Genomic DNA, 282,510 nt, shown 5'->3' with positions numbered 1-282,510 from the left:
ATAAAATGAGGTTGCAAAACTTAAGTATGTTGTAAATCATTACATCAAAACTGTTTGAATACCCTTGAATTGTCCATCCATGCAGATACATTATGTGGCGCATGTTACCACAGGTAATTTTTGGTTTTCATGAAATATCGCATTTATCAAGAAAGGACTAATAATACAAGATGGATCGCGTCGGGACTACATCAGAAAATGAACTAAATGCGACGCAGTAAACACTTTGTGCAAATGGATTAAAACACTGAGATCAAACAGTAATGTACTTATCTCAATAGTTACTTTTCGGAGCTTTTTCGGTATAGCCATATTACTACAGGAGGTCTACTCTAACCTCAGTCAAGGTAACGAGGAAGAACAACTGACCTTATCTCTTTACAAGGTCAACGTCACGATTTGATTATAGCATCTCGATTACATATTAATGACACCTAACTCTTTCATATGTCCTACAAATCGACAATGATTAACCTGACAGCGTCACAAATTTGTTGTAATCTGTATTTATTTCGTTCTGATCGGACGCAAATCATCGCTTCCAAAGAAAAACTTTGTTTCTTTGTCAGTATTTGAACGCATAAAATTTCGTATGTATATACATTATACTTATATAGTGCCTAGAAAATCAACATAACAATGTTAGAGTAGATCTGATTCTTTACTTCCTCCCAGAGCGGGGCTGGAACCGATACTTTTCACTTCTCACTGTACTTAAATACATATACATACAATATACTGTAATATATAAATTATTTAAGTCCATTTAGAATATATTAAAGATGCACAAAGCAAGTTTTTTTTCTGTGGTTAAAAAGGTGAAAACGAGTATATAAATATTTATCGGGATTAAAACTTCATATAACGCATCAAAGCTATTTTTTCAACTGTAAAAATGTTTACGGGAGTCACATAATTCTTATTCTCTCTCTTATTTCTTTTATCTACTTTATTCTACTATGAGCTGCAAAATGTGTAAAGTAAGTATTTACCTTGTATTATTTAAGGATCGATATTTGTATGCTCCAACATTAAATAAATGTATGGTTTTTAGGTAAAGGCTTATTTTTTTATAATTTTAAGATGCAATTATTAACTATTGTTCATAGAACAGCCTTCTACTGAAGTGTCTGTGGTGCCCAAAAATATGCCATCTGCGAATAGCGATTATTTTGTGTTTCTATGTTTAGATACATGTAGCACATCGCCAATTGTTAATATGAGGGAGGAGAATAATTTTCCATATTAAAAGAAGAGGTATTTTAAGTTCGAAAAGAAATATACGAGCTAATGGAGGTAAAAATATGTTTTTTTTCGAAGTCAAACTTATTTACCCTTTGAAGTCATTTTGAAATGCAAACATGACTTTGCGACTAAATCGGTGGCAATATTGAAATAAGTAATCATCGTTTGGTAACACTTGGTTGTCTTTGGCGTGATATAAACGAAACTAGATATAATGTTGCTGGTTTTTATTTTGTTTAAAAACGTGTTATACATGTTAAATATGTTAAGAAGTTTAATTTCTTTAATTATTCGAATGAAAGCTGTTTTGGGTGTTTTTAACATAAGCTTTTAAAACACAAATGCAGGATATTGTGTATATAAAAACATTATTAGTAGTTGTGTTATTTAAAAAATGAAAAATTGAGTACCCTTCTTGGCCTCATAAGATCATTCGCTGTTTAGGTAGTGTTCGTTTTCATGCAGTGCTGTGTTGTGTGAACTGTTGTTCGTCTGTGAGACTTTTATTTTATTTTGTTCATGGTTTTATCTAGTTTTCTTTGATTCATGGTTTGAGGCTGTCCATTTGGTATCATTTTACAATAAAGACATTAAGTAGCAGTAATGAAAATCGACAAAAGATCGCCTCAGAGTAAAGTAAAGAAGATTAAACGCAATAAGACAATTATCCGCGAAAATAAGTTAATTTGATGACGGTGATATAACCAATTCGTAATCATCACACAATTTTAAAAACTTTTATGACTGCATGATATCAAAGGGACATTCAAACTCATTATTTGAAAACAAACTGACAAGCCGGGACAAAAAACGAAAAATCTACCAAAAGACAAGCAACAGTATACAAAACACAACATATAAAACTAAAGATTATGCATCACAGACCCCACAAAAAACCAGAAGGGTAAGTAGATCCTGTTCCACATGTGGCACCTGTCTGGTGGGTCGTGTAATTACTAACCCGGTGATAAGTCTAAGTCGGTAAGTGACATTTGAGGCAGAGAGGATGGTATTGTAGTTACGTCGATTGGAACATATCTGTCGTCATCTGTGAATCATATATTCCATAACGGTCAACCAACTCGTAATGGCGTCCATAAAATTTTCGAAGGGATGATTTCAACGTCGCATTTTGAACTCTGGTTTAGTAGCTTCCTTGTGAGCAGCAATCCACTATCAATGATATCATGAAAGTAAATGCAAACTCTGAAATATCGTATCAACTGGGAGATATATACTCCATATGCAGGCGTTGCTGGAATGTTGTTACATAGCAATTGAAAGTTCCCAATTGAGAAGCTGAAATCATCTCTTTTGTCGTAAATTTTGTTCTCATCCAACCCTTATCGTCGATTTCTAGATGTAAGTCAAGATATGTGGTAGAGTTCACTGTATCTGTTGTGTCTTTTATTTATAATTTCGATTGGATATACGCATTCAATATTGTCGCAAACTTTGCATTATTCAGTGAGAGGACATCATCTATATAGTGGAAAGAGAAGTTTAAAGATAATGGTTGCTTCTTTTCATTCGTCCTAAGAAGCTCTTGCATAAAGTCATCCTCGTGTGAATAAAGGAACAGGTCATTCAAGCTTTTCAGGAAGTCTAGTATATAAATAAAAGGTCTTTTCACTACATCAATGTTTACAATAAAATTACAAATCGAACATTAAGAAAAGTCGAAAGATTTTTATTTCAGTCTGGCAGTTACAATGCACATTGCAATGTCGCAGTTTCGCCCCCTAAATTTCAAGAAAAAATATGATGCTCGCATATATTTTTTTTTTTTACTTTGAATTTTCACATTCTTCGGAATTTGTTTCTTCAATCTTATATTGACCGCATACAATGTATAAAAAGGAAGAAGTGCTTAAAAGCTGTGTTTCCGCAGATGGCGGTATTTTGGGCAACTGTATGAGTTGTAATGATTTGTTGTTTGATTAGAAGTAAGCATAATTATAGGAAATTGATGATGTCAAAAACTTCTTTAATACTTATTACAGGGTTTTAATTAGTTTTAAGTGATTAGCAGTTGTATGAGAAACAAAAATTTTGGTTTTCAATCATTTTGTTAACTTTTACTCGAATTTCAGGAAACATGTGCTGTCTATCAAAAAACGCTTTAAATATTTAAAAATGCGTTTGACAAATGACTGTTAATCTCTCTGCTAAAAGTTAAAATTGTTTGCATACATGAATTTATTATATAGAAGTCAGTATCTGCAATCAAGCTGATATCTTGGAAAATATGCTCTTATTCGTCCTTGACCTTTGATATTGATTTGACGGAAACTGCACTGTACGATTTTTTACGACATGGCAAAACAGATAGTAGAAATGTTTAGCTTTCGAATGATATATAATTTAGCCGTGTGTTAGGTGGGTGCATTAAAAATTAAATTTTATGGTTAAAGTCACTCCACCTCTACGAGTAATAATTAGTTTTTAGATACTTTCTGAAAACATATCTTTTTTTGAATTACTTATACTGAAACAGGATACTCTTTTATTGTGGAATTATAAACTCATTGTTTGATCATTTTTATTTTTATGGTAAATATGAATAACTGTTGTGTGAAACCAAAATTTAGAATTTATTTTGATGCCATATATACACTTTAGATACAGGCTTGCTCGACTTAACCAACATTCAATGTAAAACAGAACTAGGTTATGATGACGTGAATATATCATTAATACAGTTCCACACATTTTATTTCTCCCAATTTCCCAATTGGCATGTCGACCCTTTTTAAATAAATTTGTTTATATTGATAAAAAAAAAGGAAGTGTCACTTTTAAGAACATAGAAATATAAACATGACTGAGCATAAAGACATTTTGAATAATAAATTTAGTGAATGTGATGTATCTTTTTAATCCTTCATATATTTACAGGTATAAACCACTAAAACCTGCTGTTTAAATTCATAGCTGCATGTAAGTGTAAATGTAATGTTGAGATAGGAAAAGATCGTTTGTTAGACATTCCGGATAATCTGGGCAACTACAATAAAACATCAATTCAGTTGAGTGATAAAAAAGAGTGTAAATCAAGCTTTTTTCCTAGTTTCAAAACTTACGCCAAGATGTCGTTAAATGAAATTGGATACCCTGCATTTACCATGCGTTTCAATAACATATGATCAAATGGCTGAAAGCAACAGCCTGGTCCTTTCCTCCTAAATTATTGAAAGCTATCATTCTGCATTGACATTAATATCTTGGTGTAAATTATAAAACGTCACCAGTGTCTGAGCAAAAAGTTGATGAACCAGGGTTATGTCAAGGAACGTCTCGTCCTTTTTCTAAAAAAAAGTTCATCGGAAGATACAGAGACATTTTCAATAAATATTCCGTATCAACTGCACAAATAATACACGATGGTCTTGAAGTATAGATTCTAGGTACTGACGTAGTTTATCATCTTAATTGCGTGTTGTAGCGTTTTATTATTTGTCTTTGTAAATTATTACTTGTACTGTTTAGTCTCTTTTTGGTAATATCCCTTTGACGTGGCTCGGTACTTATACATCCCGTCATTGTGTTATTGTGCTATGGTAAATGTTTGTATTCTTGTCCTTCGTTTTTGCTCATGTGCTTTGTCTATATACCTTTTTTTTTTCTTTATTGACATATTTGTTTGTTTTTATAGTGATTAAGATTATAACACAATGTTCACTGCTGTACCCGTATTTTTTTTATTTTTACATATCATGTCTGTTTGCTTTGTTCACACATTGCTGTCAATATAATGGAATTTTATGCGACCGACTGTCATACATGTAAGAGGTTTAGCTAGCTATAAAACCAGGTTTAATCCACCGTTTCTACAAAAATGCCTGTACCAAGTGGGGAATAGGACAGTTGTTATCCATTCGTTTGATGTGTTTGAGTTTTTTATTTGACAATTTGATTAGGGACTTTCCAATTTGAATTTCCTCTGAGTTTGGATTTTTTGTAATTTTACTTTATAGATGATACAGTCTTTCGGTTTAAGCCCTCAAGGTGTATTAAAAACATACACCAAGAAGTCATTAAATGCAATTGCATATCTTTCATTTATAATGCTTTTAACCTCAACATATGATTAAATTGCTAAAAGACAACCCCGTTGTTTCCTTAATCATTGAAATCTATCATTTTCCAATAACATAATACCTCGGAGTAAATAAGATACACACAATTGGACTAACGCCATTATTGTCATATCTAATACATATTCATATCCATGCCCATATTCAATATCATTGACGAATCACGAATAAAGGCAAAAGTAGTATACCACTGTTCAATAGTCATAATTCGGTTTAGAGATTGAGAAAAAAAAACAAATCCGGGTTACAAACTAAAACTGAGGGAAACAGTTTTTCCAATCCAATGTCCCCGAGTTCATTTTTAACGTTTTGAACGTCTAGACGCGTTAATAATCATAGAGCACTGGTGGTAAAACAAATACATGATTTACAAAAAACTTCCTTAAGTTTAGAAAAGTTAAAACAATGACTCCAACTGTGAAACCATTTTCATGTTTTACATATGATGTGTGTGTGTGTATCGAAAAAGCCTTGAAGAATGCTTAAATCAACTCATATCTAGTATAATTCGTATTCACACCACGGAAAGATGCAAACTTGTAACAAGTAAAACGTCTATGTCATTTGGTTTTTGGTGGAGAATTGTATTAATGTCGATCATACCAAATCTTTTTATCTTTATAAAACGGACATTATACCTGCTGTTTCAGTTGCTTTTTTCTTTTCCAGAATTGACGGAAACAATGACCTTTTTTAACCAGTGTCATTACGTTTACACATTTAAACAAAATATCTATGAATACATGTAGATCATGACCAAAGTCTGTAAATAGCGCATCATACTTCAAACATTATTAAATTGCTTTATTCGGAAAAAGAAACGTTAAATAAATACATGTACTTTGAATAATAAAAGGTGCTTTGAGAACAAAATTTAGATCCCTTGATACATGTGTTCAAATGTTATATAAAATGATTTGAGCGAAGATGCCAAAAGCATGTCGATGATAATGTATAAAAAACCGAATTTTATACATACAGATTACAGTGCTTTAACTATAAAAATTGATTTTTATGGTGAATGGCATTTAAATAATCTAACTTCATCAAAGCATGCATCAGTCTCATTTATAACAGCGCGATATAGAAATTGTAATACAATGCTAGACACAATTTCGAAATCACTTGATCTTATTTTACTCAGGTTATGAAGTGTTCGAAATACTTCTTTACATGTATACATAGAATTTTTAACTTGTCTTTTCTACATAAACGAGGCCAAAGTATAAATATCCCCTCGAGTTTTATACGCTAAATAACATTAAATACCTATTAAAAATAACATAAATAAAGGCAACAGTAGTATATCGCGGTTCAATAGTCATAATTCGATTAAGCAAAAATAAATCCGGGCAACAAACTAAAACCGAGGGAAACACATCAACTATAAGAAGAAATCAACGGAACAACAGAAACACTGAACTAAAACAAAAGCAAACGTCAAAACGGACTGTCTGATTACAACTGCCATATTCCTGACTTGGTACAGGACATTTTAAGAAAAAATGGTGGGTTGAACCTGATTATATAGCTAGCCAAACCTCCCGCTTATATGGCAATGTTAAAAATACCACTAAAATGACAAGACTATGTGACAGAAATACAGTACAAACAAACTCATGAACACTCAGCACAGAGAAATACATAAATAAATGATAAAACATTACAACATATAAACAGCAGAATAACAACGGACACAGCCAGTGAATTTACGACAGCACACCAGGACACCACAAACGAAATATAAACTACGCGTCATATGAATAGATCAACGTCAAAAAAGTGACGTCATTTTGTGACGTTTATATTATCACAGGTAAATTTCTAAAAATAAAATAGATATTTTTTATTTATAGACACGTACAAGAATACTAAATTGGGATTGAGTTTGTAATGTTGTTATTTTGTGTATTTTCTTTGTCTTTTAATTACTAGAAGACTTTTTTTCGTAAAAATTATTAAAAGGTATTGCATGTTTTCAAAATCTTTAATCATCTTTAATATTTGCTTCAAAACAGAATGAATGTAGTCAATCTACCACCAGCTTTGATTCCAGTGTCATAATTCTTTCTATGCAAGGTATCGGACTTCTCATGAAATAGAAGTTCCTTCATAATATAAGTTCCAAGAGGAAGAGATATTCTGTAATATTATTTCCACTGGAACAAATATTACAGTATTAGTTCCTCACGGAAAAAAGGGTATAGACTGTTTGTCCCAACAGGAACAGATATTATGGCATTGTTAATAACAAAGGAGGAACAGATTTACGTTGACAGATTGAATGCGGCGATTTAGGTATTTAAAAAGTAATTGGACATTTCTTTAATCCAATTTACACATTTTTTAAATCTACATGTGGTATTTTAAGCACAAGAGGACCAAAGCGTCTCTTTTACATGTCAATAATTACATTACATAGATGATTCATAATCTGTAATTTTGATTGGCAGATTCCCGAATCGTGAGGCATTCACATATATTTAATTTCCCAATACAATACAACATCTGTGACTGCACAATCTTTCCTTGACACCGTGACAATAATGCATAGAAAAAAGGCGAACAGTTCAATTTGGCTCGTATTTTCAATGGGCATAAAAATGTACTTATATATTTCTGATTTTGTAATTTGATACGGGTATAAACTCGTTGATCGCTCTCGTTTTTCATACTAAATGTTCTTTAGTCTACGCTTTTACACCGCTGTAAAACAATAAAAAGAACCATTCAATTCTTACCTAGTGAATTTACAACCTAAATCATTGGAAAAGATCGAAAGGGGAAAGTATCCTTTCTTAAACTTGCCTTTGCCAACAAAGGTCCCAAAGCAACTTGGGTAATATCTTTCATCATAAATCAGTTCACTAGAAAATACCTACTTTCTTTAAAGATCATTTCTGATACCTTTACCAGATCAATTGCAACTTGGCTAATGGGCTCAACACTAAAACGAAGACGTAGACACTCTTTCCGAATTGGGAAAGCTGTGAGGTCGTTGATACCAATTAGAATTAAAAAACTGAATGGATCTATGAATACACATGCTACATCGATCTTTTAAGAACCAAACATTGCAAAGCACCGGTCCTCTCTCATTGACTAATATGCTGTTGTCCCCCAGATAATATCCCTAACAACATCGTTTGTGTGTAAATCACATTACATAAAAAGATTAATAAATGAATACGTTATTTACAATTCACGTGGACACTCAACCATATACCACACAACACTTACCAAGAAGGAAATCCTGAATAATTATAGAAATCTTCTGAATTCTTTTAGTATTTCAACCAAAGATGAAGAACGTGATCTTCCTTTACTATATTGGATACCTTAATGTCATTACTGTCCTTACAAACAACGTTATATTGCTTGGTCTTCCAAGTGCTCCACGAAAAACCTCTTTTTAAATTATTAACATCGATTTAATCAGCAATCAAGGCGGACTTTAAAGTTATTGTGAAACTACCTACTCTAGGGGCGGCGTAAATCAGATGTGGATACTAAACAATTCTAACGATCTGTTAGAGTACATACAATCTAAGTGTCTTTCCTCTTGCAATAGTATCAAAACATTTAACTTTTGTACTCTAAACACACGTATTCTCCATTCCAAACTGAAATACAAATATAAAGAATTGGCCCTGCTTTGTTTTATATCATTTAACTTCAATTTCCGCTATATAGATGATGACCTCTCACTAATAATTTGAAATTTAATTACTATGTTGAACGCATCTATTCCATCGAAATTTAAATAAAACAAACCACAGATACAGTTATGTCTGCCTCGTATCTTGACTTTCATCTAGAAATTGACGATGTGGTCGGTTGAGAACAAAGCTTTACGGCAAAAGAGATGATTTCATCTTCACAATTGTGTTTCCATTTCTGTGTAGCAACATTCCAGCAGCCTTGGAATATATATAGAGTTCCAAATGGTAAAGTTGAAATCAGCATTAAGGACGACGTCACGAGTTGGTTGACCGTTATGGAATATCTGTTTCACAGATGACGACGGATATGTTCCAATTTTCCTGACAGCAATCCCGTCTTCTTATTTTTTCGAATGTAACCTACCGAATTAGACTTATCACCGGGTTTGTACTTACATGAGAAACGAGACGGGGGCAGATGTACAGCAGAATCTGCATACCCTTCTGGAGCACCTGAGATCACCCACGGATTTTGGTGGGGTTCGTGTTGCTCAGTCTTTAGTTTTCTTTGTTGTGTTTTGTGTTCTGTTGTTTGTCTTTTGGTCGTTTTTTTTTTTCCTGCAATGGCTTTGTCAGTTTGTGATTAATGAGTTTTTAATGTCCCTTTGGTATCTTTCGTCCCTTTTTTAAATGGGATTGCAGCAAAATATGCACACACCAATCTGGCAATTCTACCATCTCTTTAAATATATATATATCTTTTAGTTTGCTCTATTGTTGTACAGTTTCACAAATGTCCAGACTCCTAGGTTAGAGGGAACAAATGTACATTCAATAGGAAATGTGAAAACTATATCGCCTTTAAGAACCCTGACCTTCTGGCCACCGCCCACTTCCCTCTCTTGTCTAATTATCATTTTGGTGAAATAATTCTACAGCTTTACCTGAATATATATAAAGGGGAAGCACACACATTTTCTTCATTTAGTATTGGACATATGAGCTAATTAAATTTCAGATAAAATGACTCGACTTTTAAGTTCATTCATGGGAAATTATAGATTCGTTTTATGGTCTAGAACGATAATATGAACCAGATGGCATTTTATACAAATAAATTTTGCACATGAGCATATTTACATGCGTGTACAATATTTCACTACTACATGTATATATGAACAGGCTTACTATTCTATGGTTTTGAAATATGCCTAAATGTATTTTTAATCAGGAAAGTTGTATATTATACGATCTTATATTATAGCATGTTCGAGAATATTACAGAATACTATTATCTTCCCTGTTATTCCAGAGACCTATCAGAAAATCCTCAACTTGCTGGCACTCCCGTCGACTGGGAACAAGCCGACCAGTTACGGAAGTTTTGGACAGACAATGGGTTGGACGAGGTACTTATCAGTGAATATGACGTGTTGCTGTCATATCCTAATACAACAGACGAAGATAATATGAACCAGATACAGATCGTCGACAACAGTACCGGCGATATCATCTATAAATCACCATTATATGAGGATATATTGGATGAATCGGAAAACAAGTCCAATGTTGTTCCCCCTTTTAATGCTTACTCTAAACCAGGAACTGTTGAATCGGTAAGAATGGTCAATAAAACATTGAACTGAACTTCAATGTTAATGTTTGCATATTTAATTGAGTTTTTTTGTAGGTTTAGTGGTTTTGTGACATATAAAAGAACATGCAAGCATCGTTAAAGGGTAAAGATCAAATTTCATCGTTAAAGGGTAAAGATCATATCAAACTTGTAAAATTTTATTATCAAACATTTTAATCTTCGTGTAATAGTATAAAACAGTTGACATCCGACTCTATATAATTTTTTAAAATTTAGTCCGATTAAAGAATAAGTCAGTTTTACTTAATAAAAATGCAATCATAAGAAGTAACACATCATTATTTGTGAAAAATTACTCTGATACTAGTAAAGGTTCGATGAAATTGTTATTAGCCGAGTGTTTTTTATAGACAACATATTTGCTACATTAACACGTGTATTTCAACAGTCATCGTCTTTTTTGTAAGAACCAACTTTATAAAATCCTTTCTTTGTTTCTGATATTCGTCAAGATACGGTCATCCTCAGTAAATTAACTGTTCATGAAATGTTAAAATCTTTCGAAACACCTAAGGCTTTTCTACAATTGAGTATATATAGAAATCATAAGCCAGATTTGACTTAACTTTTTAAATTTTTGGTTTGCAATGCTCTTCATTCTTCTTATTGATTTTGCCTATCTATTGTTATGGTTCGAGCACCACTGACTAATATTGTGAAGGCGAAATGCTCGTCTGTCATGCAAAATTAGAATCCTACGATCAATTTCACAAAAAATCTTAAGAGAAATGAACATTACAGTATAACTTACGATCAATTTTTGTCGTAAGATTTTCTGTGAGAAGAACCCCTGGTACCTTTGATGAATTTTTACAACCGTTAGTTCGATACCACTGCTGGTGGACGTTTCGTCTCCGAGAGTAACAATATGCCAGTTTTCAGCATTCCTGTGCTTACATGAATTTATTACTGAGAAATGATCATTATTTTGTAAATAAACTGCTGATTAAATGCTAGAATCTTTCGAAGCACGGTTTTTCTACCTCCAAGTATAGACAACCTTAGCCACATTTTGATTTTTTATAATTCAATGCTTGTTAACTTTGTTTTTGATTTGGCCTTCCATTGATTTATCTAAATGCCACTGATGAGTCCTGCGAAGACAATACGCTCGCATCTGGCTTACTTTATAATAATGAGTCTGGTATCTTTGATGAGTCTTACCATTGTGTCGATGCCACTAATGGAAGACGCCTAGTTCTTAGTTTTTGAGTAGAATGTTGTGGACTGTTGATAGTCGTTTTGTTTTTGTTGGTTTTGTTTTCGACATCGAGACATCGACATAATGCTTTTGATTTCCCCTTTAAATGTCTTAATAACCCCACTCCACCCCGACTTGATCTTGAGGAAGAATAGCCTTTCTCACACGTAATTTATCACTAGACTCATACTCAGTATAAGCTTTATTCGTTCAAAATTAAATTTCACACTTAAAACATTTAGCGAAAGTAATATTGAAAGAGTCTAATTAGAGATTTCCAATAAAATGACTTTACTCGACATAACCGACCTAACTCAGCGTATTTCGTCCTATTGCATTGAAGCATGACGGAGGGGAGCATACACTAAATGCATTTTTTGCTCTTTCGACAGGCATTTTTTGCTGATATAGACTAAATGTAAAAATCAACCCCAACTATTTTTTTTAATCTTTAAATACTTTGTTATTAAATTTTAAAAGATTTTATTGACAAAAATATTTTAATGGAATAAGCAAGTTAGCAACTTGTAATCAAATACACCCATCATTTCTTGCCATTTCACTTGACCCATATTTCAGTTCTTCTCAAAATATGAATTTAAAAAACTACCAAGTAAAAATTTAGCATGAAAATATTAAAATAATGAAATCCGAAGCGAGAAGGTTATCTCTTTTTTGTTTTTATAAGTTTCAACGCTTAAACAGTAGATTCCAAAACACCCGAATGTAAAAGGTGTACGCGACTAACTTTTTTTTTAAAATTATTTTTCTATAATTTATTTCAAGATAATTTGACGTGAGCAGAAATTCATATCATTGATACATTTATCAAATAGTACTTTTTGGTCTTTAACTATGATAATGCATGGGACGAGGTTTTTGTCCATGTATACCTAAACGTGCATTCGCAGATACAGGGGGAGAGGGCGTACTCCCCCTTTTCGATCGCCAAATAATTTTGAAAATCTCACGTTTTCCACGTTATCTATACAAATGTTTAGTATAAAATCGTCCAAATTTTCTTTCGCGTTGCTCCGCTCGGCAGTATAAATTCAATTATCGGGAACTACGCCCTTTTTTCAAATATCTTGGATCCGGCCATAATCGCAAATTGTATAGCACAAAAACAAATTTAATGATTGTCGTTTGACTTTGATAAATACGTTTTAAAAACAACAATGTTTGAATATTAGACATCTCGCACGGGATTTAAAAGTTTAAGGCTACATACTGAATTGGATTTTTTCCTGGATTTAGAGCTCACTTAACACGGAAATGTGATACTGGCGTGTAATCTAATGGATACATATTCTTGTTTCTGATGTTTCTTTTAATGTAAATATTCATTTATTAAGTTATATATAATTCCACTAACAAATATTCATGTATCTTTTACTGATGAATTATCATTACATTTTATAGAAATTACATATAATCTACTATACAGTTATGAACACTAATGGTCCTACCGACACTCTGTGCTTTTGACATGACACAAGGTCTTGCTTTTCTAGAGTGTTTGTATTGTTTTACTTGATTTGTGATATGTACAAAAAAGATGTAGTATGATTGCCAATGAGACAACTCGTCATAAGAAACCAAATGACACAGCAATTAACAACTATAGGCCACCGTACGACCTTCAACAATGAGTAAAGCCCTCAACCGAATAGTCATCTATAAGAGGCCACAAATGACGAATGTAAAACAGCTATAACGATAAAACTAACGGCCTAACTAATGTACAAAAAAATGAACGAAAGCACAACAACAAACGATAACCATTGAATTACAGGCTCCTTACTTAGGACAGTCACATCCATACAAAATGTTGCGGGGTTAAACATGTTAACGGGCTCTCTTACCTGGGACAGTGGTGTAACAGTACGAAATAATTGATTAATATTCTAGACTGAATAATTATTCTGTATTTATTAGTTGTAGTTGTTTTTAAGATAGTGTTCAGTAGCTGTGAATACTCTAAGATCTGTACATGGAGTTTATTTGGTAGTACTAGTAATTGCTATTTTTGTGCTTCGTTTTAATCGGACGAGTCAATCCCTTTTTTTACTGTTTTAACTGTGAGTATAGACATGATCATTTGATAAACATACTTCTATGATTTCTATTGCTTTTAACTTGGACATTTATAAAACTTAAACTATGTAGCAAAGAGATGCATGCGTAAAAAAAGTTCGCGACATAAATTGGAAAAAATATCAGATTTAGCCTCAAGCTATAATACTTACAAGCTATAATAAATACGACGAAGATCTAGCCTCAGGCTATAATACTTATGATGATGATGATGATGATGATGATGATGATGATGATGATGATGATGATGATGATGATGATGATGATGATGATGATGATGATGATGATGATGATGATGATGATGATGATTGTCTTATATCCAGCGACAAATATTACATATATATTAAGGATGATGAAATGATAATGATAAATGAATATACCTTTTTGTACATGACCAACACTTAAGAGTCGCATTTTTATATGCTAGGTAACAAATAGCGTACCCGATACAAAGACACACTGGGGGTCCAACAAAATAATTGAACCCGTGATTGAGGCTAGCCTGCTACCAGTCAATCCCATATTTAATAAAAACCTGTTAATATATTTTATGCTTTATGTGCATATCTTATTATTCTAGCAACACTTGTTTTATTCTGATAACACTTTTTGTTGCATAATTTGTTTGATTATTCTCCTTGATTCTTTGTATCAAAAAGCTTAGTTTTTATTGTAAAATGGTGTTTCACAGCTTCCATTATCCTTGTGACTTGCTATTGTATTAATATCCAGTAGGCATGCAATTATTATTCTAAATAGTATGAAATATTTTTTAACAAGTAAAGATTACCCCGTTTTGATCTAGACTTCCTTACCACTAGCATCTAAGATACATACGCTGACAAAATATTGTACCCGCACTCATATTACAATCACCCTGTCCGTCCGTCCGCCAGTCTGTCCGTTCAACAAATATTTTCAATTTTCTTTTCAAAAGCATTAGTATGCTTAGCATGCATTCTTTTTTCGATTGATTCAATTTTATCCGATATGTATATATCTGGATCCGTGTCGAGCGTCCAACTATTAAACAGAGTCCAAATGGCGTGAATAACGACTACAGTGGCTCCTGCTGTCGTCAACAATAAGCAAAAACTCATACCGTATTGTAATTATCAGATAGTACATGAGGCATTGACTTTGAAAAATATAAACAGTTCAAACGAAAATAAAACATCTTTACAACAGTAAAATTAACCCAAAAATAACTGAAAGTAAAAAAACGACATCCACTGAATTGAAAGCTCCTGACTTGGGAAAGCCAATATAGAATTTGGCCTGATTAAACGCGTTTACCAGCGTTCAACACTCTGGTGTAACAGCACGATATAAGAAATAAAACCGGTAAAATTCAGTTGGAAATAGCTCAACTAATCAATATTGAATTAATCCCAAAACAATTACATTTTTATGATTAAAGACACAGAGTACCGATCTTAAAGTACCCCAGGTACTGAAAGCTGATTCTTATGTTCATGTTGAATTACCTGAGTTAAAAAAAAATAAGGATATTTAATATGATTGCCAATAAGAAATGAAGTGGATGTAAGCAATGATAGGCAACCGTACGGCCTTCATCAATGAGAAAAATCCCTACCGTATAGTCGACTATAAAAGGAACCAACTTGAAAAATATGAAACAATTCAATTGAGAAAACTACCGGCATGTTAAAACAAAACAATTTACGAAAAACAAATATAACAGATATGAACCAACGACAACAAGTGAACCACATGCTGCTGACATGGGACAGGCACATAAAGAATGGGTGCTCAACCCCTCCCCCTAAGCCTGGGACAGTGGTGCAACAGCACGACATAAGAACAACCTGGAAAAACCTTCCTTCAGAGAGCTTGGTTTACACATATATACATATTTAAATTAATTATGAATATAACATTTGTTTTCAGCCGTGTATCACCTTCACTGGTGATCCTATGCATGGATATGTCGTAGAGTTTATCTTTATATATAAATATATATCTCTAAGGCGAGACAACAATTGAAACTTAAAATGTTTGCTTACCTCAATCAATATGTTATAGTTTAAGAATCCACTTCTAATTGGACTAGTAAGAGTTGTCTTAATCCAAAAACAACTATGACAATATCAAGCCTTACTAATTAAAAGTACATTTTAAAAAGAAAATTACTGTAAAGACTGAAGTGGCATTGTAGTTGTCTTAAAAATGAAACAAGTATATAAATTGGCATTCTCGTCCACTTTAAATCAGAGATACTTGGGGACAGGACATTTTTTAAGCCAATTACTATGTACTATAAATTGATTGTTTACTATCCACAGCGGTCAATGTTTATATGCAGATTAGTCATCTATTGCTTATCAAGTACACCTTCCAAATTACAATCTATATAACGAATTGGTGTACACATTTATTTACATATATCATTTTAAATTACAAAATTCTTTTTTTTAATGTTAGTTGACTTTCATTTGAAAGAAAAGTGTGTGTCAACAATTAAAATTTAAAGAAGTACAAGACCTGTATTAATTTTTTTTAAATATACACATCCCTTTGTCGAACGTTTTCTCTGGGGAAAAAATCGGAGATTGTAAATAAACAAGATTAACTGCAGAAGAAGAGAACGTTTGAAATGATGCTTAATAAAGTATGATGAAAACCCAGTTATCAATTTTAACAGAGACAAATTCTGACCAACATTTTGAATTTCATATTTCTGAAATTGCTAGAAAAATCTCTGTCTAATAATAAATACCCATGGGAATTAGATATTATAAAACATTAAGAGACGAAAGGAAAAAGGGACACCAATCTGATAACGACAAATAAAAGCATGTCAAATATTAAATAATAAAAGGTTCATTTGCAAAGTATATCGAAAAACAAAATAATGGTCAAAACCATGAAAGACAACTCAAATCAATCGTATGATAGGTAAAGATACGTGTATATACGTGGTCTTATGACAGTGAAGTTTTGGCGGGAATCTCAATAATCACGTGATATATAAAAATCATGATTTCTTTGTTTTTCACCATCTTAGAAATCCTTGATATTGATAAAATTTATCACGAATGGGTTTAATAGTTTAGGAATTCTTAGTTAAAATTTGAGTTACGTATTTAACAAAATTAATAGGTTAGCAATAACCGGTCCCGTTACGTGCGTACGTCGAGTTAGGTACGTATGTCATTTTATTGGAAATCTCTAATAAGACATTATTACTCTTATCTGTTAAAGTCATTTATTTCATTCTTTTTAGATTTTATTTTTGTATCGTAGTTATCAGTAGTGTATAATATATCCGATTTCATAGAGGTCATATTCTTTTAGCATGTGTTAATCTTAATAGAATTATATATATATATATATATTAATTTGTTGGTGCATATTTATTGGCAATTTAGGTCAGATAAACAATAGAAATTTGTGGATATTTGGTGCATTCTTGGTGGCAATGTGTATATAAGGGCCCTCTGTTTCAGTTTTTGGAGGAATAGAAGATGAGAAAGGAACGATAAACGGTTTTTGTTTTGTTATTCTAGGGAGATTAGGCAGATTTTTGTAGATTATTGATAGATTCGGAATTACTATAATTGTTTTGATAATTTTTTGTCCGCACAGTATTGGACCCTGTTGCGTGGTTTTTGTCTGCACAGTATTGGATCCTGTTGCTTGGTTTTTTTCCGCACAGTATTGGACACTGTTGCGTAGTTTTTGTCCGCATCGTATTGGACACTGTTGCGTGGTTTTTGTCCGCATAGTATTGGACACTGTGTGTGTTTTTTGTCCGCATAGTATTGGACACTATGCGTAGTTTTTGTTCCATAGTATTGGACACTGAGCATGGTTTTTGTTGCACAGTATTGGATACTGTTGCTTAATTTTGTATACGGAATGTAATGGAATCCGTTTGCGGTAACTTGTGAAAGTGATGTACCGAGAGTGCCTGTGTGTCTAACATTTCTCTATGCGAGCCTTCGAATCATATATTTTTTAAACTTTATATTATGTAGATATTTGCCTAGAACGCAATTATAATATTATAAACAATAGATCGATTTACTAGTATATTTTCATTTACCAAGACTACGGATCCCTGGATTATCTGCCGTCAAATTGTCAATGTGACCTGACCTGAAAGTTTCGTTATACTCGACCGCCATGGCAATATTAAAAGATACAATGAAACCATTAAAAGATGCATTGAAACTGCAAACTTCAGTAACATGTAAATTACTTTTGTATAGCTTTTTAACTATTTAAATGCATGACAAACATAGGATGTTTTAGTTTCAGGATCAGTTGATTCATGTAAACTATGGAAGAGTTGAAGATTCTACACATTTAGACAGTTTGAAAATAAATGTATCCGGAAGATTGTTATTGCAAGGTATGGGAAGATATTTCGAGGAGATAAAGTAAGAACCCGTATAACGTATATTGAATCTGAAGACAGTTTAAATAAAATGGATATGGGAAAAAGGGACACTGAAACAGCAACCCAACAATAAATAATATTATACGTTTGACATTCATTTCTGAGCTTGCTTTCACAACAAAAAGGTTACAGACCCACAAAATATCAAGTGGTAAAACATTGACCGCCGCTTATATATTTGCTTTCTTAATGCAGTGTCTTTAAGGTTCATTCTGTGTATGGAAAAAAAAGATAAAAAGGTAAGAAATGCGTATGAGGTTTGTTAAATCATAAAAAAAGTCTCTTACTTTTACATCCTTGTTGTCTGTGTTTAAAAAGTCAATCTTATAAATGCTTCAGTCTAGTGAGCAATCTAGCGTTGCATGTAAGATTGCCATAAACACCCTATTATCAATTTTTCCATTATTATAGAAAACTTTAGATATAAATAAGAAGATGTGGTATGAGTGTCAATGAGACAACTCTCCATCTAAGGCACAATGTGTAAAAAGTAAACAATTATAGGTCAAAGTACGGCCTTCAACACGGAGCCTTGGCTCACACCGAATAGCAAGCTATAAAGGGCCCCAAAATGACTAGTGTGAAACAAACAATTTAAACAGGAAAACCAACGGTCTAATCTATATAAAAAAACAAGAAACTAAAAACACTTATAAACCCCATCTACAAACGACAACCAATGAACAACATACTCCTAACTTAGGACAGGTAAGTCTTGTACAGTTTTGAAAACTAGTATCGCAAAAGGATGATTATGTATGGATTTGCTTTATCATAAAAGAAACCACTTGCAAATTTAACTGGGATATCTTAAAGCATCTATATGGAGAAATGACACTAAATTTGTATTTAACTAATTAGTTTCTAGTAATGACATATCACAAAAATAGTTCATAACAACCATGGAAAAACGTTAACATTTATGAGTCCAAAATGAAATGAATTTTTGACAATTTTCTACCTTAAAAGACTTATATGACACCCTTCTATATGCGGTTTTTTAAACTTTATTAGAGACTGCCTACCGTCTAGGAGAGGATGAACCAGAAGCTGGCTTACCAAAAATTATAACACACCCTGTTGGGTATGGCGTCGCTGGAAAAATACTGCAGTAAGTTCGACATTTGTATTATACTTATTCTGTTTTTGATCTAAACCAACTGAAGTTTTATAACGTTTAGATAAATACGTATTATTAATACAATTAGAAAAATGCTAGACACAAAATATTAATCCAGAAAGGATGTATCAGTTGACAATATTGTACAGTACCCCCAAACAGACTTGTGAATACAATATGTCTCTGCCCCGAACAATAGTTTTTATTGAAATCTATTTTTGCAGTCAACCCATAAAATTATAAAAATAAAATGAGAAAAATACGACTAGGCAACCTATGCTTGTGGTAGAAATAAACAGGTAAATTTACAGAAAATGAAACATATCAATGATATGTCATGTAGATACACAGGTGCTGCGGATTCGGCGGTAATACCCTTGGGGAGAAACGTCCACCAATAATGACATCGACCTTGTCGTTGTAAAATCTTATCACCAAGATACCTGGCTAATATAATTAGAAATCATTCTTCTTAATGAAAAATATTATTTTAAGCGGATAAGCAGAACAACCAGGAAGCTTATTCTTATAACATTTGATTTATAATAAAGTGTATTACCGTTTAAAACTGTGTTTGATTACAGACAGATGACTGGTGATAATGTTACATCGGAGTGGGAAGGTGCGGTACCAAACGTCACTTACAGATATGGTGGAGAGTTGAGTAATTCAAGATGGTAACAAGTTTTATATAATAATATTTTTTTGCGCTTTTGAAATTTACATTTTAGTATATTTATAGAGATTCGTCGTGTACTAGTTTATTTGTACTTGAACCTTAATTTTTCTAAAGTATTATGCTGACGTCAGTGTCCGCAATCAGACTTGTCTGTGTATAGGATAAGAGAGAAGATACCACGGGACACCAAAATGTCAATAGGTTGTTGCATAATATTTGTATATACCAAAACAAAGCCCCACAACAATACAAGTTTTGTTATAGTGCCTTTCAGAATTTGGCATAATCCAACATATGTATTTTATTTATCGTTCCAAAGTGTTTTATTTTTGTAATACAGAAAGGCAAAATTCGTTTACCGATGTTCAAATCTGGAAAATTGATTGGGTATAGACAAATCAAGGTAACAAACAAAATCCGAGGGAATCACATGAACTCTACAAAGAGTGAAACCTGGTGCGTCGACAGGGAAATAATAACACTGATATCACATAATGTAACAGAATCAAAAACCTCACTTAGAATATGAAATACTCTATTGTTAACCTGACCAAATGTATGATACTACTCATATGAGAATGTGACTGCATGTGACTGCATGAAAGATTTACAATTTAAAAAAAAAGAAATGTTTCTATGTGATAGTTCAGTATTAATCAATTAATGAATAAATGTTTTCAGAGGTTATTCTTATCATAATTTTTTTCAGGAAAGTGAAAGAGGGACGAAAGATGCCAGAGGGACAGTCAAACTCATAGATCGAAAACAAACTGACAACGCCATGGCCAAGACACATAATAGTACAGATGACACAACATAGAAAACCAAAGACTAAGCAACACGAACCCCACCAAAAACTGGGGGTGATCTCAGATGCTCCGGAAGGGTAAGCAGATCCTGCTCCACATGTGGCACCCTTCGTGTTGCTTATGTTATTACAAATCCGGTAAATAGTCTAATTCGGTAAGTCACATTCGTGAAAAGGGAGGGTATTGTAGTTACGACATAAGGAACATATCCGATATCATCTTTGAAACGGTTATTCCATAACGGTCAACCAACTCGTGATGGCGTCCGTAAAATTTACGAAGGGGTGATTTCAACTTCCCCATTTGGAACTCTTGGTTTAATATCTTCCTTGTGAGCAGCAATCCTCTATCAAGGAAACACAAGCCCGGGAATATCGTATCAATTGGGAGATATATACTCCGTATGTAGGCGCTGCTGGAATGTTGCTACATAGAAATAAAAAGTTCACAATTGGGAAGCTGAAATCATCTCTTTTGTCGTAAAGTTTTGTTTTCAACCGACCCTCATTGTCAATTTCTAGATGTAAGTGAAAATGAGGATATCTACAGCAAATAAAAGAGTAAAAACTTACAATGTAATAGGAATAATAAGGGGAGCTATTGAACCAGGTAAACATTGTTTTTATCGGATAATTTTCAAATTTGTACATCATATATGATTTCATTGTTTTACACATGTATTCTATCTTGTTTCTATAAAATCGGTGAAAACATATTCTGTTATTAACAAATATTGTGTATGTTATAAGACAGATACGTACTTTTGGGTAACCATAGAGACGCTTTGTGTTTGGTGCAATCGATCCGTCTAGTGGTACAGCTGTAATGAAGGAGGTGTCACGTGTCATGGGACAACTTGTAAAAAGTAGTAGTCAGTATTTGTTTTTATCTGCAATAGTTTCTATCTAAGCTTATACTGTTTGATGCAATAAATATTTTGTATATTTTGACCATTCATAAAGATGTGCAATTCCATAACGAAACAAAAATATAGCGTTTGAACTAAAGTTGTGCTTTTCCGTTATATGGTACATTGTAAGTTACTTTTTACCAGATTTCAACACGAGTAACAAAATATATTTTATGAATGGTTGTCATCGTTTTTCTCTGAAAGAGTCATGGTCTTGTCCGTTCTTTTTATTTCCATTAAAAAGGCATTAACTGCGAGTTAAACAAAAAAATAAAATATTATTTTTTTTGTTCAATCATTAATGAAAGTGATATAGTGAAATACTAGTTTGCTTTTAGCAGCCAATTTAGTTAAATTTTATCAAAATAAGATATATAACATCGCTGATGAATTATTCACTTACAAACAATTCGATCTCTATGAATCCGTATTCATGTGACCTTTAATTTAACCCCTTAGCTGGAAATGGGATACGCATGTTTTCAGCTATTTAAAGGAAAAAGAATGTCAACATTGAAAGTGAAACAAGAATGAATCATTTTGTTGACTGATTCGATCTCCAAAAAATCATTCTAACACAGGTAAAAACGATGATAAAGATACTTTTTAACCTACAATATGAAATCAAACAGACCTAGAACAATCCAATTGCACGTGGTCGTTATAAGTTTATGTTTATATTTATGATTATATCGGGTTATATGACCGTCGGCAGTCTTCGGAGGTCATCTCGATGGTTAGTTAGATGACGTCTAGACAAAAATATACACGACATGTTGATGCATATTATCGAGTCCGTGCATTGTTAATTGTTTATTTTAGACTTTTTGTAATTTTTATATACGTTTTAGTGCGTTATAAATCAAATATGAGAATTTCAGTCAAATCGGTGAACATTAATTTGACAGGTAATGCCCCTTTATTCCTTTAGCATTTTCTTACTTTTCTTGCAGTTAATATAGAATTAGTATATACCGTTTTCAGACAAATGGCGACCACGTCGATCGATAATATTTTGTAGCTGGGGAGCAGAAGAATATTTTTTAGTTGGTTCTGTAGAATGGGTTGAGGTATGTTTACTTAACTGTAATGTTCTGTGTTTTGCGTGATGCTATTTTCTCAGAATAATAGTCATGTGACCAGAAAGAAACACTGAGACAAATTGACACGCACATGCAGATCTTCTGAACAGAAATTTAACAGCAAAGAGAGATAAAAAGAAAATAGTAAAATGACAGAAAACATCAAAGCTTCAAGCAAAAAGTAAAGACAAACAGAATGAATGTTAGTAGATGGGATATACATCAATAATACAGTAATCCAACAAAACCGTGAAATAAAAAAAGACGTGTATACAATATATCAATAAAGCTCTTACTCGTACCGAGTGTAAAACAATTGCGAATACACTTGATGGAAATGATCAAAGATATGCTATCAACACAAAATAAGGTAAATCATTAAACTTGAGACAACAACAAAACATCACAAATATTCAACAAAATCCTACGATGAACATAAATGCTTCAAACTAAACATATATGTGTTTCTTTGGTTTTTATTTTGGTGTTTATTTCAGCAATATGTAAAAAATCTAGCGGAGAGATCACTTGCTTATCTAAATGTTCATCTTGCCTTGCAAGGTATGTCACCAGTAGCAACTCAATAGAAAGTCGTTAATTGTGTATGATATGTTAGTGCTAAATATCAAAATTGCAATAAAAAAAATGTATCAATCCTTAATAGATTGCGTTCGAAAAAAAAAGAGATAAAGCAGTGTTGTCATGTCAGTTTATGATATTAACCATTCTAGTTATTATTCAAGGTTCATCTTTATTGGTGTTTAATTTATTTGTTATTTTGAAACATCGTCATTTTCAAACTGCATTGGCATTTGGGAAGTCACGATTTGACCCCTATCTCGGGATTAATTTCTACCGGATTTTACCTTGTATTTATAAGGTAGAGACCTGTAACCTTAGTATAAGAACAATGTGAAGAAACTTAATTATTATAATGAAAAGTATTATTGAAAATGTGTCAGTATCAAAGTTCTAGCTACTGTGTGGATAGTGCTATACATTCGAGTCTAGAAAGAGATAGTAACCAGTGGAAATGATACAAAAAGGGGATAACAAATTACAGTGACAATTGACAACCATATATTATTTCATTTTTAAGTAGGCTTATAGTAGTTAATTAACGTATAACACCGATTTGACTTTGTATGACACGTATATTCTGAAATAACCATCATACAATGATATGTTAGAAATCAAAAGGTAGGGAATTCGAGTATCTAAATCATTAAGGACCATAATTGAAATTGGCCACAAGACAGTCAAAACATATGAAATGTTGCAAAAGAAATATATTATTTAACAACAATTTTCAGTTGTCTAATCGTGGAGTTTATAATCGGTTGTAACATATTCTTTGACTTGACTCATATTACTAGAATTGGTTTCAAATAGAGTAACATAGATATAAGAAGATGTGGTATGAGTGCCAATGAGACAACTCTCCATCCAAGTCACAATTTGTAAAAGTAAACCAGTATAGGTCAAAGTACGGCCTTCAACAGGGAGCCTTGGCTCACACCGAACAACAAGCTATAAAGGGCCTCAAAAATGACTAGTGTAAAACCATTCAAACAGGAAAACCAACGGTCTAATCTATATAAAAAACGAGAAAAGAGAAACACTTATGAACCACATCAACAAACGACAACCACTGAACATCAGGTTCCTGACTTAGGACAGGTGCAAACAAATGCAGCGGGTTTAAACGTTTTAGTATGCGCTAACTTTACCCTAACCTGAAACAATAGTTAAACATCACGACATAGAAAGACACACTATTAAATATCAATTGAAATGGCTTAACTCAATCAAAAACAAGTGAACATAAACTGAACGAATAAATTTGATCTATGACACAATGTAAATACACAATTAATATAAAAAAAGGGATTTAGATGTAAAACAATTTCAGAAAGACAACCATAATCCTGGACAAAATGCCGCGAAATAAAATAACGTACACAGGCAAATAAAAATAATTTTGTTGTTAGGTATACATGGAGTACGGAAATATCTTTTACAAAATAAATAATTTTGTTGTTCATAGTATGAGAACAGAAGAGAAAATTTATCGTCATACCAAACACTTATCAAAGGTGGTATATATTAAAAATAGTGAAACGTGATATAACACTAAATAAGTAAACATTAAATAACAAAAATGTATGGAACGCCATCACTGCCTTATAAGAAGAAACTACTATGACATGATGCAAATATTGCTTACATCATGTCAAAACACTATTACATGATAAAATTATATCATCACATGATGTGAAAACTTCATTACGTGATGTGGTTATTTCTTTACATGATGCGAATTATTCATTACATGATGTGAAAATTTCATTACGTGATGTGGTTACTGCTTTACAGGATGTGAAATCTCTATTACGTTTTGTGGTTACTTCTTTACATGATGTGAAAATTTTCTTACATGATGCAAAACTTTGCTTACGTTATGTTAAAAGTCATTATGTCGTATTTCTTTAACACTGAGCAAAAAGATATACATTGTAATGTCAAATGGGTATTACATGGTATGAAACACATATGACGTTATGTGAACACTTCATTTTGTCAAAACATCTTTATAAGAACACGGAACCTCTCGGACATTATTACACATGCATTTATAGACAGAAAAGGCATAAGGGCATCCGAAATAAAAAGTATGCATGGCGTGTGTAAATCAAACTCTTGAAAGAATAGGGAAGACCGCCTTGCAGAGCACATTTCGACAACAACGTATCGATTCGGTCGACACGTTTCAATTTGTTTCGTGTTTGCTGAACAAATGAATAACGTTTATCTTGAACAATTGAGTCTTTTTTCCCGAAAAATTAAATCAATTCTTTCCTTATCAATTGGGTAAATTATTTCCTTAACAACTGAGTAACTTCTTAAAAACAATTAAAATAGCCTTTCAAGACGTCATGATTATTTGGACTATGTATAGTTGCATAGTCAGATTATCCTCCTACCCCTCCCCACTAAAATATTAAATTATTGTCCCCAAACTATCATTGTTTTTTTTTCCTTAAGGAATGTGACTTTCTGGTTAGACTGCATCAAGGATTTATATAGAAAACGAAGGCGCATTTAGGGGACGGAGGGGGGGGGGGGCAGGGGCCCCGGCACCCCTTATGGAGATTCATAGAATGATGATAAACGCAAAGACTTTTTACAAGTATAACTGTATAACTGAAACGTTGGCTTGCTCCCCCCTCCTTTTCCCCTTCAAAATCCTAAATTAACAATAGGGAATAAAAAATTGTCTCTTTTGTCGTAAATTTTCGTATGGAGTTTTCTTTTAGAGATTGAAATGTCCAAATCCAGAAAAGGACAACTACTGGTGTTTATGTTAGATTTAGTTAAAGTGAGTTCTATTGGGTAAATTTCGGTAGTATATTTAGAGAACTCTGGATTATTTAACGAAAAAATATCATCTAGATAACGGAAGGTACTGTTGAATGTATCAACCAAATGTAACAATGACGTGTCTTTACTGAGTTTGGTCATAAACTGAGATTCATAGCAATACAGGAATAAATCTGCTATTAAAGGGGCGCAGTTAGTGCCCATAGGAATACCTACTACTTGTCGATACACTTTATCGCCGAAACGTACATACATGTTGTCCAGGAGAAAATTTAAAGCTTCAATCATATCTTCACATTTCCAGTAAGTGTATCTAGCATACTTTCCTTTTTCGTTACAGAAAAAGGCTTTAAAGGAGTTACAGCAAATATATTTTTAAATAAGATTTTTCAAAAGACCATTTAATTAAATATGAAAACTTTTTCTTGATAAGATTGTGTGGAAGTGTAGTATAGAGAGTAGAAAAATCATAACTGTTGACAGAATTAAAAGGACTATCAAAAGCATGTATTTTATCTAAAACCTCTAATGAATTTTTAACACTCCAAAAATAATCAATACCATTATTTTCATAAGCTTTATTACAAAAGTTAATAACAAGTTCTTTGATAGTAGTAAGGGAGGTAGTTAGAAGCACTGATAGATTGGTAGTAGAACACTTACTAGATGCGGAGATGAAACGGAATTTAAATGGTTTTTGTGCAATTTAGGTAACCAGTACATAGTAGGGACTTTCAAATGTTCGGAAGAGGCTTTAAGCTGGGTAGTGGCAGTGATATGCTTGTTTACAATTTGACTCTCTGTGGAGCGTACGGACCTGAATGTATCTTGTAACATATTGTTATTTACATCCTTGTCATTTGGTATCTGGTGGATAACTGTCTCATTGGCAATCATATCACATCTCCTTATTCATAGTGTGGGCGCTCAACCCTCTCCTAAACTGGGACTATATTGTATTAAACAGCATAAAATTAATAAAACAATGTTTTAGTATGCACTGTATTGAAACGAAAACACTTTTTATAATACCTTTCATTATAGCATGTAACCAATTTTATATACATTGACCCACCGCATAATCTACGTGTTAATAAATGTAAATGCACGTACAATTGAAACAAACAGCCTTTCGTCAAAAAACGTGTAAACAAATAAATTACACTCATACCAGTAGGACTAAGATACTGTCTGTTATATCTTCTGTGAATAACAATCAATTATGGATATGTCGGATTCTAATGAGTATATGTTTAAGGATGCTAATCGCCGCCATGCTAACAGAAAGATCTGGATATGTGGTGCTGTGGTAATCATTGTAGGGTTTGTCATAGGCATATTGACTGGACGATTTGCGACATGTCCTGAGGAGAAAGAGGCTTCAAAACAGAACGGCACATTTCTGCCGGGTGTTTCAGATTCTATCATAAAAGATGGTGACCCCAAAATAAGTGAAGAGATAATAAATGGCATACGAGTAGACAATATCAGAGAATATCTAAGGTAGGTTTCCCTTACAATGAACAAAGCATAAAAATCGGTTCATTTCGATTACAAAAGGAAACGAAAACTATACTTAGTCTCACATTATATTTTATATTCAGATATTGTTTACGTTTTAATCAAAGTTAGGTGGTCAATGGTAAACAAGTCCAATTATAGGCGAGTGACATTTTTCAAAAACCCTCTTAGTTATGAACTTTAATGCAACCACCTAACACACGGCTATATCATATATCATTCGAAAGCTTATTATCTGTACTTTCTGTTTTGACCGGTTGTAAAACAATCGTACGGTACATTTTCTGTTAAATCAAGGTCAAATGTCTTGAATATACATTCCAAAAGATCATATGAACCTTATATAACATGATACATTAATTCCAAATACAAAAATTAAGAGATAAGTGGCGCAATATTTCCCATAAATTGAAATTCTTAACAAATCCTACAAAAATGAAAAAAAAAATGCTCTAAAAGCAAAATATATCTTGGGGGATCGATTATTGTATGCTCAAACATTAAATAAATGTATGGTTTTTAGGTCAAGGCTTATTTTTTTATAATTCTGAGATGCTATTATCAACTATTGTTCATGGAACAGCCTTCTATTCAAGTGTCTGTGGTTGCCCAAAAAATCTGCCATCTGCAAAAAGCGACAAATTTGTGATTCTATGTTTAGATAGCACATCGCCAATTGTCAATATCAGGGAGGGGAATAATTTTCCATATTAAAAGAAGAGGTATTTTAAGTTCGAAATGAAATATACGAGCTAATGGAGGTAAAATAAGTTTTTTTTTCGAAGTCAAACTTATTTACCTTTTGAAGTAATGTTGAAATGCAAACATGACTTTGCGACTAAATCGGTGGCAACATTGAAATAAGTAACCATCGTTTGGTAACACTTGGTTGTCTTTGGCGTGATATAAACGAACTAGATATAATGCTGCTGCTTTTTATTTTGTTTAAAGTGTTATACATGATAAATATGTTTAGAAGTTTGATCTCGTTAATTAATCGAATGAAAGCAGTTTTGAGTGTTTTTAACATAAGCTTTTAAACCACAAAGGCAGGTAATTGTGTATGTAAAAACATTATTAGTAGTTGTGTTATTAAATAAATGAAAAATTGAATACCCTTCTTAACCTCATAAGATCATTCACTGTTTTAGGTAGTGTTCGTTTTCATGCTATGCTGTGTTGTGCGGACTGTTGTTCGTCTGTTAGACTTTAATTTTATTTTGTTCATGGTTTTAACTAAGTGTCTTTGATTCATGGTTTGAGACTATCCCTTTGGCATCATTTTACTTTAAAGACATTAAGTTGCAATAATGAAAATCGCCAAAAGATCGCCTCACAGTAAAGTAAAGAAGATTAAACGCAATAAGACAATTATCCGCGAAAATAAGTTAATTTGATGACGGTGATATAACCAATTCCTAATCATCATACATTTAACCACAATTTTTAAATTTTTATTACTAAAAGAGGAAAAATCGAACAAAAGACAAGCAACAGTATACAACACACAACCTATAAAACTAAAGATTATTCATCACAGACTCCACAAAAAACAAGAAGGGTAAGTAGATCCTGTTCCACATGTGGCATCCGTCTTGTGGCTCATGTAATTACTAACCCAGTGATAAGTCTAAGTCGGTAGGTGACATTCGAGGCTTAGAGGATGGTATTGTAGTTACGTCGATTGGAACATATCCGTCGTCATCTTTGAATCAGATATTCCATAACGGTCAACCAACTCGTAATGGCGTCCATAAAATTTTCGAATAGATGATTTCAACTTCGCATTTTGAACTCTGGTTTAGTAGCTTCTTTGTGAGCAACAATCCATTGATATCAATGATATCATGAAAGTAAAGGCAAACTCTAGAATATCGTATCAACTGGGGGATATATACTCCATAAGCAGGCGTTGCTGGAATGTTGATACATAGATAGGAAAAGTTCACAATTGGGAAGCTGAAATCATCTTTTTTGTCGTAAAATTTGTTCTCATTCGACCTTCATCGTCGATTTCTAGACTTAAGTCAAGATATGTGGTAGAGTTCACTGTATCTGTTGTGTCTTTTATTTATAATTTCGATGGGATATACGCGTTCAACATTGTCACAAACTTTGCATTATTCAGTGAGAGGACATCATCTATATAGTGGAAAGAGAAGTTTAAAGATAATGGTTGCTTCTTTTTATTCGTCCTAAGAAGCTCTTGAATGAAGTCAGCCTCGTGTGAATAAAGGAACAAGTCATTCAAGCTATTCAGGAAGTCTAGTATATAAATAAAAGATCTTTTCACTACATCAATGTTTAAAATGAAATTACAAATCGAACAATAAGAAAAGTCGAAAGATATTTATTTCAGTCTGGCAGTTACAATGCACATTGCAATGTCGCAGTTTCGCCCCCTTAATTTCAAGCAATCGTATGTTGCTCGCATATATTTTTTTACTTTAGATTTTTCACATTCTTCAAAATTTGTTTCTCCAATCTTATATTGAACACATACAAGGTATAAAAAGGAAGAAGTGCTTAAAAGCTGTGTTTCCGCAGATCGCGGTATTTTGGGAAACAGTATGAGTTGTAATGATATGCTGTTTGATTAGAAGTAAGCATAGTTATAGGAAATTGATGATGTCAAAAACTTTTTAAATTATTATTACAGGGTTTTAATTAGTTTTAAGTGATAAGCAGTTGCATGAGAAACAAACATTTTAGTTTTCACTCATTTTGTTAACTTTTAATTGAATTTTAGGAAACATGTGCTGTCTATAAAAAAAAAACGCTTTAAATATTTAAAAATGCGTTTGACAAATGACTGTTAATCTCTCTGCTAAAAGTTTAGATTGTTTGCATACATGAATTTATTATATAGAAGTCAGAATATGCAATCAAGCTGACATCTTGGAAAATATGCACTGATTCGTCCTTGACCTCTGATCTTGATTTGACGGAATTTACACTATACAATTTTTTTACGACAGGGCAAAACAGATAGTACAAATGTTAAGCTTTCGAATGATATATGATTTAGCCGTGTGTTAGGTGGGTGCATTAAAAATTTAATTTTATGGTTAAAGTCATTCCACTACTACGTGTAATAATTAGTTTTTGAATACTTACTAAAAACAGATCTTTTTTTGGATTACTTATACTGAACCAGGATACTCTTTTATTGTTAAATTATAAACTCATTGTTTAATCATTTTTATTTGTATTGTTAATATGAATAACTGTTGTGTGAAACCACAATTCAGAATTTATTTTGATGCCATATATATACACTTTAAATACAGGCTTGCTCGACTAAACCAACATTCAATGTAAAACAGAACTAGGTTATGATGACATGAATATATCATTAGCACAGTTCCACACATTTTCTTTCTCCCAATTGACATGTCGACCCTTTTAAGATAAATTTACATTTCATTTGTTTATTTTGATAAAAAAGAAAAAGAAGTGTCACTTTTAAGAACAGAACATAGAGATGTATCTTTTTAATCCTTCATATATTTACATATATAAATAAAGGCAACAGTAGTATACCGCTGGCTGTTCGAAAACTCATAAATCGATAGAGATAAAAACAAATCCGGGTTACAAACTAACACTGAGGGAAACGCATCAAATATAAGAGGAGAACAACGACACAACAAAAACACAACGTTAAAATGTAAACCACTAAAACCTGCTGTTTAAATTCATAGTTGCATGTGAGTGTAAATGTAATGTTGAGATAGGAAAAGATCGTATATTAGACATTCCGGGTAATCTGGGCAACTACAATAAAACACCAATTCAGTTGAGTGATAAAAAAGAGTGTAAATCAAGCTTTTTTCCTAGTTTCAAAACTTACGCCAAGATGTCGTTAAATGAAATTTGATACCCTGCATTTACCATGATTTTCAATAACATATGATCAAATGGCTGAAAGCAACAGCCTGGTCCTTTCTTCCTAAATTATTGAAAGCTATCATTCTGCATTGACATTAATATCTTGGTGTAAATTATAAAACGTCAACAGTGTCTGAGCAAAAGGTTGATGAACCAGGGTTATGTCAAAGAACGTCTCGTCCTTTTTCTAAAAAAAAGATCATCGGAAGATACCGAGACATTTTCGATAAATATTCCGTATCAACTTCACAAATAATAAACTATGGTCTTGAAGTATATAATCTAGGTACTGACGTTGTTTATCGTCTAAATTACGTGTTATAGTGATCTTTCATTTGATTTTGTAAATTATTACTTTTACTGTTTAGTTTCTTTTTGGTAATATCCCTTTGACGTGGCTCGGTACTTATACATCCCGTCATTGTGTTATTGTGCTATGATAAATGCAACGATTTATCGACTTGCAAATATGCATATTTCCATCCCGGAAGTCACTCAGAACGAGGCTACTACGTCAGTGTTTCAATCATTCATATTGACGTAAGGGTACAGAGCAATTTAGTTTTGATTATTATCCAACAAAACGCATGACACTGATAAACAATGATTATGTGTGATGCCAATAGATTCAACAATATAATTAAAAGAATAGTGACATGATATTTTCTGTTTTTCGAATGACACGCAGACTTAGAAGGTGTAAAGATGGGACTTTTTAACAACCCCAAACTACACTTTTTTCCGCGCACTTTCATTAGGAATCCAGAGTTGGGGTCTCGGGTGCCATGCCATGAGTTCATCAAAGGACACAGGTGTGCGGTACAGGTGATTGCATTTCTCAATTTCAGGTCTCGTTTGAAGTTGTAAGCTTCAGGTATCACGCCACATGGGTGATTGATAAGACATAGTAATTACGCAATATTTCTTCATAAGCTCTTAGTGTACATCCTTAATGTAGGTTTTTTCCGAGGGCACAGGTGAGGTTGTAAAATATCATTGTTACAGTAATACAGGTATAACTACCTGATGTTTAATGAATACCTGTAGTGCGACCATACAATACCCTATGCACCACCAATTAAATACCCTAACCAGTGTTGATTCCTAATAAACAACCTGTATATATAGATCTTTTTTTAATTGCTTTTAAGAATATGCAGATATAAAAAGGTTTATTACAGAAGCAAGCAAGGGAATGATACGAGAATGTGAATCATTAGTCTTTTACATTCTTATATTGAACATCGAATATAATTATTGACAACTATCTAGTTGGTAAAGAATAAGATGATTAAAACCATTTCTTTTTTAAATGGAAACTTAATAATAAATGAAGAAAGTGTCGTTTGAACCAATTATTTGGTATAACCGTACGGCTTCCACAATGAGAAAACCCCATACTGTTTATTCGGCTATAAAAGGCCTCAACATGAAAAATGTTAAACAATTTAAACTAGAAAACTAACGACCTAATTTATAACAAAATAATTTCCGAAGAACACATAATCATATCATACTTCGTTCAATGTGATACGAGCAATATCTCTCCATACGGGAAATAAAATACAGGCCGCAACCATAAGAGAATAGGCTCATTTATTATTATATTGAAACGAAATAACCCGTATTGCTATCATTTAAGATATATCAACTACTTCCTTGTAATGAACTGTATAACTTGATTCAAAAGTTTTCCATCAAATTATTCTAACTTTTTTCCACCCATATTTTATTGTTTTCGTAAATTTTTGTAATCTTTCTCCTTTTAATCTACTTGGCCAAATAGAATTAAACTTAGCCACAATTATAATTAGAGTATCTTGATTGAAAAATGTATCTGATGACCCTGCCCTACAACCAACATGGTCACCATGGGTAAAAATAGAATATAGGTGTTTACTATAGAAGTCTATGGGAAAAATGTAAAAAAACAATTTCAAATGGTCACAACTTGAAAACTAATTTAAATAATGATCAGGATTCTTCAGTAACTATTGTAAGACTACAATGGGATGACTTGATATTTTTTCCAGGGGGGGATGCAATTTTTTTCAGGGGGTGGGGGGGGTTGTTAATAATTCCTCCTTGATATGTTCCATTTTCAGAATTATTCAGTGTTACTTTTTCTAGAAACCATTATTATATATTTTCTTTCAGCATACTTATATTGGGTGAAAGCCCCCCAGACCAGGCAGGGTAATCGGGGTAAAGACCCTTGCCCAAATGTTTTTTGAAGGGTGTTAAAAACATATAACGGCATTTCCAGCATTATACAGGCCCTGGGTGAAATAAATTTTGGAGCGGAGGAAATGAAATTTTGCATTTTTTGTTAATTATCTTGAATATCATTATAGATTGAGATATACTGTAAACAGCAAAAATATCAAGCAAAGAAAGATCTACAAATAAGTCAACATGACCAAAATTGGCAATTGACATCTTATTAGAGTTATTGTCCTTTAAAGTCAGTTTCTGCAATTTATTGGTAATTTTTGTAAATTTTTTCAAAAATCTTCTGCTTTTAATTTAACTACTGGGCCAAATTAAACCAAACTTGGCCTCAAACATTATTAGGGTATATATTATGATTTCAACCGTATTTCACATGATTTCCAAGACCACAGTAGATACAGGTGCGCGACACAGGCTCTTGAGATCCTCTAGTTTTTGAGAAATAATAGTCCAAAGGTCGTGAAAATTGTAATTTGTGTCCTGTCCCTCGTTACATGTTGCATGATACTGTTCGATATAAAACGAGTGTAATAAATTGTTTTTTCCCCAAAATAGCCCCATTTTGTTTCCCCGTTCATAAACACCATATCACCTTTATAGCGCAATATATAAGTTTTCCTTCAAAGGCGGTTGGAGTAGAAAAATATGGGAATCAGATGTTGCATGAGGTATCTACTACATCAGCTAATTTTGCCAAATTTAACGTTATATCAGATTTAGAGATAAAATTGCTAAATCGAAAATTATCGCAAGTATGATGTTTTTATACCAACGAAATGAACATTTACTGTACTTTTTCTTACGTTGAAAATTCAAACGAAACTCGTGTTACGATATTCGTATGAAAAATATGTAGATGTCCAAGGAATTGTCCCCTTAACACAAAATGTACGTTGGTGCTTTCATTCAACAAGATATATGATTGAAATTTACACAAGACTTGAAAAGTACAAATACTCAAGTACGTATTGGTACATGTATGTTGATAGTGCGTTACTGAATACAAATGATATTAATAAACAGTTTTTCAAATCCAATATCCCCGAGCTCATTTTTAACGTTTTGAACGTCGAGAATAATCATAAAGCACTGGTGGTAATACAAATACATGATTCAAAAAAACTTGCTTAAGTTTAGGAAAGTTAAAACAATGACTCCAATTGTGAAACCATTTTCATGTTTTACATATGATTTGTGTGTGTGTATCGGAAAAGCCTTGAAGAATGCTTACTTAACTCAGAGCTAGTATAATTCGTATTCTCACCATGAAAAGATGCAAACATGTAACGAGTAAAACTTCTATGTCATTTGGTTTTTGGTGGAGAGTTGTCTTATGGGCAATCATACCAAATCTTTATATCTTTATAAAACGGCCATTATACCTGCTGTTTCAGTTGCTTTTTTCTTTTCCGAAATTGACGGAAACAATGACCTTTTTTAACCAGTGTCATAACGTTTACACATTTTAGAAAGTCTCCATGATTATATGTAGATCATAACCAAAGTCTGTAAATAGCGCATCATACTTCAAACATTATACAATTGCTTTATTTGGAAAAAAAAACGTTAAATAAATACATGTACTTTGAATAATAAAAGGTGCTTTGAGAACAAAATTTCCTTGAGCTTCACACGAATGCTTAATCAGATCCCTTGATACATGTGTTCAAATGTTATATAAAATGATTTGAGCGAAAATGCCAAAAGAGTGTATCCATGTCGATGATGATGTATAAAAAACCAAATTTTATGCATACAGATTACAGTGCTTTAACGCTAAAACTATTTTTATGGTGAATAGCATTTAAATAGTTGATCTTCATCAAATCATGCATCAGTCTCATTTATAACAGCGCGATATAGAAATTGTAATACAATGCAAGGCACAATTTCAAAATCACTCGAGCTTACCTTACTCAGGTTATGAAGAGTTCGAAATACTCCTTTACATGTATACATAGAATTTTTAACTTGTCTTTTATACACACACAAGGCCAAATTATAAATATCCCCTGGAGTTTTATACGATAAACAACATTACATACCTTTATCAAAAATAAAATAAATAAAGGCAACAGTAGTATACCGCTGTTCAATAGTCATAATTTGATTAAGAAAAACAAATCCGGGTAACAAACTAAAACCGAGGGAAACACATCAACTAAAAGAGGAAAACAACGGATCAACAGAAACACTGAATTACAACAAAAGCAAACGCCAACATACACAGAAAACGCCATATTCCTGACTTGGTACAGGACATTTATGAGAAAGAAAATATGGTGGGTTGAACCTGGTTTTATGGCTAGAGAAACCTCCCGCTTATATGGCAGTGATAAAAATACCACTAAATTGACAACACTACGTGACAGAAATACAGTACAAATATACGCAAGAACACTCAGCACAGAGAAATACATAAATAAATGATATAAAAGTACATTACAACATTTAAACCGCAGAATAACAACGGACACCTCCCATGAATTTACGACAGCACACCAGGACACCACAAACGAAATATAAACTGCGCGTCACATGAATGGATCAACGTCACAAAAAGTGAGGCATTTTTTGTGACGTTTATATTATCACAGGTAAATTTCAAAAAATAAAATAGTTTTGTTTTATTTATAGACACGTACAAGAATATTTAATTGGGATTGCGTTTGTAATGGTGTTATTATTAGTATTTTCTAACCATGTCGGTTTTCCTTCTATATCAAAACTGTGTATAAAGAAAAAATCCTGTGCATATAGTTGCTAAAAACTTAAAATCATATAAATGAAGTAGCTGATAAACGATATTAATTTTGCTGCGCCAGATGCGCATTTCGACAATCAATGTGTCTTCAGTGATGCTCGAGGCCAAAATATTTGAAAATCTGAAGTTTATTAAAAAGATGAGAGCTATAAACCAAAAAGTACAAAAAAAAGTATAGCCAAAGCCAGGCAAGGAATAATAGCTTTGCATGCAAAAGATATATTCCTTAATTTAAAATAATTTCCAAAATTTTGTTACAGAAAATTTTAATAACACAAAACATGCACAATTTGAAGTAAAATATTAAAGGTCTTTTGATTACTAAAAGATTTTATTTGGTTAAAACTATTAAGAGATATTGCATGTTTTCAAAAACTTTAATTATCTTTAATATTTGCTTCAAAACAGAATGAATGTAATCAATCTACCAACAGCTTTGATTCCAGTGTCATAATTCTTTCTATGCAAGGTATCGGACTTCTCATGAAATAGAAGTTCCTTCATAATATAAGTTCCATGAGGAAGAACAGTTCAATTTGACTCGTATTTTCAATGGTTATAGCATAAAAATGTACTTATAGATTTCTCATTTTGTAATTTAATACGGGTATAAACGCGTTGATCTCTCTCGTTCTTCATACGAAATGTGCTTTAGTCAACGCTTTTACACCGCTGTAAAACAATAAAAAGAAACATTCAATTCTTACCTAGTGAGTTTACAACCTTAATTATTGGAAAAGATCGAAAGGGGAAAGTATCCTTTCTAAAACTTGCCTTTGCCAACAAAGGTCCCAAAGCAACTTGGGTAATATCCTTCACCATAAATCAGTTCACTCTTAAATACCTCCTTACTTTAAAGATCATTTCTTATATCTTTACCAGATCAATTGCAACTTGGCTGAAATTTTCAATTACAAACACGTGTTGCATGATCTCATTATTAACGACTTCAAGTCTAAACCTCTTGATTGCACCTGGTCTCGTTCTCCATTCATATATAATCCGTCTGGCGACGTTATTACTGAATGCCTGAACATTTTCATCAACACTTCGCTGCGAAATGTGTTATCAAAAGGCCAGAAATATCGTGAGCCTAAATCCATCAATTGAAAACATAACTTCAAAATACTGATGGATTCTGTCGAGAATTATGCCAGCCAACGGGGTCAACACTAAAACGAAGACGTAGACACTCTTTCCGAATTGGTTAAGGCTGTGAGGTCATTGATACAAATTAGTATTGAAAAACTGAATGGATCTATGAATACACATGCTACAGCGAACTTTAAAGAACCAAACATTACAAAGCCCCGGTCCTCCCTCATTGGCAAATATGCTGTTGTCCCCGCAGATAATGCCCCTAACAACATCGTTTGTGTGTAAATCACATTACATAAACAGATTAATAAATGAATACGTTATTGACAATTCACGTGGACACTCAACCATATAAACCCAACAACACTTACCAAGAAAGAAATATTGAATAATCATAGAAATCTTCTGAATTCTTTTGGAATTTCAACCAAAGATGAAGAACGTGATCTTTCTTTTCTATATTGGATACCTTAATGCCATTAGTGTCCTTACAAACAATGTTATATTGCTGGGTCTTCAAAGTGCTCCACAATAAACCTCTTTCTAAATTATTAACATCAATTTTATCAGCAATCAAGCCGGACTTTAAAGTTATTGTGAAACTACTTACACTAGGGGCGGTGTAAATCAGATGTGGATACTAAACAATTCCAAAGATCTGTTAGAGTACATACAATATAAATCTCTTTCCTCTTGCAATAGTATTATAACATTTGACTTCTGTGCGACAAACACACGTATTCTCCATTCCAAACTGAAATACAAATTTAAAGAATTGGTCCTGCTTTGTTTTATATACTTAAACATCACTTTCCGCTTCATAGATGATGACCTCACACTAACAATTTAAAGTGTAATCACTATATTGAACGCATCTATTCCATCGAATTTTAAATAAAACAAACAACAGATACAGTTATGTCTGCCTCCTTTCTTGACTTACATCTAAAATTGACGATGTGGTTGGTTGAGAACAAAACTTTACCGCAAAAGAGATAATTTTATCTTTATAATTGTGTGTCCATTTCTGTGTAGCAACATTCAAGCAGCGGCTGCATATGGAATATATATAGAGTTCCAAATGGTGAAGCTGAAATCATCCTTATGGAGGCCGTCACGAGTTGGTTGACCGTTATAGAATATCTGTTTCACAGATAGATGCCGACGGATGTTCCAATTTTCGTAACCGCAATCCCGTCATATTTTTGTTTGAATGTACCCTACCGAAATAGATTAATCACCGGGTTTGTACTTACATGAGAAACGAAACGGGTGCCTCATGTAGAGCAGAATCTGCTTACCCATGAGCACCTGAGATCACACACGGATTTTGGTGGAGTTCGTGTTGCTCAGTCTTTAGTTTTCTTTGTTGTGTTTTGTATTTTGTTTTTTGTCTTTTGGTCGTTTTATTTTTTTTTCCATTGCTTTGTCAGTTTGTGATTTATGAGTTTTGAATGTCCTTTTGGTATCTTTCGTCTCTCTTTTGAATGAGATTGCAGCAAAATATGCACACACCAATCTAGTGATCAAAGCATCTCTTTAAATATATATATAGTTTTTAGTTTGCTCTATTGTTGTACAGTTTCACCAATGTCCAGACTCCTAGGTTAGAAGGAACAAGAGCATATTTAATAGGAAAGGTGTATGTATTGGATACCCTGTTTTTGAAAAAGATATCGCCTTTAAGAACCCTGACCTTCCGGCCACCGCCCATTTTCCTGTCTTTTCTCATTATCATTTAATGAAATAAACCTACAGCTTCATTATTTACCTGAATATATATAAAAGGGAAGCACACACATTTTCTTCATTTAGTATTGGACATATGTGCCCATTTGAAATTTCAGATAACATGACTCGACTTTTAAGTTCAATCATGGGAAATTATAGATTCGTTTTATGATCTAGAATGATAATATGAACCAAATGGCATTTAATACAAATATGCCTAAATGTATTTTAAATCAGGAAAGTTGTATATTATCAGATCTTATATTGTAGTATGTTCGAAAATATTACATAATACTATTATCTTCCCTGTTATTCAAGAGACCTAACAGAAAATCCTCACCTTGCTGGTACTCCCGCCGACTGGGAACAAGCCGACCAGTTACGGAAGTTTTGGACAGACAATGGGTTGGACGAGGTATTTATAAGTGAATATGACGTGTTGCTGTCATATCCTAATACAACAGACGAAGATTATATGAACCAAATACAGATCGTCGACAACAGTACCGGCGATATCATCTATAAATCACCATTATATGAGGATATATTGGATGAATCGGAAAACAAGTCCAATGTTGTTCCGCCTTTTAATGCTTACTCTAAACCAGGAACTGTTGAATCGGTAAGAATGGTCAATAAAACACTGAACTTAACTTCAATGTTAATGTTTGCATATCTGATTGAGTTTTTTTGTAGGTTTAACGCATACCAAGTGTAGTGGTGTTCTGACATATAGAAGCACATGCAAGCATCGTTTAAGGGTAAAGATCAAATTTCATCGTTAAAGGGTAAAGATCATATCACACTTGTAAAATTACATTATCACTACAGATTATTGAAATGTCAAACATTTTAATATTCGTGTAATACTAAAAACAGTTGACATCCGACTCCATATAAATTTTTAAATTTTAGTCCGATCAAAGAATAAGTCAGTTTTACTTCATAAAAAATGCAATCATAAGAAGTAACACATCATTATTTGTGAAAAATTACTCTGATACTAGTAAACGTTCAATGAAATTGTTATTACCCGTCTTTTTTGTAAGAATCATCCTTATAAAATCCCTTCTTTGTTTCTGATATTCGTCAAGATACGGTCATCTTTAGTAAATTAACTGGTCATGAAATGTTAAAATCTTTTGAAATACTTAAGGCTTTTCTACAACTGAGTATATTTAGATTATATAAGCCAGATTTGACTTAACTTTTTAAATTTTTGGTTTTCAATGCTCTTCGTTCTTCTGATTGATTTTGCCTATCTATTGTTATGGTTCGAGCACCACTGACTAATCTTGTGAAGGCGAATCGCTCGTCTATCATGCAAAATTGGAAGCCTACGATCAATTTTACAACAAATCTTAAGAGAAATGAACATTACATGATATCGGATATGTTCCTTATGTCGTAACTACAATACCCTTCCCTTTTCACGAATGTGACTTACCGAATTAGACTATTTACCGGATTTGTAATAACATAAGCAACACGACGGGTGCCACATGTGGAGCAGGATTTGCTTACCCTTCCGGAGCACCTGAGATCACCCCCAGTGTTTGGTGGGGTTCGTGTTGCTTAGTCTTTGGTTTTCTGTGTTGTGTCATCTGTACTATTGTTTGTCTGTTTGTCTTTTTATTTTTGGCCATGGCGTTGTCGGTTTGTTTTCGATCTATGAGTTTGACTGTCCCTCTGGTATCTTTCGTCCCACTTTTACAGTATAACTTACGATCAATTTTCGTCGTAAGATTTTCTGTGAAAAGAACCCCTGGTACCTTTGCTGAATTTTTACAACCGTTAGTTCGATACCAATACTGGTGGCCGTTTCGTCTCCGAGAGTAAGAATAGCCCAGTAGTCAGCATTCCTGTGCTTACATGAATTTCTCACTGAGAAACGATTATTTTTTGTAAATAAACTGCTGATTAAGTGCTAGAATCTTTTGAAGCACGGTTTTTCTACCACGAAGTATAGACAACCTTAGCCACATTTTGATTTTTTATAATTTTTGGTTTTCAATGCTTGTTAACTTTGTTTTTGATTTGGCCTTCCATTTGATTATTTGAATACCAGTGATGAGTCTTGCGAAGACAATACGCTCTCATCTGGCTTACTTTATAATAATGAGTCTGGTATCTCTGACTAGTTTTACCATTGTGTCGATGCCACTACTGGTAGACGTCTAGTTCTCGAGAGTCTCACCAGTCTATTAGTCAACACTACTGTGCTGACATGAATTATCAATGAACTGTTCAACAAATGTTGAAAAGCTTTTTTTACCACAGGTATGGATGACGGAAGCCAAATTTCGTACATTTTGAATTGTTTTGTTTTCAGTTTTCTTCAACTGTTTTATTGATATGGCATTCCTACTGTTTTCATTCGAACACAACTTGTGAGACTGATGTAGATGCAATGCACGCTTTGTGTAATCATTTATACGCCTGGTATCTTTGATGAAGTTATATGACATCAGTGATATGACTTTTCGTGGTATTCTTAGCAACAAAACTGGTTCCCCTAGTAGACTGGTATTGATTACCCTTCAGGATCACATGAGTTCAACTTCTCTTATTTGGAGGGTTCGTTCTACTCGATTCCAAATTTTCTTTCCAGATTTGTGTGTAATGTTGTGGTGTTTTTTTTGGTCTGGCCCTGGTGCTTACTCTGTCTTTTTTCGATTTCTGTTTTTTTTTTTTTTTTTTTATATCTTATTACACCTTTTGCGTATATGATTGATGGGATATAACCGGTATATGTCAGTGAGACAGCCATACAACAATACAAAAACACATATATCTAGGGTTCATTCTGCTTTTTTAACTATTCATTTCAAAATACGAATTCTAAGTTACAGATTCTGATAAATGTTCGAAAAGGGATCCGTGTCACTACAGCTATCTAAGAAAAATAGCTATTACATTTCAGCCGATTTTTTAATCACCCAGAAAAGTAAAAAAAAAAAAAGGATACCAATGTTTAATTCTCAAACAGTAGATGAATTTTAATTGGATAAAAAAAGATTTTGTACACCTATGGGTTTTAATAGACATTGCCATTACTAAACTCTGATTTCGTACCCTTCCGTGAACCATTTAATCATCTTAGTTTTTAAGTAGAATTTTGTGGACTGTTGATAGTCGTTTTGTTTTTGTTGTTTTTTTCGACATAGACATAATTCTTTTGATTTCCCCTTTAAATTTCTTAATGTTCCCTCCGACTTGATCTGGAGGAAGAAGCGCCTTGAACTTGCAGCAAAGTATGCTATACCATGCGTATCATTTGCACTCGAATCGCCAAAAATTCTCATAACTTCATTTTGTTCTCAAACGTAATTTATCACTGGACTAATACTCAGTATAAGCTTTATCCATTTCTGTTTTAATTTTTGGAGGAATTGAAGATGAGAAAAGAATGATAGAGTATGAAACGTTAAACGGTTTTTTTTATTCTAGGGAGATTAGGCAGATTTTGGTAGATTATTGATAAATTCGGAATTACTATATTTTTTTATAATAATGTTTTCTCCACACAGTATTGGACAATGTTGCGTGGTTTTTGTCCGCACAGTATTGGACCCTGTTGCTTGTTTTTTATCCGCACAGTATTGGACACTGTTGCGTTGTTTTTGTCCGCATTGTATTAGACACTGTTGCGTGGTTTTGTCCGCATCGTATTGGACACTGTTGCGGGTTTTTTTTCCGTACAGTAATGGACACTATTGTGTGGTTTTTGTCCGCATAGTATTGGACACTGTTGTGTGATTTTTGTTGCATACTAATGAACACTAAGCGTGGTTTTCGTTGCACAGTATTGGACTCTGTTGCTTAATTTGTATACGGAATGTAATGAAATCCGTTTGCGGTAACTTGTGAAAGTGATGTACCGAGAGTGCCTGTGTGTCTAACATTTTTCTATGTAAGCCTTCAAATCATATATTTTGTGAACTTTATATTATGTAGATATTCGCCTAGAACGGAATTATAATAAACAATAGATCGATTTACTAGTCTATTTTCATTTACAAATACTACGCATCACTGGATTATCTGTCGTCAAATTATCTGTAAATTCAATGTACCCTGACCTGAAAGTTTCGTTATACTCGACCGCCATAGCAATATTAGAAGATACAAGGAAACCATTAAAAGATGCATTGAAAGTGCATACTTCAGTAACAAGTAAATTATTTTGTATAGCTTTTTGGACTGAATAAATTCATGATAAAAATATGATGTTTGTTTTTTCAGGATCAGTTAATTTATGTTAATTATGGAAGAGTTGAGGATTATACACATTTAGACAGTTTGAAAATAAATGTATCCGGGAAGATTGTTATTGCAAGATATGGGAAGATATTTCGAGGAGATAAAGTAAGAAACCGTGTAACGTATATTGAATCTGAAGACAGTGTAAATGAAATGGATATGGGAAAAACGGTCACTGAAACAGCTACCCAACAATAAACAATATTATACGTTTGACATTCATTTCTGAGCTTGCATTCACAACAAATAGACCCACAAAATATCAAGCGGTAAAACATTGACAGCCGCATGTATATTTGCTTTCTTAATGGGGTGTCTTTAAGGTTCATTCTGGGTATGGAAAGAGAGGTAAAAAGGTAAGAAATGCGTATGAGGTTCGTTAAATCATAAAAATAGTATCAAACTTTTACATCCTTGTGGTCTGTGTTTAAAAACTCAATCTTAAAAATGCTTCAGTCCAGTATGAGATCTAGCGTTGCATGTAAGATTTCCATAAACACCCTATTATCATTTTTCCATTATTATAGAAAACTTTAAATATAAATAAGAAGAAGTGGTATGAGTGCCAATGAGACAACTCTCCATCCAAGTCACAATGTGTAAAAAGTAAACAATCATAGGTCAAAGTACGGCCTTCAACACGGAACAACAAGCTATAAAGAGCCCCAAAATGACAAGTGTGAAACAATTCAAACAGGAAAACCAACGGTCTAATCTATATAAAAAAACGAGAAACACTTATGAACCACATCAACAAACGACAAACACTAAACAACAGGCTCCTGGCTTAGGACAGGTAAGTCTTGTACAGTTTTAAAAACTAGTATCGCAAATAAATCAGTTCGTATGGATTTGTTTTATCATAAAAGAAACCACTTGCAAATTTAACAGGGATATTTTAAAGCCTTTATGGAACTTAAATCCTATTTTGCACATTTTCTTTTTATATTGTAGGCAAATCTAGCTTATATGCATGGGGCCATAGGAATTATATTATACACGGATCCAGCAGACTATGCTATCGGACAAAATGATAGTTCAAAAGTATATCCTTATGACTGGTGGCTCCCAGCCTCAGGGGCACAACGCGGAACAATATTCAAGGGGTCTGGGGATCCTTTAACGCCTGGGTATCCAGCAACAGGTACCGACTTATTTTGCCGTCAGAAGTCAATAGTGTCTCATCACTCCAAAATTTTGCCATATATTTCATATGAAAAACACATTTCAAAACATGTTCCTAAGTTATTTTTTGTCTGATTTTAATGAAATTTTACGAGTAAATACAGAAATTATTGTAGTTTCTTTATCTGTTCTTTTTAAATTTCAAGGTATTTGTATATCACTAGGTTTTTTAAAAACTATGGGTATGTAATGAATTTTTGACAATTTTCTACCTTTAAAGACTTATATGACACCCTTCTATATACGTTTTTTTACTTTATTAGAGACTGCATACCGTCTAGGAGAGGATGAACCAGAAGCTGGCTTACCAAAAATTATAACACACCCTGTTGGGTATGGCGTCGCTGGAAAAATACTGCAGTAAGTTCGACGTTTGTATTATACTTATTCTGTTTTTGATCTATACCAACTGAAGTTTTATAACGTTTAGATAAATACGTATTATTAATACAATTAAAAAATGCTAGACACAAAATATTAATCCAGAAAAGATGTATCAGTTGACAATATTGCACAGTACCCCAAACAGACTTATGTATACAATATGTCTCTGCCCCGAACAATATTTTTTATTGAAATCTAAATTTGCAGTCAATCCGAATCGCATGCCCCATTTATACGTAATTTCCTCTTCTAAGAATTCTATATAGACGCATTCCTAGCACTGGTGATGTACTAGGTAGCTAGCCCCTGATAGCAGTATCAGATAGGTAGTCAATGCTTCGGTACTGACATGATCTATGACCTATCTTTCTTAAATTCACCTTGCCAAATTTAGAAATTATTAAAAAAAACCTCGGGCAAAGTTGACCTAAGATAGATTTTCTTTTTTTAGGTCCGTTTTGATCATATAGCTCCTCATGTATTGAAGTACTAATGATATAACTTTAGCTTTTAAATGTTTGTGTTTGAGACTTTCGGATGATGAATGATCCAGAAAAGCGCTTCGGATGCACCTAATATTTACAATATTATTTTAATTATCCATAAAACATATGTCTTAATGTCTTGTCGGGCTATTTATTACAGTATTTGTTGGAACTCTTTATCTGATAAAATGTATAACGTGTTCATATCACCCCCAGCAACTATGTTATTTCATTCACAGATGTAGCTTGATCGCCATTTAGCAAAGACTGGCGCTTAACCGGTATTAGGGGACTTGAACTTTCAGTGAAGTTATGTTGAAAATCACACTGTGATGAAAAGCAACAATAAAAAGCCCGTTTCGTTTGGATTTGTTTTTTTCCCTTATGTACATGTAGCAATTTTGTGTCATGAATTGATACATCGTATCCTGTATTTTCTATTAATAGATCTAGGAGTCATACTACGGGCCTCAATGATAGTGGAATCATGCATATATCTAGCTCAAAATCGCCACATCTGAACAAGTTTGGAATAATTCAATAGACACAATAGCATCCCTAAATGAACCTTAAGAAACAACAAAAAGTTGAGGTTCCTGACTAGTGATAGGCACATGATCATGTAAAGCAAGTTAAAATATCATTTTGGTTAATACTCCCTCGTCCCTTTATTATCGTATTCAGTAAAGAAGGAAAAACATATAGAAAAAAGAACAACCGATTCAAAAACTTTACTCAATAAATTCCGTTTTACAGATGATAAGAACAGAGATACAAGAAAACAGTCATTTATTTACACTATTAAACAATGTTGGTAGTCACTAAGGACGAAGTACTACCTTTTTCACTGATATATTCCCACAATCTGATATCGATCGATGTACTTTGAATTAGATTCTATAAATCAACATCATAAACAACACAGTAAAAATGCCAAAGAGTAGAAATCAAGGCACAAAACTATGAGAGAATAGAAAAGTCAATAATACTATATTAGTTGTGTTTAAACTGCAAAAAGGTGAAAAATACAACAAACACGGAATTCGACAGGAATAAGGAAGAAAAACTCATCAAAGATGCCAGACTTAAAATTTTGCACGCCAGACGCGCGTTTCGTGTACACCAAACACTTTAGTGACGCTCGAATCAAAACAGTCGGAAGGCCAAATCAAGTACGAAGTTGGCTGGTATTCAAAACATAAAATTCTTAAAAAATAAATGAGCCAAAAACGACTAGGCAATATATGCTTGTGGCAGAAATAAACAGGTAAATTTACAGAAAATGAAAACATATCAATGATATGTCATGTAGACACAAAGGTGCTGCTACCCAGTAGTGACATCGACCTTGTCGTTGTAAAATCTTATCACCAAGATACTCGGCTAATATAATTAGAATCATTCTTTTTAATGAAATATATATTTTACGCGGATAAGCGGAACAAGCAGGAAGCTTATTCTTACAACATTTGATTTATAAAAAGTGTATAACTGTTTAAAACTGTGTCTGAATTAGCTATTTGTTTTTCAAAACTAATGTATCATAATTTAACTCTCCCTGTTCAAAACAAATAAACAGTTTTTGAAAATCTAAAAACAATCGTATGATTTGAATGAATAATAGACATTAAAGTTTGATTACAGACAGATGACTGGTGATAATGTTACATCGAAGTGGGAAGGTGCGGTACCAAACGTCACTTACAGATATGGTGGACAGTTGAGTAATTCAACATGGTAACAAGTTTTATATAATAATATTTTTTTGCGCTTTTAAAATTTACATTTTAGTATATTTATAGAGATTCGTCGTGTATATATGTACTTGAAACTTAATTCTTCTTAAGTACTATGCTGAATTCAGCGTCCGCAATCAGACTTGTCTGTGTATAGGATAAGAGAGAAGATACCACAGGACACCAAAATGTCAATAGGTTGTTGCATAATATTTGCATATACCAAAACGAACGCCCCGCAACAATACAAGTTTTGTTATAGTGCCTTTCAGAGTTTGGCATAATCCAGCATTTGTATTTGATTTAATGTCCCAAAGTATTTTATGTTTTTAATACAGAAAGGCGACAGTCGTTTACCGATGTTCAACTCTCGAAAATTGATTGGGTATAAAAAAATCAAGGAAACAAACAAAATCCGAGGGAATCACATGAACTCTACAAAGAGTGAAAACGGGTGCGTCGACAGGGAAACAATAACACTAAAATCACATAATACAAATATAACAGAATCGAAACCCTCACTTAGAATATAAAATACTACGCTTGATATCCTGACCAAATGTATGATACTACTCATATGAAAATGTGACTGCATGAAAGATTTACAATTAAAAAAAAAGGAACTGTTTCTATATGATAGTTCAGTATTAATCAATTAATGAATAAATGTTTTCAGAGGTTATTCTTATCATTTTTTTTTCAGGAAAGTGAAAATGAGGATATCTACAGCAAATAAAAGAGTAAAAACTTACAATGTAATAGGAATAATAAGGGGAGCTATTGAACCAGGTAAACATTGTTTTAATCGGATTATTTTCAAATTTGTACATCGTGTATGATTTCATTGTTTTACACATGTCTTTTACCTTGTTTCTATAAAATCGGTGAAAACATATTCTGTTAACAAATATTGTGTATGTTATAAGACAGATACGTACTTTTGGGTAACCATAGAGACGCTTGGGTGTTTGGTGCAATCGATCCTTCTAGTGGTACAGCTGTAATGAAGGAGGTGTCACGTGTCATGGGACAACTGGTAAAAAGTAGTAAGTCAGTTTTTGTTTTATCTGCAATAGTTTCTATCTAAGCTTCTACTGTTTGATGCAATAAATATTTTGTAAATTTGGACCATTCATAAAGATGTGCAATAACGAAACAAAAATATAGTGTTTGTACTACAGTTGTGTTTTTCCGTTGTATGATACATTGTAAGTTACTTTTTACCAGATTTCAACACGAGTATCAAAATATACATTTTATGACAGGTTGTCACTGTTTTTCTACATCTCTGAAATAGTCATGGTCTTGTCCGTTCTTTCTATTTACGGCTTCAGTTAAAGGGCCATAGCTGTGAAAAGTAAAATCACAAAAATACTGAACTCCGAGGAAAATTCAATCGGAAAGTCCCTAATCACATGGCAAAATCAAATGACAAAACATATCAAACGAATGGACAACAACTGTGATATTCCTGACTTGGTACAGGCATTTTCAAATGTAGAAAATGGTGGATTGAACCTGGTTTTATAGCGCTAAACCTCTCACTTGTACGACAGTCTTATCAAATTCCGTTATATTTACAACGATGCGTGAACAAAACAGACATTATAAATAAAATAGTCAAAATATGGGTACAGCAGTCATCACTGTGTTACAATATCAAAACAAACAATTATTTACAAAAAAGAACAAAAGAGATATAAATATGATTTTTTTTTTTGTTCACTCATTAATGAAAGTGATATAGTGAAATACTAATTTGCTTTTAGCAGCCAATTTAGTTCAATTTTGACAAATAAGATACATAACATAGCTGATGAATTATTCACTTGTAAGTGAATAATTCAACCTTTTGGAATCCGTATTCATGTGACCTTTAATTAAACCCCTTAGCTGGAAATGGGATACACATGTATTCAGCTATTTAAAGGAAAAGAATGTCAACATTGAAAGGGAAACAAGGATGAATCATTTTGTTGACTGATTCCACAAAAAAAAATCATTCTAACACAGGTAAAAACGATGATGAACAAACTTTTTAACCTATGATATGAAATCAAACAGCCCTAGAACAATCCAATTGCACGTGGTCGCTACCAGTTTATGTTTATATTTATGATTATATCGGGTTATAAGACCGTCAGCAATCTTCGGTTGTCATCTCGGTGGTTAATCAGATGACATCTAGACAAAAATACACACGACATGTTGATACATATTATCGAGTCAGTGCATTGTTGATTGTTTATTTTATACTTTTTGTAATTTTTATATACGTTTTAGTATGTTATAAATCAAGTATGAGAAATTGAGTCAAATCGGTGAACATTAATTTGACAGCTAATGCCCCTTTACCCCTTTAGCATTTTCTTACTTTTCTTGCAGTTTATATAAAATGAGTATATACCGTTTTCAGACAAATGGCGACCACGTCGATCGATAATATTTTGTAGCTGGGGAGCAGAAGAATATTTTTTAGTTGGTTCTGTAGAATGGGTTGAGGTATGTTTACTTAACTGTGATGTTCTGTGTTTTACGCCATGTTATTTTCTCGGAATAATAGTCATGTGACCAGAAAGAAACACTGAGACAAATTGACACGCACATGCAGATCTTCTGAACAGAAATTTAACAGCAAAGAGAGATAAAAAGAAAATAATAAAATGACAGAAAACATCAAAGCTTCAAGCAAAAAGTAAAGACAAACAGAATGAATATTAGGAGATGGGATATACATCAATGTTACAGTATTCCAACAAAACCGTGAAATAACAAAAAGACGTGTATACAATATATCAATAAAGCTCTTACTCGTCCCGAGTCTAAAACAATTGCGAATAAACTTGCTGGAAATGATCAAAGATATGCTATCACACAAAATAAGGTAAATCATTAAACTTGAGACAACAACAAAACATCACAAATATCCAACAAAGTCCTAGGATGAACATAAATGCTTCAAACTAAACATATATGTGTTTCTTTGGTTTTTATTTTGGTGTTTATTTCAGCAATATGTAAAAAATCTAGCGGAGAGATCACTTGCTTATCTAAATGTTGATCATGCCTTGGAAGGTATGTCACCAGTAGCAACTCAATATAAAGTCGTTAATTGTGTATGATATGTTAGTGCTAAATATCAAGATTGCAATACAAATATGTACCAATACTTAATAGATTGCGTACGAAATAAAAAGAGATAAAGCAGTGTAGTCATGTAAGTTTATGATATTAACCATTCTAGTCATTTATTAACCTGTTATTATTCAAGGTTCATCTTTATTGATGTTTAATTTATTTGTTATTTTGTAACATCGTCGTTTCCGTTTTCAAACTGCATTGGCATTTGGGAAGTCACAATTTGACCCCTATCTCTATCATCAACAGACGCAAAACTTTTTTTACTATTGATCGCTAAATCTTGTAACGTTAAAGTTGAAACAAAAAAGAAGCGATAAACGAAAATTTAACAACTGCATGAAATAATTGAAATTTTAAATGTTTAAATTTCCGGATGAAAAAGAAAACAAAAAATGCTAAATTTGAATTTGAAACATCGCATTGAGTACAATAAAACTCGTTATAAATATTTAACTAATTAAGCGATGGATACGAGTATTGTTTCCATGCAAAGCGATGGAATTTTGACATTCAGGCAACATGTTTGACCCTGACACAAACAGACTAGGAAAATAAGGAAAATCAAAACAAAAGAGCTAATATAACACCAAAAAGAAGAAAAAAAAGAAACTTCGATTTATAAGTATGATTTCCGAAAAGAAAAAATAATGAAAAATTCTATGGAATGAAGGAAAGTTTACATGATAGAGAACGGGATTAATTTCCACCGGATTTTGCCTTGTATTTTAATGTAGAAACCTGTAACCTTAGTATAAGAACAATATTAAGAAACTTAATATTTATAGTGAAATTATCATTGAAAATGTGTCAGTATCAAAGTACTTGCTGCTGTGTGGATAGTGCTATACATTCGAGTCTAGCAAGATATAGTAACCAGTGGAAATGATACTAAAAAGGGATAACAAATTACAGTGGCAATTTACAATAGATATAGGAAGATGTGGTATGAGTGCCAATGAGACAACTCTCCATCCAAGTTATAATTTATAAAATTAAAGCATTATAGGTCAAGGTACGGCCTTCAACACGGAGCATTGGCTCACACCGAACAGCAAGCTATAAAGGGCCCCAAAAAATTACTAGTGTAAAACCATTCAAACGGAAAAACCAACGGTCTAATCTATATAAAAACGAGAAACGAGAAACACGTATGAACTACATAAACAGACGACATCTACTGTAATCAGATTCCTATTATATATTATTTCATAAGTAGGATTCTAGTAGTTAATTAAAGAATAACACCGATTTGACTTTGTATGACACGTATATTCTGAAATACCCATCATACAATGATATGTTCGAAATCAAAAGGTAGGGAATTCGAGAATCTAAATCAGTAAGGACCATAATTGAAATTGGCCACAAGACAGTCAAAACATATGAAATGTTGCAAAAAATGTATTATTTTGTCTAATCGTGGGGTTTATAACCAGTTGTTAATATTCTTTGACTTGACTCATATTACTAGAATTGGTTTCAAATAGAGTAACATGCATAGCTAGGTAAAATAAACTCAACAATGATACCTATAATTTTGTACACCAGACGCACTTTTCGTCCATAAAAGACTCACCAATGACGCTAGAACCCAAAACGTCAGTATGCTAAGTAAAGTACGAAGTTAAAGAGCAATGAGAACCCAAAAATTTCGAAAGGTTCTGCCAAACACAGCCAATGTAATCTACTCCCTGGATATAAAATCCTTAGTATTTCTAACAATTTAAAGTTTTGTGAACTACTTATACTGTGGTGACACCCATCAATACACCGTTTGGAGTTCCTGTATTACCAAAATGTTTAGAGTTACTGCTATATTTGTCAACCTTTAGCCTTTTAAATATTTGACTTTCTACGAGTCAGTATTGTACTTCAGTTTTCAGTTTTTATCGAGTGATATTTGCATAATAACTGACCAGACTCAGTGTTTAATAACTAGTAACGTTTAAAGTGAATATGAAATAGGATTTAACCGATTAAAAACCCAAGTCAGGAGCCTGTAGTTTAGTGTTTGTCGTTGGTTCATGTCAGTCATATTTACTTTTCGTTAACTGTTTTGTTTTGTATAAGACCGTTAGCTTTCACAATTGAATTGTTTCACATTTTTCATGTCGGGACCTTTTATAGCTGACTATACGGTATGGGTTTTTTCTCATTGTTAAAGGATCTATCATTGCTTACATCCACTTCATTTGAACTTTGTTGGATAGTTGTCTCAATGGCAATCACACCACATCTCCTTGTTTTATATTAAAGATTTTCATAGAAAAAGGTATTCCTTTACGAAACAAGGTTAGCTTACATCTTAAAAACATTTTCGAATTGCATTATGCAGATGCCCAATTGGATTGTCGAACGTTTGCAAAAAAGTTTCTAAAAACTTTAATTCGGCACAGTTTTATGATTATATATTATAACTCGTAGATGGATGTGCAAAATTGATAACTTCTAGTTTCTAGCTGCTAAATTTTATATTTTTAATACAGGTAACTTTTCTCTGAGAGCGCAGTCGACTCCACTGTTGTATGATGTCATTTTCTCAGCTGCGAAAAAGGTACTTATAATACAGAAATAAATGCGTAGATGGTAATTCAAATTTCAGAGATAACTAGAATGTTTTATATTTGATATCAATGTATTTGCTTCAACCATGTTCCTGGCAGTAAGTTTAGAAAACGCATCTAAGATACCAGCCTTATAATTTTGTACACCACACGCACGTTTCGTGTACATGCGACTTATCAGTGTTTCAGAATGTGAATGATATTTAAATTATTCGCCTACTGCTTCTAGTTTATAAAGTGTCATGTAGTTATTGTAGATAGTTTTAGGATTTTTTTATTTATTCATCTTTACTGACATGCAACACCGTTTATGGATGAGACAGTATCTGAAATCTGAAAATCTTAAAAATATCATTCTTGATATCTTCATATTGCAATTGGCTAGAATAGTTTCGCTTATCCAGCGCAGTGAATAATGGAAGCAGTGTTGGTGGTCAAGGCAGACAAATTTGCTTAGATATTTCAATCATTAAACTATTGAAAACATTAAGAAGATATATTATTATTCATTTCTAATAGTATACATTGTATTTACTTACAACCAGGTCCCTAATCCAGACTCCACTGAAATCCATAAAACTGTTTATGATAAATGGAAGACATCTTTTCCAAAGGATAGCAGTGACCCTAATAGTGTTCCTCGGTAAGTTAACTATACATGATTGATGGATAGTATCCTCACTTTCCAATATTTTATGCAAGTTTTTAATTGTGATGTTTAAGACCATAATTCAGTGTATATTTATTTTCAATTCTGTTTTAGTGTTAGTGGTGTTGGTTCCGAAACTGATTATGCTCCAATGGTAAAAATGGTTGGTTTACCCAGCTGTGATATCCGTTATACATTCGATCCTGTAAGTCATTACATTGTCCAATCAGTTTACACAGCTGTGAGGTGCATAATACATTTGATCTTGTAAGTCATTACATTATCCCATCAATTTACTCAGCTGTGATGTCCGTTATACGTTCGATCCTGTAGGTCGTTACATGCTCACATCAGTTTACCCAGCTGTGATGTGCGTTATACATTCGATCCTGTAAGTCATTACATTGTCCCATCGATTTACCCAGCTATGATGTTCGTTATACGTTCGATCCTGCAAGTCATTACATTGTCCAATCAGTTTATCCAGCTGTGATGTCCGTTATACGTTCGATTCTGTAAGTCATTACATTGTCCAATCAGTTTATCCAGCTGTGATGTCCGTTATACGTTCGATCTTGTACGTCTTTACATTCTCACATCAGTTTACCCAGCTGTGATGAGCGTTATACATTCGATCCTGTAAGTCATTACATGCTCACATCAGTTTACCAAGCTGTGATGTCCGTTATACGTTCGATTCTGTTAGTCATTACATTTTCCCATCAGTTTATCCACTGTGATGTGCGTTATACATTTGATCTTGTAAGTCATTATATTGTCCCATCGGTTTACCCAGCTTTGAAGAGCGTTATACATTTAATCTTGTAAGTCATTACATTGTCTCATCGGTTTACCTAGCTGTGATGTGTTTTATACATTCGATCTTGTAAGTCATTACAGTGTCCTGTCTTAATTAGATATCCCAATTTACTGGTATCATGAATTCGAAATGACAAAATATTTTGGGAAATATAGAACATCTGAATTCAAAATTTAACCTTGAAAAGAACTCTATAAAATACCAGGCTGATAATTTTTTGTACACCAAATGCGTGTATCGTCTTCTAAAGACTCATTTGTGACGCTCAAATCTAAACAGTTGGGACATTAAAAAAAAACTGAAATTCCAAAAAGTTGTTCCAAATAAGGCTAAGGCAATCCGAGGTAAAAAAAAACCTTAGTGTTTCAAATAATTCAATATTTTATAAACAGTCAATTAACATAAACATGAACCTATCAAAGATATTTCATGTCAACGCAAAGGTGCTGACTACTAGGCTGATGATACCTTTGGGGACTAAATGTCCACTAGCAGTGTCACCCACCTAGTGGTAGTACAAACTCATCAAAGATATCAGGCTCATAATTTTGTACGCAAGACGTGCGTTTCGCCTGTACAAGACTCGACAATGACGCTCGAATCAAAACAGTTGGAAGGCAAAAGCAAATACGAAGTTGAATTGCATTAAAAACCGAAAACTCCCAAAAGAAGAACCAAATAAAACCAAAGAAGTAATTTACTTAGGAGACCTACGTGTTTTTAAAATAAGTTGTTACGATTTGCTGAAGGCATGAAACTTGTAAAGCATTCCTTAATATCTGAAATATTAGAATGACCAAATCGAAATTAAAACAGAACATATTGATGCACTTAAGATTTACATCAGCTTTACCTTTTTCATGTTATGAAAATTTCGCCTCCTTTTCAAATCACAACTCAACTTTATATTTCAACGAACTCAAATTTACATGAAAGATTCTTTTCTTAGTACTTAATACTTACATTTCCTTAACATTTATTTGTTTAGTAATACAAAAAAAATCAAGATAACATTATAAACTTATGTTCTTAATTTGGCTCGTTCTTATTTCTTGATGATGTAGCTATATTTTTTTTTTCATTATAGAACAAGTACCCGTTGTCCTCCTATCCTCTGTACCATTCAAAGTATGAAACTTTTAAGGCTGTTGATGAAATCATGGACCGGGGTTTCAAGGTAAGATGCTGTGTTTAAGCAAAAGATGATGTGGAGTATAGGACAATCAGAGACATATATACAAGTATATACATCTGTGGGACAATGAATTGGCAACTGACTATATTATAAAAGCTATGTATTAAGGTGACGTTTGTTATAGTATGCATGATTTTTCATATCCAAGACCTCAAAAAAGGTAATCATGGAATTGGTCATGTTGATAATAATATTCGTAAAGACCAAATGTATTCGTTTAAATTCCAGCATCACCAAGCCACAGGACAGGTATGGGCAGAGATGGCAAGGTCTTTAGCCGATACAATGATTATTCCATTAGATGTTGTAAACTTCGCAAACGAACTGCTTTCCTTGGTGAATACCCTTGACGACGATTATGGAACAATGCTGCGAAATCACAGTATAACTTTTGGTAAGAAATTTGAATTTCAATTTTTTTTATACAATACAGTAATATATTATGGCGATTATAAGTTTTAAATATTTGAATAGTTTTCATTGGAAACCATTCGGAAGCAATTTAATAATAGTGTAGTACTTTGATATGAAATTGCTAATTCCTAGTATGTGATATTATTTTTGGTAATGTACAACTTTCCTATAAATGTTATATGTTTGATGACTGAAGTATGCTGAATTAGTCTTGAAGACTACTTAAGCAAAAATATAAATCACAATGCTCATCAATTTCGTACTGTATTTGGCCTTTTCAACTTAATTTGATTTCAGCGTCACTGGTAAGTCTTTTGTAAACGAAACGCGTGTCCCGACTCCCGCGTATAAAGTTTTAAGCTTGGTATCTATGATGAGTTTTTTCAAAACATAAAAAAATCTATGGTAAAAGTTCTAAGTGGTGACAGTGTAAATGATATTGAATAGTAAAGGATTTTAGCATAAGCAATGAATAATGAACAAATTTGGTATGGTCAAGTCTATATTTTTTCTGTTTTAGATGATTTAAAAACAGTGACAGACAATCTTAAAACAGAGGCAATGGCATTCAAAAGCAGGCTGAAAAATGTAAATAAATATAAGTAAGTCATGATTTATGTAAATTAAAAAATTTTAACGTTATTGCCAACACGACAATATACGATTCAGAAACATATAACGGATATATTCAGCAAGGATTCTCGAAAACATTGCAAATTATGATAGACAGTCAAATCACGATGACAGGTTGCAATTCTTTGTATGTGTATAGACTATACAACGTTTTCAACGGTGGATAGTTAGTCTTGTTGGCACTCATACCACTTCTCCTTTTTTTATGTGATAAGAATGAATTTGCTCTCGCGTATATTTATTTTGACATGTTTTATTTCAGTCCTCTAGAAGTACGGCAAATAAACGATCAGTTAATGTTGTTTGAAAGATCCTTTTTAGATCCACAAGGTCTTCCTGGACGACCGTATGCTAGGTAAATTAATAAAATAAACAGTATTTTATGTTTGACGTTTACTTATTTTATTTCGCTGCTAATTATAGACAACTGGTTTATCTAAAAATGAGTATATCTTTCTTTTTAAGTAGAGCGAGGTGGTAAAATAGAAGAAAACAATTGTTTTATATCTTCAATGAATTATACAAATTTTGAGAGATGAAGGTTATATATTTGTAAGACTTTTATCCGAAAAGAGAATGAATGTGTTTTATTCAGTTATTATCAATGTTTTTTATGATAATAATTTACGTTTTGTTTGTTTTATATGTTTTCTTTTTAATTCAGACATTTAAGTGGAGATAACTCAGATAATCTAACTTTTTATAAGGAATGTGTAGTACATTTATCTTTTCTGTTTGGTAGCAAGAAAACTAGTTCCATGACCTTTATTTTTCTATTTTTCCCTTCGGTGGGCTAGTCCGTCCATCAAATTTATAGCAGAGGGTTATATCACCAATGTCTAGGACAAGTTAGAAAATCAGTGCCGTCCAACTATTTTTAAAAGAGTAATGCCCTTGGAAATATTAGGCATATGGAAAATTGCATTGTAAGCTCTCACATATACAATTCTTTTCAGATTTTTATCAAACTTATATCAGAGGTTTATATCAACAGTATCTTAGATAAGGTCGAAAATCGGTGTTGATCAGCTATTTTTAAAAGAGTTATGAACCTTGTAAATATTAGTTATGTAGAAAAATTGCATTGTAAGAGCTTATATGTGTACAACTAATGACAAATTTGTATTAAACTTATAACAAAGGTTAATAATATAGAAAAATTGCATTGTTAGAGCTCTAACGTGTACAATTCATGACACATTTTTATCAAACTTATACCAGCAATGTCTTGGATAAGTTCGAAATCAGTGCCGATCAACTATTTTAAAAAGAGTTATACCCCTTAGAAATATTAATTTTATGGAACATTGCATTATAAGCTTCTTTAGGCCTACATTAATTTGGCAAATCATCAAAAACTATTTTAGACGCATGTAGAAATAGCTTTGATCATTTTACAATAAGATATTTCACGATGTCTGCTGAAATTCATACACGTGTATCAACACAAATCACAAACTGACGATGTTCGATATATTTTCCACTTATTTTTTCAAAGTCCTTATAATAAATCTATATTTAAACAATATGCATTTCAATCATTTTTTACCACATCAGCCGTTGTATAATGATTAGATTCAATCCGGAAAGGATACAGACTTTTGGAACTTTTGGTTTTCATTGTTTTTCAATTTCGTACCTGATTTGGCCTTCCAGCTGTTTTGATTTGGGCGCCACTGTTGAGTCTTGTGTAGACAAAAAGTGTATCTTGTGTAAAAAATGATAAACCTTGCGAGTTTATGCAGTACTCATACATTAGTACTGTTTCACTGGTGGAACACATGTATTTTCATTCAAATGATTAAACAGTTCACCACCAATAAATTATTTCTAACTGAAACTAATAATTATTCAGTTTTATATTTGGGGACTATTTCCCACGAACACACTAATTAAATTGTGAATCTTGAGTGCAATTACCGATCTTTTATTGATGACTATAAAACCCAAAACACTGGGAAAAAATTTACGCAAATTAAGCTTGCATGTAGAACTATAGGGTAAAAATCACTTGATTGGTTGCTGTTTACTTAAGGTTAGAAATCATGACAGAAATGAATGTACTATTCAAAGAGTTGTTGCAAGGTTCCATAAACGTGCAGAGAACGTGACAGCCAACGGATGCGCCTTGTTGTAGAGCGTTAAAATCAGGAGGAGAACTCGGATTAATTTCTATAACAAAAGGATCCGTGAAAGAAATTTTTTTTCGCACTTTTCATTAACACAGAAATTCAAGAAACAAATATAATAGTTGCTTACATTAAAAATAACAAATGGTTGCGAAAGTTTGTCCCTCACCACGACACGTTGCGTTATATTGGAAATGTAGACACCCTTTCTCTTCAGTTTGATTTCCTTTTGTTTGATCCGCCCTTGAAAGGAGCGATTTTACGCTTGAACACAAAGCCAGCAAATAAGTTTGTTATTAATTATCGTCTGTTTTACATCCCTAGGCACGTATTGTTTGCAGAGAGTCTGGTAAACACGTATGCTGGAAGTAGTTTCCCAGGATTGGTGGATTCCTTGTTTGAAATCGAAAAAGACCTGGATCAAAAAGGTCGATGGAATATTGTTAAGAAACATTTTTCAGTCATTTTATTTACCATAGAATCAGCCACTTCCACTTTGAGAGAAGTTACAAAATTTATGCCAGTTTTTATTAAAGGTAGTTCGTAATTTGTACGTACTGCACATGGTTTCATTGTCAGTTACATATTTTGATAAATATTGATTGCTTATTTTAAACAGAATATGGATAGCTTGAAGAAAAATATTTCTTAGTAATTATACTTTCTTGAACCAAAATAATGCTTAAGCTCATTTTAATGCCATTTTTCATATTTTCGATGTTTTTGATTATATTTCTTATTTTAATCGAGTGAAAAATAAAATACGTCATATATAAAATTATGAATTATCATAGCACTGAATGTAGTAGATTCGTCTTGTATATAACAATGGAATAAAACTGAAGGATGCATAAAATTATTTGGAATCTGTATATGTATATCATTCATTTATAAGTTATTTTAATACCAGTTTGATTTATGTCAATAAAACAACATTATAAAACCAAACAAACATTTAGTTGTGCTTAAACATTTGAAAGAATCATAAAAATAGATATTTCATGTTTCAAAGAATTTTGTAAAGTATATGGTACTGTAGATTTCGAAAGAAAGCAGTTGTGAAAGCAATTACAGTTTCAGATTACACAATCGATATATAATGCTGAGGTAAATATGAGAGTACCTTTATTGTAAAAAAATATTGACTGTATTGAACAAGTCAGATTTGTACCTAATATTTGAATTTTTTCATGATCATGAAACAACAATGAAATTATCAGTGGTCTTTTATCAAACTGTATTTTCAATTAAGTAAGAAGATACAAGGGAAGCAGTCAAAACTATAAGTCGAAGTAAGACAGACAACACCATGGCTTAAAACCGAAAAGGTACACAGGAGAAAAGGAACCGTCAACAAAACACTCAAAAGGAATCTAGCGCATTTTGAATCAGAATTAGAGGGCAAAACTGTGATTTGGGTTATGTTCACGACGGGCATCACATGTTGAGCAGCATCTGAAATCACCCCTGGATTTTGATGGGGTTCGTGTTGTTCAGTCTTTAGTTTTTCTTTGTACTTGTTTGTTTTTTCCTCGTTTTTCGTTTTTTTTCATGGCTCCCTCAGTTTGTGTTTGACTTATGATTTTGAATACCCCTTTGGTATCTTTCGCCTCTCTTTTAAGTCATATCGTCATAATCTCTTATAAGAAGAAATTAGCTTTCGTGAAAAAATGCACAGCTAGCAGATGTGTAGAAATTGTATTTGTTAGATTAGATATCCGATATTTACCTACCCCGGAGAAGTTGGAGTCGGGATAACTTTTAGCCTGCTTCTACGAATATAGACCCTTGTCTATTATGAATATACTAAACATTGGATATTCACACCTGGGACCACTGTCTCATAGGGTGCTATTATGTGTAGCTTTCTGCAAAGTCAATTTTGAAAACAATGCTTTGGAAACAATCGGTATAAGCTTGGAATAGTACACTATACTAGGAAAAGGTAATTTCTTCCATTAAAAAGTCTGTTCTGGATAAAATTGAGCCCTTCTTCAAAAATAAATTATTAACTATCATTTCCTATCAGTATATATCAACCCTATTTTATCCCAAACAATATTCATAAAATTGGGTGCAAAACTTAACTATGTTGTTAATCATTACATCAAAACTGTTTGATACCCTTTAATTGTCCATCCTTGCAGATACATTATGTGGCGCATGTTATCACAGGTAATCTTTGGTTTTCATGAAATATCGCATTTACCAAAAAAGGACCTATAATATAAGATGGATCGCGTCGGGACTACCTCAGAAAATGGACTGAATGCGAGGTAGTAAAGACTTTGTCCAAATGGATCAAAACAAATCAATTATAGTAATGTCCTTATCTCAATAGGTACTTGTCAGAGCTTTTTCGGTATAGCCATATTACTATAAGAGGTCTACTCTAACCTCAATCAAGGTAACGAGGAAGAACAACTGAATTTATCTCTTTACAAGGTCACCGTCACGATTTGATTATAGCATCTCGACTACCTGCTAATGACACCTAACTCTTTCATATGTCCTACAAATCGACAATGGGTAATCTGACAACGTCACCAATTTGTCTTAATCTATTTATTTCGTTCTGATCGGACGCAAAACATGGCTTCCAAAGGCAACTTGGTTTCTTCGTCAGGATTTGAACGCATAAAGATTTCGTACATATACATTGTACTTAGATACATATACATACAATATTATACAATTATAGCCTTTGTATGAGGTCGATACGAGGTTATATCGACCTAAGAGAAGCATATTGACTGAGGACGAAGTCCGAGGTCGATATGCTTCTCTGGGTCGATATAACCTCGTATTGACCTCAACCAAAGGCTACAATTGTTATATTATTAATCAACAACTATTGCATGAACAATGTAAAATTGGGGATTTCTAGAATCTATTTTTAGTAACATGCTGTATGCTCTGTGCAATATGCTGTTTTTGACCTACGAAAAGCTAAACACAACAGTATTGGCATGCAAACTGAGCAAATACAAATGTACATGTGATCAAGTTTTAACGAATCACAAATCCTTAAAAATATTCGATTAATAATATACTGTAATATATAAATCATTTATATCCACTTAGAATATATTAAAGATGCACAAAGCAAGTTATTTTTCTGATTTAAAAGCGGAAAACGGGTGTATGAATATATATATCGGGATTAAAGCTTTATATAACGCATCAAAGCTATTTTTTTAATCTGTTAAATTGTATACTGGAGTCATTTCATTCTTATTCTTTCTTTTGTCTTCGTTATTCTTGTATGAGCTGCAAAATGTGTAAAGTAAGTATTTAACTTGAAGTATTCAATGTCATTTAAAAATGTACATGTATATGCCTGCAGTTTAATGATAATCTTGTTCTCAGAATGTTTGTGTGCTGCTAAATATACATGTATATCATAAAGAAGAATATAATATATATTTTTTTCTTTCATTTTGCTCATTTTTTTCAAAGAATGGCTGTACATAAAGTAAATGTAGTTTTGTGCATTAAGACAATCGCATATGTTGCTGCTATGAAGAAAATATCACACTTACAGTATATACGACCCTTTTTTTACAAAATATCCATATTTACATGATCCGTCCAAGCAGCCTTTATTATCTACAAGTTTACAATCAAATTCTAGTGACTCGAATTCATTTTAATGTGAAAATATTTTTGAAGGAATGTATAAGGGTCTGACTTATTTGTATACATTCTTCTAAATTATTTTAAATTCCCGCATGTACTTAACTAGACAATTATTTGTTATTTCATGAAAAGTTTGGAAGGCAGGATCTGTTACACATTTCTCCTATTTTGTTGTTGTTGCAAAAACATCGTTTGGCGTTGAATCTGATCTTAGCACTGCGACACATTTGGTTAAACCCGGACCATGACACATTCAGCTCTGTCAATCTTTTTCCTGATAAAACACTTAACGTTCGAAAAACGTAGGGTTATGCAAACAGCACACACATGGAAATCTTCCAAAACAATTCAAATTAACATTAGCATGATTAAGTTGACTAACATCTTTTACCTTATCAGAACATTCAACTGGCTGTAACAGATCTTCAAATGGCTGTTTATGCATGCATAGCAGGAGACGCTTACCCTGTCGACGCACCCGGTCTCCCTCCTTATGGTGTTCATGCGATGGCATCAGGTTTTGTTTGTTATCTTGATTTGTTTTTTTTCTTGATCGATTTTTGAGATTTTAACATTTGTAAATAACTCCCTTGAGAAAATGAAGATGAATATACTTACATCTTTGCATCAGAACCAAACACAGCCTCGTATGGTTAAACCAATTCTCATTATTCTATAGAGGGAATCCGTTTGGCTGTCTGATATTGAGCTCTGTGAGTTGCATAGGCCAAGGAATATTTTGGATAGTTCGTGTGCATCTGATTTCATTACTGCTATGTCTGCTCTCTTCCAGATGTAAACTTTTCTTTGTATTGATTTTGGGTGCATTGCTATGGCATTACTATCAATAAAGATCGCCTGTACTGGGAATTGGCTCTCATCTGTTTACTAAGGATGGTTTGTTTGTGCGGAAAATATCGAGTGTTGCAGAACCTCTTGTAGGGGAACGTCACCACTTGATCCAGACAGAAGTTATTTACCTTTTATTGAGTTGTGTAGAATATTGGCTGCCACATACTGAATTGAATTTCCAGTCAATAGCAGGAAGATTCAAGTCTCCTCCTAGCCATAATATTGATACGACATAAACTTTTACTAAAACGAACTTATAATAGACATACAAACTTCCCAGCTGGTATTTGAAGAATAAACTCAATTTTACTGAACCATTGGTTATTTTCTTTGCAAGATATTGTGTTTTTTGTTATATGCCATATGTCATATGACATCTTTTTTCTACAAATTGCCTGAAACTTATTAGTCACTTTCTAAAACAGTCTTTTAAAAAAAAATGACCAAGCTTTTAAATCATTTCATCATGCCTGTCAATGTCATGCATTTTACAAATTGCCTGCAACGTAAATTAACTGTTAATCTAGACTGCAAATTTTGCACTTTCTTCCAATTCTAATTTGTTCGCTCCTCTTGTTTTTTTAATTTTTGCCAGATATTCGGAATCTTCTGGTTTTATCCATGTAGTGCCATTAAAAATTTTGCCCGCTAAACCCTACTTTTCTTTTCATAATTTGATTACATATAGTTTTAAAAAAAATGCCATCTTTGAAAATCTTATAAAATCCTTGTTATTTTTTCATAGTTTTTGAAAGAAAAAAGGTGCCAATGTTAAATGTATGAAAAATCTAGAGGGAATGATTTCCCGCCAAATTTTCAATAGCTTATATCTCGAAAACAAGCACACGGACCCTTAATATTTTTTTGTGTTTTTTAGATCCTTTATTTATATACTATCAATTCATAACAGTCTTTTAAAAAGCTTTTTATTTTGAAACAGAGTAGCGAACATCCTTAAATACAAGACAACATTTTTAACTAACGTATCTGCTACACCATAAGTGGCTTTAAGGATGTTCGCTAGTCTGTTTCAAAATAACAAGCTTTTTAAAAGACTGTTATAAATTGATAGTATATAAATAACGGAACTAAAAAAGCAGAAAAAAATGAAGGGTCCGTGTGCTTGTTTTTGAGATATAAGCCGTTGAAAATTTGGCGGGAAATGATTCTCTCTAGATTTTTCATACTAATAACATTGGCACTGTTTTTCTATCAAAAACTATGAAAAAATAACAAGAATCTTACAAGATTTTCAAATATGGCTTTTTAAACTATATGTTATAAAATTATGAAAAGAAAAGTAGGGCTTAGTGGGCAAAATTTTTAATGGCACTACATGGATAATACCAGAGGATTCCGAATATATGACAAAAATTCAAAAACAAGAGGAGCAAACATCCTTAAAATCAATTTTAATATTAGATTTATACATGATAATTATCTTAGTTTATACATGATAATTATCAGCTGTCACCGTGCATGTGCGAACATTTACCTTTTTACTCCAGATAGAAGTACCCCCTCAACTTCCAAGCAAGGACCGAAGCTCATAAAACGCAGGACTTCGGGAAAGTCCGGAGAGCCGACAACCTTGCTTCGGAAGTTGGTACCCCCTGTATAGGAGTGTGGTTTGTTATTAGAAAAGAATAGTTTAACGCGTTACTGTTCCCTTTCTTGACATTTCCACCCTGGACTCCTTGACTTTGGATGTCAGATTGACTATAAATTGGTGAAGTAAACATGCTACAAAGTGTTTTAAAGATTGGATTACTCAAAAGGTGTAATCAGTGTCTCTTGTAAGTTGTGATGTCATTCCTCTCTATTCGTTACCGTCCAACTACTCGCGAAAAAAATCCCACGATGAATACTTGCATGTAATCCCTTCTGGAAGTCGGGTCTAGACTGATTTTCTCACTTAGACGCAGAATTTGAACTTTGAAGTCAATGATAATTTCCTAACTAACCCAAAATAAAGGGGGTAACACCTCCCTCTGGCTTCACTTCTCTGTCCTAACCACTAAAAATAATGCCCCGACTCCTTTAGCATTGTTAAAAAGTCAGAAGATTGAACCAGACCAAGGACTTAGACACAAAGAAGAATTGTCAACTTTATACTATATCTCCTGTATCATTAAGTCTTGTACAAGTATGTGGTAAATTATTTTAGTGAGGTGTTGCTTCTACATGTCCTATTGAAGCTAAATTATTGAATAAGAACTAACTTTGTGTAATTTTTATTTAACATATCCAACTAAGTCAGACATCACGTGACTTTTGTGACGTATACTAGCCGCCATTTTGTATTATATTGCCCCATATAAAATGCATAGGTGCTTCAATAAAGTTTAGTTTTCTCATGAACCTGACCTGTTTTCTAACTTTTGCAAATCAATCCTTGATATTCAAACATATTTCTATCAAACAATGTTGGTCCTAACAGTTTAATTTTTGATTAAATTCTGTCACTGGAGAATCGTTAAAACATGTACTTTTTCTCGTTATTTCTCCGTTGACTCAATGCTAAATGTACCGATACCCATGTCTACTTGTATAACAAATAAAGAAATTCCGTTAATAAAAATAAAACTTTGCAACTCGATTAAGTATATTCAAGCATATATCTGGCGAAAAATACTATTTAAAACAGTTTAATTTCTGGGCAATTTCGGTCAAAAATCGATTTAAAAAAGTGAATATTTCGGGATTTTTCAAAATGGCGGATGATGTATATGGAAATGTTGCATCAAATCGAGGATTTGTATAGTAAGACTTTCCTTGATTTAATTTAATTTTCATGTAGACTCTCTGATGTTTCTGTTATTTTCTTTGGTGATATTTCGATATGATTGATTTCAAAATTTATTGATTAAAAAAATATTATTTTAAGTGTGACACGGGAACATTTTATTTTGACAGATATCCAGGATATACTGTTACCAGAAAATAGTTAACAATAAAATTTATAATAAAATTTTTTCTCTTCTTTTTTTAAAAGGTTTTTTTTCCTGTTTTTTAGAAATATATTTATACATTCCTTTTAGAACAAAAAAATATTTATGTCCCAAGAGAGAAAAAAATCCCAACAATTATTATAGATAAATATTCCATACCTTCAAAATCCCATCACTTGACGAACAGGTGAACTCTGACTTTGGATGTAATGTTACATAACAATATATTGTCAGGTAGACGTGCAAACCAAAAGCAACCAGGTGACATTAAACATCCTGTGTATACATGTATTACCAGAGTTTAAATTTTGTGATATACAAAAGTTTTCATAACTGTACAAATAAATATCTTCTCTTCCCCGTGTCAAACCAGAAGAAGTATGTATCATAATAAACTTAAAGAAAATATGAATATTATAAAAACAAATCTTTAAAAAAATAATTTTTGCTTTAAAAGATAATCAAACTAATATTTATGTTTCTATAATTATTTTAAAGAAATATTTTGATACAAATTTTAATTTAAATGGATTTTGTATTATTTCGTAAAAAATTAAACGAAATTTCATTGAATATGATTTTATTATTTATTTTTTTAATTCAATATTTTAAGCAAAATCCAGGCATTCAATAAATCGATATAAAGTTAAACTTGTGTAAAAAAATTTGTTATTGTATACATTTCAACAGAGACATATAATACAATTGCTCTGGTTTCAACAACATTGTATACCCGACAATATTTATCGACAGAGTTATCGGTCCTGAATAGGACTGATATAGTTGGGTATGACTCTTTTTTTTTAATACAGATTAGTATCAAACTTCAACATTTAAAAAGTACATGTATCATCATGTACCTTTTGTATGTTAAAATGATTAATATTTATAGAAACGCAGGTTTTAATTTCTAGAGGAGAGAAAATTTCCATAATTACATGCACATGTACATTTTAACTTGTAAAGCATGCTAACCGAACAAGTATACTGTGAAATCTCACATTATCCAAGCTAGTGTGACTTTTAGTTAAATTAAAGTTTAAGTTATAATGTATACTTTAGTTTAGTGTTTGAGTTAGAGTTCTAGTCACGGATTCAGAATTAAAAAAAATATAAAACTGCTTCCATTTACGAGCAATGTCTATATAAATTTTAGTAGAAATTCAAAGAGGAGTTCAAGTTAAATTTTGAGGTCTGAATAATTTTTGAGGCACAAACAATAGGATATCTGAGACTCAACACTCAAAATAGGAAAGGATGGCAAAAAAGAATGATTTTCATAAAGATGATAATCATGTAATCTACATTTTGCACATTCCTGTACATGTATATCCTTTTCTGCTTTGAGAAACCTATTAAGCCACATGTACCCCAGACAAAGTACCTTGTTATTGGATCTCTTTTGTCATATCTGAAATTCCCTTAGTAAATCATGAATATTGCTAGGATTGGTTGTATTATGTTCCTTATGAAATAACCATGACCAAAAATCCTGCATATATATTGAAGACTTCTTTGTTTGGTGATGGTCCTGTGGGTGTTAGCATGCTTACCTTGAATGTGGGAGGTTGTGGGTTTCATTTCTGGCCAGAAAACTAGAAAATTGGTATTTACTGTTTCTCTGTTAAGCATGTAGCATTTAGGAGTAAGAGGCTGAGCAGAACTGGTCGACACCTATCACATTTATCTGTCTAGGTACAGGTGTAGGATGACATGTCTTCCTGCTGACTGTTACCTTTTTATTAGCAAGTAAAAGAACAGGCTCAGCATGTAGGTTTAGAACAAAGCTTGGTGCAAGGTTCAAATGCATATCCCATATGAATGTAATATTTGCCACTGAAAGCTTTCATTAATTTATCCATCCATGCTTCATGTGTAAAGTGTTACAGGGCCTTACAGGTTCATCAATTTTTTCCTGATAGTTCTCTTCAAACTAAAATTCCAATCTTGTCTACTCTGCAAAAATTGGCAACATGTTGGTAGATTTTTTTCTCTCAGAATGACACCCTTTTTATTAGCTCACCTGGCCATAGGCCAAGTGAGCTTTTCTCATCACTTGGCGTCCGTCGTCCATTGTCTGTTGTCGTTAACTTTTACAAAAATCTTCTCCTTTGAAACAAATGGACCAAATTTTACCAAACTTGGCCACATTCTTCTTTGGGGTATGTAGTTTAAAAAATATGTACAATGACCACGGCTGCCAACCAAGATGGCAGACATGGCTAAAAATAGAACAAAGGGGTAAAATGCTAGTTTTGTTTTATTTTGAAAACCGTTATAAAAGGAGAAATTCTGACAAAAGCAAAATGTTCAGAATGTTGAGCTCTACCAATTGTTCATGACATCAAAAATGTCAGGCAACTTATATATGAGTTATTGCCCTTAATAAATGACAAATTTTACCATTTTTTTTTTTTTTTGTCTTTTTTCTTGAAAACTATAATAGATGGAGAGAAACTTTAAGTTGCAAAAATGATCAACAAAACAAGATCTACGAATAAATATGGCATTGTCAAAAGCATCATTCGACTCCTAATTAGAGTTAATGCCCTTTGATGATGATTTTTACCAATTTTTTACATTTTTGCCTTATATCTTAAAAATAATAATAGATAGACAGAAACTTAAAGAAGCAAAAATGATCAGCAAGACAAGATCTTCATTTAAGACTATCTGGAGAAAATTTTCTGACAACTCCTTTCTGGAGTTATTGCCCTTTAATGACGATTTTTACCAATTTTTTTGGGGTTTGCCTTACATGACAAAAATTATAATAGATGGATAGAAACTTTAAAAACCAAATAAGATCCACAAACAAGTCAAATTTTGCCGATATAGTTAATAGACTGTCACATTCATAGGAGTGATTGCCTGTAAATGAGGATTTTTTTTACCCTCTTTTGTGTTTTGAGCAAAATTAAAGAAGATAGAGAAAAACTAAACAGACAAAATGATCAGCAATACAAGATTAACAAAAAAGAAATTTTTGTCATGAATTCTATTCTTGTCTACAATGTTGGAGTGAGTCCATTGTTGATAAAGCACATAGACCTAGGTGAGCAACACAGGCTCTTTAGATCCTCTATTTGATTCAAGACCCATCTAGGTCATTGCAAGATTTCCTATAATTCAAAATTTATGTCATTTTGCAATATTGCCAACATTGTTAAAGTAACTTCAAAATGATCTGGGGGCCTCAGTGGTCTAAGTAGTCAAACTACTGTATCACTAGTCCATAACGGTGTGAGATGGGCTGACCCCAATCTAAATTGACTAGGATTGTCAGTTTCCCTCCCTAGGTCAGTGGTTCTCTCCAGGCACTCCGATTTCCTCAACCAATAAAAACTGACTGCCATCAAATAGCACAATAGTGCTGAAAGTGGCGTTAAACACCAATCAATTAATCAAAATGATCTTTCAATCCAATGTCTATATATACAGTATGACATAAATGTTCTAGTCAAAGGAAGTCATAGTATTTCTGTCTACTCAATACAAAAAAATTTGTTGTTGATGATATGGTCATGTGTACATGTAATATACCAATAGAAAACTTATTTTCTAAGAAATGGAAAACCAGATTATGTTTCAGTAGTACATACATATACCCCTTCACACCATCAGATTCCCACTCTCAGTGAACAGCAAATTCAAGATCAAACCCTTCTTTGGAATATTTTGTTTGGGGTAAAGATTACATTCATGCAATCAAAACCCTTATGGGACTGGCTTGATAGCTATTAATTTCCAGACATTTGAGTTAACAAAAATACATTGAATTGAGCACAACATCCATGAACATTTCAAGAAATTTATCAATAAAATCACAACAATATTCAAGTTACAAAAAGATGTGTATGTATAAACCATAATTGTCAAAAAAATACACAAATTGTGCATGGTGCATATGAATCTAGTATCTTTTTTAAAAATATCTATGTTGTCATTGTTAAAGTAATAAATAAAGTTAGAGTTATCTTCCTTTGTCCATTATCATAGTTCAACAAACTACAACTATCTACAAAAGAAAATATCTCCAATTTGTATAGCATTGCCTTACAATGCTTAATTTTTAGTTCCCACTGCACAATGAATGCAACCTTTAACCTTCAGTGCCCACAAAAACTTTGATTAGTTAACATCATGATAAACATTTGTACTAAGTTTCATGTTGATGTGTCCACAACTCCATTGGAAGAGACATTTCACAAAAACTTTGACTTGATTAGTGAACCATGAAAATCTTTTTTTGGCATTCATTGTAAATAGTTCATATCATAATAAGAATCTGGTACTTTTGATTGGCTGAAAGCAATTGCGAGGTATTCTAAAATCAACTTGTATTTCTCAATAAAATTCAACATTCATGATTGCATGTGCTTTTCATGAAAATGTCACTACAAAAATGCATAGGAAAACCAAACAAAAATCTTGATATAACCCGTAATTTCATAACTGTAGCATATAAATGTAATTATAAGATTGAATGCATCTTTTTGTAGTTTTATAGGGTTGTAAAAACATTGATCAGTCAACGCTTTTACACCCCAATAAAATTACAATAAAAAAGCATTCAATTCTTAATAAACAATCCTGTATACCAAATGTCAAGATGATGTAAGCACAGTTTCATAGTAAACTACCAAAGCTTTAACCTGATACAGGACTGATGGACTGACAAGCAGAATCAGAGACTGACAAAGGATAATTGGACAAATGCACACACACATGCCAAAAAAAATAAGATGTCCCCCCCCCCCTCTTTTACTATCCTGGTTGGGGGTTATAAAAAACAATACAGAAATAAACCAACAACAATCAATACAATAAGTTTCAAATTACAAAGAGGATAACTGGGAATTTATTATTTTTCATCATAGAGATGATTAAATAATTGTCCAAAATATTGTCTTTTGGCTGAAGGAAGATTACCCATTTAGACTATGTATGAGGATCCTCTTGTTAAACTTTTCAAAAAGGAGTTTTATGTTTTTTTTATGACCCTTCTTCCTACCAAAGCACTATCATGCATACATATTAAAATAAGGAGATGTGGCATGATTGCGAATGAGACAACTGTCCACCAGAGTTAAAATGAAGTGGTAGTAAGCAGTTATAGCCACAATTGGGCCTTCAAAGTTGAGAAAAATCCATACATTATAGTCCGCTATAAAGTGTGAAAACTAACAGCCTAATTTATAACAAAACAATTTACCGGTACTAAAAACAAACATGAGACATGAACCAATGACAACCACTGTACTACAGGCTCCTGACTTTGGACAGACACATAAAGAGTATACCAGGTGAGTGATAGTGGATACTTGGGGCCTCTTGTTCAGTTCTACATGTATCTTGCCCATAATATATATTAAATTTTGTATTTACAGGAATGCAGTAAGAAATCTTAATACTGAAGGACATTTTATGAAAACAGAGTTGCAATTTTTAACACATGAAGATGAGTCAAATTACTTATATGTCCATGCTTTTAGTCAAATGGGATTTTTATTGAGCAGTGAAACTAGAGTATTAGGTCCGATTGCACTTTTTCCAAAGACTGTCTTACACTGGAATGTAAGTATATTATTAGGCTCATCATACATCACACTTCTTCAGTGGCACAAACCTTGTTTTAGTAATATTAATTAAGACAAATGTCAATGCACACATTATATTTTGGGTAAGGCTTTTTTAAGGTTTGCTTGAGACCAAAATTTGGGAAGCTGAACACATTAAACATGTAACTTTGAAGAACATCAAAATTCATAAAATAGCAATATATTATCTTAAGGCTATGTTTGCCATCTTAGTTCTAGTGCAATGACATATTACATAAACTAAAAAGTTACAATCAGAATGCTTATTTTAAATGATATAAAGATTCTAATGTTTGGGCAAAAATACTTGATATTCTATTTAACAGAATGATTATGAATGATGTATTTGAAATATATATCTTTCAGGTCAGAAGTCATGAACATATAAATGAAGAATCTCTAGCCTTGTTTCCATTGCTTGTTCCCAAGTTAGGTTAGTTTTACTACAAAGAATGAATGCTTCATGCATAAACATTATGCTAGCAAATAAATAGCAACTGGAATGTATTTCAAGATAGAACCACCTTGCCAGGTCCTACTCAAAAGTTCATCACCTTTTATCTTAAGCCCCAAATGTATGCATATAACTTTTTTGAACTCTTTACTAAAATTCCTGTCAAATATTTATCTTGTTCTTGCTTTGGTCTTATGTTTTCCATATATGGTCACTTGAGGGAATAAAAGAGTGAATTCAAGATTTAATTTAAAAAAAAGCTCTGTCAGTTTAAGCAGAGACTCCTTATATTTAAGCTTCTGGTGTAAGAATTTAGCAAAAGCATTTTCATGTAGAAAACCAACTATATTATGCTCTCTGATAATAATGTTCTTATTTTTTTATTGGGAAAAATATAAAGCTGTTTATGTATCAAAACACTGTAAATTTAAAATAATGTTAGGTGATAGACAGATATAGAATTAGTTGATCTAAGACCCCCCCCCCAAAAAAAAAAAAACGAAAAAAAACCAGAAAAAACAAAATAAAAAACAAAATAACAAAAACAAAAAAACAAGAAAGTTATTCTGTATAGATTTGCTATCTACTTTCACTCTACGATCTTAACAAGTATTATACAGTTATTTTTACAGATGATAAAATTATGTTCTGTTTTCAGACTTAGTGATAATAGGCTATGGTGACAGAGATAACAAAGTCAGTAACAGTGTCTTTACTTTCCTAAAATCAAAGAAGATCAATGTAGAAATATTACCTACAGTAAGTATTGTTTGTTGTGGTGTCATTCATTGTAGATCAATGATGTCACACATTTGATCAGCCATGAAAACTACTATACTCTAACTATAACTTATTACAGTCAGCAAGTTTCTAGTGTCATGCTTGATAAATAGTTATTTGATGACTTATCAGATTTTTTACTTTTATATTTTGAAAAAAGGACAAATGGATCAGATATGGTATTTCCACAATTTATCCTGCTGTATATAAAATTTCTATTTAATTCAGTGTTTTCTCTGTAAAGACTTATTGAGATCAATCAGTGTATTATTCTTTTAGCTAAAAGAATTTGAACTGGCATTGTAGGCTCACCTGGCCCAAAGGGTCAGTATCAAATTTTTTTTATCACTCTATACTCATTGTCTGAAATGCAGCATTTTAGCTTTAAATCTCAGGACCATTTAGCAGCAAACTTTGTCATAATCATCCTTAGTTTCAAAATAATGTTTAACATGACCACTTTTAAGATAAAAAATATGATATATATATAAAAAAAAAGAGAAAAATTTAATTTGAAAATTCTGAAAAATCCTGTAAATCTTTGGCAAAATGACTTACAAAATGGTATGGTCGAATAAGTCTACATTATCCTCGCAATTAATAGGGAGTTGCAGGTAAACATTACACAATTTTATTTAGGGGCCAGCTGAGGACCACCTCCGGGTGCGGGATTTTCTCGCTGCATTGAAGACCCATTGGTGGCCTTCGGCTGTTGTCTGTTCTTTGGTCGGGTTGTTGTCTCTTTGACATATTCCCCATTTCCATTCTCAATTTTATTATTACATTACAATTTTGATCTCCTTTAATAACTATGTTTAAAGACTGCCACTGGTCAATTTCCTAATGTTTTCCCTTTGAAAGTAAATGGTCAAATTCTTTGCACTTTCATAATAACCATAATAGATAGATTTTTATATAGTTTATAAATTTTCTGCTGATCAGATGTCAAACATTGTTGCAGTTTTGACTGGTCAGTTTTCAGTGTGTTTCTCTGCTGAAACTTTAGGGGAAAGAAGATAGAGAGACACTTTACAAGGATTTTTTTCCTTTGGAATTTAAATTGATCAGATGGATTCATGGTATTGAATAAAAAGTATAATAGAAATTATGAAAAATATTAGACAGTACAACAAACCATGCCAGCCACATGCACATCACTCCTCCAGAATTTCAAGAAAAACAGCCAACAAGGAACAATGCATGGTTCAGATAGCCTAACTAAAACAGGCACAAAGTGTAATGGGTTTTAAAGTGTGCTTAAACCTTCACCTTTGTCTATCTAGGCCACAGAAAATCTCATTAAACCCTTAGACAAATTATAATTGCATTTCCTTAGAAACAACTTGAACAGTATTGAAGATCTTTTGTAGAAGTAATGAGTGAAAGGTCTTCTTTTTCTTATGAAGTACTACTTTAGTTAATATTGGAAGAAAAGCTATTGGTTTATTTTTGATTTTTTTTTTCTGAAGCTGAACGACTAAATCTTTCAAAACTTTAAATAGAAGATATATACGGAGAATCTCTGCAATTAGGAGGCGCTCTGCAAAGATTTGTTTATTAGTGCTGATAAGCATGATAAGGTTGGATTCAGCAAGCACCAGGGTTTTATAAGAATACCTGGGTACTTAAGAGCCTGAATGAGTATTTTCATGAGATAGTGAAGAACAAAAAATTGTAAAAAAGACTTGTTCTTAAATTTCTAATTTGCTTTTAAGTTTTTAAAAGTGAGCAAAAAATAAAAGTGCATACCTTATAGAAAACAAGGATTCCTGATGCACTTTCTCAAGGGCTTATAGTTTTCAGTCCTGTAGAGCAGACATCTTTATTTTGTAGAATTTTATTGTTAGGCAATGTATTCAGTTTAAACCTGCTATATTCAATAATTTTTTAGAATAAGATTTCTTAAAACACTAACTCTTCTTTTTTAATCTATAAAAATCCATTGCAGGATGTTGCTTGTTCTACATTCAATTTCCTGAATTTAGAAAGGCGCTATGTGGCTGCAGCTCTGATTCCACCAAGAAAAGATATGGATATCAAAATTAAGGAAAATAATGATGAAATTGTGATAGGTTCTACAATGCCAAGAAATGTAAGGGTGGATGCTAGTGATACAGATATAACAATAGAAAAAAGTAAACAACTTGGAGGAGGCAACAAAATCCCTAGCTTGCAACAAAGATTTCGAAAATTTATCCAAGAAGATGGAGAGACAAATGAAAAAGAAACAAAAGACAAAAACAAAACTGATAATGATAAGAAATCTTGATAAAAGTTTTAACTTGTTAGATAAGAATTGATATTAAGTGACAATACTGTACTTCAAATTATATATGTATTTCACATGAATCTACATTCATAGAAACATTACTAAAAAATTGTTAGCAGGGACACAATGTGTTGATTATCTCTCCACAAAAAATCAAAATAATTGTAATAACTCACACTCTAGTTATCATCATTTACTAAATTTTACTTTTACATCCCCTAAATTTCTACCATTTATTGGTTCACATACTGGTACATTTTTCAAACCAAATTTTGTTTGTAACTATACGGTGAATTCAAAAACAAAGCTACTTTGCATTCAACACCTTTTAATCCAGTCTATACTCCTTTTGGAATTATTTTGGTCAATTGATTTTCAACATATAATATTTTTTTAATTTCAAATATTTGTTTTAGCACCACTGTTGAACTTTTGAAATGTAAAAATTTATTGTTTATTGTTTTTTTACATAAATCAGGCTATTATATTCTTGTTTTAATTATTTTACATTTGTCATGTGGGGGCCTTTTATAGCTTGCTATGTGGTATGGGTTTAGCTCCTTGTTGAAGGCAGTACGGTGACCCATAGTTGTTAACTTCTATGTCATTTGGTCTCTGGTGGAGATTTGTCTCATTGGCAATTATACCACATCTCCTTATTGTTATATATGGTGCATCATATTACTGTGGTTACTTATTTTCCAAGACAAGGCATTTCCATAATTTTGAACAGTCTCAGTCTGGGAAACATTGAAAGATATCTTTTCTATGGTCAAGTTCAATAACTACAAAAAAAATTGACAGGAATAAAAGCTTATTTGAATTATCACTTCCAAAATATAAAATATAAAGCTAATATAAACCAAAAAGGTTAGTCAGGGTAACCATCTTGAAATCCAGAGAATTCAATGAACTAAAAAGGCCATTACTGAATACAAAATTTCTTTCCATGATATAGTGACATGCAAAATATAATTATACCCCACACAATTTTTGCGTCAGGTATAATGTTTTTGACCCGTCCGTCAGTCCTTTTCTTGTCATCGCAACTCCTCTGAAACTACACAACAGAATTTCATGAAACTTTGTAGATAATAAGGACATACTATGTAGACGTGCATATCAACAGGAAATTATGATTCAATATTTAGTCCCCTACCGACGAAGTCGAAGGGGACTTTAGGTTTGCACTCCGTCCCTCTGTCCATCTGTCCGTCTGTCCATCCGTCAGTCTGGCAAATCAGCTTTCCACACTTTTTTTCTTCGTTCTTGAAGATATTGATTTGATATTTGGTATATAGTTTTATCATGACAGTTATAGATCAAGTTCGAATTTTGTTCCGGTCTGATGATTTACTCCAGAGTTATGGACCATACATAACTCTGGACCATATCTGGTCCAAGGACACAGTTATCGTCCTTAGGTTTTCGTTGTCTACGAATATAGTCCCTAGTGTGAACAGTGTATAACTTGCATTTTTTTTTAATACACTTTTCCAATTTATTTCTTGATATTTTATGCATGAAATATTAAGTAAGGGGGTGAAATTACATGTTAAAAAAATTTGGGTGCTGAATCTTTATGTTAAGTAGTGATTTGGTCCAGTTAAAAAAGGTCAAAAATTAGAATGTCTGAAGCTGTCAAACTGAATTTTAGCCCCCCTTAACACAGAAGTGTCAATATTTTGAGTTAGAGCTGGTAGAAGTTTCTATAATTTTGATATTATTTGTATCAATAGTAGTACACTACACTGTAAAAATCTTTTTGAGATAGAGCAGGTGCGATTTTTTAAATTTGAATTTATTGTCTAAAAGAAATGCACTACGAAATAACTGTGTTCTCGGGCCTAAGAGATGAATTCCGTAAATGTAGATTCTGTTCTTTGGCAACTTTCCTGAATGGTTTGCTGGTTTCAACTTGTCAATCTCAATAAAAGTAAAGGATTTGCATCTTTGTTTGACAGAAATTCTGTTAAAATGTCCCATTTTGGCATTATACGGCTAAAATAAGCATTTTAAAGCAGTTTCCATTTTATGCCTAAGAGCCATGCTGACTTTCTATCTGACAGCTTTTTATGTTCCTGATATTTGTGTTTCTATGCTTAAAACAAATTTAATTAACCATTTGTGAACTCTGAATCTAGAGAAAAGTAGATTATCACAGAAAAAATGTGCAGAATATTTGTATTTATGTCCCTGGTTAAACGGCCTGTTTGATGTATGTGAAATGTGAAGAGCTTTGTACATAAAGTCTGTAGTCCATCACAAATATTTCACTAAATCTGTAAAAAAAAAACACTTTACAATGATCAGTACACCCTATTCATTTCATATGCTACCATATTTTTCTTCTTTAGGATAGTAAGTGGTTCAAATATATGCCAATTGAGACTAAAACTACATGCAAGTTTTCCATTGAAAAGTGAAAAACTGGTCATCAGGCCATACAGTCTGCAAAAAAAAGTTGAATTCAAGAGTCCTTTTGCAAGTAGACTTCTTGTATCATAATATCTTAGCATAGAAATGAGCAAAAAGTAACAAATTTCCATTTCTTATAGCCTCTGTGTGCATTTTTATATGTAAATATGGGCTACGGCCTAAATCGACTCGAAATAATTCTCAGTCTTACATGGCCTAAGACCATTTTATACTCATGTGGTATGCTTTTTGTAACTTTTCTTTACATTTAAAGTACATTTAATATATATGGAAGAATAATGTATAGTTGAAAAACTTCAAAAACTTCAAATTGGTTGAAAAAAATGCATGTTTATGTAAGACTTCCCTTAATTCGAAAATCTCTATTTTCAGGCACAGGCTCATATAAATTTGACTTTTGAATAACTGCGATAAATCTGATAAATCAAATGAGTGTTCCGTTGCTTTTAATACTTATTATATTATATTCAAGAGTATTTAAAAAGCAAATTTTTGCAATATTTAAATTTTTTAGGCCAAAATCTTGACAGTTGAAAATATTTGATTTAAACGTCAAAGATAAACATCCAAATTTCAATATTAAAATGTCCCTAGTTTCTATAATATATATCCTATGGCCAAGAAACTTGGCCAACTATCTTATAATTTCCTAAGCTTAGGTCATGCAAAGTTTTATTAAAATTGGTCAAGTCTTTCTATCCTATTAGGTCCAAGGACACAGTTATCGTCCTTAGGTTTTCGTTGTCTACGAATATAGTCCCTAGTGTGAACAGTGTATAACTTGCATTTTTTTTTAATACACTTTTCCAATTTATTTCTTGATATTTTATGCATGAAATATTAAGTAAGGGGGTGAAATTACATGTTAAAAAAATTTGGGTGCTGAATCTTTATGTTAAGTAGTGATTTGGTCCAGTTAAAAAAGGTCAAAAATTAGAATGTCTGAAGCTGTCAAACTGAATTTTAGCCCCCCTTAACACAGAAGTGTCAATATTTTGAGTTAGAGCTGGTAGAAGTTTCTATAATTTTGATATTATTTGTATCAATAGTAGTACACTACACTGTAAAAATCTTTTTGAGATAGAGCAGGTGCGATTTTTTAAATTTGAATTTATTGTCTAAAAGAAATGCACTACGAAATAACTGTGTTCTCGGGCCATCTAATGTTATACTATGTTAAACCATATACAAAGGGAGATAACTCATTTTTTAAAAGACATTCTTTGTTAAATTATTTGAAGAGTTTTTTGGCAGGTTTGTTTGTTATTTAGTATAAACTAATTTTCTGAATGATATATATATAAAAAAAAATTATGAAGAGAAATCCTTTAATTAGATAATAATCTATTTTTATTAATGTATATATTTCAATACATTACATTGTGTAGATGAAAGTTGTTGACATTTTATAGATAAGTTACAAATCTATATTAGTTTGTGACAAATGAAAGAAAAAATATTTGGAACTATTAACTATATTTGATTTTAATTTGAAAATAGATATACACTGTATTACATCATATCTAATTTTAGAAAACTATTAATCATATCTAATATTTTTTCACTCATATAATCAGTTTTCCACACTGTTTTTAGTCATGCTTGAAGATATTGACATGATATTTACTTTTTGTTTACACCATGACAAGTTATAGAACAAGTAAGCATTTTGTTCCAGTGAAATGAATTTTTACCCGGTAGGGGACTATGTATTGCCATGCAATACTCTCAGAATGCTTGTTTTTCTAGTAGTTGTGCCCCTTTGCACTTATTGGCCTCAATATACTACTGCAACAGTTTGTCATCGCAACTCCTCTGAAACTACACAACAGAATTTTATGAAACTTTGTAGATTATAAGGACATAATATGTAAATGTGCATATCCACAAGAAATTTTTATCAGTAGACTTTTGTTGGAGTTATGAATCTTTGAACTTAGGAATCTGGTGAGATTTTGTTTACCCAGTGACAATGTAGGGGCATGGGGTATGTGAGCGTGCTCTCTAAGGTTCTTTAATTATGATATTTGAAAGAAGCAGTATTTCCTTTAGGCAAAATTGACCCTAGATGAATTTGAGTATTCTTTTTAGGTCACTTATGGTCCTGTAGCTCCTCACATATTCAGAAAAGCGATTCAGACACACCTTAATTTGAATGTGTTTTTTTTTCATTCTGTAAACATAGACATTGCACTGGTTGATTATCAGGAAATCAGTTCATACTCTTGTTGTTTAGTGTTTATTTTGGGTTTTTCTACTCTGTTTTAATATTGGAAAGGCTGAACAAATTCTGGGTGTAAGCCTACATGACATAGCTATTTAATACAAAAGCTCTAGTTGCATATACACAAATTTCAAAAGCTTTGATCTTATTCTTCCAAGTAGAGTAAAAAATACACCAAATCAAATCAAATAGGTTTTATTTTAAGTCAGCAAGTAAAGTAGCAAAACAACATAAGATCTCCGAGAGCTTTTGAACTGACACCAGGGTAACAAGAAGTATGTTTAATGTAAAAAAAACTTCAGATATTTTTGTTGTTTTGTTTTGTTGTGGTCTCATTTACGTATGTTTCTCATCTCCTTTTATTCATATCTATGAATCAGTAGCATAATTATCTTTGGTTACCTGCAATACATTCAGCTTCACCTTAAGTACTATATACTATGTTCAATTCATTCATTACCAATGAAGGAATGGAGTTAAACTGACTGATCAATTATTTTCCCAGGGAATTAATTATACCATTGAAAGTTCCTCACCTAATTAAAGATTTACAATAGTTTTATTGTATACTTGTTTCCATGGTTAAAAGGTAAAAATGTTTCTATTGTATGTTATTTATAACAAGGTATTGCATTTGATGTAAAACTTAGTAAACCACCTCAGGGGTACATGGTAGTGGACTGCCAAGTCAAACCAAAACAAAGAATTGAAAATTAGTTTATGCTGCTCTCCACTGAGCACACAGCATTTAGGAGTCATGGAGTATAAGCAAAACTGGTCAGCTCAGAATCATGTGTGTAGGTAGGATGACATTTCTTACTGTAGACTGTTACTTTGTGAACTTATACATGAAGAGATTGAGAAACATGACCCAACCAAAATGACAGGATCAAATTAAGGTGCTATCAAAGGTTTAGTAGTAGATTGTGTTTCTCATGACCAGTAAACATCTAGCACTGTTGCATTCTGTCTGATAGTTGCCTTATACAAGTTAAGTAAGAAGATGGTGAAAAGTGAGGCTCAGTTGATTCCAATAGGAATGCCAACTGTCAGTTGTAAAACTCCAAATCAAATATGTTGTATATTAAAATAAATGTGGATAGTGTCCACATGTGGACACAGATGATGCCCCTGCTTGCATATCATATAGTTATAAAGGGACATCACTGAAGAATGGTAAAAGTGACGCTACCCAAATTTGAACTTGATCTGAGTTTTGTGGTAATAAGCATTGTAAGTCTCATAACATTTGGTTGAGGCTAACTTAAGTAGAGAACAGAAACTAAAAATTCAGCAATTTTTTCTATTTGTAAACACACATAACTCTAGAACAGTTGTGTATAAGTTTTATAACATTTGGTTGAGACAAACTGATAGTTAGAGAACGGAACGAAAAATTCAGCAATTTTTATGTTTATAAAGGGACATAACTCAAGAATGGTAAAAGTGTCGCCACCAAATTTCGTACTTAATCTGTATTATGTAGTAATAAGCATTGTGTATAAGTTTCATAACATTTGGTTGAGGCAAACTAAAGTTAAAAAAAGGAAACAAAAAAATTGTAATTGATCTTAGTTTTGTGGTAATGAATATTGTGTATAGGTTTCATAATGTTTGGTTGGGGCTAACTTAAGCTACAGAATGGAAACTAAAAATTTTGCAATCTTTCGATTTATAAAGGGGCATAACTCAATAATGGTTAAAGTGACACTACCCAAATTCAACTTGATCTGTGTTTTATAAGTGGAAGTCAAAATTAAACATTGCATTGTATAAAGCATTGATTGTAGTTGATTAAACTATAATCATGGACAAAGGAAGATAACTCCAATTTTAAAAATTACTTGATATTTAGAAGAAAATAAAAATTTTGCAATTTTTCCATTTATAAAGGGGCATAACTCTAGAACTGTTAAAGTGACGCCACCAAAATTCAACCTTGATCTGTGTTTTGTGGTAATAAGCATTGTGTTTAAGTTTCAAAACATTTGGTTGAGGCAAACTCAAGTTAGAGAACGGAAACCAATTATGGGACGTACGGACAAGGGTAAAACTTAATGCCCCCACCGCTACAGCGGGGGCATAAAAATAAGCATCTTAAAGATGTTGGAGTGCTTTATTTCAGAATGGTGTGTCCCTTCCTACAACAAGATATCTTATCTACATTGGTCATTTTTTATGAAACAAAGAATGACTAATTCCTCTAATCTGTCTAGAATGCAATATGTTTTTTGTCAAGGACTGAGACCTTGTATGTTTTTTATACTACTGCATGAGGTAAGGCATTTATATAGGTCAGCAATTTTTAGTATCTAAATCTGAAATCATACAACTCTCAAAGTAGGCAGTTTCACAATAACTCACGTTTATTGCTGATATAGATATTAGTTATTTGTAAGCAGGTCCAGTGGAGCCGTTAGAAGAACAAACAATATAAGTTTGTTTTTAAAGAAACTTGCATAATTTTGGTTAATTGATTTATTGTTGGCTGCTTAACACTGGCAAATATTATATTTATTTCCAGGATTGTTAGATTCAATAAGATATGAACATATACCCTGCTTTGTACTAGAGTCAGATTTTTATACCAATTTTAAGTCTTAAAATCTAAACCAGGGATGCACCAAGCCTTTTTCTAACCTTTTGTTCATTGTCTGGCACAATCCTCCAAAGAATCCATAAGATATTAAACACACATATAGTTTTCATATTTTTTAATAGTTATAATTTCTTATGTGACTTAGACTGATGACGGTATGTAGGGAAATAACTGATTCATGTCTATACACTTACAATACTGATTCTAATCTTATGGTTAATAACTCAACTGAAATATTACCTCAAATAGAACTATGAATCAATCTTTTTCCTACAGACATATATTTTACAAAGCCATAGAAATAAGAATGACAAATTTGAAATATACTACAATGTCAATAATAAATCTAGCACTACTTACATATACACAGTTTGAATACATATATACCAGAAATAAAGATACAAACAGAATTTTGTGTTTTGATTAAAAATATACAAGCACTTTCAAAACATAACATGGCATTACAATGACCAGGTTTAAGAAATAAAAGCATTTGATATTCACAAGCAATGATTTTGTAATGCTAACATTTAAGGTATAAAATACATAAAAATAAATTTTCATAACATTTTAATGTATAACTCAATCTTAACAGGGATTCTTTTATTTAGAATAATTCTGCAGACATGATTTTACTGTGGGCAAAATTTATCAAGCATATCATTTTAAGTGTTTGGAAAACAATCAATATGTAAACTACATTTCAAAGCTATCCTCTAAAATTAATTCTAAAGATAGACATTGACCTTTATAAAAACAAAATTCAAAAACTAAATTATTCTACAGGTCATTCAGTAAATCTGGCATTCCTTGACTGTAACAACTAAGTAACACATATACTGGCATAAAACTGGATTGAACACAAGATCTCAACCTCAGAAATAATACACGAAGAAAAAAAATTATGCTGGAAAAGATCAGACAATTACCTCTTCTATTTTCAAAATAAAAAACATTTAAAAAAAAGCAAAGGATGTTTTCCAAGAGATATCTTACAAACACTAGAAAATCTGTACAAGCTTGACTAGTCTTAAACAAATTATGTGGCATAGATAATATATAAAGAAATATTCAACCGTGTCAACATTGTGTTTGAAATTTGAACTTTGTTTAATTCAATTTAATTTACTTAGAAGTGCTTCAGCTTGAATTCTGCATAAACTTTTTTCTTCCATAAATTTATAGCCTAATTCAATTCAAGTTTGTATGTACTACTGGTAAATAAGTATTTAAAAATTCTGTCAATTTTCTTTATTACCTTTGTAATTTGTAAGGTCATTTTCTAAAGATTTCTGGTTTAAAATGTTTCAACCAAGCTCCAAAACAACATATTTTTTTCCTAAAACCTCCAGAGACATATATTTGTCCATCTTCATACAACCCTTTCTGTCATTACTTTCACTTTTTTGAAATAATCAAATCAAAATCTCCATACAGTACAATTTTCAAAAAGTAGCATGGTGGATTTGCATAGATAAGAAAATGTGGTATTGAAATATATTTTGTCAGGATACAAATTTTGTATCAACAAAGGATCATATCTTGGCTTTATTTTATTAAGAAAAAAAAGCATAATTTCTAGGTTTTATTTTGCAATACAAGTTTAAAATTTCAGCAATTTTATTTTAATATCCAAAATGGACTTGTATATCATTGAAAATGGGACAGTTTTTAAGGGTTGACAACCTTTTTGAAAAGAGTATTAAACCTCTGTATAGAACCTGATACTTTACAACACTTGAATGTACATTATTGTAGTTATAAAATAATAAAATTTAAAGCTTGGTTATGCTTTGGTTATATTTTAAAGGTATAAATTTTCAAAAAAAAATGATAAAAAATGACTTACAACCCCTGACAAGTAAACATTCAATGGATATATTCTGCAACAAGAGTATTTACTTTTGGATTTCTTCATCGACACAACTTGTACATAGAAATATTTAACAACTCTTTCTTGTATATGATTATAAAACCAATATAGACAGGTAAAAATATTAAAGCTTTCTTAAAACAAATAAAGTAATTATACAACTATTTTTTTACAAAAAGAAAATATATGAGCATCGAGTACAATTTAATAAAATGTATGTTACAGCAAGGTGACATGGGAGGTAATCTATTGTATTTGATTGAGTTATGTCCCTTGCATTTAGTTATCTGTAGAATTGTTATGCATAAATAAGAAAAATACTTCCTTGCACTGTCCTATGTTTAAAGTTTCTAAACTAATTCCAAGATGATTGCCAATTTTACAACTATCAACCAATGACAAAGTGTAGCATTTAATAAGCTATTATATATATAGACTGTACCCAACATCTATTATTTAAAAGCAGGTACCAATTTTTTTCAAAATTTTGTATTATTTCCATAATTTTGAATTCTGGTACCTGAAAAAGATAGAGTGTAAGCCTGTTGATATTGGGGTCAACAAGCTGTCAAGTCATTTTTGCGAGAGATTCATTATTCAAAGAAAGAAGACCACCTTTGTTACTAAATTGTATGCAATTAATTAAATAAATGTTTGAAAAAAACATCACAAGATTTTTTAATTCTGATTTACATTGCTTTAGGACACACAATTTTTTTTTTTTTTTATAAAACTTTAAACTGGATATCGAATTCTTCCATCCCAAGAAATGTGTAAAATTTCATTTATTCATAATAATTCTACAGTAAACTCTTTTTACTTTAGCCCCTAAGTTTTGATTGGTCACAGCTATAGCAACATTGCTTTGAATAATCTGTATATCCACAGAGCCCAGCTCGAACTATTAGACGACACATAGTCAGAGATGCTGAATCCTTACATTCAGGAAGTTCCACATCTGAAAAACAAAAACAAGTATTTTTCTACAAATTTGATTTTTTTTTTCTAAATAATAAATCCATACACCTTCTAGTAAAATTTAAAAGACAAATATATCAAGTATCTTTTCCAAATTATTATAATCAAATTTTGAATATCATTTTGAAAGAAGAAATATATCTGATATTAAGAATGATCTTACTTAATACTGGCCAATTTTAAAAACTCTTTAATGAATTTTCTGTAAGTTGCACATAAAAATAATGCAAATGAAGTTTACTTTGCTGCCTATACATATTGACAACTACAATGTCAACATAAATTGTTTTTATTCTGTAAGACTGGATTAAGCCCCAAAGATAATTATCCAAGAAAAATGTCCTTATGACCTAAACAGAACAGGCCAAAAGGTCATACAGATAACCTTTATATAACTTTAAAGTAAAAATAATAGAAACACCATGGATGCATATGCCAAGATGATAGTATCGTTTTCATAACAGTGTGGACAAGACCATTTTTTGGTGCACTCAAGTCTCCCATTGACTGGGTTAAATTAGGTAAACGTTCGTCTGTAACGCCCACTCATCACGTTGTATTTATTATAGATATTTAAACTGTGGGGTCACCAAAGGTTCTCAACGCCTGACTCAAATAATTCCAAAAACTAGTACAGGAATAACCTTTGTGTTTTGATTAATATTGAATACTTAAACGTTCTTTACTTGCGTTTTTTTATGTTTTGATCAACAATTTCATTTTATGTATCGAAATGTGTAACAAGTGTTTATCTAAATCCCCACTGGAGGGCTCTGTCAGACTGCGTGAGCGTAAAATCATTGTTATCGATAGCCGACAACAAACAATTAAAGGTAAATGATTCAGTAGTATTAACAACAAAAGTACTACAGTTGTCCACACTGTTATGGGAATACCTCTATCTCTATGGATTTGTCATTGAAGAAATAGTTGATTGTGTTGCCACTGTTTTTTTTTGTGTTTTTTGTGTGGTTTTGATGATGAAAAATTTGTTGGCAACATAGAATTGTAATTTGACTGCTACAGGTGTTTTTCAAATGACCATAATCATGCTTTAATCCCATTTTTACTATGTAAAAATAATTGCTTCTAAGATATGACAAAATAAATTTCACAGGAGAGCCAAAATATGCAACTTAATTTATGACTTGTACAAATTTGGCAGGCAAAATTAAAATGAAATTGCCTTAAGTCTGCTCTATGGTTGGGTTGTTGTCTCTTTGACACATTCCCCATTTCCATTCTCAATTTTAACTTGTATAGATTTAATCAGACAAACCTAACTGACCTTTAGGTATAACTTGTATGGATTTAGAATCTTCAGATTTTTCTTCAGCATTATTAACAACACAAGTGTAACTTCCAGTATCGTCTAATGTTACACTGGTAATACGTAGGTTAGCACCATTAACTGTCATCCTACCAGTCGTTACCAGCTCTACACCCATTTTTTCCCATCTAACTGTAGGAGGGGGATACCCTTGTCCATCACATATCATATAAAGAGTATCTCCTTCTCTTATTCTTCCTTCAACAGGTTTAATTCTGGCTGATACTGAATCTGAAGTTGACAATCATTCATTGTATAATATATTTCATAAATGATGTTTCTAATAAAATGCTCTGCTGGGGCGCAGCTTGATACGACCGCAGAGGTCGAACCCTGAACAGTTGGGGCAAGTATGGACACAACATTCAAGCTTGATACAGCACTGAATTTGGATTGTAATTAAATATTTGACACAGCATAGGTTTCTCACACTGAATGAAAGTGGTCTAAGAACTTAAAAAATTTTAATTTACCTATTCAAACCATATCATTATTATTTGCTTTTATATATAAATCAGAAATAACCAATTTAAAATGGAAAATTTTAAAGAAAAAAAAGGAAAAAAAAATCCCCCCCCCCCAAATTTTTTGAACCCCCTTATGATTCATCACCCCAAACTCAATCCCAGCTTTCCCTTTGTGGTATGGTACCTTGCAGTACAATTTCAGAGAGATCCATACACTTGAACACAAGTTATTGTCTGGAAACTAGAAAAATGGTTGTTTTTTTGGCCCCAAATTCCTAAACGTTTAGGGCAATTACCCCCAAAGTCAAACTCAGCTTTCCCTTTGTGATATGGAACCTTGCAGTACAATTTCATAAAGATCCATACACTTACACACAAGTTATTGTCCTGAAACTAGAAAAATGCTTGTTTTTTTGCCCTTTTATGGCCCCTAATTACTAAAATTTTGAGGGAATTACCCCCAAAAATCAATGCCAGCATTCCCTTTGTGGTATGGTACCTTGCAGTACAATTTCAGAGAGATCCATACACTTGAACACAAGTTATTGTCTGGAAACTAGAAAAAAGCTTATTTTTTGCCTCTTTTTGGCCCCTTATTCCTAAACTTTTTGGGCAATTACCCCCAAACTCAATTCCAGCTTTCCCTTTGTGATATGGAACCTTGTAGCACAATTTCATAAAGATCCATACACTTACACACAAGTTATTGTCATGAAACTAGAAAAATGCTTGTTTTTTGCCCCTTTTTGGCCCCTAATTCCTAAAATTTGGAGGCAATTACCCCCAAAATCAATCCCAGCATTCCCTTTGTGATATGGAACCTTGTGATACAATGTCACAGAGATCCATACACGTACACACAAGTTATTGTCATGAAACTAGAAAAATGCTTGTTTTTTGCCCCTTTTTGGCCCCTAATTCCTCAAATTTGGAGGCAATTACCCCCAAAATCAATCCCAGCATTCCCTTTGTGATATGGAACCTTGTGGTACAATGTCAGAGAGATCCATACACGTACACACAAGTTATTGTCATGAAACTAGAAAAATGCTTGTTTTTTGCCCCTTTTTGGCCCCTAATTCCTAAAATTTGGACGCAATTACCCCCAAAATCAATCCCAGCATTCCCTTTGTGATATGGAACCTTGTGGTACAATGTCAGAGAGATCCATATACGTACACACAAGTTATGTCTGGAAGTTACAAAAATGCTTATTTTTGGCCCCTTTTTGGCCCCTAATTCCTTAACTGTTGGTACCATAACCCCCAAAATCAATCCCCACCTTCCTTTTGTGGTATTGAACGTTATGGTCAAATTTCATTGAGATCCATTCACTTAAACTAAAGTTAGAGTGCGAAAGCTAATGTGTCTTCGGATGACGACGACGCCAACGTCATACCAATATACGACAACAAAAATTTTTTTGAGGTCGTATAAAAAACCTTCAAAATGACAAATAAATTAATAAAATACAAACTAGTATAACAAATATAGATAGCAATGTAATATATATAGATAAATTATTTTATAAACATTTCAATACTCATGTCTGCATTTTTGTAACCCATGCTACAAGGAATCCATAATAAATGAACAGAATAGCTAGGAGTGCAGGAAACACCAATCGTCTAACTATTGAAATTATTGAAGGAATAAAATGAATCACTGTAGAAGGCATTCAATCAGACATCAGTAAAATGGCCTCACAGAAAAACTTTCAAATGGATATCCTTACTGATATAAAAAATGCTTTAAATTATCATGATTTAAGTCCCATAAAACTGGAACAGAAAATCTAACAATTTACAAAATTGAAGGGGAGTTTACAATCACTAATCCCAATAAAAAATAAACTAAGAAGTAATTTGATCCAAGCATACTTGAGCTAGTGCACAACATGTGAAAATATTGCCTTAAATCTGATTCCAATAACTCCTAAATGACAAATCTTTAATCAATTGTTTTAAAATTTTGTACGGACCATTTAAAGCAATCCTTAGGATGAGATATACTATAAATTGTCCCTTTTTAACAATTAAAGTCTTATACATCTGCAAATAGAAACCGGTAATCATTTGAATCTAAAGGGAGCTTGTCATCAAAGATCCAAACATTGTGAAAAATTTCATAAAGATCTGTTAAAAAGAAACCAGTTATTGTAAATGAACAAACAAAGGGACAATGGTTAACAATATATATGAGTCATTGACAGGCATATAAAAAATACTAACTTCTGCTGGCTTACATGGCTTACTGTTGGGCTATTCATAATTCCATCAGCTTAAGTTTATCACATAGGTCTAAGACACAATTTCTTTAACATTTTAATCATTTAACAATTTTGTTTAAAAGAAAACTTTTTTCCAAAGAAATGCCTCTGCCAGGTGGCCATATTTTTTTTTTCATCAAATTACAATAAAGTGTTCAGTTTGATAGATTTCTTTAAAGCTCCTGAGTTTATAGTGTAGATTGGCCATGTCAATTCAGAGTCCTTCAACCTTACAGCTATCAATGCTCTGTATTTAAACTGCTAAATCTTAATTCTTATTAGTAATCAAACAAATTATGAGACTTTTCGTACAAGGACAATAAATTACTATGCACATAACAACATTATTCCTTGATAAAATGCTTTGCAGGGTGCAGCTTGAAACATCTATAGAGGTCAAACCCTGAACAGTTGGGGCAAGTATGGACACAACATTCAAGATGGTACAGCTCAGAATTTGGATTGTGATTAAATATTTGATACAGCATAGGTTTCTGACACTGAATGAATGTGGTTTAGAACTTAAAAATTTGAAATTGGACATTTACCTATTATGGGCAATATCCAAAATCTAAATTCATGGTTAGATTCAGCATATCAAAGAACCCTAAGAATTAAAATTTTGATGAAATCAAACAAAGTTTTATTTTGGACCTCGATGTGGACCAATTTGGTAACAGGGACAAAAATCCAAAATCTAAATACATGGTTAGATTCAGCATATTAAAGATCCCCATATATTCAATTTTTGTTGAAATCAAACTAGCTTTAATTTTAGATCCTATTGACCTTAATGTGAACCAATTTGAAAATGGGGCCCAAAATTAAAAATCTAAATTCACAGTTAGATTCAAAATATAAAAGAACCCTAATAATTCAATTTTTGATTGACTGATTGATTGTTGGTTGCTTAACGTCCAGTGGCAAATATTTCATGCATATTCAGGACGATCAATTTTTGATGAAATCAAACAAACTTTAATTGTTTACCCTTAGGACCTCAATGTAAACAAATCTAAAAATGGGGCCCAAAATCCAAAATCTAAATACTTGGTTAGATTCAGCATATCAAAGATCCCAATATATTCAATTTTTGTTGAAATCAAACGTAAGTTAAATTATGAACCCTTAGGACCTCAATGTGGACCAATTTTAAAACGAGGCCCAAAATCCAAAATCTAAATACATGGTTAGATTCAGCATATCTATAGTAGTATTGATTTTTTGCCCCTAATTCCACAACGGTAAAGGGCCATAACCCCCAAAACAATCCCAACCTTCCTTTTTTGGTATGGAACCTTGTGGTACAATTTCTTAGAGATCCATAGACTTATACTCAAGTTATTGTCCGGAAACCAGAAAATCTGTGTTTTTCAACCCCAAGTTCCTAAACAATTTGGGCCATAACCCCCAAAATCAATCCAAACCTTCCTTTTGAGGTATGAAAACTTGTTGTACAATTTTATAGAGATCAGACACTTATACACAAGTTATTGTCCTGAAACAAGAAAAATGCTTGATTTTGGCCCCTCATTCCTAAACAGTTAGGACAATAACTTAACCCAAAAATCAATCCTAACATTCCTTTTGCGATATTGAACCTTGTGGTACAATTTCATAGAGATCCGTTCACTTATACTCAAGTTATTGTCTGGAAACCAAATGTCTTCTGACGACAATGACATCTCCATACCATTACACGACAGGAAATTTTTGTGGTCTATTAAAAATATTACTATATATAAACATTTAGTTGATATCGTATTGTATGTTACCTTGTAAAGATAATCGAACTAGTCTCTGTACTGGTGATGACCGACCATTTCTTGCTGTACATGTATAATCATCAATATCAGCCTGTTGAGTATCAGTTATGATTAGTGTACCATTGGGATAAACATAGAATCTGCCTGTATTTGCTACACGTTGACCAGACTTAGTCCATGTTATAGTGGGCTGAGGACTTCCATAGGCTTGGCAGTGAAGGAAAGCATTATCTCCTGGTCTCACGACAATAGTAGCTGGTGTTGGGAAGATTGTGATGGGAACTGTAACAAGGCAATTAAATTATATGTAATCACAGGCTAATTATATACTTTTCTTTACTGTACTATGTATCATCATAGTTCTTTTTGGTATTTATCTTGTTTGAATACCAATGGTCTACAAGTGACTAATGGATGCAGCTTTAAACAAATATGTAAAATGAAACCATGGAACCATAAACAATACTCAACTAATCCAGCCAGCCTAGTTTGAAAAAAAAACATATAACGATTCAACTGGTCAAGAATTAGTTACTTTAAGAAATTAAGTTTTCTGAAATACTGTTCAACAAAAAATTATGTTTGTAATATTACTTTATATTAAATAAAAAGATCAATATGCATGTGTTTTTTTTGTTTTTTTTTAATTTTCATTGGATTAAAAATGAGCAAAGTCCATTCTAACTGCTTAGATACATTAATAACATTAATCATAAAACAGAGTTTTCAAACAATGTTTATAAACCTCTATTTAAACAATTATCCTAAATATCATTCAAAATGCAGAAACCATTTATTTTTCTACTTGATAACATTTTTATCTGCTTTGGAAAGAAATTTCTATGGGCACCATTTGTGTGTGCTACTTTAATAGCACATTTATTCCTATATTGTTATGAATCACGCAGCTTATTGCAAAACTCAAAACCGATTGGAATTTTAAACTGTTTGAAAACTAAAATTACTATTATTATTTAAATGATTATCAATATATATTATTTCTACCTTCTATCTGGACTCTAAACCTTCTGACGATAGCCTTGTGAATTCCATCATCAACTCTACAAGCATACACTGCTGAATCTTCCTTAGTCAGTGTTGTGATTAATATAGAACCATTCTCATACACTGTGTATCTACGATCTGATGTTATCAATATTCTATAAGAAACGACAAAACAGATTGTTTTATTTTGCTATACCCATTTGAAATTTGAAATAAACATACAATAAAATGCTCTGCTGGGGCGCAGCTTGATACGACCGCAGAGGTCGAACCCTGAACAGTTGGGGCAAGTATGGACACAACATTCAAGCTTGATACAGCACTGAATTTGGATTGTAATTAAATATTTGACACAGCATAGGTTTCTGACACAGAATGAATGTGGTCTAAGAACTTAAAAAATTTTAATTTACCTATTCAAACTATATCATTATTATATGCTTTTATATATAAATCAGAAATAACCAATTTAAAATGGAAAATTTTAAAGAAAAAAAAGGAAAAAAAAATCCCCCCCCAAATTTTTGAACCCCCTTATGATTCATCACCCCCAAACTCAATCCCAGCCTTCCCTTTGTGGTATGGTACCTTGCAGTACAATTTCAGAGATATCCATACACTTGAACACAAGTTATTGTCTGGAAACTAGAAAAATGCTTGTTTTTTGGCCCCTTTTAGGCCCCAAATTCCTAAACGTTTAGGGCAATTACCCCCAAACTCAAACCCAGCTTTCCCTTTTTGATATGGAACCTTGCAGTACAATTTCATAAAGATCCATACACTAACACACAAGTTATTGTCCTGAAACTAGAAAAATGCTTGTTTTTTTGCCCCTTTATGGCCCTTAATTCCAAAAATTTTGAGGGAATTACCCCCAAAATCAATCCCAGCCTTCCCTTTGTACTATGGTACCTTGCAGTACAATTTCAGAGAGATCCATACACTTGAACACAAGTTATTGTCTGGAAACTAGAAAAATGCTTATTTTTGGCCCCTTATTCCTAAACGTTTTTGGCAATTACCCCCAAACTCAACTCCAGCTTTCCCTTTGTGATATGGAACCTTGTAGTACAATTTCATAAAGATCCATACGATTACACACAAGTTATTGTCATGAAACTAGAAAAATGCTTGTTTTTGCCCCTTTTTGGCCCCTAATTCCTAAAATTTGGTGGCAATTACCCCCATAATCAATCCCAGCATTCCCTTTGTGATATGGAACCTTGCAGTACAATGTCAGAGAGATCCATACACTTACACACAAGTTATAGTCATGAACTAGAAAAATGCTTGTTTTTTGTCCCTTTTTGGCCCCTAATTTGTAAAATTTGGAGGCAATTACCCCCAAAATCAATCCCAGCATTCCCTTTGTGATATGGAACCTTGTGGTACAATGTCAGAGAGATCCATACACTAACACACAAGTTATGTCTGGAAGTTACAAAAATGCTTATTTTTGGCCCCTTTTGGCCCCTTATCCCTTAACTGTTGGAACCATAACCCCCAAAATCAATCCCCACCTTCCTTTTCTAGTATTGAACCTTGTGGTAAAATTTCATAGAGATCCATTCACTTAAACTAATTTGAGAGTGCGAAAACCAATGTGTCTTCGGACGACGACAACGACGCCGGACGACGAAGACGACGACGATGACAATGCCAACGTCATACCAATATACGACCAGAAAATTTTTTTGCGGTCGTATAAAAACTTGCCACCAGCCAATATACCTTATCGAGCTATTTAGTACAATCCGGGAAAAACAGTTACTTAGAAAACTTCCTGTTGAGGTCAAGCGGAAACAAAACTAAGGTTATCAACAATGAGCTGAGGGAGGAAAAAGTTTGGAAAATGGATATTTTAAAATTTTGATAGTTTAAGAAGCAATTTTGAAAAGTCAACTAAAGTCATTGAAAATGCTTTGTTTGATGTGTTTACGATGGTTTAAACATGTTTCTATGAAAAGTTTTATGCACAATACATTGTTTGAACAAGGCCCCAGATAGTTACAACTGGTTTGAAAAGTTGTGTAATTTTAGAACTTATCCAAATAGGAATAAATAGCGATAATATGGTGTGTAGTGGCTGACGCATTAGTCAGTAACATTTTAATTTTATCTTACTATAATATCAGTTGTCTGATAAAATATGAAAAGTGTCACAGGTTTCCGTAAAATTTTTGGTGAAAATACTACATACTTAGTTTAAAAGAGGGACGAAAGATACCAGAGGGACAGTCAAACTCATAGATCGAAAACAAACTGACAATGCCATGGCCAAAAATAAAAAGACAAACAGACAAATAATAGTACAGATGACACAACATAGATAACTATAGACTAAGCAACACGAACCCCACCAAAAACTAGGGGTGATCTTAGGTGCTCGGGAAGGGTAAGCAGATCCTGCTCCACATGTGGCACCCGTCATGTTGCTTATGTTATTACAAATCCGGTAAATTGTCTAATTCGGTAAGTCACATTCGTGAAAAGGGAAGGGTATTGTAGTTACGACATAAGGAACATATCCGATATCATCTGTGAAACGGTTATTCCATAACGGTCAACCAACTCGTGATGGCGTCCGTAATAATTTACGAAGGGATGATTTCAACTTCACCATTTGGAACTCTTGGCTTAATCGCTTCCTTGTGAGCAGCAATCCTCTATCAAGGAAATCATGATAGGAAACACAAGCCCGGGAATATCGTATCAATTGGGAGATATATACTCTTTCTTTCCAAATGATTGGTAATTAAAAATGCAGACATTTTTTAAAACTTGCTAAAAAAATGCACTTAACTTTGTATTTCATTCAAATTAAAAAAAAAAAGATTTTAAATGTTTAATGTCACAGGCAGAAAAACTACACAGACTTAGCAGTGATTACAGTACTTATCAAACTCATGGTGTTTAAAAGTCAAATGTATTCAATACTTACCCATTCTTGTACCATGAAACAGTTCCCTGAGGTCCTCCACATTCTATAAATAGATTCCTATCTGGTCGTTCCACAATAACCGTTGAGTTTCCATCAACTAAATTTCCCAATTCAGTTCCAGTATATACTAAAATAACAAACATCATTTCAGCAAAGGACTTATATAACAATAGGAACATAATCATAGGACTTTTATTTTTTCTTAAAAGTAAATAAAATAGTAAAAAAATAACATTGGTATTATCTATATCAATTTGAACTCAACAATAAAAATCAAATCATATTTCATATTCATTTTTGTTATCTCTAATTAGTATGTTCACATGGTCACAAGATATCCTGCAACCGGCCATTTACTAAACATGAACACGCCTCCTATATAAAGTATCATGCTTCAACAGAACAGGAATTTAAGAAAATAATTATAGATTATTGTTGGTATATCAAACAAAATGATGTTTCTCAGCTCCATTCTCATGAAGGGCCTCAGCCCTGAGATTAGATGTAGCCGAGGAAACATCCTTGAGTTTGAATGACCATTGATAATATGTTTATTGCTGTTTTCCTAGGCTATGTCAATGACGTAGGCTTATGTCATCATACATTCTCTTTCTCTCAACTGAGAAAAAATATGCTGTTGCTAAGAGGCCTTAGATACTAGTGTAATTTCCTATCTAAAGCGAGTAGCATGATAAAAAAATATATCACAAAGAATATGTGTCACACAGGGATAACATTTTGTCAAAATTTGCCAAAATTTAGAAATAGATGCAAAATTACAACAACCAAAAAATGTTTTTTCCAATATAAAAAAAAAAAATTCTTTTCGTTCTCAAAAATAAAGAAAAATTAAAATAGCTTTTATATGACAATGCGTAGCAACTTCGGTGTTGAAAACAATGTTGTAGTGGAAGTTCTTCATAAGCATTTTTCAATTTTACACCCAACTGATAAAATGAGTAAAGGAAAGGGGTATACTGAATTTTAAATCGGTGTAAAATTCTGTATATCCTTGATTACACCAAGATTACATTCAAGCATTTAAATCAAAGTTTGTTTTTTTTAATTGACCAAATATCACCTGTTATATTTCCATAATATAAATCATATAAATTTCTTTATTTGAATAAGAAGTCCTACAAATAACTTTCATTTTGGCATCAAAATTGTATTATTTTGGTAAAAATTTAAACCAATCAATTAAACTCATTTTCAATCCAAGTTGAATAAATACTCCAATACCATCTTTCATCATTTACAGACACATTATATCAGTACTCAGGTCATTTATTTTACCTCTGCAGTTACTGAAGTAAAAGTCCTGAGCTTCAGTGATTCCATCAGGACAACATCCCCATGGTGAATTGTCACATGGCCTCTGGGGAAGCGGTCTATAGGTTGGACGAGGTCTCAAAGTAGGACGGGCTGTAGGATATATTCCTAACAACATGCAAAGGGTTAGATTTAAATGTCAGATGAGAAAGATTTGTGTGTATTACTTTGAAAAGTTTGTAAATTCAAACAAAAAAAAAATACTGTTTCATTTACTGTAGATTTAGAAATTTTTGCATTTATTCCATGTTTTGAGGTGGTGAAAAATTCAGCTAGTTAGGTCTTACAAATATAAAAACTCAAATTTTACATCTTAACAGGATTATTGGATGCAGCTCCAGAGATTGCAATAATGAAACACACATTGTTTACCGATTTTCAAAAATCACGATAATGAATTAACGCAAAAATATCTGAGTTTACAGTAATTCAGTTATTAACACATTCTGTTCAAAGAAAAATTACACGAAAATTAAAACATCATTGAAGAATGACATCGGAGATAACAAAAAAAAATAACCTAATTGTACATTATTTCAACTTATCAATATATACCGATTTACAAGGTATAAAAGGTATAAAAGTTTTTACAATTCTCATCTGACATTGAAAAACATGTCAATCATAAAACAGTTTAAAACAAATACAATCAAACATTGTTCTTATTCATTACAGACCAAAATTAAGTAACTCTAAAGAACAGATGTGCTGTCAATTGTTTTATACACTTTAGAACAATGTTTGAATGTCAAGAAACAAAATCCAAAGTCATTACAAGATATAATTGTACTGAGAATTTAAAAGGCATTTTTTTTCACCACTCGAAAACTGACCAGTTTAACATTTGACATGATCAGTATTTCAAAACAGAATTTAAAAATCTATTAGCTTGAATTGAGTTGCCGTCAGTGTATAAGAAGTTCAGAAGTGATCAATTCTCTATAAGTTATCTTCTCATCTTTATATATGACTTATTCAATAATATTTTCATGTTCATATATGACCTTTTCATGTTCATATTTGACCTTTTCGTGTTCATATACGACCTATTTATTAACATGCCTTTTCCTTCTTGTTACAACTTCTTGCAATGACCAGAAACAAGCTATAACTAAACAACAGAATAAAAAAACTTGAAATAGACACACAAGGCTAAAGGTAGAAATTAAAAACAAGAAAGCTGTTCCAAAAATCAATATGTGACTGAAAAGTAATTTTTCGATTAATAAAATATGTAAACAAATGCAATGATAATAATTTCCAACATCCTGCATGTATGAAAAGAGGATCACGAAAAAGCTCAAACACAGTAGAAAAAAAATGTCTTATATTTCTTCTGGAACAGCTGACATGCAATTTAAATTTTGTATTGTTTTTATTAGTACTTCTAACTTCAAAGTGAAAACAAGATATGAAAATATTTGATAAACATTCATAGAAACTAAATATTCAGAATAACATAGAAGATTGTCAAATCATTCACATGCTTTCAAATAGTTTAAATCTTTTAACAAAGAAGCACATGCTCCAGTAATAAATGATTTTTTTTTTCAGTTTCGATGTTCAATTTGCCCCCCAAAAAAAATAAGTAACAAATTAAATGTTGATGTCAGGATGGGAAGATTCCATCATCATAATACGGTTCAACAAAGTCCCAATTTTAATAAAAATCATTTACTATTATAGAACAGGTTTGTTAATCAAAGTTCCATACCACCATACCACAATAGGAACTATAATAATGATGTACAATCATGCTTGGTTTAATTACCTTTGTTGATGCACCTTTTTTCACAATCTGCCTCAGTAACGAATCTGTTGCCATTTCCAGCACATCCACCGTACCAGAATCGTGTGCAACGTTTATCTCCTCTGTTGTAGTACCATCTAACAGTATAGTTAGTACATGTACCTCTCTCACTATCCTCTTCACATTCATCACCTATATCGTTTTAACAGTAATTATTTTATTGCATTTTCATGATAAGCTGGTGAATAAAATTCATAATTGGGTCTTCAAAGATTTAATAACAAGAACTTTTATGGAAAGCATATCATGAATGTAAAATCAATCCATAGAATTTTATAATAATTTATCAAAATGTAGTTTTTATCATACTTTTTTCCAAAATATAATAAAATGTATTGGTCACTGGACTTTTTTCACGCTACAGGTTCTGCAAAATTGTCAGATTTTGTATAGATTATGCATGGAAAATCCAATTTTGTGTGATAAAAAGAAAACCACACCATAGAATTTTAAGATAAAATAAGAGAAGATAGCTCTTATAATATGCTTTCAGATAAGAAAAAGAAAAAATGGGGTCACCAGACTGGTTTTCTTGCTACATATTAAAATAGGTAAATTCACAACACTTTCTATTATAAAAATTACTTTATCTGAGTTATCTCCCCTACTATCTGAGTTACCTCATCTTATGTGGCAAAGTTGAAAAAAAATGAATCAAACAAAAATATTGTGTTTTTTAGAAATTTACAGCAGTAAATATGTTAAAACACATAATTTTCTATATTAACATGAAAAGTCTTACACATGAATAACATACTACTCTCAAAATTTGCACATTTCATTAAAGATCAAAACCAATTGTCATCTGCTACTTTAAAATCCAAGATGGAGGAAGACACCCCCAGCCACCTTAAATACCTGGTGAGAGGTGTTTGTACCTTGTATTTTACCTCTTTAATAAAACAACATTAGTATTTATCGTAGGTAATTTACCTGTTATAACAACATGAGTATTCAGTGTAGGTTATTTACCCGTTATAACAACATTATTATCTATTATAGGTAATTTACTTCTTTAATAAAACAACATTAGTATTTATCTTAGGTAATTTACCTGTTATAACAACATTAGTATCTATAGTAGGTACAGGAGTGGTTGTTGTTGGTCTTGGAGCTGGTGTCACAGGAATTACTTCATTAGTAAAGTCATCTCTACAAACTCTTCTACAACGTGTAGAATTCTGGAATCTATTCTTATTTCCTCCACAGCCAGAATACCAGAAAGGACGACAATCATTGATTGTATTGTCGAAATAGTACATGACTTCCTGACCATTACAATCCCCATAATCCTTTTGTTGTCTACACTGTTCTGTTACTACAGGTGGCTGGATTGTAACATCTGGAGTATATGCTGTACAAAATAAACATTTAGTCAATGAATAAAAAATTTGTGTATCCCTTTAATCAGAATTTTCAACCTCTTTATGATAGACAATTTTAAAGTATTAACATCAATTTCAGATCTTTAAACTTTAATTTTTCGGATATAGTTTTATGTATTTTAATTAGTATTGTGATAAGAGTATATATATATGGATGAAAATGAAGTTATATATCTACAGATCAAAAGAAAAAAGTAAATACAATTTATGTTGATAATGATGATTTTTTAATCTAATCTACAATAAAGCATTGGAATGGTGATAGTATTAAGATATGTATGTTAGTTGTTCATAACAGGGTTTCAAATGTGTTGTTATTAAGAAAAGAAAAATGAGAAAAAAACAAAATTGAAAGAGAAAGGAAAAGATAAGATAAACAAGTCTAAGTTGAATACGAAATATGTTTAATGAAAAGGATTAAACAGATGTACAGTACCTAGCCATATGTATTTGTCCCCTGTATTTTGTTGCTATATATTTCATATAAAAAATCATTATGGGGTTGTTTCTGGATGGATTTAAAGGTGCATTAGCTATCAAATTCATGTTCAGCGATTTGACTCAAATTCTCAAATCTGATTTATAACATACTAAAACATATATTCAAATTGTAAAAACTCCATAAGAAACAATTTACAATGCATGGAATCCTTATAATAATGGATCAGCATTTCCCATGTATTTTAAGCTAGACCCATCTCCAGCTGAGGGTTAGATTAAAGGTCGGATAAATATGTATTCAAATGAGTTGAACTATCTACTTGCAAGCCAATAATACATTACCAATGTTTTTGACCTTATTTTGACGAAATTGAATCAAACTGACTGCTTAGATAGCGAAATATTATTTCACAATTACACTTTAATAAATGTTTGAAATAAAGAAAATCGTATTTTATTTTTTCGTCAAAATTGTAGCTAATGCCCCTTTAAATCAACTCCGTACCAACATAAACAGAATTTTCACAAGTTACTTTGATTATTAGGTTATATATATGTGAATTCTTCTCATGTTCTGATGATATAAAGACAAGTATAATTTTTCTCCCTGAAATTTGCTTTATATTTCAACCAAACTAAATTTTAATTTTTGTTTAAGACATGTTCACAATAGAAAACAAAAACAACTGAAGGCAGGATTATGATCAAATAAAAAACTGTACTTCAGACAATTCTGTGTCTTTCAACACATTTTTTAAAATCCAACCATAAATGCCTCAAAATAATTTTTTGAAGAAACTTATTATCATATGAAATATATAGCAAAAAATCGTAGGGGACAAATACTTATGGATATGCTCTGCAGTTGTTTTGTTCACATTATCATGAATGAATTAGTGAAAATCATTACTTCTGTAAAGATGAAGTGTTAAATTCAATAGATAGATACAGTATATAGAAATATTTTTATTAAAATACCAAGGGTAGAAAAGATGTGTATTTAATTTGAAATAGTGAGTGCTGAAACAGGACACTTTATTATAAATGAAAGAGAAAAATTAAACATGGAAGAAAAAATCAGAAACATTGTTAAAGCAAGGAGAGGTGACAAGACTTTTGTATAAATCTAATATAACTACCTAGTTGCAAAACACGGAGATGTGTAACAAACTATCTAATAGGTGTACTATTATTAAATTTGTTGGTGTAGGGACAATAAAAACTAAATTCTGACCATACAAATAGAACAGAACATTTAAAATTTTGCAAATAAAAATCGTTATTAAGCTTTTCTATTTCAGGTAATTGTTCACTTCGTGCAAACTGACCACTTGCTGTCGACACCACAACTTCATCACTTGGGTCACTATATATTTCTCCATCAACAGCATAGACCCTTAATTCGTAGAGTGTGCTCGGAATAACATCCAGTGTAAAATAAGAAGTTGTGGGAGGGTATACACGTTCTGGGACTTCTTTCCAATCAGAGTTTTGGGCCTTTATTTGAACAATATAATGGGTAAAGTGGTGGAAGACATCAAGAGGGGCCTTCCAGGTTACATTAATGCCACCATTGTAAAACACAGCTGTGACATTTCTAGGTGTAAATGGATTTACAAAGGCAGCAGGAATCAATACATCTAAATCTGAAAAGTCTGTAAAATGACATGGACCTTTTACTGTAAGTGATATTGTTAATAGTATTACTCAGGATGTTTTTACTTTCATTAATGACAATATGTTTTAACAAAATAATGTGTTTATTTATGATTCTTAACTGAGAACAACAACATGAATTTTCATTTTCTTGAAAGGATAAAAGGCTTAGAAACATTAACAAAGGAAATTAAAGCACAGATTGCTTTGAGAAAAGTTGCTTATAATTGTGTATATTACATATCATGAAAAAATAACGTGATTCTATGGAGTGTCAAATGATATCTAATTTCTGTAAACAAAATACATACCATCTCCACATTTGCTTCCACAGGACTCTCTGGTCTTGAAGTTATTAGCATTTCCTTCACATCCACCATAGGTAAACTGTGTACACCGTCCAGTTCTTAGATCATAATAATACCTAGGGTAACTGGCCCTACATCTTCCTGTTACTGGAGGTAGTCTACAAACAGCTGTAAATAGATCAATATGCACGATTATTCAATTGAATTACAAGTTAGATACCTATCAGAAGAAGACACCTTATGAAGGCTCAGCATATCAGTTTGTCTTTTATTGTTTAAAATAAAGTTTATTGTGGACAAGTTTAATCTTTCTTACAAGGTATAGAGTGCTATGCAGTATCAAAATTATGGCAGTTTTTGTGTTTTTAGGTGTATTTTTCACGGGGGAAAAACTGGATAAAGACGTTCGGCTGGGGTTAAAAATCCACCCTAATTGAAGTTCCATTTTTGTTTTAATTCAGTATCATAGTTGTGAACACTCATACCAAATATCACAAATAAACTCTTAAGGATACTCAAGATATGGAGGTCATTTGTATTAAAAGTGGAACTTAAACAAGGATATAAACTAAGTATAGCTCTACCTTCTCTGCTACAAGATGATTCACACACATCTCTACTTGTAAAACGATTTTTGTTTCCACCACATCCTCCAAAATCAAATTCTTTACACACACCATCTAAATGATCATAATACCAGGCTGGGAAAGAATTCTCACAATCTCCACTCTCTTTTGGTAAATGACAATAGGCTGTAACATATATATCTTTTTACTTATATATTCTCATATCAGTTAACATCATCAATGTTTGAGACTGTCTTATTTCTTATAAATCTCCTCCATGAAAGATAATATTTTGAAGAGGTCACAATACTTTAAGGATTTCATAATTTTACGAGTTTTCTTATTCTCTAGCTATAAATAATGAAAACTTATTCTGTTTACATCAAAAAATTTTATCTTTTAAAAGATAGCCTATTGAATTTCCCAAATATTTGCACACTAATAACAAACATAATATAACTAACAAAAATTGAAATATTTCCTCAAAAAAAGTCACACATAATCAAGAATAGCTTGATCAAGTTTCACTCTTTCCAAAAAGTAAAAGATATATCTTTACAATTAACAAACTTACAACTATCAACAGTTTTGTCAGGATCCACAATAGTTACTTCCCCTGAACCTTCATTATTACAGAAGCTATCACACTCCTCCTCAGAATCAAATCTGTTAGGATTACCATCACAACCTCCATAGTAAAACCTCTCACACCTTACTGATGTACTGTTATAAAACCATTTAATATCTCTTCCTCTACACTTGCCAGCCTCAGGTCGTAAGGCACATATATCTAAAGAATTTGGTAAAAAACATTTAATATCTCTTCCTCTACACTTGCCTGCCTCAGGTCATAATGCATGTATATCTAAAGAATTTGTTGAAAAACATTTAATATCTCTTCCTCTACACTTGCCTGCCTCAGTTCGTAAGGCACATATATCTAAAGTATTTGGTAAAAAACATTTTCCATAAAAACACTCATGAGAAAAATATTAAAGTTTGATTTTTCCTTTCAATTCATAATTAATTTCCCTTTTTTCATGCTGTGTCCCTATAGCAATACCCTTTTATTCAAATATCTGAACATTCACAAACACAAATAATTCTAAAGTTATAAAGGACTATTTCAATCAAAAGGTTCTTTTATATCATTGAAAGTAAAGTTATCAAATGATTACATAAATACATAGGGTAAATGATTCAACTAAAACAGTTAATGATAGTGTTAAGAAAGTATCAATCAATCAATGGATAAATTGAAGCAGCTACTCAAATAAGGTAAAAAATGTCTTTCTTTTAATCTACGTGAAAGTCGTTTATGATAATGTCCATTATGAACCAATGACTTTTTTCTTGGATGCATGTACAGTAAAATAAAATATCAAGACCAATTAATGTTTTGTTTCAAGTTTCCTATACATTATAAATTCTATAAATTTTACAAAACATTAATCATCCGACCTACTGAATCCAAGTATAAGTATGTACTAGAGAAATTTATATAACCGTGCTAAAAGAACTATGCATCAAAATTTGTTATTAAAATAATCATACTATCATAAGTTTTTGGGTCTGTTACTCCAGGAGCACATTTCCCCCTGCAGGCTTCCATTGTCTCAAAGTTGTTGGAGTTGCCATGGCAACCACCATAAATAAATTCTTCACAGTCTCCAGTCTCAGCAGCATATCTATATCTCTTGATGTAAGCTAGACACTGTATTGAAGGTTCTACATACGGCTGACATACCCCTGAAAGACAATTATTAGAAGTAAGTGCACAATTGCATTATATATCATAACCCGGGCTTGACTCGGGTTAATAGTGAACCTTTTATTATGTGCCAGCCACACGCCTATTTTACAGTTGAGTGATTTTTTGTATGTCCAGGTAGTATATAAGGCCAGGTGACCTGAGTAGTATCCTCTTTTATTTTGAGGCAAACAGTAAAATCTCCAGTGTAAATGGGTAGTAACACGACCAGTATTTGCATTTATATCAAACCTCATCCGGAATGGGTATTCACTAGGGAGGGTACTATTAACCCTCGGAAGCCCTTGGCTTCCTCATATAATGACCTTCATCCATCACATCACAGATGTTTGGATGATGGTCCATTATATAGTATAGATTCTGATAAAATTTCATTCTAATAAGGTGCTTAGGAGCAAATAAAAATGTATACTGTAGTGTGTTGTTATGACAGGTTATGCTAAGTGAACCGTAAAACACTAAAAACAGTCCGATAAAGAAATGAAATCGGAAGTGTAATAGTACATATTGGGATCAAGATTCTCAGAATTTCACTAAAATTCTGTCAGCCATTCTGGAGCAGTAGATACAAAAGTATGACAAAAGGATAAATGGACAGACATCCTAATTACTTCCCACAACCGACATAAAAAAACGGGCTATAATAAACATAAGATTTCAAGTTTACCAAACTGAACTATGGCAATGCCAAATACTAGTCAAATATGAAATTAACTGACAAAATGCAAATTTTTACTAGGTCAAATATACTATAAATCAGACTTATCATAAGACTAAGGGAAATCAGTATAAACTATTACTTATCTAATTACTTACGCTGTCTGCTACACATGGATTCACATTCTTGTTGAGTGTCGAAATTATTTTGATTTCCTTCACAGCCTCCATATGTAAACTGTCTACACTGACCATTATTAGAATCATAAAACCAGCGAGGTATTGAGGCACGGCAACGACCAGTTTCACTTGGTAGTCTGCATACATCTGTTGCTAAAAACATTCAAGAAAAATAAAATAGAAAGAATATAGTGTGTGCAGACTAAAGGCATATCAATTTTGTCAAAAATATCTATGAGCGTACTTACATGTTTAACCAAGTCAAACTTAGATCTATTGTTAACAGTAAATACAAACAAATTAATTTTGAATGAATAATATAATGAGTACTTTCTACAGTTTAAAATGCATATCACATCTCCAATGTGAATGGTGTAAGCAAGTTAGAGAATCCTTTAGTCTAAAGGTCAAAGAATAATTCTTTTTAATATTAAGAGCAACTATAGTCTTCTACTGATCTGATTATGACCAAGCTTTTAAAATTCATCCTTAAAATACCTATCAAAAGAAATGACATCAAAGTTAATCAACTGATTAAAAATTTGTAAGGGGTTCCGCGGAACCCTGTGTCTTGCCTACGATTGCTGCTGTCAGTGTAAAAGTGTAATGTAGACTTAAAAAGTGAGTCCATTTATCAGTAAAATACAGAATGTTAAAAAAGATTCAAACTTTCTCCTTAGATGCTATTTCTTGGTCTTGAAGATTAGCTTCTGTCCAAGTTTCATAACAATCCATGAAGGTTAACAAACTTATCATGTCAAAAAAATGTAATCCCAGACTGTCAGTAAATGTTAACTGTAAAAACAGTCCATCTATCAGAAAAATACTGAAAATGAAAATATATTTTCAAAAGTGTGCTTAAGACATTATCTCTTAATCATAAAAAAGTTTCATAAAATTCTATGAAGGTTTGACAAAGTATTTGATGTGTAACAAACTTTAACCCCAGACTGTATCTATTTGTTAAAGGTAAAAAAAAGTCCATTTATCAGAAAACAAGAATGTGTCCATAGTACACGGATGCCCCACTCGCACTATCATTTTATATGTTCAGTGGACCATGAAATTGGGGTCAAAACTCTAATTTGGCATAAGAATTAGAAAGATAATATCATAGGGAACATGTGTACTAAGTTTTAAGTTGATTGGACTTCAACTTCATCAAAAACCACCTTGACCAAAAACTTTAACCTGCCCACTCGCACTATTATTTTCTATGTTCAGTGGACCATGAAATTGGGGTCAAAACTCTAATTTGGCATTAAAATTAGAAAGATCATATCATAGGGATCATGTGGAACAAGTTTCAAGTTGATTGGACTTCAACTTCAACTTCGTCAAAAACTACCTTGACCAAAAACTTTAATCTGAAGCGGGACAGACGGATGGACAAACGGACGCACAGACCGAAAAACAAAATGCCCCTATGTGGGGCATAAAAATACGGAAAAATGAAAGTAAATATTTTCAAAATTTTGCTCTGGATGCTGTATATTGGTCATAAACAAGCTTCCGTCCAAATTTCATAAAATTCCATGAAGGTTTGACAAAGTTATTGATGATTAAAAAACTTTAAACTCAGACTGAATCTGAATGCTATAAGTGTGAAAAAACGTCCATTTATCAGAAAAATACGGAAAAATGAAAACAAATATTTTCAAAACTTTGCTCTGGATACTGTATTTTGGTCATAAACAAGCTTCTGTCCAAATTTCATCAAATTCCTTGAAGGTTTGAAAAAGTTATTGATGACTGAAAAACTTTAACCTTAGACTGAATATGAATGTTAACTGTAAAAAAAACTAAGTCCATTTATCAGTAAAATACGGAAAAATGAAAATGAATATTTTCAAAATGTTGCTCTGGATACTGTATTTTGGTCATAAACACGCTTCTGTCCAAATGTCATCTAATTCCATGTAGGTTTGACAAAATTATTGATGTCCATAGACTGAACCTAAATGTTGACGATGCCGATGCTGACAATGGAATCTAGGATCGCTATGTCTCACTTTCGTGAAATAAATTTCGCAGGCTGGACAATAATAAACTGTTGTTTGTCTTTTGGTTTTTGCAATGACATTGTCCGTTCGTTTTCGACTAATGAGTTTGAATACCCCTTTGGTACCTTTAGCTTCTCTCCTACATTTGTTTTCATAGTAATTTTCAATTTCGAGATCTAAACGATAAAGATGCTAGACTGATAATGAACCTGATTTGATCAATTATCAAAGGAACTTTTTTTTAACTTAAAATTACATCCCAAGTACAAACACCTGTCAAATCTAAAGTATACTTATTCCAAATCATATTTAACTAATCTTTTTTGATAAAATATAATAAATATTTCTGAGTTCATGTGATATCCTTTCATCAGGGTTAAGGAAATTACATTATTTTTTTTAAAATGTATTAAGATTTATTTTTTCCATAAAATGAACACTTCTTTCATAAGTCATAAACTAGGACGTAATATATGCAATAGGTCAAAATTTCACTGTTCATAAGGATGGTAAAAAAATAATTAATATTGCAGGATTTAGTTGATAAAATATACGTGATGGAAATTTTATAATGGAAAATAGTATGGTGTAATATGATTTCTAGTATAGCTACTGTAAATTCAGAAATTATTGCTTGCATATATTATTGCGATCTTTGAAGAAGGGACAAATCTGTGAGATTAATTATTGCGATTTCAGGAAAATCTGCATACAGTTATGTGTATCAAATATTAGAACGAGGTTTTTATAATTGGAATACTCACCCAGTTGCATTATCTGCATTAATAAAAACCTCACAATAATTTCTGAACTTACAGTATTCAATTGGGGCTAAAACCCACATCATGAGTTGCATTGGCTTGGACCAGGTTTGAAATAACAGCATCAATCAGTCTTAATGAAATATGTGTTGGATATTTATCCAAAAGAACAAATGAAGAGCTCTAAATCAGCATATGACTACCAATGTCAGAACATAACAACCAGATGCATGACTTACTACGCTGGAGCAGTTAGACAGAAAAATAACATAACAACCTGATGCATGACTTACTGCTAAGGATAACAATGCTGGAGCACTTAGACAAATAACATAACAATCTGATGCATGACTTACTGCTAGGGATAACAATGCTGGAGCACTTAGACAGACAAATAACACAACAATCTGATAAATGACTTACTACTAGAGATAACAATGCTGGAGCAGTTAGACAGACATGTCTCTTTATCAATAAAGTTATTTAGATTTCCTTCACAGCCTCCCCATCCAAATTCCAAACATTCTCCTCTTCTAACATCATGATACCACCTTGGAATGTTACCCTTACATGGTCCTACATCATATGGTAACTGACAACGATCATCTGAAGATAAAGAATAAAATTACTCCTAAAAATGTTTTTAAATCAATTACATTCCATTTAAGGTAGATGGGGTGCCTAAATTATAATCCATAGAATTTTTTAATAATTTGCCAAAATGTAGTTTATGTCATGCTTTTGGAAAAAAAAATTATAAAAAAAATGGGTCACGGGGCTTATTTTCACGCTACAGGTTGTGCAAAATTGACAGATTTTGTATAGATTATGCATGGAAAACCCAATTTTCTGCCATAAAATGAAAACTACACCATAGAATTTTGAGATAAAATATGAGAAGATAGCTCCAATATTGTGCTTTCAGATAAGAAAAAGAAAAAATTGGGTCACGGGACCCGTTTTCTTGCAACATAATAAAATAGGTAAATTCCTAACACATTCTATTGTAAAAGTAACTTTATCTGAATTGTCTGCCCTTACATTTGAGTTGCCTCCCCTTATATGGTAAAGTTGGAAAAAATTTAATCAAACAAGAAGTATTCTGTTTTTTGTAAAATACAACTATAAATATGATAAAACATGTCATTTTCTATATTAAAATCAAAATTCTTACACATGCATTTCCTACTACTCTCAAAATTTGCACATTTTATTAAAGATCTAGACCGATTGTTTTCTGGTATTTCAAAATCCCAGATGGAGGAAGACACCCTATCTACCTTAAGGCGAAGTGTACGTAATTAACTACTCCACAGAATTTTTTTTAATTTTACATGTGGATTCTGCTTGAAAAAATAAATCAGACAATAAAATAAAAAAAGGGGGTAACCGTTTTCGTTTTTTAGATACAAGCTGTTGAAATTAACAGCATGATACGCCAAAAATACAAAGGATATATAGGGAAAATCATAAAAATCGGCAGATATTTTTACTTTATCAAGATTTTCTAATTCGTTGGTCCACAGAATTTTTTTAAAAATCGATATGCGATTCAAAAATGAACGACGAACCCATTGGTGCAAAGAAAGTCCTTAGCAACCGTGCTAGTTTTCAAGCTATATCCTGTGGAAGTTTGATTTTTAGCAGAAAGAATAATAAACATTCGGCGACGTTATTGATGTCTACTGTAACGTCATCACAATTTCTACTAGATATAACTCTATAACGCTATTATACCGTACAGTGTCGAAACAAAATCGTGAGTGTGTATAAAATTGAGAATGGAAATGGGGAATATGTCAAAGAGACAACAACCCGACCAAAGAGCAGACAACAGCCGAAGGCCACCAATGGGTCTTCAACGCAGCGAGAAAAATCCCACACCCGGAGGTGGTCCTCAGCTGGCCCCTAAATAAAATTGTGTACTAGTTCAGTGAAAATGGATGTCACACTAAACTCCAAAACATATAAATGAACTAAAATTAAAAAAATATACAAGACTAACAAAGGCCAGAGGCTCCTGACTTGGGACAGGCGCAAAAATGCGGCGGGGTTAAACATGTTTTGTGAGATCTCAACCCTCCCCTATACCTCTAGCCAATGTAGAATAAAGAAACACATAGCAATACGCACAGTATAACTCAGTTTGAAAGAAGCCCGAGACCGATGTCAGAATAGGTAACAAAAGAAACTAAACAAAAAGACAATGATACATAAATTAACAAAGGACTACTAGCAGTTATTGACATGCCAGCTCCAGACCTCAATTAAACTGATTGAAAGAGTATGTCTTCATCATATGAAAATCAAGTACAATCCCTCCCGTTAGGGGTTTAGTAACATACAATCATAAAAAATATGAGAAGAACATAACCCGTATCATGCCAACAACTGGTTTTAGAATAATAGTGTTTATTTCCGATGCAAAGACCCTATGAGTGAATCAATATTAATACCAAAATATGCAATCCTTAATGACCTGACAACAGTATCGTAACTATATCCTTTCCGAATAAGTCTGTTTAAAGTTTTGGTTAGCTTTTGAGGTGAATGCCGACATTTTTGTGCTTTGTAAAGAATATTACCATAAAATATTGGATGTGAAATACCTGAACGTATAAGATGTCTACATGTTGATTTATATTTACGAATTATTTATAACCCATTTTCCTAATTATTGCAAATGCTCAAGCGTAATCAATTGATAAGGAAATAAACTGAGTATTTTTTACGGATATTTCTGCTGCCAAAAAAAAGGCAAATTGGCAAATAAATATACTGCAAGTGAAAGAAAGTTACGGTATAGACTTTAACTCCATCTTTTCTTAATTAGACAGGGTTCCACATCTTTTTTGAAATGCTTGTATTTATAGCTGACTGTGGGCTTTGATCATTGTTGAAGGCCGTACGGTGACCTATAGTTGTTAATTTCTGTGTCATTTGGACTCTTGTGGAGAGTTGTCTCATTGGCAATCATACCACATCTTCTTATTTTTATATTGTATTGTTCTAATAATTATGAATCAAATATCAAGTTTGAAATTGTCCCGGTAAACACAGCGTTGACAGAATGATTCTATACGTATTTAAATAATCGGTTAATATATTGGGATCGCTTATACACGTCTTTTTTAAAATCTTATTTCTGCATGTTTGTATTTTAAAAAAGTGTATATAATTTGCTGCATCTTTTCATCCTCACCATTTCCGGCCCTATTCGAGGTATTGCGCACAAAACCCATTTTATTTGTCAGGTTCACACTGCGGTTCACACACGTGCACGTGACACAACTCTGCAATTTTATTTTAAAAATTTCCTGTCTCGATCGCTTTCCCTTTTCTTTAACTACACGACAAAGCATAATATAATGTTTGCTGGAGATTTTAAGTAAAAAAGGAAATAATTTCTTGTACCATTATTTGTTGAATATCCACATGCACGACTCCCAAAAAATAAGAAAACTGCATCTGCATATTATCTTGAGAATTTTTATGGCTGTAATAAGATCAAAAGAAGAACACGCATATGAATTTAAGCAAAGTAAAACAGATCGGAGTTTTTGATATAACTTGTCCCTGTATATAATGCAAATGAATTGCAGTTTTGTTAATATAATATGAAAATAAGGAGATGTGGTATGATTGCAAATGAGACAACTATCTGCCACAGTTTAAGGTAGATCGGGTGTCTTTTTCTGAGCGTCCGTTCTGATCATGTTGCAAAAATACTTTTTTGTTTTAAAAATATTTTACCAAGTATCATTTAATATACAACAAAATACCTAAAACTTGAAATTTAAAGATTGAACTATCAAAAAATTAAGTGTCGTAAAGTATATTTAAAATTTTTGGGGATTTTTTCAAGAAAATAAGGTCCGTGACCCCCTATTTTTATTTGATATTTCGGAGTTATTAATGAAAAGCAATTTTCTCATCGAATTTTAGCCAATTCTATCGTTTAATGTTTCCGCAATAAGGAAAACTTAAGTTTCCCCTATATTAACAATATAAAATAACCCAAATTTCGTTAATTTCAATGTGTTATTACGAAAAAAACAAGGTCCGTGATCCCCAGTTTTTATATTGAAATTTGAAATTACATTGACCCAGAAGTCTTTTGCAGAAGTTTAAGAAAAATTTATCGTCCAACATTTAGACACCCCAGCTACCTTAAATGACGTGGATGTAAGCAATTATTATAGGCAACCATACGGCCTTCAACAATGAGAAAAATTCATATCGTATAGTCGGTTATAAAAAGCCCCGACATTGTAGACCTTATTTTCTTCACCCCTACCCCTTCTTCCCCTACCTTATACTACTGCCGAATGATACACAAAAGCACAACAAAAGAAAACATATTTCGCTATCCCTTCGAAATTGGAATTTGATAAAGAAAAAATAACACGTTCTATTTTTATCATACATGTGTAGTTTCAGTTTCAACCATGGTTCTAAATTTAGATTTTACTTTCCCCAAAAATTGCCGACGGAATAGAAGACACCTGTTTATTTTCTGCACCTTGAAAACTGAGATTTGGATGACATATATTTTACTTATTCTGAGATAAATGTAATAGTGCTCAATTCTTAGTTTCTGAGTGTGTAATGTTTTGTGGACGGAATCTGATGGGTTTTTTTTTTTTGCTGTTGGCTTTTTCTTCGCCTTCGGCTTATAAATGTTCATTATGTTGTACTAGTTGTCGATTACCCCTTAGTATCTTTTATACTTTTTACATAAATAATAAAATATAAAACATCATAAAATTTTCAATTGCATAAAAACGGACATGCCAACGTCTTTCTTGTTCAACACACAAATTCACATGCAATATAATTATTCGTTACCTACAATTTTACGCTACACTGTGAATTTCATTCAAAACTATGGTTTTTCAAAAAATATTGTGGGGTCAATTCTGGTTTGATTTTAATGAATTTGATACGAATAGAAGCAGAATTGTCACTGGTTTATCTGTTTATTTGGTTATAATTTTGTTGTTTATGCGTTTTTACCTTCTGTTGAAAAAAACACGAGTTGTACAGTATTGTGTACCTGCTCCTGCGTGTCTAAAACAAAAACAGTGGTAATAAAGTCAGACTAACTCACAATAGGATACTCAGATTTCTGATTGGAGTCATTCTTATAATTTCTTTGAAGTTTTGAGATAGCACATGAATACTTGTTTGGATTCATGATAGACCGCACGAAGTCATTTTTCTTTCATGTGCCCATTTTTCCTTTCTTGGAGTAGGGGAGATAATCCGCGTAACTAACGACGCACGTTTTTTATGTCCTAAATTCCGCTAGAGGCGTGCAATTACGTACACTTCGCCTTAAATGGAAGATCTCCAATTTCCATTTCTTCAGCATTCCATAATAAAAAAAAAATATTTAAAACTATCAGAACTGATTTGTGAACTGCCAAACACTTACACAGTGCTTATCCCAATTGACATCCTTAGGGTGTATAGGGTATAGAAATATCCTTACCTAGACATCTCCAAAATGGCAATAAGACCCTGGCTCAACAATGGCATTAAAGTTATGTAATAATTGCTAAATTTACGTGTAAAGAATGTCTGCTAAGTTATCGTCGCTATATAATTGATTTAGCCTTCCAAACGTTTTGATTTGAGAATTTCTGGTAAGTGCTCTGCAGATTATACATGCATTTAGCATACTTAAATTATGAGTCTGGTATCTTTGAGGCCTTGCATTACTGAGGGATGCATTCAATTCAAAACCTTGGGGCCTCGGTGGCCAAGAGGTCTAAGTAAATCAAATACAGCAATCACTAGCCTGTAAACACTGAGGTTGTGAGTTTGAACCCCGCAAGTGGTAGGTGTATTTGACTTTGATCTTAATTGACTAGGATTTAATTTTTCCTGCCAGGTGTTAAACACCTACAATCAATCAATCCATTCAAAGCCTGATCCATTGTATGTTAGTTTACATTCTATATCATGGTCATTCTCATTAATTAACAAGTACATAACATAATAGAGTTTTATACAATATCAAAACTCACTTGTAATTTCTCCACCTGTCCTGCATCGTCTCTCACATTCAACTTCTGTTTTAAAATTATTGTCATTACCATCACAACCACCATAAATAAATTGCTCACACTGTCGATTATCTTTGTTGTAGAAATAATTTTTGAAGTATCCACGGCATCTGCCAGTTTTCTTTGGCTGTTGACATACTGGCAATGTTTCATCTACAACTTCTGCAAATTCATTTTTCATAAAAAAAATATATGGTTTTAAGTCTTTGTTTACACTAATTCATTTAGTTGACATGATTTTGTTGAATTAGTTATATAGTGCCAAATTATGTTCTTAAAAACTACAATATGTGTGCACAGGACATCATACCCCTCTAACACTATAATTTTCTTTGTTCAACAAATTGTGTGAAATAAGAGAAAAAAAATAATTTGACTAGTTTAAACTACTTTAATCTAAAACATTTAACCTGAAAATGTACAGGTTTCCCAGGATCACATTTCTGAACCCTAAAATTGGGGTCATAACCCTAATTTGGCAAACAATTTAGACAGTTCCTATCATAATGAAGCTGGGTACTAAGTTTTAAGTCAATTTGACTACATAAAGCGGATTTACAAAACTTTCAACATGACAAAGGATGGACGAATGGATTGAAGAAATAAGGGACGCCTCTACTATTGCACACGGGACAAAACAAGGTACTAGTCTGTTCTTATGTAACACCACTGTCCCAGGTTAGGAAGGTTTGGTGCCAGCAAACATGTTTAACCCCACCACATTCTTTATGTGCCTGTCCCAAGTCAGAAACCTGTAGTTCAGTGGTTGTCATTGGTTCATGTCTGTCATATTTGTTTTTATGTAAATTGATTTGTTATAAATTAGGCTGTTAGTTTTCAGAATTGAATTGTTTCACATTTTCATGTCTGGGCCTTTTATAGCCAACTATACAGTATGGGTTTTTCTCACTGTTGGAGGCTGTACAGTTGCCTATAATTGCTTACATCCAATTCATTTGAACTTTGGTGGAAAGTTGTCTCATTGGCAATCATACCACGTCTCCTTATTTTTATACTATATGACAACATGAACTGTGTGTGGAATTGCAAAATACATTAGAATAGTTTCATAAACAAATGAACTCTGATTCCTTAATATTAATTGATTAATAAAGTCTTAAATCTAATGCTGTAGTGAAAACCTCAAGCAGTGAAAAAAAATAATAGTTTAAATTAAATTAAAGCCGACATGTATGAATAAATGAAGTAACATCCATACTACAAGACTTGACCACATACTTTGAACACATGCTGCTTGACATTCTTCATCACTGTCAAAATTATTTTGATTTCCTTGGCAACCACCATACCAGAATCTCTCACATTTGCTTGAAGTTGTATTAAAGAAATACTTCACAGTGTAATCAGAACATGATCCTCTCTTTTCAGGTTGTTGACAAACAGGGCCTTCAATGAAATTTAATAGAAATTACTTATGGTACATTTTAAATGATTTATATGCATGAAAATTTTATTCTAAAAAAATTTCTTAGTTGCATATCATAGTCTTGAACATGTGCATTTACAAACATGAAAAGTAACACAGCATTAATAACTAAAACAGCATAAAGCATTTGTATAAACTGTAGAAAATATTGCTTTTCTTTTACAATAGAAGATTGTTTATAATGTTGATATATACACCAAAAATTGCTCTAGAAGTTATTCACATACAAAATATACATTTACAAGAAAGTGATGAATAATTGCCAGTTTCTCAATTCCAAAAAAATAGAGGAAATGGTTCTATAATGTGAAGAAATCAAAACAAAATAGATTTCAATATCATTCCTTTATTTCTTCCCCAGATGATGCAATACAAATATGAATTAAAATGTTTAGTATATGTCAATAAGACAGCAAGCAACCCAACAAAAAAACAAAAATCAACAATTAATTAGTTAGATTATACCTACCAAGATCTGGTCTCCGTGTAACAATTGTATACTCTGGACAACCTTCCTTGTTAGGTCCTTGTGCTGGAGTAATGCCATCAGCACAACATTGATAGACGGACTGTTCACAGAAGTTATCCTCATCACCGGACCCTACTTCACAACCATCCTTGTTAGGTCCTATTTATATAAATAAATGTACATATGTCAAAGCAGACAATAAATGAGTAACTCAATAAAAATTAAAACTGATTGTGAATTCATGTTATTTTCAAATATACAAGGTTGGAATAAATAGATGTATATCTAGACATTCTTCAACAGGCCAGATTAATTCAATTTTTATCCAGAGCTATTTGTAAACTGATAAACTGACTATTGTTAAAAACAAAATTTGCTGCTAAGAAGGAAATTTGATTATATTCACTGTAAAGCTACCCTCTATCAGCTATTAAACCTTAACAATTATTCAATGCTTATAAAGATGGAATTGTAAAATCACAAAAATACTGAACTCCGAGGAAAATTCAAAAAGGAAAGTCCCTAATCAAATGGCAAAATCAAAAGCTCAAACACATCAAACGAATGGATAACAGCTGTCATATTCCTGACTTGGTACAGGCATTTTCTTATGTAGATGAATGTTTAATTTTGTTAATATAATTACCTGTAGCTTGAGTGACACCATCTTCACAACATCCATATTCTGTACCCTGTAACAGAGATCAGGTTTTACTTTTCAAATTAAACTTACTGGTACCTTTATAAACTCAATCAAATAATAATTTTTAATTACAGAATAAAGATAACGAATCTAATATTATAACTTATTTCAAATAAAATGAATTGTCTTTCAATTCTTCTACATTTTTCACCTTTCACAATTAATCAAGACTTTTATTTTCATAATAAATGAAGTCTACTTAAAATTGGTCTCAAATCCATATCACATAATCAGTAATTTATTCTGAATATTGTAGATTATTATCTACCATATACATGTACATTCATAATATTTAATTCTTTTTGCTAATTTTTATTTAAAAAAAGAGTTTAAATATATAACCAAACTAGCACCTTTAACATTTGACTAAAGTTATTATACCTGACAAGCATCAGGACATCCCTTGTAATTTGGTCCTTGGGCTACTGACACACCATCCAAACAACAACCCCACATTGCCTCAAAACATAACCTCACAGTCTCTGTAGCTGTAAACACAAATTAAACTCAGGAACTTTTATTAATGACATACATTTATTTATTCAAATTTCCTCTGTCATACAATATCACTAGATACCCTAAGAAAGTATACCAGTACTTTGGGAGTGAAATGTTATTAACAGTATTTCATATCTACATATATATTCCTAAGATTTAAGCCAAAGTAATTACACAAATAGAAGTAGCACTTATATATAGTATAAAAAAGATTATAATTTGCTTTGTAAATGGTGCATCTAATTTTCGTGGTACTCTACATGAACATTTCTCTGGTACTTAAAAGGGCTGTTCAAGATCATTGCAAGGGAAAAAGGAACACAGTGAATATTTAACTACCCCATCCAAGGCCAAAATCATGAACAAAACCTGAAGCGAAAATAACTAGATATACAGTATATGCTTGTTAAACATTTGACATAACATCAAAACTTACGTCTAGGTGCCTGACAAGACATTCCACAGACATCACGACAACACTTTAAATTTCCAGCACAATCGTAGTCCGTCTGACATAGCCTTGCACAATCTGGATTGATGTTAGATGTCAGTTCTACACGAGGACATTCACCAGCCTTGTACTCAGGAGCTACAAGTATACAGATCTTAATAAGTACATCAAAATTCATATTCTAATATTTCCTTAAGATGAAGCAATGTTCTATTGAGCACAGTATACATGTATTCAGTAATTAATTGATCAATCCATTCTTTGGAAATCATTTCCAAGCAATACAGTTAATTACCTATACAATATCAACTCTATCAATTGTATTGAAGATGAACAATCAAGAAAGTAAATGAATGATATTAATGAAGCTTTTGAAAGAGACCATACAAGGAAAAAAAGGATCAACTTCTTGTTCAATCACATTTTGTATGTGCTTATCCCAAGCCAAGAGCCTGTAGTGCAGAGGTTATAGTTGGCTGCAGTCTGCTGTAATTATTTTTCATTTAATGTGATAAGCTTTAATCAGGACAAAGATTTTCTCTTTTGAATTGGTTCACATTTTTTTATTCTTTTATAGCTTACTGAATGGTATAAGTTTTGCTCATTGTTGAAAGCTGTATGGTGAATAGAATCTATTTACATCCTTGTCCTTTGGTCTTTTCACAGGTTGATAGGTAAGTGTCTGGAAACCAATAACACATACAAATCTTGGTCACACCTCATGCATTGAAGTAAGTTTAAATCTTACAAAAATTCCATTTACATAGGAAACACTTACTTTCTGCCATAGTATCAGCAACTACTTGTTCTGTTGGTCCCCTCCTACCATCTCCTAAAATAGCTGTCAAATTAAATCTGTATTGTGTTGAAGGTTTTAATCCATTGATACTGTAGGAGGAAACACTTCCAGGAATATCAATAACACTCACACTATCTTGCTGAACTTGGTCTCTATAGTAACGCTCTCCCATATATGACAGCTACAAATTCAAAGATTTGGAATCAAATTTTTATAAATGTATTACAGCTTGGTTTAAACAAGTTTCAATATTTGGACTGCTGATATTATCATTTTAATTTTTTTTCACAATTAATTTTAAGAATCAAATACCATTAAGTGTTTAAATACAAAAATATGCGTCTTTATGACACCTTGCCACAGTTTCACTTTCACTATCACATTTTCATGTTCAGTAAACCGCAAAATCTCTATCCATACCCTAATTTGATATATTTTTCGAAAAAAATTCATAGAAATTGCCAAAACTTCATAAAGAACTTCCTTAAACTAAAACTTTTACCCGATACAGGAAAGAACAACCAATGAACAGACAGACAAACAGACAAGAAAACATAATGCTCCATGATATTGGAAAATGTCCTTTTCACAGATAACATTTGCCACATAACATATTAATGAACAAATTGCATATTTTATTTCAGTAATTAACATAGAATTAGAGACTCCAAAGAGTTTGAATGGTTCAGCCAACTATCACTCCATGCAAGTTTCCAATGAAAGACAAGATTATTCAGAATAAGTTTGACCTGAACTACTACATAGTTTTAAAAGAGAACTTTTTTTATATTAGTTTGCATGTGATTTACACTATATGCATATAAACAAAAAATTCAAATTTCAAACAAATAAATTAGTATTGGTCTCTTTTAAAAGCTATCTTTCTCAATTACGTTATGTTAAACTTCCATTGTTGAATTCAGAAGAAAAATGTAAAATTCGCCACTTGAATTTTGGTAAACAAAGCAAAAGTTGTTCTCAAAGGGGAATAATTCACAATTTTTAACAGCATACTACATGGAAATTTCAAGAAGGAACACAATCCAACAAATAATTTATCTGGTATTTATATTGAACATAAATCTCAACTTTGTCATGTCTCAAAGCCTCCAAGATTTTTGTTAGCACAACTCTAGAAAGTTTGAGTTATTTCCCTTTTGTCTAATGTGAACAGGCAAAAAAATGTGTACATAATGTCCTAACACTTTAGCCAAAATATACTGTAAATCTCCTTTTTTAATATTATTCAGAAGCTTATTTAGAGACCATTCATCCATTAATACAGAAAAAAAGACATAAAACATCTAATTTAAAATAAAATTCAGGTCCTGAAGCAATAATTGTACCAAAGATATCATATATCAACCAGAACGCAAGTCAATTATGATCAGAAACCTCTTATCATACAATTACACTTAAAATATAAGCTCAATGACTTAAAGAAGAGTTAAAGGCAACCAGAAAGAATTCCAAATTGGAGCATTACTTCAATTATACCCCAAATATAAATTGAGGACAAAGCTGCTTCATGCTATTTGCAGTAATTGGGTCAAAACTATGTCAACCAATCAAATGTATATATGATTTGGAAATACTCAATTTACAAATTTTTTCAACCATATGTAAAGATTGAAGGTTGAGAAAACTATCATTTTCCAGATTTTTTTTCAAATAGATGTTCATTTCAATAGTGTGTGAACCAAACTAATTTGACCTGCAATTTTCCACTCTATCATTGTAAAGCAAATATCGGCTTAATATCGGCAAGAACAACTGTTATTTTCATGAAATTTATATAAAGACATTCAATATTGTTCTTAATCTACACACTATGCAACTACAGTGGATTTGGGTTATTTGCATAGCCTATTAGTGAAACATAATTATGCAATAAAGCGAAGTATGTCTATATCCAAAAGGCTTAATTATGGGGTCTAACAAGTGGATAGTTAAGGAAATCCACAAAGTAAGATGAAGAGCTGTGATCCACATGTACTGTTGAATTCTTATAAAATTTACATGTCTGATGTTATATATATTATTGAGTTTTATTTCTTTAATAAAGATTATAAACAAATTTTGTTCTGTCTGTTGGTGTACCTATACATCCTTAACCTGTTTAGTCAAGAAATAAAAATAGAAACCAGTTGTTACTGATCTATAAATAACTTTCTTTTCCGAGACCCGAGTTGGTTTCTTTGTTTACAAGGAATGTTGTACACCTTTAAAGAATATTCAGGCCAAATTGAGCTGTAAATAAAGGGTAAAATTCCCTTAACTTCTCGTTTTATCTTACTGTATATTGCATACATACTTATAGTGTAAACTTACCCTATATTGTCTGATTATACTCATAGTGTAAACTTACCCTATATTGTCTGATTATACTCATAGTGTAAACTTACCCTATATTGCCTGATTATACTCATAGTGTAAACTTACCCTATATTGCCTGATTATACTCATAGTGTAAACTTACCCTATATCGCCTGATAGTGTAAACTTACCCTATATTGTCTGATAATACTCAGTGTAAACTTACCCTATATTGTCTGATTATACTCCTAGTGTATACTTACCCTATATTGCCTGATTATACTCATAGTGTATACTTACCCTATATTGCCTGATTATGCTCATAGTGTATACTTACCCCTATATTGCCTGATTATACTCATAGTGTAAACTTACCCTATATTGTCTGATTATACTCATAGTGTAAACTTACCCTATATTGCCTGATTATGCTCATAGTGTAAACTTACCCTATATTGTCTGATTTCATTTGACATCATTGGAGGATCCCATTTTAAAGTTATTTTATTATAAGATTTATCCATAGCATGGAGAGCATTTACTTTCAGTTTTGTTTCTGAAATGAAAATTTTTTTCTTCTTAATACAAATGTAAACACAAGAAATAATTATGGACCATTGTTTAATGGACATTCATAGATGTCTATGAAAAGATGGCATATTCAGGAAAGAATTAACCACCAATAGGTGAACAAAATATGATATGTCTACCATGACAGACAACATTATATATACCAAAAATGCAAACAGTAAAAAATTGTTATGTTATTATATGGTTATTTTTTCTTATTTTAAGTATTACAGTTTTGGTTTGCTGCTATACTTACTATTACAAAAGCAGTGTTGGATAAATATGTGTAGGAGTTAGAGGTTATTTATGGTGTGACACTGGAAATTTCAGGAAGGTTGGACAGCTCCCTCCAAAAACACAAAATAAAAAAAATATATTTCAACAGTAAAATTCATAAATGATAAATAAAGGCTCCAAACAGCCTGTGTCACTCACCTGAATCTTCAACAATGGCCACTTTTAAGTAAAAATCATCATTAAAGGGGAACAACTCTATTAAGAGTTAACTGACAATATCAGTCATGTTGACATATTTGTAGATCTTATCCTGCTGATAATTTTTCCTTTCTAAAGCTTCTATCTATCCAATATAGTTTTCAAGATAATAGGCAAAAAATGCAAAAAATGTAAAAAACAATATCATTAAAAGGCAATAACTCTAATAACAAGTCGACTGAAGATTTCAACCATAATGGCTTATTTGTAGATCTTGTCTTGCTGATCATTTGTGCTATTTAAAGTTTCTTACTATATTTGACAATTTTCAAGATAATAGTCAACTAGAGGCTCTCAAGAGCATGTGTCGCTCACCTGATTCTACTTTGGTTTTGGAAATCATGTAAAAATAGATTAAAATCATAACAGATACCCTAATAATGAGTGAGGCCAAATTTGGTTTAATATTGGTCCTGTAATTTAATAAAAAATCCTGGTGGCCATCTTGAACAGTAAATCGGCAACAAGGTAGCAACACTTAATCAGCACCTCATAAGAAACATTTATGCCATGTTTTGGTTTCATTCCATTCAGTGCACCTCTAGAAGAAGCATTTGTATGTATTTCCCATAGGGTCTTATGTTAAAGGAAGTCCCCCCATTGGCGGCCATCATGGATGAAGGATCAGCTTCAAAGTAACAAAACTTAGTCAGCACCTCATAAGGAACATTCATGCCATGTTTGGTTTCAATCCATTCCGTATGTGGTTCTCTAAAAGAAGACATTTGTATGTATTGTCCATAGGGTCCTTTGTTAAACACTGTCCCCATTTGGCAGCCATCATGGATGAAGGATCAGCTTCAAAGTAACAACACTTGGTCAGCACCTCAAAAGGAACATGCATGCCATGTTTGGTTTCATTCCATTCAATGGTTCTCTAAAAGAAAACATTTGTACGTATTTCTCGTAGGGTCCTATGTTAAACTAAGTCCTCCGCTGGCGGCCATCTTAGATTATGGATCGGCTTCATAGTAACAACACTTGGTCAGCACCTCATAAGGAACATTCATGCCATGTTTGGTTTCATTGCATTTAGTGGTTCTCTAAAAGAAGACATTTTTATGTATTTCCCGTAGGGTCCTATGTTAAACTAAGTCCCCGGCTGGCTGCCATCTTGGATGATGGATCAGCTTCAAAGTAACAACACTTGGTCAGCACCTAATAAGGAACATTCTTGCCATGTTTGGTTTCATTCCATTCAGTGGTTCTCTAAAAGAAGTCGTTTGTATGTATTTCCCATAGGGTCCCATGTTAAACTAAGTCCCCCGCTGGCGGCCATCTTGGATTATGGATTGGCTTCAAAGTAACAACACTCGATCAGCACCTCATAAGAAACACTCATGCCATGATTGGTTTTATTTTATTCAGTGGTTCTCTAAAAGAAGACATTCGTATGTATTTCCCATAGGATCCAATGTTAAACTAAGTCCCCTGCTGGCTGCCATCTTGGATAATGGATCAGCTTCATAGTAACAACACTTGGTCAGCACTTCATAAGGAACAGTCATGCCATGTTTGGTTTCATTCCATTCAGTGGTTCTCTAAAAGAAGACATTTGTATGTATTTCCCATAGGGTCCTATGTTAAACTAAGTCCCCCGCTGGCTGCCATCTTGGATGATGGATCAGCTTCAAAGTAACAACACTTGGTCAGCACCTCATAAGGAACATTCTTGCCATGTTTGGTTTCATTCCATTCAGTGGTTCTCTAAAAGAAGACGTTTGTATGTATTTCCCATAGGGTCCCATGTTAAACTAAGTCCCCCGCTGGCGGCCATCTTGGATTATGGATCGGCTTCATAGTAACAACTCTTGGTCAGCACCTCATAAGGAACATTCATGCCATGTTTGGTTTCATTCCATTCAGTGGTTCTCTAAAAGAAGACATTTGTATGTATTTCCCATAGGGTCCCATGTTAAACTAAGTCCCTCGCTGGCGGCCATCTTGGATTATGGATCGGCTTCAAAGTAACAACACTCGGTCAGCACCTCATAAGAAACATTCATGCCATGTTTGGTTTCATTCCATTCATTGGTTCTCTAAAAGAAGACATTGTATGTATTTCCCATAGGGTCCTATGTTAAACTAAGTCCCCCGCTGGCGGCCATCTTGAATGATGGATCCACTACAAAGTAACAACACTTGGTCAGCACCTCATAAGGAACATTCATGCCATGTTTGGTTTCATTCCATTCAGTGGTTCTCTAGGAGATGTTCAAAATGTAAAAAGTTAACGCCGACAACGGACGACGCCAGACGATGATGGACGACGCCGGAAGACGGACCAGGTGAGCTAAAAATGGTAAAAATCATTCTTTTATGGCAATATTTTCAATAAGGAGTCGACTTACAAATTTGTAGATCTTATCTTGCTGACCATTTTTGCTATTTAAAGTTTCTGTCTATCTATTATAATTTTCCAGATAATAGGGAAAAATTTTAAAATGGTAAAATTCGTCTTTTAAGGGCAATAACTCCTATAAGAAGTCGTCCGACAGTTTTGACTTACGTGGACAATAGTTAGAGCTCTATAATAGGCAAAACTTGCATTTTACCCCTAATGTTCTATTTTTAGCCCTGTTGGTCATCTTGGTTGGCATGCAGGGTCATTGGACATATTTTTTAAACTATATACCCCAATGATGATTGTGTCCAAGTTGGGTAAATTTGGCCCAGTGGTTTCAGAGGAGAAGATTTTCGTAAAAGTTAACAAACAAGGACACTGACGTACGACAGACGGCAAGTGAAAAAGAAAAATCACATCCTTCTTTTTTGTTACACTGCTGAATAGAATTATGAAATTTTATAGGTAGAGGGGTGAAGGGGTACGGAATGGATGAAAATGAGAAAACAATCCATGATATTGTGGGAAATAGCATAAATCAAAGGAACAGACTTTATAATGCTATTCATCACCTTATCAACAATGGAAGCATTATAAATGAAAAGAACTAACCATCGCTACCACATCTAATCAGACATTCTGCACGTGTTCTGAATCTGTTCTCATTACCACGACAACCACCATAAAGAAATTCTGTGCAATCTTTTGTTGTCTGGTCGAAGTGCCATCTTCTATGTGCTGCTTTACATGGTCCATGAGCCTGAGGTAGCTGGCAAATATCTGCAAGTTTTTAAAAAATTAAAATTAAGTATAATTACCATAATATTATTATGTTTTCCTATTACTACTCATCAAAACAGGTAAATCAATAGGCATAGTCCCAAATCTGGAATCTTTGTCAGTGGTTGTCTTTAGTGTTTCTTAATGTTTTCAGTTTTAAATAAATTATTAGGGAATTGGTGTTGATTATGGAGCGAATGGTCTGTGTTTAATTTGTTCACTAGTTTTCTAGACTCAATGTGATTAAGAGGTCAACATTTTTTATAGACAATTGCCTGTTGTTGATGACCCAGTGTTGACAACTAGAGGTATTTCGATTTTTTTTCGTCTAATGGATGTAGTATACCCAACATCTCCTTTAATTCAAAACAAAGTTCAATCAGAAGGAATTAGTTCATCTGATTTAAATAAATTCTTCGAGTTTGGAATATTGTAATCCTTCCATTGTTTTACAAATATTATTTAATGTTATAAAATTTAATGCATAAAAAGAGATATGGGTATACATAATTGAGATGTCATGCCAACCAGAACAACAACAAAAGCATATATTTTAATGATTGAAAATAATGACGTCAAATTGCATTTTTATACTTAGTTTGCTAATCAGTAAAAATCTAAACTAAATATACTTGAATGCTGATTAAAACCAGTGTTTATTGTGTGCTGAATTTTATCAATCTACCTCAAATAAATACAAACTGCATTTAGCATTTAGTCTTAGATGCATGATTTTTTTTATAAGTTGTTATTGGCTTTGAACTAGTTGTCAGTAATTGTAAGTACTCTCAGATCTGTGCTTAGTGTCTTTTTGTTGTTGGGATGTACAAGTACCTGTCCACGTCCACTCTGTTTTTTTGTTAGATGTATTTCTATATGTATCCATCTGATGAGTTAAGCCTTATACATATATACATATTTGTTTTTCGTTCATTATTTTGTACATAAATTATGCCGTAAGTTTTCTTGTTTGAATTGTTTTACATTTGTCATTTTGGGGCCTTTTTTAGCTGACTATGCAGTATGGGCTTTGCTCATTGTTGAAGGCTGTATGGTGACCTATAGTTGTTAATTTCTGTGTCGTTTGGTCTCTTGTGGAGAGTTGTCTCATTGGCAATCATACCACATCTTCTTTTTTATATACACACCCTGAACTGTAACGCTCCTACGACATGCTGCATCACAATCTTCCTCACTGTCAAAATTATTACGATTTCCTTTACAACCACCATACCAGAATCTTTTACACTTTCCATCTTTTCCAGAAAATGACCATTTTATTTTGTAGTCTGTACAGGAACCTCTTTCTGCTTCCAAGTTACAGAAATGAGCTGTATAAAAACAAATGTTATCACAGATGATTCTACTATATAATTTGTAGCTGCTTAGCAGCCACAAAAAGTATTCGAAGTTCAAATACTGTGGATTCCTTATTATTTGTTGGATACCAATTTTCATGGATTTCGTGGGTACAGGGAAACCACAAACTTAAATGTTCAACGAATTGAGAATTTGTTGTATGATTATATGTAGACTTTCGGAAAACCACGAAATCAAATATCCACGAATATGCAAGATTTCCTCAATCCACGAAAATTGGTACCCACGAAAATAAATGAATCCACAGTAAAAGTCCAAAACAAGAAAAGAATTGCTTTGTTTTGGAACTGAAATATAGTGTAGCAGTGGTTTGAGCAATCATTATGGTAGATGTATTTCATCAGAACACTTTAAATTGTAGCTGAACACAATCTTTATAGTAGATGTATTTCATCAGAACACTTTAAATTATAGCTGAACACAATCTTTATAGTAGATGTATTTCATCAGCACACTTTACATTATAGCTGAACACAATCTGTATAGTAGATGTATTTCATCAGAACACTTTACATTATAGCTGAACACAATCTTTATAGTAGATGTATTTCATCAGAACACTTTAAATTGTAGCTGAACACAATCTTTATAGTAGATGTATTTCATCAGAACACTTTACATTACAGCTGAACACAATCTTTATAGTAGATGTATTTCATCAGAACACTTACATTATAGCTGAACACAATCTTTATAGTAAATGTATTTCATCAGAACACTTTACACTGTAGCTGAACACAATCTTTATAGTAGATGTATTTCATCAGAACACTTAACACTGTAGCTGAACACAATCTTTATAGAAGTTATATTTCATCAGAACACTTTACATTGTAGCTGAACACAATCATTACCTAGCATTTCACATCAACACAGATTTTTTGCATGACTTTGATGCAGTTTGAAAAGAATTTTGGACAAATAAGATAGTATTGCAGCAACTGTAACCTACATATTTCCATACTGAGTTACATTCTGTACCATTTGATTTGCTTCATGTAAGTTAATGTTTTGTAAAAGCAGACATAAACTGTTGGTTTTCTTGTTTGAATTGTTTGACATATTGTCATGTCAGGTCTTTTTATTGCTGACTATTCTGTATGTGTTGTGCTCATTGTTGAAGGCTGTATAGTGACCTTCATTTGCTTATATCCATGTCCTTTTGACTCTGATAGATAGTTGTCTCTATGGCAATCATTACACATCTCCTTATTTTTATACTAGTCAGAAAACTGAAAACTAGTGATGATTAGGAAAATGCTATTAAACAATTAACCTGAAGATGTCTTTTTAATGTTTGTGTCATGATAGTAAACAATTAACCTGTAGATGTCTTTTTAATGTTTGTGTCATTAGTTTGCTGTCTCATTGACATATATCCCACATCTTGTATCCATACTGATGTTTCCTAATAAAGAGAAGAAAAATTCAAGTTAATACATACCTGATGTCTGTGGAGCACCAGTGGTTTCTGGGGCTACTTCAACTGAAATCAAAAATACTATTATCAACTATTGTTGTACAAATAAGGTACTGTATTGTTATTCTTCTGCTATTTTCCCTCTAGCAGCAGGCAAAATAATTATGAATATAACTTGTAAACCAATTCAGAGATCCGTAGATTCTTCTTGGATGAGAGTAAAATCAGTCAAAACTTATTTTCTGACATACTAATTTTGGACAGACAGGCAACCCTTGTCAGTACCCTAATAACTGACTCAAAACATTAACTAGAATCTCAGATGTTTCCATATTGCTCGTCTTGAATCTGTGTATAATACTAACTCAATCTGAGTTCAGTCAATCTTTTATATTTTTAAGTCAGCCTCAAGAACAGAGAAAACTGACCTGATAAGAGAGGTGACCTTTAAATTGAAGTCCAAAATGCATAAGTATTATTAGAACCGGACAACAAGAGGGTGACCTGACAAGGTTTTTGCTTAAAGGAGGTGTCCATTCTGTATATATAAATATATATACATAAAAGTCTTAAGATTTGTGCAACAATACTAATATAAGATAGTAATATACGAACAAGATGCTATGAAATCGGTTTTATAACATCTTGTTCATGAATAACTCTCATATATCGGTATCGTTACACAAATCCTCATGATTTTTATCGTTTTTCCTGTTTGTGTAGCATCATCAATCCTAGATGATTAGATTCCTATTAAATTTGCTGGTTGGTTGTCTTTATAGACAAATAAGACCATTGGTTTTTCTTTTGAATCGTTTTACAATTTGTCAAGGTCCTTTTAAAGCTGTCTATATAGTATGGGTTTTGCTCATTGAAGAAGGCTGCACAGTACCCTACAGTTGTTTACATCCTCATCCTTTGGTTGCCTAATGATGTGTTATAAAAACATAATGGTGTCCCAACAGGATATTTAAAGCTAGTTCAAGGCATGCTCAATGCATGCTTGTGTACACAGCCTTACCTATATTTGGCTCCTGACATGTGTGACCACAACCATTAGAACAACATTTCTGTGTCCCTGTACAATCATAATCTGACGAACATCCTTCAACACATATACCTCCTGTTCCAGCAGTCAATGGTGGACATTCTCCAGCTTTATATCCTTCAATAAACGATATTAGATACTGAGCTCGAGATATCTAGGAGCCTGTCGTGCATAACTGTCTGGCTTATATTATTTCAAACAGGAATCATTAGCAATCTATATCAAATCTTAGCTGTCAAAATTGACACTCTGCTAGGTCATATAAGGTGAAGAACCCTTATAAGGAGTCAATTGACAATTTCTGTCACTTATTTTCTTGTAGATCTTATTTTATTGATCATTTTTGCAGTTTAGCATCTGCCATTAGACTCAAAAGCCAAAATTTAAAAAAAAATAAAAAAATAGTAATTTCAGGAAAATAACTACTTTTTTCAAGCTTACCATAGCAGAGTGGCATTTGTGAACTGCATCAGTGTATCTTAAAATATTATACAACATATTTTTTTTTTTTAAACTTACAAAGGCTTACATATAATTTAGAAGTCCTTTATGATTTTGTAAATTCATTATATGGAGACCATCGTTTATTAATTTTACCTACAATGTTTCAAAATTCTTATTCTTACCCCTAACAGCTCTTGTAGTGTTGTAAGCTGATATGCTCCATAAGCTGAACTTTGTACCCTGGATGACCTTGACACTAAATTCATATTGTTGACCTTGTGATAACCCTGTAATATACACTTGTTGAGCTGTAGTATTAACAATAGTATATTGAATTTCTGTGCCTGCCACTAGTTGCCTATATCTAACAGAATATAATCTACGTTCTGTGGCATCAGCGGCATCCACATCTCTCCATGTTACAAAGGCTGTATTATCTCTGACAATGTCAGCTCGGATGTTTACTGGAGGTGTCAATAAATAACTGTCTGAAAGAAGAAATCAAAACATAATTTGAATATGTAATCTTTAACAAGAATAAATTACTTCTTAAAAAAACTTAAACATATAATTCAAAGACATTATGCCTCCCTACTATTATAGACGGGACATAAAAAGATAAATTACCCACCTTAACATCGATTTATAAGACATCTTGAAACAAAATATATTTTTGGGTTAGGACTTGCTCATTTCTAAATATAAATAACAAGATTTTCATGTCTATTTTTGGAAGTTTTTGCAGATTTGCATTAAATGTTTGAAACCCTTAAGCACTTATGTAAGACCTTCTTAACAAAATTTCTGAAATCTGAAAGAATAATGTCTTGTGAACATTTGAAGCATGTCATTTAAAAGTTTTATACATGTAATACTTTTTGATATTGTTTAGAAGGGGCAAACAAGGTGGCCTTATCATACCTTCTCTTTTGGGACAAGAGTGAATAATGTTAACAAATCAACTAATTTCAATTACCTTCAGGATCTTGGCAGGTCGTGCCACATCCATTAGAACAACATTTTTGGTTGCCATCACAGTCTACATCTCTACGACAGGCCTGTACACATGATCCTATATTGCTTATAGAAAGTTTAGGACATTGTCCTGGTTTAGTTGTGGGCAGTGGTGCAACTGTGGTTACTACAATTTAAAAAATAATGATTACAACAGACCAATCAAGACTTGTTTTTATTGGATGAGTTACACTGGTTAACCCGAGGTCAATCAGAAAAATAAACTCAATGACCAATCGATTCTTACTATGATGTAATAACATAAACATTCTGACATATGAAATGTCTGGGAAAATGCACATATTTGAAAGTCGTCTATACAAGATGTTATATGAGCTATTTATAACTATTTATACTTCAGCTCAATGTTGTTAACTAAATGTAATGAAAGTTTCTTAAATGAGCTTATTCTAAAGATATAAGTTATTGTCAAACAGGAAAAGAACATTGAATAACTGAAAGTGTTTTATACTGTATAGGATAATCAGATGAATCTTAGTGCTCTATATTAAGAATCCATGACTTAAAGTTGCTGAGAAAATTGTAACATGATTGTGTTACAGACAGACGAAAAGAGGTTAACCAGTGGATTCTGTTCCTCAATTAGAGCGGATGTATTATAATCAATCTAATGTATGTTTCTTTGATACATCATTAAAGTAACTAATATAAAATGGTAGGCAAGCCATAAATTCATTGACATAAATAAAATATATTGGTAATAACAACGAAATCAAAACAAACAACATTAGGAATATATTAATTGAAAGCATTTAATGTAACTCCTGCAATAAAAGAATATGTTGGTTAACTGACATTTCCAATACCCAACCAACACACATATTAACAATTTTGAGAATTTCCCATCCCCTTTCTCTGAAATACTATATTTTTCTGATAACCACATTCATCTCAATTACAATAATAAAAATGAGAATGGAAACGGGGAATGCGTCAAAGAGACAACAACCTGAGGAAAGAGCAGGAAACAGCCCAAGGCTTTTATTAGAGTAAATCTTATTACAGGCTGCCAATTACCAACATTTAAAAAAAGGGACAAAATATAGCAACTGCTAGCACATTTCACAAAACAAATATGGATTTGCAATTAGTTTTAAGCCCAAGTCAGCAGTTTTATCTACAGTACTGTAATAACCCTTCTAAAGTGAAAAATTCTTTGTTATGTTCATGTTTTTTTTCTCACCTCTATTTTGACAAACAATTTCTACATTAAGAAATGATTATGGGTAAACTCTACAAATAATGTTGTTTCCTATAATTAATATTCCAATAATTTTATCAATACCTGTGGTGGTGCATCTGGCTTCACAATCCTCTTTGGTATCAAATCTATTAGCATTACCATCACACCCTCCATACCAAAACCTTGTACATTGGCCAGTGGTAGCATTGTGGAAATATTTCACTATATATTTTCTACATCTTCCCAATTCACTAGGTAAACGACAGATATCTGAAAATAAAGTAAACTTTGATTTGAACAAACATTTAATTTTATTAGGGAGGCTATAAGATAAAAGCCCTAAAATAAAAGCCGTTTCATTCTGTTAATATTTTTTATTCTAAATGTTTATAAATTAAGTATATACATATACAATATATTTTCATTGTTGCAAAGTATGAAATTTATTTGTATGAGCTTAAGAAACCATAAGAAAAGCTAACTTTACTCCTGTGTCCAAATGAGTACAAATCAATTTTATATTTTTCTGTAATGTATGTATCATAGTTGTTTTTATCTTGCAATTTAACATGGATGCTTGAAAAATTGTTTTGTTTTTGAAATGTCCAGCTAAAAAAATCAACGTTGCTAGGATACAGACAGCCAAGAGGACACCAAACTGATCTGTGGTGTAAAACAGTAGTTTGAATGTAACTGTTGGCTCCCAACAACAAAGGATACGGGGAGACACTATGTGCATAGTGAATACTATATGAATAGTGCTTCAGTTTAATAAAATATAAATGATTGATTGGTGGCTAATTTTACATGCAAATTCATGATGATCAGAGGCAGATTATGGTGGGAAGGCCCCCCCCCCCTTATGGAGCTACACATATTTTACATGCAAATTCAAGATGATCAGAGGCAGATTATGGTGGGAAGGCCCCCCTTATGGAGCTACACATATTTTACATGCAAATTCAAGTTGATCAGAGGCAGATTATGGTGGGAAGGCCCCCTAATGGAGCATTCATATGGTAAATGATTGAATGATTGATTTGTGTTTAAAGCCAGTTTTAGCACTGTTGTGCTATTTCATGTCGGTCAGTTTTTCTTGGTAGAGGAAGCCAGGGGGGAACCACCTACCTTCGGTAGGAAAACTGACCATCCTATTCAATTAAGATTGGAGTCAAATGCACCCACCACTTTCGGGATTCAAACTCAAAACCTCAGTGTTGACAGGCTAATGATACAGTAGTTCAACTACTTAGACCACTTGGCAACGGAGGCCCCTGTATGGTAAATGCATACACTTTTTACAAGTCCCACTCCTAAGGTTACCTTGGTACTCCTCCCCTGTTCAGAATCCTAGATCTGCTTCTGATGAGATCATGTTAATAGATATATATATACAGCCTTCCTTGCACTAGATGGCACACAGATTGTTAATGTGATAGAATACAACATGATAGTCAGGAAAACATATTACCCTACTCAGTCACATTACTCTGACCAGTCTACAACATGATAGTCAGGAAACCTACTCAGTCACATTACACTGACCAGTCTACAACATGATAGTCAGGAAAACATATTACCCTACTCAGTCACATTACACTGACCAGTCTACAACATGATAGTCAGGAAAACATATTACCCTACTCAGTCACATTACACTGACCAGTCTACAACATGATAGTCAGGAAAACATATTACCCTACTCAGTCACATTACACTGACCAGTCTACAACATGATAGTCAGGAAAACATATTACCCTACTCAGTCACATTACACTGACCAGTCTACAACATGATAGTCAGGAAAACATATTACCCTACTCAGTCACATTACTCTGACCAGTCTACAACATGATAGTCAGGAAAACATATTACCCTACTCAGTCACATTACACTGACCAGTCTACAACATGATAGTCAGGAAAACATATTACCCTACTCAGTCACATTACACTGACCAGTCTACAACATGATAGTCAGGAAAACATATTACCCTACTCAGTCACATTACACTGACCAGTCTACAACATGATAGTCAGGAAAACATATTACCCTACTCAGTCACATTACACTGACCAGTCTACAACATGATAGTCAGGAAAACATATTACCCTACTCAGTCACATTACACTGACCAGTCTACAACATGATAGTCAGGAAAACATATTACCCTACTCAGTCACATTACACTGACCAGTCTACAACATGATAGTCAGGAAAACATATTACCCTACTCAGTCACATTACACTGACCAGTCTACAACATGATAGTCAGGAAAACATATTACCCTACTCAGTCACATTACACTGACCAGTCTACAACATGATAGTCAGGAAAACATATTACCCTACTCAGTCACATTACACTGACCAGTCTACAACATGATAGTCAGGAAAACATATTACCCTACTCAGTCACATTACACTGACCAGTCTACAACATGATAGTCAGGAAAACATATTACCCTACTCAGTCACATTACACTGACCAGTCTACAACATGATAGTCAGGAAAACATATTACCCTACTCAGTCACATTACACTGACCAGTCTACAACATGATAGTCAGGAAAACATATTACCCTACTCAGTCACATTACTCTGACCAGTCTACAACATGATAGTCAGGAAAACATATTACCCTACTCAGTCACATTACACTGACCAGTCTACAACATGATAGTCAGGAAAACATATTACCCTACTCAGTCACATTACACTGACCAGTCTACAACATGATAGTCAGGAAAACATATTACCCTACTCAGTCACATTACACTGACCAGTCTACAACATGATAGTCAGGAAAACATATTACCCTACTCAGTCACATTACACTGACCAGTCTACAACATGATAGTCAGGAAAACATATTACCCTACTCAGTCACATTACTCTGACCAGTCTACAACATGATAGTCAGGAAAATATATTACCCTACTCAGTCACATTACTCTGACCAGTCTACAACATGATAGTCAGGAAAACATATTACCCTACTCAGTCACATTACACTGACCAGTCTACAACATGATAGTCAGGAAACCTACTCAGTCACATTACACTGACCAGTCTACAACATGATAGTCAGGAAAACATATTACCCTACTCAGTCACATTACACTGACCAGTCTACAACATGATAGTCAGGAAAACATATTACCCAACTCAGTCACATTACACTGACCAGTCTACAACATGATAGTCAGGAAAACATATTACCCTACTCAGTCACATTACTCTGACCAGTCTACAACATGATAGTCAGGAAAATATATTACCCTACTCAGTCACATTACTCTGACCAGTCTACAACATGATAGTCAGGAAAATATATTACCCTACTCAGTCACATTACACTGACCAGTCTACAACATGATAGTCAGGAAAACATATTACCCTACTCAGTCACATTACTCTGACCAGTCTACAACATGATAGTCAGGAAAACATATTACCCTACTCAGTCACATTACACTGACCAGTCTACAACATGATAGTCAGGAAAACATATTACCCTACTCAGTCACATTACTCTGACCAGTCTACAACATGATAGTCAGGAAAACATATTACCCTACTCAGACACATTACACTGACCAGTCTACAACATGATAGTCAGGAAAACATATTACCCTACTCAGTCACATTACTCTGACCAGTCTACAACATGATAGTCAGGAAAACATATTACCCTACTCAGACACATTACACTGACCAGTCTACATCATGATAGTCAGGAAAACATATTACCCTACTCAGTCACATTACTCTGACCAGTCTACAACATCATAGTCATGAAAACATATTACCCTACTCAGTCATATTACACTGACCAGTCTACAACATGATAGTCAGGAAACCTACTCAGTCACATTACACTGACCAGTCTACAACATGATAGTCAGGAAAACATATTACCCTACTCAGTCACATTACTCTGACCAGTCTACATGATAGTCAGAAAAACATATTACCCTACTCAGTCACATTACTCTGACCAGTCTACAACATGATAGTCAGGAAAACATATTACCCTACTCAGTCACATTACTCTGACCAGTCTACAACATCATAGTCATGAAAACATATTACCCTACTCAGTCACATTACTCTGACCAGTCTACAACATGATAGTCAGGAAACCTACTCAGTCACATTACACTGACCAGTCTACAACATGATAGTCAGGAAAACATATTACCCTACTCAGTCACATTACTCTGACCAGTCTACATGATAGTCAGAAAAACATATTACCCTACTCAGTCACATTACTCTGACCAGTCTACAACATGATAGTCAGGAAAACATATTACCCTACTCAGTCACATTACTCTGACCAGTCTACAACATGATAGTCAGGAAAACATATTACCCTACTCAGTCACATTACTCTGACCAGTCTACAACATGATAGTCAGGAAAACATATTACCCTACTCAGTCACATTACTCTGACCAGTCTACAACATGATAGTCAGGAAAACATATTACCCTACTCAGTCACATTACTCTGACCAGTCTACAACATGATAGTCAGGAAAACATATTACCCTACTCAGTCACATTACACTGACCAGTCTACAACATGATAGTCAGGAAAACATATTACCCTACTCAGTCACATTACACTGACCAGTCTACAACATGATAGTCAGGAAAACATATTACCCTACTCAGTCACATTACACTGACCAGTCTACAACATGATAGTCAGGAAAACATATTACCCTACTCAGTCACATTACACTGACCAGTCTACAACATGATAGTCAGGAAAACATATTACCCTACTCAGTCACATTACTCTGACCAGTCTACAACATGATAGTCAGGAAAACATATTACCCTACTCAGTCACATTACACTGACCAGTCTACAACATGATAGTCAGGAAAACATATTACCCTACTCAGTCACATTACTCTGACCAGTCTACAACATGATAGTCAGGAAAACATATTACCCTACTCAGTCACATTACTCTGACCAGTCTACAACATGATAGTCAGGAAAACATATTACCCTACTCAGTCACATTACACTGACCAGTCTACAACATGATAGTCAGGAAAACATATTACCCTACTCAGTCACATTACTCTGACCAGTCTACAACATGATAGTCAGGAAAACATATTACCCAACTCAGTCACATTACTCTGACCAGTCTTTAACTCCTAAATATATGCCACAAGCTTGGTAGAGCAGCAAATACTAATTTTGAAGTTCTTATTTTAACAAGCTGTTTATTGAAACCAGGACCTCCCCCTTTTGAACTGCACAGTTCAAGTTAGACTTTGAAGTGTTGTACAATAAATTAGTTCATGTTACATGAAACAAGCCAATTTCATTGCTTTTTTGTAATTAATGATATTTTTTAATAATAATGAAATTTCTGTCCTCACATGTGGGGAGCTTGAGAGACATAAAACTTAATTAAATCACAGGTGCTACAACTTTATCATATCGTAATTGCATTTCCACCATGTGTTACATAATAGTCCTGACTTACAAATATGAAATTCAGATGAAAACTAAAGTTTCCTAGGAGAATGCATTGTTCATATGGCATCTATGTCTAAGAATGCCATTCATATCTGTGAGATATTTCATCTGATTTATTCATATATTAATGTAAGGGACAACCATTTGATTTTGTGTGTGTGTGTGTGTGTGTGTGGGGGGGGGAGGGGAGGGGGGGAGGACAGGAGGATTTTGGAAATGAATATATGTGCCTGGACAGGATACAACAGAATATTCTGCCCCACAAAATGCAGGAAATAAGTATGAATGAAATAAAAAATAAGTATTTTGTTGAATAAGTTCTTTAAAAAAAAGGAAAAAAAGAACAGCTTTGGCAGCCAAAGTAATAGCATTTTCACTTCAGACACAAGATGAGGCATTTTCTATATCAGAATGTCCAAATTTGCAGTAAGACTGAATGCCATCTTAAATGGCCACTGATTTGAAAAAATAATTCTGATACTGTAAATTCAGAAATTATTGCGTGCATTTATTATTGCGATTTTGTCATTTTAGACTTAAATGCGATTTTAATTTTTACGATTTTGACAAAAATCCTGTTTAATTCATATAAAATATTTCAAAATGCAAGTTTAAATTATTGTGTTTACAACTCTGTCGCATTTTTCGCAATAATAAAAACCTCGCAATAATTTCTGAATTTACAGTATATGCCAACTGCCTTATGGCTAGTTGAACTTTTCAAGCGGATTCATATCTGACATATTTGTTTATCGTAAATTGTATTGTTATAAATTAAATCTTTATTAGTTTTCTTTTGCACTTGAGATGAGCACGAGACCACCAAAGATGTAGTCTTGAATGTGAAAGAAGGTTAGTTATACAATCTGATTACAAATATGTATAATATATATTCAAAATCAGTAAAAGTCTGTGGATCTACTGACTAAACACCAATCAATAGAATTGTCTACATCCCAATCAACAGAACTGTCTACACCTCAATCAAAACCCCATCTGTACTACTGTCTACATCCCATCTGTACCTCTGTCAAAAACCCATCTGTACTACTGTCTACACCCCATCTGTACCTCTGTCAAAACCCCATCTGTACTACTGTCTACATTCCATCTGTACCTCTGTCAAAACCCCATCTGTACTACTGTCTAAATCTGATCTGTACATCTGTCAAAACCCCATCTGTACTACTGTCTACATCTCATCTGTACCTCTGTCATAACCCCATCTGTACTACTGTCTACACCCCATCTGTACCTCTGTCAAAACCCCATCTGTACTACTGTCTACACCCCATCTGTACCTCTGTCAAAACCCCATCTGTACTACTGTCTACACCCCATCTGTACTACTGTCTACACTCAATCCATACCTCTATCAAAACCCTATCTGTACTACTGTCTACACCCCATCTGTACCTCTGTCAAAACCCCATCTGTACTACTGTCTACATTCCATCTGTACCTCTGTCAAAACCCCATCTGTACTACGGTCTACACCCCATCTGTTCCTCTGTCAAAACCCCATCTGTACTACTGTCTACACTCAATCCCATACTACTGTCTACACCCCATCTCTACCTCTGTCTAAACCCCATCTGTACTACTGTCTACATCTGATCTGTACCTCTGTCAAAACCCCATCTGTACTACTGTCTATACCCCATCTGTACCTCTGTCAAAACCCCATCTGTACTACTGTCTACACCCCATCTGTACCTCTGTTGAAACCCCATCTGTACTACTGTCTACACTCCATCTGTACATCTGTCAAAACCCCATCTGTACTACTGTCTACACCCCATCTGTACCTCTGTTGAAACCCCATCTGTACTACTGTCTACACTCCATCTGTACCTCAGTCCAAAACCCCATCTGTACTACTGTCTACATCCCATCTGTACAACTGTCTACATCCTTCATTAGATTAAGGTTTACCTGTATTCCTTGAGTTATCTATTCCACCATTAGTACCACCATTAGTACCATGGTCAGTACCATGATCTGTACCACTGTGTCCGCCACCATTTGTACCATGGTCAGTACCTGTATTACCATTTGTACCTTTGTCTGATCAAATTTACAAAATAGTTTTATAATACAAATGTACTAATATTTTAAGCAATAATTAGTTCACACTTTGGTATCATTACTTATTGACAGTTTCCAGTTTGGTAGGAATTGTATGGCTTGGTTGCATGTGACAGTGGCTTTAAATCATTGGAAAGGGGTGGATAATGAAAAATAGTAGGAGGGAAAGGATATGATATAAATAAAACCAAGTTTCTGTTTTCAGTATCATATTTGTTTCAAGGAACATGCTCTACTGGTTCACTCAAACACTTTCACTCATGCATATAAAACAGAATTAGAACTAATAACTTGATGCATAGTTTCTTTATTTTTTAATAAAGCCAATAGAATAAATACATTAAAATAAAAAAAGATATTGTGAATTTTCAGCCTTAAAAAAGTTCTTACTGATCATATATACACGAAGGAAGATATGGAGCATTCATAAAGATATTATCCTTGATCTGCAATACATTCATCATGCGACTGTGATGTTGTATATTTTTGTAATAGTATAAAGAGGCAAAAGACTGAAAGGCGTTCTTTTCATGCCATAGTCACAGTATAATGTCATACTGGGTTTCCTTATACATTATTATAATAGTACAGCTAGTTTTTGCCATCTGCCTTCATTTTAATGAAGACAAGTGCAAAATTTCATTTCTTGGAGAGAATGAGTAATTTTAACACTCTATGCATTCAATATAAATGAATGAATTACATAATATATAAATGATGATTGATTCATGGCATAAAATAACAGTATAATTGCATAAATATGTGATACTCCAACCATTTGAAATCTTGTTTTAAAAATAGACATAGCTATTAACTCTCCCTTTTCAACAGGAGCCTCCTGATATTTTTTTTTTCAAAATTTCCAAAACCTTTCACTATGTGCCCATCACCCTTTAAGGAATTAGAATTTCAAACTATTCAAATTGTGAATTTGACTTTCAGAAAATTGCATAGTTTACTATTTACATTATTGTAAAAACATTTTTGAGATATCATACAACTTTAATAATTTTCTTTTAATTATTATAATGTTGTCCTGAAGTTAGCATTTCCTTCCATGACAAAAGGGGACATAAAAAGTCAAAGAATATTTACAATTGTCAAATGCTTTCTTGATCATAAGTCAAGTGTTCTTTCATGGACTACAAAGTAGTAAGTTCACGAAAGGTTAAAATTGGCCGAAAGATTTTGATGAATTTTATAACCAGGTCAAAATAATACAAATTTCACATAGAATGTAATGACCCTTCGATTATACATTATTTGTGTTTAAACATCAGTTTTGGTAAAAATTTGCCAGAAATGTTTTGTGTCTAGGGATTCCATATCATCATAGGTATCTTTCAGTTAATACAGAACATTTTGTATGGTAGGTTGCAACCAATTATTTTCTCAAGCTTTTAGGTCTAAAAAACGCAGATTTTGAAAATATTTCCAAAATTTGCTGACTTTGAAGCCTTAAATGTACTCTTATGGAGAGATTTGTTTAACCTAGCAGTAAGGATTTGGAAATAGATACAAATTATGTCCTTTAGAATATTTGATGATAAAGTTTATCATATTTGGCCTCAAGTGAACCATTTCCTTTAACCATGATAAATATTTCAGAATTTTTCAGTCAGGGCTGCATAATGTGTGTTTCTTTTTAATAAAAAAAAAATGGTGTACACGATGAGTAGAAATCTCCCATAAAAATATCTACTGGCAGTCAGTAACTTTGTTTCACAAAATCCTGACTTTTATAGAAGAAAACTTTATCAGAAATGAAACAGTGGTTGTTTTATCACTGAACATCAATTTGTAATTTTTAGCTGCATATCACTTCTCAGCTTTATATTCTAATAAGATTTTTATTTCAAAATTCTCATTTGAAAAAAGAAACATCACAACAATTTTCAAATGCATGACCTTATAAAAATGCTATCATAACCTGCATTTATGTTGTTTTTAAAAAGTGTTATGAGGCGCCATTAAGTAGGGATACAGTAAACCTCCCTTAAATAAAAAAAAATATCAGAGGCGAAGCTACCACTTAGAAGATATGAAAAAGATATGAAATGAACCAATGTACAGACTATCTTTTTCTTTTCTTAAATTATTTTTCTCATTATTTAATACTTGATGATTCTATGAGTATGGTCAAATGAACGTCATCATATTTATGCACTGTTATCTAACACTACAATATCACTTATAGATACAAACCTATGACTTTAGAGGTACAAGCGGCCTTACATGCCTCTTCAGATTCAAAACGGTTGGTGTTGCCACGACAACCACCATACCAAAATCTCTGACATAGTTTGTCATTGTAATTATAGTACCACTGAACTTTATATTTGGTACATTGGCCCCTGTCTTGTTTTTGGCGACATCGAGCTAGATAAATTGAAGACAAAATATGGATAACCACTCCCAGTGCATAGAACATAGTGTTAGCAATAGTGACATAACAACCATGTTTAATTTCTGTTATTTATCTGTAAGGCTGCTCAATCTTTTATTTTTGATGTTATATTTCTTTAGTAGCTGCAGAAAAAAACTGAAGCTCATAATTATTTTTTAGATTATTCTTAACTGCTTTTCAGACATCTTTAATTTTGGTTTCGTTGTTTTTGAAATTTAATTTGACTAAACTCCACAACATTTTAATCCAAATATGTGAATAATAATAACAGATTAAAAAGTGACTTTGAAATATCTTTTGCAGCATGAGCCAGCATAACAAAGATTATTACATGGTTGTTTAAACTAACAATACTTTACACAATTTTGCTTGTATGTTTATTTATAAAACAGAAATTGAAATAAAATGTTACAAAAGGTTATTTTTAAATAAAAAGGCAAAATGTTTTTCTCAATTCTTTAATAAAATTACCGATCAAAACTCTGGTAATCAACCTTATATCTACAAGTAAACTGATAACTAATCATTTGACAAAATTACCTACAAAATACCCTATTCAAAAATTACATAAGTTAGATATAACATCTGATTTTAAGTTAATATCAAAACTTAGAACATAAACATCTTATCTTACTCAGTTGTATAACAGATTTAAAAAGTTTTAAATAGTTCACAAGACTTTTGAACTTTGAAGGTGATTCATAAGTACTCTCTTTATAGTTATAAGTACCTTGAATTATTTTGGAACAGTCGTTACAAAATAAACCACTACTTAAAATTAACATTTAAGCTGAGTATTCTAGATACAAGAGGAACATTTGTAAAAGTAGAATTATAAAAGCATGCAGAAAAATAAATGTAAAGATTATGCAACAGAATCTATTTTAAAGCAAAGATTTATCTATATATAATGTAGGGATAACTATCTGATTATCAAATATAACAGTCTTTTACTTTCTACTCCTTCAAAATATAGCTTTAGAAAAAAACAAGACAACATTTTCTACTTAAGTCAAATGGAATAACCTCTGATAGATTTGGTTTAGGTTTACCAAAATTTATTTTATTCAGGTGTAGATGGGGACTCCAGTTTTCCCACACTTATGTATTACCCCCTTGATATTTTTTACACATAATCAGTTATTTTAATTCTATTTTTGTCATCCATGAAAATTGTGCAACAGCATTTTCTACAGTTCCAAGGTGAAGGTGGGGTGAGGTGACAGGTGCAAAGGATAAGTTGTGCAAGTGGTGCAGTGATTCTAAACTACTATCTGGTGGGTTTATTTTAATGTACAATTGTAAGATGATTTACTACTTGTAGTAGTACTTCACACTTTATATAGTACATAGTAATTATCATTTGACCGCAAAAATTACTGCTCGAATTGATGAGAAAACTTTTCAATTATTTGAATTTCAAGAAGTTCACTATACCGGGGTACATTACTGAATAGAACATTTTTTTATGAAATCAATGTATTTTAGAAGTTATAATCTAAATGTTTCCTTTATTTTTGTAATTACCGTAAGATTTCAGAATTTGCTAGTATTTAATTTGGAACTACCTTGAAAAGCACGCACTATTTTTATGGTCAAACATGTAACTATTTATTTTTGTGATCTTAAAACTTTTTTCATTTTATTTTTATAAACAGAGAAATAATTTTGATAGTAACTAAATTGTTCTTTTACTTACCTGTATCTATAACTACTGTTTTAACTGGAAAGAAAGAAAAATTGTGTATTAGCACCAAAATAAAATAACAAAATAGCTAATGTTTTGTATGGTTCCTTTCATAACCATTATAGCCTTGTTCACTTCACTAAACTCTACAGACGGATACAGATGGCAAACACAACTGTAACCATGTACACAACAGGAATTCCATACCTACAGAGCACATGACCTCACTACCCACATTTTAATGCAGTTCGTGTATCTCTTTGTTTTAATTACATTCAAATGATTCTCTGTTTCTCTAATTATAACTTACTCATGAAATAAAAACAAGACAAAAGCAATAAAAAATTACATTAAACTTGGGGTTCAAAGAATATATCCTTTACCTGTTTATTGTGTTACAGCCTAATATATCATAAAAAAGAAGATGTGGTATGATTGCCAATGAGACAACTCTTCACAAGAGACCAAATGACACAGAAATTAGTTTCTATTCTGCACATAAATCATTATACTATTAAGTTTGGTTCCAATGTCCCGACAGTTTCAAAGGATAAGGGTTTTAAAATTTTAACACCAAGTCGACATCAGAGGAAAAACAACCAGAAAAAATTGCATTTGCCCTTCAAAACCGGGTGAGCTAATGTGATCTTACTATATCTAAAATTGTTCACATTCCTGTGTCAAAGGCCACCCCTTTTTTTCTTTACAAAAATGGGGGTTAACATACAATCAAGTATAAGCAATTCACTATTTCCAACAGATAAAGAATGAGATTACAAACAATAAAAACTGTTCAAAGAGAGTAGAAACCATGACTTTCAAAGCATAAAAACAAAATGTTACAACATTCGAGAGATTTTAAATATAACCTACAGACTGTAGAGTTTATTCCACAACAACTAGTCTAAAACACTTGTAAATGTAGACTATACTAAGACATGGTTTCCTTTTCTATTCATAGATAAAAATATAAAAAAAATTTATCAAGGTCAAGATGAAGTAAAACACTTCAATGCTTCTAGTAGCATGTTTATTGTGTTAATTCTTTTCGAAAAAAAATTATAGAACTGCAAGTCTTAGGGCTCAAATTATGTTATTGAGAATTCATAACATCAATTCAAGATTCGTACATCCAAAAATAAAGTTAGCATCTTCTGGAGATGAGCTTAAGTTGGATATGGGGTAGAAACTTTGCTTTGTAACAGGCCACCTACTGCCCCTTCAGAGAGTAGTTGCAGAGTTTCCTTTATTATTCATATCCACTATAGTTTTATTCTTCTTTCTCTGCATCTCTCAATGTGGACTTGGCAACAAAGTAGGTCCTACTAACTAAATTATGATGTCTTTACTGAATGTTTCTTGAGATTGATATAGAAAGTAATTTACATTCTTTGATGTGAATGAAGTAATCAGCCTTTGAAAATTTTTCCTGATTGCACCGATTAATTAATGGTAAGATATTGATTGTTGTGATTGCATTTCCATAATGTATACACAAATAAATATATATAATGCCAGAATTATTGTTGTTATGTTTGTCAGTTATTAAACCTATATGTCTAAGACAAATACTGATGGTCAGTCACAGCATTCCTTAAAATTTCTTCATATCCATTTATAAATCCTTTGACTTCAGTCGGCTCAGTGTCAACATAATGTGTCCTAGTAGAGTGACATGTTTACTTAGACTGTTACCTTGAGAGTCAGTACATTAGAAATATGACTAAGAAAGTCTGTCTACTTCAAACTAATGGTATATTCATATCATATTGGCCAAGTTATTGTCTGGAATAGATATGCAATATTTGCCACTGAATGCTAAGCATCAACTAAACAATCAAACTAAAAAATGTAGGAGATCACCCTCTGGTGATAATTTCAGAAGAAGATCTGCAGCTGAACCTATTGCAAGTATTATCGTTGGCATTTATTTTTCCTTTCATTAATATTCAATTTCTAAAGTTGTGCTATGAAGGCATGATTTGCCAAGCATTAAGGGACTTCATAATTCTGTGAAAAGTGGGCCATAAACAACAGTATTTGAACTAAATCTATACTACACTAATGAACAAATAAACAGCTGGATGCAACATAAATAACAGTTACTTGAAAACAAAAAAATTGCTCCCTTACCTACAGACCTAGATCTAAATGTAAACAAAAACCTTGGACTGTGAGAAGGTTTTCTTTCATTTTCCTCCTAAAGTTATACTTGTAATCATAATACTGATTCAAAGTTACATGTAATATGGACTGCTTTAAATGACAAGTTCTTTTTACATAAATATTTAAATTAATGATTAGTACAACATGTGTGATACTAGATGCTGCTTGGCATGTTTGAACTTAGTAATCTAAGTCAATATTTAGTCTTTTTCATCATACAAAGTAATTTTGTGGTTGTGAAGTATCAGTCCTATAATCCTTCTGTATTTACAGAATATACCAATCATAAGCTACCAAATCATTCTACACTATCATAACAGCCCGATAATTAAAACAGATATAACAGTTGCGGATACAGGGGGTGTACATCCCCGTTAAATCGCAAAAAAAAAAATCATCTCATGTTACTCATGATTGATATGATTTTTTAACATAAAATTGTTCAAAAATGTTTTCAAAATGGCTCCGATCAGCAGTATATAAACTCCCTTTTCTGGCATTATGCCTCCTTTCAAAAATCCTTGATCTGCCCCTATAAATTCTTTAAAATAATTACAATTTTGTCACCCCTTAACATACTGTTGACACTAAGGACAGATTTTTGAACTTCTAAAACATTCAATTACGCATACAAAGTCAAAATTATCACAGGGGACTTAAATACTAGGTTGATACAATTATATAGGGCCATAAACTAAACTTGACATTTATAAAAGTCACTCTGACACTCCAAAGACATTCTAACCCTATCATTTTACTGATTATTTGGTCCTTACAAAATACATGTATAACATATTAAATTCAGCTTTACATTACTATCTTTGGAGTGCTCTACGACAACATGTTATCTTATCTTCTCTCTAGTATTGGTCAAACTTGACCATCAGCTTGTGATGGCTAATCCTTTAAAATCCTATCAAGTACTTATTTAGGTGTGGTTAAGTACTGGTCAACAAAGCTACTTCACTAATAATTAGTATTATAACTTCCGAAAATACTTTTATTGATTACTATAATACATTATTTAAATTCTGCAAACTGACTTCAATTATGGACAGACATTGGACATATGAACCATTGCCTTGTTTTTCATGATTTAACTCCTATATGTTTGGAAAACTAAGCTGAAAATCATAAAAATCAATTGTCAGCTAGTCTACATAGAATCTAAAAATGTGTAAAATCTAAGAAAAGTTTCCTTTCACAGCATACTTGAGTTATTGAGAGATATGCTTGGACAGACAGAAGGACAGTCAAAGGTATTCCTCATTCTTCGACTGGCATTTAAAAAGAATGCTCCAGTGGAGCGATAGACAAATGACCATGTCAGTCCTCAATAGGTACAAGCTACATAATTTTTTTTTTCATATATCTCCTTTTATTCACGCCAATAGGTCTTTATAAAGACTTTAAACAAAGAAGCAATGCATACCCAAACAAATATGCACTCATCTGCTTCATATTATCAATAAAATAAAGCACATGTGCAGTGTTAACACTCTAGTATTAACTAAAAAAAAATGATCAGAGTGCAGCCTATGATAGATAGCTTGTTTCCACTCGCCCAAACCAAATTAAAATAACATGCATGTAGTTCAGCATGGGGACATGTTAACTACAATCATATATAGGATCAGAAAAAAGTGAATCAGAAATGAATGAACCCTCTGTTGAAATTTTAATAATTTATCATAAGGGTCTTTTCCAATAAATCAAATTTTGAACTTTGCTATTACAGAAGTCTGCTGCTTCCATTACTCAAACATTACATTCTAGGTGAAGACTCCTGCTTAACATTACTTCTGTCATACTTCAGAATAATTATCTTTTCTCTTTGATTCAAAATTCCATCAAACTGATTTTTCTAGATAACAATATTGCATTATGACTTAATTGCATCAAGACTCTGAGTAAATCATGACCAAACTACAGTTAAGAATTTTCACTACAATTCATTCATTACTTGCTTCATTTACTGTCAATATCCTTATACAACAACCCTATTATTACAAACATCAGAAAATAGCGGTAGTTTATCTATAAATCACTTAACCACATAATTTATGTTTCAAAAATATTTTGAATAACTTATTTTTAGCTCGGAATGTATATTAATTGCTATAAAATCTTAATTCTCTAAGACGCAATATAATGATAATATGATACTTATATTTCCATAGCTGGACAATCTCAAGAGAGATGTCTACGAAATGTAAACCATAAATATAAGATACCAAATCAGGCTGAAAGAATTAAACAACATTTATTTATCTAAGTTAATAATGTGTATGTAAGGCAAAGATGTCAAATCCTACGCATATTATTTAAAATTATATTAAATAAAAGGACCTTTGTTTAGCAAGCTCACAAAACCAATGCTTCCAACAGAGAGTGGAAGAGCTTAATTATAAGTGATCTGCTTGCATATGTTTTCTTTGAAGGAAGTGCCATGAGAAATGAAGCCTCTTATCAAAATTTAAGAACAAATGGTTATATATTTGTACAAGTCCTCCTACACAAAAATGGTACCACCTCAGTGGTCTCTTGTAGCCTGCTTGCCTTCTGCGAGAGGTCATGAGTTTGGTCACTGGCCAAGTCAAACCAGACTTGAAAACTGGTATTTGCTGCTTCTCCTATTAGCACAAGGCATTTATGAGTAAGAGCAAAGTCTTGTGTCTGGGTAGGGTGACATGTCCTCCTGTTGATTGAAATCTAGTAAACTATCTCATTAAAAATCCTGCTAAAGTGTAGGCTTAGTACAAAGCAGGGTTCATATGGTTTATATTTTATGGTAAATAAGATAAGAGGGACATTTTTTATAAACTACTGTTATCAAAAAATTGTATGGTTAAGAGCAAGTACACATTAAATGAGTGAAAATAAGTTAAAACATTAAGGACTATGTACAAAAAAGAATAAAAATACAAAAACAAATATAGAAAAAGGGAGGTCCATTCTCCAAGTGCATGTGGTGAAAACTGATGTACTCCCTTAGTCCCCTTCAAACTTTCTTGAATGAACTAAATTGGACTTTAATATAGACTTTGGGCCTATTTTCAGCTGAAAGGAATCTCTTTATCATTTAATTGTGAAGTATATTGGACAATCAATAAAACAGGTAAAAGTTATTCACTTAAAAGAACCACATACACCTTGTTCAAAAAGTCAAACAAAATGACACACTTCAGACAACAGTTAATACTTTTATCAATTGTCAACTGTTTACTGTAGAAATGATGGACAAAAAGTTCAGTGTCCTCTAGAAGTATTCAAGTTTTGAGGAAAAGTATATTTTCTAGTCCTATGTATCATAGACTCTCTAGCCGTTTATATTGGACTAACAATGAATTGGTCCAGTCTTAACTGGTCTACAATGAAACATATTTACTGTTCCGTGACTTTTACTGTACATTCTTTCTGTTCCATTATAAGTCTGTAAAAGTAAAAACTGGACAAATCATTATCAAAGGATATCATCTTATATACTTATTATCATTGGCCATACCGTGTAGAGATCATAACAGACTAGTACTGCCTGTATTGGTCGTAATGTAATTAAAATTCAGATGAATGAATACCACAGACTAACACCACCATGAAATTTATATATGGTATAATAACATTAGGATAGTGCTATAGCCTTTAACCATACTGTCTGTCTGACACTAAGTGTTTTGATAATATAATAATTTTGTGGTTTTATACATCAATAGACTTGTACTATAAATTTTTAAAGAATTCAAATTAAAGTGAATTTTTCTAAAAATCTGGGTCAAGTACAGAAAGCTATGAGATAGAAGAAATCTTTTAATACTTGGTATGACTTAAATATATCATTCTTGTAGGTCGTATAAATAGCAAAATTTAATATAAAATTGGAAATTTTAAAACCAGAAAGGCATTTGAAGCTTTCTGTTCCCATAACATTTTGACTTTGACTGTAGTGAGTGGCTGAAGGACCTTTATCGGGACCTCAGGATTAGGCCTTTATTTTTGCAGGAAATTGGGATTGGGCCTTAATTTCCGAGGGAATTCTGGACTTACAACTACCTTTGTAGTGATCCTTAAAAAATAAACAATAAAATGTAATAAGAAATATAAGAAATAGGCATTTTCTTTTTTATCCTTTTTTAACCAATACAATCTTAGTTAACAGGAAAATTTCCCCTTCACAGTTATATCAAGGATTTGTATATTAATATACAGTAAAGTCAGAAAGTTTGTGTGTGCATTTACTATTGCAACTGTTGAACAAGTGACACAAATTCAGGATTAATTATTGTGTCTTTAGGAAATGCTGCATCCAAATATTGCCATCAAAATCTAAAATTAAAATTTTCATTTTTGCAACATCTATATCGTTGTAATTTCATCAAAAATCTGAACTTACAGTACCTACTCAGTTCTTGATCTTAAGAAAATTTATCACGCTACATTTTAATATCCATGTCCATACTATGACAATTCAACTTTCTTTACATTTTCACCTTTAATATAACATGATATTTTAATTGTTCATTTTAATAACATTTATGTTGAAAATAACTGGTACTTCTACCCTAAATTGAAAAATTCAGCTACATAAGAATCATGTTAAACTATAATATTTCTGTCAGTTATTTGACAAATCTTCTCAACTATAAAATGTATTTAACCTATTTATTTATGTAAATTAGTGTTTTGCTATAACTGTGTGAGACAACATATAGCATATAAACATTTTCACAAGTTAATTTTATTGGACTTGAGTATCTTATATTACAGTAATAGATAATATTTTGAACCTCAATAATACAAAAGTACATGGACACCATCCAAAAGAGTAGGATAATCTTTCGGAACGAAATCTAATGTAATCTATACTAAAGGTTTTACTTTTTTTACTAGCTGTAAATTGTATTTATGCAAAATGTTCTTATATTACGTTTTCTGTCTTCAATATGCCAAATACTTTTGCACAAAGACAAGAGTGTAATTCTGCATTATTCAGTAAAACTGGACATACACAAAAACAACTATGTATTCTCTAAATTTCAGTGATTAATATTTTGATTAAATTCAATGGTCAGTTTTTTTAAAGCCTTTAAATTTTATTAGAGATCTAAAATATAAATAAGATCTATGTTTAGTTCATTCTACAGGTATCAATAGACAGGTTTTATTTTTCTTTACAGTTTTTAAAATGCACCAAATACTGTTAAGTGGTATATTTTTCGCTGAGTTAAAATGTCCCAAATTCTAGGACTAAACTTGTTCATTCGGTTTTATTTTTACAAATTTTCTGTCCCTGTATCTGATCTTCCATTAAGTTCATATTTACGCCAGCAGATATTTTCATGATGCTATCTTAAGTGATATATAAGCGAAAAAAAATAAATCCCTCGTGAAAATTTACTACTTTACAGTAAAAATGTATAACGTGAAATACAAGAGAGGCGGAAGACACCAAAAGGATATTCAAACGCATAAGTAGTGGACAAACTGACCTAGGGGCAGCGCCTCAGAATAGTTATCAAACTGATATGTACTGATAGTAATGCAACTTTATATTAAATATCATAGCTCTATCACAAGTAGTTCCTATCAAATTAACTTAAGCAGAAAACTTAACAATTGTTGACGCCGTCATCATCCTGGCCGTCGTAGGAAAAGCAATCTCTATGTCTCGCTTTCCACGACTTTTGTCGCAGGTGAGACAAAAACTAAACTAAAAACTCTTTTGAAAGAGAAACATCTTCATTCTCACATACAAGTGGATTTGTCCAACAAAAATATCACTCTACAGACAAAAAGATAAGCATGTCAAAAACTTGGATGTAACAGGATATTACATGACCATGAATACAAGAAATTTGAAGCTATACTCAAAAGCTTAATGCTATATTTTACACATGATTAAACTTTATTATACAATAACACATATTTAAATTATGTAACGATATACATTAAATCAAATTAGTCTGTACTCTTGTCTGCTGTGAAATAGACATTTATCAATGAATTGATTCCAAATTCAGTTTTATAATACAAACTGAAAAATTACTGAGGTCTAAAGAATACATTCTCAATTATTCTACAAGGATGCCTTTTGCAATTTTCTTCTAATCTTTTTGTAATCCTTGAATGTGAAGTTAAAACAAGCATGTACTTGTAAACACATATTGACTTAAGCATTGCAGCATTGCCAAATAAAGCTCCCGTATCTTGATTGTTGGCCTTTCCAGCCAGCTGGTAAGATGAATCTTCCAAATCAATGCTTTTCAAAACAGTTAGTTCTGTAGTTATATGACTTACCAGAAAATTACCGATTTATATACCATTTTCCAATAATGGTTTCTTTGGGTTTTTTGTTTGTTTGCAAAAGGAGGGGGTGTTGAATGCTGTCTCATTAAAATATATCTAAAATCTCTATTTATAGCAATGTACCTTAAAATCCCTAATCATCTTACAATGATTCAATGATTCTACTGAAAAATAAGTTTACCTATTAACTCAATGTAACTAACAATCTGACAAAAGCAGGGAAAATAATAATGCTGATCATTGGAACATAAAGTACATGTAAGGTCAAAGTTAGGTGACTCCTGTCAGAATGACATATTCACCTTACAATGATTCTATCAACCAAATATATTTTACCTATTATATAAAGCAAATTACAATCACCTTTAACTGAAAGATAAACTGACAACTTGCATAAATGATAACTGTAAAAAAACAATTGTTGTGTAAAGAATGCCCACAGCTGATATTTTTAAATAACAGTCATCCTCAACCTGGATATAAAGTGAATGTAAAATGTACAACTTGGATAAGGTCATTGTAAAATGTACAGCTTGGATAAGGTCATTGTAAAATGTACAACTTGGATAAGGTCATTGTAAAATGTACAGCTTGGATAAGGTCATTGTAAAATGTACAACTTGGATAAGGTCATTGTAAAATGTACAACTTGGATAAGGTCATTGTAAAAAGTGCAGCTTGGATAAGGTCACTTTAAAATGTACAACTTGGATAAGGTTATTGTAAAATGTGCAGCTTGGATAAGTTCATTGTATAATGTACAACTTGGATAAGGTCACTGTAAGATGTACAACTTGGATAAGGTCATTGTAAAAAGTGCAGCTTGGAAAAGGTCATTTTAAAATGTACAACTTGGATAAGGTCATTGTAAAATTAACAGCTTGGATAAGGTCATTGTAAAATGTACAGCTTGGATAAGGTTATTGTAAAAAGTGCAGCTTGGATAAGGTCATTGTAAAATGTACAGCTTGGATAAGGTATTGTAAAAAGTGCAGCTTGGATAAGGTCATTGTAAAATGTACAGCTTGGATAAGGTTATTGTAAAAAGTGAAGCTTGGATAAAGTCATTGTAAAATGTACAACTTGGATAAGGTCATTGTAAAATGTACAGCTTGGATAAGGTCATTGTAAAATGTACAGCTTGGATAAGGTCATTGTAAAATGTACAACTTGGATAAGGTCATTGTAAAATGTACAGCTTGGATAAGGTTATTGTAAAATGTACAGCTTGGATAAGGTCATTGTTAAATGTACAACTTGGATAAGGTTATTGTAAAAAGTGCAGCTTGTATAAGGTCATTGTAAAATGTACAACTTGGATAAGGTCATTGTGAAATGTACAGCTTGGATAAGGTCACTGTAAAATGTACAGCTTGGATAAGGTTATTGTAAAATGTGCAGCTTGGATAAGGTCATTGTAAAATGTACAACTTGGATAAGGTCACTGTATAAAGTGCAGCTTGGATAAGGTCATTGTATAAAGTGCAGTTTTGATAAGGTCATTGTAAAATGTACAACTTGGATAAGGTCATTGTAAAAAGTGCAGCTTGGATAAGGTCATTGTAAAATGTACAACTTGGATAAGGTCATTGTAAAAAGTGCAGCTTGGATAAGGTCACTGTAAAATGTACAACTTGGATAAGGTTATTGTAAAATGTGCAGCTTGGATAAGATCATTGTATAATGTACAACTTGGATAAGGTCACTGTAAAATTTACAACTTGGATAAGGTCATTGTAAAAAGTGCAGCTTGGATAAGGTCATTTAAAAATGTACAACTTGGATAAGGTCATTGTAAAATTAACAGCTTGGATAAGGTCATTGTAAAATTTACAGTTTGGATAAGGTTATTGTAAAAAGTGCAGCTTGGATAAGGTCATTGTAAAAAGTGCAGCTTGGATAAGGTCATTGTATAAAGTGCAGCTTGGATAAGGTCACTGTATAAAGTGCAGCTTGGATAAGGTCATTGTAAAAAGTGAAGCTTGGATAAAGTCATTGTAAAATGTACAACTTGGATAAGGTCATTGTAAAATGTACAGCTTGGATAAGGTCATTGTAAAATGTACAGCTTGGATAAGGTCATTGTAAAATGTACAACTTGGATAAGGTCATTGTAAAATGTACAGCTTGGATAAGGTTATTGTAAAATGTACAGCTTGGATAAGGTCATTGTTAAATGTACAACTTGGATAAGGTTATTGTAAAAAGTGCAGCTTGTATAAGGTCATTGTAAAATGTACAACTTGGATAAGGTCATTGTGAAATGTACAGCTTGGATAAGGTCACTGTAAAATGTACAGCTTGGATAAGGTTATTGTAAAATGTGCAGCTTGGATAAGGTCATTGTAAAATGTACAACTTGGATAAGGTCACTGTATAAAGTGCAGCTTGGATAGGTCATTGTATAAAGTGCAGTTTGGATAAGGTCATTGTAAAATGTACAACTTGGATAAGGTCATTGTAAAAAGTGCAGCTTGGATAAGGTCATTGTAAAATGTACAACTTGGATAAGGTCATTGTAAAAAGTGCAGCTTGGATAAGGTCACTGTAAAATGTACAACTTGGATAAGGTTATTGTAAAATGTGCAGCTTGGATAAGATCATTGTATAATGTACAACTTGGATAAGGTCACTGTAAAATGTACAACTTGGATAAGGTCATTGTAAAAAGTGCAGCTTGGATAAGGTCATTGTAAAATTAACAGCTTGGATAAGGTCATTGTAAAATTTACAGTTTGGATAAGGTTATTGTAAAAAGTGCAGCTTGGATAAGGTCATTGTAAAAAGTGCAGCTTGGATAAGGTCATTGTATAAAGTGCAGCTTGGATAAGGTCATTGTATAAAGTGCAGCTTGGATAAGGTCATTGTATAAAGTGCAGCTTGGATAAGGTCATTGTAAAATGTACAACTTGGATAAGGTCATTGTAAAAAGTGCAGCTTGGATAAGGTCATTGTAAAATGTACAACTTGGATAAGGTCATTGTAAAAAGTGCAGCTTGGATAAGGTCACTGTAAAATGTACAACTTGGATAAGGTTATTGTAAAATGTGCAGCTTGGATAAGATCATTGTATAATGTACAACTTGGATAAGGTCACTGTAAAATGTACAACTTGGATAAGGTCATTGTAAAAAGTGCAGCTTGGATAAGGTCATTGTAAAATTAACAGCTTGGATAAGGTCATTGTAAAATTTACAGTTTGGATAAGGTTATTGTAAAAAGTGCAGCTTGGATAAGGTCATTGTAAAAAGTGCAGCTTGGATAAAGTCATTGTAAAATGTACAACTTGGATAAGGTCATTGTAAAATGTACAGCTTGGATAAGGTCATTGTAAAATGTACAGCTTGGATAAGGTCATTGTAAAATGTACAACTTGGATAAGGTCATTGTAAAATGTACAGCTTGGATAAGGTTATTGTAAAATGTACAGCTTGGATAAGGTCATTGTTAAATGTACAACTTGGATAAGGTTATTGTAAAAAGTGCAGCTTGTATAAGGTCATTGTAAAATGTACAACTTGGATAAGGTCATTGTGAAATGTACAGCTTGGATAAGGTCACTGTAAAATGTACAGCTTGGATAAGGTTATTGTAAAATGTGCAGCTTGGATAAGGTCATTGTAAAATGTACAACTTGGATAAGGTCACTGTATAAAGTGCAGCTTGGATAGGTCATTGTATAAAGTGCAGTTTGGATAAGGTCATTGTAAAATGTACAACTTGGATAAGGTCATTGTAAAAAGTGCAGCTTGGATAAGGTCATTGTAAAATGTACAACTTGGATAAGGTCATTGTAAAAAGTGCAGCTTGGATAAGGTCACTGTAAAATGTACAACTTGGATAAGGTTATTGTAAAATGTGCAGCTTGGATAAGATCATTGTATAATGTACAACTTGGATAAGGTCACTGTAAAATGTACAACTTGGATAAGGTCATTGTAAAAAGTGCAGCTTGGATAAGGTCATTGTAAAATTAACAGCTTGGATAAGGTCATTGTAAAATTTACAGTTTGGATAAGGTTATTGTAAAAAGTGCAGCTTGGATAAGGTCATTGTAAAAAGTGCAGTTTGGATAAGGTCATTGTATAAAGTGCAGCTTGGATAAGGTCATTGTATAAAGTGCAGCTTGGATAAGGTCATTGTATAAAGTGCAGCTTGGATAAGGTCATTGTAAAATGTACAACTTGGATAAGGTCATTGTAAAAAGTGCAGCTTGGATAAGGTCATTGTAAAATGTACAACTTGGATAAGGTCATTGTAAAAAGTGCAGCTTGGATAAGGTCACTGTAAAATGTACAACTTGGATAAGGTTATTGTAAAATGTGCAGCTTGGATAAGATCATTGTATAATGTACAACTTGGATAAGGTCACTGTAAAATGTACAACTTGGATAAGGTCATTGTAAAAAGTGCAGCTTGGATAAGGTCATTGTAAAATTAACAGCTTGGATAAGGTCATTGTAAAATTTACAGTTTGGATAAGGTTATTGTAAAAAGTGCAGCTTGGATAAGGTCATTGTAAAAAGTGCAGCTTGGATAAGGTCATTGTATAAAGTGCAGCTTGGATAAGGTCATTGTATAAAGTGCAGCTTGGATAAGGTCATTGTATAAAGTGCAGCTTGGATAAGGTCATTGTAAAAAGTGCAGCTTGGATAAGAAGGTCATTGTATAAAGTGCAGCTTGGATAAGGTCATTGTAAAAAGTGCAGCTTGGATAAGAAGGTCATTGTATAAAGTGCAGCTTGGATAAGGTCATTGTATAAAGTGCAGCTTGGATAAGGTCATTGTTTAAAGTACAAACTAATATAATCATATTTTTGAAGAACATTAATCTAAAACAATCTTGATTTTGAATCAACTAAGCAACAGCATCTTTATAACAACTTTCACAAATCTGTACAAGATTGGTAACACCCACCAGAAAGTCAGGAGAAAATCATTTTACAACCCTCTTGGGAATTCTATCATGAAGCATACAAATACTTTACTCTTTTATTGAAGTACTTAAAGCAAAGATTTAGACAAATTCTGCATTAAAAAATTGAGGGTTATCACCTATTAACTACAAAAATATCTGTGAAGACAATCTTGATGATCTAATTTGTGATTAGAAATTCGGTCATACCAATTTTTGCAATAAAATCATTTTGGAGGATCAAAGGCTTTGAGAGGTTACAGCAATTTTCTGAGTGAATTAATGTTAGTATAATTGTTGCTTTCAGATACAAATCATGAGTAAAGTGTATAAAGCTGGTATAATTGTCAGTTTAGATGGTATCATTGTAATTATCATGATCACTTTTTATGATTTTTAACCCATTGATGATGTCATAGATGAATTTTAACAAATTTTACTTCACAGGAGGTTTAATATTATCTTGTTCTATAGTAGATAGTTGGTTCAGAAAATTGGCATGATTTAAATAGTGCAAAACAGTTGTAATAGCCAATTTTCGAACATACAGGGTCAAAACTTGAATGTTTAAGAAACTAACCGAAATTTTAATATTCTCAATAATGACGTATTATACATTCATAGATATATTAAAATGTAATTCATTCAATTATTTCTATATGTTGCTGTTGAAGGCAATTTTGACATTTTTGCTTCCATGGACTTCCAAAACAAAATTGATCTAATTTGTATTTGATAGAACAACAGGTTTGGTCATTTTAAGGAAAGAGAAATCAGAAAAATTAGAACAAATATGACTTTACTGTACATGTACTAATAAAGCTTTACATTTATTTTGGTAATGGTAAATATGTCCTTAAATTCATTCTTTGAATACAAACTCAAAATCATCCAATTTTTGAGCCATCATTTAATTGAATTCATATTAAGAACATAGAGTTGCTACATCCTAAAGATACATACAAGAAGGTGTTTAACCATCAAATCTAGTTTTATTGAAGACTTTTGAAAATGACATTTGAATGAAAAAAAAAATCAAGCTGAAACTTAAACAGAAACCTGGACACATCACAAAACTCTTGTTACATAGACTGCTTTACAACTTTTTAGAACTATAACAAAATTAGAAGCATTACAATACTACTAAACAGGTTTGGTCATTTTAAGTAAAGAGAAGTAATACAAATTAGGAAAAAATTCTCTTTTGCATACCCAACTATTCTACGCAGTAACACTAATATGACTTTACTGTACATCAATATGTACATGTACAACCTGTTGGTACCTGTTGGTAACTGTTGGTACTGCTTCACATAACTCTAAACAACATATCTTAATTACATTTTTTTTACTAAATTAACAAAATCTGATAACTTCCAGGAGCGGCCACATCCATTCAACAGTTAGACCACTTTTCCTTTGCAACAAGGGCAGCCTTATAATGGAGAAATTACTGTACTCAACAAGACAAAATCAAAAACCAAAACAGATAGATACTAAATAAGAAAACGAAAATACCATACATTTGTATTTTTTTTCATTCACACAGTCACTGCTCATTTTAACTCATTCACGTAAAAGATCAATTATAATTGATGAACTTTTAATAACTCCCATTACCATATAAATACCATAATATCATATTCAAAGTTATTCAATTAAAAAACAATTTACCTAAAGCTTTTCAAAACATAAATTTTTTATATTTTTTGTATCATAAATCTAAAGACTTTTTATTCATTCGAACTCACATCATAATATCATTCACAGACTTACTTCATAAAATTCTTACTCACAAAATCAACAATATGTATGAGAAATAAAGATTTCTATTTTTCTTCAAAGAGGTTATCATCCTATAAGAATACTAATGTACATTTTAACCTTAATAAAAACATTGAAAGTTTCAAACCATTATCGTAAACTATTGTTGGTTGGGTAACTAATTACAGATAACCTTACAGTAAAGGGTGGACAATTTAACAAGTTTATAATACTATAGGTACAAGAAGCCTCAAGCTATGAAAGCTCAGGTCTTCAAAATTTAAGTTAAGGTGGAGCTTAATTTGTCCATATACTTTAAAATGTGTGGTGATATTTTGATATATGCAAAACAGAGATTTAGGATTATTTGTCTACAACAAAGACTTTCCCATGGTTTGTCAAAAGGAGGCCCAAAATTACAAGATGTAAATGTTTCTAATGTGCAAAGATTAACTTTGTCTCATCTCACATTGAAACATTCAGTAAACAATACAGGGAGGATTCCCTTAACCAAATAGTCTGTGCCTACCAATTTACCAGGTAAATTATGGCATCAATAAGACAGCAACCACCTGACAAAAATAACCAAAAGACAGGTGTCTATACAATTTGTCAAGCTCGTAAACCATCCCAAGTCTTTAAAAAGTGTCGACAAATGAAGAAGAAACAATGAAAGATCTGCTTTCAACACTCAATTCTTCAAATAAGGTAAAACGTTAAAATAGGATGTTTGCAAACTACAGAGGATGTTTAGGAGCAGGAAAGGTACAAGACTATGTGGCAGGGTCAAACTAGTATTTTAAGATTAAAGTTTGAATTGTTTGACAGGACTGTCATGTAAATTTTATCAATACGCATTCAAATGAATAGCAACATCTCTGGCTTAAATAAACTAATTGAAGAGCTTGACATATTGTATAGACATCTGTCTTTAGTTGAAGACTGTATGCTGCCCTCTAAATGTCTTTTCATTGTTTGTGCTGTTGGATTGCTGTCTCGTTTATATATTTGCAACCTCTCTTTGCACTTTTATGTCAACCAATCCCATATTCAGTCAAAACTGTAAAGGTATATACAACTTTAACTTCATTCATAAAATTTAAAAATCAAATACTGAAAATTATACAAGCATGCATAATTTTAAACATTGTATAATAATAACTGAGTTGGAAAAGAGAAAACGTAAATGTCAAATGAAATAAGGTAAAGACTGACATTTAACAAGCAAATATAAACTAAAATGTCACCACTAATTTGTACAAGTATGTAGATAACTTATCTGTGATCAACAGATTTGGGTGCTCTTAAAAGATCATAATCTCACTAATTAGTCGGCAATAATCAATTCATGAAATGGTAGGGTTTCAATTCAATTACTACCAAAACCTTTTTATCATTAAACATATACAATTTCAATTAATTTTATAATAATTTCTTCATCAATTTGTTTTGGGGTTTGGGCTGGATTTGTAGTTATTTCTCTGAAATTCTTAAATGTCTCAACCAAATTTTGAAGCATTTGTATCCTCAGTTTGTATCAAAAGTTAGATTACAAACAATGCACTTTTGAGTATAAAGATTTGTCAGATTATATATCAATAACTTTAACAAATGGTAAAGTAATAACTGGATTATACTAACTTCATGCTGCTGAACTCAGTGCACATTCTAAATTATACTTAAATCTCACAGAAATGTGTCACAATTGAACTTAAAATTCTAAAAAATATAAAAAAAAAAAAAAAGGATTATAACAACAACAACAAAAACCAACTTTAGTTATTAATTCAATCTTTAATAAATTTTTTTTCCATGTCCCAGAATATAAAACTTCTTAAAAAAACAGTGTTGGATATAATTCTATCAATTCTTTATCGATGAATTATACAGAAATAATTAACAATTAAACCACTGTCCTTTTTCTGAAATACCTGTAACATTAATAGAAAAAATTACAGAATTGATGCGCTGAATTCAATAAAAAAAAAATCAAAAAATATATACCAATACTAATGTAATAGAAATGTATTTTTCAAGGAGATAAACTGTATCTGTCCCAATTTTATATATCTTTCAAATGAGGCAAAATTTGTTTGGTTATTTACTAATGAAAATTTGTCTATACTTAAATATTTAGGGAGCTATATTATTACATGTCTAGATGTTAGACGAAATGTTAATTGTATGTAATAACAATGATAATTGTAATGATTTTATAGTTCTGATCCTGCCTAGAATTAAATGTATGTGATTTTTTTATAGAATGAAGATAATAACATCTGTCTGAACTTTTTAATGTTTCATTTTAATATATAAAAATGTTTTTCTGTTACAAATCATGATGTATTGTTTTATGTGTACATGTTATGCTGCCCATCAAGGGCCCTTGATTGGAATAATAAATATTCTTATTCTTATTCTCTTATTCTTATTCGAAATTTTTGGTCTATTATCAACTTAACAAATGGGGTTTCTGATGAATAGACCTAAATGCAGAAATCTAAACTGGACAAAAGAAGAGTCTAAAACTTTCCAATTTAACTGTGTGGCACAAAATGTGTATACTTTGTGTAATGCTATGAGATTTGATAGTGCTTCAACATTCATTTCAAAGTTATGCAGCACCTGCTATAGAACAGAACAATCCAATGTATGACTCAATGTGGCAAATATTAGTGTTCTATTTCATAATGACAAAAAGGCATCCCAATTATCCTTGCATCTAAATTTTGATCAACTCCACCCCATCTGATGAAATAGCTGATAGCACCTAAACATCGCAAAAATAACAAATCATATAAATAAAATTATGGTTGAAATCTATCTTGTATTCTTTGGAATTGTAGTAAAATTCATATTCCGGTGTAATGAGATTTTACAGTTATATTGCAAATACTATTTATGTTTCCAATTCCAATTTCAAGATTAAAATGAAGTTTCCTCGAGTTTCAAAGAGTGGTGATAAATTGATAATGATAACTTTTGTCAAATAAGATATAGCTGTAAAATTAGGAGTATTTCTTCAACTTTTTTCTATTTTCATTATCCAACATTTCAAAATTTGAATGAATTTGGTGGCCTATATTTGCTTAAATCCATGTCATTCTGGACTCTTGTGGATAGTTGTCTCATTGGCAATAATAAGTCACATTAGAAGGTTAGTTTCTGAATTCTTAATAGATTTGTCAGGGTCTTCTCAGTCACATCTAATTTGTACCAGACTTCTGATTTGGACCACATTTCTGATTTATACTATAGGCTTCTAATGCATACCAGGTTTTTTATTTACACCACAGTTCGAATTTTTTCCAGGCTTCTGATTTGTACCAGGTTTCTGATTTGGACCACATTTTTTATTCATACCATACTTCTGATTTGTACCAGGCTACTGATTTAGACCTACTTCTGATTTGACCCCATTCAGATTTAAATCCCATTTTTGATTTGTACCGGGCTTCTGATTGTACCAGACTTGTAATACCAAATTTCTGTTTTGTACCAGGCTTGTAATTAATACCACATTTCTGTTTTGTACCAGGTTTCTGATTTGTACCTAACTTCATGCAGGTACTTTCCGTTTTTGTCTGTTTTATGCCTGGACGTAAACATCAGAATACCAAGTTTATATTTAGACAACATGACGCAGGTTTCAGACAAATAAGAATTTGGTCACAAGTAGATGTTGTATAAATATCATTTGGCAATCAAGTTAACTTAATGCATGAGAGTAATAACTGAATTCATCAACTGGACACTAAAATAAATAGCTTGTATAAACAACAACAAATAAATAATCTTGTGTCTTGGCAAATAACTGCATACTTCTGATAGACATCAATTATAGTATCCTATCATCAAATTAATACAAAATTCACATTCACACTACTCAGCATATTTATTGTTATTATCGCAGTAAGCATTACTATCTGAAAAAAATATATTAATTTCCTATTTGTGATTACTGCCAATACATGAATGAATATAACATGAATGGGTGTACAATACCATTGTCAAACAACAATTGCTCATCATTTTAAAGATTCAAATATTCATTGTCATCAACTTTTACTTTTACTGAGTGAATGGGTTTTAAAAAATCTAGAACCATATGAGGAAAAAGTTAAATACATCTGATAAAGAACGAATATAAAAAAGTTACATTACAGAATGTTATTTAATGTGCTGATCAATTTGATTACACAAAATATCCTTGCTGTCTTCAGAGCCATAGATATTTTATATGTTTCTTCAATTGAATGAATACTTGGATGGCTTGTTACATAAGACCACATATGATAACTGAAACAGCATATCCCTATGGTGTTTATATAAATGGTTTCATTTTCACTACCTTGTAAGTTTCTTTTTCAAATTTGGTGTAAAGTTAAATATATGTACATCTCATCAGTTTCACAAGTCAGAATCAATATCTGCTTCATTACAGATGTTGACAGTGCAGGTCAATATATCATGTAGTCATATACCCTCCATTAAAATTATTTAAACTTTGTATAGAAAATATCAGGATACAGAAAAAAGATATATAGGTACAGCTCAACATGACATTAAGGATAATTTAAAATACATTTTTGTGTTTGTTGTCATGCAGAAATTTTGTCAACTGCTGGAAATTTAAATGCTAGACATCAAATTGTAACATAAAAAAAAATTTCATTTGCTGGGTTTTTTTTTCATTCATTCTTGGTTTTATTTCTTAAATATCTAATGATTCGTGCCTTAATAGTATTTTTTTTTTTAAATTTTAGTACATGTATTTATTCATTTCTTTATCCTAATTTTGTACTCTATTGGAGTTTTGCCTCCATGGTTGACTACAACAGTTAAGTTTGCTCTTACAAGTGTTTTCTTTTATCAAACTCTATATCCTTAAATATGGTCAAAACTAGAACTGTTTGTATATATTTAGCATCCACAGACTGCTCAGCTATTCATAACAGTATAATTCCCCCTGTCTGTGATTACTTCAAAAATTATAGAAGAATACTTAAAGGTTTTCACAAGTGGAGAAGTTTAAGTCACTATTTGAAAAGCTTGATAGGACTATATACTTTTTCAATTCAAATTAATTTCAATAATTTACATGATTCGACTTACCTGTTTTTGTTTGACTGCAAGTATTTTTACAAACATCTTGTGTTAAAAAATTATTTTCCCCAGGATCACATCCACCGAACCAAAACATCCGACAGTCTCTCTCTGTTTGGTTGTAATACCATCGTACTGTGTAGTTGTTACAAGATCCTGCTTCAGGATTCTTTAAACAAGTCTCTGAAGTAGCTGTCAGAACAAAAACACAATTTAATAAAATCACTAAACAACAAAAACTTATCCGAAGAAATTTTAGTTTTTCCATGATGGTTAAATTAGTTCTGATATGTTTTTAACTTGCACTGAGACAAAAGTTGAGTGGGTGAATTTTTTTCTTGAAGTTGATGATGGTGTTGTAGGCTGTCCTTTCTAAACACTACACAATATCCACTGACTCATTCAAAACTTATGAATAAATGAAATAGGAAATCTCCATTCAGGACACTTATGCAACACAAACAATCATTAAAATTTTGAAATTCACTCTACCATAAAATCTGTGTTGCTCCTGTAAGTTATGATTGAAAAAAAAATAATGTCTACAGATCTGATTTATAATTTTTTATATTTATATAAATTTCCACTTTTATAAATCTTGCAAAAACTTCAATAAAGAAAAGCCATGGGAAATGAATTATCACTGTAGAATCCAATTGGTATGATTTAAATATAATTCATGCATTTCATCCACATTTACATTATGGTATCTTAAGGTTCATGAGAATAAATGTGATCCTATGTACAAAGGTTGTGACTATGTGTAAGTATTTAGATGAGACATTATTGTTTATTCAATCTTAGTTTGGAGAGGGCCTTGCTTTAGCCCCACCTCTTTATATACTTTTATTGTCCACAATGAAATAAGGTGGGGATACCCAGGGGATATTTGAAAATGATAAACATTTAAACTTTCTAAGTAAATTACTTTAAAATGTTCATCTACTAAAAAAAAAGGGAGAGACATTTAAATATTTAGGTAGACAAAATATAATTCTATCCTCATAATAGGAATAAGATCTCATGATGAACATATATCTAGAGGATTCTCTGGAAAATATTCAACAAATTATGAAAATATGATAAATGAAGGCGTGTAAAGGAATTTCTTAGTATCTACCTGTCAAACAATAAAGAAAAGTGATAGTTTAGTGTAAGCTTTCATTAAACTGGTGTTGTATTTTAATATTAATATGTCATGACAAATGACTATTTTATAATGTTTAAAAACAAACATACAATAATATCTGCTTGTTCTGAGATGATTAGAGTTAAGCAGTTAAGCATGAAATTTAGATTAAACTTGTGATTATAAGTCGATTAATTGGAAGTTAATTCAATAGAAATGATGTAAGTGATTCCAGGTGTACTGGACGGATTAAAAGGTCTATTATTTTAAATATCATAATTAATGTATTTACAACTGTGAGATCTAATATACACAGGACACATGTATTTAGCTCTTTAATTTAATTTAATCTTGTGTATTTTCCCAGTGATCACTGCAGACCAGTTGATTTATAAATGTCACCCAATATTGGTAACCCAATTAATCCAGTCATTATATTCCGCTTGCTACAATCACTCCTCCAGAAACGTTAGTGGATAGAAGCAGTTAAATTTTTTCCAGTTACAAATATTGGTTATCAGTAATAATTTAAACCATTTTCAAGTTTATGACCCCTCCTGTAGTCCTGTGTATTACAAAATTTTCATAGTGAATATCAAACAGCAAAGATACTAAATAAAAGAGATGACCAAAGAGAAACTTCATTCACAACAATAATATTTATTGTTTAATTGCATTAAATGGATTTTGGGGTCTTGAGGCAAATCAAGCCAAGATTTTCACAGAAAATCGACAGACTTTATTACAGAGATTTTTGTTGTAACATTTTAAACATAGATTACTCATTTGTTTGTCCACGTTATGCTACAATTTACTGTTACAACAAGACCTAACCAACCTTTACAATCCAATAAACTTCAATTAAGTCAAGCGCACCCTAGAAAGTGTATATACGGTTGCCTATGATTGCTTACATCCACTTCATTTGTACTTTGGTGGATAGTTGTCTCATTGGCAATCATACCACATCTCCTTATTTTTATATTTAAAAAGTTCTTATTTGTAGTTTTTAACCTAATGTCTATATTTAGAATAAAAAAAAAGAATGTGTCCATGGGACTCAGATGCCCCTGCTTGTTACTATGCAAGAGTCAATGTACTTATTCAAACAAATTTGAACTTGATCTGTGGGATCACTTTTACCATTCTCTAGTTATGGATATATTATTTTATTCATAACTTTCTAAACTGTGCAATTAAGAGCCTGATATATTAAAGAGAAACTCAGTCTATTATTTAAACCCATATGTTAACCACAAAAAGTTTGTTCATATGCCATCCATTTAAGCTTGCGTTTCTACAAAACTGTCTTTAAAATTCATATAATTAAAGGCATTGCTTAGCAAACAGTCTCACCACAACAAATTCAGTATCTCTTTTTACTAAAATTTTCATCAATCTTAGAAAAAAAGAAAGATTGAATTTCATGATATACATTAAGGACCAAAATCCCCTCAATCCATTTCAAAATTATTACAAAGAATTATTATTCAGCATTCTACGAGTAATGAGAGGAGAAATTAAGTATCATCATTAAACAATAAACAAGAGAACTGCCTGTTATTTACATGCCCTGTAATACATAAGACATGTTTATCAGCTATTGCTATTTCTTTTGATATTCATAATTGCAAGCATTAACAAAAATACATATTTTTCGTTTTGTCTAGACCGGTTTGAAATTCTATACAGTTTCTACTCCCAATCTTAAAACTAGACACAAAGTCTTCTAAATCATTATTTTTAGGAGGACTAAAACATGTCTCTCCTTCATATACAGAAGTCATTGAAGTAAAGGAAAGGCCAATATTTATGGTGCACTAGTAAGACCTGGTCATAGCAATTTTAAATATATTTATTATTTAAGTTTAGTTTAAACATATTTTATTGTTCAAAAATGACAAATGGATTAGACACAAGTTTTTCAACTTAGTAACGTCTTCTCCAATATATACATAAATATACACATGAATGAACATTACATAAATCTGACTTTAACCAATTATTATTTTAGCATGAAGATATAAAAATAAGTTACATACAAATTTTAAGAATCGAATCAATGGATATTTACCACTTAATATAACCAATCGAATGCGCCTATTTTCAGTAGAAATAAATACAAACACACCGAGCTGTGTAAAATAAAATATGTTAGTGTACATGACAAGTCATGTGAGTAAATTTGTTTAAATGTAAATTACACACTCATAGTTTAAAGTTACGGATTAACAGGAAAACGGAATAAATCTACACATAATTGTAAGTATCAATTTTGTTTTTTACTTAAATCCATGGAAACGTTTCAGAATACAAAAGTCAATCATAAAGATCATTCGATTATCGTACCCCTAAGAGCATACATTGATCATGTTCTAGTAAGATCTGTTACAGAATAAGGTTGTCAAAGTTGAGAAAAACGCTTGGTACTTTTTATATACTTTTGTACAGATAGAAAAACACTATAATTTTCTTCAGAACTCAAAGACTCATCACCAGAGAGCAATAACTCAATTGTAATATTGACAGCAAAAACATTGATTTCATTTATCATTAAAAGCCTTTGTGATGAAAAATTGTTACAATATAATAAATAATGTTTAGCATCTTCATTGATGAAGCCACATAAACAATTGGCATCTTGTACTAAGTTTGCATTAAACAAATCTGATTGAAGAGTGCTACAATGGTTTCGCAACCTTGCATGTAATACAGATAGTAAGCGATCTCCAGAGTAAAAATGTCTCGGAGATTTTTTATTCTTATAGTATAACATATGCAATTTGCTTTTAAATAATGAAAATGTAGGAATCTGTCTAATAATAATATCTAAAGTGTTCCACAATGTTATGGATGCTGGGAAATAAGAATGTTGATAAACCGACAAACGATTCACTGGAATAGTGATATTGTGTCTGTTTCGTAAATTGTAATTACTAATATCAGATACAAATTCTGGAACCAAGTCATGTAGATAATCTGGAGCCTGATTGTTAATAATTTTATAAAACATGGCCAACTTTTTTACCTCCCGCCTTACGCTTAATTTTTCCCATCCCGTCTCCCTGTAAATAGCGTTTCGGCTAGCATAACTTGGTAATCCAGTAACAATGCGAGCAGCCTCGATTTGAATATTTTCTATCCGATCAGAATTTATGTTCCCACAATTATCCCAAACTTCTGATGAATACTCAAGTATCGGACGAATAAAAATCATATAAATTTTTTCCAAATATTCCCTTTTTAATCGATATTTTAGTTTGCGTAAAACATTAAGCTGCTTCGAAGTTTTCTCAATCAGTTTATCAACATGCTTATTCCATTTACAATCATTACTAAATATGACACCTAGATGTTTGTGCGCACTAACTGGTTTCAATGTAGCACCACCAAAATCAAAAGTAATATCACTGTATATATTTTTCAAACTGAATATCATAATATCAGTTTTATTAGGATTAAACTTCACTAGCCATTTTTCTGACCACTTACTTAAATAATCAAGATCTCTACTGATCGAACTTTTTAAAGTGGATTCATCAGGTGCAGTATGACCTATTGAAGTATCATCTGCAAAAAGCCTTCCGAATCCAGACATACCATCAGCTATATCATTAATGTATATTAAAAACAACATTATTATTTAAGGATAGGAATCTAAACATTTAGAGAAATATTTTTAAAAAATTGGGGAAGGAAGCATGCCCCAAAGGGAACAAAACCATAGTGTAATGGAAAGGTCTTGTTATATCTATTAAGAATATATATATATAGCTTTGGGGTGGGCATCTGAGCAGTTTTCATGTGTGGAGGAAATCAAGTCATCCATCCCATAACTTATCAAACCCAAATCCTTTATAATAGGTATAACAAACTTAATCACCAAGAATTCATCATTTAGCTGCAAGATAAAAGTTACCAGTAGCTGACTTGGAGAGAAAATAATATGTCTATATATCGAGTTAGGTATATAGTTTTTCTGTAGATTGTTACTTCAAGAGAGCCAACTTATTAAATTTTGACTCAGGATGTCAGACTTGTAAAATTCAGGATATATTCATATCACATTAACATGTTATCATCATTAACATGTTATCATCCTTAATAAGCATGTAATATTTGCCACTGGATTTTAAGCAACCTTAGATCAATCTATCATGATCAATAATGTAAGTGGTATATTGAAAAAAAAAAGCTTTACAGATGAATCTCTAAGTATGCACACTCATGTGCAAAATCATTCTCAATGTTGTCATCTGTTTCCAATTTGTATATTATCTTTACCTTTTCAGGAGCACTCAACAAAAAAGAGTCATCCATTAGTGCAACCTAATTCAAACAAGTATTCTGTAGAAATGTTGATGCAATAAATAAATTTTTCTTACTACCTTAAATTCAGCAGCCACCTTAACAATTGGCATGCACTTTTATGACAAAGCTCTAAGCAGACCATTCTACTAACAGTTATTCACAGCTGATAAATTAGTTTCAAAGATGGCCATTAGATCCCATTTAAAGTAAAGGCGATAATGCTAGTTTTTGAAAACGAAATAAGAATGACTCAAGCTTCTCAGTAGCTTTAGGAGAGAAGGCTTCAGGGAGAAGATTGTTTTAATAAATTATTGCAACAATACTTTTTGAATATAAACCCTAAGGCAAAATAAGGTAAGAATTAAAAGAGATCTAAGTTGCTCTTTAAGTACAATGATTGAACTGTTACTTATTATTAATTTTTGTAAGTTTATCCAATTAAAAGATCCCACAATGATGAGCTTGCTGATATCCATTAATTGGATTGTAACCACTTCAGAAGTAAACCCATCATCTTACATGATACTTGAAATTCTAGTTCATGACAGAATTATAGCTTTAGATGAATCAAGAGTAGAAGAAGGTCAGATATAAATACAAAATTTAGGGTAATCCAAATTGATCTTCTTGTAATTTTATTCAAATTGTAATGAGGTTAATCTATCATATTCTTTAAAGGTTTTTTCTTCAGCTTGTCTCATTGTTTTTATGATTTTGTTATGCAAAAGTTCCTGTGTGCAGTTGAGACTTTAATCTCAATTCTAGTATGACCTCTGAATCCTGAACTGAAAACTATATATTGAATAGAAATTAGTGCAGTTTCCTACAAACAGTTTTAACGAACTCAAAAATTAAGTTTTCTTTTTACACTTGGCTGTTTAACCTTGATCTACCAGAAAGTACATTCAGTAAAGGTTTTGATGCCCAATCGAGTCATAAGTAACATTAGTGTTACTGTGAAACATGATGCTGGGTAAAAGGATTCTTATTCTGAAACCCTTTAAACAGTTGTCAAATTCAAATGACTGTATATTCTATGTTCTTGACTGTTGAACGATGGAAGTATTATATATATTTTACTTCCATGGTTGAACCAGGAATCCTGTAGCAGTTTATTTTGTTCCTTAAGCAATTTTTCAGTAAAGTTTAAAGCAGCCTGGTGTTTCTCAAATAAGCAACCAAACTCAGTTTTGTGATTCAACAGTTCTATTTCATTTACTTTTAGGTCCAAAAACTAATGGGTTCATTATCTATTTCACTCATGAAATATACCAGTCATGTTTTAAGATTTGAAGTTTAGCACTGACTATAGCACATTAGTCAACAAGAACAGAAGAAGTTCATACAAAAATGCAAAACTTTTACAATCCTATGATATTACTAAACAGATGCATTCAATTCTTATCATTACATTACTTAACTTATTTTCAAGTTTATTGCTGAAAATTATATTTATTGTTTTGTTCAAATTCAAACATGTCATGTTCAAGCATTATCATGAATTGATTTTAAGATATGTACATCAGTTTATAGAGATTCTTTTCTTGTCATTACCAAGGACTTATATTGTATATCAATCCTTCCTTTACCATAATCGAGTTGGTACAAATGATTTAAATAACAACAGCACTTTGGAGTTGATATAAAATGGATCACAGATTATCCAAAGGTCATTAGTCTGAACTAAGACTAATCCATTTTAATTTTAATTCTTTTTCTTCAACCAGTACTATGACTGACATGGAACTACTGTTTCAAATATAAGTACATGCATTAAAGAGTAAAGTTTAATGTCATTCATCCATTTCCAAAAAAATAAAAATAGACGTGGCAGGCGCAAAGTTCAATAAAAAAAACTGATCACCATCTAAAATGATTGGTTCTACTGATCAATGCAAGTACATGTATCTGTAAGGGAAGAAAAATTATCTTCAATATTGCAATCAAAAGTCCTTCAACTATAAAGGAATAATTTGATAACAAAACCAAATGTAAATTTAAATTGTGGAATTGACCAGTAAATTAGGGAAATGAAATCCATGTGACAGTTTTATGACCCTGTCCATATGATTAACTTTGATGTGACAGGGAGACCTGCAGTGAATAGTTAATAGGGTTATAATTACAATTGTGGGTCATAACCCATTTTATCAATGGTCACCCCACATAAAATATCCATCAATACTTTAAATCTTACTGTTGGTTTTATAGGAAGAATTAGCTGTGCCAGAAAAATTGACAATCTTCAATCATAGTTTAAAGACTATCAGACATTCAAGACACATGGTCCAGTTTACATTTCAAATATACCCAACTATAAATATTATATTGTAAGTGCCGTAAAGTCAATTTAACACAAATAGTGAAGCCCTATCTGAGTTTTGTAGAGTTGTATAAGAGATAACAATAATTTTAATCCTCTGGACAAATACCCTCTTCATAAGTGGATTTCTGCCTTCATATAATCCATTTAACAAACATTCAACTCTGCTATCATTGTAATATATTATGAAATATATAATTCACCATGGAGTCAAAACATCTTAAATTCAATCAAATGATTTTTAAGATAAAAATGAATGAAATCATTTAATTCATGTGTCTGACGTTAAAGCACCTTGAACACTCATATCCTTTCAACTTTTAAATTCTGCAAAAAAGTTAAAAAGTGATTAATCTTGAAAGGACAAATCGAAAAACACTAAAGCATAATATTTTACTATGTCTTAATCTTTCTTTGATGATTCTATGTGTTGCCAAACATACAAATCTATTAATTCAGATTTAACTTTTATACGAAATCATTATATAGGAAAAAACAACTTTCTAAAATTTAAGGATAGAGGTTAAGTTTTAGTTTATGGAGCTGTATGGGATTAACAGAGGGAAGAAAACACTTGAAAGTACCTTGCACTGATCACATGTTAATTAAACTTTTAAAAGTGCATTTTTAATGAGAATATACTGGTCATATAACTTTCATTTAGTTTAAATCCTTCCACTAAAAATCAATTATGCAACAAGGGTAAATATTTCCTCTTTGATACATCAACTTTTCTTAGAGGTTATTGGGTAGGTATTTTGAGTATATTTCATTCAGTTATTTACACATTTAAACTTTAAACTTATTCATACTGTTGTAAATACTAAGTATCTAAACCCACATTTTTTTTGGCCCAAAAAATGTCCATGCTTATGAACAAAAATGCTATATTAGGTTAACTGTTGAATGTACGACATACCACAGGAGACAAACTTGGTCAAAAGAAAGCACATTTACATTCATGAAAAGAGAAAACAGGTATAAAACAGCTTTTACTACTTAATTTTGATTCAATAACTTTTGACAGACTGTTAAAATGAAGAGTTTTCTTGGATCCTAATTTCTGGTACGGTAAACATAAGAACATAAGCATTCAAACATACAAACAATTGAACTAAGTATATTGAGTATAATAATAGGTATTGAGTCAGCAATATAATGTACCATATTTTATCAGAAGCATGGAGTTTTAGTCTAGGCATAACATGCATTCAATCTCCAATATGGAACTCTTGAAAGTGTTTCCAAATGAATCTTATACATATATACTAATGTGAGTCTTCTCTGAAAGACATGACATCTATCACAGTTGTCAACTATACACCAAGAAGATAAGAAGATAAGAAGATAAGATACAAATATGGTCTTAGACCTTAATGAAAATACATTTGGTTAAGCAAGCCCTCAAAAAACAAAAATGATCAAAAAAGATGTAGACAATCTAATACTACATTGATGTTTGCAGAATCAATATAGAAATAAGAAGATGTTGTATAATAACCAATGAGACACCTATCCACCAAAGACTTAACAGTAAGGATATTTACAACTACAGGTCACTGTATGGCCTTCAATAATGAGCAAAACCAATAATGTTTAGTAAGCTATAAAAGGCCCTAGAATAACAAATTGTGAAACAATTCAAGAAAGAAATCCAATGACCCTCTTTAAGCAATTATGGTTGACAGCATCCAAGGACAACCACTGACCTACAAGCATCTGGCATCAGACAGGATAGTACAGAATGTGGTTGGCTGACAGCAACCAAGGACAACCACTGACCTACAAGTATCTGGCTTCCGACAGGAACATAAAGAATGTGGTGGGCTTACAGCAACCAAGGACAACCACTGACCTACAAGTATCTGGCTTCCGACAGGAAAATAAAGAATGTGGTGGGCTGACAGCAACCAAGGACAACCACTGACCTACAAGTTTCTGGCTTCCGACAGGAACATAAAGAATGTGGTGAGCTTACAGCAACCAAGGACAACCACTGACCTACAAGTATCTGGCTTCCGACAGGAAAATAAAGAATGTGGTGGGCTGACAGCAACCAAGGACAACCACTGACCTACAAGCATCTGGCTTTGGACAGGAACATAAAGAATGTGGTGGGCTTACAGCACCCAAGGACAACCACTGACCTACAAGCATCTGGCTTTGGACAGGAACATAAAGAATGTGGTGGGCTGACAGCAACCAAGGACAACCACTGACCTACAAGTATCTGGCTTTGGACAGGAACATAAAGAATGTGGTGGGCTGACAGCAACCAAGGACAACCACTGACCTACAAGCATCTGGCTTTGGACAGGAACATAAAGAATGTGGTGGGCTGACAGCAACCAAGGACAACCACTGACCTACAAGCATCTGGCTTTGGACAGGAACATAAAGAATGTGGTGGGCTGACAGCAACCAAGGACAACCACTGACCTACAAGTATCTGGCGTCAGACAGGAACATAAAGAATGTGGTGGGCTGACAGCATCCAAGGACAACCACTGACCTACAAGTATCTGGCTTTGGACAGAAACATAAAGAATGTGGTGGGCTTACAGCATCCAAGGACAAACACTGACCTACAAGTATCTGGCTTTGTACAGGAACATAAAGAATGCGGTGGGCTGACAGCATCCAAGGACAACCACTGACCTACAAGCATCTGGCTTTGGACAGGAACATAAAGAATGTGGTGGGCTTACAGCATCCAAGGACAAACACTGACCTACAAGTATCTGGCTTCCGACAGGAACATAAAGAATGTGGTGGGCTTACAGCAACCAAGGACAACCACTGATCTACAAACATCTGGCTTTGGACAGGAACATAAATAATGTGGTGGGCATACAGCAACCAAGGACAACCACTGACCTACAAGTATTTGGCTTTGGACAGGAACATAAAGAATGTGGTGGGCTGACAGCATCCAAGGACAACCACTGACCTACAAGTATCTGGTTTGGACAGGAACATAAAGAATGTGGTGGGCTTACAGCACCCAAGGACAACCACTGACCTACAAGCATCTGGCTTTGGACAGGAACATAAAGAATGTGGTGGGCTTACAGCACCCAAGGACAACCACTGACCTACAAGTATCTGGCTTTGGACAGGAACATAAAGAATGTGGTGGGCTGACAGCAACCAAGGACAACCACTGACCTACAAGTATCTGGCTTTGGACAGGAACATAAAGAATGTGGTGGGCTGACAGCATCCAAGGACAACCACTGACCTACAAGTATCTGGCGTCAGACAGGAACATAAAGAATGTGGTGGGCTGACAGCACCCAAGGACAACCACTGACCTACAAGCATCTGGCTTTGGACAGGAACATAAAGAATGTGGTGGGCTGACAGCAACCAAGGACAACCACTGACCTACAAGTATCTGGCGTCAGACAGGAACATAAAGAATGTGGTGGGCTGACAGCATCCAAGGACAACCACTGACCTACAAGTATCTGGCTTTGGACAGAAACATAAAGAATGTGGTGGGCTTACAGCATCCAAGGACAAACACTGACCTACAAGTATCTGGCTTTGTACAGGAACATAAAGAATGCGGTGGGCTGACAGCATCCAAGGACAACCACTGACCTACAAGCATCTGGCTTTGGACAGGAACATAAAGAATGTGGTGGGCTGACAGCATCCAAGGACAACCACTGACCTACAAGCATCTGGCTTTGGACAGGAACATAAATAATGTGGTGGGCTTACAGCAACCAAGGACAACCACTGATCTACAAACATCTGGCTTTGGACAGGAACATAAAGAATGTGGTGGGCTGACAGCAACCAAGGACAACCACTGACCTACAAGTATCTGGCTTACGACATGAACATAAAGAATGTGGTGGGCTTACAGCAACCAAGGACAACCACTGACCTACAAGTATCTGGCTTACGACATGAACATAAAGAATGTGGTGGGCTTACAGCATCCAAGGACAAGCACTGACCTACAAGCATCTGGCTTTGGACAGGAACATAAATAATGTGGTGGGCTTACAGCAACCAAGGACAACCACTGATCTACAAACATTTGGCTTTGGACAGGAACACAAAGAATGTGGTGGGCTGACAGCATCCAAGGACAAGCACTGACCTACAAGCATCTGGCTTTGGACAGGAACATAAAGAATGTGGTGGGCTTAAATGTGTTTCTGAGAGTTCAAATATTCCATTCACATGGGACAGTGGTGTAACAGAACAATAGTGTAACAAACTGTAAACACTATTTGAAAAGCCCTTGACTTATTAGATTGGTGATTTAAATGGAGCTGCCTAATAAGTTATATGCTGTCTACAAAATAACAATAGCTGTGGCTTAGGTGCCATAAACCCAAAGATCATAATATCAACAATGAGAAAAATTTAAGATTATCTGCAGATGTGGTTAGTTTCGTTTCTATTGAATAATGCCAGTTGCTTATAAGGTATATGTAACCTAAATGAATCATGCAATGCTCATGGGTAAGACTAGTAATCAGTCAGTGTTGTGGTGCAACCATCTAGTTTAAAAAGTTAAACTATCAAAGCCTAAAACACATGAAACAATCAATAAAAATCAGAAAATATATTGTTATAAATAAAATGTGAAATGGGGTATACAACCAAACAACACAAACCAAAAGACAACCAGAAGTCTGCAAAAAAAGACAAGTGTTTATAAAATGTATCAAGCACTAAATAGATGTGAGTCCAGAAAAGTACAGAATAAATTTAAAAGAGATTATCATAGATCTACAATCAAAACCAAATTCCCTAATTGACAAAACACATCAATATCAATATATATCAAAAGACAGCTATTCATGAGGTTCTTAATTGGGACAGGCACATGAACTTTTTTTTTTAATCTCAACCCCACATTCCCCCCTTTTTTATTCACTTAGATTTTTGGAAAATATATAGTTTATTCCTATATTGTAATCAAATTCTTTTAACTTTCAAATATACATAAACAAGTTAATAAATCAAAGGTTGCTGCTATTTAATTGCAAAATGACTAACTATAAGGTTCTATGTAACCAATACATAACCAAACTTTCAATGTCTATATCATTACAAATCACTCGACCTAATTTTCATATTTTCACAAGTTCACATCAGTACGCAAGTAACAAAACCACAAAGTTCCTGTAAAAACTCTTCCATTCTACTTTGGTAAACTGTTTTTTCACCTACGTTAAAGAGCTGAATCACAATTAAGGTTGACAAATCGTAGTATTATTGACTCGTACTTCAAAGTCATCATGAGATTCTCCACCTACACAATAAAGTGTATCATCAAATTAATTCTTATACTTTCATTCACCCTGCATCCTGTGCATTGTTTTTACTAAATCTCATATTTCATAATTATTCTTATAAGTTTAGACGAAACACAAGTTAGACTTCTTTGGAAGAATGACATTCTATTTATTCTAAATGGCCTTAGTTTTTTTTACTTTATACTTTCAACCTCTTTTGTGAGTAAACTGTGGTATGGGAGACAACTCCATTTTTTTTTAAACTACAAAATTCAGAAATGCTTGTTAAATATAATTTTGTCATTAAATGATGTAAAGTAATGAATCAATGTCAAACATCACTAATTTACAGCATTCAAAGGACTGGATGAAAAGTATAAATATGGTAACATTAAACAACACCAGTCATTACATAAATAGCTCATCATTTTTATATAAAATCATGGGAACCTACACATAATATTTTTTTCAAAAAACCTAAATGATAATTTATACAGTACTCTAATAATTATTGAAAAGCAATGCATATGCTCTAGGCCATGCAAGAAAGAGTCTTTACATCTATCAAACCCAAAACTTTAAGGTTGATATAGATTTTGGTATATTGAATTTAAGTTGATACCAAGTCTGATCATAAAATTGAGAATGGAAATGAGGAATATGTCAAAGAGACAACAACCCGACCAAAGAGCAGAAAACAGCTGAAGGCCACCAATATGTCTTCAACACAGCTTCAGCTGGTATTTAATTAAAATAAAAAAGATCCAAAATATTGTGTGTTCCTCTATTGTTAATGATGATTCTTAAAGAAATTTTCTATGAAGCACAGCAACTGATATTAGAGTGTAGGACAGCAAGATTTCACATAAACATGCCAGTTCTTTGAGCTTGCTTTCAGGAAATTAAAAAAAAAGTTATTTACAAGTTAGGAGCTTTTCCTATACTATTTCTTGTTTTGTTACAGTTCCCTCAAGGATTATATAAATCCTTGGTTCTCTTATATATCTTATTTCAAAAGGGGGAAGGGTTAATATAAAAAAAAAAACTATTCTCATCCAACCATATGTGCAAGTGCTAGTCAGAAACCTCAATAAGTCGTAGTCTTTAGTCATGTCTTAATGTGTTTTTTGTGGAGTTTGGTGTTGAAGGCAAATCTTTCATAATCTCCATTCTCTACTTTTTTAGACTGCACTTGCCTATTGTTAAAGACACTTTGTTGACTTCCAAATGTCTTTTATTTAGTGTTGTTGGGATGCTGTCTCACTGACGTTTACCTCACATCTCCTTTTATCATATTATACCTATCCAACATAAAAATATTCTTGCAATCAGTCAAATGTATTCTACATTCATTTATTCAAAATTTGAAACAAGTAGATTGTCAATTCAAATCACACATACAAAACATTGAAATCTTAGGTGATATAATATTATTATTCTATTTCAGATTTCAACAGATTTTACAATTTTTTCCATTTTTCTTTTATTGAAATTCAAATACATCAATCCTGCCTAGGTGGCAGCGGGTCTAAGTATTAGAACTACTGTATCACTAGCCTGTCAACACTGAGGTTGTGACTTCAAATCCTGCAAGTGGCAGGTGCACTCAACTCTAATCTTAATTGACTAGGATTGATAGTAGGTTTCCTACCAAAGGTCATGGTTCTCTCCAGGAGCTGCTTCCTTCATCAATAAATCCTGACTGCCACAAAATAGCACAGTAGTGCTGAAAGAGGCATTAAACACCGATCAATCAATCAAGCGAGAAGGTTATAGGAATTAATAGAAGATTTTTCAAGACTTAACTTTGTTTTATTTTGGTATGACTCTACTAATAAAATCAACAAAATTCAGTGTCCCAGTAATAGGCTGAAACTTTATACTTGTAAAAATCACATTTTTACTAAAAAAAACTAGGTTTCATAATTTATTATTGAGGTAGCCTAAATCGATAATGCTTTCAATTTTTTAAATGAAGTATTTTGGATAGTAAGTAATATACTGTATTAAATAAGCATTCCTTTCCATGTCTCTTTAAATGTCACAATGATATAAGTACCTTGCTAGATTACACAGTGCTATATACATGTACAATGTAGGTAAATAATAGGGTTAGATATACCAAGTAACATATTTCATTAAATAAACATGAAAGAAAATTAACTTTTCAATTTCACAGTCAGAAGATAAGATATTTTATGGCATTTATAAAGAATGACCAGTGGACAGACAGGTACTGAATCAACAATAGGTAATGACCATATCAACCTGGGCACTGACCATTACCTGGACAAATAGATAAATAAGTGATGGACAGTTTGGAATGAGGTACCAAATAGGGATATTCTTCTAAATAACCATAATGTCATCAATATGTTTGTGTAAATTGGGCCATATCATATTATTATGAAAAGGGGTAGGGGCTAATTTCCAGTAATCCACACTACATGTGTGTAGGGAAAAAAGCCGATATAAGAGGTCAACATACCATCTTCTAAAATAGACAGGTGTTTATACATATGTCAAGCTTTTAATTCCCAGTCTAAAAGTTGTTAAAACCTATAATATCTGATGCCCTTGATTTTAAATAGTGAGAAAAGGCGATGAAAAACAAGTGTTACCAATCATTCATTTATCTATTAAAATAAAGTGAACATAAAATCTGACAAAAAATTGGATCATTGATACAGCTGTCTGATACTCTGACAAATTTAAATTTGTAAACCAGATATATTTGCTTACTGCACCTCAGTAAATTAGTGTTGATGTGATTGGTTTAAGAGCGTCACATGAGCTCTATGGATCCATAGGGGGTCAGTATATTTCATAGGGGTATCATGACATCATGTCTACTATTAATGTTATAACATATTATAAGTTATATGGTTTGCTACATACTGAACCCCTACTGATCCATAGAGGGTTAGTAAAATCCATAGGGGTGAGGCCGAAAGGTCAAATCTATGGATTTTACTAACCCTCAAGGGATTTGCAGGGGGTCAGTAGTAAACCATTTAACAAATTTATCGCACACAGGACTTTTTCTATAAAAATTAACAATAAAATACTATAGCATCAATATAAAATGTCACCTTTAATAGTAGACTTGACATCATGATAACCATATGAAATCAACTGACCTCCTGGGGATTCATAGGGGTCACCATGTGACTGTGTTAAATCAATCACAACGTCGCTAATTCACCAGCGGTGCGATAAAACTTATAATATACATGTATGGCCTTTGATAGTCTTGTATGTTTTTTAATTTTAGTTTATTTATATGTTTTGGAGTTTAGTGTGACGTCTGAAATAGTACACATTTTTGTTAAGGGGCCAGCTGAAGCCCGCCTCTCGGTGCGAGATTTTCTTGCTGTGTTGAAGACACATTGATGGCCTTCGGCTGTTTTCTGCTCTTTGGTCGGGTTGTTGTCTCTTTGACACATTCCCCATTTCCATTGTCAATTTTATAGTATTGAAATGTGCAATTGAGAATTTGAATACTGAGTGCAATGGCTGACACTTTATTGCAGTAGTCTTTTTGCTAAAGCTGTGCTGTGACTGACTATTTACATAAATTTTCTGTTGTTCAGTAGTCTTATAATTTGACATATTTTATTAGAATGCATTCATTATAATTATTTTCATTATTTTGCAAACTCTTCAGAATCAATAAAAGTATATCAAATGATTGAGATTATCAAAAAGGCTTGAAAAAGATTTACTTTGAAATGTGTGGCTTTGACAATGGCAGTGTTTCACTTAAGGCGAAGTGTACGTAATATAACTACTACACAGAATTTTTTTATATTTTACATGTGGATTCTGCTTGTAAAATTACATCAGATTATAAAATAAAAAAAGAGGGTAACCGTTTTCGTTTTTCAGATACAAGCTGTTAAAACTAACAGCATGATACGCCAGAAATTCAAAGGAAATCATTAAAAACGGCAGATATTTTTACTTTATCATGATTTTCTAATTCGTTGGTCAACAGAATTTTTTTTAAATTCGAAATGTGATTCAAAAATAGACGACGAATCCATTGGTTCAAAGAAAGTCCTTAGCAACTGTGCTAGTTTTCAAGCTATATTCTCTTGAAGTTTGATTTTTAGGGGAAAATTATAAAATATTCGGCGACGTTATTGATGTCTGCTGTAACGTCACCACAAATTCTACTCTATTACGCTAGTATACCCATTGTACTGTACAGTATTGACATACAAATCGTGAGTGTGTGTAACACATTTTCCTAAGTATTGGAAATGCTAATAAACAGCTGCGCCATGAGTGCATGATACGCCCGTCGTCTTGTGTGTGAATTTTTATGCAATAAGCATAAATAGTTTCTGACATACGGCGTGACATGCGAAAACCCCCTTTTTTTTTTACAAAAAACTCAATATCTCTAAAATAAAATTTTGAATCAAAACCAAAAAGTATACAGATCTTTAGATTAATATAACTAAGAACTGTGTTTAATTTTAAGCAATAATCATAAATCGTTTTTGAGATACGGCGCGACATGTGAAAACCGCCCTTTTAAAAAAAAAAATCAATATCTCAAAAATAAAATTTTGAATCAAAACCAAAAAGTATACAGATCTTTAGATTAATATAACTAAGAAGTGTGTAAAATTTTAAGCAATAATCATAAATCGTTTTTGAGATACGGCGCGACATGTGAAAAACCCCTCCCCCTTTTTTTTACAAAATACTCAATAACTCAAAAATAAAATTTTGAATCATCACCAAAAAGTATACAGATCTTAAGGTTAATATAACTAAGAAGTGTGTAAAGTTTTAAGCAATAATCATAAACTGTTTTTGAGATACGGCGCCACATGTGAAAAACCTCTCCCCCTTTTTTAACAAAATACTCAATATCTCTAAAATAAAATTTTGAATCATCACCAAAAAGTATACAGATCTTAAGATTAATATAACTAAGAAGTGTGTAAAGTTTTAAGCAATAATCATAAATTGTTTTTGAGATACGGCGCGACATGTGAAAAAAAACACACACCTGTTTTAGTTACTAAGTCCAGTAACTCAAAAAGTTTTAATCTCATTTTCACCAAAAAGTATACAGATCGTTTGACCATCATAAGAAACAACTATGTTAAGTTTCATGAAATTTGGATAAGTCATTCTCAAGTTACGGTGCGACATGTTTATGCGGGACAGACAGAAGGACAGACGGACGGACAGACGGACAGACAGATGGACAGACGGACAGACAGACAGACAGACGGACGGACGCCAGACATTTGTATACCATAATACGTCCCGTCAAAAATTTGACGGGCGTATAAAAAAAAAAATAAAAGCATAATCGGTTGACATGGTTGATAATGATACAAACTGAAAAATGTTTAAGGATATTTCTGCTGCCAAAATAATGCAAATTGGCAAATAAATATACTGCAAGTGAAAGAAAGTTACTGTATAGACTTTAACTCCATCTTTTCTTGATTAGACAGGGTTCCACATCTCCTTTTTTTAAATATTTGCATTGTTCTAATAATTTCAAATAAAATATCGAGTTGTCCAGATTAGTACAGAATGGTTCTATACATATTTGAAAAATTCGGTTATGATATTGGGATCGCTTCTTTTCATCCTCACCATTTTCGGACCTATGCGAAGTATTGCTTACACAACCCATTCTATTTGTCAAGTTCACACACGTGCACGTGATTCTACAATTTTACTTGAAAATTTCCTGTCTTGATAGCTTTCCCTTTTCTTTAACTACACGACAAGGCATTATACATGGTATAATGTTTGCTGGAGATTCATTAACAAACGAAATAATTTCTTGTACCATTATTACTTAAATTTCCACATGTATGACTCATAAAAAATAAGAAATCTGCAAATGCATATTATCTTGAGAATGGCTGTAATAAGGTCAAAAGAAGAACCCGTATATGAATTTCAGCAAAATAAAACAGATCAGAGTTTTTTATATAACTTCCCGTTGCATAGATCACTGCCTGTGGTATGCCTTAGCATATATGTAATGCTAAAGCCGTATTGTTAAGTCTAAGTCTAAAGCTGTGAGTATTATAGTTATATGCTGTAAATGTGCTGGTGTCATGATATAAATGTACTGGTGTCATGATATAAATGTACTGGTGTCATGAAATAAATGTATGTATGTAATGCTATACGAATGTACGTATGTAATGCTATACGAATGTACCTATGTAATGATATACGAATGTACATATGTAATGCTATACGAATGTACGTATGTAATGCTATACGAATGTACCAGGGGCGATGTTATGAGAATGTAATCATCCAGTATGATGCTAAAAAATGTTTCTAGTGTAAATTTGTTAGATTGTATCCAGTATAGGAGACCACTTCTAAGCAAGGATCGAAGCTCATAAATTCTGCAATAAAATCAGGACCTCTAGAAAGTTCGGAGAGCCGACAACCTTGCTTCGGTAGTTGGCAAGGAGACTGTTCATAATGTAATGCTATACAAGTTTACCTTCCGTATTGTGCCTGTATCTAATGCAAATAAATTGGGTTTTTTAATGTGATATAAAAATAAGGAGATGTGGTATCATTGCAAATTGGACAACTATTTGCCACAGTTTAAGGTAGATCTATTGGGTGTAATTTTTCTGAGGGTCGATGTTGCAAAATTACTTATTTGATTTACAAATAGTTTACCAAGTATCATTCAATATACAACAAAATATCTACAACTTGAAATTTAAAGATTGAACTATCAATATTTTTTTTTCAAGAAAATTAGGCCCGTGACCCCCTTTTTTTTATATATATATATTTCAGAAGTATTAATTAACGAAATTTTCTTTTCGAATTTTAGACAATTCTATCGTTTAATGTTTCTTCAATAGGGAAAACTTAAGTTTCCCCTATATAAACAAAATAAAATACCCTAAATGTGGTTAATTTCAATGTATTGTTACGAAAAAACAAGGTCCTCGATCCCCAGTTTTTATATTGAAATTACTTTGACCGAAAAGTCTTTTACAGAAGCCTACGAAACATTTATCGCCGAAAATTTTGACACCCCAGCTGCCTTATTGAATTAAGTGGATATAAGCAATTATAATAGGCAACCATAAGGCCATCAACCATGAGAAAAATCTCTAACGTTTAGTCGGTTATAAAAGGCCCAGACAAAGTAACATTATTTTCTCCACCCTCTCCCTTCTTCCCTATACCTTATACTCTATAATTCTATAATACTAGTAATCTTCAATATTGAGACTTGAGAAGAAAAATTACTTCAAAATTGTATTCTCTACTTCTGAATGATACACAAAAGAACAACACAAGAATGCAAATTTCGCAATCCTTTCGAAATTGGAATTTGATCAAGAAAAAAACTGCATGTTCTATTTTTATCATACATGTGTAGTTTCAGTTTCAACCATGGTTCTAAATTTAGATTTTACTTTCCCAAAAAATTGTGGACGGAATAGAAGACACCTGTTTATTTTATGCTCCTTGAGAACTGAGATTTGGATGAGATAGATGATTTACTTATTCTAAGATAAATGTCACAGTGCTAAATTCTTAGTTTCTGTGTAATGTTTTGTAGACGGAATCTGATTTTTTTGTTCGTTTTTTTTTCTGTAAGCTTTGTCCTTCCGCTTATGTATAAATGTCAAAAATGTTTCACTTGTGGTCGATTACCCTTTAGTATCGTTTATACTTTTCACACAAATATAAATTATCCTAAAATTTTCAATTGCTTAAAAAACGGGACATGCCAACGCCTTTCTAGTTCAACATACATATTTACATGCAATTTACTGGTAATTATTCGTTACCTTCAAGATTACGCTACACTGACACTGTGAATTTCATTCAAATAATATTGTGAGGTCAATTCTGGATTGATTTTAACGAGTATGATACAACTAGAAGCAGAATTGTCACTAGTTTATTTTTTTATTTTCAATTTCTGTTAGAATAAATACGAGCGGTATTATGTACCCGCTCCTGCATGAGCCTAAAACAAAAACAGTTGCAGACTAACACACAATAGGATACTAAGATAGATCTAAGATTTCTGATTGGAGTCAGCTAGAAATACTTGTTTGGGTTCATGATAGACTGCACAAAGTCATTAAAATGATGATTTCTCTTTCATGTGCCCATTTCCCCGTTCTTGAAGTAGGGGAGATAACTTGCGTAACTAACGACGCACGTTTTGTATCCCGAATTCCGCTAGAGGCATGCAATTACGCATACTTCACCTTAAACAAGATGATTGTTCTATATATTCAACTAGACACCATGTCAAGACATTTCAAATTATGTTTTAAAACTAAACATTCCTAACAGTTCCAAACCAGTGTGTGGTTTAATGATCAAGGTGGATTAAAATATAATTTCTTTGAAAGTTTACATAAAATGATAGACAAAAAGTAATGAGAAAAGAATAAAATTGACCTTTGAGCAAGGTGAGCTGAAAATGACTATTGAAATATAATGAGAAATGCTTAGCTAATGTCAGGAAATAAATCAGAATTAACAAGGCCTATCTGACATAACAAGACCATGCTCTACAGCAGAAAGATAAGTATTGGTGTTAATAATTTGTTTATGATAACATCAACAGACAAAAGAAAGGCGTAAATCTTACCGATAACATCACATATACATCTATCTTAATTCTCACTTGGTCAGATATGGGCTTTAAGAATGCTTTCTATAATAATTTTGATATTTGTATTACAGTGTTTGACTACTATACCCAATCTGGATATGGAAACAATCACATAATTAACTCTAATAAAACAGCTTTCAATATAAATCATGCAGTAATTGTGCATTTTGACAAATTGGTACATACAAAAACTGTAAAAAGTGACTCAAATTTTAATATACAAATGTCTTAAGTTTTAAGAAAGTTACACTTAATTCGGCAACACTATTACTTTAAAAATTAATAACTTATTTTTCATGGAATCAAAATGATTAGGTATTTACCAATATTTAATTTGAAGATTAAGAATAACATCAATTTAATTGAGTTTTTTACTTAAATGATGGTTCAATTTGATTTGAGCACTTTAGAGGGAATTTGGTGGAGAGTTGTCTCGTTGGCAATTGTACCACATCTTCTTTTTTTTATATTAAGGATATAACTATAAAACCAAAATAAATGGAGAATGCGTCTATTGGCCACAGTCCCCCCCGCTTGTAAATATGCATGAGTCAACTTCCACAAAAAGATAAAGGATAAAAGACCGTTTTGTGATTATAAGCATTGTGTATAAGTTTATGAAACATTTGGTTGAGGCAAACTAAAGTTAGAGAACGGAAACGACAGATTTAGCAACTTCTCCATTTATAAAGGGGCATATCTCAAGACCGGTAAAAGTGACGCTACCCAATTTCAAACTTGATCTGTGTTTTGTAGTAATAAGCATTGTGTATAAGTTTTAAAACATTTGGTTGAGGCAAACTAAAGTTAGAGAACGGAAATGAAAAATTCAGCAATTTTCATGTTTATAAAGGGGCATAACTCATGAACGGTAAAAGTGACGCCACCCAATTTTAAACTTGAACTGTGTTTTGTGGTAATAAGCATTGTGTATAAGTTTATAACATTTGGTTGAGACAAACTAAAGTTAGAGAACGGAAACCAATTTTGGGGACGTACGTACGTGATGTACGGGACAGACTGACTAGGGTAACACTTAATGCCCCCTCTGCTACGGAATTAAATTATTCTCCTACTAAAAAAATAATAACATATGCAGTTTGCTGTTTTGTTATGAACAGTAGCTGTTCTATAATACTCAAAACAAAATGTCTAGACTTGTCATATATTACTATAGCAAGACATGTTTCAGACCCCACAAAACTTAAGAGATTACCAGTCATCCACAAACAATTAACAGTTGAGATGAGTATGATGAGTAAATAATTGCTACACAAAACAAAAGCAAGGAAACACTGATTTCTAGAGAATCTGTAAAATTAATTAACAATCCACACATCTATATTCTATAAAATCCTGATTATGTAATATGTGAGGATATAATTAACTAAGGCACTGATTCGTTTTACATGGCAGTGCCACATGCATGATCTTGCATGTATTAAAGCAGGTTTCCAAATGTGTCTGAATTAATTTGCAGTGAAAAATGTCATAATTATTATTAGCAAATCTAATTACAATTTCTAATTCTGGAGCTTTAATTCCAATACCATACATTTAAATTTGATTTAAGCATTACTTCAAGGTGTACAGACAGACAGACAGACAGACAGACAGACAGACAGACACTGCAACTTTTTGAGAACCAATTTTTATGACATGCCTGTCATTGACAAGCTTATAAGATTTTCAAGTCTTCAATTAATTTATTTATTCCAATATCACAGTAAAAAGCTGCATTTCTTTTGTTTCTTATAGAAAAGTTTTGACAGAGATTTATGTTAACTAGATGGGTCATTACAACACAAACATTGTGAATTAGCACAGTTCATATATTTCAAGTCTAAGGATCATCCTAATATCAATGATCTATCTCTTGGAAAGAATTAGAATAAAAAAATCTGAATTTGTTACATGTAATTTCTATACACAAAAGCACACACACAAACTAAAGATCAGCTCAAAATTTTCAGGCACTGCAAAAAAGGGCTATCTGAAATGTTCACGAAAAGAGGAGGTATGATGCAGCCATTATCTGCAGATTTACTTAATTTCCAAAATAGTACAATTCATCAAGTATGCCTAAATTATGTAAATTTCATTGATACTGAATAGATGTATCTAGACTTTAGTGCAGAAATGTCTTTTGTGATGTCACTATGATATCATAAACATGAAAAAATTGTCATATTGACCTTAAATGACTATTTTACTCAAATTATCAGGCAAAATTAAATATATGAACTAAGGACTTACTTAAATGTATAATGTATCTTGTAGCAAAATATTTTTCAGGGGAATTGGCTATAAGTATATATCAATTTCAATGACAAGCTCTTAGAGGGAAGCAGTTTTTGTACTAAATGCAGGAAAATTGCACCCTCACTGTAAATAAGTATGACAAAATTTTAAAATTAATATCTTACAAAATAATGTCTTGCAAAAATGATGGACTAATGGACAGACACATGATATTGAGAGTGGAGAACAAAATGTCCCCTTCTATCAAAAGCAGGGTATCAAATTCAAAATACTTTTGTGTTCAATGCAATGGTTCTAAAATATAATCTGTGTTTTAAATTGGACATATGAAACAAATTTCTTCCTAAAATCTGATTAATATTAAAATGCTTACATCCTCCTGTGATAGAACTGCCTCCTTTTTTAACAGTACTGTTGGTTGTCACTACAAATGTCTGTGTCTTCTCTACAGTTTTAGGTTTTACTTGACGCTGGACACGGAAAATATCTGCAGAGCCCATCAGACAGGTCTTCTCATGTGCCATTGGGAAGTTCAGACAGTTCAATTCTGCTGGCCAAGGCATTCCAATTGTTTTCATTATTGTTGAACATTCTTTCTTTACATTCAAACAAACTGAACGACATGGTGGGACCGGCTCAGGAGAATGTTCCTTACAAGCTGGAGTGAACACTGAGCAAATTAAGAATGCAAGCTCACTTGAACAACCAGTATATATAACTGAACTATAAGTTGACTGATCTAAGGTAGCTTCAAGGAGACTTGAATGTCCAGCAAAATTAGGCATCTTGGTTTCCGTATATCCAAACTGCTTGCACATACCACTGTGTAAGGGTTCACAAAGTGATCCAGAATGTGGTCTAGTGTGACCACCACCTATACCAACATGTCCTGAGACTTCATACACATTATCATGACTAGCTGGTGTTTGTTCTGGTACATTTTCTGGTGTTGTATCAACTTCAACTGTAATTTCTTTATTGCCAGATGAAAAGTTTGGATAATAAGGATCACGTTTGTTTTCTGAAGTAACTGTCATATTTTCATCCAGAGAAGACTCTGATAGGCTTATTTCTGAACTATAGCTTATATTATCTGACAAGTCGGTTGCAATATTCAAATCCAAGTTTGAATCTGTATTTTCCCTTATTTCAGAACCATTTGCGGTGGAAAAAATGTCCAAGGTTTCATTAAATTTAAACTGTGGTAATTCTGTCACTGGTGCCTGAAGACATTGCTGGGTATTTTCCTTTTCTGATACAAGTTGAGAACAATCTAAGTCCTCTGGCCATAAAACCCCCAACTTCTGAAGAGATTCCTCACAGCTACTGCGAACACTTGTACATACTTCCTGGCAAGGCCTTGTGATGGAATATAAACCATCCTCACACTTAGGCATGAAAAAGGAACACATGAAAAACCTGAACTTCTCTGAGCATCCAGTTTTTATCAATGGCATGACAAGTTTGAATTGGGCTTCGATTTGTTGTCTGGGATCAATCCCTGGGCCAATAGATGGGACAAATGTCTTGTCATATCCTATTCCAATACACATATCAAAGTCGAAGGGCTCACACTGTCCAACTGGATCCTGACAAAATACCGACTGTTCATCAAATTTGGAAAGCAAAACCAATACAATAATGTTCCAAAAGAAAGCCATATTTATGGATATTCCTAGATCAACTTTAAGAAATTAATAACTCAACCAATATTCATTTAAGCGCTGTTCAAAATTTTAGTTAAGTCCGTAAAAGTCCTAGATATACTTTCTAATATAAAGAGTTGCGTCTGTCCTTGACTATAAAAGAAATCACAAATCCAATTAAAAGTCACACGCCATTGTAATGAATTAAAAGAAGTATATTACTTCAGAAGTTTTTCACACTTCTAATAATTTGTAATTCTTTGAAGTTTTAAGAGTTTGAAGATGTATATCCACATGAAAATTCTTGTTGAGTAACTGAGAGAAAACGATCAGATCTTCAAGTCAGTCAAACACTGGCAATTACATTACACAGTTCAAAGACTACCAACTACGGCTTATCAACACATTGGTTATGTTTTAGAAATGTTAGCAGAAATATTGTTTGTTGTGAAGAGGACAGTAGCATCTAATTGCTCCATTAATATCCAATAAAAAATGTTTAAAAAAAATGTTAATCTTACAGCCCTGAAATTGTAGAAATCAGCAGTTTTTACCTGACTTGATAAATTATTCATGTATTGGTCTGTTGTAACTGACCACCCACCCATAACTTTTACAACTTTAGGTCAATCAAATTTAAGGACAGGACAAAAGCTATCCATCATAAAAAAATTCAATGATTGTCAATCCTGTTTAAATTTGTGTGAAATAAGTCCTAAGGATATAGAAATAGAGTGTCCCGTTCAATTTAGTTTTATATAGGATAATGAAGAGAAAATCAGTTATCTCACTTTCAATAAAATCATTTTTTTTTATAACCATGTGTTTGGAATATTGAATTATTATTTGATCACTAATAGGCATTTAGAAAAAAATGTGAAATACATTTTCCATAACATTTCAAAGAAAACGCCTTGAAAAAACTCAAATACACACAATCAAAATTAGACAAAACAAGAAGCTACAGGAGCTAAACTCTGCCAAAAGTTGTCCAAAGTAATTGTATTATTTTTCTACTCTTAATATAAGTGCTTTTGGCAACTTGATTTTTGTTCAGTCAAAAGTTATAATACATAAACAATGTTACAAATATGAATTAGTTTTATTTTTTGGTTAAAAACTTGTAACTTAACACAATATTTGACTATGTTACATCTCAAAGGTAAATATAAAAGGAATAACAGAATACATGTTAATGAATGCGTATATTTCAATATTATCTAATAGAAAAAATAAGATGAAAAATATTGGGTCTTTTTTTTAAATTTTAATCAAAAAGTTTTATAAAGTTTATTGCTAAGGTGCACCAGAATATTCAAAGAGAGGCGAATGATACCAAAGAGACATTTAAACTCATAAGTCGAAAATAAAAGAGCAACACGAACCCCACCAAAAAGGGGGGTAGGGGGTGATCTCAGTTGCTCCTGAAGGGTAAGCAGATCCTGCTCCACATGTGGCACCAGTCGTGTTGCTCATGTAAGTACAAACCAGGTGATATGTCTAATTCAGTAGGTCACATTCAGGGCAAGGGAAGGGGACGAGATTCAAGTCAGTATATTCAAAGTCAAATTCGTGGATTTCTTGGAGAGAGGCAAACCACAAAGTTTAAGTCTATGCAGACTTTGGCAAAACCATGAAAGAAAATAACAATTTTCCTCAATCCTTATAAATTGGTACCATAAAAATTAATGAATCCTCAGTATTTTATATTGATTACAGCTTAAAGGCACTTCGGACTAAAACTTGAATTTACAAAGTGCCAAAAAACATGACATTACAAATAATATATGCATATCTTATAGTATTTTCTGTGAATCATTGACAACACTTGAATAGGATATAATTTATAATTGACATATCACAAATACTTGTATGTAATAACTATTGTCTCTATTTACTAACACAAATAATATCATTGTGCAGTCTCTATCAAAGATCATTGGCAGGGAACATTCTTGAATGGTTCCCTAGTGATTTATGTTCTGTTAAATTCATTTGGAAAATATTTAATCATGTAAATAAGTTAAGGTTGGTTATGCTATGTTGACCACACACCAAATGAAGGAAATCGGTTAGTGCTCCAGTCAAAATATCAACATTTTTTTCCCTCCCATGAGAAAAAATGTTGATTACACAAATCATTAAAATATTACAAGTTATGTTATCATAATACAAGTTCAAAAAATGTTTTTGTCATTATAAAACAACTTTATACACATAGTTGCAGCATGTTTATTCAGCCAGAAATGTTTCCCAGACTTTGTTAGCCTTGTAAATCTTTGTAGATGAGTGAACGGCATTCAGAAATTGCATAATTTGGTGTAATTAGAAGCATTTGTTAACAAGATGTTCGCTTGATGTCTATGTCTTCATTAGTATAATAACTTACATTGTCTTTAGAACATAATTATTAACCTCCTTATCTACTGTTTTAAAGGCTACTCAAAACATAATACAGCCTCAACTTTGCAGCAAACTTTTTATTTCCGGAAGGAAGAGCCTACAAAAACTGAACGAAAGCCATACTCCAATGTTAAAAGTTGATTGAATTTTTCTAAGAGTCCAGACTCATTTATTAAAGACCAGGATACAAATGAGAAACTAAGAAACACACTAGAGACTGGGCTACATGAAGAGGTAAAGTTCACTCAGTGGAAAAAAGTTTTAGATGGAAACAAACAAAGATGGAAAGAGATAGTTTTTAATTTTACTATTTTAAATATCTTCACCCACACTAACACATGAACTAAAACCAGTCTATTATATGCATGTACAATTACTACTATAGCACACCCATAGCAAGAAGGTGTTTCCACAATACCCCTCAAAACAACAAGAGTGCACACGCTGAAATGTCTTGCCTCCTTTACTGACCATTGATTTTATGTTGAAAGTCTTAAAGATAAAGGTTTTACTACAAGTAGCACATAAAATTAACATTTTCAAAGATCCATGACAATGAGGTCAATGTCAGATAAATCCTGTCAGACAGACATGTACACCTTACAATTATATCATATTCCAAATATAGTTGACCTATTGCTTATGGTAGTGTAATTGAAAAACAGACCAAAACTTAACATTGACCAATGAACCATGAAAATGGGGTCAAGGTCAGATGATACCTGCCAGACAGACATGTACACCTTACAATTATTCCATACAACAAATATAGCTGACCTATTGCTAATAATATTTGAAAACCAGACAAAAACACAAAAACTTAACATTGACCAATGAACCATGAAAATGAGGTCAAGGTCAGATGATACCAGCTAGCCCGACAAGTACACCTCACCTATTACTGATAGTACTTGAAAAACAGACCAAAACACAAAAACTTAACATTGACCAATGATCCATGAAAATGAGGTCAAGGTCAGATGATACCAGCTAGCCCGACAAGTACACCTCACCTATTACTGATAGTACTTGAAAAACAGACCAAAACACAAAAACTTAACATTGACCAATGAACCATGAAAATGAGGTCAAGGTCAGATGATACCAGCTAGCCCGACAAGTACACCTCACCTATTACTGATAGTACTTGAAAAACAGACCAAAACACAAAAACTTAACATTGACCAATGATCCATGAAAATGAGGACAAGATCAGATGAAATCTGCCAGACTGACATTTACCCCTTACAATCATTCCATACACCACATTTAGTTGACCTACTTCTTATAGTATCAGAGAAACCAATTTAATCATGTAACTTTAACCTTGATCACTGATCTATGTTATGAGGTCGAGGACAAGTGAACCCTATCTGAAGGACATGTGGCTGTTGAAAGGAACCCTTATGCCAAATATAGTTATCCTAGTACTCATAATAAGTAAGAAATTCACAAGACAAAAGCACAATTTTTTTTCAAGTAATAGCTGAACATGAAAATGAGGTCAAGGACAATGGACATATGACAGGTGGAAACTTCTTAACATACGATATCAGCATACAAGCTATGAAGCATCCAGGTCTTCTACCTTTTGAAATATAAAATTTATACAAACAGTTTACACCCCGGCTGCCGATAGTAATCCCTATGTCTCGCATACTGCAACTTTTGTCGCATGTGAGACAAAAAATACAACTTCAAATTATTTTTAAAATGGACATTCAGATTGAAGATTGACTTCTAAAGTCAAAGTGTCTTGACCCAAAATAACCTGTCTTAGAGACATCCTGGCTATGGGCTTTTAGGTTAAAGTAATTCTCCATCAAACAACAACCAAGTAACTAACTTTTTCATGAAAAGGAATACAGCCGTCAAATCAGTGAAACAAGTCCCATTGACCTATTTCTTAAGAAGCAAGTTTGGCTGAATTTGGGTACACAATGAAAGTAACATCTTCTGACCAGACCTTTAAATCTGTAAACTTGTCACTACAATCACAAAGCAATGGCAATACCTATTAAATTTTCTTATACAAACAAAGGGGTTTTCTAGTTCTCTAAATCTGGAAATGGCTTCATGTTAAAAATAGCTCCATGATATCTTACTTTGACTTAAAATTTAATAACTCATAGGAGTCACTAAGATAGGGGCCAAAGGGTTCATAGCCTTTATAACCAAACAATTACTATTCAAGGTTTCTCAAGTATTCAAAGTTATAATACATTTGAATGTAAAATAACTATCCAAGTCAGTTGGGTGGCATTATAAATTTCCAGAAAGTATACCTGTAGCCAGGGGTGTTTGAGCACTCCTGTCTGAAAACTATAATACAGGTACTATTTAAGTTCATTAAAGTCAACATTCAGATTGAAGTCAGAGCATCATGACTCCAAATAATTCCCCCCAGAGTCATCATAGCTACTGGCCTGGAAAGTTATTACTAAAACATATTTTCAGGAATGTCAATGGTATATAAAGTTTGATTTTCACACAATACATATGCCTCTACCCCTGTCACCTGTTTTCATTGACAAACTTTTCTATTAAACAGGAAGACATTTGTGTGAGATCTTATAATTTCATTCATAAATGTCACTTTAAAGTTCATAGCTTACCTAATAATAAATTTACTATAAGGAAAGTATATGCTAACTTTGTATTGGGATTTTTTCTTTTTAATCTCAGTTGTAAAAATACAAATGTTTGAATAAAATTCATTGGAATATTTTTTTTAATGTACAATTCCCCCATCATATATTTATATCTGTTCAATGATCAGTTTTGATACTCTTTCACCAACAATATATGATTATTTTTACAAGAAGAAGAAAATAATGCCTGACCTTTAGATGACATTGCTGGGTGTCCCTTATCATTGGAATACTTCCAGATTACATATGGAACAAAAGCATACTGTCTGCCATTTAACAATTTTACAAGCTGACAAAATACCAACAACATTAAAAACATTGTACTTTGATATCAAATATCCAACACCATATAACTATATACTAATATCAAACTGCCTTATAAAAAGAAATACATGTCCTCAAATGGAAAACTTAATAAAAAGTATTGCTAACATAGCTATAAAAAAATATTGTTCCTGTGTGTGGTTTTAATTTACAAAGTTATAATTTAAAATGTAGCAATTAAATTCTATAGATGCAATTTATAAGAGAGTAATTTGACAAATTTCCTATTCATTATTAACCTTTTACAGGATGTATACACAATTTCATCTTATAACAAGTCTGAAAACTAACTGGAAACAATTCATTTTGTATGTTTAATGTCTTGTGGTAAATAGTTTGTGCATATTTAGATGATAAAAACAATACCATAATGAAACTGAAAATACTGTGAGCAAATTTAAAGATTTATATTCCATTGTCTAGTCAAGGAATGGGTAGTCATTCAATTCTTAAGTAGAGAATGACTTTCCTTCATGTAGACTTGCTACATGTCCCTTCCTAGTTTTCTTTTTTTTTTTTCAATTTTACCCCTTTAACAATTTTACTGCTATAACTAAGAGATTGCCATTATATTGACACCTGCTAAGGGCAATCAGTGCACTGGGGCATTCCGTAACATGGCAGCTTTCAGTAAACATATAAATTAGTAAAAAAGAATTAAATGAAAGGGAATTGTAGCAAGTCTATCCTTCATGTTAATCATCAATAATTATCTGTGTTAACTTTCACAGAGGTCTGATCATGATAAAGAATATATTTTTGACCTGTAGTTGCTAACCTTCTATGTCATTTGGTCTCAGTTGGAATGTTGTCTCATTGGCCATCATACCACATCTTCTTATTTTCAAATTTAAATTTATAAAGTTAAGTTCTCTGCTCATAAGTAAAAGAATAAAAAAAAAATCATAAGGATTTCGCGGAACCCAGTGTCTCGCCTACTTATGCTGTTAGTCCCAGGCTCAACAAAAATGGGGAAAAAATTATTAAAAATTTTCCTCTAGATACTATCTTTTGATTGTAAGAAGTTCTGTTCAAGTTTGGTAAAAATCCAAGGTTTATGAATCTAATAAATGTTTTAAAAACTTTAACTGCAGACTATAAGTAATGTTAACTGGAATAAAACTAAGTCCATTTATAAGTAATATACGGAACAACAGGAAATAAATTTTTACAAAATTTCCTTCTAGATGCTAGCTATTGATAATAAACAAGCTTTTGTCCAAATTTGGTACAAATCCAGGATAGTTTAAGAAAGTTATTAAAATTTTGAAAGCTTTAACCACAGAGTGAATGTAATGTTAACTGGCAGAAAAACTAAGTCCATTTATAAGTAAAATACGGATAAACAGGATTTTTTTTTTACAAAATTTTCTTCTGGATACTATCTTATGATCATAAACAAGCTTCTGTCCAAGTTTGGTACAAATCTAGGATAGTTTAAGAAAGTTATTAAAATTTGAAAAACTTTAACCACAGAGTGAATGTAATGTTAACTGGCAGAAAAACTAAGTCCATTTATGAGTAAAATACGGATAAACAGGATTTTTTTTTTTTTACAAAATTTCCTTCTGGATTCTATCTTATGATCATAAACAAGCTTCTGTCCAAGTTTGGTTGAAATGCAGGATAGTTTAAGAAAGTTATTAAAATTTGAAAAACTTTAACCACAGAGTGAATATTTGTGGATCTGGACACCGACAGAATGTAGGATCGCTATGTCTCGCTTTTGCGACAAAAGTCGCAGACTCGACAAAAAGTGCATCTAACTAATTTAAAACTATCGAAAAGATCTGATACATTCCTCAAACAAGATTCCAGGCAAGCGAAAAAAGAAAAGAAAATATGAAGGAGAAAGAAGACACTACATCTTGCCATCTAGTGAAAATTTTTACAGAAAAATAATCAATTTCCAAAGTCTTGAAAAATGGGAGAAAAATTTTCAAACAATTCCATTAAAGCAACATGCGTAACTTCAATATACATACAATCATTGATCACCTGGTGGTGGTGGTGGGTGGTTTGAAAAAAAAATTCACACAAGAATATAGCTACCAATTTCAATTACTTATTTCTTTGTCTGATGTTGACTCAATCTCAGTGGTATGTGGTCTCTTCAAAATGCATGTGCACAACATGAAATTGCTGTATGTCAACTAGTTTCTTAGACCTAGATACAGGGATACATCAAATGAACTAAGCATTCTTTCCTGAAAATGTGGCTAAAAACTTAACGAAGAAATCAAATGAGTAAAACTTTGTGGAATTTCCTCCTTATAGAAGGAGCACACCTGCATATAATCTTTTAATTACTTCTTCTCATGTTCTTAGGTAGTTTTGCTTTTCCATTATATCATATAAATTTGCTGACTTTTCTCTTTTATCAAGATACCTTGAAATAATTTCAACATTCCTTACAAATTTTTCAATGCCAATAGAACACCTACTTCTTTGACATCCTCTATAACTATAACCTGTAGAGGAAGTATACCCATCAGGACAATAGAACACCTACCTCTTCGACATCCTCTATATCTATAACCTGTAGCGGAAGTATACCCATCAGGACAATAGAACACCTACCTCTTCGACATCCTCTATATCTATAACCTGTAGCGGAAGTATACCCATCAGGACAATAGAACACCTACCTCTTCGACATCCTCTATAACTATAACCTGTAGCGGAAGTATACCCATCAGGACAACAACCATACAAACTATTTCTACACCTAGGCTGTCCACGCTAAAATAAAAACTTATCATTTACTCCACATTCAGAAATAAATGCAATGTTTTTTTCTTAAAAAATAAGTGACTGGATGTATATTACAACTTTTCATTTTTTTAGTTGGTAATATTGGATAGCAACAAGCAATGGAACTGAACTAAATAAGCTTACATTATTTGTCAACTGTCACAGAATTACATTCATAAATATACACATTAAAGTCTGAATTTACATGTATGTCACTGTATTATAAAAAAAACTTAAAACATTTTTCAACTTAAAACTTAGTAAAATTGATATTTTCATTATTAAAATGTTTCTATAAAGGTTTTTTCTGTTATCGTAGGGGAGATAACTTACACATTTTCAAACCCTCTTATTTTAAGATATAATAGAAAGAAATTTATCTAAGATGATAAGAAAAGAAATGAAATTATAATAATAGAAATATAGATTCCTACACTGCAACAAATGTATTACTATATTTCTCCACTCGAGACAGTTAAATTTTATCATTTAAAGCGCGAGGCTCGCCGAGCTTTTTAAATAATTTAAATTTAACTGTCGAGAGTAGAGAAATATTGTAATACACGAGTTATGGTGTCGGAATCTGTTTCTCTGATGATTTTATCCTTCGATTTTGAAAGATTTTCAGAAACTTGTGTTCTTTATATGCGACGTCATCAGGCATGGTCGCCTTTTTTCATGACGTCACAATAGGAAAATTCAGAAGAAAACAAAACATTTTGACGTCATAATCAAATTTCGACTAATTATTTGGGGAGAACAGATATTTCACTAGTGAGGAGAAATGTGAAAATAGCACAAAAATTAGAGAAAGAAATTTATCTAAGATGATAAGAAAAGAAATGATTTTGTACAGTCTATTTGTTCTTGTAATATATAGAAAATAACTATGGTTATCTTATTACTTAATAACAACTGAGTACTTCAAATGACAAAAAACTATACATTTTTTTTAAGCAGTTGCTGAACCATGAAAATGACATATGAAAGAGGAAAAATTCGTAACATAAGGCATATGCATGCAAGGTTTGAAGCATCCAGGTCTTTTACCTTCTGAAATATAAAGTTTACACAAATAGTTTACGAAGTCACTGCAGCTGGATGGTAATCCCTATGGCTCACATTCTATACTTTCATCACAAGTGTTACAAAAACTGAAGGGAATTTTTTTATTATACATACATATACAATCTCTGCTGAAATATGCACAAAATATTTGTAAATTTCCCTTAATGTATCCAAAATGTGTAATGTTAAATCTTATCAGTTATGCAAACATACTAAAAGATTTGAAAAAATCTTAGTTGAAATGTACCATCTACCAAAAGTCAGTATAACAAATATACACATTTGCCCTACACTCAATAGAAATACATGTATTTGAAAAGCTACCTAATACTTGCACACATAAAATGAAAGTAATGACAACACAAATAAACAAGAGTGCACACGCTGAAATGTCTCGCCTGCTTTACTGACCATTGATAATATGCTGATAGTCCTAAATATAAAGTTTTATAACAAGTATCACATAAACTTAACATGAACAAAGAGGTCAAGGTCAGATAAACCTAGCCAGAAATACATGTTCACATTAAAATCATTCCATACACCAAATATAGTTAACCTATTGCTTATAGTATACAAGAAACAGACCAAACCATGAAAACTTTATGTTGACTAATGAACCATGAAAATGAGGTCAAGGTCAGATGAACCCTGCCAGACAGACATGTACACCTTACAATCATTCCATGTTTAAATATAGTTGACCTATTGCATATAGTATCTAAGAAACAAACTTAACCAGGGACCGTAAACATTGATCAATGAACCATGAAAATGAGGTCACGGTCAGATAAACCCTGCCAGACAGAAATGTACACCTTACAATTGTTACATGCTTTAAATATAGTTGACCTATTGCATAAATTATCTAAGAAACAATATCAACCACGATAACGTAACACTGACCAATTAACCATGAAAATGAGGTCAAGGTCAGATGATAACTGACAGACAGACATATACAGCTTACAATCATTCCATACACCAAATATAGCTGACCTATTGCTTATAGTTTGAGAAAGTTTGAAGAACAGACCAAAACACAAAAACTTAACATTGACCAATGAACCGTAAAATTGAGGTCAAGGTCAAATAAAACTTGCCAGAATGACATGCACATATATATTTTCATACACCAAATATAGTTGACCTATTGCATACAGTATTATTAAAAACAGACCAAAACACAAAAACTTAACTTTAACCACTGAACCATGAAAATGAGGTCAAGGTCAGATGACACCTGCCAGTTGGACATGTACACCTTACAATCATTCCATACACCAAATATAGTAGACCTATTGCTTATAGTATCTGAGATATGGACTTGACCACGGAAACTTAGCCTTGTTCACTGATCCATGAAATAAGGTCAAGGTCAAGTGAAAACTGTCTGACAGGCATTAGAACCTTGAAAGGTATGCACATACCAAATATAGTTATCCTATTACTCATAATAAGAGAGAAATAAAGAATACTAAAAATCTTAACCTTTTTTTCAAGTAGTCATTGAACCATGAAAATGAGGTCAAGGACAATGGACATATGACAGACGGAAACTTCATAACATAAGGCATCTATATACAAAGTATGAAGCATCCAGGCCTTCTACCTTCTAAAAAATTAAGCTGGCAGCACCGCCCCTAATTCACTATCCCTATGTCTCGCTTTCTGCAAAAGAAGTCGAAGGCTCGGCAAAAATTGCTAGGATTTTAGCATTGATTTATCATGAATATTTTATAATAGGAATCAACTTATAACACAACACTAAACTAAAGCATAAGAAGGCAGGACAGAGTTTCAAATGTACCAATAGAAGAGGGTTGATTAATATTTCCCATTCCTGATTGGATGAAAATAATACTTTCAATGACTATCCATCATAAATCAGTGACTAATTTCCCCATATAAAACCTGCCTCCCATTCACAATATTAACCCTCTTGCTGCTGCCAGTTTAATGTGGTTAAATCTTGTTTGCCATGAACTTCAGCAGCTGGACATCTGTGACATAATGTGATGTAGGATACAACACTACGTGATGTATTTCACCCTATGATGATGTTATACTGGTGACCCATTGAAGAAAAAGATATTGTTGTACAATCTTTGGGTTGTTTTTTTTTTTTAAAGATACAGTAATGAACAGGTATTTGCATAAATCAAAAATATGGAAATATGTTTACTACGGCACAAGTCATTTCCCCTGATTTGAAATGAATACGGTCTGAACTTAAATGGAACTTAACAGAGATGAAGGAACACAATAACTGCTATATTCCTCCCCCTAACCTTGTTTTGGAGTTTTGGAGAGGACAATTAACAAGTTTATGAATCAACTAAAAAACATTGAAATGAGCAGACTGATTTTGTAGCAGTATATGAAGAGTAGCATTATAGATGTTCAAGGGTTCAACATTTTTTCATCTTGTTTAAAAGCCAAGGAATTTTATTTTCTCATGTCGTCCATCTTTTAAAGTTAAAATATTGCTAGGCTATATAAAACAAAGATTGTTCATTTATCACTTCTAGCATTATAGCAAGCTTCCAATTCTGTAATATCAATTAGACTTTTAAGGTAAAGTTAAAAAAAGGTCCTAAAGATTACCAAGAGGTAAACCCTTGAACTTGAATGCATTTAATCCTCTTCATATGTAACAAATGAAACCTAATTTTGTATAACAATAAAGCTGTGCATCTTATTTTGCAAGGGTTTTAAGATATCAGTCTTTTTAAAAAGCTGTATATTTAAAGCAATGAATAGGTCAATATACATATACAATATGCCAAGATTTTTTGTGAATTAATACCTATCATATATATATATGTAAAATAGTGATTGACATCTAGGTGAAAGTTACCTTTATTTCAATTCTAGCTATCTACAATTTCATCAATTAAACAATTTGTTGGTGGCCATGATTTTAAAAAAACAATTTAAATTAAAATATGTTGATGATATCTTAAGTTTGGTAAAGTGTTTAAATGGAAGATTACTGTGCATGTACATTTCCATTAAGTTGGAATTCTACTGACAGTCTACTCAAAATAACATCAAAATCATTTAATGTCAGAAACATTATCTTACCTCCTATACATTTATAGGAATATCATTGGTTAAAAGCAACCCCGTTGAGGCCCTATATATTAATATGGGGTTAGTAGGCGTGGTTTAATTTAATACACAGTTATTGGTGGTCTTACGTCTCTTTATAAAAAAAACATGGTGTTGAGAAAAAATGTATCACTTGGACAACAGATGAAGATATTGATGATGAATGATAAAGGAAATGCAGAAAACACATTAAAAGCTAACAAGTTGTTATTGTTGGCATTTGTTTTTGTTTAGACCAATGGAATTAGGTTCTTTATATTGAAGATTTGATCACTTTGATAGGCCACTAGTCTAAATGCCATAAGTTAAGATAGTCAGGAAGATAAATTCTTTACACAGTGTGCTGGTGACCTAATACAATATATATGGGGTCAGAAGGGGGGGGGGGGGGATTCTTTACTTATAAAGATATTTTTCGCTCGGATTTACTGTAATATATTATTGATTATGTCAAAGTCACATGATTCGCTATGGTGGAGTTGACCAGTACGTCAAAAAAAACGTCACACAGTCATTTTGAAATTCAAATTACAGTAACACATTGCTTAGGCTGAGGATGACAAGCATGACGCCTTCAAAGCTACAAAGTATCGAGCAAGAACGTATTGACTTCTATTTCACAATTCCACCCAACAGGAAGTAATATTCTATAAAAAAAAAGTTCCACAGCAATATTATTTACCTACGAAAACATGTAAAACCCCACACGCTCCAGCCCATTAACAACATTGCTGAATAGTGATCCCCAGTCAGTAAGCTCTAGATATAGATTTAAAGTCTAAGGTACGGACCATTTGATTTGAGGGGGCAGTCTGAGATATTTTAGAGAAAAAATTCTGACCCTGATTTATGCCTTAAACAAAAATTCTGGCCGTATCTGGATTGAAAACAATAATCTTGTCCACTTTTTTTCTATTAGAAAAAAATATTTTCACAAAATTATTTAGCATTAAATGAACATGATGAATAAAAAAGGACGTAATTTTTTTTTGGGGGGGGTTGCATGTGAATCCCATATCTGACCGGAATGTCTGTTGCCGAACTGATATACCGAATACTTTTTTCAAGGCCCGACTGCAACCTGCCTGCTAGGTGTGGCCTATATGTCTCCATGTGTCGACCGTCATTCACAACTTCATTGTCATTTACGACTCATTCATAGCCTTTGGTTGATTTGGAACCCCTCACTTCCCTTGTTGGTTGAAACATTTCAACCAAACATTTGGATAAAAATTGCTTGTTAGTCTTTCTTCGTGTCGGTCATATATGAAATTTCATTGAATAGCCATATATCATGTTTACAACAAGAAATCTGTGAGGTTATGCTAACTAACCATACAACAAACGAGAATTTTCCATGTCCATTTTTTACTGACAAATCCCACATCAAATATATTAATTAGTACATAGCTTTGGATCCATCTAATCATTTTATAATAGACAATTAAGGGAGAGAATATGGCACCAAAAATGTCCAACCCTACAATTTAACTATAAAATGCATTTTCCACTTATTTTATGTATTTTAGCCAAAAAAGGTCCAAAAATTTTTTTTTGCCTCACTATGCTCGCCAAACTTTAATACTACGCCCCCCTTTTCCAAAATCCTGGATCCGCCCCTGATATATATGGGGTCAGTAAAATCCATATGGTATACGATATATATGGGGTCACTATAACACTGTGTTACTTATATTATTCAATGTTGAGATATATATTGATCTGTACAAGGATTTTATATGAGACATTCTCTTATGGTTGTGGCCTGTTATCTATTTCTTGCACTGCACAAAGAGATATTTCTCGTATCACACTGCACTTAGTACACTTTTCACCTGAAAATCTTCTATTTGTCAAAATTTATCATATTATGAAGCATTCAAAAAGTTTTAACATGTCTGATGTTATAGTTTGAACCAGGACATATGACATCATACTGGTATGTGCAAAAGACTAGATCAATAATTACTTGATTTTATATTTTTACAGAAAAAGAATGGTTAAGAATTAAATAACTGGAGTGGATATAAAGCAATATCTAATTCTCAGGAAGTATCAGTTAGACACTAATACTAGCCCACTTAAGCCCTGATTCTATAGGATTTATTAAGGGGTAAGTGCAGAACAATAATTTAAATGCGATGTAATGTGAGCTTTTGCTTACTAATGATACTCCTGCTATAAGTATTCAGTTAACAGGAAGTTGATGATCGATTGATGTGAAAACACATCACACAGTATAGCATGCTCACATGAAGCTTGATACAAAATTTTAGGAAACTCTGATGTGTAGTTCCTGAATAAAATGTGATGAAATTTTTATACCTGGCCAAAATGTGTATGAATATTCAGGTATTCAGTAAACAGGAAGCTAATGCAGGAGGGAAGAGAAAACGCATCAGATGATATAGCATGTCACATGAAGCTTACTAATAAACCATGGTATGTAGTTCCTTCCATAAAGGTGACGAAAATTTCATACAATGGATCAAGGAAGGTAAACAAATATATCCCAGTCCATTGGGGCCAGGCTAGATATACTTTATTGGTATAAATAACTCACTCTGGAAACCTAATTGGCTTATCCATGGCCTGAGATTCAGATACATAACTGGATGTTTTGTCAAAAAACCCCATGTCTAATGATTCAAACCCTGTATATGGTGATATGGGATGTGGAATTCAAATAAAAGGAGCAAATAGGATTTTCAGTTTTGAGGGTACTTGATTTGTGATGCTATTTTCATACTTGATTAAGTGTATATTGTGTTCATATTCTTTTTTTTTACCACAGACATGCTTTAATTTCTAATCTCATAACTCTGTAGAAAGATCAATATTTGCACAAATAATAAATACCTCTAATTCACCAATTGGGCCTTCTTGACATCTAATACTGTCAAAGCAACTTTTTCTTTCCAGCGGTCTGTCTAACGGGGAACATGCTGATGATGGCAATATGTTTCTATCACCAGATGGATCTGGACCTCTACAGTACACTCTTCTCGTCTGTTCTCCAATTCCACATTTTTTACTACACTGGGTGAAAACAAAATAATTCAGTGTTTATTTGTTGATTGTTTGATGGCTGTTTAATATCCAGCGACAAATATTACAAGCATATTAAGTACTATAACATTATACTGTGATGATGATACCCTGCTTTGTACTAAACTCACATGGCTCGTCTGCAGGAATGCCCTTCACTGACACATTATTCTAACTGTAAGCTGACCACTCTTTGCACTTACTCTGAAATGCTGCACCCGTAGTGGAAAGGCAGCAAATACCAATTATCTATAGTGTGTGAATAGGACAATGATCTCCTAGGTTTGCAAGCTTGCTTGCACAAAGACTACACCAAGCAAGTTTCAAAATTGATTAAATGAATAAGTAAAATAAACAATATAACTCTAGTCTTCAATTTCAATTTCACTGGAAAATGTGTCCAAGGGACATATAATATTATAAAGGTACATAACTCAAGAACAGTAAAAGTGACGCTACCCAAATTTGTACTTGATCTGAGTTTTGTGGTAATAAGCATTGTGTATAAGTTTCATAAAATTTGGTTGAGGCAAACTTAAGTTAGAGAACGGAAACGAAAAATTCAGCAATTTTTCCATTTGTTATGGGCATAACTCTAGAATGGTAAAAGTGACGCCACCAAAAATCAAACTTGATCTGTGTTTTGATGTAATAAGCATTGTGCATAAGTTTCATAACATTTGGATCAGGCAAACTAAAGTTAGAGAACGAAAACCAATTTTGGGATGTAAGGACGTACGAACCGACGTACAGTTGGACAAGGGTAAAATTTAGTGCACCATTTGCTACGGAAGGGGCATAAAAATATTAAAATATGCACCAAGTGAAAAAATTATCTCAATTTCACTCAATATTATAATTTTTTTTATTTTTGGCTCTAACACTTTGAAAATTAATGGTTTTTTATTCAAATTAACAAAGATTTTTTCTATTAAAACATTAATTCTTAACATATCACATATATTATGACAGTCCCATCATGGAATGGTATTATAATAAAGAAGTTGCTCACCTGCAATTCATTTCCCAACATTCATAGAAAGAATGGCAATACTTGTGGCAATATTTAGCCATCAACTAAATTTTTGAAGACAAACACTTTCTATATAGCACTACATGAAGAAGTAGAGGCCTATAGGAAGTTGTATCACTATGGCTTCTACATATTTGAAAATAATTTAATAATGATATATTGAAAAAGGAACCAACAAAGAAATTATTCCCTAACATTTGACCCCAATATGCTCTGCCATTGCAAAGAAAATTATTGAAAATGGTGTTTAACATCCACTGATCTAAATATAGTACCAGTGGTGGTTGTATCAATAAATAGCATCCTAAGAAATAACCTACTATACCATCATACATACTTAAACAGCAAGAAGAGTCATTCCTGTTTCCCTTTTACATCTTCTTTTGACTAATGTACATATGATTGCAAAATTAAATCTTCGCTGTCAATTTGAAATTACCTTAGACCAAACAGTCGTTTGCCATTCTGGACAATTTACATGATCATTACAGGATCTCATATAGACTGGTTTGATTGGATAAGCCTCCAGACATTTGGCATCATTTGTAACAAAGTTAAAACCATCTGATCTATATGCTCTACAGAATACTGGCTTAGACTGCTCTCCTAGACCACAGGATGATGAGCATGGTCCCCATTCACCATTGTCCCATTGTCTGTAATAAACAAATAAGTTTAATATATCAAATTGCTATTACTTGAAATTTCTTTCTCAACAACTGCTCCAATACCACATCAACTTTTTAAACAAAGTATTACAAAATAAAGAGAACCTAAAGAGCATACATCTAGTATCTATTCCCAATGTCAGCAATAGCAACTCTCCCACCAATCAATCTTCTTCTTTAGGTTAGAAGCAATAAGCCCTTAACAGAATTTTTTCAGAATTTGTTAATTGCATCTTTTTTCAAAGTGGGATGCTGAATTGTTTCTGGCCAATCAGTTGTTTATTTGACAGGAATAAAATGGTTATATTTCCAGTAGGACCTTCTATATATTTGCCATGGTTATGAGCCAAAACCTCACCCAAAAATATATTTTTTTCTTCACATCAATATCTTTGTATAAGACATCTGGAGGCAAAAAAACGTTTTGGGTACAGCCTTGGCTCATATTTAAGGCAAGATCTGAAAATAAGGCTATTTTGGCAGATTTTGCAGTTTTGTATGAAATGCAAGAAGATTTAAGACACAATATAAAAATATAACTACTAACATCTGACAGAATAATGTCTTGTGAACATCTGATGGATGCCTTTAAATATATTTATTATAATTTTTTGCTTTGGAATTCAAGGGGCTAAAAAATGCAAATGCAATGCAAAAAGTGGCATTTAAGGTCTGAAATTTTATTTTATAAATTAAAAGTTCAAGAAAAAATGTACCCAAAATTTATTTTCTTGCAAAATGACTTAAAACATATTAAAAAATTTCATCACATTCCTGCCATGAAAACTTTTTAATCAAGACAACATGAAGACTTTTTTTTTACAGGATACTGAAATCATTCCTATTTAACTTGAAGAGATTTGTTCATGTGGTTTCACAGGACAAAAGTTGAGTGAAATGTTCCTTGCCCCTTATAAACATGAAAAACAACCTCACTAAATGAAAGTTTCCAGACATATGGTCTCAAACTTTAACATGGGGTCATTACCCTACACTAGGTTTAAAGTGGTCAAAGAACTATAACTCTTGCCAAAAATTGTCAAAATCAAAACGATGGTATAGTATGGACAACAATGAATTATGACTAATAATCAAACCAAGAATGAAAGCCCTTGTGCTGGGTTAGATTTACATTGGCTAAAACAGAATAATGACTATATTAGCATTGTCAGGATAAAATAGAATTTCTAAGACGGTTTACATCAAGTTTGGAAGAACAAGCTGAGAAACATGAGTTGATTCCTGTGGGACCTTTAACATTGCTCTTTATTTGTAATGGTATAATCTATTTAACATCATATTACTGTTGGCAATGTCTGATATGTTTAATGGTATTACATTACATTGAATAACAGATAACAATTCTTACACATTAATGGTAGCAGAATCATTACAAATTTTCCCCCTACATTTCTGTTGACTTGGCGGAGGATTTATACCATTACAGTAGACTTGTCTCACTACCTTGGGATTTCTAGTGTCCATACATGATACTGCTCTTCTCTGAACACCTGAAATATTGAAAATGTCAAAAAATAAAATGAAGATACTGATCTTCTTATATCTGATTAATCATTCAAATGTTTGATAATAATAACAAATTGTTAACATAGAGATATGTCTCGCCTGTATATAATTTTGATAGTAAAATGCAAATGTTGAAATTAACATAGCAATACTTTATCATGAGAATTATGCTAAATACTCCAAGTCAATGAACCATGACTGAAGGAACAGGGCCAAATAACTTATAAGTGGTTCACCTTAAACTGACCTAGTCACAAACTTTAACATATAAACTATGCAAAAGTTTTAAAGTATGACTGAGGGGACAAGCACAAATAATCTCCATTGAAACGAGATGTGCCAATGCTTATACAACTGCATACCAAATATCATTGACTTATCATAAGTGGTTCCCCTAGAACTGACCTAATCACAATATTTATCATGTAAACTACAAAAGTTTCAAAGTAAATAGACCATGACTTAGAGGTTGAGGAAAAATAATCTCCATGGAAACAAGATGTGCCAAAGCTTATACAACTGCTTATCAAATATCACTGACTTATCATAAGAAGTTCCCCTTGAACTGACCTAATCACAAATTTAACAAACTGTTGATGCTGCCAACAATATTGCCACCAATGCTGCCAATGACAGAAACAGTATATCTAAGTCTAACTTTTTGACTCCATCAATTCAAGACAAAAACTGACAAAATTGAAAGATGAACTGACTTTTGGTTTCTCAAATCTTTCACTTAATTATACTCTTTTCCTATTTGACTGTAAAAGTGTTTTCCATTGAAGCACTAACATCATTGAGGTATACATTTCTATACTGTTGATTATTCTGCCATCTAAATATTATCAACTTCCAATTTATATATTTATTTAATTTACTTTCTTCCTGCATATTGGAAGTAACAATTCTTGATTTATGTTTGTGAAGTAATGTTAAATATCTACAAATAATTCTTAGATATAAAGAGATTATGAGAGTGAGTAAAAAAATAAAGCCATATTAACCCTCTCCACAGTCTTTGTCACACACAGTCCAGTGTCCTGTTAACCATACATATCTACCAGTGGCATCTCCTCGCATGGTATCAGCTGCTTGTCTGGATTTCTCATCCCTCCAAGATTGCACTCCATTGTTAGTTGCGATAGAATACTGATAATGGTATATTACATGCTCTCTCTTTGGCTTCATGACCTATAATTGTTAACCAGACAGTCTATTTACAAATACTTATGGTTCTGATCAAAAAGCAAAATGAAGGTGCACAATGACATTATATTGTTAAGTTTCATTAAATTATGATTAGGGGATTAGATGAAGCAAATACAATATGTGTACTATGAAATCATGTCATCTAAAAGTAGACCCCAATAATCGTTCAAATTAAGAAATGAAATAGAAGGCATCAAAGAACAACATGTGTGGAAGATTCTGTGAAAGTTTCACAATATTGTGTCAAAGGGTTAAGGAGCAACTACAGATACAAAAGTAGGACAGAAGGATGAGTTAAAGGACAGACTCCACAATCACTTAATACCATCCTCTTCAGAAAAGCTAGGGGTTTAATAAATGCTAAATAAAATTGGTTTTGAGGACAAGTTATGGTCAGTAACCATCACCTAGCATTTAGCAATAATGGGCGTGTTTGGTAGATACAACTATTACATGCTACTTCATCTCCAGGCAAATACTTTTATTTAGTTTTTAAAAAACTTGTTTTGTTTGTTCTGATTTAGACAAGGAAATAACAAATTTATCAGTTTCAACACATCATGGGTACTTTATGGCGTTAGCTATAATACCAAAGCTTCGAAAAGAATTAAAAAAGGTTGATAAATTTGAAAATCGAACTAAATGCTCCTCTTCAATACAGTGCAACTTGTTGATTTCAAGTGACATAACACATGATCAGTTGAGATTTGATGAAAAGGAAGAAGAGCTTTGGAATTTATGGCCTAACTGAATATATAATTGGTTCATTTGACATACCTGCTTCTCTTCTTGCCACAAAATAGAAAAATATGACAAAAATGTGCCGATTTAAAAAGTGAAAATTTTTATTATTTGTGGACTCAAAAGTATCAATAAGAAATACACATAAAATTTCACAAGAAAAAAGTTTTATGATAAAAAATGATCGTAAGTTATACTGAAATATTCATGACTTTTTGCAAAAAGGGTTGCTGCTTTTTGTTATTAATAAAAGAATTATTTAATAGTCCGAGGCAATGGTATTAAACATAACTTTATATGATACATTTACAAGACTATTTCTTAACAGACTTCCTATTAAAAACAATATTTTTCAAAAACAATACACTTCTTACAGTAATTGGTACAAGACCAGTACCGTCACATAAAAAAAGAAATGGGGAATGTGTCCATGGGACACAGATGATGCCCCCGCTAGCATATCATATAAAGTTATAAAGGGACATAACTCCAGAACTGTAAAAGTGATGCTACCCAAATTTGTACTAGATCTGAGTTTTGATGTAATAAGTATTGTGTATAATTTTCATAACATTTGGTTGAGGCAGACTGAAGGTCGAGAACGGAAACAAAAAATTCAGTAATTTTTCCATTTGTAAAGGGGCATAACTCTAGAACGGTAAAAGTGACGCCACCAAAATTCAAACTTGATCTGAGTTTTGTGGTAATAAGCAATGTGTGTAAGTTTCATAACATTTAGTTGAGACAAACTAAAGTTAGAGAACGGAAACCAAAAATTCAGCAATTTTTCCATTTGTAAAGGAGCATTACTCTAGAACGGTTAAAGTGACGCCACCAAAATTCAAACTTGATCTGTGTTTTGTGGTAATAAGCATTGTGTATAAGTTTCATAGCATTTGGTTGAGGCAAACTAAAGTTAGAGAACGGAAACGAAAAATTAAGCAATTTTTCCATTTGTAAAGGGGAATAACTCTAGAACGGTAAAAGTGAAACCACCTAAATTAAAACCTGACCTGTGTTTTGTGTTAATAAGCTTTGTGTGTAAGTTTCATAACATTTGGTTGAGGCAAACTAACCGGAAACCAATTTTGGGACGTACGGACGGACAAGGGTAAAACTTAATGTCCCATCCGCTACGGCAGGGGCATCAATATCCTTTCACAAGACAAAGTAGATGGTGTTTATGTGACAGAACAATAAGGTAGTCCTTTTAGGCAAGAAACATTTCTAAAGAAACTTACAGTGACAATAACAGTGTCATTAGTAGGTCCTGCGGCTGTAAGTTTCTGTGTACCTCTCCCCTCACTGGTCACATGATATTCAAATGTTAGACCTTGTAAAACCAGCATTACTTTGCCATTCTGTCCTATGTTACCCACTAATGTTAGAGATTCTGTACCCTTCTGAACAGCTGAAAGAAAAAATAAAGTAAATGGCTGAAAAAACAGGAAGTAACAGCTAAATCATAAACCCAACTAAGTAAAAGGTGAAACTAGAGGCTCTAAAGAGCCTGTGTCGCTCACCTTGGTCTATGTGCATATACAACAAAGGACACTCTCCAACATTGTAGAAGAGAATAGAATTCATGACAAAAATCTCTGTTTTGTTGAGCTTGTATTGCTGATCATTTAGTCTGTTTAGTTTCTCTCAATCTTCTTTAGTTTTTGCTCAAAACACAAAAGAGGGTAAAAAAAGTCCTCATTTAAGGGCAATCACTCCTATAAAGAGTGACAGTCTACTAACTATATCAGCAAAATTTGACTTGTTAGATCTTGACTGGCTGATCATTTTTGTGATTTAAAGTGTCTTTTTATCAATTATAATTTTTATCATATAAACTAGGGATGTCAACGAGTACTCGAGTACTCGAGTATCGCTCGGTAGTACCGAGTATCGAATACCAAAATGATACTCGACTAATCGGTTTCTGTTAGAATGTTGTTGCCTTCTTAAAGAAAAAAATATTTTTATTAAGAGCGCTTCCCGGGAAATTAAACATATTAAATCAAAATTAATCAAAATTTAAAAACGCTTCGAATGTTTGCGTTTAATTGTCATTTAAAATTCCCTTGAACAGATGCATGCTATGAACAAGAGCACCTTTCCAAGGCTTACATTTTTAGCTTATCATATCTTGGTCATTCCACCACCTCTGTACCGCCAGAGCAAATATTTTCATCAGCAGGACTGTTACTTACGTAACAAAGTCGAGAAATCGATTAGTCCCAGAAAAAGTTGAAAAGATCATATTTCTAAACAAGAACAAATTCGTGGAACCCTGTGTCGACCCTCAGTGAATGGTTAAAGGCATCAGTAAGTTCTAATCATCACCCCTTTGTTGATCATTAAATGTGTTTTTTTACGATTCGCAAATACTGTTGTTTGAGGAAACATTTTTCTATAGATGTTTATTAATTAATTGATTAGATAATTGTCAGTTTACATAATTAGTACATGGAGTAAATGAGCTATTAATTATGGTATAAAATTCCTGGGACTATTATCTAGTCCAGGTAATAATGTTGAGGGTTTTACATCCATAAGACAACGACCCACAATACGTAAAATGGGTATAATTTTGTGTTTCCATTTTGTAGATGTTTTTTTTCCGAGCGAGTACTTGAGTATCGCTCGGGAAATCTAACGAGTACTCGATTAGTAAATCTTCACAAAGTTGACATCCCTAATATAAACGCAAAAAAAATTTAGAAAATCATCGTTGAAGGGCAGTAACTCCAATAAGGAGTCAACTGACGATTTCAACCATGTTAGACATATTTGTAGAACTTGTCTTGCTGATCATTTTTGCAGATTAAAATTTCTCTTTATCTATTATAGTTTTCAAGATAGTAGGCAAAAATGAAAAAAAATGGTAAAATTTGTCATTTCAGGGCAATAACTCCTATAAGAAGTCATCTTACAGTTTTGACATAAATGGACAATTGGTAGAGCTCAACATTCTGAACATTTTTGCACTGTCAGATTTTCTCTATTTATAATGGTTTTCAAAATAATAGACAAAACTTGCATTTTACCACTATGTTCTATTTCTAGCCATGTCAGCCATCTTGGTTGGCAGACAGGGTCATCGGACACATTTCTAAAACTAGATAACCCAATGATGATTGTGGCCAAGTTTGGGTAAATTTGGCCTAGTAGTTTCAGAGGAGAAGATTTTTGTAAAAGTTAACAGACGATGACAGACGATGACGTACAACAAGAGATGAGAAAAGCTCACTTGGCCCTTTGGGCCAGGTGGGCCAGGTAAGCTAAAAAGAACAAAAATAAATGGGGAATGTGTCCATGGACACAGATGATGCCCCCACTTGCATATAACATTATAAAGGGATATAACTCAAGAACTGTAAAAGTGACGCTACCCAAATTTGTACTTGATCTGAGTTTTGTGGTAATAAGCGTTGTGCATAAGTTTCATAACATTTCGTTGAGGCAAACTAAAGTTAGAGAACAGAAAAAAATATTTCAGGAATTTTTCCATTTGTAAAGGGGCATAACTCTAGAACGGTTAAAGTGACGCCACCAAATTTCAAACTTGATCTATGTTTTGTGGTAATAAGTATTGTGTATAAGTTTCATAACATTTGGTTGAGGCAAACTAAAGTTAGAGAACGGAAACCAAAAATTCAGCAATTTTTCCATTCGTAAAGGGGCATAACTCTAGAACGGTAAAAGTGACGCCACCAAAATTCAAAGTTGACCTGTGTTTTGTGGTAATAAGCATTGTGTATAAGTTTCATAGCATTTGGTTGAGGCAAACTAAAGTTAGAGAATGGAAACGAAAAATTCAGCAATTTTTTCCATTTGTAAAGGGGTATAACTCTAGAACGGTAAAAGTGACGCCACCAAAATTCAAACTTGATCTGTGTTTTGTGGTAATAAGCATTGTGTATTAGTTTCATAACATTTGGTTGAGGCAAACTAAAGTTAGAGAACGGAAATATTCAATGAAATGCAAATTTCTTATCAGCAAAGAGATAGAATTTGCAGTACCAGAATCAATATTTGAGCTTGCCTTAGTAGGGGACATGTTATAAAGCAATTGCCCTCAGTGGTATTTTTGGCAAATTTTTTTATTTCATGTACCAGGGCAGTGCAAAGTAATGACATAAGATTACATTGAATTAGGTCATTCAAGTCAAAATTGACAATATCTTTTCTTACAATCAAACTTAATATAGATAAGGAGATGTAGAATGATTCCCAGTTCGTGAAACTGAATGAACAAGGAAAATATAGATCACTTAACAGCCTTCAACAATCAGCAAAACAACTACCTTTTACTTCGTAAGAGATTATGGCCTTGGGATAACAAACAGTTAAGTTTGTTGAAAATAAAAAAACCAAAGAAATCATATCAAGGGAGGTAACTCTAACAGATTTAAATATACTCTGGGATTTTTATTCAGTAACTGTATTCACAGGGTTTCATCTTTTAACTTTCTTTAAAATAAAACCATATTATATTAAAGTAGGGTCCAGCATATTTTCACACAATTAAACTTATTTTTTATAATTCAGGTTTCATTTTAAACTTTTATCTAGGATTTAAGGATTTTTGTTTCTTTGTTTCAAAATAACAAGTTATTTTAACAATTGTTATTAACTGATAATATATAGATATAACAGAACTAATAAAGCAGGAAAAAAATGCAAGGTCAGTGTCCTTGTTTTTGAGATATTAGGCATTGAAAATATGACAGGAAATGATTCAGTCTAGAGTTTTCGTACATTTGATATTGACACCCTTTTCTTTAAAAAACTATGATAAAATAACAAGGATTTAATATCAGATTTTCACAAATGGTTTTTTAAACTATGCAATAAAATTATGGAAAGAAAAGTAGGGGTAAGCAGGCAAAACTTTTATTGACACCACATGGATAAAACTAAAGTATTCTGAATATCTGACAAAAGGTCAAAAACAAGATAGCGAACATCCTTCAGAAAAGATGATTCAGCAATGCTGTCAAAATAAATCAATTTATGTTTAATAGTATCTAAAAATACTTAAAAGGATAACAGGAATCACCAAAAGTACTGGACAGTGCAACAGATCACAACAACCACCAACACATTTGACATTTTAAGTGTCCTTGTTTTTGAGATATAAGGCATTAAAAATTTGGCAGGACATTATTCTCTCTAGATTTTTCATACAATTGACATAGGCAACGTTTTCGTTCAAAAACTGTGACAAAATAACAAGGATTTCATAGGATTTTTCAAACATGGCTTTTTAAACTATGTGCAATAAAATTATGAAAAGAAAAGTAGGGGTTAGTACCCCTTATAATCATTCTATACACCATATATAGTTGACCTACAGCTTATAGTATTACAATTCATATTAATGTCAAAAACAAATTTTGTGTGTGCTTATGAAGGTGTACTTGGGCATCCAGTTGTAAAAATATGTAATCAACGTAAACATAAAACAAGAGTGAACATGCTAAAATGTCTAGCCTGCTTTACTGCTATACTGACTATTGATTTTATGTTGAATATCTTAAAGATTAAAGGTTTTACTACAAGTATCACATAAACTTAACATTTGTATACATCCATGACAATGAGGTCAAGGTCAGATATATACTGTCAGACAGCTGTATATCATATTTGTTTTTCGTTCATTATTTTGTACATAAATCAGGCTGTTAGTTTTTTCTCGTTTGAATTGTTTTACATTTGTCATTTCGGGGCCTTTTATAGCTGACTATGCGGTTTGGGTTTTACTCATAGTTGAAGGCCATACAGTGACCTGTAGTTGTAAATTTCTGTGTCATTTGGTCTCTTGTGGAGTGCTGTCTCAATGGCAATCATACCATATCTTCTTATTTTCATATGTACACCAACCAATGATTCCATACAACAAATATACTTGACCTATTGCTTATAGTACTTAAAAAAAATGACTAAAACACAAAAACTTAACATTAACCCCCATGAAAATAAGGTCTAGGTCAGATGAAACCTGCCAGACTGACATGTACTCCTTTCAATCATTCTATACACCACATATAGTTGACCTACAGCTAATAGTATCTGAGAAACGGACCTAATCATGTAACTTTAACCTTGATAAATGATCAATGAAATGAGATAGAGGTCAGGTGAACCCTGTATGATGGACATGTAGATGTTGCAAGGAACCCATATACCAAATATAGTTATCCTATAACTCATAACAAGTGAGAAATTCACATGACACACTTATAAACTGTCAAATCATAAATTAATATATGTGTTTTCCTGGCTGTTTTCTAGGTGTATAAAATGCAGGTACACCCAAACGATTAACAGCCTGGAAAAGGTTACAATAAATACTCAAGCAAAACACAGTCAAAGAGGTGGCAGGTATAAATAGTAACTGGTTAAATAAATTCATAATAGGTGGATATTTTGAAACAGAATTACACATCTTCACAATTTTGAAGGCCCTGGTTCTGAATATTTCTGTCAGTGATTTAAAAAAAATTGTCAGGACAGTAAAATATGATTGTTTCCAGACCTTTGATGATAAGAGTTCTATATATAAACAAGATGTACAGTCGTTCAACATTTGTTTTTATAAAATCAACACAAGGCTGTATTTTTCACAATTCAGGTCCACAAGAAATCTTAGCATTGAAATAGTAATAGAAATTATAAAAGAATTAACAAAAATAAATTCACTGTGCGTATATGAGCATTCTTTTTTGAAAAGAAAATGCTTTTATTAACTAGATCATAACCTATACAGTAACTAGATCATAACCTGTTCTAAGGTACCTACCTAAATATGATTTTCCAGGTTTTTGTGAGGTAATTTTGATTGATCTTGCATTAGATGGAATTCTCAAAACTCTATTTTGACCTGAAAGTACAAAAGAAAACATGTGTTTTATTAACTTCATATATTATAGCAATCAAACATCTCCACTGTCAGGTGCATAAGTATGGCATATATACTTTAACAATTTCTCTTTAGTTTCATATCTATTAAAACAACTGTTGTTATCTTTTATTCCAAAGGATAAATCCTATCGTAAAAGTCACAACTAAAAATAACATTTTTATATTATGAAAACCTTTATTCGAATGTTTAAAAAGAAAAAGAAAATCGTGATAGAATTTGTTGTTTTCAGTGAATGTACCTCACCACCATTGGTCCTATCAATCAATGAGATTTAAGTTGAAAGAGTAAGTTTTGGAATTATTGACTGGGGTGTAAATGCCAATAAAATGTTCCGCGGGGCTCAGCTTGATAAAACCGTAGTGGTCGTACCCTGAACAGTTGGGGCAAGTATGGACACAACATTCAAACTTGATGCAGCTCTGAATTTGGATTGTGATCAACTATTTGACACAGCATAGGTTTCTGACACAGAATGAATGTGGTCTAAAAACTTAAAAATTTGAAATTGGACATTTACCTATAATGGTTCAATACTGTGGATTCATTATTATTTGTTGGATACCAATTTTCGTGCATTTGGTGGTCACAAGAGAACCACGAATTTAAATTTTCAACAAATTACTAATTTAAACTTTTACAAATCAACAAAATTAATTAGCCAAGAAAATGCAAGTTTTCCTCAATCCATGAAAATTGGTACACACGAATATAAATGAATCCACAGTATCTAAAATCTAAATACATGGTTAGAGTTAGCATATCAAAGAATCCCAAGAATTCAATTTTGGATGAAATCAAACAAACTTTAATTTTGGACCCTTTGGACCTGAATGTGGACCAATTCAATAACGGGTCCCGAAATCCAAAATCTAAATTATTGGTTACATTCAGCATATTAAAGAACCCCAAATACAAAGATTAATTTTGGACCCTTTACACTTCAATGGGGACCAATTTAAAAACGGGGCCCGAAATCCAAAATCTAAATACATGGTTGGATTCAGCATATTAAAGAACCCCAAGAATTCAAGACTTTGAATTAAACCCCATTGAAATTGGTCAAGAAATAAGCAATTTATACAAAGTAGTAGAAAAGTATTGTTTTAGGCCTCCTTTTGCCCCTTTTAAATTCCTAAACAGTTAGGGCCATAACTACCAAAAAAATCCCAACCTTCCTTTTTTGGTATGAAACCTTTGTAAGACAATTTCATTGAGATCCATACTCTTATACACAAGTTATTGACCTGAAACAAGAAAAATGCTTGTTTTTTGCCCCTTTTTTGCCCCTAATTCCTATACAGTTAGGACAATAACATGATGTCTAATTTTCATTTATTTGCTAAAATATGCAAAATATATGCAAATGAGCGTTACCCTGCTACTGATGCTTATTGATGCCAATAAAACTAAGATAAGGGATCATGGGGCAGTGTGGTTGTGGTGAGAAAGTTGGGGTGAGGAGGTGTAAGATGCCCCAAAGTTGGTCATCAAGTGCAAAGAACATCCATTTTGATGATTTTTCGTTTCTTGACCTGGAAGACCAAGGGAAGCAAATAGATGTATCTCACTGTAGTCTGCATGTAGAGTGGACAACAGTGAACACATTAACCACAAAAGGTCTTAGGTCGGAGTGAAATTTATCTGGGGATGGTAGTCTAAAGAATGTTGTATCCAACTTAAATCCAGAATTTTCTGCTTTCCCCTGAATTTTTGTCATTGTCTGGACATGCAACCAGAAGTAGTCATTCCCTGTAAAGTGTATTTCATTAATAAAGACAATCAGTAGGTATATGCCCATGGGAATACACTATTTTGGGAAGTTAAGGCCTCTGTTCTGCCAAAAAACAGTACTTTAGGTAGAGGCTGTAATATTACAACCCCGCACAATAAGGGTTAAGAACATTTTTGCAAATTAACACAAAATTGCCCCAAATTTTTTTAGCCAGTGTATGGACAACAAAAAATTACACTCCCTGTTGAAATAATTTTTTTTTCTATATAATTATATATGAAAATGTTCTCCTCACAAAAAAACCACATATTGTAAACCAACTGATTTTCACTAGTAAATATAAAGTGTCAAGAGATCTTCTCTTCTATGAATACAACAATGTTGTTGAGAAAATATATGTTGCAGAGAAATTGGCTAGAAAAGGCTAAATGCAACTAGAGGCTACATGAAGCCTGAATCGATCACCTGTCTTAAATATGCAACATTAAAATCAGAAGCTACTGAGACAGTCATCTTTCAGACAATATGTAAGAATATAAGTCTTGATCCAGATCTAACTAAAGTGTATTTTAATGAAATGTTTCATTTGACCATGAGTTGGGAATATATATTCGATTATTTTATCCCGTGCGATAACATAACCTTGTTTAATTGCCAAAGATGATAACATCATTTCGCAGAATTTTTGTTTTAAAACATGGAATTATTTGAATCTGGAATAATTTTAGATTCTGGAAAATTGATCAGAAATGTATAATGAAAACTAACCAAACTTTAGTGGGTTAGCCATGCAGGCGTCGCTAAGGTTCAAGTTACTTTTACTGATATTTCAGTATAAACTAAATAACACCCTTAGCCATGCATGGCTAACCCTTCTTAATTGGGTAAGTTTTCATCATACATTTCCAGAATTCAAAATTATTTCAGATTCAAATAATTCCTTGTTTTTATAAAATTTTACAACAAAATAATAACTGAAATGGACTGATTTGTTTATGTTGCATTAGACTAGAGATAATCGTATTGTATTGAAGCATGGCCTACGTAAAATGAGGGTTTCACTGTCGCAAATTGAGTTTACCTTGTCATGTAAATAAGGTGGGTGTTACCCAAAACATCCACTTTTGTGTATTAATGTGTTAGCGCTAAAATTAGATATACAGTGATTATACTGGTTGATGATATATAGATTGCCATATAAGAATTGCACCACTGCATGAAAAGTAATAGATATGTTTCACCTATGCCCAGTTTTGTTAAAAGCGAGTCAAAAATAAAAGAACCTTTGTGCGCACACATACATATCCCATATCACAACATTGTCATGAGCAAACAAATCTCACCAGATTCCTAAGTTTAAAGACTCATATGTTCTACAAATGTCAATTGATAACAATTTCTTGTGGATATGCATATCTAAATTTATGTCCTCATTAACTACAAAGTTTCATGAAATTCTGTTGAGTGGTTTCTGAGGAGTTGCTCTGACAAACTGTTGCAGAAGAATATTTAGGCCAAACTTCTAAGTTCAAAGGGGCATAACTCCTTGAAAAAACAATGAATCATAATTTTCTGTCCATATGCACACCTACATAGAATGTCCTTATTATCTAGTTTCATCAAACTCTGTAGTGTGTTTTCAGAGGAGTTGCAATGAAAAACTGTTGCAAAAGTACATTTAGGCAGAAATTCTAAATTCAAAGGGGTATAACTCCTAGAAAACAAATTGAATCATAATTTCCTGTTGGTATGCACATCCGCATAGTATGTCCTCATTATCTATAAAGTTTCATGAAATTCTGTTATGTGGTTTCAGAGGACTGACAGACTGACGGATGGACTGGTCAAAAACATTATACCGTATGCAACTTTGTTACACGGGGTATAATAACAGACAAACCTTTGTGTCCTAATGTTCCTGTGACTGTTTTACAGTTACGATCTCTGCCATCACATGCACCACATTTATCTTCTACTTTAGTGGAATCTAGTACCCTGTCACATCCTACTCCCTGTAAAAAATATTTGACTGAGATCTCAAAAATTTACTATAACCCAGCTATATGTTAATGTGCCTGTTGCAAAACATGAACCTCATTAATGATTGTCTTTTGTCAAATCTTAATGCCTTTTTTGTCTTGTTAGGGGATCTGGCATTGATGGCAGATCTTAATTAGTCTTTGTTAAGTTCATGCACTACATATCTAGACTCCGGGCAATTTAGAGCTTTAGATGTTTTTTTAGATATTTCTTAAAAGACTCCTGTAGAATCTCAAATCTTATAACATCCTGCTATCTGTAAAATTAGTAATAATCAAGACTAAAAAGATAAGGGTTAAGATCTCAAACTAGATGCTCTAAAGAGCCTGTGTCAGTCACATGCATCTTCAACAATAGTCACTTGTTAGTAAAAAATCATAATATAACGGGAATAATTCTATATAAAGTTAACTGACAATTTCAGTCATGTTGACATGCTTGTAGATTTTATCCTGCTGATAATTTTTACTTTTTAAAGATTCTATTTATTTGTGATAGTTTTCAAGATAATAGGCAAAAAATGAATAAAAATGTTAAAAATTATCATTTAAGGGGCAATAACTCCAATAACAAGTCTTGAAGATTTCTGTCATTATGGCACATTTGTAGATCTTGTCTTGCTGATCATTTGTGCTATCTAAAGTTTCTATCTATCTATTTTACTGTTATTTACAGTTTTCAAGATAACAGATAAAAATGGGAAAAAATGGGGAAAATCATCATTAAAGGGCAATAACTTCAATAAGGAGTTGACTATTTTGGTTATGTTGACTTATTTGTAGATCTTGTCTTGCTGATCCTTTTTGCCTTTTAAAGTTTCTATCTATCTATTAAAGCCCATTAGAATTCTATATATTTGCAGAAAAAATTCTTAAAAATTCATTTTTTCAAATCCTTATTTATTTTCTTGCTGTATGTTAATATATGATATATCAAAATCCGACTATTAATTTCATAATTTTTGGTCTCTATAATCAAACAAGTTACCCATTAGGTCTCTATGTTAATTTTATTTTTTGAGGTAGTAAATACTTGATAGAGTAAGTATAAATAGTCTAACAGCCTTCCAATCAAAACAAAAACAAAATACATGTGCTTTAAATGTCTGTTTCATTGTACTTCAGAACTTGATATATTGAATAGACACATTGTCGTGTGAATCTTATAATGATGTATTTCCCATTTGATAATAGTGATAAAAATCTAAATTAAAGTTTAAAAGCTCAATATCATAAATATTTGACTGAAACATAAAAAGTTATATAGGAATCGAATAGACGTACATCAAGAGTAACTCTTAGTTTAATTTTTTTTTTAATAGACCTCAACTTAGATAAATAAAGCATCCCCTTTTTTGGAGAACATTTCACTACACACAATGCAGTTTTAGAAATTCATCCCTATATTTCCATTGGAGATAGACCATGGATTTTTTAGCTTTGTAATATCCCCAATTCTGTACTGTTGGATTTGCTAAGAATTTCTCATAGATTGAGTTCAAACTGCAAACCATTTAATCATAGAATGCACTACTAAGATAATTTTGATAACAAATTTTTAACAGCAAAAATACATGAGAAATAGTAGAGATACTACACTACAAAAATATTTTTCTCTGAACTAACTAGATGAATAAGCCATTATAATCCAATGGGAATGTGGAGATAGAACAGTGTAGTTCTGACAAAAACTTGTAGAGTGTGGAAATCTCATATTATAGTTGTAAAGGGAGACAGACCGTTACACTTGGATCTCAAATATATAGCTATCTCCATTTTTATCAAAAGTGGACATATAACACTATAAGATTCACAAGACGACATGTCAATTGTTGAAGACTATTTTGACCTCTATATATTTTTCGATTATTTGCCATTTGTGTTCTCATCATTGACATATACCACACAACTCCTTTAACTCATAAAAAATATTTCTATATCAGTTCTGTAGAACCTCATAACCTGTTACATCTGATAACTAAAAGAACCAGGATGCAAGTACAGTAGTAACGTAATTGCTTACTCTGAAACAGTTTCTGATAAGTTAACTGCAGTAAGTCAACAGATCAACAGAATAGATTGTACAATTCAATATTCAACATTTAGGACTCTTCTAGCTTTATCTATTAGCAGATTTAAGAAGTTGTTAATGAAAAGCATCAAAAAGGCTTGACAGCAGACAGAGTAAACTAGTATACTCCTTCTTGGGATGGTGTATGATAAAAGTTTCTTATTAAGCTACTTTTAGAGATAATTTTACATAATAGCATTACCAAGTATTATATTTCCCAAGAATGCTTTCAATATGCTTAAACAACTTAGAAATCACTTCCTGATTTACTTAAATACTATGATAAGTTTTCAAAAGGATTCCACATAATGGTAAGTTCATGATGTTCACACCTTTGACCTTTGATCTTTGTTAAATAGTTATCTCATTGGCAATCATACCTCATCTCCTTATTTCTATATCCATACTAACATATCATAAAAAAGAGTATGGATGCCTACCCTACACTTCCCATTGACACACACATTCCTGGTCTCCTGATTACAAGGTGTTCCATCTATCACCTTGTCTGACAATTTGTGGAAAAAATATTCTTGTTCTGCTACACAATACAATTGACACTGAGTAGATTCAACCCCTACAAAAGATGTACATTATCATGTTGAATATTATAAAAATACCTTAACTGATACCATACCAACAACAATACACTATTGGCTAACTGACTTAACATTCAACAGTCTATCATGTCACTCCATTTAAGATTTTCATTTAGATTTCAAAAGTAAATCAACAGTATTTTTCTTATTTACTGCATGCTTAGCAACAAAGAAGTATACATCAATATGTTTTTGTATGATGAAAAGCATGCTAACCATAAAAACACTTTAGTGAAATGTGTTCAGAGAAATGTATGACATTTTGAAATTGAATTCCCCATCTATCATCATATTAAGTCTAAAAATTTGTGTATTAATTTCTCCAGACAAAAAATGTGTCAACTTGAATCTAATAAACTAAAAGAAAAAAATTCAAGTCATATATACCAACACCTTAGATTATTTACATAAATTATTTGATATGTAATCATTTAACTAGGTAAACGAATATATTTATCTGCATATTCAATTATAATAATTCACGTTGTTTTGCATTTCAAGCTTTATTTACTCTGAAATTAAATTTACTTCCATGATATCGCTATGGCTATATTAGATTTAAAAAGCAACTACGAAAAAGAGACAAAAATTGTTTTCATATATATTTAAAATTATTACATGTACAAATATGTACCTCCATAATATGGCAGCCATTTGTAAGACTTGCCATCTAAAGGTATGGAATCATACTCCGAGCACTGGGCTGCTCTGAAATCTCCTGACCCTGTTGGACAATCCTATAAGTAGAAAGATAACTGTATAAAAATCAAAACTATTACTGTTTTCCTTAAAATTATAAACAAGAACACAGGACCAGTATATAATCAAGTTTTAAACCAAGACAAAACATGTATCATAGTTTAGTCGATTATTCAGAATAAAAAAAAGCAAGTTTTTTAAGGGCAATATTTGGTCTGAATGAATAAAGTATTATAAAATCATATGAATTTGGTGTTAAAGTGATAGATAATTACCTACAATGTCTTTATTCTAAATGAATATTTACTGAGAATCTGAGGTAAATAGTTTTGACAAATTTCATTTTTTTTCTTCACACGAGTGCACACACTGAAATGTCTCGCCTTCTTTACTAATCATTGATATTATGTTGATTGTCCTAAATATAAAGCTTTATTACAACTGTCACATAAACTTAACATTAACCAAGTAAACTAAACATTGACCAATGAACCATGAAAATGAGGTCAAGGTCAGATAAACCATGCTAGGCAGGCATGTACAGCTAACAATTCTTCCATACAACAAATATAGTTGACCTATTGCTTATAGTTTAAGAGAAACAGACCAAAACACAAAAACTTAACATTGAGCAATGAACCTTGAAAATGAGGTCACGGTCAAATAAAACCTGCGTGACTGACATATAGATCATAAAATATTTCCATACACCAACTATAGTTGAACTATTGCATATAGTATTAGAAAAAAAGACCAAAACTCAAAAACTTAACTTTGACCACTGAACCATGAAAATGAGGTCAAGGTCAGATGACACCTGCCAGCTAGACATGTACACCTTACAATCATTCCATACACCAAATATAGTAGACCAATTGCATACAGTACAAGAAAAACAGACCAAAACACAAAAACTTAACTATAACCACTGAACCATGAAAATGCGGTCAAGGTCAGATGGCACCTGCCAGTTTGACATGTACACCTTACAGTCCTTCCATACACCGAATATACTAGACCTATTGCTTATAGTATCTGAGATTTGGACTTGACCACGAAAACTTAACCTTGTTCACTGATCCATGAAATGAGGTCGAGGTCAAGTGAAAACTGTCTGACGGGCATGAGGACCTTGCAAGGTAAGCACATACCAAATACAGTTATCCTATTACTTATAATAAGAGAGAATTTAACATTACAAAAAATCTTAACTTTTTTTTCAAGTAGTCACTGAACCATGAAAATGAGGTCAAGGATATTGGACATGTGACTGACGGAAACTTCGTAACATGAGGCATCCATATACAAAGTATGAAGCATCCAGATCTTCCACCTTCTAAAATATAAAGCTTTTAAGAAGTTAGCTAACGCCGCCGCCGCCGCCAGATCACTATCCCTATGTCGAGCTTTCTGCAACAAAAGTCAAAATGACAAATGTTCTAAAGTTGAGTGGGAAACATCGAGGATATGCAACAAGCAAGCAAAGTGCTCTAAAAGCCAGTTTAATCCTGTTATGACAAGTTCATGTCCCTAGTCTGGAACTTTGTCAGGGGTTGGCTTTGGTAATATCAATGTTATTTGTCTCTGTTAAAATTATTCACAACTTTTCTAGATTGAGAAGAGTAATTTAGAACATGGCATACTGCCAACACACTTGTCGCAAAACCATCTGTTGACTTCTAGATGTCTTCTGTGTTTTTGGTATCATTGGGTTTGCTGCCACAATGATGTTTACCCTTTATCACATTTTAGTCTTATTTGAAAACACCAAAATATTTTTTGTTGTTTTTTGGTTTATGATAACATTTTAAAGTTTCAGTCTGGAGCCATTTAACTGCTTGATTTTATTAAGAGACACTAATCCTACCACTTGGCTTTTCTAAAGTAGGCCAAACATACTAAAAAAGAATATCTAAAACATTATACAAATGCTATGGTTATGTTTTAATCTTTTTACTATAACTCATGACTATTTGTAATGTATACACTTAACAGATACTCACTAAACACTATTTTATCAATGTTTCTTTTGATGCAAATGGGATGTGATGTGTATGAATAAAGCCTTTCGAGGTCATATGCAGATGTTTACACAGTATTACACTTGTTATATTATATTTAACAGTATGAAGTACCGTTGACATTACACCTAGAACAGTTTGACAAAGTAACATCAAATTATGCAATATTTACTCAATAACCTTTTATGTAAAATGAATACCTACAAATAGGTATCATACTTTTTCAATTACAAATTTAACGACATGTTTATATTTCAAGGTATATTTATAAACTTTAAGGCCATGTGAATAATTATCCAGTTCTCATTTCAAAAGTGGTCAAGGATTATTCCTAGCATTTAGTATAATCATTTTAATCATTTTGTTGTTTTCAAATTACTATTTTTTTCAATTTTCCTTGCTTTGTATTTTTGCATATACCCCTGCAACTTAATTCTAATTTATATCATTTCACACTTTAAATGCTTAAGAGTTTTGTGTATGAATGTTTTCTTGACTGTTGTCAGTTTTGACTTCTTTTTGTTGGCAATGATGCTGTTTATCTTCATCCACATATAGTTTTTGACTGCCCTTTTCCTTTCCATGGACTGTTGATTGGATAAATGAATGTAAGAAACGCAGCCAACAATCTCTAAATGATTTTCAGTATGAAAAATATTGCTGTGATATGAATACTGCTACTAAAGCAACATGAACCACATTTGTAATGCGCTAGCTAACAAGGCTACATTCTCAGGAAAACATGTCACCCAATTCAGATACATTATTATTCTGACTTTAAATGAGCTGAAAAATTGTACATGCATAGAGAAACAGCAGCAAATACAAAGTTTGAAGAATGTGGTTTGACCCACCTTTAATTTCCAATGCACTCAATGCAAACATCCTACCATGTGACCATCAAAACCGTTTCATCTTTTTGGAATAAAGAAATGTTTTAATATAGTTGTTAACCATACATTCACTCTGCCTATATTTATTGGATAATTGTTCACCATTGTATATTACATGTGCTATATCTAATTTATTAAATGTTTATCTGTGTATTACATGTCCTATATTCTGTTTTACCTGTGTATTACATGTCCTATATTCTGTTTTACCTGTGTATTACATGTCCTATATTCTATTTTACCTGTGTATTACCTGTCCTATATTCTGTTTTACCTGTGTATTACCTGTCCTATATTCTGTTTTACCTGTGTATTACATGTCCTATATTCTGTTTTACCTGTGTATTACATGTCCTATATTCTGTTTTACCTGTGTATTACCTGTCCTATATTCTGTTTTACCTGTGTATTACCTGTCCTTTATTCTGTTTTACCTGTGTATTACATGTCCTATATTCTGTTTTACCTGTGTATTACATGTCCTATATTCTGTTTTCTTCCCACGACAAGATTCAGTTCTTCTGTAATCATAAAGTGTAAAATTATTATTTGAAATGACTCTTAGAAAGAGAGGCAGAGATGTGGAGCAAAGCCCATTAACATTCCCCCAGCCTGTAACTTGCTGGCTGTAACCCATAACTTGTAGCTCTTATCCTGCAAGTTGTTAGACCATGGAAGTCATTATAATACTTCCATGGTTAGACTGAAAAATTTAGTGCATCAAGGCAACTTCTTTTGATAGATACTCTATATATTAATATGTATAGTTGTAATTAAATAGTTAGGTAAACTTAATTTTTACATGTTTTCAAGAAAGAAGTAACAACTAAATTATTAAAAAAAAATCTCATCTTGTATTGTTTAATGTGACAGTACATGTGTATGATTTTTTTTTATATCACTCAGTCAAAAATGTCAGTTTACAGACATTATTGTCAAATACAATCTTAGGCGATCCATGTCTTTTTTGTTGATAAATTGTTTTTATTTATATTTCATTTCACTGATTAAGTGTTACATTGTCAAATGAAAAAGATTGAAAAAAGATTCCTGTACTTAATGATTAGTTCCATGTTATATTATGTATACATTGTCAGCTATTATAAATTGTTTATCTGGAGGTTGCAACTGGATGAAAGTCATGTACTATTTTATCCCAATTCCAACTGATATATTTACTAAAATAACAATTGTATTAAAGACTGGATATGTCCAGTTCAAAGAATTTCAGATGACGAAAATAGTTTCTTTTTTAACATTTTTCAAATAAAAGAAGTATGTGTCTGAGGACACAAATGCTCTCGCTCAAGTTTTGCAATTTTCCAAGTTAAAAAGAACATAACTCTAGAACAGTACATGACTCACTGCCCAAATTCTGTCTGCATGTTGTAGTTTTTAGCATTGTGTATGAGTTTCATAAAATTTGGATGAGGCAAACTTAAGTTCGAGTGCGGGAATGAACATTTTTTTTAAATTTCCAAATTATAAAGAGGCATAACTCTAGAACGGTAAGTGACTCGCTGCCCAAATTCAAAATCTGTCTGCAAGTTTTGATCCTTTGCATTGTGTGTGAGTTTCATAAAACTTGAATGAAGCAAATATAAGTTAGAGTGCAAAAATGAAAATGGGACAGACGAAAAGAAGGACAGTCAAGGGTAACACTTCATGCCCCCATTGCCTAAGGCAGGGGCATAAAAAGGTGTGAAATTTTTTTATATAAACAAATTTTACATGTTTCAACAGATCAAAAACTTGTGACAATAAACAAAATTTAATATATTCACATTCTTTGAAAAGCAGTTAATAGAACTGATGTTTGACTCCAATAACTAGATTGATATATCATGTCTATTGTATGTATGCTTAAATTTGATATATATGTTAGGTGCCTCTGTCTGTTGTGGACTTATTTACATTAATAAAGCGTAGACATCATTACTTTACATTATATTAGACTCCATCAGGATATATTTTAGAAAATAGACATATTGTATAGACACCTGTGATGGTCTATTGTTAAAGACTGTATGTTGCTCTTAAGAGGTCTTTTGGTTTTATTGCTGTTGGGTTGCTGTCTTATTGGTAATAAAATCTGAAAACTATTAATCAAAATGAATTCAATGACCAAACTGAATTACTGTGACCATTTATTGATTACAATTCAATTTATCACCACGTCAATCTGCATTTGATATGGATAAAATATTTACAATATATTTTATAAGAAATTGTTAAATAAGGGATCTCGGTTAACTAAAAATTGCATCAATTTCAAGATTAATACTTAAATTTACCTGTGTACGTTATTTTATTTAATGCCATTTTGTCCAAGGTTATAGTTGTCTTTTTGACATTGTTTTACATCTCCCCCTTTTTTATTTAATATTGTATTTATATAATGTGTCATAGATCAAATTTATTCATTCAGTGTATGTTTACTTGTTTTTGTTAATATGTCTTTTTGATTGAGTTAAGCCATTTCAATTGATATTTTATAGTGTGCCTTTCTATGTTGTAATGTCGCACTACTATTTCAGGTTAGGGGGAAGGTTGGCGCCTGTTAAAACGTTTAAACCCGCTGCATTTGTTTGCACCTGTTAAAACGTTTAAACCCGATGCATTTATTTGCACCTGTCCTAAGTCAGGAACCTGTTGTTCAGTGATTGTCATTTGTTGATGTGGTTCATAAGTGTTTCTCGTTTCTCATTTTTTAAATAGATTAGACTGTTGATTTTCCTGTTTGAATTGTTTTATACTAGTCATACTCATTTTGTGGCACTTTATAGCTTGCTGTTCGGTGTGAGCCAAGGCTCCGTGTTGAAGGCTGTACCTATAATTGTTTTCTTTTTACACATTGTGACTTGGATGGAGAGAAAAATGTCTCATTGGCTATCATACCACATCTTCTTATTTTTATTTACAAATATATCTGTGTTTACTAAATTTATCAGTGAATAGTGTGTCATATTTAGCATTTCACCATTTGTTTAATCCCATTTCATGAAAACAATGACTTAATCTATGTTTATGACATTTCTTATATATTGAGCCATTTTGATTTTTCTTTATGCCCTGAAATCATGGTGGAAAGTGCTGTAGGAAAATAGTCATTTCCGATATGACTTTGCATTTTCATAAAACAGAAAAATAAAAATATCAGACTAAAAACGTCGAAAATAGGAAAGAAATTGTGAAGTCATATGTTATAGGACACAGAGGTACTGGTATATGTCTTAGACAAACCTTGTTTCTATACAAGATCTATGTCTGGACTGTATTCCTCCTCCACAAGTTCGAGAGCATGGACCAAATCCACTCCACTCATTAAATCCACCAGACTGGCATAACACCTACAATGAGACAATTAAAAAAACATACATCAATTAATTACTTTCCATGATCAGTGCTCAATTTTAGCACATATATTGTCTCAGATTTTATCAACTAAAGCACAGCTTGGCACTAGACGTTCTATCAATAATAATAAAATATGGGCAATGGGAAGAAAATAGTGTCAATGTGTATAAAAAAAGAGGAGGTTTCCAATGCCAAAATCTGCAAAATGTAAACAAAGCAGTTTATTTTTTATTTACACCAAATGTCGTTAAACGAAATTGGATACCCTGCATTTATCACGCTTTTCAATAACATATGATGGCATCGCTGAAAGACCCCCTCCTAAATTATTGACAACTATCATTCTGCATTGACAATAATATCTTGACCCATTCAGTCTAACGCCCTCAAGGTGTATCTAATACATTAATTGTCACTATTTTCTTCCCAATGCCCATATCAAGGATTTGTATAGTAACTAGGTATATACAAATCCTTGCCCATATCTTATTATTATTGATAGAAGGTCTATACTATAGTGCCTGTGATTAAAGTTAACAATCAGATACATATGTCTCACCTTTGTCTATGATTGAAATATACTCATTTCAACCATTTATCTGGGACTATTATACTAACATAAGTATAAGTTAGTATAATAGTCCCAGCATTTATTAAGACAAACAGTTCTTACAATGACATAAAAGAGACCACGATAGCAGATAAGGGCCAATGCTTGCGGGGGAAAGGAGCGAAGAAGTTGCTTTCGATTCCATCATTTTACTTTTCTTGGTGAAATTCGATTCAGTTTGATTTTTATAAATCCATCATCTAAAAGGCGTACGTCAAAGCCAAAATTTAAATAACCTTCTTGGACAAATTTCAGACAGCACAAACCAGGAACATATATATTGATATACTGTTCCCAGCACAAACTTATATCAATATTTTTTTTTACGAAATGTTAGTGTCAATCAATCATGTTTCCCATAAATTGCATAATTCTTCTTCGATAGTGCAGAGATGTATGTATATAACTAGTGTAAAGCTATCCAACAACTCCCAGGGAGCCCTACAATTCTCTGTATTTGAAGCTATCCTGCAATTGCGTTTGGAAAACTACTTGAGCGACAATTCAATTTTTTTTTTTTTTCAAAAAAAGACTTATATAGGAAATCAAAGACTTCTTTATCCCATTAACAAATTTCAACTTTTGTTAACAGATTTCTACCTCATAATTACGTTTTTGAAACTAGCAGTTACAACAACAAAAAATCATGGTGACGATTCAAACAAATTAGAATCTGGTAAGTACATGATATGATTCGGATTAACTCCTATTTAACCCAATTTGCGAATCTTAAACTCACATTAACGACTTTTGATATGTAGAATTTTGATGTAATATTAATCTTTCTCGTGTTATACCGACAACACAACTTCTTTAAACAACTTCATAACTGTCATTTGCGACTTTTTGTAACTCACATTTACGGTTTTGTAACTAGCAATTTTAAAAGAAAAATCGTGTTGACGCTTCCAATTAATTGCGATATATTTAGTCCATGATATTATTCGTATTTACGCCTATTTATCCCACATTTGCTATTTTCTTACTCATATTAACAACTTAAAAATGTAAAATTTCGTTTTAATTCATTTTCAAATGTTACGTCGACTATTTAACTTTTCCATACAATTTCAGAACTCATTTTTGCGATTTTCATACTTGAACAGAAAATCACACTAAAAATGTCTAACAAGCTATTTATCTATAACACAGTATAATAATATCAGTAACAGAAGTGCACACGCTTGAATGTCTCACCTGCTTTGATAATTAGGATTGGTTTTTTTATTGAAAGTCTTTAAGATCAAGGTCTTACTACATATATCACATGAACTTAACAATAGTGATGAACCATGCCAATAAGGTGATAATAACCATGTCAGACGACATATCCGATTTAAAATCATTCTATACACCGAATATAATTTGACCTTTTACTTATAGTATCTTAAAAATGGACCAATACATAAAAAATTAACGTTGACCAATAAACCAAGAAAAATGAGGCCAAGGTCAAATGAAAGTTGACAATTGAACCGTGAACTGTCAAGGCTAGGTAACCCTGCCTTTTTGACAAACATTTAATCTTAGTAATGATTCTATATACCAAATACAGTTGTATTTTTACTCATAACTTTTTAAAAAATCATGTGATAAAAAACTGAAGATTTTTTAACCGGTCACGGAACCTTGAAAATGAGGTAAAGGATAACGGACACATGTTCGAAGAAAACTTCAGCCCATAAGACATCCGTATATCAACTATGGATTATTCAGCTTTTCTATCCTCTGAAATATGAAGCTTTATACAAAAAGTTACCACCGCTGCTTTATTAGCATTCTTAAGTATCGCTGTAGGCGACATTCGTCACAGACGATAAAAAATACGAATATAGTTTATGTAATGTGGTTTACTCAATTGAAAGACACATTCACTTGACACTGGTATATTTGAGAACATCTTTAAGAAGAGGTAAACAATATGGTACTATTAACGGCTGAGATAGTTGTCTGCATGTCAAAATACAACTCAATACTGAAAAGTGCATGCTCTCTGTTAAAGGTCTTTGAACCACAAACGAGTTTTATTTCATGGAAAATGTAGTTAATCTCAAGATATCTTATAACTACAATAGAATGTTCGTTATTGCTAAGCTTATTTTTTACGTTACAGGTTGTGTAAAATATCTTTATTTTGATAGGATTCTATGTGTGAAAAGAAGGCGAACTACACGATACACGCAGCTTCGTTATTGCTAAGCTTTTATTTAAGTTACAGGTTGTGCAAAATGTCCTTATTTTGAGAGGACCTATTTATAAAAGAATGAGAACTACACGATACACTCGGCAAGCCTCTCATTTTAAGTGCAACTGTTTCTAGTGGATATAATCCGCGTGGTTTTTTTTGGTAAAATCCACTTGACAATATAATCTTGAATTGCATTATATCTATTGTTTTACCTTCCCTTATAAACTATATTTATATATTTTTTAATTATTTTCTATGAATATGCAGACACACATGAAATAGCTGTTTGTCCTTAAATTCATACATTTAGTGACAAAACGCGACAAATATAAATGCAATAATAAATTATCTCTTACCACCACCCCCCCCCCCCCCCAGTCCCCTGCACCCCTCCAAAAAAATAATTAATAAAAACACAAACAGAAACATCACATACAACAACAAAAAAATCAAATTAAAACAACAAACAACAAACAATACTAAACAAAACAGTGAGGATTTACCCTCACTTAAAACCGATGAATTGATATAAATTGGGTTACCTTCCGTACATCTTATTTGCTGTACTCAAAGAAGGGCTCACCATACTACAAACCGTAGGAGTTTCTTACCTTATATTCTGTTACCACAACAATTATATAAACCAGGAGGTGGATTCTCATTTTATCACACAAGATAATTTTTCACCAGTCATTGATGCGCCTTTTTTGTCTCCGAAATGAATGGTACCTATAACCAGTCCTGCATTAAAGAAAAGTGACAGTTTTATTTCACTACATCTAATTAAAGATTCATAGGCAGGTGTCCATTTTAGAATGTCCAATTCTCTTCCTCTAAAACAAGCGAAATATATCCTTTATATTTTACGTAACCACAGAATTCATTGAAAATCCAGATGCAGAACATTTACTTTCGTAATTAACTAATATCATTAATAAGATTACAATGTATTTATATCCAATGACCAGGTGATGTCGGGAAGAGCTCCCAAAAACTATTGTTGAACCGGTCAAACTGTCTGTAGTACAGACCAATATATCTTTTTTGCGTCACATTGGGACGAGTCCAGAAATAATGTTTATATCTATCAATAACATTAGTACCAAAGAATATCAATGGAAAATAAATACACTTTAGTAAGTACTAACAGTTTAATATAATGATATCGTTTTGAGCACAAGTAGAACGTTTTTCCACTAATTCGCACGAAATTCAGATCAGAGCAGATTTTTTTTCCATTTGCAAATTGCCATTGGACTATTGCATGACAGGATGACAAAAGAAATTTCGTAGTTGTCGATTTAATAGGCTAAAAAAAGAAATCTCTGGTGACAATTTTGAGATTAATTGGATTTTCAGTTCAATTCTTACAAAGATATTAACATGCTTTATTGTTTGAATTATAGCATGGTCAGGTTTTAAAACGCCCTGAGGTGCGACAATCGAACATGTAAAATGATGTTACTGTTACAGAACTACAAAAATCCATCTGTCGGTTTATTCAATAAAACAAAGAACCGCGCTAGCTCAAATCAACATAGCTATTTTTGTGAAACATTGAAATGAACGCGTCAGTTAATTTGTTATAGAAATTATCAAAAAAATCTCCAATTATTTAGTGTACATCAGTTAGACAATCTTATAAAAATAAAATCTTAGTTTGACGTTCACTACGAGTAATCGAGTGCCAATCCTGAATCATGAGAGATTCTCTATTTACTTGCAGTAAGCACATGACAGAGGATTGACACTCGATTATTGATGCCTTATTTAATAAAGTTGATGTGGTCGGGTCGGTTCTATTCAAATGATGTTTCATATATGCTGCAAAGTTTGTCCCAATTAAGGCTGTCTAACCTCGCCGAGAAACAGAATTTCTAATCCTAAAATTGTTCGGTTAATCAAAAGACGTTGATATTAGAATTTAGTGTCAACCAAACATAATATGTTTTCCACATATTCAGGCATTGTTACAGATTTAAATTTAAGACAGTTTAAAACTACATGTAATGTTTTGAGAAAATTGAATAAAAAGACCGCCTAAATAGAACAAGCCTATAATGATTGTCTTAATCCGATATATAACCTCTTCAGTGGTCACCTTATAATACTGGAGATATTACAATACTATAATAAGGATAAGTGAAATAATTCAGATTCAGACATCACACGTTGAAATCGAGGGACATGTAAAAGTGACCGGTATACAGACTGTACATGCAGCGTAAACAGCAGTCTGTTGCTTAAATGTCCAGTCATATCATGAAATCCTCGATACAGCTCCCCAGGTAAAGTTTGCCGTTTGGACTACCAATTTGCAACGCTGTTGAAGTCCATTTAATGATGTATTTGTCTGTAAATCAAATACACTTTATCTTAAAGTGAAAATTTCTTATAGTGTAAAACATGGTTATAGAATATTTATATACTGAAACACCCATGGGAACGATTTATAGAATACTTATATACTGAAACACCCATGGGAACGATATATAGAATACTTATATACTGAAACACCCATGGGAAAGATGTATAGAATACTTATATACTGAAACACCCATGGGAACGATATATAGAATACTTCTATACTGAAACACCCATGGGAACGATATATAGAATACTTCTATACTGAAACACCCATGAGAACGATATATAGAATACTTATATACTGAAACACCCATGGGAACGATATATAGAATACTTATATACTGAAACACCCATGGGAACGATATATAGAATACTTATATACTGAAACACCCATGGGAAAGATATATAGAATACTTATATACTGAAACACCCATGGGAACGATATTTAGAATACTTCTATACTGAAACACCCATGGGAACGATATATAGAATACTTATATACTGAAACACCCATGGGAAAGATATATAGAATACTTATATACTGAAACACCCATGGGAACGATATTTAGAATACTTCTATACTGAAACACCCATGGGAACGATATATAGAATACTTCTATACTGAAACACCCATGGGAACGAAATATAGAATACTTCTATACTGAAACACCCATGGGAACGATATATAGAATACTTATATACTGAAACACCCATGGGAACGATATATAGAATACTTATATACTGAAACACCCATGGGAACGATATATAGAATACTTATATACTGAAACACCCATGGGAACGATATATAGAATATAATGTCAGTTAACTGCTAGTAGTCTGTTGTTATTTATGTATTATTGTCATTTTTCTTTGGTTACATCTTCTGACATCAGACTCGGACTTCTCTTGAACTGAATTTTAATGTGCGTACTGTTATGCGTTTACTTTTCTACATTGGCTAGAGGTATAGGTGTAGGGTTGAGATCTCATAAACATGTTTAACCCCGCCGCATTTTTGCGCCTGTCCCAAGTCAGGAGCCTCTAGCCTTTGTTAGTCTTGTATTATTTTTAATTTTAGTTTCTTGTGTACAATTTGGAGTTTAGTATGGCGTTCATTATCACTGAACTAGTATATATATTTGTTTAGGGGCCAGCTGAAGGACGCCTCCGGGTGCTGGAATTTCTCGCTGCATTGAAGACCTGTTGGAGACCTTCTGCTGTTGTCTGTTCTATGGTCGGGTTGTTGTCTCTTTGACACATTCCCCATTTCCATTCTCAATTTTATTGTATACTGAAACACCCATGGGAACGATATATAGAATACTTGTATACTGAAACACCCATGAGAACGATATATAGAATACTTATATACTGAAACACCCATGGGAACGATATATAGAATACTTGTATACTGAAACACCCATGAGAACGATATATAGAATACTTATATACTGAAACACCCATGAGAACGATTTATAGAATACTTCTATACTGAAACACCCATGGGAACGATGTATAGAATACTTATATACTGAAACACCCATGGGAACGATATATAGAATACTTATATACTGAAACACCCATGGGAACGATATATAGAATACTTATATACTGAAACACCCATGGGAACGATATATAGAATACTAATATACTGAAACACACATGGGAACGATATATAGAGTACTTTTTACAAAAAGTTAGAAGAAACACTACTATTCACTCACCTGTATGTGTAGTTTATCAACGCCTATAATTTCTACTTGCTTTTACTTATATCAAATAGTGTTTCAAGATAATAATGTATCACATTATTGACCTGAATTCGCATGCAATAACGTTTGTTTAATTCTGTTCTTATCTTGTAATTTCATATTTTTCATCATTTTTGGCGTTGATTGGAAACACTGCCTTCCGTATTTATTATTCTCCCAACGTGAAAAAATTATGCGTAAAGGCGCTTATAACTTTTTCTAGGGACATAATTCTTGTTAAAAAAATTGATTTGCACTGATTTTCGCACTCGTCTGGTATAAAAACTTATGACATTTTTCGTACAAATTTGACAAGAAATGAAGATATGAGAGTGCTAACGTTGTAATTGTGAATATAATTTACATTTCCAATGTACATATCTCCTGTAAAATAGTTTATCGGCACACATCTTTGGACTCATTGCTGATTAAATGAGGGCTTGAGAGCGCTTAAAATTCCATATTAGATTGTCTTTTCTCAGTTTTTGGATAAATATAGTTTTGAGCAAACTTGAAGCAGTTGTAATTCGGATACATAATTACGATATAATCAACGTAAGCATATGAAACTTGGATATGGTACATTTTAGTAAAGAACGAAAGACCTTTATAAATACAAAAGAAGTACAGGCGAAATGATCCCTACTACTTTAATTCAATAGATTTCGGTTTACATGAAGAATTAGTAAGAATTGTGTCTAGATGGGAGGTCAGTCCCAGTTAATATTTGTGAGATAATGAATTAGACTGTATAATACATATTAATTATTTCATGTTCTATTTTCTTTTTATCCATTTATTTGTTACAGGCCTATTTGTTAACACAAAACATGACTAACAAATATATATCATATAATCCTGAAATATGCTTAGAAGTGAAAAAAATTACAAGGTCAACAAAAGCTATGTAATCTTGTCAAGTATTTGTGATACAAATTACTCTTTCCATCAAAATGCAGACAACCGTAACATCAAAGATTTATGGTAAGGTCTGTCATAGATCAAGAATACATTTGGCAATTGCCACCGTCCTCCTTTCTGGGAGGGTTGATGTTCCATATTTTTTTCGTTATATACATATGACCCCCTCACATATCTGTTGTCAAGGTAAAGATTTTTAAGGTATCTTTTTCGATTTGCTTCATTTTTGTCAAACGATAAAGAGCCCAGCAAGAAGTCAAGACAGATTCTTAAAAAGGCTTTGGTAGTTAGAGGAGAATGATTATAGTTATCAACGACCTTCGCTGCCATTCAAGCTATCAAAAAGCAGGAAAGAACCTTGAGGTAAACTATAAGAGTGACGCATTTGACTAACAGGTCGAACAACGGATGTTCTTAAACCCTGCTGACTGACATTGGCGATTGCCAAATAAACGGATCACAAGATGTAACAAAATGGATCTTTATTATTAATTTAATACCAAACAGAAAACAATAAACTTGCGGAAAGGATGGTATACCGCAAACATGAGGTGCAAAAATTTGTACACCATATCCGGATTTCGACAATTAATGTCTCTTCAGTGATGTTAGGAATCGAAACGGTATTTGGAAGGCCATATAATTTACATCCATTTAGGATACACTCTTGAATTTTGAAGAGTCGAAATAGGATGATCGTATCATATAAACACGAAGGCAAATATAATACAAGCCCAAACGAAAAAATCTAAATAAAGTCTAAATTGAAAACAACGTTCAAACCTATGATTGCGTTGGATAAAAACCGCAATTTTTATACGTGTGCATGCAAAACAAATTTCTTGGTAGAGGGATCTAAATACAGTACAAACAAAATTTTCCAAAAGACAAAAAAGGGAAAAAGTATATTCAAACAAAAAACATTTGACTAACAGGTCGAACAACGGATGTTCTTAAACCCTGCTGACTGCCATTGGCGATTGCCAAATAAACGTATCACAAGATGTAACAAAATGGATCTTTATTATTAATTTAATACCAAACAGAAAACAATAAACTTGCGGAAGGTATTTATATATATATATATATATAAGAGTATTACTGGTCTTGTACTCTTCTTTTGATAAAATACATGATTTTATTCATTACTTTACTTCTGGATTTTTTACGGACACAAACGCAATCACTCGGATTGGCCATCTGTGAAATAGTTGTAAAACGCACCTCAACGATGGAGTCCGTTTGTCAGCACAATCGAGCACGTCTCGCGATAAGTTAATAGAATATAGAATAGAAACGGGGAATGTGTCACAGTGACAACAACCCGATCATAGAGCACAAAACAGCCCAAGGCTACCAATGGGTCTTCAATCTTCAATGCAGCGAGAAAATCCCGCACCCGGAGACGGGCTTCAGCTGGCCCCTAAACAATAATAAGTTTAAGTTTGCTTCAACATGTATTTTCTTAATTTTTCAACATTTTATTTTTCATGAAGTCAGGCTCTCATTGTATTCTTTAGATTTAAAGGCATTCATTTCAAAGGTACAGGACTTTTTTAACGTTAAGATAAAGAAATGTCTCTCTTTAAAACTGGGATCCTTATGAAATTTTAACATAATGTTAAGATCTATAAATATAAGCAATCTTTAAGTTTATGACTTTCCAACTTGTCGATAATAATTATTCGCCTTTCGTTGACAAAATGAAATGTTTGTGTACTTGTACAAAGGACAGTGTTCTTTCAACAAATCTTAATGAAAACCAAAAAAAAAAATCCACCTGAAACTTATCTCACATTCAATGTTTTTTACTAGTTTCAATTTTCTTTTAAGCATGGGAATTTTATTGTGTAAATAAGAAAGATATGCCATATGCGCTCATGGCACAGTTGTGTATTTGCTTACGAGTAATGGAAATGTGTTATTCATAAAGGTCAGTGAGAAATCAATGACAACACGTAAAAGGAGACAGCATCAATCTTTTACCATATTACTTAATAAGAACAGGTACCTAAATATATATAGCAGGATTCCACCAGATTTGGGACCCTATTATATCGATTAGGCGAAGAACAAATCAAACCATTTTGAAATGAAAATCAAACCGTTAATTATAAAAGAAAATCACTGCTACAGAAATACAAAAATATATTATGCACTATCAAAGATTTTCATACTTGCAGAAACAACGGAGTGTGGTCAATTATACATATAATAATATGAACGAGTACGTGAAACACATTTTAAAACCAAAAGAAATTTTCATAGTATCATGATCGAGATAGGCACAATGGAAAATAAATGGTTTAATTAAAAGATGTACTCATGCAGTTTTGTATAACCAATGTTGTTTTATAGTTCTTGTTCCATTATGTCACACCGGTCTTTTACTGCTACAGAAATACAAAAATATATTATGCACTATCAAAGATTTTCATACTTGCAGAAACAACGGAGTGTGGTCAATTATACATATAATAATATGAATGAGTACGTGAAACACATTTTAAAACCAAAAGAAATTTTCATAGTATCATGATCGAGATAGGCACAATGGAAAATAAATGGTTTAATTAAAAGATGTACTCATGCAGTTTTGTATAACCAATGTTGTTTTATAGTTCTTGTTCCATTATGTCACACCGGTCTTCGCATCCACGCATCTCTCTCTCTCTCTCTCTCTCTCTCTCTCTCTCTCTCTCTCTCTCTCTCTCTCTCTCTATATATATATATATATACAGCACAAACAACATTTTCCAAAAGACCAAAAAAGTGAAAAAGTATATTTTAACAAAACGCATTTGACTAACAGGTCGAACAACAGATGTTCTTAAACCCTGCCGACTGCCATTGGCGATTGCCAAATAAACGGATCACAAGATGTTACAAAATAGATCTTTAAAAATTTATAAATTTAATACAAAACAGAAAACAATAAACTTGCGGAAAAGATGGTATACCGCAAACAAAAGGTGCAAAAATTAGTACACCATATCCGGATTTCGACAATTAATGTCTCTTCAGTGATGTTAGGAATCGAAACGGTATTTGGAAGGCCATATAATTTACCTCATTTTAGGATAGACTCTTGAATTTTGAAAGAGTCAAACTAGGATGAACGGATCATATAAACCCGAGGGCAAATATAATACAAGCCCAAACGAAAAAATATAAACAAGTCTAAATTGAAAACAACGTTCAAACCTATGATTGCGTTGGATAAAAACCGCAATTTCTATACGTGTGCATGCAAAACAAATTTCTTGTTAGAGGGGTCTAAATACAGCACAAACAACATTTTCCAAAAGACCAAAAAGTGAAAAAGTATATTTTAACAAAACGCATTTGACTAACAGGTCGAACAACAGATGTTCTTAAACCCTGCCGACTGCCATTGGCGATTGCCAAATAAACGGATCACAAGATGTTACAAAATAGATCTTTAAAAATTTATAAATTTAATACAAAACAGAAAACAATAAACTTGCGGAAAAGATGGTATACCGCAAATAAAAGGTGCAAAAATTAGTACACCATATCCGGATTTCGACAATTAATGTCTCTTCAGTGATGTTAGGAATCGAAACGGTATTTGGAAGGCCATATAATTTACCTCATTTTAGGATAGACTCTTGAATTTTGAAAGAGTCAAACTAGGATGAACGGATCATATAAACCCGAGGGCAAATATAATACAAGCCCAAACGAAAAAATATAAACAAGTCTAAATTGAAAACAACGTTCAAACCTATGATTGCGTTGGATAAAAACCGCAATTTCTATACGTGTGCATGCAAAACAAATTTCTTGTTAGAGGGGTCTAAATACAGCACAAACAACATTTTCCAAAAGACCAAAAAAGTGAAAAAGTATATTTTAACAAAACGCATTTGACTAACAGGTCGAACAACAAATGTTCTTAAACCCTGCCGACTGCCATTGGCGATTGCCAAATAAACGGATCACAAGATGTTACAAAATAGATCTTTAAAAATTTATATTGTTTTTATCCAACGCAATCATAGGTTTGAACGTTGTTTTCAATTTAGACTTGTTTATATTTTTTCGTTTGGGCTTGTATTATATTTGCCTTCTGGTTTATATGATCCGTTCATCCTAGTTTGACTCTATCAAAATTCAAGAGTCTATCCTAAAATGATATAACATCTTTTCCGCAAGTTTATTGTTTTCTGTTTTGTATTAAATTTATAAATTTTTAAAGATCTATTTTGTAACATCTTGTGATCCGTTTATTTGGCAATCGCCAATGGCAGTCGGCAGGGTTTAAGAACATCTGTTGTTCTCATCTGTTAGTCAAATGCGTTTTGTTAAAATATACTTTTTCACTTTTTTGGTCTTTTGGAAAATGTTGTTTGTGCTGTATTTAGACCCCTCTAACAAGAAATTTGTTTTGCATGCACACGTATAGAAATTGCGGTTTTTATCCAACGCAATCATAGGTTTGAACGTTGTTTTCAATTTAGACTTGTTTATATATATATATATATAAGTCTATAAAAATGACCAACCACCAAATTCAATATGTACCGGATCGTCTAGAATAGGCGATACTGCGCAGATATGGAAAGAATTTATAAAAGTCTAAAGATTTGCGCAACGGTACTAATATAAGATGGTAATATACGAAGATGATGTCATAAAACCGTGGTGACAAATATTTCGGTTGAACAAATAGCCTTCGTCAGTGTCAATGATTTTAACAATACTAGAAATGATTTTAACAATACTAGAAATGATTTTAACAATACTAGAACAACTAGTATTGTTAAAGTTATTGACACTGACGAAGGCATTTTGTTCAGCCGAAATATTTGTCAACACGATTTTATAACATCATCTTCGTATATTACCATCTTATATTGGTTTGTTCCCGATTGTCCCACTTTTTAAAATTTTAGAGTTCTGATTGTCCCACATGAAAAGTTCTGATTGTCCCACATTATTTTATGAAGTAAAATGTTCTTAGATAAACAATGTAACTGTTGTTTGTTTTGCTAAATAAACAAGAATTAATTTATTGCACATTTAATATTAATTTTATAGAAGTATAAAAAAAATGTTTTTTAAATCATTAGATTAATGCACTTTTGATTAAAAAAAATTTATTTCTGATTTATGAAATATATCTACAATGTTACGTTATTTATAAAACAAATTTCAAAGCCGTAATTTTAATTACATTTTCTCTATAAAGTTTTTGAATAAATAATGCATGCAATTTAAAAAAAAAAAGGTATAAACTCATTTACATTCTACACTTTACACGAACTTGTTGATGGAGAGATTTTTCCAGAAGTCTTTACAATTTTACTAGGGAAGTCAGAGGACATTAATACAACATTCTCTGCACTATTGAAGACTGCTAACACCCAACGTCAGATTCACCTGAACCCAACAACTTCCTTTTTTTGATAACGAAGCTGTTGTCTAGAATTCTGCCAGATCAGCCTTTCTAAGAATCAATATCAAAGGTTGTTTTTCCAATATTCCCAGTGTCTTTGCCATAAAGTGCAGTCAACAGGACTCGTCACCAACTATAAAGAAGAACCAGACTTCCATAAAAAAAATGATGTGGTATGATTGCCAATGAGACAACTCTCCAAAAAAGACTAAATGACACAGAAATTAACAACTATAGGTTACAATACGGCCTTCAACAATGAGCAAAGCCCATACAGCAGAGTCAGCTTTAAAGGTCCCATATGAAAAATGTAAAAAAAATTCAAACTAGAAAAACTAACGACCTAATTTATGTACAAAATAATGAACGAAAAACAAATGTGTTACACAGTAACAAACGGCAACCACTGAATTACAGGCTCCTGACTTGGGACAGACACATACAGAACGTGGCGGGGTTATACTTATTTGAAGGCGCCAATCCTCCCACTAACCTGGGACAGTGATGTTACAGTACAACATAAGAATAAACTAAAAAAAATAAGTTGAAAAAGGCTTATCTCATCAGATGGGTACAGACAGAAATACATCTAACAAATCACAGAGTGGACATGGACGTGGACGGCTACTTATACATCCCCACAACAAAGACACTAAGTACAGATCTTAGAGTATTCGCAGTTACTGACAGCTAGTTCAAAGCCAATAAAAACTAATTAAAAAATCATGCATCTAAGACTAAAATTATATGATTTCATATTATATTCCATGTTTGATGATACTTCAGTTGTACCTACTACATGTATGTGCAAAATATAATGTGTTAGTATTATTATTTGTTCATGGTTTTTTTCATATTTTATAAGTTACAGTGATTAGTAACTTGTAATTAACTGACACAGACTATAAAAACAAATTAATCACTATCAAAACAATTCCCAATTGTCCCACATTTAAACTTCCCAATTGTCCCACAAACATATTCCCGATTGTCCCACAACATTTCATTACTTTTTTACCTGTAATTTCAAAAAGTGGGACAATCGGGAAGACACCCTTATATTAGTACCGTTGCTCAAATCTTTAGACTAATATACATTAGGATAATTAATAGTGGCAAATGGGACAGCTTTATTTTTAATATCTTCAGATATGATAATTTTTCTCTCTCTCTCTCTCTCTCTATATATATAGTTTTTTGCAGATTCTTTTTTTAATTTAAACAAATATAACAATGCAACTTTTGTACTTTATTTGCATGGTAATCAAAATATGTAACCTGAATCTCAGAAGATAATATAATACAAAAGATTACATTTGGATTATATAACTCTTGACAACATTGATAAATTACTGCTCTCGAAATTTTAAAGTAAAACGTTAAAAACCTTATAATTGAAAAGGGACACCGTTTAGTTAACGTTCTTGTGATTTATTCCTACTTCAATAACATAAATTACGTTTGTATTCAACCTAAAGTAAGTTTTTGAAATAACTTCAAATCTAGATATTCTTAATCAAGCGTCATTTAAAAAATCACAAATATGGTTATTGGTAAAGTTGAAGTCATCCCTTTGAAAGTTTTATGGACGGCATCTTTATTTGCGTGGCAGTTATGAAAACAGTGTCACAGATGACCATAGATATGTTCTAATTATCGTAGCCACAATCCCGTCATTTTCACGCGATTATGAAATCGACTTATCACAGAATTCTTACTTGCCATGAGCAATACAATGAGTGCCATTTGCAGAACAGGATCTGTTTACCCTTCCAGTGCACCTAAGACCACCAGGTCGCTTTAAAGGGATCATGCAGTCTTTCTGTTTATCTTTTTGTGAACTGTTTTTATTCTTTTCGTCGTGTTTCTTTTTAAGCTATGGTGTTTGTTTGTTTTTCTCCGACTTTAAATTTACTTGCGTGAATATTTCTCGAGATTGTGAATTATAAAAATCCAAACTATTAGTTTAAAATAAGAGTTAAACTGGGTTTAACTTATATTAATTTCATTTGCAGTTATAAAAACACATGGTCGCTTGTCAATTGATTTTCATCGTGTTTAGACTAGAACCTTGTGTAATGTGTGTTGTAAGATTGCCTTCTGATGTTTAACCAATATCATATTTTACTCAATCATTGAAAGATTAATAAAAAAAAATTTAATATGGCCTCAAATATATAAACTATGGCAACGATAATACCGAAGCATGACTATATATATCGTGAAAACATGTAAGTTTAGAATATTTCCCTATTAATGTGAATGAACAGAAATGTGAGGTATACGTCCATGAGACAGTAACCCAACGGTCGACCCCTCGTCCAAAGGTATACATACTCTTTTCGACAAGTTTTCATTGAAATATTTGTCCATTAATATGAATGAAAGGAAATGTGAGGTAAACGTTCATAAGACGCTAACCTAACGGTCTATTGGTCCAAAGATATACATACTCAAAACAAAATAAAAATATGCCACTGTTGACTCCGAGCAATTTATTTAACAAAGTGTTGGCTATGGAAATATGGTGTAAATTTAAGGCAACATTAGTTTACCGATGTTCAAAATTCGTAAATCCACTAATTAGATACAAATCAAGGGTAAAAACAAAAACTGAACTCCAAAACAGGTGCGTCGACAGGGTAAGCGTTTTCTGTCATGCATTCATCACCAGCTATGCAAATCCACATTCAGCTAAAATATCACAATCGGGAATACAGGACACAATCGGGAATACAGGACACAATCGGTAAATATACAGATCACAAAACTTTTCTAGTATCTATATATCTAAAACCCCAAAACATGTCGATTGTTAGTTGAGTAAATCCGTCCATTCCATGAACTTCTCGTGGAAATTGTAACTACTTCTTCGAAGTATCATAATGACTTGTTGCTTTGGTAATGCAAAATAGCGATTGATTGCAATAACTGATGTTAAAAACCTAGTTTATTTACAATGGTGTTGTTGCCGGATTTTCATCTTTGAACCTTCATACAGGCTAAGTTGATTATACCCTTCTTCAAAGTCCAGTTAACTCAAAGTAAAGACAATAGCAAACACTATATTTTTAAATGTTGATTGCTTTGACTAACCACACTGTCCTGTCCTTAAACTCTGTTAGAGGAATTAAGATCCCCCGATCTGGTCATTATGCGAATTCAAGCTCTAGTTATAACTGTTGTATAGTTATTTTCGTGATTAAGTTCGCGAATCCTGATTGGACTCTACATTTAAATTTTAATTTTTCCTTGCAAGGCATAACTATCGTGGGAATAAATTAAACCAATATTTGTAACCTCGGTATGCACTCATTTACCATCTGTATACATATCATTAGCAGTAAAATATCATATTTATACAACCAAAATGTCATATGTAAATTAATGGGAAACGAGCTGGTAATAATCACTTCTCTCACGATGTACACTCCACTGTTGCTCGTATTCAAATAAAATTTCCAGCGTTAAGAAAACAATGTTATATCATGTAAAAAAGTAAGATGACACCAAGAAGGCCATCAGACTTATCATATCACAGATCGAAGGACAGATACATCTTAGACCAGAAGATATTAAATTTTACTACGATTGTCAGGGAGCATTATGTTTTCCTGTCTGTCCATCCCATCGATGATTAGGATAAAGTTACACTTCGCCAAAAATATATGAAAAATTATGGTGTTGACACAGATTTTGCGGTTCACTTAATATGGAAATGTGATTGCGTCAGAGCGGCATGGTTAAACTTTTGTATTGACACATATTCTTGTTTCTGTATTTTATTGCATTGTTTTTCAGTGTTATTTGTTGTTTGCGAATGAATTGCCCTTACTCTATGAGACGTTTTCGTATTTTATTGTTAACTGAATTTCTGGTGTTTTTATTTCAGCCACATAATTAGCAACCTCATCAAAGCAAGTCCGCAATTTTGATCCAGTAACATCACAGGCGGATTACAAAGCAATGTAAACAACGCCATTATAGGAAGTCAGAATAAAGTTCAATAATACCCCCCCCCCCTAAAAAACAACAACAAAACGGTGCGATGTTCTACTAAACGTTACAATTATGTATATATATATGTACTAGTAATTTTTTTTAAATTGATTAAAATACTGATCCTGTGTCCATACTTTGCTAACAAGGATCTGACAATGTTCTGTTCTGACTAACAAGGATCTGACAATGCTCTGTTCTGACTAACAAGGATCTGACAATGCTCTGTTCTGGTAATTGTTACAACAGCCTATGAAATGTTTGCCTTAAAATGATTTAAGGTTAAGACCAGAGGATCCCGAAATTTTAAGAAGTATTCATTTGTTACCAGGCTTAGACAGATATAAAATACCTATCATTTCTGGCTCTGCACTAGTGTCTAATTCAAATTATAAGGGAGAGTTTGATGTTTTTAGGTTATAGTTTGGTCATTTCGGTCTTCTATACACTATGCTTGCTAAAATATTGAAGCATCACCTTTTTATAACCTTAACGTCTTGTATTTTCACCTACAAAAAATGCCGACAAACTGTGTAATGTTCTTTCATCTTTTTGAATGACAAAACAAACAAGCAATTGACAGGAACATGGTTAAGTTATTTCTGTCGGTAAAAAGTGTGGTTATTTATGTATATTGTTACAAATTTTTACACCTTTTAAAGATCAGAAACTTTTATAATTTACTTAAGGCCACTAAGGATAATTGATAGTGACACATGGGATAGCTTTATTTTTAATATCCTCAGATATGACCATTTCTCTATATTTTTCTGTATAAAAGCTTACATTATTTCAAAAAACACTCTAGATATTTTAATTGTATACATGGGATAGATAGGATGCAAATGATCATTGAAATGATTATTATTATTAAAAGAAGGTACTTCAGTAACCATAGCTATATGCTGAAACTGAAGGAATGGCGAAAAATAGTGAAGTTGGAACGGCAATCCTCTGACGAAAATTATTTCCATTTAACAACGACAAATTATCTGTCAGAGAATCAAACAAAAAGTCCTGGTGTAAAATATGTATATAAATACTTTGTATCAGCGATACCGTCTAGTTGTCTAATTGATATAGAATAACACGTTTGTGATCTGATATAAATCAAATGTCTAATTTAAACTTTATCAAACTCGGTTATTATAAGGTAACTGAAATGATTATACTTGAGTACAACTGTATGCATACAATCATGAAATTACATAAACATTGATAATAAATTATAACTTCTATAGTGAAGACTAGTAAAGCAATTATTTAAATTGAATGTTAAAGATAAATCGTTCACTTTTGCCGACTTCATAGTTTTAAGGTGTTACCTTTCCTTTAAAGCTATGGTATTTTGCCCTGGTTCAGTTTTATTTGATAAAAAGTAATTCAGAGCAAACTTTTTCAATGGTATTATGTGATAATAAGCACAATTTCGGATAATTCCACAAATTTGATAAGGTGCATAACCTTAAGATTTAAAAGGCAAAAAAAGATGGACAAATAAAGCAGTCATTAATCAATCAAATGTGTCCTTACAATGCAGTACTAAAATATCGAATATCTTCAAGGTATTTGGTGCAATTGAGATCTGCCTTAGTGTGACCAGAGGATCCCAAATGTCGACTGAGAGGAAGGTTTGGCTGCCATTCATAGTCACTACGGTGGCTGTCCATACGTTTGTGAAATGGCTGTTCTGACTCATTAATGAACATCCTGTTTACCACACTTACACTGTAGACGATACACAGTATTTGTAGTCTTGCAAGAATATTGCAAAATACTGTGTATTTTGTACTAGTGCATGGAGTTACCGTTAAAAGTCAGAGTATTTAGTATTTGCTTGCAAGTCAGACATCGTTTGATCCCACAACCCTCGCAAGAGCCCGCAAGATCTCAATCTGAAAATTACCATCATTGACCACAGCACTGATTGGTCTAAGGAAGAGAGCATTACTCGGAGAAGATTATGAATCGGAGAATTAAAAGTGTTGGCATCAAAAGGGATTAATGAAAATGTGTTATTCAAATCGCGCAGTGCTAACTACCACAGATGGATGTGTTAGCTTCATTTGGGATAAATCATGAATTCGCAGCCTCTGTTATAAATATTAAATATCAAATCAACTACTCATTAACGGACTTTACTTACGGACGTGTTTCAACTACTTACTTGAGAAAAATATGAAATCCTAGATGTAAAGGTCATACATAAAAAATGTATAAAAAGGTCAAAAACCGAAAAGTTAATGGATTTTCATATTTTACTAGTATAGCATGAAACTATGAAGTCTCAATTTAACCATAAATCAGATTTTCCACTATTATAATTCAAGCTTTATCATGATTAAGTCATACTAAATTAACATTGTGTAAAGGCTTTATCATATTCTGAAATTAAATACCATCGTTGAGATAATGTGTTACAGTATAAAACATAGATATACAAATATGATCCTAAGACGAAATAGGACAGTAAACTTTATGTTATGCTAAACAATTATCATTGAAATTGAGATGTATTTAACGCCCTAGTTGTATATAAAGTATTATGTTGTGGATATAGTACAGAACAGTCAATTTCACAAAGTATTTTACTGAAATTATAGATTTCAAAGAAACCTACCATTTACGGTGGACAACTGAACCTTTCTCATATCTAAACCAAATTAATAAATGTATAAAAAAAAAGTATATCAATGTCTTATTTATAAATGCATTCTAAAGTGACAGACACTATATACAGGAAACACAACATTAAAATAAGCATCCCCGGATGTCCACATATAGACTCATACCATGGTATTATATCTTATCAGGGGATGGAGATAATTGACAGTGTAAACAGGATCTATATGTAAAATTAAAGATTTGAAACTTTTATAAAGTACTATTGCCCTTTTTTTTAACATTCTACCACAACCATAATTTTTTTGGGTTATAATCTCTTTCGGTATATTCGCGTTACACCCTTTAGAAGGAAAGAAGATGTCAGAAAAAATTGGGTTTATTAATACAGCAACCCTTATAACTGGCAAGTGCTTTGGTATATCGTTTAACCAACATGTAGTATAAAAAAATTAAGGTATATTACTTTATGTATGGGAAATTTACAAAAAAAAAAAGAAGTCATTACGCAGTTTATAGTTGTATAAAATCCTCGTCCTTTGGTCTCTGATGGATAGTTTTATCTTTATTTTGTATATTACGGATGTCCTAGATTGCAGTTATTATTGTTTTATGCTATACTTAACATTAAGCAGGAATAGTGCTGTCTTTATATATATACCTTATTTTTATTTACTAAAATTGTTTATCTCAGGTCCTAGATTGTAGTTGTTGTTTTGTGCTATACTTAATATGATGCAGGAGTAGTGCTGTCTGTACAGATACCTTACTTTTATTTATTACGGATGTTTACCTTAGGTCCTAGATTGCAGTTATTATTGTTTTATGCTATACTTAACAAGAAGTAGCAGTAGTGCTGTCTGTATAGATACCTTGTTTTTCAGTTTGTTGCACTACTCACTGGATACATAATTATGTAAAAAATTGGAGATTTGGGAGCTAATATTTTTCTTATCTCGCATAGAACCAAATTTTGCACAAAAAATATGGTTTAACTGAAATCGAAAATATAAAACTGATTAAGTACATTAAATACATTTCTTGAGGAAACTATAACAGGTAGCTTGCTATACAATCATTGTTGTTATTTCATAAAATAACTGATAACATGTATCTTACCCTCAAATTTTTATACGACCGCAAAATTTTTTGCGGTCGTATATTGGTATGACGTTGGCGTCGTCGTCGTCGTCGTCCGAAGACACATTGGTTTTCGCACAATAACTTTAGTTTAAATGAATGGATCTCTATGAAATTTAAACATAAGGTTTATAACCACAAAAGGAAGGTTGGGATTGATTTTGGGGGTTATGGTCCTAGCAGTTTAGGAATTAGGGGCCAAAAAGGGGGCCAAATAAGCATTTTTCTAGTTTCATGACAATAACTTGTGAAACAGTGTATGGATCTCTCTGAAATTATACCACAAGTTTCCATACCACAAAGGGATGGTTAGGATTGGCTTTGGGGGGATATGGCTCAAACCGTTTAGGAATTAGGGGCAAAAAAGTGAGAAAAAACAAGGGTGTCCTGGTTAATGGACAATTACTTAAGTACAAATTACAGTGTAAGGGAGGTAATTCAAAAACTACTTTGAATTACCTCCCTTACACTGCTTTTAAATTATGTATAAATAATTTTTGTATTGTCTTGAAGTGATTAGCTGTCAATTCATTTTTAGAAGTTACTATTTTAATAATTTTAAAAACGCTGATTAAGGTAAATTAATTTTAGCTATGATTATGTATGTCATTTTCTATTTTAAGACTTTTATGATGTATTTAAATGGGTTATTATGGTTGCAAACTCCATGGAAATTTGAATTGAAATTATGACCATGACTGCGGGAAAGAATTTTTTTTTTGGAAAAAGGGGGGGGGAGGGACAATTTTTTCTCCTGAAGATTTCAGAAATCAAAAAGAAAATCCTTCAATTTTTTTATTTTTTTTAAAGGGGGGAGGTCAATTCGCAACAGCATAGTGTATTGCACAAATTCAAATCATATAACCAATTCTAAGTTCTTTGAATAGTTATTCTGTGTCAGAAACCTATTATGTGTCAAATATTGAATTACAATCCAAATTCAGACCTGTGTCAAGCGCGAATATTGTGTCCATTTTTGCCCCAACTGTACAGGGTTGGACCTCTGCGGTCGTATCCAGCTGCGCTCGGCGAAGCAATTTATTATCAAATTTCAGTAAAAAGATTTCGCAGTTTAAAATATTGGTCATTTAATCTAACCATTAGTTAAAGTTATCTGTGGTAAAAGTACAACAGGAGAAATTTTTTGATATACATTGTTTTATGTTTATCTGCACAATTCAGACATCGATAATGAAATATCAATCATTCATAGGTATTTGTTTTGTAGATCATTTAAAACAAACAAACATAAGACATAAGACATACCTTACATACCTATTTAAATTTTTACTTGACGAATTTAATTCCAGCTTTATCAAAGTTTGAAATAACATGAACTATAAAAAAAAACCTGCTTGGATTTGTTCCTGTATTTTCATAAAAGACGAAACAATAGAAATTGACATAGGACTTTATTTCAAATTAAATGTTTTCTTTGTACCTTCTTATGAGTACACATTTAATATTTTTACTGTATATCCCGAGGGTTGATGAGCAGATATGGTTTATGCTATCAGTTACGTATGGGTAATCAGCAATATAACTTAATATGCTAAATATGTTAACATTTTATAATTGCTTCGTTGAGCAAAAACTGTTTTATATCAGACAAATGGTTAATCCAGAAATTTTGGTTAGAGGGACCCTGAAATCATAATTACAAATCCAGTTGTTTTCCATCTTTGTTTATACATGTATCTATCTATATGTGTAAATGGGATCAGTAAAGTAATTACCTACCCATTTTTGGCATCCGTTAGTAAGTTTCCATGGGAGATAATCTAAAATCATTATTCTTATGAATATAGAAGACTTTTCGAAAGAAAAATTGTATGAAAACTTAGTTTGGACATTTTTATAGCAATTCAAAACTTACTACCTCCACCTTTAGCATGACAATTACAATAAAATGTGTATACAAATTGTTAGACTGATTTTTCATAATATCATTGGAGTGGAATTAAAGTCTAAAAGGATTGCAAGTATGCTTCATTTTATCACCTTGCTAGTCTGTGATTTCTACAGTATTTTGATAATATTTCTAACCAGTTGAAAAGTTTGGTTTTATAAAACAAATTGCAATTTGGTCAGAATTTTGAATAAATTGCAAAAGGTGGAGAGCAACATTTACAGTCAAGTCACAGTAAGTCTTTGAAAATATCTAGAAATGTGTTGCAATGTTATACATGTAACAAAAATCTAAAGATGTTCAAGTTTTCCAGTTTTATGTTACTCTTTACACATTAAATACGTGATCTCGTACTAATGCTTATAGGTTAGATTAAACAAATTTGATAGTATAGCATTTTACAAAAGTATCGAATACAATTTATTTCAACTAACGAGATCTTTTCCATACACTATACATAATTAAGTATATATCCATCACCAATAAACGTATTGATAATCAGAATGATTCGAAAGAAAAAATCATTGAATTGTCAATGCCATGTTGTTTCCAAAATTCGTCATCAAACCGTTTAATTTGACCGACAATTTTTTTTTAATACCAAATAAGATATCATCTCCAAATAAAAAGGTTTTTAACTTCACCTGCATAGGATGGATACCTAACACAGTTTGTTCACCCCTCAGGAGTTTCCTCAAGATCATATGAACTGTTCAGTCAGGTTTATATATCGCCAAAACAAGATCATATAAATAACTGTTCAGTCAGGTTTATATATCGCCAAAACAAGATCATATAAATTGTTCAGTCAGGTTTGTATATCGCCAAAACAAGATCATATAAATAACTGTTCAGTCAGGTTTATATATCGCCAAAACAAGATCATATAAACTGTTTAGTCAGGTTTATATATCGTCAAAACAAGATCAAATAAACTGTTTAGTCAGGTTTATAGATCGCCAAAACAAGATCATATAAACTGTTCAGTCAGGTTTATATATCGCCAAAACAAGATCATATAAACCGTTCAGTCAGGTTTATATATCGCCAAAACAAGATCATATGAACTGTTCAGTCAGGTTTATAGATCGCCAAAACAAGATCATATAAACTGTTCAGTCAGGTTTATAGATCGCCAAAACAAGATCATATGAACTGTTAAGTCAGGTTTATATATCGCCAAAAACAAGATCATATAAACCGTTCAGTCAGGTTTATATATCGCCAAAACAAGATCATATAAACTGTTCAGTCAGGTTTATATATCGCCAAAATAAGATCATATAAATTGTTCAGTCAGGTTTATAGATCACCAAAAACAAGACCATATAAACTGTTCAGTCAGGTTTATAGATCACCAAAACAAGATCATATAGGCTGTTCATTCAGGTTTATATATCGCCAAAACTGATGCAAGCACACTTTGACAAAAGTGTTACGATCGCCATCACTACTGGATCGATGTTTATTAGGTTGGTGTCAAAACATATTTTAATCATATTTCTGTAAGTATTACAAGACCTGTCATTGACCATACCTTGGGTCTGATCAGTAGGTAATACGACTGATATCCATATGAAGCTGGAGATACTTACTCCTAGAAGCATTTAATTTTATTCCGAATTTTATTTTTATGGGAGTTCGCATTGTATTCTCAAAGCTGTAGTTATTTAGTGCGTCTTTCCTTCCTTGTTCGTAAATTTTTGGTATGTTTCGCCTCGATCGTGTGTAGTCCTTTTGATGTAGTTTGCTAAGTAGCATCATTCCTATTTTTTTCAAATTTGCTCTTTATGTGACCAAAATCATAATTTCTGTTATGCTCATATGATTTGGCGACAAAACATGTAGGAAGAATGATTTTCTTCAAAATGAAAAGAACATCAATGGAAAAATATGTGCTAACAGCTACCACTTATGTTAGCATGACGATAAAGTCTCGCGATAACGTGACTCTATAAGTTTCAGGGGAACAAAATTGAAAAATAACCAATGAGGCACATGCATTTATTTTATCCGTATTTGAATGACCATTTAATATATTTTATTTCAGTGAATTTTATGTAGGTTTTAGTATATACTATATACTGACCAATAAATGACGGAATGCATTAAGTATAAGATATCTTCGATTGCTTCTTAATCCATCCTTTTTAATTGATCGGTAAAACTATTTGGAATAAGATGTTAATTTCTACATGACAAAGTCTATATAGAATGAACTCTTTAGTTCATCACTGAAAACAATCCAGCAACTCTCAAAAACAACGACCATTGCCTATTTTGTTTCATGTAACCCAATCTATCTTTTCTAATTTACAAAATTAGTTCATCTCTAATACTCTGTTGATTCAGTCAGTTTAAGTTACCGAGTGCCTATTTTTACTTCGTCTCTTTGCTGTCGTTTTGATTTTCAGGTCCTTTGTTGGGCAACGAATGACATAATTTGTAGGCAGAGTTCTTCTGTTTTGATATGAAACGCATTGGTAAGTAAAGGTACTTACTGAAATGTCAACACACTTGCACATCAAAATTGTATTGCATATCAATGTTATTCAATATCATGAAAAGAAATATGATATTAAATCCACAACAGAACTGGAATGAAAAAGTCGGGATAATTTTACATTTATGCTCGACACCTCAGTTAATTGATCAACTTCAAATATATCAAACATATCATCCTTCCTTTAAAGATCTTAGTATGGGACTTTTAAATATCATTAATCAATTAGACTGACCGTGTATTAAGGTGTTAGAACTTAAAATTAGGGCGAAATGGAGTACGTTTTTCATAATCATACTAAAAATCTGTTTGAAGTCGATCTAAATAAAATACCATATAATGCCCTATAGGACATCGATGATAACTATTTAGTGTCTCCCGTTATTTCGCACATTTACACATTTAAAACGACTATTACTGTCATAACAATCATGTATACTTAGAGACGCAAATTAATGTTCTAATATAATTATAGGTCAAGCTTCAAACTTTTCATGAACATCTTTTTAATATTTCGTTTCTACAAAAAAAAAACAAGCTTTCGGTTATTGTTTTCTTATAGTGTACCAAATAAAATCATTTGACATTTTATCCTGTTTTATTTGTTAAATCATCTTCAAATAATAAATGATAAGGAAATTTCAAATAGCTACTTTATCACCCATATATATAATCTAGATCTCTGAGGTTGACTCGTTTGAAAGATGTACTTTCAATCGCTTTAAACACTATTGTAGCTAGCATAACATAAACTCCACTGATGTACAAAATTTTAATTTTAAACCAGCAACATGATTCGAGATCAAATTACCAAGATGGTCTCAAACCAAATCGTCAGAACTATAGTTTTTTACAGCCATGATCAAGTAGTATAGCAATTGCTATAATAAAAAAAACATCAAGTACTCACACAAGTTCATTATATATAACCCATGCTGACAAATTTCATCCTTTGATTCCAGTAGCAATTATATAGAACTTTTTTATATGTAGCTTACCTTTATTGTGTCTTAAATAGTTTCTCTTGTATGGATTGAGATACTTTTTACTTTATTCCAAAGATAGGCACTTTATTCCAAATAAAGAAAGAAAATTTGAAATGTCAACAGGTTGTTCGGCATAACATTTATCAATGAAATTTGATTTCTAGTCCTAGTACGATTTGACTGAACAGGTGCTAGTTTAAATGACCCAGACACTACTGTGCACAGTTAACATGTATATCATACCGTTATAGGTAGTTAGTCAGTCGTCTTTACCTGTATCAACTAAAATAACGGGACTGACTTTCATATCAAAGAAGTATAAACATATTTTTTTTTATGCCAGTTCGTGTTTTACATTCATTGCTTACTAATGATTCAGTTTATTTAAAAAAAAAATGTCATTACACCTATAACTGCTTGTCTTGGATTACAAAGCTAAGGTTTTGACAAATCTATATGCTCCTTCCTTATAGCTGTTGTAGTATTTTGCATTTTTTTAACGAATGTTAAATAAATGACATCTTAGTGGCAAGTATTTGCATACTACTCTCTACGAAATCTATTAAATGCTTTACGTAATTTGTCAAAAGAAAGTCTATTCTGTTGGCGTGAAGTGCTTTGTATTTACCATTCATAAAACAGGAAATGAAGAATTATGTGGAAAATCAAAGACCATGCATCAAAAGCTTTTAAGCATTAAATTAACTCAAATTAATCTCGATATATGTATAGATTCATATTGATTTTTATGCGAACACTTCATTTAGAAACTCTCATAGAAATTTCGTTATATAGAAGGCGGAAAAGATTGTGACATGGATATTAGAAAGATAAAGTCTACTCCGGCTACCAGAGAAAATTATGAACACGAACTGTCAAATGTTGTGTTTTTCATCGAAATAGAAATATATATATAAACATGAAAGTAAATGGATAAAAGTAAAATGAATAGATAACAAATATACGTGATTTAATTCTGGTATGTTGTGTCGCTGCTTTATTGAAACATGATGTATATTTTAACATTTAAAATAATTTCGGGAAATGGACCAGTTTTTCATCTCACATAATTATTTGGGACTCAGCTTCGCTTCTGTACAGATGATAATATCCGTCTCTTGTTTGCATTTCCTACATGATTTTCGACCTACATCCCACTTTTCTTGCAAAAGTGAGGCGAAAGATACCAAAGCGACATTCAAACTCATAAGTCGGAAATAAAAAGACAACGCCATGACAAATAAGAAAAAGATCAAAAGACAAACAACAGTATACAAACATATCATAGAAAACCGCGGAGTTGATATTTGTAAAGTTATTGCAGTAACACTTCTTTAATCAACCTATTTTTTTAAGTCATATAAAACGAGTTTCTTGTAATTTTAATGTTATCGAAATTATTGAACCAATGCATGCATATATACTAAACCAAGTCCTTTATGCATGTTTTTTTTTTAATTTTTATCACGAATCTAAAATGTATTATCGACAAATAATATTTCATTCAGTGATTGCTGATCGCAAGCTAATTATTATACTGTATATATTTGATACCTGAATGGGAAAACTTGATGAATTTGTTTTTAGGTTTGGATTTTAGACATTATGTTAACATCATGGTTTCAATATTTGAAGTTACTGTCTCATTGATAGCATATAAAAAATCACCTCTTTTCAGATGGCATTTCAAGTTATATACAAACAAACAATATTAGATAAATATGTCAATTTTCATAATCTCTGAAAAACGAATTTTCAATACAGTATACACCTTTACATCTGCTTATTTACATTACAACGTACGGAATTGTAAAGTATTTATAATTTGATCAAAACAAAATAAACTCCGTGAATTATTTGAGGTATAAATTAGCTGTTTTCGAAATGAATATTTTCAAAGTAGGTAACGGTGCTGTTATGTTTTTTTTAATTTTTTATTTATGTTTTTTTTTGCAAAGCCGAAAAGTTCAATATTGAAGTAAACTTGAAATCGTCTTTAACAATACACAGACATTCTAGTTTCTATAGACAGCCCAATACACCTTATAGTCTCTATAGAAAACCCAACACAGGCATTCCAGTTTCTACATACAACCAAATACAGACCTTTTAGTTTCTATAGATAACCCAAAGTTTCTCAACAAAATTGAAACTGTACAAGTGGTCAAGTGAATAAAACAGGAGGACCAAAATATATTACATCAAATTTTACGAAGGAAAACATCGTATAGCCAGCTAAAATGTCTTTATTGTACAACATTTTTAAGCGACCCCATAGTAGAAATACAAAATTACATGATTCTGCACCATTTGCACGTTTTGAAAAATTGACATCATCAGTGGTGCTTGAGACTACTTAAAGGAAATCCGAAAGTATTTTGTTAGTTGTAGAGCAATCAACCAGGATTTAGAAGAGAAGAAAATACCAAGGACACACTCAAAACTCACAGGTACCACTAGAAAATGCACAAAAACCAGCATAAAATACTTTCGCATTCGGGAGATAACCTTAAAGATTTAGAAATTTGTATTCACAAAATATAGTTACTCTAGATAACGTTTTTTTTTAAATTAGATAAAGACCTCATTACAAATATACCACTTTAGAACAGTATACACACAAAAGACAAACGCCAGTTTATTTTCGTCGTTATTGAATTCGTCCCGTGCTTAATTTCTTTTTTCTTTTTTTTTATTTTGACCCCAGAGGTCGAATATGATCATCCATGGTCTTCTCCATTCCGACCGTAAAAGCATCAGCTACGTCACACCATTTGTAAACTATGTTTCTGTGTACCCTGAGGACGGATAAGACATCATATAATTTATCAGATATAAATGTTGATAGTTACGTGATGTCATTAAGAATAATAGGTGAGCGAAAAAATCTTCAATAACTTTTGATTCTGTTGAACTATGTATACGGTGTATAACCGTATCTTCTGTTGATAATTCGTAATCACCAAAACAGAAAGTAGAACTTTACTGGTAGTACAAACGCTTAGCTGACAAAAAGGCAGTGTAGTCCATTGCCATAACTTTGCGTCTAGCGCACATATGAAAACTTGAAAAAAAAATCGTAAATGAAGAGATATGGCCAATTTCCCCCAAATTTCTTTCACGAACAGAGTCAAAATCCGAAAGTTGTTAAAACATACTGTCATTAGAATATTGAACGTCTGGATAATTCGCAATAAATTTTTACAAAAATTTAGTAACACATATAATATTCATCCAATCCGACAAACGGTTGTTGTTGTAGTCTGGAATCCTGCGACTCTTTTCACAAAAAAAAATCTTAAGAGTAAAAATACTCGTAAGTCATACACATTTTGCGGTATAACTTACGATCAATTTTAATCGTAAGATTTTTTGTGAAAAAAGTCGCTGGCGTCTACTGTCGAGCAGTGAGCCAAGGCTTACGAATATTAAAGGAAGTTTTAATATGATATAAAAAAATTTACATTATTTTTGTTTTGTATTGAAGGGGATGGTTTGTCAACACCAATTTAAAGATTTTTTTCTGAAATACAAAATAAAGCTTTACCTTTAATCAAATTTGTCTTGATAAAGAATGACTTTCTTGTAATTTTTGTGACAACTATTCAAAATTATCCAAAATTTTGAGCCATCTAAAGGCTTTGTATATATAATTTTTATCATATATTCGTTAATGCGCCGTTATTTTGTTTGAACTTCACAGAACACACATGAAGCTTTCATACTGATAATTTTAGTAACGACTAGAAAACTTTTTTAAAAATGACCATAGTGTCAAATAAATTCAGGGGAAATTAACCCCTGCCTTCTTGGTATTATTTATCTACGGAACAACCAAAAACAGCCAAAAATGCTTCGAATGTCGTGCTGTCATTTGGTCTCGGTTGGAGAGCTGTCTCATTTGGCAATTATACCACATCTTATTAATTTTATATTGGTTGTTACTATTATCAAAGGACTCCAATATATGTATTGACCAAGATATAAAACTTCAGCAAGAAAAATAAATCACAATACTAGAAACTTTTATTTACTAACATAAGAGCGTAAATTATATGTGTTAATTCTAATATGACATTTATGTTTGATAAAATGATATAATTTGAAAATATGAATATGGTAAATAAAATGTTTAATTTATTGCATATATGATCTGTAGACCATAAAGACGCTATCTAAATTTTCAAAAAGATATGAATACAAAAATACCTGGATAAAAGTTGTTTTTAATTTTATTTCGTTATGCTGATCAGACTGTGTTATTTTTAACCACACGTCACAGTAAAACTGCAGCTGTTAACATATTAAAGTTTATTTCCTTGCATTTGGCTCCTCAATCAGGGAAAACCAACGTTCTTAAAGACCATAGGCGGATCCAGGGGGGCCCTGAGGGGCCCGCCCCCCCCTTTCGTGGGAAAAATTTGGTTGATTATATAGGGAATCACTGAAGCATGACTATAGCGGGCTCTCTCTTATGGCAGTCAGTGCCCCCCCCCCCCCCCCCCCCTTATAAAAAGTTCTAGATCCGCCACTGAAGACAATTTGTTTTAAGATTTCGATATCGTTTTGCTACTTTGTAAGTGTTTAGACCACTAGCTTTAATCATCACAATCTTCGGCCAAGACGCAGGTTGATGTCATTTTTTTTTGTTTGAAACTGGTGAAGAAATTAGCAATCTGCTATTTTTGGCACGCATTTTCTGCAAGGATGCTTTTGCTTATAAGTTCAAGAAAAAACGTTCCATTAACCAAGGTAAACAATAATATATGTACAAGAATCGAGCAGCTCGCACATATATGTACAAGAATCGAGCAGCTCGCACATATATGTACAAGAATCGAGCAGCTCGCACATATATGTACAAGAACCGAGAAGGCCGCACATAACATGCACAAGAATCGAGACGAATAAGACTTAAAATTGTAAAGAAAATAGTAAAATCAGATGACAGAGAATCATTTTCGTAAACAAATTGCCTTTAATAAAATTTTTAATTTTTTTTTATCAGTATGCAGCAAAGATTTACTTTTGTAATATAAGTGTAACTTGCTTCAAGTGCAATTCTGTTGATAAATTCTGAATAGTTGATAATTTAGAAATGCACGATTCATGTGGTTTCATTTTGTTTCATCAGTCTGGTTAAAACGTAAATAAACTTTTTATTATGTCACCTTTTCGTAAAGAGAGACATATACTTTTTTTTATTGCCCTAGCGTCAACAGTTTTCCAACTGAGATGTCTGTTGTTTTTGTGTCGCTGGGTTGGGTTATCATTGACGTATACCGCACGTCTCCTTTTATTGGTAATATAATGTATTTTTATTAATAAACAATTATAGTAAGACAATATGTATATGTTTACAATACTTCAAATGACACAGTTTGATAGATTATTTAAATACACATAATATAAAATTGTGGTTTCAAAAGTATGGGAAACTTTTAACGTTTGTTTAACAATGAACAGGAGTATTTGCAGTTTTCGGTACAAAGTCAGTATCTTGTGCCTTTACGATTCCTTTGGTATCCTCGATGGGATTACCTTTCTGTTAAATTCGACTGGCCAGTTTTACCACTGAAGGTACCACCGTTGAAAATAATAGTGTAGTGGTCAATCACCCCAGTCAAAGTTATGGAAAACAAACAAATATCGGTACTATATTTAACAATTTCACGGCCACAAGTGATTAATTGTCCAGGTAGTCTCAGCCAATACAAATGAAGACGCTTCCACTTAAATTTCGGGATTGATATTTTCATATTTCCATGCTTGTTTGTTCTATTTGATTTTGAGTTTTCTTTTTTCTTATTTCATCATAAAATATTCACATAAATTCATTTATTTTGTTTTGTCCTCTCTTGTATAGAAGAAGATGTTCTATTTCCATTAAATGGGATCACAAGGAGCATAAAACAATATAAGATGAAACCATTTACCTGGAGTATTAGGTAATGGAAATGAAATTATTGGAATGCACATTTATCTCGTCAAATTAACCTTGGTATCAAGTATATCGCACCTTTAGTATATATAAGAGCTGTATATCCACAGGGTGGAGGATCAGATAACATCTAATTTATGTTTGATTTCCATCCTTATGCTCATAAGATAAATAGGTTACATAAAATCAAAGGTATAATCATTTACACCTGCTTGAGCGGTGTTGTCTTTTAATTCTGTAATTCGTGGCGCTTGACTGTTTGGCTTCAATATTTGACAAAACCTATTTTTCAGGTTGGATATCATCTTCATATTTAGATTGTTAACCGTTTAGTTTTATTCTCTTTCTTATATATTTAGGTAGTCAACTGTATATTTTGTGAAAAAACCGAATTAGAGTGGGAAAATTATGAATGAATCATGACGTAATTACAATAATTTATACTTTAAAACTTTCAAGAAATATGAGATTCACCATCAAATAAATAGTAAATACAAAGACGATCATATGATGCCTATTTTAATTTATTTAAGTTCCCTATTACAATCTTATTGCTGTCTATACCACCCAATGCACCAACGCCCGTCCTGAATATACCCGATCAAATATATTTACCATGCAATGGATTTAAAGCAAACAGCAATCAAACTGCCAGCACTGAAACTGAAATATCAACTAAGAAGACACTAGTTAAAATGTGCTGCAAATATAGCTTCATAAAGTCAAGAAATTGTCTCACCTGTTTATACTATCCAATATCTAAAGCTTTTTATACTAACGAGGTGTATAATGTCAATATTACTTCTTTATGTTAAGCACTTAAAAAAGACTGCAAAATATTTCACACATATCGTTTACAAAGCTAAGAAATGTGAATCACTGGTCTTTTAATAAAAAGGTAGATGTCCTCATATGTTAGTTTCATGTTTACTTATTCAACAAGAGGCTCTTGATTTCATCAAATCGTTCCCCTTAATAACAAGAGTATATATTATACGTCTCTTTTAATACTAGTGATATCAAACACATTAGAATTACTTTGTAAGATGAATTAGGAGTTGTCCTGTTGCATTTGCAGGAATGTCTAGTAGTTCATCTAGACAACAAAGAATACCGGCGACAAGTTAAAGATGACACTTTTTTCTAAAATGATTAATTGCATACCACGTTGTAATGAAATCGTGTTTATTTACAGACACTTGCATCATTTACAGTATATTATGTCAGTCAGTAACAAAGCTTTGCATGGTTACTAGTCCGACAGTGTATACCTGGTAAATACTGTAGGTTGTAATCCAGTTTTGAATGCTTTTCTCGGTTTATATGTGTAGTTCTATGCGTATTTCTAAAACACCAGGAAATGAAAAAGATATAACGGACGAATTAAAAAATGGAAAATATGTGATCATTGCCATATTACTTAAACCTCAAAATTAAAAAAGATAGTAAAATTTTCAATCTTTTTTTTATACATTTTATTGAAAAATTATTAAGATGGCAATGTTCAAGCACTGAAGTGCCAATATGTCAAATTAGTTTTTGATCAAGAACATTACATCCATTAACTTCTTTGTGCGTTTTAAGGCTGCGGCTCGTATTTCAATAGCACAGGGGAGAATCTCAAGATGAGGAAATTTCGACTGTTTTCCTCAAATCCAAGGTTTGAAGCCCTGGCGTATGAAACACCAATATCTTCAGTTTGATCCGACTGATTGGCATTCAGAATGAGATTGAGGTCAGATGAAAACACAGAAATATTTACAGCTGGTTATATATATATATAAATACAGGTATAATATGTTGCTATCATAATCAAATGCACCAAAATATCTTACAATGAATGCAAAAATCTGTAGATCTAATTTTAACATTTGTTTATAACCCGATTTCCACGCTTCCTTATAATCAAAGCATAAGACGAATTCGTGAAATTTTGTAGTCGTGTTTATCATATGCAAATCACAAAATTTATTTTGGAAAATCAATTGCTAGTCCAATGGACCGATATAATGTCAGTTGAAATACACATTTCAACCAAATAATCTGAAAATGTAGTGATCAAAACAGTTGGAATCGCATGAACTCCAAAAGAATTTGTATGCACGCCACCATCGATATATTATCTACTGTGGCTAGTTTTAAGAGTATAAACTCGACAAACCCGTGAACAACGTCCGATGGACGTAATGAACACTACTACTCTATGACTTTATAAGAAACTTCTATTCTCTAATAACAACGTAAAGTTATTAAAATGAAACACTGTAACGACCAATTACTTCCAGAAGGCGACCTTCGAACAGTTGAATTAAACATATCGGTCGTTCATCCTCATTTTATTTCTTCGTGATGAAAACAATAACTTCTAAAGTGAGAATTTCATTCTTTTTAATGAGATTACGGGAGTAGCTTACGAGTTAACAGGATAGTTTATTTTCGTTGTAATGAGAGCATGCCCTTGCATATACTGTTTTAATGGACTTAATACTCAAAAGCCATTGGCTGAGACAGATCGCCTGTAACTACGTAAACATGGAAAGTTGACAACAGGAAAATGAAATCATGGCGTTTGTTATAAGTTATAGTTTTGAGTCTACGACCAGAGATCAATTCTAAGAAAAGACCTTGAAAGGAAGCAAATCTTCTTGTTCCTGTAGTATCCTTAGTTCCAAGTCCACCTGCCTGTATATATCAGTCGTTATTACGTACCCAAATCAGAATTAATGAATGAAAGACATTATATCTAACCCAAAGGGTTTACTAGGGTATGTAAATGAGGTAATCACATGTAAACCATTGATTAAAGATCACAGGATAAATATATGTATATATACTAAATACACGAACTTGAGTGTATTTAGCATACTAATATATAAACATATTTAAAAAAAAAGTCTCGTCTTGTACCTGTGCATAAGATGAGCGTCTGTATTGCTGTGCAAGATGTCAAAATACGCAGCCATTCGATGACTCGTGCAGGGCGAATGTCACGCTCTTTGTATGTATAAAAGCATTTGGAACAACTATTTGGGGTCCGAAGGTGGCCTATTGTAAGGCAAAACATCAAACATATTATCCGTATAAATGGCATTCCAATTTTCCAGCCTCTCATCCAAGTCAAACTATTTTGCAGAACATATCTATTGTATCAATTGTTTATTTGTTCTATAGTGCCTAACAAGATTTTGTGAGGTAGACGAAATTGACCTTAAAACGACCGTATTTAATATTGGTGTCCAAAAATAGGCAGATCGGACATATTTTGACTTTATTTACTGACTAATTTTGTTTGGGATTAATTGTAATTATAACATTATAATGAGACTGAAAATTTGTTTGTTTGTTAAAGGGACACTAGCTACGAGATATATAAAAAATCAAAAGTATGATTTTTTTTGTTCAATCATTAATGAAAGTGAAATAGTGAAATAATAATTCGCTTTTAGCAGGCATTGTCAAATTAAGCTAAGAAACATTGATGATGAATTATTCACTTGCAAGTGAATAATTCGACCTCATTGAATCCGTATTCATGTGAACTTCAATTTAACCCCTTAGCTAGAGATGAATACTGCATGAATTGTGCTTGTTCGGTTATTTAAAGGAAAAGAATGTCAACATTGAAAGTGAAACAAAGGTAAATAATTTCATTGACTGATTCGATCCACAAAAAATCATTCTTATACAGGTAAAAACGATGATTAACATATATTTTTAATCTTTAATATGAAATTAAACAGACCTAGAGAAATGCAATTGCACGAGTTCACATCTATTTATATCTATATTTATATTTATATCGCTTATATGATCATCGGAGGTCTTCGGAGGTCAACTCGATAGTTAATTAGATGGCGTCAAGACTAAAATATACACGAAACGAAGCTACATATTATCGAGCCCATGCCCTGTAAATTTTTTATTTTAGATTTTTTTTATTTGGATAAATGTTTTACATGGTTATAAATCAAATATGAGAATTTGAGTCAAATCGGTGAACATGAATTTGACAGCTAGTGCCCCTTTAAGATAAAAAATAATTTTACCTGGCGTAGCCGTGCGTAAAATGTATTTCGGCATTTCCCTTCGAAAAATTACTTGTTTAATGGAATAAAACGTCTGATTTGTAAACTTTCTCTTTTTTCTCCGGAATTAAAAAATAATTTATCTATTCTATATGTGGAAAATTTTGTGAAAATATAAGTGGCAATTGTTACCTTTCAAACCTTTAGTTTCATTGATAAAAAATATTATGGACTCGTCCAGTTTGAAGGTCATTTTAAGTTACTGTACGCATATATGCATTTTCTGATTTAATCAATATACGTATATGAAAAAATAAACAGTTTGAAGGTAAACTAATAATAACTTAATCCAATCAAATTGCGTAAGATTCAATAACAATGACCGGTCCACATCATAATAAGTAATAGCAGAAATGAGAGAGTCTAGTAATGGACTTCTGGTAATAGGGGTAAACTGGGTAGGGGGAAAATGACATATATTCTAAGTTCATTTTTTGCAATAACGAATAAAAATACATGGATACAAAGAAAAATCATTTTTAAAATACCGCCCAAAAAAAATTCATTCTGATTGGTTTAGTGGTATTGTTATAAAGTGCATTGAGATGAACCGTGGTATAGCAAACATAGAATTCCCTCACAAAATGTTATCACACATTGTAGTCTTTAACATGAGGTTTTTGCCACCCGATGTTACGCAGGTAACATTAAGCAATCGACAAATCCAATGAAATCCAATGATGAGTTCCCTGTGTATTGATTTTGTCTACTTGTCTACAAATATTTTTTTTCTCGTCTTTTAAAGAAGTTATGTGCAAATTCTGCTTTAACTGACCATAAACATGAGCCAGTTATAAAGGACATATCACTATCATCCATTCGAATGTTTAATATTGTATGTTGGAATTTGAAACCATCGAACTTAACAAATAAGTTTTGAATAAAAAAATCTAGTTTTTGATAATTCTACTGTGGTGTATTTGTGCTACTCGAATCGGTTCTTAACAAAGTGCGATGTTCTATCTTAAAGGGAAATCACACTATTGTTTATACGCATCGCTCTCGGCGCCGCTATAGTGTCGTGACCGTATTATGACGTCGCCGTTTCGAGTCCGTCGTAAAGGTTGCTAATTTCTAAAATGGCGGCCCGCTCAAAGGGACGTTCACTATTAAAGCAAGAGAAAGCAAATGACGTTTTGATTTAAGTGCAAAAAATGAAAATGCTACTCGAAACGGACAAAATGTATGGCAAAAAATAAAAGCCGAAAGTGGTCTTGATATGGTCTTGAATTACCTTACGATTGGGTTTAATTCAAATGAGTTACTCTCTTTAAATAAAGATATTATTATCATTATTATTATTATTGACTTAGTATTTACATACAATACCATTTATACAATTATTTTTCTTAAAGGTTTATTAATTTCACCGAAAAATATTGTTAGATATGAGAAATATCAACATTTTTTGTTGATCTGGTCTTTATTATTTGTAGCGAAATCCGTCAGCTCAACTTTTTTTTGTAGAAAACCTTTTTTATTTACTGTAGTTTATATTTTCATATATTAACAATTTTTTTTATCTCGCAGATTTCTTAGTTTCACGAAGAAAAAAAATATTTAAAAACAAAAGAGATATTTATAACACTTTTTGTCGATCATTTCAGTATAATCAAAGCGTACATCGGCGAATGTGAAATCCGTCCGGTCAACTTTTTTTTTTAGAAAAACATTTTGTTTTACTATGAAGTTTAAATTTTCATATAAGATAACTATTAATCTCGCAGATTTCTTAGTTGTATGAAAAAATATTGTAAAACAAAAGAGATATTACCAGTAACACTTTTTGTCGATCAGTTCAATATTGTAAAGCGTACATCAGTGAGTGTGAAATCCGTCCGGTCAACTTTTTTTTGTTAGATTTTCATAAAATATAGTCTAATATTTCTAAGGTCTTCAAATATTAAAATAATCTATCAAATAACAAAAAAGTTCTGACTATTTATATCTCATCCGGTCAATACGGGCAATTGTCCTGTCATTAGTGTAACCCAACTGTTGGCAGCGTATTGTCGCGATGGGGTATGTGGGAATATACTGGAAAAAATAACAATATACCAAGAGTAACAGCATGTAAGCGTACAGCTTCCGGAATTTGTAGTTTTCTGTCCAACAGAGGGATGTAAATAAGAACAATGAGTTTCGATATTCCTTTGGTATCAAACGCCTCTCTCTCTCTCTCTCTCTCTCTCTCTCTCTCTCTCTCTCTCTCTCTCTCTCTCGCTCTCTCTCTCTCTCTCTCTCTCTCTCTGTTTCTTTTTTTTTTGGGAAGTGGGGTATGGGGGGAACAAACACATGAACACAAGTGATTCGTAGAGTAATCATATTTGTTGAAATATCAAACGTTATTTAAGAATAACGCCAGTTAAACATCACTGTAAAAGAAGCATACAAAATTTTACATCGGTTGCTGGCTGTCGAAATCAAAGAAAATTTAGCACCGTATTATATAGTACATTATACGCAATCTTCCTTTAATGCTTTGTACAGGCTTTCATAATTTGGGCACAAAAAAAAAATCATATTTTGTATTATTTCTTCAAACTGTCAATTATAGCGAACTGTACGACCAGCAAGTTAAAAAATAAGGCCGCTAGACGTCAGAGCAATCTGGGAATATCAAACACTATGCCTAGTTATTTTTGTACTATTGATGACCGTACTACCTACAACAACAACAAAAAATCCACACTGTATATTTGGCTTTACAAGACTCCAACAAGAGAAATATTTAACACACACACATGTATTTATGTAGAGTAACATGTCTTTCAAAGTGCTAATCTGTAACCATCACATTAAGGTCCGTCTTGTGAAAGAGTATTCATCTCATATAGAAAAAAATTTTGTGCTGATATTCATGGAATATTTGCCACTGAAAGTTTTGCAAAAATCAAGAAAAAAACGAAAACAAAAACAAAACAAAGACTAGTAATTAAGATGTAGGTTCGTGTTCAGATCACTCAGTGTGATCACTTGCCTGTCAACAAACAGTGATATAGGGAGATTGTCAGATTCCGATCATGACTGTAAAGGACAACCATTTGTTTAATACAAAGGTAGCTGATTTACTCTTGATACCTTGGTTCTTTAGAAAAAAAACGGCCAACATGATATAGCAGAGTGCTGAAAGTGGCACACACAATCAATCAGTTATTTTCAAATTACCTATCATTAATCAGTTTTGGCAAAAAAAGTATAAAGGCTATATCATACTGAAACATAAATGTGATAAAAGAATATACAATTCAAGAAAGAGAGGTGCACCAACAGAAAATAGAAACTGCAATCTTTCTTTTAATTTCATCCGATCTCAGATCTCAAAATTTTAACTCTTACCAGAATTTATTCTATCTTACAGTTACTGTATAACTCTGAAGTTTCTAAGTGGAACTCGAGCTTTAACTAGAACTCTTACTCGAATAAACATTCGAACTAAAAATAAAACTGGAACTTTAACTCTAAATTTAGCTGGAACTCGAATTCTTATTCTACATCAAAGGTTATCTACACTCTCATTTGTCATCTGATAACAAAATTCGTAAGGGTTCCACGGAACCCAGTGTCTCGCCTACTTTTGCTGTTAATCGCAGGCTCAACAAAAATGAGGAAAAAAAATCAATAAAAATATTCCTCTCGATACTATCTTTTGATTATAAGAAGCTTCTGTCCAAGTTTGGTTTAAATCTAGGATAGTTTATGGATCTAATAAATGTTTTAAAAACTTTAACTGCATACTGTATGTAATGTTAACTGGAAGAAAAACTAAGTCCATTTATAAGTAAAATACGGATAAACAGGTACAAAATTTTGACAAAATTTCCTTCGAGATACAAGCTTTTGATCATAAACAAGCTTCTGTCCAAGTTTGGTACATATCCAGGATAGTTTAAGAAAGTTATTGAAATCTTAAAAACTTTAACCACAGAGTGAATGTATTGTTTCCTGGCAGAAAAACTAAGTCAATTTATAAGTAAAATACGGAAAAAAAAGATTTTTTTTTTACAAAATTTACTTCTGGATACTATCTTATGATCATAAACAAGCTTCTGACAAAGTTTGGTAAAAATCCAGGATAGTTTAAGAAAGTTATTAAAACTTCAAAAACTTTAACCACATAGTGAATATTTGTGGACGCCGCCGCCGCTGCCTCCGCCGACGACGACGACGACGCCGACGACGGAATGTAGGATCGCTATGTCTCGCTTTTTCGACTAAAGTCGAAGGCTCGACAAAAAACTAGAGTTAGATAAAATATATCGACATGTCCACAGAAACACGGATAGATGTAGCAGAACAAGAAAAAAAACTAGATCCGTTTATGACAAATTAAAAGATTTTTTTAAATACATCAACTTGGAACATTATATGTTCCTGATATCAATATGGCGATGTGTATTTCATTGTCAATTAACTCTAAATTATCAGATGCATTGTATTTCTCATAACATACCAACGTTGAGCGATTAATCGAACGGTAATAAAATATACGTAATACATAAAGTTTTAATACACAGGCGATGAACATTGAACATATTATGTACAATGAACATGCAACGATGTATGAAAAATGGATGCGGGATGATAGAACTCAGAAAAAAATTTGGTTTCCACAGTTCGAATAAATTATGAAGCGTTGTGTAACTACGGAACCAATTTTAAATTCCTACCGAAAATAGGTTTCTTTTAATGTGCTGAGTTAGTGGCATTTTCAATACGGCATTTCAGGTTTTATCTTCCCGGTGCGAATGGACAAGCTAGTGAAATTATGGTAACGAAATTTTTCTGCCTGCAGTCTAAAAGGAACGTGTTACTTTTCAGCCCTTCAGTCTTCCGAGGTAGAAGATTCTTTTTCTGGAAGCCGAAAATTAATTCTATAATACGGCATGAGGCAAACATTCGTTTTCCACATACAACAAATGCAATTTAAAAAATGAGATGACTTCAACTTTGACAATTACTTTATAATAAACTGTTCAGTATTGTATCTATGTTTAACGATTTGATAGATTGATAAAGATATCAATGAATAATCAAAATACCTTAAAAAATGTTCAAAAATGATATTATATTTTGTAGTGAAAAGGTTTAATTCAACCTAAGCGTTGCAAGAAATGCTGTTATGCCAGCAACGTCGTTCTATAACGTTAAAAGGTTATAGTTCCCGCCAAAATTCAATAATAAAGATTATTTCCGTTTTAGCGGATTTAAAACATCGGTGACCCCCCTTTTTTATTTATGCTTTTAAAATCTTCCCTGAAGCTGCAACTTATGCAGAAGTTTGAAGGGAAAAACATTAGTAGATTTTTTTTATTTCAAGAAAAATCTATTATAAATAGCAATTAAAAATGGCGGGAAATGTTCAAATGCCTTCAAAAATAAGGAAACCGAGACAAATAAATGTTCATAAGGTATAAGTTACATTTGACTGTTTTTGTTATTCCAGTTAAACATGGTTTTTCAATAAGTTTGTCTTTTTCTAACAATTTAGAGCGGTATTTCTATATTTCGTTATAACGCTATTCTTTAAGTTTTGATGACGTCATATCTCGAAAACAACATCGGTGACCCCAATTTTTTTTCCGCCTAAAATATCTTAATATGTATGATCTGTCTACATGCAAAATTTCAATGAATTATTATTAGTAGTATAAATAGTGTGATTTCCCTTTAAGTAAGATGTGCTTTACGTTTACCATCTTCTAAGAAGAAAAGCTGTCTAATGATATGATGTAGATGTTCTATTTAAAACATTTTAACTTTGTTGCAAATTGTTAGTTCTGCTATTAACAACATTTAGGAAAATCTTTAGAATTGTTAAGAACCCAAATCTGATCAACGACGCTGGTTAAGATCACCTATATTCATATATTTTTTAATCCCTTCTTTGTTAGAATCAACTGTAGTTAAAATAAAAAACGTGTTTTGTACGACCTAAAGATGTTTTTTTTTTGTGAAATACATAAAAAGGGATATTAAACAGGAATCGCTATAAATATCGCACAGTACAACAGACCACACCAATCACCAAAACAGACCACACCAATCACCAAAACAGACCACACAACCACCAAAACAGACCACATCAATCACCAAAACAGACCACATCAATCACCAAAACAGACCACACCAATCACCAAAACAGACCAAACCATCCACCAACAAAAGCCTGATACATACCCTTTCTTTTAAATCACTATCTTACAACTTGGACGACAAAAATCGAGCTCAACTTGTATTTCTCAATATATTTTGTGAAATTCTCGATTTGTTATCCCTTTACCCGGATGCCATGAAATTTATATATATATATTCTTTTATTTTTTTTCTAAATTTCAATGTCCGTATACGACAAAAACAGATTTATATGAATCTGTATTTCCATAGTCGTTAAGTCTTTTATATCTATAAATTTTCAACCCGCTTGGTAGAGAGAGTCTATTTTAATTTAAATCAAGGACAGTTACTTTGAAACCAAAACAGTCAATTTCATTTTGACAAAAAATATGTTATTACCTTCCTTTTAGAATAGGGTTGTAAACAAAATGATATAACCATGTAATTGGCAGATGAAAACAAAAATTATAAGGTCGGGGTATAAAAATATTAAAACCCATTTGATTCGTTAACAGATAAAAAAAAAAAAGATCATTCAGAATGCAGTGGACCATGATAATGTGTTTTATGGAGTGTTTTGAGACGATGTGTGCTGAATGAAAACATCTTCTTTTTTAACCCCAGATTGAGACTGCCTACCGCTGCATAATTCTGTATTTTTCAAATTTTGGAAGCTAACTGTATATTTGATTGATTGATTGTTGTTTGCTAAACGTCCAGTGGTTGAATATTGAAAGACACCCTGAATGATAGAAGAGATTCCAGTTGAGAGACTGAATTTTTCAGAATTGAAGACAAAAAGTATGCCGACGAACGTTTTTAAAAAATGGTATTTTAAACAGGTTTTAAAATTACCAAATAGTACAGCCTGAGAAATATACTGAGTGCCAATAGAAACGCAACACCGACCAGTGTTTTATTGTAATAATTCACACCGACTGATCTACTTTTGAAATTAACCCATCGTTATCAGATGTAAAGACTTCTTACTGTATGGCTATAGAATTTTTCCAGCAATTTTCAATTTTCAGATTTAACCGTTTAAAAATTCTTATGAATTGAAATTTACACTTCTGATAGGAATTTATTGAAAGAACATATTTGGTATTCACATTTCCACATTTGATTCTTTTTCCCGACTAAAAGCTTTCCAATCTTAGTTACTTAGTTACTCTGGTCATATTTTAAATAGTTGGATTATTTCCTAGATCAACTCAATAGGTTCCACTTGTATAGCAGAAACTGCTTTCCCACCGGAAGCATCTGAGTTCAAGTCCTACTATATTATTTAAGAAGTGTGTATTGCTTAATCTACACATTTCTGTGTGGTTAAAGATTATGGTCTTTTTCTTTTCTTTGCCTACGGTGTTGTCTATCTTATATTTGTTTTTTATTTCGACTCTATCTTCTTACCTGTTCCGAAATAACAGATAGAGGATGTTTCTATCATAGTCATAAAAAGGCGTTTAAAACATGAATTTATTGCAAGATACATGAGCGAGACAAATCAAAGTAACCCTATACAGGTGAACTAACAAACAAGAATAACAAGACGTATACGGATAGCTGATATTAATATACCCTTATCTTCGTTCGGTTTAGTAAGTATATTCTACTAGAGATTGTACTCTTTCGAAAAAAGCCACTGTAGTCGACACAAAGTCTGAAGTAGCGAGCAAGCAATGATTTGTATACAACAAGTATACAAGTAAGAATATGAATTGGTCCGAGGACAACAAATATAGACCCTATTGTGGACAGTGTATAACTTGCATATTTTTTTAATACCCTTTCCAAATTAATTTCTTTATTTTTCATGCATGAAATATTAAGTATGGGGATGAAATTACATGTTGAAAAAATTTGGGTGCTGAATTTGTATGTAAAGTAGTGATTTGGTCAAGTTAAAAAAGGTCAAAAATTAGTATGTCTGAAGCTGTCAAACTGAATTATAGACCTCCTTAACATAGAAATGTCCATATTTTGAGTTAGAGCTGGTAGACTTTTCTATAAATTTGATATTATTTGACCCAAAAGTAGTAAACTACTCTGTAGAAATCTTTTTGAAATAGAGAAGGTTCGATTTTTGTTTAATTTGAATTTATTGTCTAAAAGAAATGCACTATGAAATAACTGTGTTCTCGGGCCTATTGTTCCAAGTAAGGGCCATTGAGGGGCAACATGACATCTACATAAAACAAACATTCAGTTTATACTAAGATATGAATGAAGAAGATAAATTGCTACTCCTAATGGGAAAAATCACTACTTGAAAACTATTCAATCACGTTAGTAATAATGTTGTTTCATTATTATCCTTAACTACTATCTCATCGGGATAAAAAAAAAGTGTAGATTACCTGTATAGTACATAAAGACTGATGAAAGCTAATGGGTGTGAAGATATGGCATGGAGTATGTTTCATAGAGGTGTTGACATACGTTTCACGGAGCAGTGCACATTTGGGAGTGCAATATTTTGACCTTTTCCGAAGATTTGTTCTGAGCAACTTTTTATTCCTTTTTCTTTATAAATATCTTGAATTATAAAAATAAATGTACAAAACACTGATTAGTACATCCATAAAAAATAATTTGAGGACAAAAACAGATAAAAAGATATGAAACGTCTGTGCCCATACGGATTTTTATTTCAAATGTCAATATTTCGACAATCAACAGAAAAAATTAAAGTTAATAATGACACTAATATGATTATGTTTGACACAAACCAATTGTATGATTAATGAATGAAGATTGCTGCACTTTATCAGAATGTCAGTCAGTTTTTTGTCAATTACATCATAAATACAAATACAAATGTCAAAATGTGAAATGGACACAAACGGATTCATTGGTACTTGTCTTTTGTACTCAGCATCCATAAAACGCATAAACCATGTTTTATCTTGACATGAACAATAAATAACTGTACCCACAGAAGCTTCAGAAAAAATGAAATAACTTTGCCCGTCTATATAAATATACTTTTAGATATCAATAAAGCTAATATAGTTGTACGGTGACCTATGATTGCTTACATCTATGCCACAATTTGTTCTTGTAGATAGTTGTCTCACTAATATATCTTCTTATCATTTTTTACTAATGTGAGTTAAACATCACTAATGACATGGCAGTCCAACAATTTTTCCAAAAACAGAACAGACAGGCCACATATGACTTGGAATCGAGTACACTTTCACATGACATGTTAAACTCTAAAATAGCGCTGTGTTTAGACAAGTTGTCAATAACTTAAACTAATTTATATATACATTTATTATAAGTTCTGCAAATGCATCTAATTTATTTCTTTGCTCTCACACATGTACAGACATTCAATTTGGAGACCTACAAGTTTATCGGGTATTTTACAAGTTAGTAGATAAATGACGATTAATGTCGACATGATATGAAGTTGTGTTTGAAACACTGCATTTAATTTAATTGTGATCAATTGCAAACAAATCCTTGTTGGCGGCAATTTTTATTCATTTTATATATAACTCTTAGCAACATATAAATGTCATGAGAATCAAACATGTTCAAATGCATTTTTCTGTCATAGTAATAATCATTGTCTACAGTGGAACAAGTCGATTTTCTGTCATAGTAATAATCATTGTCTACAGTGGAACAAGTCGATTTTCTGTCATAGTAATAATCATTGTCTACAGTGGAACAAGTCGATTTTCTGTCATAGTAATAATCATTGTCTACAGTGGAACAAGTCGATTTTCTGTTATATATATAACAATAATCATTGTCCACAGTGGAACAAGTCGATTTTCTGTCATAGTAATAATCATTGTCTACAGTGGGACAAGTCGATTTACTGTCATATATATAACAATAATCATTGTCCACAGTTGAACAAGTCGATTTTCTGTCATAGTAATAAGCATTGTCTACAGTGGAACAAGTCGATTTTCTGTTATACATATAACAATAATCATTGTCTACAGTGGAACAAGTCGATTTTCTGTCATAGTAATAATCATTGTCTACAGTGGGAAAAGTCGGTTTTCTGTCATATATATAACAATAATCATTGTCCACAGTTGAACAAGTCGATTTTCTGTCATAGTAATAATCATTGTCTACAGTGGAACAAGTCGATTTTCTGTTATATATATAACAATAATCATTGTCTACAGTGGAACAAGTCGATTTTCTGTTATATATATAACAATAATCATTGTCATTTTATATATAACTCTTAGCAACATATAAATGTCATGAGAATCAAACATGTTCCAATGCATTTTTCTGTCATAGTAATAATCATTGTCTACAGTGGAACAAGTCGATTTTCTGTCATAGTAATAATCATTGTCTACAGTGGAACAAGTCGATTTTCTGTTATATATATAACAATAATCATTGTCTACAGTGGAACAAGTCGATTTTCTGTCATAGTAATAATCATTGTCTACAGTGGGACAAGTCGATTTACTGTCATATATATAACAATAATCATTGTCCACAGTTGAACAAGTCGATTTTCTGTCATAGTAATAATCATTGTCTACAGTGGAACAAGTCGATTTTCTGTTATACATATAACAATAATCATTATCTACAGTGGAACAAGTCGATTTTCTGTCATAGTAATAATCATTGTCTACAGTGGGACAAGTCGGTTTTCTGTCATATATATAACAATAATCATTGTCCACAGTTGAACAAGTCGATTTTCTGTCATAGTAATAATCATTGTCTACAGTGGAACAAGTCGATTTTCTGTTATATATATAACAATAATTATTGTCTACAGTGGAACAAGTCGATTTTCTGTTATATATATAACAATAATCATTGTCTACAGTGGAACAAGTCGATTTTCTGTCATACTAATAATCATTGTCTACAGTGGGACAAGTCGATTTTCTGTCATATATATAACAATACTCATTGTCCACAGTTGAACAAGTAGATTTTCTGTCATAGTAATAATTATTGTCTACAGAGGAACAAGTCGATTTTCTGTTATATATATAACAATAATCATTGTCTACAGTGGAACAAGTCGATTTTCTGTCATATATATAACAATAATCATTGTCCACAGTTGAACAAGTCGATTTTCTGTCATAGTAATAATCATTGTCTACAGTGGAACAAGTCGATTTTCTGTTATATATATAACAATAATCATTGTCTACAGTGGAACAAGTCGATTTTCTGTCATAGTAATAATCATTGTCTACAGTGGGACAAGTCGATTTACTGTCATATATATAACAATAATCATTGTCCACAGTTGAACAAGTCGATTTTCTGTCATAGTAATAATCATTGTCTACAGTGGAACAAATCGATTTTCTGTTATATATATAAAAATAATCATTGTCTACAGTGGAACAAGTCGATTTTCTGTCATAGTAATAATCATTGTCTACAGTGGGACAAGTCGGTTTTCTGTCATATATATAACAATAATCATTGTCCACAGTTGAACAAGTCGATTTTCTGTCATAGTAATAATCATTGTCTACAGTGGAACAAGTCGATTTTATGTTATATATATAACAATAATCATTGTCTACAGTGGAACAAGTCGATTTTCTGTCAGAGTAATAATCATTGTCTACAGTGGACCTAGTCGATTTTACTTTCGCTACAGTATTGCGAATCCCTATCAACAGGGATTTTAAATGTTGTTTAGATTTTTTTTAAAAAGAGCACAGGATGAATGTAAGCTTGCAAAACTTTTTATGTACATCCTGTGGTATAGGTGAAGTTTAACTGTGCTCCATATTTTAAAAGTATAAAATTCTGTTCTTGATATGCGTTTCATTTTCCTCTTTCGGTCAATTGGAATCAAACTGATAAGATTTTGATTAAATATTGAAACTGGTGTCTAACCATAAACACAAAGTTAGCAAGCGTGGTAAAGATAGTGTAAAAGTTAAAATAAAAATTATACTCAACAGGTGCATACATTAGTAACAGATCTATCTAGTAAGATGTTATGCCATTCCTCGGTATTCAAACCAAGCTCCCTAGCCATTGGCGTTAAATTGACTTTATCAAACGTAATCAAATCATTTTTTTAAATTTTCTCCAGGAAGAAACAGGCAAACGGAATAGGATATTATATAAATCAGTACTTATAATCACATAAAAATAAAACCTACCTTTTTGGTATGTCTTTACTTTGTCACCATTAAAGTACGTATTGAAGAATGAGATTTGAGAATGATTTGAAAACTCCTAATGCCAACTAAAAGGCCATGAGCCACAGAAATTATTAATGAATTTGGTAATGTTTATCCGATTACACCTTTATCAACTATCATTCGTTTTAAAGCGACCCATACGTCAGTACGCGTTAGTATTTTATAAAACATCTAGTACTATTGGTATACAGGTAGTTGTACCTGTTACACTAAAATAACGTCATGCACGATGATATCATTAAATTTTAAAAGTTAAATTTTGAAATGTTTGCTTAAGATAAATGTATAAAGGCTAAATTTTTATCAACTATTATGATCTAGTTGTACAACTTTTAGTAGTAAGAGATGCACAACTGTATCTAATGCAAAACTGTCGACTATTTTTGTCCGAATAACAACATCAATTAAATAACAGTAAATGCTCCACCTGTTTCTTTCAAATTACTAACATTTTTAATATACCTCCCTTTTTTACAAACCCTGTGCTCATGAACTCCTTCGTTCAAAACTTGGCATATGTTTGTTGTGTCTACGGCGTTTCGTAGTCAATATCTGAAGTATCTGTGACATCTAAAGTTTATCTTAAATATATGTTGTAATGCATGAAGAGGATGACAGGAATTATCAAAAATATTGGACACAGCACAACAGACGATCATAAACACCACAACCTTCTCCGTGAATGACATTTCATGGTTAATAAAATGTGTCATGACTATGACATATTATTGTTAATAATGTGTTATGACTATGACATATCATTAACTATATACCCGTTAAGACTATGACATATAATGGTTAATGATATGTGTTATGACTATGACATATTGTGGTTAATAATATGTGTTATGTTTATGACATATTATGGTTGATGATATGTGTTATGTTTATGACATATTATGGTTGATAATATGTGTTATGACTATGTCATATTATGGTTAATAACATGTGTCATGACTATGTCATATCATTGTTAATGATATTATGGTTAATAATATGTGTTAAGACTGTGATATTTCATAGTTAATAATGTCTAATTTTGTGTGTGTATGAAATCTAATTGTTAGACTAAAATGTGGTTTTCCTGTAACATCTCAATGTAAAGCTGATATATGTTGTATCTATTACATCTCTGGGTAAGGCTAATATAAGTTGTATGTTTGATATTTCATGGTGATGCTTAATATGCATTGTGACTTTGAATGAAAGCTCTTGGTAAGGCTAGTATGTGTTGTGTCTATTTCAACGCCTGGTTGCTAGTAAATATAAATTGTGTCTATAATACCACATGTTTAGTCTGCTATATGTATCGTTTATGGTATCTCATCAATAGTCTTATATGTACCGTGTCTATGGCATGGACTTGCTAATACACTTTGAATCTATGAAAGCTCATGAGTGGACTTGTATATATCATGTAACTGAAATTTCATATGTGTTGTGTCTATCACAGTTCATAGTTAGTATATGATATGTTGTGTTCATGACAGTATTGCTAGTGAAGTGTCCATGACAGTATTGCTAGTGGAGTGTTCATGACAGTGTTGCTAAGGAATGACATTTTATGGTTTATATGTGTCAAGTTGATATGTTTTGTTTCGATGACATATCTCGGTTAGGTAAATTGTCTGTTGTCTATGAACCTTGTGGTTAGGCTAAACATATGTGGTGTCTATTGAATCTTATGTTTAGTCTAAATATTTGTTATGTCTATGACATCTTATGGCCAGGCTAATACGAGGTATGTCTACGACATATCATTGTACATAACTTGTCATGATATGGCTAACATGTGCTGGGTCTTTGACACTGAATGGTTAAGCTAAATATTTGTCATGTCGTTGACTCTGAATGGTTAACCTAATATGTGTCATGTCTTTGACATCTAATGGTTCGGCTTATATAAGGAATGTCTACGACATATCATTGTACATAATGCCAATGACTTGTCATGATATGACTAACATGTGCTGTGTCTTTGATTTGGTTATGTTAAACATTTGTCATGTCTTTGACATCTAATGGTTCGGCTAATACTAGTATGAGGAATGTCTTTGACTTACCATGGTACATATATTGTCAATGACATGTCATGCTTAGGTTAAAATATGTTGTGTCTGTGCATCTCATGGTTATGTTATTATGTGTTTTGTATGTGACATCTATCAATTAAATCATGAAATGTTTATTTAATATACGGTTATACGATTAAATATTTATCAGATGTTTGTACTGTATAACTTGATGAAGAAATGTAAATAATTGTATTTCGTGCAAATCGGTCGACAAAATTAACAAATCATGTTTGAATTATAAGAGTGATTAAAATCACCTGATATTTCTAATTGTTTTCAAAACCATGAAAAACACACAAAAATGGCAAGATTCTTCAACTCTACGTTCGGCTGTATTAATGAAGTCTTTAAACTGAACAAGATAAATACAAAATAAGGCGGCCCGACAATATAGAATAATTACGCCGTTATCATATTCGTTAAAATTATAATTAATAGTCATGCGGCGAATGGTGAATGTGGAAGGAAGCTCCTTGTTTTGTCCCTATAATAATAATTGTTTCAATTTGAAAAGACCTTTAATCATTATTCTCAAAATAATAATGCTTAATTCACTTGTATCTTAAGATCATGACCCTTCACTTGTCTGCCATGTTACAGGGACAAATAATCTTAACATCACACACTTCAAACTTTGTCAAAATGAAACATAAATATTGTTTATAATTTATTGTAACATTACATTAATCATTTGGCACTGTTTCACCTGACATGCTATATATATAAACGTTGTTTTCAATTTAGACTTGTTTATATTTTTTCGTTTGGGATTGTATTATATTTGCCTTCGGGTTTATATGATCCGTTCATCCTATTTTGACTCCTCAAAATTCAAGAGTCTATCCTAAATTGAGGTAAATTGTATGGCTTTCCAAATACCGCTTCGATTCCTAACATCACTGAAGAGACATCAATTGTCGAAATCCGGATATGGTGTACAAAAACCTTTGCACCTTTTGTTTGCGGTATACCATCTTTTCCGCAAGTTTATTGTTTTCTGTTTAGTATTAAATTTATAATTAAGATCCATTTATTACATCGGTGATCTGTTTATTTGGCAATCGCCCATGGCAGTCAGCAGGGTTTAAGAACATTTGTTGTTCGACCTGTTAGTCAAATGCGTTTTGTTAAAATATACTTTTACACATTTTTTTTGGTCTTTTGGAAAATGTTGTTTGCGCTGTATTTAGACCCCTCTAAAAAGAAATTTGTTTTGCATGCACATGTATAAAAAAATTCGGTTTTTATCCAACGCAATCATACGTTTGAACGTTGTTTTCAATTTAGACTTGTTTATATATATATATATATTTATA

At 32.3% G+C, this 282,510-nt stretch overlaps 3 protein-coding genes across 11 annotated transcripts; 2 read left to right on the top strand and 1 right to left on the bottom strand.

Annotated features, from left to right (window-relative positions):
* Positions 1-40,063: 40,063 nt before the first annotated feature.
* On the top strand, positions 40,064-59,792 carry LOC127698340 (N-acetylated-alpha-linked acidic dipeptidase 2-like). The gene is made up of 17 exons (XM_052201748.1): positions 40,064-40,225; positions 43,849-43,971; positions 44,821-45,010; positions 45,315-45,411; positions 47,565-47,657; positions 48,360-48,445; positions 48,583-48,702; positions 50,073-50,158; positions 50,668-50,731; positions 53,284-53,351; positions 53,907-54,004; positions 54,125-54,215; positions 55,918-56,007; positions 56,254-56,419; positions 56,960-57,041; positions 57,335-57,427; positions 59,526-59,792. Exons 1-17 carry the CDS (start codon positions 40,079-40,081, stop codon positions 59,746-59,748), a joined length of 1,917 nt encoding a protein of 638 aa, XP_052057708.1. The 5' UTR covers positions 40,064-40,078; the 3' UTR covers positions 59,749-59,792.
* Positions 59,793-65,335: 5,543 nt separating this feature from the next.
* Positions 65,336-76,233, top strand: LOC127698355 (uncharacterized). Its single transcript, XM_052201770.1, has 5 exons — positions 65,336-65,488; positions 72,034-72,220; positions 72,610-72,676; positions 73,356-73,456; positions 75,426-76,233. Exons 1-5 carry the CDS (start codon positions 65,433-65,435, stop codon positions 75,744-75,746), a joined length of 732 nt encoding a protein of 243 aa, XP_052057730.1. The 5' UTR covers positions 65,336-65,432; the 3' UTR covers positions 75,747-76,233.
* A 6,875-nt stretch (positions 76,234-83,108) lies between these two features.
* LOC127698324 (papilin-like) lies at positions 83,109-279,290 on the bottom strand. Of its 9 annotated transcripts, none has more exons than XM_052201709.1 (48): positions 279,078-279,290; positions 233,783-233,912; positions 230,260-230,366; positions 227,483-227,537; positions 224,038-224,140; positions 223,245-223,381; positions 220,595-220,706; positions 216,840-216,920; positions 211,288-211,457; positions 209,101-209,287; positions 207,939-208,080; positions 206,341-206,557; positions 204,680-204,859; positions 201,567-201,587; positions 197,533-197,626; positions 163,916-164,098; positions 143,666-143,689; positions 141,765-141,938; positions 139,407-139,538; positions 132,063-132,230; positions 130,719-130,883; positions 129,925-130,230; positions 129,272-129,415; positions 128,275-128,316; positions 126,599-126,781; positions 125,283-125,450; positions 121,711-121,817; positions 118,925-119,126; positions 118,132-118,284; positions 117,579-117,685; positions 117,141-117,186; positions 116,495-116,653; positions 115,818-115,985; positions 114,540-114,740; positions 108,931-109,113; positions 105,723-105,896; positions 104,690-104,884; positions 103,710-103,925; positions 103,154-103,321; positions 102,573-102,737; positions 99,834-100,133; positions 98,741-98,911; positions 96,934-97,077; positions 95,638-95,764; positions 92,697-92,851; positions 91,701-91,973; positions 87,148-87,420; positions 83,109-85,839 (listed from the first exon to the last, which is right to left on the bottom strand). In XM_052201709.1, the coding sequence occupies exons 2-48, from the start codon at positions 233,831-233,833 to the stop codon at positions 85,703-85,705; spliced, it is 7,170 nt and encodes a 2,389-aa protein (XP_052057669.1). In that variant the 5' UTR covers positions 233,834-233,912; positions 279,078-279,290; the 3' UTR covers positions 83,109-85,702. The 9 variants fall into 9 exon arrangements, with proteins under 9 accessions (XP_052057669.1, XP_052057671.1, XP_052057672.1 ...); XM_052201711.1 differs by lacking the exon at positions 279,078-279,290 and adding an exon at positions 263,472-263,602; XM_052201712.1 differs by lacking the exon at positions 279,078-279,290 and adding an exon at positions 257,035-257,075.
* Positions 279,291-282,510: the final 3,220 nt, after the last annotated feature.

Source organism: Mytilus californianus, unplaced genomic scaffold, assembly GCF_021869535.1.
Source record: "Mytilus californianus isolate M0D057914Y unplaced genomic scaffold, xbMytCali1.0.p SCAF_4, whole genome shotgun sequence".
NCBI lineage: Eukaryota > Metazoa > Mollusca > Bivalvia > Mytilida > Mytilidae > Mytilus > Mytilus californianus.
The sequence above is the reverse complement of the archived record's forward strand: the minus strand, read 5'-3'. Positions and strand labels throughout refer to the sequence as shown.

What these genes read in the sequence shown, in the direction of transcription:
- LOC127698324 (XM_052201709.1), bottom strand. Translation starts at nt 233,833, where the DNA reads ATGAGAATCCACCTCCTGGTTTATATAATTGTTGTGGTAACAGAATAT. An exon ending in TAGCTAGAATTGAAATAAAG is followed by an intron (nt 197,627 to 201,566) that starts GTAACTTTCACC and finishes TTTTTATTTTAG; the next exon opens with CGTGGACAGCCTAGGTGTAG. An exon ending in TAGGAGCGTTACAGTTCAGG is followed by an intron (nt 125,451 to 126,598) that starts GTGTGTATATAA and finishes AAAAACTTGCAG; the next exon opens with ATATTTGCCAGCTACCTCAG.
- LOC127698355 (XM_052201770.1), top strand. Translation starts at nt 65,433, where the DNA reads ATGCTACAAAGTGTTTTAAAGATTGGATTACTCAAAAGGTGTAATCAG. An exon ending in AGACTGTCTTACACTGGAAT is followed by an intron (nt 72,221 to 72,609) that starts GTAAGTATATTA and finishes TATATCTTTCAG; the next exon opens with GTCAGAAGTCATGAACATAT. An exon ending in ATGTAGAAATATTACCTACA is followed by an intron (nt 73,457 to 75,425) that starts GTAAGTATTGTT and finishes AATCCATTGCAG; the next exon opens with GATGTTGCTTGTTCTACATT.
- LOC127698340 (XM_052201748.1), top strand. Translation starts at nt 40,079, where the DNA reads ATGAACCAAATACAGATCGTCGACAACAGTACCGGCGATATCATCTAT. An exon ending in TGTTGATCATGCCTTGGAAG is followed by an intron (nt 50,732 to 53,283) that starts GTATGTCACCAG and finishes TTTTTAATACAG; the next exon opens with GTAACTTTTCTCTGAGAGCG. An exon ending in GACCCTAATAGTGTTCCTCG is followed by an intron (nt 54,005 to 54,124) that starts GTAAGTTAACTA and finishes ATTCTGTTTTAG; the next exon opens with TGTTAGTGGTGTTGGTTCCG.